Genomic DNA, 288358 nt, shown 5'->3' on the forward strand with positions numbered 1-288358 from the left:
GGGCTCCACCTACGCTGAGAGAAACAACCCTTGTAACAATAAAGTTTTTCATTCATTCATTCATTCATTCATTCATTCATTCATTCATTCATGCATTCATTCATTCAAGTTTTTTCACGCGATTTATTATTGTTTTGTTGGCATTGAAAGAGCGAAATATATGCTGGCACCTCATTATATATCTGACCGCGTAGACCACACTTTCAAAGTACCGGAGATTGCCTCAAAAACTGATGTATTTCGATTCTCTTTTTTCCCAGAACAATACGCGATTGGAACAAATTGTCTTCAGACACTGCTTGTGTTATGTCTAATGATGTTTTCTTTTCTACCTTATAATAACTGTTGCGAAACCGAAACCGAAACAAGACCGTCTCAAGTCGGAAGGCAAGACAAGCCAAGCAAGCTGGGAAAGGGAAAGAAAGGAGCGCTCCTTAGGGCGCCAGTCGTGTCATGTAACCTGGAATAAACGGATGTCGTTTGCACCCGCTGAACGAAGTTGTCTATTTTTAAACGAACGCGACATAATATTGTCGCGTAGCGAGCTTCGCAGGTTTTGCGCGCCAGTTTCTCTACAAGCTGAATGTGTTCTTCTCCCCGCCGTGCGACTGTTGCTGTCCGTGTGCTCCCTGCTGTGCGGAGAGCCATTAGAGGGGCTCACACTCCGACATTTGGCAGAGCCGTTTTCTCTGGGGCTCTTTGTAAGCAGGCATTGTGCGTCTCCTCCCTGGCCTTGTGTGAATGTTTAGTTAGAGTAAAACGCAGTAAACTGCGAGGGGAGGAGGTCGCCCACGGCCGCGTCCGGGCCACCAGAGCGGGCGCGCGGACCCCCTGTGGTTTGCAGGAGAGTCGCGCGAAGTGATTGCCTCGGGCGGCACACTGCCCGGCGGACCAGATATGCCGGAGACGAGCCGCGAGGGCTGAAGGCGCGGACGGCGGGTCGCGTGGTGCACCGACTGCGAGGTTTGCGTTCCCTGTGTTTCGGGTGTCGTTTTGTGTGTTTGTATTTGTGTGCCGAGTGGAAATGCGCACTTCTTCGGGGAATTTTACGCGGTGCTCTCGAGTAAACAACCTCGTGGGCACCGGCGTGCTATTGGCTGCTCTGTTTTAAAGAAATCCTTGTCATTGGCTCCGACAACAGCATTTCCGATTGGCTACTAAAAGTGTCCCCAGAATCCTGGGCAAACGTATTTAAGAGCGGAGTTTTGGCGCGAAGGGGGGACTCGAAGGAGGAACGGCTGCCTCCCGGCTGCTGCTCGGGACCTCCGCTCCAAAGATGCTGCACGCCCCGGGGTATGCCTGACTGTTTTACTATGTGACCTCTTATATTTCTGTCTTAGTTTCCAAGTTTAACCAGTGATTCGCATCTATCTTCAATAAACTAAGTTGACCAATGCATCTAATCGACGCCTGCTGTTCCCCTTCTTCGATGCGGCGGAGCCATCGTTCCCCCCCGTTACGCTTCGTTACAAGTGGTGGAGGTTGCGAGGTAGCGAAGACCCCGCTCTACTCGAAATGCGCCCCAATCTGAGAAGTGAGCAAAGCCGGACGCCCGAAGACATCGCTACGATGACGATCCCACAACCTAGACCATCTATCGCCCCGCCTGTGTTCAGGGGAACCCCGGAGGAGTCCGTGGCGGAGTGGCTGACCTGCTACGAGCACGTCGCTTCGCTCAACTCATGGGACAACGACACAAAGGTGAAATTCCTCTATATTTCTTTGGACGGCGATGCGAAAAAATGGTACACTACGGAACTACTTACTGGTGCTCCAAGTTCATGGATCGAATGGTCGGCGAAGCTCAAGACTTGCTTCAGCAGCCGCCATGCTGCGGAAATCTCCTACTTACGCCTGCAAAACCGAGTGCAGCTGCCGTCAGAGTCTCCGGAGCAGTATTTTTATGACGTTCTGCAGCTGTGTGCGAGGGTGGACGCCAAGATGCCGGAAGAGGATCGACTGCGTCATTTGCTGCGGGGCCTCCAACCGGCGACGATGGAGAAGATGATCATCGCCAACCCGAGCACATGCGCAGATTTTTTGCAGACATTGCAGCGCCTCAGCCAAGCTGCGCTGATGGGACTAACTGCTCGAGGTCTGCCGACCCAAGCCAACGCCGCCTACCTGACAACCGAGCATAACGCTTGGGGATTGGCCATCCCTGCAGCACACGCCGTCTCCGGAGAGCCTCACGTGTTGCCCACCTTCACCGCAACATCCCACGGGCAACACCAAGCGGACGCAGGTGAGAAGAGATTTGAGTCAATTGCCGCCTCCCTTGAGTCATTATCCGCGCGGTTAACGAGGATCGAGGAAGAACTCTCTCGTACCCGTGCCCCGTGGCCCCCGAGAATGTCACATGCTGAAGACGGAAGAACACGGTGCAGCTACTGCAATCGAAGTGGCCACATAGCTCGTAACTGTCGCCAGCGATGGAGAGACGAAGACCGCGAGCAAAGAAATGTGCGCGCCGATCAAGCCCCCAGTTCGGGAAACGGGAACGGCCGGGTCTAGGTGGTCAGCCCAGCCGGTCAATATGTGCGATGAATGAGAAACAGCTTCACAAAGTCCCAGTCGAGGTTAACAACTCGAAGACCACCCACTTGATTGACACCGGCTCCGACAACATTAGACCAAATCCGGAGAAAATAGCCGCGATCGAAAAGCTCCTAGCCCCGAAAAACAAAAAAGGAGTTCAGAGTTTCCTGCGAATCTGCAATTATTATAGACGCTTCATCAAAGACTTTGCTCTAATTTTCCGGCCTTTGACTAACTTGACCAGAAAGAATGTTCCGTTTGAGTGGGATGCGGCCTGCGAGGCGGCAATGAAAGCGCTCAAAGAAAAGCTGACTGCATCGCCAGTTTTACGTCAATTCGAGCCCGGCAAGCCAGTCGAAATCCATACCGATGCCTGCGACTACTGTATTGGTGCCGTGCTGGTACAGAGGGAAGACGGTCGAGAGCATGTCGTCGCGTACGCCAGCCGTCACCTTAACAAGGCAGAGACCAACTACAGCACAACAGAAAAGAAATGCCTGGCTGTCGTGTATGCCTGCAAGCAGTTCCGCCCGTACATTTTGGGAAGCCAATTCACCGTAGTCACCGATCAAGCCAGCCTCGCATGGCTGATGAATGTCAAGAATCCGAACGGACGCCTCATGAGATGGTCCCTGCTATTACAGGAGTTCGACATGACGCTGAAACACCGCCCTGGTGTGAAGAATACAAATGCCGACACTCTTTCTCGCCTGCCGCATGAACCGGCACCGGTTAGTGAAGAAAACTTTGCACCGCTGCTTGTGTTGGGTCGCGTGGATATAGGTAGGAAGCAGAGGGAAGACCCTTGGATGAGGGAGATGATCCAACACCTCGAGAACCCGGATTCACCCGTTGTCAGAACGCTGAGAAGAACGGCACGGTGTTTTCGAATAATCGATGGTGTTTTGCACAGGAGGGCGAAAGGATTCTTCGAGGAAGACTACGACGCAATGGTCATTCCAAAAAGCTTACGAGCTGAAATATTAAGAAGCTGCCACGATGATCTCACAACGGGCCACCTCGGAGTCAAGCGCACATGGGAGAAGGTGCGGAGGCGCTACTTCTGGCCTAAGATGTTCGCAGAGGTGACGAACTACGTGCTCTCTTGCCCTGACTGCCAGACGCGGAAAGCCCCACCTGGCAAGCCGATTGAGTTTCTCCAGCTCATTCCACCGGCAGGGAGGCTTCAACAGGCCCGCGAAGTAGTCGCTCAGCGCGAGAAGCAGCGGCAGCAGAAGAACAATAAGGCATACGAATCAAGGCGACGTGATGTTTTTTATCCGGGAGACCTCGTGTACGTGTGGACGCCTTCTCGGTCGAAAGGGAAGACCTACAAACTGCTCCACAGGTACCACGGGCCGTTCCGTCTACTTCGGCAAGTGGCAGAGAACAACTGGGAAGTCGTCAATCGCACCGGTCGCAAGCGAGATGTCGTCAACGTCGGCCGTCTGAAGCGCTGCCACACTCGTCTGGATTCAGAAGAGGACGCCGACGACGAGTCACCAGACAGCGATTGCGGTGGTGATGGTGGTCGTGAGTCCGCGCGCAGTGCTAGTGTGTATGCAAAATCAATACCTGCTGTGTCCCCTACAGTGCGACCCAGCGATCACGAAACGTCGGATGACAGTGCGACTGAGGTGTATTCTTACAGCCGGTCGTCCCCTGATTGTGGCCGTGCGGGGGCTCACACCGAGCCCAAAGTGGTCAAGACGCACGGGTACGAAAGTGACACCGAGGAGTACTACAGTGCAGATGAAGGAACAAACTAAAATAACTGTCGGACTGCCCGTTCCAGCAGACAACTTGTGTTTTGTGTAAAAATGTACATACGAACATTTTGAGAGTGCAATGTAAGGTTTTCGATTGCATTGTTAAATCTGTATGTTCGTGCATCCTGCCTGTGTCATGTAAATCCAAATAATTTTCGCGTTCGTTTTGGCATGCCTTGTTTAGAATAGCCGATGTATTAAGTTTAGTCCGGTTGAGCGTTACTGTCTGGCGGATTTTATTTTATTGCCTTGTATCAAGTGTGCACGCCCTTCCTTTGTATTTGATTCTTGTAAACGAGTGGGACACTCTTTTTCGTAGGAGGGAGGTGTCGCGTAGCGAGCTTCGCAGGTTTTGCGCGCCAGTTTCTCTACAAGCTGAATGTGTTCTTCTCCCCGCCGTGCGACTGTTGCTGTCCGTGTGCTCCCTGCTGTGCGGAGAGCCATTAGAGGGGCTCACACTCCGACATTTGGCAGAGCCGTTTTCTCTGGGGCTCTTTGTAAGCAGGCATTGTGCGTCTCCTCCCTGGCCTTGTGTGAATGTTTAGTTAGAGTAAAACGCAGTAAACTGCGAGGGGAGGAGGTCGCCCACGGCCGCGTCCGGGCCACCAGAGCGGGCGCGCGGACCCCCTGTGGTTTGCAGGAGAGTCGCGCGAAGTGATTGCCTCGGGCGGCACACTGCCCGGCGGACCAGATATGCCGGAGACGAGCCGCGAGGGCTGAAGGCGCGGACGGCGGGTCGCGTGGTGCACCGACTGCGAGGTTTGCGTTCCCTGTGTTTCGGGTGTCGTTTTGTGTGTTTGTATTTGTGTGCCGAGTGGAAATGCGCACTTCTTCGGGGAATTTTACGCGGTGCTCTCGAGTAAACAACCTCGTGGGCACCGGCGTGCTATTGGCTGCTCTGTTTTAAAGAAATCCTTGTCATTGGCTCCGACAACAGCATTTCCGATTGGCTACTAAAAGTGTCCCCAGAATCCTGGGCAAACGTATTTAAGAGCGGAGTTTTGGCGCGAAGGGGGGACTCGAAGGAGGAACGGCTGCCTCCCGGCTGCTGCTCGGGACCTCCGCTCCAAAGATGCTGCACGCCCCGGGGTATGCCTGACTGTTTTACTATGTGACCTCTTATATTTCTGTCTTAGTTTCCAAGTTTAACCAGTGATTCGCATCTATCTTCAATAAACTAAGTTGACCAATGCATCTAATCGACGCCTGCTGTTCCCCTTCTTCGATGCGGCGGAGCCATCGTTCCCCCCCGTTACGCTTCGTTACAATATAAGCTGGTGCCGAAACCCGGGATATTCCCCGAGACCTAACGAAGACAACTACCTGGATGCGACGGCAACGAATAACGAAGAAAAAGCCCATTTCTACTCCAAGGCCGCCGCCCAGTGCTACCGAGTGCAGCGACATGGACAGACACAAAGCGAAGAGATCAGCTGTCCAATCACAGGTGACTAGACTCATTACGGAAATTGACTCCTGCATGAAAAGCCGCACGGGCAACGAAAAGGAACTCAGTGTCTTTTTGGCAAGAATGAGCTCTCTGCAGACCCGTCTAAACGAAGCTAACGCCGCTGTCGAGGCGCTATTGCCAGCGAAAGAAGCGGAGCAGGACTATATCGAAACCATCGAGTATGACGACAAGATCGTTACATACATTGCGAAGCTCCAAGCGGAGATACAAGAAATTCAAGTAAACAGGCAGCCGAAAGAAGAGCCATCACCAAGCAACGACGCAGGCGCGGCAACCACGACCTGCCAGGTGAAGCTTCCAAAATTAGAGCTCGTAAAATTTGACGGCAAAGATGTGTCCTGGCAAGAATTTTGGGAACAGTACGAGCAAATGATTCACAAGAACGATCGGCTGACGACCTTGGACAAGTTCGGGTACCTAAAATCAGTTGTGACTGGCGAAGCAGCAAGAACGATCAAGGGCCTTCCCCCCACATCGCAGTGCTATGACGACGCCATCTTGCTGCTGAAAAGACGCTTCGGCGGTGAGGACGCCATCGTGCAAGCGCACATGCGAAAGCTCTTGGACCTTGAGCCTGTGCGAAACGCCGAAGACATACGGTCCCTCCGACGGTTGTACGATGCCCTCGTCTCTCACCTCCGCGGGCTGGAGGCGCTCGGCCAGAAACAGGAGACCTACGGCACGCTCCTCTACCCCGTGGTACAGCGCGCCCTGCCGAAAGAAATATTGCTCGAGTTTCACCGAGCCGTGGCGAGGGAGGAACCCTCCGAAACGTCAACACAGAACACGGAACGAACTGGATCTGCGCTGCGGAGCGACGACGCACCGGGGCAGCCAAAAGAAACAGCTACAAAAGGTACTCCGTCTTTATTCACGAAGTTACTTGATTTTTTGAGGATTGAAGTGCAAAGCCGTGAGAATCTGGTTGCTCAGCAAGGTACTGGCAAAAAGCACCAGGTGTCAATGCTGAAGACGTTAAACCCAACTGGGAGTTAAAAGAAGAGCATTGGAACGAAATTTAAATCATCAGCTGCTGTACTGCAGCAGTCAGCAAGAGCAGATAATTGTTTTCTTTGCAAGAAGAATAACTACGAATCCGCTGCCTGCCGTGCTGGCATTTCGCTAGAAGAAAAGAAGAAAATGCTACGTTTGGGAAGACGCTGCTTCCGCTGCATGAAACCAAATCACCGTTCTAACGAGTGCAGAAGCAGCATTAAATGCGGTAACTGTGCAGGGCGGCATGCGACAACAATGTGCGACCCAGAATTTACTCATCCGAAAGTCAAGGCAAATGCAACCGATGTGACAACAGTCCCAGTGAATTTGCAATCTACCGTGAAAGAAACTCGCAAACGAGAAGTACTGCTACAAACGGCAACGGCGTTGTGTGCCGGTGAAACGAAAGCGGTATACTTACGAGCGCTCTTTGACGGCGGAAGCCAACGTTCATTCATCACGAAGCGAGCCTCAGAAAAACTCGGGTGTCGAGTTCTCGGAACAGAAACGTTGAAAGTTGGCGTGTTCGGTGGACACCAGTCGGAACGAGACTTTAACAGAGTGCTGGTGTCGCTAACCGCACAAAACAAGAAGATTCAACCGATCGAAGTTCTTGAGACGGACATCATATGCGAACAACGAATCCCGATTCCCGAACACAGGATCAAGAAACTACTTGGACCTTTGGCCGCGGCCGACAGGACCTGCGATAACGAAAGAGGTGACATCGACCTCCGCATCGGAGCAGAGCATTACTGGGAATTTGTAACTGGAAGAAGCAAGCAGCTAGACGGAAAACTCCGAGCAGTCGAGACTGCCTTTGGGTGGTGCATTCAAGGACCTATAGGGATAAACATGGTTGACTCACAGCAAATGCAAACCATCGCCCTTCGCATATCATTGGCCGAGAATGAGACCACGAACTGCTTGGAACGTTTCTGGACCTTGGAGTCTATCGGAGTCGTGGATAACGACGACTGTGTTGGGAAACAGCTGCTCAAATCTTTCGAAGACAATATCAGGCGTAGTGGATCTCGGTACGAGGTAGCCCTTCCATGGAAGCAAAACATAGATCTAAGCGACAACAAGGGAATTGCGGAAAAACGCCTGACCCAACTGACAAACCGTCTTCGAAGAAATACAGAATTACTGGAAGCCTACGACGCAGTCATCAGACAGTATTGCATGGAAGACATAGCTGAGCCAGTAGTAGAAAAAGAAGAACAAGGAAAACTGATCTACTACATGCCTCATCAGCCGGTGTTCCGAGAAACGAGCAATACCACAAGATTGCGAGTGGTTTTCGATGCTTCTTCGCATGGACAGAAGTTAAAGTCATTGAATCAAAACCTCGAGAGTGGTCCGAATTTGACAGCCGACCTTGTCGCACTGCTACTGAATTTCAGGAGCAACAGAATCGCCTTGGTGGCAGATATTGAAAAGGCATTCTTACAAATAGAGATAAGAGAGAACGACAGAGATGCATTGCGCTTTCTGTGGTACCATACGAAGCCAGGTACGAGTGGACCAGCAGGCGAGGTGCAGACTTTGCGAATGAAGCGAGTTCCTTTCGGAACCACAGCGAGTCCTTTCTTGTTGACAGCAACTCTCCAGCATCACGTGAAGAATATGGAAGAAGAGTATCCGGACACAGCATCACTGCTGGCGCATTCCTTGTATGTGGATGACCTCTTAACGGGAGCCGAAAACGAAGAGGGAGCCCTGAAGATCTACGAAGAAGCTAGGACCATCTTCAGCGCGGCCTCTATGACACTCCACAAGTGGGCGTCCAACAACCAGGCATTGAACGACCGGTTTGCGACGGATGATTGTCAAGCAAGACACTTAGGATACCTCCCAGGGGTCCTTAAGGTGTTAGGACTGACGTGGAATCCCAGCACAGATAACCTCACCTTCACCCCACAGTCTATCGAGCTGCCTGAGCCAGGAACAAGTACTAAAAGGTCTGTTCTGAAGACAACCGCAAGACTGTATGACCCACTTGGATGGCTAGCTCCATTCACAGTCCGGGCAAAGGCTTTATTCCAAGAGCGGTGGCAAAGAAACGTGGAATGGGATGACATCCTACCAGAGGATCTGGACGCAAAATGGATGCGGTGGTGCGAGGAACTAACCGAATTGAAAAGAGTTCAAGTGCAACGCTGCTACAAAGCAGGCACAGTCGAACCTGCCATCAAAACAGTCCTCCACGTATTTGCTGACGCCAGCCCAGTGGCATACGGGGCGGTGGCCTACATCTGCGTAACAGATGCGGATGGCATCGCAACTTCGAGCATCCTCATTAGCAAGTCGAGGGTCGCCCCGATCAAGCAACTGACTCTTCCGAGACTCGAATTGATGGCGTGTCTCTTAGCGGCTAGACTGAATCGATACATCCTGAAAAGCCTAAAGGAACCACCACAAGTGACACATTTCTGGACCGACTCGGAAATCGCATTGCATTGGATCACGGGAGAGCCCTCGCAATGGAAACAGTTCGTGAGGAATAGCGTAACAGAAATTCAGCGTCTTACCGACACCTCAGCATGGAGACATTGTCCCGGATCCGAGAATCCGGCGGATCTCATGACCAGGGGAGTGACAGCAGATCAGCTTGTTGAGAGTTCCACCTGGTGGGAAGGAACGCCCTGGATGAAGGCGACTGAAAACAATTGGCCACGCTTCTCTCAACCAAGGAACATTCCGACAGTGGACGAAGAAAAGCGAATTGTGGAAGTCCTTCATACAACAAGCTCCACTGAAGTTCCGAAGCTGTTAGACCCAGATCGATACAGCAGTGCAACAAAACTCTTCCGAGTGACAGCTTGGATATTACGATATGTCAACAAGCTGCGACATCTGAGCACTAACAAAGGATCACTGATGGCAGTTGAACTGGATGATGCCGAGAAATACTGGATACAACAAGCTCAGCGAGAAGACCTGAAGAGGGAAATTGAGTGCGCGAAAAAAGGAGATCGCTTTCCAGCAGACTCGCCCTTGAGGGACACTCCAGTGTTTGTTGACAAAGACGGTATTCTCCGTATAAGCGGCAGACTTCAACAGAATGGCAAGCCGTACAACGAACGTCATCCAATTGTACTGTCGAGGCGACATCACCTAGCCGAATTGCTTGTGCGTCAAGCTCATCACCAAGTACTTCACGGGGGAGCACGGGATACTTTGGTACAGTTGAGAGAGAAGTACCATGTTGTACGAGCCCGCCAGCTGGTAAAAAGAATCATCAAAGGGTGCATAACCTGTCAACGCTACAATGCACGTCCTGCATCGGAAGTGACTGCACCGCTTCCACATGATCGAGTGACCCAGGCTCAACCCTTTGAGGTCACAGGGGTGGACTTTGCAGGGCCACTTCTAGTAAAAGGAGAAAACTCGCTGTAAAAATCCTATATCACGCTGTTCACCTGTGCCGTGACACGGGCAATTCACTTAGAGCTTGCGAGAGACACGACCGCGGAGTCGTTCTTGATGACCTTCAGACGTTTCATCTCAAGAAGAGGTGTACCCAGAGTCATCTACAGTGACAACGCGCTTTCTTTCAAGAAAGCCAACAGAGATCTTTTATACCTCTGGAACTCTATCCGAAAACCGGAGGTGCTTGACTACTTTGCAAAGACACGAATCGAATGGAAGTTCATAGTAGAGCGCGCCCCCTGGTGGGGTGGCTTTTATGAGCGACTCGTCGGATCAACCAAACTTGCGCTCAAGAAAGTTATCGCTGCCAAGTTTCTGTCCTTCGACGAGCTAGCAACGACCTTGGCCGAAATTGAAGCTGTCTTGAACTCAAGACCACTAACTCACGTATACGACGGACCGGAAGAACCGGAACCTCTTTGCCCTTCCTTCTTGACAGGAGGACGCCTCACGTCGCTGCCTAGCGTGGGAAAAAACGAAGATGACCAAATCAACATATCTCTTCAGAGACTGTGGACCCGACGCCAGCAGACCACAGAAGCTTTCTGGCGTAGGTGGACCAGAGAGTATCTTGAGGAACTGCGAAATGTGCAGAGTCAGAACGAACGTCAAGGAAAAGCGATCAAGGAAGGTGACTTGATTCTTCTTCGTGACAGTCTTCAACCACGGCAGCAGTGGAAAACCGCAAGGATTGATAAACTGTTTCCTGGAAGAGACGGGAAGGTGCGATCGTGCCTGCTGAGACTACCTGGAGGATCAACCCTCAAGAGACCAATCCAACTCGTGTATCCTCTTGAGTTAACGTAAAAGGAAAAAATGACTGAAGTCATTTTCGGGGGGGGAATGTGTTGCGAAACCGAAACCGAAACAAGACCGTCCCAAGTCGGAAGGCAAGACAAGCCAAGCAAGCTGGGAAAGGGAAAGAAAGGAGCGCCCCTTAGGGCGCCAGTCGTGTCATGTAACCTGGAATAAACGGATGTCGTTTGCACCCGCTGAACGAAGTTGTCTATTTTTAACGAACGCGACAATAACCATTTGTTTCGTGGTTCTGTGAAAGTTTTATGTTTTTGTTTTTCTTTATTTTGATGGAATTTGGACTTGTTTCCGTGGCTGACAGAGCTTATGTTATGTTAGTTTTTTTATATATACCCTCCCCCATTGTAATGCCGCTTGGCGCTGTGGCTAAATAAATAAATAAATCGAAATTAATGGAGCCGAAGCTTTGAAAGAAGAAAGTAAAAGCGCAACCTCCTCCCCTCCTTAGCAACCGGCGCGCCGGTGGGGGGCGCAGCTGTGCATAGCAACCGTGACCTCACACAGTAGCTGCAGAACGAGCGCGCGCGCTTCGGCGGTGGCAGCTACACCGCCGCTCCTTCGCCAGACGTCTCTTTGCAGTCAAATTAGTGAGACGCATGGCTCCGAAGGGGCCCAGTGCTTCTGCGCCAAGCTGTTCAAGGAAGCGGCAGTGGGTTGACCACAAGGCTTTCGCCAAGCACACTTTAGAATTTCAAAAGTGACTTCGGTATTTTTTTGAGGAGAGGAAATGCGCAGTATGTCTCCCACAGCTGCGAAACCAATAGATCGGGGCTTGGAAAGCAGGGGGTAAAATTTGTAAATTGGTTTTTGAGGAAATGAAATGCGCAGTATCTGTCTCACACATCTCGGCGGACACATGAACGAGAGGGAAGGCGCATAACTGCCCTCTTGGAACAGTGGACTCCTCAGTCGTGCTTTAAGCTACATGGCGGTTGTGACAGGTGTGCGCTGCATGCTTTGGCATTGACAACGTTGTGCCAGAAACGCTGCCACCTGACAGGGTGGGTGGGGACTTTAATGTAGATATAAAGACAAGCCGGAATTTCTTACCACTTATGCGGGAGAACATCCCGTTCCTCTCACTCGTAACGGCTCCCACAGCTGCATGGAGGAAGGAAAGAACTAAGGAGAGGCCCTGACGTCACATTTTGTGAAGCCGCCCCGCAACCGGAAGTTGGCTCGGCTCTCCTCACTATCTTCTTTCTCCACCGAGCTACGGGGCGGGTTTCGCGCGCGGCTCGCAAGCACTTCGTAAAAGAAAGGTATAAAAAAAAACCGCGCCGCTCGCCGCTACACTCCTACATCTCCCTCCCCGCAAACACGCACCTAGACACAGACCGGCGCACAGGTGCGGTGAACCTTTTCCGACGCCAGGCGAAGAAATACGACATTGCGCGCCGCTTATAGCTCACCTCACCATCCTCCTCGGGCTACCGTATACACCCTCCGTGTGGCCTTCGAAACGCAGCTCAGCATCGCCGAGAGCGGCTTCGTGTTTCTGTGCTGTTTGGTGAGGTGCGAAAGTTCGCTGATCAAAACAATCAACGCTTCTTCGCGTGTCGAAGCGCGGTTCCGGAGTGCCACCTTTTCGCGAGATTAATTTCAATGCATCGATCGCTCCGCGTAACGACACCAAGTTTGACGAACAAGATATCAAATGAGCGGTTATTTGCCGCATTTAAAAGCAATCCTAGATACGTGCGTAACGTTACGACGCCAGGCATGTAGACTTTAACACGCAAGGCCGAACGCACCGTGCCGAAAGCCCGTCCACCGCCACCGAGAAACACTCGGGCCCCTAGCAACAACGCTAACGACGCCGTACGCCGTTGCTAGTGGCCCGAGTTTTCTTAGCAACAACGACAACGTTGCTAGTGGCCCGACTTTTTAAGCCTAAATTTTGACGTCACTTCCGCCACATTCTCGCCAATGCATTGGGATTACGAAGGGCCTCTCCTTAGTTTTCCTTCCTCCATGCACAGCTGTGACAAACTCGCGAAATACTTGCGCAGACCTCGTCTTTGAGAACCAGGAATTGGTGCAGCAAGTCGAGCATATATCTATCTATTTCTCCGTCCACAAAGCATCCTTCATGACAATCAAGAACTGTTAGTGGAGTGTTTCTTGAAGAAGAAACATGTGTGAAAATTAACAAGTTGTCTGTAATTGTACAGGCACGGCCTTAAGTAAACGGAGTACGCTATTGCGTTCGAAATGCAATCACGCTTTCTCCATTGGTAATGAAGAAGCGTTGTTTGTCTACAAGAAAGCCCACCAACCTCCTCTACCAGCATGCGCGCACCACTGCTGGAAATTTGAATCAGGTGACGCGTGAAAAATATTCGAAGACAGTTGCGTGCTCCGTTTACTTTTGTCCGCGCCTGTACATACATGTCTTGCTCGAATTCTTTGCCTCAATCAATCGAAAAGCTGAAACAGCTGATGAGCTGTGCTCAAATTTCGCAATAGGAAGTAACGTAATCGTCGGCAATTTCGTTTTAATGCACACAAAGTACTTATCTCCCGACCTCAATATTTATAAGACAAAGCAAGACCCCTTCGCGAGATATTTGACAGGGTAAGCTGTGTGATACGGAACCGCAATGGAAGTAAAAGGACGACGCGTTCCGGAATGAAAAGGACGTCTCCATGTCCATTTTCGGTCGGGAAGCTGCGCGTAAAACTTCGTCCCAGGTGAATTCCGGTAAAGGCCCTTGCAGCAAACAACACAACCATTTCTTGTTCTCTTTACAAAGTTCATTGGTGTACGAAGTAACCTCACCGGCGCACCGCAAAATTGTGCTTCTCCCACTGCCGCTCCGGCGAGTAAGCGTCACCGCCTCACTGAACGCGCGCCGCCTTCTCGGTTCTCGGGCGCCGCCGCTAGCGGCGCTAAAGCCGCTCAATGAAGACGTTACATGCCTGTCACTCCGGAGTTAAAACCCTCAATAAACTAAAATTAACGCCATCTCCTCCCTCCTCCTCCTATGCCGGTGCTCCTCTCTCGATCGGCTCTACCCGGGCGCCGGCGGTGGCGGCACCTAGGCGGGAGGAAGCTATCAGACGCTCCCAACCTCTCCTCCATGGTCTCAACGCTAGCCCTTTGGTAAAGGGCCCAGTGTCGCAGAAAAGCCGGTGTCGTCGCCGGCAGCGTTGGCCGTGAGCGAAAAATCTCAGAAGCATTCATAAACACACCGAGTAGGAAATTGGTCGAGTTGGGGAATCGAACCAGAGCATCCGGAGTGCGAGACACGCTAAACACTCCACCACACCAGCTCGATGGTTTGGAATGCACAAAGGCGCGTCTAGTGAATACGGTGTTGTCTTTGAAGGGTGCTTTAGAGGCTTGTACTGTGGTGTATATTAGTAAGTGTGAGCAAGTCGCAGTTAAGCGAGTAGCAATGCACGTTTCCGCTACTTTTCCTATTCGCTTGGCTACGCTTGGCTAAAGCCCCTCAACGGCACTCCTGTGCTGGTCGGAACTGGCGCGCGCGTAGCGCCATCAGGCGGCGCCCACTAAAACCACTCCCTCCACCTCGCAATGTACGCCACTGCCCCAACAGATAGCGCGCGACGGCAGCACCTCCTAAAGCCCGCACCTCCTGCCCGTCTCCATGTAGGAAGGAAAAAAGTTTTTTCCTCCATGCCCGTCTCGTTCAGGCGCAGTGGGGCCGTGCGGGGACGCAGGAATCACGCGGTGAGCGGCGAACAACGCAGCGCACATAGGTATGTTTGCCACGAAGCTTGCGGCTTGCTGCCCGTTCATTCGGCGCGGAAGCTATGCTGGCATTCGTGGCATCGGGTTTGTCGAGAACGATGCACCAACGAACTACGACTGCAACTTGAGTCCCACGCGTTTCGGCAAGGCGCCTGGCAGCGTGGTTTGCCGCTCCGTGCGTCCGTTTCACCGTACGTAGCATCAGCAGCATCAGGTTCAGATAATGGCCCATTCCTCATATATACAGGGTGTCCCAGCTAAATGTAACCAAACTTTTAAAAAATGCGAAGTGTCCTAGTCCAGTAAAACCAACTCAGAGTTGATCACAGTCGCGTGGCCTAGTCTTGAGTATTTTTTTCGCTCTTCAAAGTTATTTAATTAGTTATGTTTAATTAGCTAACTTTTTAATTATTCACGTCAGGAAGAAATTGTCAATGCAAAAGTTTTAGATCACCTCAAAAAACCGCTAGTAGTGCTATTTCCGTCAAGTTACGATTTACGTAGCTTCATTTATTGGCCTTAGAAGAAAGTTGTCACGTGACCAGCTGCTCGCTCACTTCTCTGCCCCGATGTGCACCCAAAGTCTCATCGAGGAGAGGACTTCATAAAAAATGGATTTTATTCTTTAAGGCGCGTCTTGGGACGTTGAAGTGGCACAGTTGTCATGTGGAAGCTTTTTCTTATTGTGCGGGTTATGGTTAAAGGCCGGTAAAAAAACTACTATACGTAAGTATTACTTTGCTGCAAATGTCTCAGTAAGCTGTTTCTCAAAGCGATCTACAACTTTTCGATTGACACTTTGTTCCTCAAGTCAATAATTAAAAAGTTAGTTAATTAAGCTTCACTAATTGTTCAACCTTGAAGAACGAAAAAAATACTGCAGACTAGGTCACGCGACTCTAAACAACCCTCATTTGGTTTCACACGGCTAGGACACCCCGTGTTTTTTAAAAGCTTGGTTACATTTAGCTGGGACACCCTGTATATATATATATATATATATATATATATATATATATATATATATATATATATATATATATATATATATATATTGTAGTGTGCCAACTGTGACAGGTTCCGCTACCGCCATGCGCCGACACTGCGCTGCGCCTGACGACGACGAAGTTGTGCGCCGACACTACGGTGCGCCTGACGACGACGAAGTTGCCCCGCTCTCTTGGTGCTGGCTACGCCCGTCTACGCTGCCAGATCCTGCACGGCGGTTCGGTCTCTTGAGGACGCCTAATAAACGCACCCCTACAATTTGTGGAGGTGCGGGGTAACGATCCCCGTGCCTCTCGCCTCCTTGGTTTCGCCTCCCATCCTGCGCCACTTTGACCCGACTGCGCCTACTGAGATCCACACTGACGCCAGCGGTATTGGACTGTGTGCCGTTCTCACCCAACGCAAACCTGGCTTCCGTGAATATGTGGTCGCCTACGCCAGTCGGACCTTGAGCAAAGCGGAGGCCAACTATTCTGTTACCGAACGAGAATGTTTGGCCATCATTTGGGCCATTGGAAAATTTCGTCCCTATGTCTACGGTCGCCCGTTCTGTATAGTAACCCACCACCATGCCCTGTGCTGGCTGGCCTCTCTCAAAGACCCGTCAGGGCGCCTAGCTCGCTGGGCTCTGCGATTGCAGGAGTATGACATTCATGTCATTTACCGCTCTGGCCTCAAGCATAATGACGCGGACGCTCTTTCCCGCTCGCCGCTACCTAGTGCTTCATCGCCTGCTCCTGTGTCTGCTTACGACTTGTCCTCGCTTGCCACTGCCGACATGTCCACCGAGCAGCGGAAAGACCCTTGGATCGCCTCTCTCATTAACTTCTTTTCGAGTCCTACGACTGATAATTCGTCCCGTTCCCTCTTACGTCAAGCCCGTCACTTTTCTATTCGGGACGGTCTCCTCTATCGTCGCAATTACCTGTTCGACGGACGCAAATGGCTCCTAGTGATCCCCCGCCATCTACGCACCGACATTTGCGCCGCTTTCCATGCGGACCCCCAGTGTGCCCACGGCGGCGTGTTGAAAACCTATACGCGTCTGCGTCTCCGATTCTACTGGCGTGGCATGTACCGCTTTGTTCGCCACTTTGTGCGATCCTGCCCATCCTGTCAACGGCGTAAATGTCCGCCTCACACCTCGCCTGCTCCACTGCAGCCGTTACCCTGCCCTGCCCGCCCGTTTGACCGCGTTGGCATAGACCTCTACGGCCCCCTCCCTCCCACTCCCGCTGGTCACCGCTGGATTATCGTGGCCGTGGATCATCTCACACGTTATGCTGAAACGTCTCCATTACCATCTGCCTCCGCCCGCGACGTGGCTTCCTTTCTTCTAAAGAACCTGATTCTTCGCCATGGTGCTCCTCAAGAACTGCTCAGCGACCGTGGACGCGTATTCCTGTCTGACGCTCTTGAGGCCCTCCTCAAGGAATGCCGCATTATCCATCGAACCGCTTCGTCTTACCGCCCTCAGACCAACGGCCTGACCGAGCGTTTCAACCGAACCCTCAGTGACATGCTGTCCATGTACGTCGACGCCAACCACTCCAACTGGGACCAAGTTCTTCCCTTCGTCACCTACGCATATAACACTGCGACACAAACCACCACTGGATTCTCTCCCTTCTTTCTTCTGTACGGCCGCGAGCCCCCCTGCACGATGGATACTAGGCTTCGCTACCGACCCGACATTTCCGAGTCCACGCCACTGTCCGACGCTGCCAGGTACGCCGAAGAATGCCGCCAGCTTGCTCGCTCGTTTACCACGCAGACCCAGTGGCAGCAAAAACATGACCGCGACACTTCCGCGGCCTCTACCTCCTACCCTGCCGACTCCATTGTGTGGCTCTGGGTGCCTCCCACAACTCCCGAACTCCCGGCCTTTCGCGGAAACTGCTGCATCGGTATCATGGTCCCTACCGGGTTCTCAAGCAAACAACTCCGGTCAATTATATTGTTGAGCCTGTTGCACCCGCTGCGGACTTGCGTCGCCGTGGCCGCGAAACCGTCCACGTCGACCGACTGAAGCCGTACTACGACCCCTCTGTTCTTCCTTCCCCTTAAGACGCCAGGATGGCTCCTTTTCAACTGGGGGAAACTGTAGTATGCCAACTGTGACAGGTTCCGCTACCGCCATGCGCCGACACTGCGCTGCGCCTGACGACGACGAAGTTGTGCGCCGACACTACGGTGCGCCTGACGACGACGAAGTTGCCCCGCTCTCTTGGTGCTGGCTACGCCCGTCTACGCTGCCAGATCCTGCACGGCGGTTCGGTCTCTTGAGGACGCCTAATAAACGCACCCCTACAATATATATATGTATATATAGACATTAATCCAATAACACTATCGCGTGATACCCTTAAGGCGGAGCTTATAGGTGTGGAGACACCAAATTTGTGGTACACGTACGATACACACTCGAAGATTCATATAGTCACAGTGAATAATTAAATATCGCATTTTTAGGTGAACGATATTCGGTTTCGGTTATGGAACGCCGAGTTGGACAGTGATGTCACTTTCTAGGATGCTCAACTACATTGTTTGGTCACGTGGGCCTTCAAAGTTGTGGGCCTCGCGCGGGTTCTCGTGAGGATGCGAAGCACTTTGCAAAATTCCTGTAAGAACTCGGCAATACGGCTGTGACTTAGCTAAGGTTAAGCCTGGATATCTCGAAACGAAAAGCTCCCGCTGCTTTTCAGCCAACTCCCAAGCTACCACTTCTGGATCGGTGTTTCTGCGTCGTCCGACTGTTGCTTCTTCTCCTTCCATGGCGAGTGTCTGCGCCTGTTCTATGGGCAAGCGCGCCTTATATACCCCTCCTTTGAAATGCGCACTGCGCACGGCTGCGGCGAAAGGTCAAACGGTGGTGAGGAGGAGAAGCGGCGGCGCACATGAGCAGTAGCGCGTAGAGTTCCTGTGCTACCTTTGGTAGCATATGCAGTAACTCTAGTAGCGCGCGGCGGCGGCGTAAGGTCAGGCGACGGAGTCAGCGGTGGTGGTGTAAAACATTTATTGTGCTATGTACAAGCGAGGTATTGCTTGGACCGTGCCTGAAGGGCCCGGCCCTCACAATCACAGGAGGGATCCCTAGTACGGGACACCTGTGGCCTCCGCGGCGGCCCGGGCTCTTAATTGTCACTAGGGCTCATTGGTCCTGGAGAGTTGAGCAGCCGAGCAGGGCTGCCTCCCAGTCCTCTCGGGTGGGGTGGGGGTGGGGTGGGAAAGCAGGATTGGCAGGGCATGCCCACACCATGTGATACGTGTCCGCAAACACTTCCCCACAGTGTGGACACTCGCCCGTAAAGCACTGCCGGGCACAGTACCGTGTTGGTGTAGAAGCGAAGAAGCCAACGCTCCTCTACCTTCATGAGGCCTTTACAGGGGGGTGGGTATCGGCTGTGAGCGGTTTGATACAGGAGAGAGATCTCCCGAAAAGTAATAGCCGGATTAAAATCAGTAACCGGATCAGGCGGCGAGAGAGGCGATGCCCGGTGGTTAAGCGCGCGGGCGGTAGCGTCCGCTACCTTATTTCCCTCTATCCCCGCATGTGCTGGGGCCCAGATGATGGTGCGCCGGGTTGGGAAATCCCGGTACTCACATCTGTGCAAAATTTGGAAGGCACGATCTGGAATTTGGCCCTGTTCAAAATTGCGGCAAGCTCCACTTGAGTCGGTGATAATGACTCTGGACTCTGGATCCGCGGCTGCGAGTCAGCGGCGGCGGCCACCAGCGCCATGCGTGACGTCGCTCGGTTTCACGCATGCGCAGAAGTGGCAAATCTGGCCTCCGGCTCGCGAAGCGCGTTGTTTAGCCTAGTGAAGCTTTTCGCTTGAAAATAACCGAGTGAGTCGCGGTTCGCAGCAAATGAAGGTCGCTGGTGCGTCAACTGTGCTCACGTGGCTCGTCACTCGTGCCTCATGGCTGCGGCTGTGCTTCCGCTCATCGTGTCCCTGTATTTTGGTATGACGTCACTAAAACGTTGGTTACTATACCAGTGTAGTGACGTCATCACTGATTGCGCTATAGCGACGGGTCTAGATCGTTAGCACTTAGGTAATCTTAGAACCGAAAATATTTTTTGAACTTTGTTGTGTCCAACACCTGGCTGTGGGTGCCCTTGCGTACAGTGGAATCCCATAGCACGCATTTTATAGCCTCAAAATTTGGTGTTTCCGCTTCTTTAAGTCTGAATTTTTCTGCCTTGTCTTCGCTCGAAATGAGATCATGGCATGAGAGATTAAAAAATTAGTTACCCCAATAACTGATCCGAGCAACGTTGCACTCCTTTATCGAAACTTTTTGTACTGCAATCGATTTGGTTGCGGTGCACGCGGTGGAAGCGGCGTGCGCGGCCGAGAACGCCCTGAATGGTTTCCCAACGCTCGCGCTTTGGCGCACTGCGCGCCCGAATCGTTGGTATTTTCTGCCTTCGATTCAGCCGCAATGACATCATGGCATGAGTCACGAATTTTCTTCCCCCTCTCTCTCTCTCCTTGTTGTTGTTCTCATTGATGTTGGAGTGGTAGAGGGCGGGTCTCGTGAGTGACCCTGGGGACGTACTTCGCGACTGGTGAGTTCAGACAGGTGTGCAGGTCTTCGGATGGTGAGGCACTTGGAAGGCTCCATGAAGAAATTATTTATTACAATATATACACACTGATTTACATATGCCGAAAGATTTCGGCCCCTCCGCTTTAACTAAAACTAAAACTTAAAACTTACCGCCGAATTCATAAACGCTACTCGACTCGGCGCTTGCCCTCGACTCCGTGGAGTGGACGAAACAGACCCTACTCCACTCAAGGAGCCGTCGCGTTTCAGGAAGCGCACTCGGCGTTTACTCCACGGAGGAGCTCCTCGAAAAACCGTCCTCGACTCGAGATTTTACGCAGTAGGCAAATCGGCGTCTGGATGCAAGGGTATGGAGAAATTTCTGACACGCAAACGCCGCGCAGCTGCGAAATAATAACGTACGCTGTCGGTTTGCATGATTATTGGTAGTGATTGGGCATTTTAACTCTCAAAAACGCATCCCTCTTCGCGTTTTGCGAAGTGTGTCCCTGCGAGCCAATTGAAGCCAGTCGGCGAGCCGACCGGAGCAGTGCGCATAGTGCGCACTAGCGTTGGCAACTCTGTTTGGCGCGATCGTCCGATTGAAGATCTGTTTTCGTCCGTTTTCTTGTCTTCTGTGCTCGTCTTCGTTCGCGCTGTTTATTCAATACGTTCTTTTCAGCTTGCGGGCGTTTCATTGGGAATGAGCAGCACGCAGGACAGTGCGAGCGAGACTGCCGCGGACGGGCAAGGGCGGTTCGTGTATACTCACGAGGAGCAAGAGGTGCTCAATGCACTGGTTCGTAAATATGAGCTCATTATTGTTATTATGTTTTCACAGGAATCTCATGGAGTATACACTTGTGCATTCATTGCTGGCTGGCCCAGTGTTTTTTCTTATATTGCTTTTAGTCGTGTGCATTTGTGTGAGCTGCCATTTACAGCAGTGATTTCAGAGAATGCGCGATAGTCAGAAGAATGTTTTGTTACAGTCTTGACAAATTTCTTGGCAGCCTTGTCCGAAGGACAGTTTTCATTAATCATTGTATGCTTTTTAGCACAGTGCCTGTGATCACATTTGTGATAGGTGCATTACTTAAATAAGTAGTTCGCTTGAGCTACCGTGACCTGTTTTTAGCCTTAAGTGCTTGTGTTTCCGTCAGCTATTTGTACTTTTTGTCATGAGCAGTTTTGTGTTTCTAAATGTGTTCACAGGAATCTCGTGGAGTATACACTTGTGCATTCATTGCTGGCCCAGATTTAATTATGCTTTTTTATTCTGCTTTATAGCTAAATCAGTTGTCTGGAGGTTCAGATCCTAGTAAAGAGAAATTACACCAATGCCCACGTCTGTTAGTCAAACCTGCGGCGGCATGAACAGATCAGCTTTAAGGGCCACTGCACAAAACCACAGAGGTGTTTTTAGCATAGTATTTATTACAGTGCAGCAATGCTCTATGTACATGAACTAAGTACAAACAATGGAGGAAACAATCGCAATGCAACAGACTGCATAATAAGACACACCTAAACAACCAAGCACGATAAAAGACCTAACACAGGGCGCACCTACCACATCATAATGGAAGGCACGCTACGATGCACTATAAAAAGGCCAATGACGAGCACAGCACTAGGAGTGGTTGCCGCTCTGGTTCCAACTCAGTCTGATGAGTACACAATTCATTTAGATGAACAATCACCGCCAAAGTGGTCTTTTGTAGAAACAGATTCGCATTTTTGGTCTGTCGTGCACCTTTTCCAGAGGCTGCATGCAATCCAGTCAGGGTTCATCAACAAATGGCAGTGCAATCAGATATCATACAGAATGCAGTGTTAAATTAAATTTTATTTTTCAATGCCTGTTGCAAGACATCCCAAAAAGAATATTGCATCTTTGCGCCCTATGAAACAATGCTGAATTGTTTTAGGAGCATCACAAAAGTGGCAGTTTACTGAGGATACAAAAAGGCCTTTTTTTCTGATTATGCTTTAATTGCCTATGTCCCGCTATGTAGCTGATAGAAAAATGCCTTGGTACACGACGAGAATGGCATTTTACATACTGTTGTCTGTTGTGTCCACATAAACCAAAATACACACAGCAATACTAGGCCAGAGGAGAGAGCAAAAAAATTAAACCCTTGTTCAACCGTTTCCTCACCACTGAAAACAGGTACTCAGGGGAAGAACGAACAGTTAGGAAACTGACAGCCAGACACAGCTCAGGCGTGAAGCCCCATAAACACAGGTGATCACAAACAGAAAAGACAATGAGGTCCAGTAAAACATGAACTAAATTAAATTGACTTGCAAGAATGCATGCAGTATTGGGTGTTTTTAGTCCCACGAAAAACATGAAACCAGCAACTTTCTGCTGTACATATAGATGGACTAAGGCCACCAGTATTTAGAGGCCAGACAATGTTATCACGCTTCATAGATTCTAACGATGAATCCCACAGAAAGTGGTGCGATTTCTGTCAGCTCCGTCCTGTGGCACTCCCCACTCATTGTCGCTTTCTATGTACCGCAAATCCACGCTTCCACACTGAATGCAATGCAGTAAATGTTCTCTGCTGATTTTTTAGTCGTGTATCTGTGTGAGATACCACTTCCAGGAATGATTTCAGGGAATGCATTGTAGTAGTGATAATGTTTTGTTGCCCTCTTGTAACCCTTGTTTGGATGAGTTCCTTGGCAGCCTTGCCTGAAGTGCCCTGTCTGAATAATTCATTAGTTAATTATTTACAAGAGTGTCTGTGATAACGTTTTTCATACATTATTGCCTAAATGTATAGGACGTGTGATCTATTGTCATCTGCTTTTGCCGCAAGTGCCAGGCCAGTTTGTGTTTGTCTCTGTTCCTTTAATAAATTATTTTCCATTTCGCAGATAAGCTCTCATGTAATTATTACATTCCAGAAATGCTGTCTTTTTTTCTTGTTTGAACTGCACTGTGACACTTATATCTGAGGTCCTGTTTTGGGACATGAAGCGAAGCACTGACAGTTTTTGTGGATGCATTCTCTTAAAATTTTTAGCTGGTGCTATGAAGCAACTGTGCAGCCATTTCAATATGGAATTGTGTATCTACAAGGTTTTCTCTGCCTAACAAAGAGGGTTCAGCTTCAGTTAAGGACAACGCAGCGAGCTATGGAAAGAAAAATGATAGGTGGAACGTTAAGAGGTCGGAAGAAGGCGGAGTTGGTGAGGGAACAAACGCGGGTTAATGACATCCCAGTTGAAATCAAGAGGAAGAAATGGGCTTGGGCAGGGCATGTAATGCGAAGGCAAGATAACCGCTGGTCCTTAAAGGGAAACTGCATAGGTTTTAGAAATCAACGAGCTTAAGAGGGTCGAATGTGTGAAACTTGCAGGTAAAGCATGCGGAGTCTTGTTGAACTAGCACTTGAAATAGTGAAGTAATCGCCGATTAAAATCCGGACGTCCCTCAAGCTTCTCCGCAGCGCACAACGCCAAGTGGGGGGCGCTTGATGACGTCATCGAAGGTATCGGTACATTTCCAACGCACAAACGCCTTCTTTGAAGCAAAAAAACCAACGCCACCGAAGGCGAACCCTGCCGAGAGTAGTTTGGCAGCGTCTAATGCGTCAGGGCAGGGTGTGGCTGACGACAGCGGTAATTTGAAATCACACCTTCCGTGACGTCACGATGAGTTTTTCTGCACTCCTCCGGTGCATTGGGGAGAAGCGCAAATTTCAATCGTTGATTACGTCACTATTTTAAATGCTAGTGCAAAAACACTTGGCATTCTTTACCTACAGCCTGCATAGATTTGAATCCTTGAATATCGCGAAATTCTCAAAAAAGTGCTGCAGCTGCCCTTTAAGGGTAACAGAGTGGATTCGAAGCGAAGGCAGGCGTAGCAGGGGGGGACAGAAAGTTAGGTGAGTGGATGAGATTAAGAAGTCTGCGGGGATACAGTGGCCGCAACTGACAAAGGACAGGGTTAATTAGAGAGACATGGAAGAGGCCTTTGCCCTGCAGTGGGCGTAGTCAGGCTGATGATGATGATGAATATGAAAACATAATAGTATTAAATAACTACACTGGAGAGATCCATCTGTAATGTGCTTTAAACTAATTAAAGCATCTCACAATAAGGCGCCTGCGTGCCTGGTTTCCGCGAATAGAGTCCATTGGTTGTGGTTGGGGCATCTCTTGTTGCCTTTGGCGCTGTGCCCCATTTGAAGTTGACGGAAAAGGAGGCGGACATGGGTCCTTGTACATGCCTGCCAGGTTGTGTAAAACAGAGCAGGCTGTGATGATGGTGATGGAATTCGCAGGCAGATGCTGCAGGCGCATGTCTAGGCATGGGAAACGCCTCTTCCATGTTCCAAATGCACGTTCCACAGTGTTCCGTGTCCTGATAAGAGCTGCCTGATACCTGCATGACAAACACAACCACTTTTAAGCATTATCACATCTCTTAAAAGCCCATTAATTTGACAATTGGGTCCAATATTTTTTCTGTGTGGGACATCTCGTGTTATTATTTCAATAACAATGTATACGCACCTGGCCTCTGGGCTCCCAGGGGCTCCTGGATTGGTTAGCGGTGTCATCAGGTAGGAGACACATGCGTAACCGGCGTCTCCAAGCAGTATGCCAGGTAGCCGCTGGTGCTCATACAGGACCCGTACACGACTGTTGTCGAAGATGCGGCTGTCATGTACGGATCCTGGCCAGCTTGCAACCAGGTCATGAAATTGGAGTTTTGGCCCCGTCACCGCCTGCAAGGTATAAATAAGATATGCATAGTAGGCATGCTGCCAAAATGTCTTGCACACACTGTACATTTGAGGTGAATATAAATGGATACTACAGTGGGCAGCTGTGTTGGAATCTGCAGATTATATTTAAATCTTTACATTCAGTGGGCTTAATGACTATATAACAGCCTGTGTGCATTCTGCAGTCCAACAAAATAAAATGATTAAACAAAATAGTAATGTAGTATTCAGGCTGACCTAGTGCATTTTTAGCCAGCTCATCATCTTTAGCATTTTAATGATTGTGAAAAACACATTACTGCATTTGATACATCAAAATTTCATGCATAATCGCCGATATCTTATTGAATTTTCCTATACTGCATATTTATTAACTGCTGTGAAGTACCATTCAATAACTAGAATGCTTTCCAAAAATTTTTGTCTGCAGTGAGTGAAAAAGAGAATGCCTGAGTGAGAAAATGCTGATCACTTTACGTAATGAAGTTAAAGTGCTGCATGCATGTTTGTCATATCTTGCTGAAGAGCATGATGCTTTCCACACCTGTGCTCAGTACCCTCGCTAATTACAGCCAAATCAGCATCATTTTTTTTTGAAGGGGTCGCGTTTTGAGGAGGAGGAGGAATAAGAGGAAAGGCAGGGAGGTTAACCGAAAGAATAATCGGTTTGCTACCCTACTCGCGTTTTGAAGGAGGAATAGAAACAGCTTACCTGCACATTAATGGAGAAGTACCCCTTGCGGTTCCTGCACACTTCTCCATTTTGCCCACTCGGCCGTTTGATAAGGACGTGAGTGCAGTCGATGCACCCGGTCACTCCCGGAAAGTTAGCGATCTCGTAAAACTCGCGCATGGCGTTGCTGAGGTCTTCCGGAAATTTCACCACTCGGCCGAAGAGCGCGCTTGCAATCAGTCGCGAAATGCGTTCTACGACTCGGCACACCGTTGGCTGGGAGACGTTCACGAGGTCCCCCGCGACCGTCTGGAATGTACCCGAGCCGTAGAAGCGAAGTGCAACCAAAAGCTGCAGCATCGGCGATAGTGGCAAACCGCGATTTGTAGTGCTCTCTTGAAGCGGCAGGCTCTCCAATATGAGCACGACGGACTGCTTCGTGAAGCGGTACCGGAATAGAAATTCGCGGTCCGTGAAGTGCTCGAGTGGATTCAGCCGGTCTCGCAAACGCTGTCTTGGCACGTCACCATCTTGCCTTCTCGTTGTGTCATGAAGAAGTTCGTCAATCCTTAAAACAAATTCGATGAATTCGGCGAAGGACCGATCGGCAGCCATGTTGGACGACTCGAGGAGCACTCGAGGAGCGCTCGAGGGTGGGCAGCCGCTACCTTGACATTTTCGAGGGAAAACTCGGCTCCGCTCCTCAACTCGAGAGCGCCTCGAGTCGAGGTTGGTTTATGAAATGCAAATCTGGCTTCGAGGAGCAGTCGGAGTGGAGTTTCGAGTCGAGAAGCGTTTCTGAATTCGGCGGTTACTCGACTCCGGACCACCTCTGGCCACTATACGGCCAACCCGTCCGGCCGCCGCTCAAGTAACTCCCGTCTCCAACGCCACGTTCTCGGCCCTGGGGCCACCACCGGCCGCACACGTCCGATCTGTCCGGCTGCCACACACCCAACCTCGGCGCTCTCCGCGCGCACCCATCTCGTTACATTCCCGCCAAAAACTTTATCCTCAGCCAATAGACAAACCTCCCGCCAAAACTTACTCTTTAGCCAATACATGACTTTCCTGACATCGTTTAGACGTAAGATATCACAAGGCAAAAGACAAGTACCCAATATAAAACACACACCTCGCTGTAAGCCGCCATGGCCAACTCGAGGATACCACAACTAGAAGAAACAAAAATTAAAACACACGCTCCACTGTTAGCCGCTCTGGCTAGCTAGCAAGAGCGAAAACAAGCTCAGCGCCAGTCCACCCGAGCCGTCCTGTCGTCGTCTCGTGTTTCGAACCGACTTCCGAGAAGAACCGCTCCTCATTCTCCGAGGCCGAGAAGCAGGACACTCGCACACGGTGCCGTTTTCAGTCTTTCCCCTTTTGTCTGCGCATTCCCCTGCTCCCCTTCGGCGGCACTCCTCCCCACGACGTACGCTGGTTGCGTCGTGACAGCATGGGAGATTAAAAAAAAAATGATAGCAACCCAAAAAAGGGCTGAGGCTTAACTTGGTTAAGCCTGGAGAATGCGAAGCATCATCGTGTCGCGTAAATTGGAGGCGCACAACCACAGCGACGGCGCGAGGTGGGCCCCCGTTTCTCCACTGTCGTGACGTCATCGTGTCACGTGGTGTGACATCATCGTGTCACGTGATTTGGAGGCGCACAACCACAGCGACGGCGCGAGGTGGGCCCCCGTTTCTCCACTGTCGTGACGTCATCGTGTCACGTGGTGTGACGTCATGTATCACGTGATTTGGAGGCGCACAACCACAGCGACGGCGCTAGGTGGGCCCCCGTTTCTCCACTGTCGTGACGTCATCGTGTCACGTGGTGTGACGTCATGTATCACGTGATTTGGAGGCGCACAACCACAGCGACGGCCCGAGGTGGGCCCCGTTTCTCTACTGTCGTGACGTCATCGTGTCACGTGGTGTGACGTCATGTATCACGTGATTTGGAGGCGCATAACCACGGTGAAGGGCTGAAGTGGTAGCTAAAGTAGTATGCTTCGCATAAAAACCGCCCCGACCCATGTTGCACTGCTTGATGAGAACTTCTGGTACTGCGATCGCTTTGACTGAGGTGCACACAGCGGAAATGGCTTGCGCGAGCGCGCCAGTGAAGGTCCTCGGTGTTTTTCGACCGCCGTCTTTTGCCCAATCTCATTAAAAATTGAACTCTGCCAAGAGGAAGTGGTACGACATACGACTATAGAGGTGCGGCCTATGCTTTATACGAGCGGATGGAGGTGTAATACTGCCATAATATTGTCACGTAGTGGTGACTGCAGTCCGGCGAACAGGAACACAGCGAGAATGTCTTCGAAACGAAACTCTTTATTCGGGCTGACTTGCGCCCGCAAAGAACTGAATCACTCGGCGGCGGCGTAACAAGCGTGCTCGGCGGCCGTCGAACGGAATCCCCGCCGCTGTCGGCCGTGCTGTTTTTAAAGCTGATAGCGAGCATTCGAGATAAAGCTTATTACTAGAACCTTCTGGAACAAACTAGAACCGGCTCCGTCCGCATGCGATCAATCGAGATAAATCTAGGCGCGTCTTGCGTCACAAACGAAGCGATAAAGCGGCGCGTCGGCAGCCTTGAAGCATGAACAAACAAATACTACAAACGAACGCTACAAAGATCCGCGGCATTACTCCCCTCTCAAAGAAGCATCGACTCGATGCTTTAGAACATAAAGCGGCTATAAACAATCAAAAACGGATTGTGAAAAAATAAACACCGAATGTTAGGGAGCCTACATGTCGCTTGGCTTAGGGTGGTGACATCTCTCCCAGTGTTGCCGAAAACGGCCGCTAAACATGACGGGCAGCCATGTTGGTCCCCTTGAAGAGAGCATCCCCGGCTTTCAGTGGCGTGGTCGCTGGGGCGATCTACAACATTAGTTTATATTCTAGTTTATCGGCGTCTCTTTCGAAGCTAGTACCAACAGATGACGCCGTTCCGACGACATAGAGCAGTTCTCAGCGACGGTGCATTACACTGCGCGCGTCATCACGCCAAAAGGCAGCGCTTATCAATTACGTAAAAAGGGTTCCTCGTCACGATGAGCACTAACCGAGCTTAGGTGTTGGGCGTTCAGAATTCAATGTTATAACGGTAATCAAAAAATTCCGCAGGCCCACTTTTTAATGCTTATTAATTACTTGGTTCATGCGCGGCCTGCACAGAATGTGGCCGTAGTGGCTGTGTAGCTTATGTCAGGCATAATCACCGCAAGTGTTCTATCGTTGGATAGCTTATGTCGAGTATAATTGCACCGGACTAATTGTAGGTCTCCACTAATTACCGGTAATTGGTTAATTGTAATGTAATTGAAATTTACGCTACATCACTAAGTCGTATATCGCTGGATAGCTTATGTTGAGTACAATTGCACTGAACTAACCTTAATGCACCGGACTAATTCTAGGTCTCAATTAATTACCGGTAATTAGTTAATTGTCATGTAATTTGATGTAATTTGTGCCAGCCAACGTTTTCTTCGGTTGGGGTCAGCAGGGAAACGAAACATCCGTGTGCCGTTCCTGCAGTGGTTCGAGCACTGCGGAACGCAACACCCGGGCATTGCTGCTGCGTAAGCTTTCTGGCGCACTTCGTGCAACAACCGACAACTTATGACTGTCCCACTCGACGATGAACGGCGATGAAGACGCAACTGCTGCAGCAGCTAATGCGCGCCTATGTACGGCGGGGAACAAGATGGCGCGGCGTCTTCCCGTAACCATGACAACGCGCGCGCTGGCAACATGGGTCTTAGCGGGAGGCGGCATGTGCTGTGTCAAAGGAAGTCACCACCCTAAGCCGGGAGGGGGCGCGACATGTAGGCTCCCTACCGAATGTGGAAACACGGCGTCCTCTAGCGTGCATGATAGGGCTTTAGGCGTACGACATGGACTACTTCTGGTCGTACGCGGCGTCGCTGGGATGCAGTCATTTGGTCAGGAACGACTTCATAGTCCAATTCACCTAGCCGGCAAATAACCTTGTACGGGCCGAAATAGCGGCGCAAAAGCTTTTCACTCCATCCTCGGCGGCGGATGGGCGTCCAAACCCACACTCGGTCTCCTGGCTTGAATTCCGCGTTGCGTCTTCGTAGGTTGTAGCGTCTGGCATCGGTCCGCTGCTGGTCTTTGGTCCTTAATCGGGCAAGTCTTCGGGCTTCTTCTGCGCGTTGAAGGTAGGCGGCGACGTCGACGTTACATTGCTCGGTAACTTTCGGCAGCATGGCATCCAGCGTGGCCTCCCTGCCATGGACGAGCCTAAAAGGAGTCATCTGGGTGGTCTCCTGCACTGCGGTGTTGTAGGCGAAGACTACGTAAGGCAAGATGACGTCCCAGGTCTTGTGTTCGGCGTCGACATACATGGCGAGCATATCGGCGATGGTTTTGTTGAGGCGCTCGGTCAGTCCGTTGGTCTGCGGGTGGTATGCAGTTCTCCGGTGGCTGGTTTGGCTGTAATGGAGAATGGCTTGCGTCAGTTCCGCCGTGAATGCTGTTCCTCTGTCAGTGATGAGCACATCGGGGGCGCCGTGTCGCAGAAGAATGTTCTCCACAAAAAATTTGGCGACTTCTGCTGATGTTCCGTTCGGTAGAGCTTTTGCCTCGGCGTAGCGGGTCAGGTAGTCGGTCGCTATGATGATCCACTTATTTCCAGATGTTGATTTAGGGAAAGGGCCAAGCAAGTCCATGCCGACCTGCTGAAAGGGCCTTGAGGGGGGTTCAATGGGGTTCAGAAATCCTGCTGGTCGGGTTGGAGCAGTCTTTCGTCGCTGACAATCTCGGCACGTTTTCACATAATGTGCGACATCGGCAGACAGTCGAGGCCAGTAATACTTGTCTTGAATGCGGCGGAGGGTGCGAGAAAACCCGAGATGTCCAGCTGTCGGCTCGTCGTGTGAGGCCTGAAGAATTTCTCGACGCAGACTTACAGGTACAACAAGGAGGTAGGCTCTCTTGTTCGCTGCAAAATTCTTCTTCATGAGGACATCGTTCTGTAAACAGAACGAAGACAATCCTCGCTTGAACGAGGCGGGGGGTGAAGAAACCTTGCCTTCCAAGTATTCGATGAGGCATTTTATGTCGGGGTCAGCGCGTTGCTGTTGTACAAAAGAGCTGGAGCTGATGGGTCCCAGGAAGGCGTCCTCATCGTCGTCCGGCGGCAGTGCATCTACAGGGGCTCGTGACAGGCAGTGGGCGTCAGAGTGCTTGCGTGCGGACTTATAAACGACGGTTACATCAAACTCCTGGAGCCGCAGGCTCCATCGAGCGAGGCGGCCGGAGGGGTCCTTCAAACTGGCGAGCCAGCACAGTGCGTGGTGATCGCTGACCACCTTGAACGGTCGTCCGTACAGGTAGGGGCGGAATTTCGACGTAGCCCAGATGATGGCAAGGCACTCCTTCTCAGTTGTCGAATAATTAGCTTCGGCTTTGGACAGGGAACGGCTAGCGTACGCAATGACCTTCTCCACTCCGTCAATTTTCTGAACGAGGACAGCGCCTAGGCCCACACTACTTGCGTCGGTACGAATTTCAGTCTCGGCGTTTTCATCGAAGTGCGCGAGGATCGGTGGGGACTGTAAACGACGCTGAAGTTCGTTGAAGGCTTCCACTTGTGGCGCTTCCCATTTAAATGGCACGTCTGCCTTTGTCAGGTGGGTGAGTGCCTCGGCGATGCGGGAAAAGTTCTTCACAAATCGTCGGTAGTACGCGCACAGTCCGAGGAATCTGCGAACAGCTTTCTTATCGGCTGGTGGCGGAAACATTGCGATAGCAGCTGTTTTCTGCGGGTCTGGGCGTACTCCCTCCTTGCTAACAATGTGGCCTAGAAACAGCAGCTCTTCATAGGCAAAGTGGCACTTCTCTGCTTTCAAGGTTAGCCCGGACGATTTGATTGCGTCTAGTTCGAAGCCTTTTCAGGTGCTCCTCAAAGTTCGAGGCGAAAACAACGACGTCATCTAAATATACCAGACAAATCTGCCACTTCAGGCCTGCCAGCACTGTATCCATTACTCGCTGAAATGTGGCTGGTGCGGAACAGAGACCAAATGGCATCACCTTGAACTCGAAGAGGCCATCTGGAGTGATGAATGCGGTCTTCTCGCGATCTCTTTCATCGACCTCAATTTGCCAGTAGCCGCTCTTGAGGTCCATCTATGAGAAATCTCTTACGTTGCAGAGCCGGTCCAGTGCGTAGTCGATACGAGGGAGGGGGTAGACGTCCTTTTTTGTGATGTTGTTCAAGCGCCGGTAATCAACGCAGAATCGAAGTGCACCGTCTTTCTTTCTCACTAGAACAACAGGTGCCGCCCAGGGGCTCTTTGAAGGCTGGATAACGTCGTCGCGCAGCATTTCTTCCACTTGGTCCCGGATGGCTTGTCGTTCTCGCGGCGACACTCGGTAGGGGCTCTGGTGGAGAGGACGGGCGTGCTGGTCGGTTATATGCGATGCTTGGCAATCGGCGTTTGTCGGACCTTCGGCGATGACGAGAAGCAGAGCTCGCTGTAGCTTCGAAGGAGATTGCGGATCTGGTCTTGTCTGTTCCGGGGCAGGGCTGGGTTTATGTCGAAAGTGGGCGAGTTCTCTTGGTCACCAGAATCTTCTACGGATGGGACGGAGAGCGCGAAGAAGTCTCGTACGTCGGATATTTCGTCGAGGAATGCAATCGTAGTTCCTCTGTTAACATGCCGGTATTCTTCGCTGAAGTTAGACAGCAGTACTTCGGCTTGGCCTTTGCGGAAATGTGCGATGCCTCTTGCGATGCCGATTCCTCGGTCGAGGAGCAACTGCATGTTCCCCTCGATAATGGCTTCAGTGTCACTCGCTTCCGTGGCGCCTACGGTGACGATGACGCTTGAGCGGGGTGGGACGCTCACTTGTTCCTCCAGGACACTAAGCGCAACGTGATGTTCCGGAGTTCTCGTCGACGGGATGGACTCGTCCGTGGAAAGTGTGATCATCTTGGATCGCAGGTCGATGATCGCTTGATTCTCATTAAATCCATGCCCAAGATCACTTCGCGGGAACATTGCCGTAGCACTACGAAGGTCGCAGGATAGGTATGTCCCTTGAGAGTCACTCGCGCTGTGCATCGTCCTGATGGCGTAATGAGGTGTCCCCCTGCGGTGCGAATTTCTGTGCCATCCCAAGCGGTGGTTACTTTCCTCAGTTGCGCAGCGAATGGTCCGCTCATCACCGAATAATCGGCTCCTGTGTCGACTAGAGCGGTGACTTTCCGGCCGTCGATAATCACTTCTAAGTCGGATGTCCTGGCTCTGGAGTTACACGTCGTCCTCGGCGTCGGGTTACGGCTTCGTCGGGTATCTGAATCGTGCGTGGGGCGTGGGGCGTGTGGTCGGAGCTTTTCTTGATGGCGGCGTAGTTTTGAAGGTGGTTTGCGTCGTGGTCGAGGTTGTTGTATGCGTCGTCGGTGTAGTAGGTGCGGCAAGGTAGATGTACTATGGTAGCGTAGGCTGCATAGAAGCCCATACGTTCAAAACATGGCGGCTCATGGTGCGCAGCCAGCGGAGTCTTCGAAATGCGTGGACAACTAAAAAGTGATGTCATAATTAAAACAAAAACGCGACGTTGAAGTCACGTGTTTTAGTGACGTCATATTCGAGACGTCAGCGTCACGTGCTACTTGGCGGGAAAAATAAACTGCTGAACGCCGCGACGCTTCAGCGCGACACCGGACACAAGAACGAAGAAAGAAGACACGACGAGTGCCGACCACCAACGCTATTTTTAGGTAGTCAGTTCTCATTGTGCCTTTTTCCTTCGTCCTCGCCTCAGGTGTCGCGCTGAATGTCGCAGGTGTAGCGCTGAAGCGATGAAATGTGACGCCGCCAGACAGGTTATCGCTCGCACATCGTGCAACCGCACACCTCTTTTTTTCGTACGGGAGCCCCATGGCCACAGACGATGCCCTTTTGGGGCAAAAGCGACAGAACCGCACCCAACCAAACGAAACTACACAGAAGCGCTGGCAAAAGGGAAAAGCGGTAACTGTACACGAACGATGCACCCCAAGAACTCGAGCAACAAGCAACGAGGAAAAAGTAGGGCTAGCAGAATGGTCAAAAGATATGACAAGGGTATGACATCAGAGCACCATCAACCTTGGCATCGTCCCGCTGCCATTGGCGCTGCTCTGAGCGAACGCTGTCATAAAAATTTTTACAAAGCAAGCGCTATACTTTCTAACAAAATGCACACAACTAAAGCATTTTAAAAAGGAATCACTGCAATTGTTTTCGAATGCTTTTGAAACACAAAATATGTCCTAATTATTTTCCTCTTCTAGTCGTGTTTGTCCACTCATTTCATTTTGGCGCTTTAGTTCCACCCCTAATTTGATGTCGCTAGCACTTGGTTCTGGACCGCATTCGGGCTCCGGCTTCGCGACCTATTTCAATAGACCTTGGGTGCGGCGTCTTCATGCGGCGTGGTCGCTGGAGGATCTTCGTCGTTTCCTCGGCAAGCAACCTGACCTCCACAGGTTGCTTTGTTTAGTTTCCCCTACGGGGGCTAGGGGACCTTCCTCGGACAGCCGCGGCGTAGCTGCGGCTTGGTGATGCAAATCGTGCGGTGGACGGCGACGGGGAGCGGAAAGGCGATGGGGAGCGGGAAAGACGGCTTGAAGACACGTACTCCCCTCTGCGAAGGTAGTCGTCGATTTCTCGTGGTCGCTGGCCGGGGAGCGGTCGAGGGGCGTCGATGGCGAAACCTCGCAGGCCGATGCGTCTGTACGGGCAGTGGCGAAGTATGTGCCCGGCATGGCCACAATGGAAACAGAGTGGGCGGTTGTCGGAAGTCCTCCACTGGTCGCATTTCCTAGTTCCGTTCCTTCGCTCGTAAGGTGGGCGGGCGGGAGCAAGGGGCCGTCGTTCTTGTAGAGCTGGTGAGTGTTGAAGAGGGCTTGGTCGTTCCCGTCGGGGCGCAGGACTGCGTAATGTGGCGGCGTAGTTCATGGCTTCAACTTCCATTGGAGTCTTCTGTGACGGGGAGCCAAGTGCATGCTGCACTTCTTCACGTATGCCCGTGAGCGACGCTACCTGAGTCTGCTTCGTCTGCTGCGTTGGAGATGGCAGCATACGACGAAGTTCTTCGCGAACAATTTCGCATATCAAATCTTGCAGCTTATCCCCGCTTGGAAGGGTATCTACTGGGCAGCTTGCCGTCAGCACTTGGAGTGGTCGGTTGTGGTGACGGGTCCTGGCGTCAAGGGCCTTTTCAATGGTGGAAGCTTCAACTAAAAACTCGGCGACGGTATTTGGAGGATCTCAGATCAAACCGGTGAACAGTTCCTCCTTTACGCCACGCATCAGAAAGTTGAGCTTCTTTTCCTCACTCATATCAGGGTTGGAGCGCCTGAAAAGCCGTTTCATTTCTTCTACATACACAATCACGGTCTCGTTTGGAAGCTGAATTCGTGACTGCAGCAGTAGCTCCGCTCTTTCCTTTCGTACGACGCTAGTGAACGTACCCATCCCTAGTAGCACGCTTTGTTGCCTCAGTGTGGCCACAACGTTACCTTCTAACATTGCCTTAACGTGGCTAGCGTCCTCTTTTTGCCACGTTAACGCAACATACATAAGACAACGTTGAGACAATATTGCTCCAATGTTACATCAACTTTCAGTCAATGTTAAAGCAACTTCTGGAGACAATATTAATGCAACATTGCTACAACATTTTCTTAATGTTGATACAACTTTTTATTCGCACACATGCAACATTCCCACAACAATGTTACTACAATATTGCTGCAATGCTGTCACAATGTTTCAGAAACATTCAGACAGCATTCTAAATTACTGAAATATTTCAGCTACCAATAATGGCTGCTGTTCAATACAGTGATCTCTTGAAAGACTAAACTGTGTACAATGGCATCATCATACCAGAATGGTTACAGCAGCTTAAGGTCACAAGAATGAGCAATTGAGCATTACTCCTTGCTACACAGTAATGCGGTGCTTGCTATAGAATACAAATACAAGACTGCACTGCACAACACACTGTTTTTCCATACTTTCCAGACCGCTTACTCTAAATAAATCCTTAAATGTTACATTCATTAGCTCTCTAGCAGTGCTCCTATCGTTTAGATGCAACAAGATTCCATGACATGGTTATTCTGACAATTAGACTGATTTATTTAAATAGACAGAAATATAATTTCGAAAAAGGAAGCAGACTTATAATACACTCAACAATACAGCTTGAAAAATGCAACACGAGGGCTTACATTTTCACGGATATGATTTATTTATTTACTTCATAAAGAAACTTGCAACAAATCTAAAAAAAAACAGTACACATGTGAGCTACTCGGGAACAAGAACCAGAGCTAATGTTTTAAACAGTTACTAGGCACATTACCATAGCATGAAAACGTGCACACACCTCTCAACTGGCATGTTATAAATACAAAACACTTGAGTAAACTACTTACACAACAATAGCAAACCTTGAAAACATGCACCACCTGTACTTTGTATTTCCCAAATATAACACATTCATTTTGTGCACAAAATTGCAACAAATAAACAAAGTAGCAGTTCAACCTAGCTGGCCATTCAGAAACAAGGAGCAGAGGTATGAACAGAAGAGTTAGTTGTTGGGCTGTTTAACATCACTGATTTAAGTGCATAGTTTTCCAGCCCTACGGAACACACACACACAGATACATGAGCCGCCGCGGTGGTTCAGTGGTTATGGTGCTCGGCTGCTGGCCTGTTAAGACACGGGTTCTATCCTGGCCGCGGTGGTTGCATTTCGATGGAGGCAAAATGCTAGAGGCCCGTAAATGCAATCTGCATGCAAGAGATCTAAAGAATGAAGACAGGTTCCAAACTTGTCAAGCACTGCAGTGATTGTACAGAGATTTTCAAGTGCGAAGATCCTTAGCAGAAGCAGACCACAAACCACATGTAAAGCGACAGAGACTCATCATATTAAAAAAGCTGGTTCACAATGTGCAAGCAATACTTCAATTGTATCATATAATGCAGATATGATGTTTCTTTCATAGTTTTTATGATAAAGGCTGGTCTGAGGGCATTTAAGCAGTGTCTGTGCCGTTAAATAACCAGTTGTCAGTGAGCGCTGTGTTTTATCTTTCTTCCCAACTTCAGTAAAACGGCAAGTTGGTACATACTTGAAGAAAACAGCGCAGCAACAAGCACAAGAGAGAAGATGGGACAGGTGCTGACCAGCAACTGAAGGTTTATTGAAAAGGAACACTTAAAATATACTCTCTTTACAACCAAGAGCGCACATGAGCTGCGCAAACAACACCGATAAGCTATCAACTTCAGTCATGATGGTCAAGATTCAACAGTTCACAGTCATGAACGACTGTCTGTCCTTGTTCATGATTGTGAACTATTGTATCCTGACCACCATGACTGAAGTTGACAGGTTATCAGTGTTATTCGCGCAGTTTATGCACACTCTTGGTTGTTAAGAGAGTATGTTTTATGCGTTCCTTTTCAATAAACCTTCACTTGCTAGTCAGCACCTGTCTCATCTTCTCTCTTGTCCCTGTTGCTGCGCTGTTTTCTTCAAGTATCCTTCTTCCCTTCTTTGGTCATGCATTGTTGCACTGGAAAACTACAAATTTAAAGTACTGTCAACATTTGCCTGAACAATTTAGCACGTCTAAAATATGCTTGTCTTCTGGTAGCCTCCAGCTGCTCACGATGATGGTCTCTTCTAATTCATGATGTCACAAGCAAAGCTGCATCCCTGCAAAAAAAAAGAACAAAAAATTTCCTAATATAAGCATACACGTCTAATAACAAATCTTCTACACTCCTCAAGGAACACAGACATTGGACAGCTCTGTTTAAAGAACTTATGTCCAGTCACTTGGCTCAAACCAAAATAGTGAAAAAAAAAAATGCCCTTCCCTGGCACCGCGAGCATATTTTAACAGCCTGAGCAACAAATTGTTCTGAAAGTGGCTAAAAAATGCATTCATTACATAAAAGACATTGACTATTCATGTCACCTAAAATTCCTCCAAAGCAAGCAAATAATTTACAAACAAAAATTCCCATTCCCGCACCTCACAGCAATGGCCAGTGCTGCTGTCTCGCTTGAATCTTGCCTTACAAGTGGACATACTGATGTCATCCAAGGGGACGACCATTCAATTGCTTAAAACCACAAGGGCGTTTGTAGATGAAGGCGTAGCCGGCTGGAGGTGGTTGCACATCACTCCCTTTGTCTTCCCTCAATTGTGCCATGGCAGGTGGCCGACAAAGTAAACCGAGCGAAGAGGGCAGGCCCAGCCTATAGTCTTTTTCAGTCTCACTGCTGTGCACAATTTGAAAGGCAAAGTTGCTAACGGCCGATTCTTCCTGGCCTACATAAGCTAGATCACAAACTGATGATGGGTGCAGGGGTCAAGTGGATGCAGCTAGCACAGAAAAGAACTAATTTGGGGAATATGGGAGAGGCTGTCACCCTGCAGTGGGTATAGTCTGGCTGACGATGATGAAGGATGATTGAACACCAATGAATATTTCACTTTTCTTACCCTTGGCGCAAATCGCTGCACAGTCCCATAAATGTTGGTTATAAGGGTATACATCTGATTGGGAATGAGAGGGCAAAGACTAGTATAATGCAGCAGCGTCAGTTTCGAGTGAAAAAATAAATTCTGGTTCCTTGCTTAAAATGCCGCTGGATTTATGCTATCTTCCAGTAGAATGCATGAGAACTGGTGTAATGCCCTCGCACAAAGTGCAGACGTTAAGGAACATGCACATGTTCTTCCAGAGAACGAAACATTCCAAAGTAGTGGTAATGACCATCGGTCATCACTGCTGGATCAGTATGCCTCTGCGTCTTTAGTAATTTTCTAGCATCCGTGGGTAACTCTGGATGGTATGGCTTCAGCACTTTAAGCAGAGAATGCAGGTGAGAAGCAGGCTATTAATTGCCCACAAGCGCAAGTCGTGCTCTAGACATTGAGTAGCGGCACCAGACTCAAGTGTCATCCTATCTTCATAAACCACCAACTCCTTATTGTCAGAAATCCGCGACAACTCCTATGTTGCCCTTTCTATGTCAGAGATGCTGCTAGCGGTGCTAAAATCCGACAAGTGAGAACTGCGGCTTTCAACTGCGTCCTCGCCTGGCGCTGATAAAGAGGATAAAATAATATTATGCGATCAAAAGGCATCTTGATACTGTTCTGCTCATGTTGCGTACAATCTGCTGCCATGACCATTATCAAGCCTAACAGAAAAACAGTTTCTAGTTCGTCGTGAACAACCTCTGCTGTTCTTCGGCGTCGTTGCTGAACGGACACTTCGCTTAGCGAACACTTCATTCTCTTCATGATACAACGAATGTAACACTTTATCAAACTACCACGAGGAACCAACACAACTCTCAGCACAACAATGGAAGTCTAGAAATCACTCACCATTGAGGTCATCCTCTGGGCAAGCCTTTGTTGTTTCAGCTGAATTCCAGTGAAACCACAACGAAACACAGCAGCGCGGGCACGGCGACCGCAAGAAAAACTGTACTAGAAGAACAAAAAACGTGAATATCTTGCCACGACTGCCGCTGACACGCAACAGGCACTATAACGCAACGCAGGTTCTCCGATGAGCGCGCATCGCAGGATTGGCTCGGCGCGGCCGCGGTTTGGATTTGTGATAGTGATCTCCATGGCCATTAGACTGCGGGGCGTCAGTGAAACCAGAACTAAATTTCTTCGGCAGTTTTAATTTTGTCTGCATGTTTAATTGAAAAACAAAGTACTTCCAGCTCATTAAAAATATTTTAGATAGAAATATATCTTTCTACATTAGTGTCACAGAGTGCAAGTACACTTGGACTGCTCACCATTTGCATACACACCACATGCAAACTTGCCCTCGAAGTAAAAATTAATAAATAAATAAATAAATGCTGCCATGGTGAGTAGAAGTGATCTGGTACCGGCTTTTCTATTTGGGCTTCAGAAATAGCCCGAGAGGGCAGACAATTAACCTATAGCATGAATGTTATATCAATGTCATCGTATGTGATTCAACATTTATTCATCATTTGACAATATTGCTGCAATGTAAAAAGACCACTTTAGGGCAACGTTATCAGCATGTTGCTTGGTAACATTGCAGCAACATTATCTATTGTTGAAGAATGTTAGCGCAACATAGTACAACATTGGCAATGTTGTTGCAACGTTGCAGTAACATACTGTGCTACTAGGGGCACTAACTGCTTCTTGAACGTCGCCCAGGTCGTGAGGGAAGTTTCGTGGTTTTCAAACCACGTTCTCGCAGTGCCATCCAACGCAAAATAAACGTTTCGTAGCTTGGTGCTGTCGTCCCTGGCGTTCAGCACTGCCACACGGTCGTACATGTCCAGCCAGTCTTCTACATCCTCTTGTGGTTCTCCACGGAAAGACGGAGGCTCACGGGGCTGGCGAAGCACCACGGGCGTTGGCTGTGCACCAGATTCCATCGTGAGAGGCATAGCTGGATAGCAGGTCAGTACCTCCACCAGATGTCACGTAGTGGTGACTGCAGTCCGGCGAACAGGAACACAGCGAGAATGTCTTCGAAACGAAACTCTTTATTCGGGCTGACTTGCGCCCGCAAAGAACTGAATCACTCGGCGGCGGCGTAGCAACAAGCGTGCTCGGCGGTCGTCGAACGGAATCCCCGCCGCTGTCGGCCGTGCTCTTTTTAAAGCTGATAGCGAGCATTCGAGATAAAGCTTAGGAAGTTACTAGAACCTTCTGGAACAAACTAGAACCGGCTCCGTCCGCATGCGATCAATCGAGATAAATCTAGGCGCGTCTTGCGTCACAAACGAAGCGATAAAGCGGCGCGTCGGCAGCCTTGAAGCATGAACAAATACTACAAACGAACGCTACAAAGATCCGCGGCACTATAATCTTCTCTAAAAGGCGTGCAATCGGCTGTGCGTAGGCGCCTACTCATCTCAGTTTTGATTTTTCTTTAGTGCAGGAAAGCTAGCGATTATTTTGGAGCTACTATATACCTTGGAAACCTCGCAGGCTAACGTTAAAAGGAACCGACCGACGGAAGTCCCTTACAGCTGTAAATCGGTGCATACGATGCCCTAGTTGAGCACTGTATGCATGGTTGTGACCAGAAAATTTTGACGTAGGTTTGGGTTTGGGTTGACTAACAGCAATCAAAAAAAGGCTTTTAACCACTGCTTTGTGTGACACTACAGCGCTGCATGACTGACTAGAATGTTGTTTGTCATCTTGAGTCAGCATACTCGGCAATGGCTTATGAGAGGGCATTTTCTTCCCTCGTGTAACCACCACGCATAAGCACAGCAGCCTGGACTGCTGCAGTTAATTAATCGCTTTCGGTCGATGCCGTGCGAAAAAAAATTCAAGCGCTGAAGAACCAAAAGTCGAATTGACTCAATACTGTTCAAAGCAAGACGCTGCTCGTTTAGGAAGTTGCTTGAAGCGAAAATTGAAAACTCAAACAAAAGTACGCAACTATGTTTCGTAACGGTCTGAGAGCTATGCAATCTGGTCCGTGTTCTGAGGCTGACCTAGGTGACTCTTGCGAACTCAGTTGCCTGCCTCCCATACGAAACACAGGACTGGCTATAGAGGCGCCAGTGAGACGCGCGGAGGATGCGTTCGCGATTTCTGCCGCTGCGGCGAAAAAACCCGTTTCGAGCGGCCACAGTGGCGAGCCAGAGGTTCTAACAAGTCAGAAATTTATTGCCGCGACACGCCGCTCAATCCCTTGCATGTGAAACAGATTTTATGGTGCCGTGGCAAACACGGTCGTTCAGGGCGATTTGGGCTGGTCGTCCTTTGAAGCCCGGGCAGCTTCAACACTTTGCTTAGCGAAGTCACCTGCCTTTCATGAGCTGCGAGACAGATGAAATGAGCTTTTTGAATACTCTGCGGAGACATGCATGCGCACAGATTGAACTTGCCGCATCCGAGAAAATAAAGCTGAGTGGCGCTTAACAGTAACGTAACATAAAGAAACCTTTAAGTGAAATCAAGAAGAATATATTTGGCAGAGGCTTAGCTTGGTTAAGCACGGTAAGTTGCGAAAGCAATAACCCTGGCTGCGCCTGGTTTGCCTGGTGGTGTCTCATGGTAGTGCTCTTAGTAAAGCTTATTTATGAAAGTTTTGCCCATTTGTTTTACATTGCATACGAGGGCCCCCACGTGCTGGGAGATTTATGCGTGCCTCGGTCGCCAAAACGAGCGGCTGACGCTAACGAATGATTATGTAGAAGCTTCCCTCGTCTTCACTCCCACTTCCTCCCTTCCTGTACGATGCGGTTCGGGGGTCCACCGAGATGACAGAGAATTTCCTTTCCTCAAAAAGCGTTGCGTTCAAAGGGCAAGGCATCGCGCTGAACTGGTGGTGGCGTTCCTCGATCCTTCCTGTGCTTCGGGTGTCCACCGAGATGACAGAGAATTACTGCATCATGCCTTGCCCATTGAACGCACCGCTTTTTGAGGTGGTGGTGGTGAAAAACATTTATAGTGCAATAAATATTTACAGAGAGGTGATTGGGGTAGGCCCTATTGGCCCTTTCCCCTAACCATACTAGGTGGAGTCCCTATTCCGGGGCACCATTGGCAAGCAACGCCGCCCGCGTCCGGTGAACTAAGGCCTTTTGGGCTTTTAGGTCCTGAAAGCCGAGCAGGGCCGCCTCCCAGTCCTCTCTGGTGGTTGTTGTTGTGACTGAGAGAAGGATGAAAAGGAAATTGCCCGGGCCTGCTACTGGCTTGAGCCAAGCCACCACCGCTGCCACGTGCAGATAGAGTCGAGTTAAAAGAGCAGAGGAATGCCACGTGCAGATAGAGTCGAGTTAAAAGAGCAGAGGAAAGAGAAAAAGGAAAGAAAAGACGCGCGTCGCAGCAACAACTGCGTCCGCCGGAGCGGTCGCTGCTCGAAAAACAGATAAGCGGCCGAAGCCGCGCTCGCCGAAGCGAGAACACATACTCATCTCAGTCTCTGGTGGGGTTGGGGGGGGGATAGATATATAATAATATAATAATAATATTTTTATTTATTCATTCCAATACAAATGCGGGCCTGTCAAAGCCTTAGAAGGCTTGAGTGGCAGCGCCCGGCAGCAGACGGCACACAACTCATGCACCAAACACACAAAGTGCCAAAAAACAGAAAGAAAAAGTGGGGGATAAAAAAAATGAATTGAAAGAGCGGAGTAAAAAATGCAACAAACGAAAAAATAAAGAAAGAATAAAGATGGGTTTGATTGACACGCCCAAACCATGTGGAAGGTGTCAGCCACCTCCCCACAGAACTGGCACATGCCATCAAAGGATGCGTTGAAATGTTTAAGTACCGCCGGGCACAGTACAGTACGTGTTAGTAAGAATTTTGATGAGGAGGCGCTCGTCAGCGCGATCCAGTCCCTTACAAGGGGCCGGGTAGCGACGGTGCTCCTCCTTGTAGTAATCGGTGATGTGTTTGAATGTAAGGGCCAGATTGTCTGATTGGGAGTAGGCGTCCAAGGACAGGGAGATAGCCCGGGGAGAGAGTGCGCGGGCGGCCTGATCGGCCTGTTCGTTTCCCTGGAGGCCCTGGTGACCGGGGGCCCAAATCAGGTTGCGTGGAGTTGGATCTTCGCATCGGCAGCTATATTCCAATATGCGCCAAGCAAGCGGGGGAACCCAGCCCAACTCATAGTTCCGACAGGCCCCTCGCGAGTCGGTGATGATGTGTTTCGACTTGGGAGTAGTGAGAGCCAGAGCAATGGCAATCTCCTCCGCGTGTGTTGCGCTGTAGGCTTTGAAAGTGAGCCCGTTAACTGTGTTTGTGTTGAGTACGAGTGCGGCCGTGTACCACACCCCGTGGTGTGGGCCGGCAACGTCCACGTAATACACATGTTGTTGGTTACCATAGTATCGCGCCAACGCTTACGCGCGCGCCTGGCAACGACCGCTAAGGAAAGAAAATGGCTCAGTAATTCTCTGTCATCTCGGTGGACACCCGAACCGACCGCTAAGCGCGCCGCGTGCGGCAGGAGCGGGAGTTAGGCCGCGCTTTGTAGCTGCGGCCTCGCTACGCGACGGCGCAAGTTGGAGCCCCGCTCTTGCAGCTGTGACGTCAGACCGCTAAGCGCGCCGCGCGTGGCAGGAGCAGGAGATAGGCCGCGCTTGGTAGCTGCGGCCTCGCTACGCGACGGCGCAAGTTGGAGCCCCGCTCTTGCAGCTGTGACGTCAGACCGCTAAGCGCGCCGCGCGTGGCAGGAGCAGGAGATAGGCCGCGCTTGGTAGCTGCGGCCTCGCTACGCGACGGCGCGAGTTGGAGCCCCGCACTTGCAGCTGTTACGTCAGACCGCTAAGCGCGCCGCGCGTGGCAGGAGCAGGAGTTAGGCCGCGCTTGGTAGCTACCGGCCTCGCTGCGCGACGGGCTGAAAGTGCAAGCAGTATTGCTTTCGCAATAAAATGCAGCCTCTCCCGTCGCCGGTCACCGAGATTTCGAGACACCTTGGACTAGAGGTGTGCTGATGGGCTCTTGCAGGCGAAGAGATAGGGTCAGCCATGGCCACGGTGTAAGAATAATTTAGGTGATGACACTGCGGCCGGCGCACCGTCCTGGTTGTGTTCGCCGCCGGCGCTGTTTCCGTTCCGCGGCGACAGGTGGCGCTAGTAGGTGGAGGCTCTGTGGGTGGAGGCTCTGTGGTAGATCTGTGGAAACAATTGAACACCTCATAATCAAATGTGATGGTATCCATCCGGATGTCGATGCAGGCACAGTCGCTCTTTCTGAGGCCCTAGGGTTTAAAGATAACAATGGTCATGTAAATAAGTCTGCAGTGGAAGTCAGCAAAAAGCGATTGGAGGATTGGTGGCTGAAAAGCAGAGATGTGGCATAAGCTTAGAATAGTATGAAACCGTAGGCAAAGGTGATGGAGAATCTTAATGAGAATTGCCAACACAGTAAACAAAAAAATTAATAGTCCGTCCGTCCGTCCGTCCGTCCGTCCGTCCGTCCGTCCGTCCGTCCGTCCGTCCGTCCGTCCGTCCGTCCGTCCGTCCGTCCGTCCGTCCGTCCGTCCGTCCGTCCGTCCGTCCGTCCGTCCGTCCGTCCGTCCGTCCGTCCGTCCGTCCGTCCGTCCGTCCGTCCGTCCGTCCGTCCGTCCGTCCGTCCGTCCGTCCGTCCGTCCGTCCGTCCGTCCGTCCGTCCGTCCGTCCGTCCGTCCGTCCGTCCATCCATCCATCCATCCATCCATCCATCCATCCATCCATCCATCCATCCATCCATCCATCCATCCATCCATCCATCCATCCATCCATCCATCCATCCATCCATCCATCCATCCATCCATCCATCCATCCATCCATCCATCCATCCATCCATCCATCCATCCATCCATCCATCCATCCATCCATCCATCCATCCATCCATCCATCCATCCATCCATCCATCCATCCATCCATCCATCCATCCATCCATCCATCCATCCATCCATCCATCCATCCATCCATCCATCCATCCATCCATCCATCCATCCATCCATCCATCCATCCATCCATCCATCCATCCATCCATCCATCCATCCATCCATCCATCCATCCATCCATCCATCCATCCATCCATCCATCCATCCATCCATCCATCCATCCATCCATCCATCCATCCATCCATCCATCCATCCATCCATCCATCCATCCATCCATCCATCCATCCATCCATCCATCCATCCATCCATCCATCCATCCATCCATCCATCCATCCATCCATCCATCCATCCATCCATCCATCCATCCATCCATCCATCCATCCATCCATCCATCCATCCATCCATCCATCCATCCATCCATCCATCCATCCATCCATCCATCCATCCATCCATCCATCCATCCATCCATCCATCCATCCATCCATCCATCCATCCATCCATCCATCCATCCATCCATCCATCCATCCATCCATCCATCCATCCATCCATCCATCCATCCATCCATCCATCCATCCATCCATCCATCCATCCATCCATCCATCCATCCATCCATCCATCCATCCATCCATCCATCCATCCATCCATCCATCCATCCATCCATCCATCCATCCATCCATCCATCCATCCATCCATCCATCCATCCATCCATCCATCCATCCATCCATCCATCCATCCATCCATCCATCCATCCATCCATCCATCCATCCATCCATCCATCCATCCATCCATCCATCCATCCATCCATCCATCCATCCATCCATCCATCCATCCATCCATCCATCCATCCATCCATCCATCCATCCATCCATCCATCCATCCATCCATCCATCCATCCATCCATCCATCCATCCATCCATCCATCCATCCATCCATCCATCCATCCATCCATCCATCCATCCATCCATCCATCCATCCATCCATCCATCCATCCATCCATCCATCCATCCATCCATCCATCCATCCATCCATCCATCCATCCATCCATCCATCCATCCATCCATCCATCCATCCATCCATCCATCCATCCATCCATCCATCCATCCATCCATCCATCCATCCATCCATCCATCCATCCATCCATCCATCCATCCATCCATCCATCCATCCATCCATCCATCCATCCATCCATCCATCCATCCATCCATCCATCCATCCATCCATCCATCCATCCATCCATCCATCCATCCATCCATCCATCCATCCATCCATCCATCCATCCATCCATCCATCCATCCATCCATCCATCCATCCATCCATCCATCCATCCATCCATCCATCCATCCATCCATCCATCCATCCATCCATCCATCCATCCATCCATCCATCCATCCATCCATCCATCCATCCATCCATCCATCCATCCATCCATCCATCCATCCATCCATCCATCCATCCATCCATCCATCCATCCATCCATCCATCCATCCATCCATCCATCCATCCATCCATCCATCCATCCATCCATCCATCCATCCATCCATCCATCCATCCATCCATCCATCCATCCATCCATCCATCCATCCATCCATCCATCCATCCATCCATCCATCCATCCATCCATCCATCCATCCATCCATCCATCCATCCATCCATCCATCCATCCATCCATCCATCCATCCATCCATCCATCCATCCATCCATCCATCCATCCATCCATCCATCCATCCATCCATCCATCCATCCATCCATCCATCCATCCATCCATCCATCCATCCATCCATCCATCCATCCATCCATCCATCCATCCATCCATCCATCCATCCATCCATCCATCCATCCATCCATCCATCCATCCATCCATCCATCCATCCATCCATCCATCCATCCATCCATCCATCCATCCATCCATCCATCCATCCATCCATCCATCCATCCATCCATCCATCCATCCATCCATCCATCCATCCATCCATCCATCCATCCATCCATCCATCCATCCATCCATCCATCCATCCATCCATCCATCCATCCATCCATCCATCCATCCATCCATCCATCCATCCATCCATCCATCCATCCATCCATCCATCCATCCATCCATCCATCCATCCATCCATCCATCCATCCATCCATCCATCCATCCATCCATCCATCCATCCATCCATCCATCCATCCATCCATCCATCCATCCATCCATCCATCCATCCATCCATCCATCCATCCATCCATCCATCCATCCATCCATCCATCCATCCATCCACCCACCCACCCACCCATCCACCCATCCACCCACCCATCCACCCACCCATCCACCCACCCATCCACCCACCCATCCACCCACCCATCCACCCACCCATCCACCCACCCACCCATCCATCCATCCATCCATCCATCCATCCATCCATCCATCCATCCATCCATCCATCCATCCATCCATCTCGGATTCGCGCTGCGTCGGTTATCGATGCTAAGCGTTGCTCGTTTGTCGCGTTCGATATCGGGGTATATAGAAAAGTATGCACAGGCATGTCACGCGGTTAAATCCATCGCAACTCTGAAAGCAGTATATCTTGTGCTAGTTGCCCATGAATGGGCATAATTTTTCTATCCTACTCTGTCATTTCAAGATAACAATGCGCGCTCTTATATTAGAAAAAAAAAAATGTCCGACCTGAAGTAGGTCTGGTGGTGTGTACAGTGCTCTTACATTTGTGTAGAATATTAGGAATGGTATGCTGAAAGAGGGGCTGAACATATACTTTATTCTGTCACAAAACTATACATTACATGGCACAAACTGTTTAAAACATACATTCACAAAAATCGAACAAAAATTAGACATTCTGTAAACTTGGCAACAAGATTCAGGATGAACAAAGTTTTGCAAGCTTTTTTTTTCTCTTGAGCTTGTTTTTTCAAGTTCATGGTTGCAGCTTTGCAGTGCTGCCTCATTCTCATGGTTAAGAAATAGTGCAGAATTTGTGCAATGACCTCTTCTTTGTGCTGAGCACATGGAAAAGTCAAGGTCTTTGTTTCGAGCACATGCTCCACCTTTTCCCAGTATACAGACTGACTGTCGGCATTTTTTGCAATGTGCTCCTCAGCTGTTCTCAACAGCTCAAAAGAGATTCACGTTGGGGTGCAACAGTCCACCCCTGCTCTTTGTGTTGGTCAGGGATGCTTCAGCAGAGCTGTTTTCCGGAATGTTAAAAGCAGACCGGCAACAATCGCACGTGGTGGCTTTCATCAATTTTCGGCTCAAGAATCCAACCACATAGTAAAGTATGCAGTCAACGACTTGCGCTGTATCCTTTCCGTTTACTGTGACAACATCCTCACATTCCCAGTCCTCAACAAGAATCAGTTTATCAAGCTTTTCTTTTAGCTGATCAGTGAAGCCAGGCGAAGAGTTGCTTGCACTGCCTAGTTCGATCAGGGCTCTGAAGTCTGATGCGTCTAGTAATGGCTTCTCATCGACCACGCAGCAATTCCCAAACTTGGGAGGCCTCAGAAGGCTGTAAATGGACATTGTATTGTACAGTTGCAAAAATGTTGGCATTGAAGGATGGTCATTCTGGCTTCCAGCAAGTCTTATCTTGCCAAAGAATCTTTCGATCGGATCTTGGTTCATTTTATTTGTAAGAACGTATCTGAACTCGTACTGATGCAAAAGAACCTCACAAAGCTCGAGTTGATCTCAAGGTAACTCGGAGCCCTTCAGAGGTGCTTTTTGTCAGGAACATATCTTTCGTGATATTTCCACTCTGCAGCTCTGTTTTCCAGTTATCCAACCATTCTACCCCACGTGACAGAATGCCTAGGTCAGATCCCTGCTTTGTGACACCTTCATGAGGAAACCGCCGGTTCACGGCATCGAAAAAGATTATTCAGAAACAATGTGAATTCTTGCGTGGCTTCAGTGTCTCCCAGACTGCGCACACCACGGTTTCTATAAAATCCAATACCTGCTGCCATCGAGCGACTGAACAGTCGCAGTTAGCCAATTTGCAGTTAGCCAATTCTTCTTCAAGATTATGTTTTTGTTTTTGAAGCCGCACTTTTGACTTGTAGCAGGCAGTCCTGGCACGTCGCAACATTTCAATGCGTGTTTTTTTCGATGGAATGGCCGGAATGCGAATGTGTTTCAGTTGAGAATTCTTTTTCTTTCGGGCAGCATGGATACGAAGTACATCTTTTAACTTAGCACATGCATTGCAACTTGTACTGTCTGTCACTAGTAGGCAACTGTTGTGCCGCCAGGTTCCACATTTGTCCATATATGCGCACTCGGGGCGTATATTATTGTACATTTCACCACAGGGACCACCTGCACACACATGCATTTTATGAAAGACCCGCACTGCACACTCTATATCAGCTAGGGAATTCATGGGCAAACCAGAACTTATGGTCTGTACGTTAACAATACGGCCATAAACAAAACATTTCACTGACAAGGAGTCATTATGTGATGTGGTTACTTCTAGTACTTTTCTATGAAAAGGCGCTTGGTTACTATCTTTCGGCAATTCTAGCTCACTGAAAACAACAGATTTAACCCCAAATCTGTCAGAAACCTGGTCTGCCCAGGCTTCACTTGGCAGTTTAAGGCTGGAAGCACAGCATGACAGAGCGGAAATTGTCATTTGCTGTTCTCCGTCCTGGAGGAACAGGGACTCAGTGGGTCGCTGCTCTTACGTTGGTCCATGACTTCTCTCTTGCTCCGTAGTTTTTTCAGATGACGAAGAAACTTGTTGCTGAATGAAAAGAATTGATAGAATCAGGAATGTTTCTGCCGTCCCAACTAAGCCAAAGTTTCGTTTACGTCATCTATATTATGTCATTACTTCTCTTAAACAAGTTGGTGTTATATGTTTCGTGCTATTTTGTTATTTCTCATTAATCTAAAATTTTCCTGTTACCAACCTCTTTTTTAACGCCTGAACACCGGCGCTGAAATTAAATAAATCAATGTTCACTTCCCGTATGCCACCTAATAGTGAGCAAAGCTTATGCGATTACTAGCACACTGTGCTATTAGATCTCCAATGAGATCCTGGCTAATTAATTATAATCAAATAAATATAATGAAGGGAAGAAAACATGGCTGCGGCAACCAAATCGTATTTACAATAATTTCCGCTCAGTAGTTATTGTAGAACAATATCATGATTTGTTGCGCCTAGTGAGCTTAGGTGAGGCGGCTGGAGGAATGCCATCTGAATTTAAAACAGGAAATTACCTTTTCAGCTGTATGACTAGGTGCGTCGGCAGTGCATGTGCCACTCAAAGTGTCAGTATCGTGTTGAAAAGTATCCTCTTCTTCACGTGGAGGGGGCGCGACGCTGCTGAAATCCAAGCGTGGCCTCTTACAAGGCGCGTCTGTTGATTCGGCATCAGAATGTCCTGAACTCGTTGTGTCAACCAGCAATAAACTTCGTGTATTTTCAACGGCCAGGTGAAGCTCTTCAGAAGCATTCGACGCTTCTGGCTGTCCTTGCTTCTTAGGTTTCTGAGAAGTCGGCGGCAGAGCCTGCCGTTTCCGCGGAGGTTTTCTCGTTTTCTTGCTGCACAGTCAAGTATCCTGGGCAGTTCGGGAAAAATGCTAGGCACAGCTTCGGGTGAGAGCACCGGTTTTTTTTTGTGCGTGTAGAAGGACGTTCCCCTTGTATTCCGCGTGATATGTTGCAGAGATCACTTCATTCGGGAAATGCTTCGCGTACACGTGGTCGGTAGGCTGCAAAACTCTGCTTGCTCTCGGAATCGCCCGTCGCCACTTTTCTAAACGTTCGGGTTCACGTGGAGCCTTGAAAAGTGACACACGCTCCGTACATGTCTGATACCCCGACTTGCAATTCGGTACAAAGCACTTCTTGCCCATTTTGAAGCGCAGCAAGCCTGAGCGCAACTAATTGCACTCGGCGTCACATGCCGCGGCGTGGTATACGTTGAGTGAATCCCAGCAGAATACCAATCAGCCGAACAATGCACCCACAGGACTCACAGGCACAATCAAACAATTTTCGAGAACCCGGAGAAGCCTTCACACAAACAAACACGAGTTTCAGGAAATTTCCGAACGCATGCGAGCGGGCAGCGCGGGCCCCTGGGCTCCCATACTACAGCGCCATCTGTACTCTTGCGGCGAAAACTACCGCTGACTCAAGGTCATCTGCGAACACAATCTGCCCGCGCCTTCTCTCTACAGGGAGCGGTGAGTGTCAGCACCTAAATTATTCTTACACCATGGCCATGGCCGACAAGTCAACCCTAGCAGTCTATACCATCAACCTCCAAGCACTGATGCCAGGGTGGGAGCATTCCATACATTAGTATACCGTCAAATCTTCGATGCAGCCCTCGACATTCAAGCCGCACTGTGTTGGGTCTGAGAAATGGAGCCAAGGCCATCGATTACTTGGTCCTCAAGTGCGAAAAGCTGTTGCCGTGCCCTGCTATGGATGCCATTTTACTACAGGAGTTTGGCTTTCTTGAACCATGCAGGTGATCGAAGCCGTCTTATTGGAGCCAGGGCCAGGTTCGGGGCTCGTACCGCCTTTGCATTAAGCAACCAGGCAACGAGGTTTGCTCCTCAGCCGTAGCCCTTAAACACCTCTCAAGACCAAAACGCCTGTAAAGGTGAGGACAAGGGATCTCAACTTACACAAATGTAGAGCTTAGGAGGTGCCATGAGTGCTCCACAATGCGGCCAAGACCGTGCATACAACAAAACGGCGGCTGCCTCAGTGGTGGCGTATTGTGCGCGGCCAGCCATGATTAATTATATAAAACTATAATTTATTCGGATTCGGATGTGCGCACAGGTCCAAGTGGGGCAGGAGGTGCCTGTCCTAGGTGGTGTGGAGCAGGGGAGGACCACCCATCCAAGTGGTAGAGTTTCCTCTCGCTGGGTGCCAGGGGTGCGGGTGCGCCGGCCATCAGGTCACGGCCCTCGGCCGACTTGGGGAAGGCGATGACGTCTCGAATGCTAGGCGCTCCACAGGCCAGGCACACCAGCCGGTCCAGCCCTGTGCCAGAAATAAGCAGCCCCGTCTTGACAGCATGTTCTAGAAAATTGTTTTGGTAAGTGCCGCAAGCGAAGAGAGGAAGGTGGGAGTGAAAGAAGAAAGAGAGAAAGGGCTAGGTGCCATAGTGGAGGGTTCCGGAATAATGTTGACCACGTGGGGATCTTTGGTGTGCATTGACATCGCACAGCACATGGGCGCTTTTTGCATTTCGCCTCCATCGAAAGCGGCCAACGCGGCCGGGTTCGCTAGACTTGCTTTTATGAGACAGCTCGTTCGGTCGAAAAGACGTCGGCATCGTAGTAGTAGTTGTGAGCACTGCTCGTCGAAAAAAATCGTATCATGCCAGCCGTTTGCCACAAAATGTTCCAGATGGTGTCATATGATTCAGCATTTTGTGCAGCATAAGTTAAGTTACAGCCTAGCTCGCCGCAGAGCTTTGAACTGGCGACCCATAATCAGGGGCTATGTATCATGTGTCGTTCGGGTGTCCACCAAGACAAGTGACACTGTCAGTGCATAATTTCCTTTTCTAAAAAAAAAAAAAATTCGATTTCTCCAGCGGCCAAGGCTTCCACCGAACGGGCAATGGCGTTCATTCCATGGACTCCCTGGCAGCGCTGCAAGACACTTTTGCGTTCCACTCTTGAAGGTAAAGCTTAAGCATCCTCCAAATTTTTTCACTCCGCTTCCAAAAACAAGCAGATACAGAAAACTGGGCGAACTAGCCATAATTCATCAAAAAAAAACAGTGCAGAAAGGCTACAGTGGAAGACAAGTACAGACTAACAGCAGTTTACTGAAGCCAGCAATAAAGGGCGAATATCGTACTTTCACGAATATAATGCAACTATGCGACTATGGTGGCCGCGGCTGGCGAAAGACAGGGTTAATTGGAGAGACATAGGAGAGGCCTTTGCCCTGCATTGGGCGTAGTCAGGCTGATGATGATGATGATAAAAAAATCCACACGGGATCATGGCATGTGATGCAACAAATCAGCGTTAGCAGTGTTCGCTGTACATTTCGGTTTTACTCTGATCGCCTTCCCAATGCGTCTTACAGTTTGACTTTGTTGCACTGCTGTGTGAGCTCCATGGTGGAGCAGACATCTGAACTAGTTGGCTGGGCCCCATGGTCCACGAAAACCTCTGATAAAAAAAATCAGATTTTCGCGACCAAACTGGGGGCGCACCTATTATGTGGGTAAATACAGTATACGATGGTTTTGCGTGGTCCCCTGAAAGTTGTATAATTTACGTTGTTCCAGAATGTTGAAGTTACTTTGCTCGCCACATCTCGAAAGACCAGCTTTAAATTGTGTGCAGCTGAGACTGGCGGGCCTTCTTTTCGATGACCGCCGAGCATACTTGTTGCTATCCTTGCCGCCAGTCATTGAGTTCACTGTGGGCGCAGGTCAGCCCCACAAATTTTCTTTAGGAAGCCTTCTTGCGCCGTCTTCCTCACTGCCTGATAATACTGACTATGAGTGAAAAATCCTGTCCCAAGATAACCTAGTTTCCAATTTTTTTGTCAGTGTCATATTCACGTTGATTTTCCTCATTTTAAAGGGAAACTGCATAGTTTTTAGAAATCAACGAGCTTAAGAGGGCCGAATGTGTGAAACTTGCAGGTAAAGCACGCGAAGTCTTTCCGGGTTGGCACTTGAAATAGTGAAGTAATCGCCGATTAAAATCCAGACGCCCTTCAAGCTTCTCTGCAGCGCACAACGCCAAGTGAGGGCGACTGATGACGTCAACGAAGGTAGCGGTACATTTCCAATGCACAAACACCTGCTTTGAAGGAAAAAACCAATGCCACCGAAGGCAAACCCTGCCGAGAGTTGTTTGGCAGCGTCCAACGAGTCAGGGCAGGGTGTGGCTGACGACAGCGGTAATTTGAAATCATACCTTCCATGACGTCACGCTGAGTGTCCCTGCACTCCTTCAGTGCATTGACGAGAAGAGCAAAATTCAATCGTCGATTACGTCACTATTTTAAATGCTAGTGCAAAAACACTAAGCATGCTTTACCTATAGCCTACATAGATTTGAATCCTTGAATATCGCAAAATTCTAAAAGAAGTGCTTTAGTTGCCCTTTAAGATAACTGCCATTAGCTGCCATGTTGCGAAATGTTTCTTAAGGTTTACTACAAAAGAAATCCTTAATGTAGAAGGCTACTCGACCATGCAACTGCACAAAAAAAGAAGCCCATTATTCTCCGACATAAACCCCAGCCCCACAAGGATCTTGCACAGTGACAGCCACAGCAATGGTGATGGTGACTGACCGAGGGCGATGCCCCCGTGTGGTGGTGCCCCCGAATCCAGGGCCTCCAGCAGGTGGCTCAGCTCCTGGACGTCCTCCTGCAAGGCCTCTTCTGCTCAACACATGCACACCCGGTCAATTTGGACCCACTCACTAAAAGAAATGCCCAGTTGGAAAAGAACAACTACACGCATCTCTCCTTCCCGACAAGAAATGCCCAGGCTTCAAAAATGTTGGATGTTATGTATGAACTTCCAGGATTTGCTCAATAATGGCCACTGCATTTTAGAAATGCAAAGAAATGCAAAGCACTGAGAGATTCCATACAGAAAAGTTCCTCACAGCATCATTAAATTTAGGTACCGAGTAAACGCGTGTAAGGGCCGAACTTTCTTTTCCCGATTCAAGGGCCAATTTTCAGGGTGCGGCCCATACACGCGAAGGGTGAGTATTTTTAAAAACATACCAATCTGGGAATAAGCGACATTTATTCTACGTTCAGGTGTCACTCGCAGAGCCTTCCGACTACAAGCTGGTGCTGTGCTCTGGTGCATGCTCATCCCTCAAGAAGTTGCGAAGCATGTCCACTGTCAACGCGTAGCTGTTGTTCCACACTTCCCACGGCGCAAGCATTTCGAAGGCTATTGCCATGTGGTTCATGGAAAGTTTGCGTGCGGCCCTTACACAAATTTTTTTCTTTAATAATGCGGCCCCTACATGGGTGTGGCCTTTACATGCATTTATACGCCAATCTTGATAATTTTGAAACATCTAAACGTGGGAGAATACATAGTTACAACACCATTTACCCCTGATTTTGCTAAAAGTGGAGGGTTAAGCTTTCGTGATGGTGTGTGGTATGTGTTTAACTCTTTCCTTACCATGGGAAAACAGGCAGTTTCAATGCCGTGCGAGTATATTTTTTTTGCATCCATTAATTTAACTTTTTCTTTGTTGCAGCGCATCATAAGACAGCTCATAAAATTCTAATAAATAAAATACAGTTTTCAACTGTAAAAAGAAACACCAATGTATGTAGTTTACAAAAGAAGAAAATATGACAAAATTTGAGACACAAAAAAAAGTGACAAATATATTAAACATAACCTGTGGAAAATAGGAGAATAAAAAATGTAGAATATATGTCTTGTGCACAACTACGCCAAAAATGAGTATCCAAAGCTACAGTACGCTTCGTGCTAAACGTTTTTGGTTTGCTCGCTTGCATTGCTTTACACTGCAGTGGCAAGGCGGACCATCTTGCAGATAACTGTGCCTGCCGCAGCACCTTCAGAGAGGCTCTTCAACCTCCTCAGCAATGGGGGAAACAAAAGAAATCGCAGACAGGCACCTGTCAAAGTCCGAGCTTGGAGGAGCAGTGATCTCTCCCCAAACTGTGAACAGCCGTCATATCTTCATGCGCAAAGCTGTCACCTGCACCTACAAAGTCAGGTGTCGATGCTGTTAAGTGCCAGTGCCAGAAGAAGTCACCACCTTGGGTGTCGTGCTTGCGCTATCGCTCTCATTTGAGAGGTTCCGTGCAAAGTTCAAAAATGCCTCCCCATGCGACTGACGAAAAGAACAGATCCAGAAACTGAGGTACAGTCCTTTTGCAACATACTGAATGGCGTTACTTGTAAAGAAGCAAGCCAGACTGTTCAGAATGGGGCATTCTGCGTCATCACTAAAAGTTTGGTTTGGTTTATGGAGGTTTAACGTCCCAAAGTGACTCAGGCTATGAGGGACGACGTAGTGGAGGGCTCCGGATATTTCGACCACCTGGGGCTCTTTAATGTGCACTGACACCGCACAGTACACGGACCTCTAGAATTTAGGCTCCATCGAAGTTCGGCCGCCGCGGCCAGGATCGAACCTGCGTCTTTCGAGTCAGCAGCCGAGTGCCATAACCACTGAATAAGCACAGTAAGGAAAGAGTTAATGTCCCAAAGCGACACACGGGCTATGAAGGGCGTCATAGTGGAGGGCTGAGGATAATTTAAACTGCCTGGGGTTCTTCCGCATGCATCGACATCATTGCAGAGCACATGGGCACCTTGCGTTTCACTTCCATCAAAACACTGTCTCCGCCTCCAAGAACACACCTCTCTCTCAGCAGCCGAGCGCGCTCTCACCTGCAGGATGTTCTCAAGCACGTGCCTCTGGGTGGGTGCATGGTGGATGCGGATGGAGCCTCCGGCCACCTCCCAGCCATTGAGGACGAGGTCGTAGTGCTGGCCCCGGACCTGCAGAAGAGGAGGGCAACCCCGTGTAAGGCTTCTTTTAAACACCCTCTGAGCAAACACATTGTACAGCCTTGAGAACAGCGCTCTTTGATATTGCCGGTCGCGAAACTTCCCATAGGAACCGCATACCCAAAAAAACGGCAGTCCGAGGAGGCCAAAATTCGGGTGTTTAAGCATTGCCACGCGGCTCCCGGTCAATAACATGATTCATTGTAGGGGGTACAGCGCGAATAAGACGAAGCAAGAAGATTACACAGACGAGCGTTGACTCGGAACTGACTTTTTTATTGAAAGGAGCGAACATATACACACAATAATCACGTGGAAAAGCAGAGCAAAGAGCATTGGTCCACGTTTTTCCCCATGATTATTGTGTATATGTTTGCTCATTTCAATAAAAAATTCAGTTTCGAGAAGCAGCGCTCGTCTGTGTAGTCTTCTTGCTTCGTCCTTTGTTTTGTTCGTGCTGTACCCCCCACCATGAATTATTACAAACTCGCCCGACTATCCATCCTTCTTCAATAACATGAACCATGTTCAAGTTGCAAACTTCAAGACTGCCGATAAACTCACCATCGCGTGGCAAGAAAAACCAGTGAAATAGATGCATTACCGAAAATCCATAGATATAACAGTAACACAGATAAATTCAGAGATAAAAGAAGCAAGAAAAAGAGTGCTTTTCAAAAGACAATGCCAACACTTTACAACAGCTCTTATTTCCCGCTTCCAGATGGCGCCACCATCTGTAAGCAGCCAGAAAGTGGCTACTGGGACTATACTCCATTTCATACATAGCAGGCAACGCTGCCAAAGCTAGCGCGCCTGTTCGCACAGGCTAAGTCCGCACGCAAAAAGTAAGAGAAATCGCGATAGCGAAGCCCAGCTGGCCTGTCCGAGACAAATATACCGTGGCCCGAGCCCGTCCAGGCCTCGGGTGAATAGACTTCCGCAAGGCCCGAGCTGGGCCCGCGGGCCGGGCCGGGTACGGGCTTTTGGGCCAGCCTGAGCCCGTGCACAGCTCTAGTTCACACTCCATGAAAATTATTGCCAGAGAGCCCGAACACTGAGCGCCTCATAGCTTCGACCGTGATTTACAATGCTGCCACATCATTTTACACCGCTCTTTGTATTCGTCCAAACAATGGCCGGAGTTTCGAGAAGAACGAATGATACGTGGCGGAGTAATATAGTTTCGCGGATGCACTACTTCAGCAACCTCCGCAGCGTTGCCTGCTGTGTGTGAAACGGAGTATAGTTACTTTCCGAGTGTCCCCGACTGTTATGATGACTGTCACTCACACTGAGGGGCTCCGTGAACAGCAGGTGGGCGTCGTCGGGGTGAGGTGCAGTGAAGGGGTGGTGGTTGGACCTCAGGGACCCTGTGCACACGCAAAGGTGGGCTGTAGCAACCACACGGTGGGTGAGAGTAAAACTGGTCGGAAGCGAGTTACTAGCAAGGAAGAAAAAGTGCCGCAGCTCAAGGCTTCACTTTCCTTGCTAATGGTAACAACATCAGGCTCTCCAAACAAAACAATATGCTACCACTAAAAGTGAACGCTAAATATGGAAACCAAAGTGCTTTTTTTCCGCCATTAAAGTATGGTATATATTCATTACCACCAGCAAGTAAATCAGTATGCTCACAGCCCGCATTCCACACTTCAATAAAAAACTACCTTTCGTCAACTTATTCAACTTCAAGCCATACCTAAGCTTGCCATGTTCCCCACTCCAACAGGCAACACCAAAATCGCTCCTCATTTCGAATATTTTGATTTTCTCCCCATTCCAGTTCTCATAGTCTCTACGTCTTTACTCAGCCCATCAGTATTTGGTGTCCTTGTTTTTTTTCCTCTCTTGCTCGTATGCCTTTCAACACCGTACGTATTTGCGCCTCCAGCCAGGCAAGGAAGAGTCTACACGCTTCTTCCTCCCTGTCCCCTGTGGCACAGAGTTCAAACATGCCCCAGCTCCAGAAACAACAGATGGCCGGAGGAGGAGTCCGTCTGGAGCCACCCACCGTCTGAGTCCAGCCGGAAGAGGGGGAAGTCGGTGACCCACAGGAAGCGGAAGTCGTCAGGGCTCAGCTGCTCGGCTCGGCCGCCCTCGCACAGCACCTCGTGCACCGCCGGCCGCAGGTGCCCCAGCACCTGTCGCTGCATCACCACAGCATTGCGCAACAGGCAACCTCCCAAATAAAAATGGTCTATAAACTTTCTGTAAACTGTCTATACACTTCTTGTAGACTCTCTCACTCTGCTAGTAGTGAATGGCCATATATCTAATGGGTGTTAAAGGTGCACTGAAGAGCAATCTGAGCTTTACCGCTGGAACTCAATCTACACAATCCAAGCGTTCTTAGAAACTTCCATTTATTGCCCTGTGCAGCCGGTTTCCCTAATTTAAATCGGATTAACATCGGGCTCCCGCCTTTTTTTTTTTTCATTCCCCGCGTACGGTGGGAGGAGTCGCCCAACCTTTCACCCAGTTCCGTGGCGGCTTGCCGCTCTGCCATCGGCAGAATGATACGCCATGATCAGCGTATTTTTATTTCCGTGAGTTTAATTTGCAGCTATGTAGCCTCTGACAAGATCTACTTATTCACGGAAACCTAAAAGCAAAATAAAAGCGAAAGCAAAGTCACCACGTGACTACCTGCAAGGCACTCCACGCATTGGTCGACTCCTCCCACCGTCTGCGGGGAATTAAAAAAAAAAGGTGGTAGCCGGACGTTAATCCAATTTAAATAAGGGAAATCAGCCGCACAGGGCAATAATTCAAAGTTTCTAAGAATGCTCGGAACGTGTAGATTCCGTTCCCGTGGCAAAAAGATGAGTTCAGATTCCTCTTCAGTGCACCTTTAACTGTTTGCAGATCGTTATTTCAAATCCTGTGAGAGATACGTCGGTGCAGTCTGTGAAGGTGAGAATTGCACCGCAAGGCGGACATTATGTTTGTGATAGAGCTCAGTAATGAAACGACTCATTAACTAAAATTAACTAATCAACTTTTTTACTTTTGATTCCAAGGGTCAACTTTATATTAAGAAATTGAAAGCTGTCCATATAGAAGTTGCGTATAGTTCTTAACTCGGCAATACGCTTCGAAATATTCGTCAAAAATGGCAATTTTTTAGCTCGTAAAGTTTGCTTCCCGCAATGCACATTTCTAAAATGGCATCGCTGGGCGCAGTATTGTAACGGAAATCACGTTAACTGCATTTACGGTGTAAAATAGACAAACTGCTTCCGTATTTTGATGCATTAGAAATGCGAGCAGCATCATTTTAAAAATGTGCATAGCGGTAAGCCAAGTTTATGAGCTAAAAAATGTGTGTTTTTGATCTAAGTATTTCGAAAAGCGTTGCCAATAAAGAAAATTTACAAACTGGACTCAGCTTTTATGCTGACGGCCTTCGAATTCTTAATACAATGTTGGTCTCTAAAATCAAAAAAGTTTATTAGTTAATTTTAATTAATTAATTGCTTAATCACTGAACTCTGTCATCACATACATAACATCCACCTGCTGTACAATCCACCTGCACAGACCTCACCGATGTGCCTCTCATAAAATAATGATCTGTAAGGTGTTAAAAAAATATCAGGTATAGACTGTCTATAGGATTTGCATTGTTGATAGACTATTCTATAGGATTTGTCAACAAAAAGTCCATAGGCTTAATTATTGACAAAAGTCTATGCATAGCGCATAGACTGTCTTAAGAAATTTTCGTAAGGGTTGCATGACCTTTGTCATCATCAGCAGCAGCAGCCACGGCTGTGTCTGAGTAATTAATGGTTTATTAACAAAATAAAAACAGAAGTCAAAAGATGTTGCTAGCCGTGCCATTTGCCACCGAAACCTCAAGCACCTGAGCTAAGGCTAGTGGGAATAAACGGACAGGGAGAGGACAGGAAGGGGGAAGAAACAGGGGATTAATAAGGAACAGGGTTAATTGGGGGCATTAGTGGGAAAGGCCTTCATCGGGATTTGTACATAGTGTACCATATTTACTCGCACAATGATCGCACCCCCGAATTTTGTTGGCGAAATTCAATTTTTTTTATTCCCCGCGTAATGATCGCACTCCAAATTTGCCGCTGCAATTTGTCGTGTGCCAAGTTGGTCATCCCGCAGCAAACGTTGGTTCCCAAAGCATAACGGGCTGTCTAAATGCGGTTATGCTTATGCGCAGACACCACAAACTTGACAGCGGTTATCTCGAATCATAGTTCTCTGTTGACAAGGCTCGCTGGGTTGTGGAGCAATGAACGAAGTGATGTGATCTGGAGAGAAGTGACATTTGCAAATATCTTGCAGCGCAGTTGGCGCAGTGTCGAGAGAGCCGTCCGACACCGCTGTCCAGTTGTACAGCCAAATACATCGCCCGCACCGCTCGCAAGCCACCCGCACCAAGGAAACAACTCTACAGTGGATCCCTGGGCGCCAGCGTCAGAAAAACCGTGCTAAACTATCTTGTTCTCGTAAGTAATAAGCCCTGGGATACGGGAATGTCAAAAATGAATCCTCCTTGAGGATCGCTGACCTGTACAGAGTTGCTGGTAGGATTAATTACTGCGATACAAGCTAGTTTTATGCACGCAGCCGCGTAGCAGCTGCCGCCGTTGCAGAGCGATTGACTCAATCTGCTTGCACGCCAGCTCCGCTCCTAAGGCGCTGCTGAAATCGATTGCATATATTTCTTTTAATATGAAACAATACGAAACAAGCTAGGCCTGCATAAAAGGCTGCATAAAAGCGCCATCGCGTGGCACTATGCACACTGCCTATTCTGATGCGTTGCTCTTGGATCATGATTTAGTGTAAAGAAAGTATGTTCTTGAAGCAGGCCACCTCGTGCGCTTTTCACACTCTACCTTCTTGGTTAACGACGTAAACCAAGGCCACCAAGCTCGGTTCCCGGTAACCGCATTTAGCGGCGTAACGGCGGGTACAGTATAATCTCGTTACTACGAACCTCACATTAACGAATTTTTCATATTTACGAACTTTTTCAGAATCCCCGTCAAAATATCTATATTTTCAATGTAAAAATATTTCACTACTACGAATTTCAAAATACCGAACATTTCAGAATAACGAGCATAATTTATTTGCCCACCTATTATAAATGCACCTCATTATTACGAACTTACCCCGGAGAAGTGAGCCGACTCCCCGAGAGGCACACGCTAACTCTGCTAATCGCCAAGGGCAGGCATCCGATACAATCCAGTCCAATCCGAAGCCGCCTCGCAACCGGAAGTTGGCTCGTCTCTCCTCCTCTGTTTTTTTTTCTCCCACGGTGTGCCACGGCTGGTCTCGACGCGTGCGCTCTCTCCTCTCTCCTTAAGAGAGAGCGAGAGAGCGCGCGCGTCGAGACCGACCGTGGGTGTGCATGTGACTAGACTACCTCCGCGCTTTTCTTTTTTTGTGTGCGGCCGCCGCGAACGCGAGGCCTAGTCGTTTCTCGCCGCTGCGTGTTGACTGTGCTGACGATGAATTCTGCGGGCGCCAGCGTCAAGATGAAGCGACGGCAGTTCACGCTTAAGGAAACACATCGTTTCGGAAGCGCCTAGTGCAGCGCTGTTAAACCTTCGGCTCGGACTCCCGACAGCCATAAATGTCCGCCAGGCTGCCGAAATGGTAACTGGGGTGTGGTGGAACGTAAAGGCCTCGACCATCAACAACTGCTGGAGGAAAGCTGGCCTGGTGAAATCGCCGCTTCACACAGAAGACTGCGATGACGCTGATAGCACGGATGACGACAGCGCAAAAGAGGTGCGGACTGAAGTCACTGCGAAACTCTCTGTAGACTCTTCTGTAACTTTTGCCGACTACGCCGAGTCGGAAAATGCTGCCCCTGACTGTAGAAGACATCGTGAGCAGCGTTCGCGAGTATGGAGAGCGCGGCGAAGAAAATGAACTGGACGACGATGCCGACTCGCCGCCTGCAGACCAAGCGGCCGAACCTGTGTCTAGTGCGGAGGTTCTTGCATCCATAGGCAAACTTTGCACATTCATCGGACGTTGTAGCGATGTGCCTGATTCTGTGCTCCAAAAAGTTGACGTTGAAGAGTTCGTCCTGGGGCGCCTGTGTCGCACCCGCCAGAATCACGGATTTCTTCAAATAAACGAGCGCTGAACCTCTCGTTTGCGTTCCTGTTTGAAAATTACATAGCTTGTCGTGTGCCCTTCCTGAAGGTACAGTATTTTCATTGTCCAGTAATACTACTACCTTTTTTCGCGAGTCTTTCGTTATTACGATATTTCAAAATAACAAACGATTATTCGCGACCCCGCGAAGTTCGTTGTATCGAGATTTCACTGTAGCGCGCCCATGTGACAAGGGTAGGCTGGCCTACAACTTGTTTGTGTTTTCGGTGGTAAAAAATTTTTTGCAGAACATTTGCCCCGCATAATGATCACACCCCTAAATTTGCATCAATTTTTTGAAAAAAGAAATGTGACCATTATGAGAGTAAATGCGGTATGAGAGTAAATGCGGTATACGAAGAGGACAGCGATAAGGAGGTCAAAGATGAAGAGGACAGGTGAGCGGAAAGCAGGTTCGCGGAAGTAAATGCCGTTTTCGTGCTGTCCCTGCTGTCGGTCCCATTTGTTTTTTCAGCCGGCATACATTCGAGGAAAGTTTTTTTTTATTTGGCCTTCAACTTCCGGGTGTCTGCTTAGGATCGTGGCTGGCCCAGATTCGAGTAAATATGGTAGACTGTTTCTTTACTCCTCTGCATACGTCAAGGGCCTCACATGTGGGGCAGTGCCTGAGGAGTGGGGTACATAAAAGCATTGAGACAACAAGTGCCCCAAACCTAACTAGAGAACGCAGCATAGACGGCCGAGACTGCCATCTGATACGGCACCAAACATGGTGAGCAAGAAAAGCCCACTCTCTGCACACTCAGAACGCACACAATCCTTGCCGTCCAACTTGGTGCATCCTTAGGTGGTGAAGGAAAATGCTTACCGTGGCGTCTGTGTGGCCGGCACACAGCAGGAGTGAATCCCACGGTCGGGTGTCCAGCTCTGCTGCCAGCCGCTCCACCAGCTGGGATGGGAGGCTGCCTGGTTTGCCCCCATTCACCACCAGGGGCACCTCGAACAGGGCACCCTGCATCATAAGAACACCGCAACAACTAGAATTTGGTCCATTTTGTGCAGCTAGTCCGAGTTCTGTGAGAAACCAAATCAGAGGTTTCAAACCAATTCGAACGCCCAGAGCCAAATTTTTTTATCCAACAAATATCTTCTTAATAAGGCGGAAGCCTTTACCGCCTCATCGTTGTAAGCCGGAGCTGTCGACAGAAATGTCATGTTTTTCAATGGTCAAAATGGCCGTGACGTCACAGTGCGTAAATTTCAAAAGGGGCCAATTGTACTTTGGCTAGTAACCAGGCAAGCAATTAAAGGGGTCATATAGTGATGCTCCAAGTAAGTGTGACTGAGATAGTTAATTAGTTAATTAACCAAATAGCCTAATTAAACTTTCTAGTCAGACCAGATAAATAAATAAAACCGAGTAGGAAATTGGTCGAGTTGGGGAATCGAACCAGGGTCTCCGGAGTGTCTCGCTAGCCACTCCACCATGCCAGCATGATGGTCCTTCACTCCCATCTTCCTCCCTTCGCTTATGGCGAGGTTTAGGTGCCCACCGAGATACGCAAGACAGATACATTTCCTTTCCTCAAAAACCAATTTACCAACGAACAAGGCGTAGGCGATGGCGTTCTGTGGACTCCCTGACAGCGTTGCAAGACGCTGTCGCATTCCACTCTTAGAGGCGAAGCTCAACATCTTAACCACACATCAGTGACACAAGCAGCAACACCGCGCTTAAGGCTTTCGCCTCACCGCACTTTAGGTCAACAAAGTGCCCCCCTGAATTTTTTTTCCTAACAAAGTTTGTCAGAAAATGAGAGAGGAGGAACTGTAGGATGCTGGCCGGAGGTCACACATTCGCGCTTCCTTTTTCTTCACACAGCTTGCACAGAGTGATGCCAAACATTCTGGCCAGAAAGCGCTGGCTGGTAAGAACATATCATCAAACTTTGTAACCAAGCTCCATGTAGTAATGAACAAAGGGTGCACGGAAACAATATGTTGTGAATTCGCAACACTGGGCACAAAGGAGCGAAAATCATGTGCCAGTAGTACAAGTCCGAGGTACGGAAAGACCTGGAGCACAAGAGGCAAACCTTGGGACCCATTACTTTTTCGGAGCATTTGCCGTAAGATATCCGTGGTTTATGCCCTGCAAATATTTCCGTGATGCTGACAAGCAGCCCTATAGTCCACTGACCTGGAAATCCAGCTGCTGCCTGGCCATGGCCTTGAAACCTTCCAGGTGGCGCCGCCGTAGCATGCCCTGTGCAAGAGAAAAACAATCATATAAAAAACTCCTGGGACAGCTACCACAGTGTAACGCGAGACTCAGGGACCGCTGCTTGTGGTCGTGAATATAGCTGCCTATACAACAATATCTGCTTTCTATGAACTTAGAGAGTGTACGATGTACAGTATGTGTCATACTTAGAGGGAACACATGAAATGTTTAAACCGGCTCTAAACACTGAGAGAAGAAGGTTTCACCGCGAGGCAGGAGCGTGGCTTCAGGCTCTTCCTCTTTAGCTCTCTGCAGCTTTTTTTCTTGTAGTGAAACCTACTCTTCTCAAGTTAAGAGCCGGTCTAACCATTCCTTGTACAGTGGAGACCACTTATAACGTGACCGCTTATAGTGTATGACCGGACATAATGTGTGATCATGTGAAGAGAAATACCGGTTAGAGTGCTGTTTTCAAATCTGCCTGGTGACCGTGCGAAACAGCAAGTGCACTTTCCTGAGGATAGTGGTATGTGCTCGGTCACTGAGCCTGTACCACTATCATTCCTTATGTGCATGGCCTGTCACATAGAATAAAAGAGACAGCAGGAAAGGTCGGCGTGCGAGTACTGTTTTCTACCCCAAACAAGCTAGCCGCCATATGTAAGCAGGTCAACACTAACGCGACTAAGAAGACGGTGTGCAACAAGAAGCATCAGCAGCCATTTACTGCATGCAAGTCAAATGTAGTTTAGGAGATTCCGCTTTCATGCGGCAGGTTTTACATCACCATCATCATTTATTTTCCTTTAAGGACCCCTAGGCGGGGCATTACAGAGGACAAACCGGTAGGTGCATTATTGACAGGTTGCGAGAGCAAGTCAATTCACGCGGGTTCGACAACAGGCTCCAACCTTGCACTGCACTGGTGCGATTGCAAGGGTTGTTTTCCTCTTTTAAATCAAACGCATGTCCTCAGAAAATATTGTGACCAGGGCACGCGGGAGATATGGGAAGCTTTCATGATCAAAAAGAAAGAAGAACTTTGCATCAGCACACCATCTGTCACGTTGTTTCCTAAAGAAATCGCATTTCTAGATCATTAGATTTTAGACACCCGCCCTGCCACTAGATTTTAGCCCTCTTATACACTTGTCTTGCTGCGCACTGTTTAGTCTTGTTATTTTCTTTCTGCAGCTTCTGCAGTTTCCGGTTTTCTCTTGAGACCCTCTTAGCAGCCCGGCCGAGCACGTGCCTTTTTCCTTGTAACGCTCAGCTGTGCACCACCTGCTTATTATTGTTTTTTTTTCGTGTGTGTGATTTTTTGTGTTTTTTGTTCATCTTTTCAAACCCATATATATTGTTACGGGATTGGAGAAACGCAGGAAGGGCAAGGCCGGAGAACAAAAGAAGAAGAGGTTGAGAGTGTTGTGCCCCGCTGGACGCTGATTCCCGCTCGCCGATCGAACCTCTCGCCGCTGGCCTGCTGAACCAGCTAGAACACCCCGGCTATAAAGATTATAGCCGTAACATCTTGGTGGAGGCGCCGGGTAACGATCTCAGCAACAAAACGGTGCAGCAACAACTGGAGCAGCCCCGCCGGCGTCGTCGCCTTGCCGGCCTGGAACCGCTGGCCGAAACCATGCAGTCTCCCGAAGAGCCATCCGCAGCACGAAGTGACGCTGCGATCCAAGTTTCAGACCAGCGTGTGGCCACAGCGACCGGTTCAACGCAGCACTATCGGGAGCCTCGCAGTTTCGCCGGAGCAGCAGGCGAGGACGTGGAGGAATGGCTGACCCATTACAAAAGGGTGAGCCGCTATAACCGCTGGGACGCCGCCACTCAGCTAGCCAACGTGGTCTTCTTTCTGACCCATACAGCTTTGGTGTGGTTTGAGAACCACGAGGACTCCTTCACCACCTGGGACCGCTTCGTAACTGAACTGCGACAGTGTTTTGGCGATTGCCTCGCGCGCCGCAAGCGGGCCGAACAAACGCTGGCACACAGGGCTCAGTTACCGGGCGAAACTTGCACGACCTATGTAGAAGAAATACTTAAGTTATGCAAAACAAGAAACGCTAATATGACCGAGGATGATAAAGTAGGCCATCTTCTGAAAGGAACTGCAGAAGATGTGTACAATTTTCTAATCACCAAAGATGACTTGGGGGCCGTCTCAGACGTCATTCGGCACGTCCGCACATTCGAGACGTTGAAGACTCGTCGTATTACGCCTAAATTTGGGCGACTGGCTAACGTTCCAACTGTGGCCAGCGTCGAAGAGCGTTTTACGGATCTCTCAACGACGATCCGCCAGATCGTTCGCGAGGAACTTCTGAGATTCGAGCCCCATGCACGGTGTCCTCCATCTGTGCCGTCTGAAGTTCCCGTTTATCAAAGTTCTCCACTAGTAGTCCCCTCGATGCCTGGGCTGAGTTCTGTAAACACTGCACACACGTCCAGGTTCGGTGGACCCAGTCATCCCTATCACTCCTACCCACGCTCGGCGGACTTCGAATTGAACTACGATCCAGATTATGAACATCGTTCAAGACCGCCTGCACCCTCCTTCCGGCGCCCAGCCAGAAGGCCTGAGGACGCGCGTGGGTATTCAGTGCTTCCCGCCTCGTCAGAGTCTTCAAGAGAACAAGCTCTTCGTCGCACCGCTCCCGTTTGCCACCGCTGCGGCATCGAGGGGCACATTGCTCGCTATTGCCGCCGCCGTCCACCACCTCGATACGAGCGGCCCGTCCATCCTCCTCCGCCGGTCAACAATTCGTACGACCCTCCTTTTCAACGGCCCTTGACCTCGAGCGACTATCCTCTGCCCGACGGACAACGCAGCCACTCTCCCGTCTCCGACCGAAGTTTCTCACCACCCCCTTCCTCTTCTGTGCGCCGTTTTTCGTCACCCCGGCGACGTTCCCCATCGCCTTCGCCGGGAAACTAGTCAGCGCGGCCGCGGGAGGTGAGGCCGCTGGAGACTGTGCGCTGCGTTTAGAAATTCCTCCCTCAATTGTTATGCTGAAGAACACAGTTCATGTGCTTGTAGATGGTGTGCCCACAATGGCGTTAGTGGATACGGGTGCAACTGTCTCAATTATGAGTTTGTCATTCAAGAACCAGTTAGGCCGCAAAGTTATGTTTCTTTGGGACCGCAGTGTTAATTTTCATGGCGCGGGCGGTGAGTTATTGTGCCCCTTGGGGATATGCAGTGCTGTGGTGTACCTCGGCGGAGCCGTTTTTACAGCGGAGTTTGCAGTGCTTCCGAGATGTACGCATGACGTTATCTTAGGTATTGACTTTTTACGAATGTGTGGCGCAACTGTTGACTGTCGCTCTGGGGAACTCTGCGTTGATGGTTCCCTTCCATCTGGACTCTTCGAAGAGACGCCGGCTCGACAAGATGTGTTTTGTGTATCCGAGGATACCAGTGTGCCCCCGCTTTCTATCAAGTGCGTCCCAGTTTCATGCCCCAGCCGTGCTTCCGATACCTTCGATGCCACAGTGGCGCCTCTATATTCTAACTGCGCTAAGAAACTCATTCTGGTTCCACATTGCCTGGTGTCAGTGTTCCAGGGCAGGACCCAGTTGTGGGCCATCAACTGTTCTTCGCAACCAGTTGTTTTACCAGTTCACATGAAGATCGCCACGTGCAATCAAGATGTCCCTGCCTCGGTGGCTTTGGTTGCTGACGCACCAGATGCAGTAGCTGCTACTCCAGCCACTGACTCACAGCTGCGTCGGATGATCAGCAAGTCTCTGAACAGTGTCGAGCGTGATGCCTTAGAAGCCTTGCTGGTCAAATACTCGTCTATCTTTGACTTTTCAGAGCCCAGTGGTTCCCGTAGCATTCCCGTGTCACGTACACGGCATAGGATTGACACCGGTTACTCACACCCCATTCGACAGAAGCCGTACAGAGTGTCCCCAACAGAACGACAGGCCATCAATCAACAAGTTCGGGATATGCTGCAAAAGGGTGTTATACAAGAGTCCTGCAGTCCTTGGGCCGCTCCTGTCATTTTGGTCAAAAAGAAAGATGGTACATGGCGCTTTTGTGTGGACTATCGCCGCCTGAATGCTGTAACAAAGAAAGACATGTACCCGCTTCCTCGGATTGATGATGCCATTGACTGCCTGTTCTCTGCATCGTACTTCTCATCCGTTGACCTACGGTCGGGCTACTGGCAGATCCCTATGCATCCCGAGGACAAAGAGAAGACCGCTTTTATCACACCGGACGGCCTTTTTGAATTTAACGTAATGCCTTTTGGGCTCTGCAATGCTCCTGCAACTTTTGAGCGATTTATGGACGCGATCTTACGGGGCTTGAAATGGCATATTTGTATGTGCTATCTCGATGATGTCGTCATTTTTGGCCGGACATTCAATGAGCACAACGAACGCCTCGCCCTTGTGCTGGATTGCCTGAAACGCGCTGGTCTGGTGCTTAATTCGAAGAAATGTCGTTTCGGTGAATGTCAGACGTTGGTGCTCGGACACCTCGTCGACAGTGAAGGTGTCCGCCCTGACCCGCAGAAGACCGCGGCTGTAGCATCATTTCCAACACCTCAGACTGCAAAGGAACTTCGCAGCTTCCTCGGTCTTTGTTCGTATTTTCGCCGCTTTATTCCCCGTTTCGCTGACATCGCTCACCCGCTCACGAGCCTGCTCCACAAAGACGCTCCCTATGATTGGACATCTGAGTGCGATTCTTCTTTTCGTCAGCTTAAGTTTCTCCTCACATCGCATCCAATTCTCCGCCATTTCAATCCTTCTGCCCCAACAGAAGTGCATACTGATGCCAGTGGTGTTGGCATTGGTGCCGTGTTAATTCAGCGTTATGGCGACAAGGAACACGTCATTGCTTATGCCAGCCGTTGCCTGAGCAAATCTGAGCGTAACTATACCATTACTGAACAGGAGTGCCTTGCGGTAGTTTTTGCCGTTCAGCGGTTTCGCTGCTACCTCTATGGGCGACCTTTCACAGTGGTTACCGACCACCATTCCCTCTGTTGGCTGATCAACCTCCGTGACCCATCTGGCCGTCTTGCACGGTGGGCAATCCGTTTGCAAGAGTTTGATTATACAGTGTCGTACAAGAGTGGACGCCGACACGCTGACGCAGACTGTCTCTCTCGGTTGCCGCTAGCAACGACGGAATGTGACGCCGACGACTTTGACCACTACATCGCTTCCGTAGAACCTAAATTCCCCGATGCCCGTACATTCCACGAGGAGCAACGGAAGGATCAGCATCTCACGTCATTCTTTACCGCTGCGCAGGCCCCTACAACCTCCTGCGCATTCTGTGTACGCGATGGCCTTCTCTACAAGAAGGTCTACTCCGCAACTGGTCTCCGTTCCCTCCTGGTTGTGCCTGAAAGTCTACGCTCCTCTGTTTTGCGTGTCATGCATGACGATCCCACTTCGGGACACCTGGGTTCTGCGAGGACACTCCACCGCATCCAAGAGCGCTTTTACTGGCCACGTATGCACGATACGACTGAGAAGTATGTGGCTAGTTGTGCACAGTGTGCGAGTCACAAACGTTCCACCGGTCCTCCTCCTGGTCTTCTTCACCCGGTGACGCCTCCCAGATCTCCTTTTGAGAAGGTTGGGATAGACCTCTTGGGACCTTTTCCCAAGTCCCATGGCTGCAACCGTTGGATTGTCGTCTGTACAGATTACCACACTCGTTACTGTGAGACAGCTGCTCTCCCCTCGGCTACTGCATTTAACGTCTCTGTCTTTCTGCTGCATTCTGTGATCCTGCGCCATGGACCCCCGCGAGTCGTAATCAGCGACCGTGGCCGCCAGTTCACCGCCGATATTGTTGAAGCACTCCTTCGATTGTGCACAGTGCAGTTCAGACATTCTACCCCCTATCATCCACAAACCAATGGTTTAACGGAGCGAACCAACCGGACACTCACCAACATGCTTTCCATGTACGTCGCTCCTGACCACAAAGACTGGGACTCCATCCTACCTTTTATCACATACGCATACAACACCGCTCAACACGAAACTACGGGTTACAGTCCGTTCTTCCTCTTCTATGCCCGCTCTCCACGACACACCCTGGACACTATACTTCCGTTCTCCACCGACGATGACCCTGGCATCGCTGAGATCCTCTGCAATGCTGAGGAAGCCCGCCAACTAGCCCGCCTGAGAACTCTCGCCTCACAGGACCGCTCCAAAGCCCGCTACGACGACCATCATCGCCGAGTCACCTACCTCCCTGGCGAGTTGGTCTGGGTTTGGCGTCCACTCAGGAAGCGTGGCTTAAGCCAGAAACTGCTCGCGAACTATACCGGTCCCTATGTCATCTTGGAGCGACTCAGTGACCTCACTTATAGGATTACGCGCGTCACCGCAAGCGGCCGACGTTCTGCCCGCACAGAACTCACCCATGTCGCGCGGCTGAAACTTTGTCATCCACGTGCCGATGCCTGACTCGCCCAGCGGGCTTCGCCTGCGACGGGGGAAGTGTTACGGGATTGGAGAAACGCAGGAAGGGCAAGGCCGGAGAACAAAAGAAGAAGAGGTTGAGAGTGTTGTGCCCCGCTGGACGCTGATTCCCGCTCGCCGATCGAACCTCTCGCCGCTGGCCTGCTGAACCAGCTAGAACACCCCGGCTATAAAGATTATAGCCGTAACAATATATTCCTGTGCTTCTTGGAATAAAAATCCGCCAGTTGTCAGTCAGCGCTTGTGCTGTCTCCTTCTTCTGTCCCGTCTTTGGCGCTGTTTTAAGTATGAATCTACACCGAGATTACCACCGAGAACAGCCAAAAAATAACAGCGTCAAACAGACTGCATCATTTATAAAGAACAAAACATGTCACTGGAAGAAATACGTACAGCAATGGTAGACAAGCGATTATATTGCCGAATCGTTTTTGGAAAGAACGCTACTTTGAGTGCTACAGTGTTAAATCTGTATTTTTGAATTTTATGTCGTTCCACACATGCTGATAGGTGATGAGGGAGAAAGAGACAGGTGTTGTGGGTATATCATTAAGTGAATAATACAGTGCATGAAGTAGCTTTAGGCGAAACATCATTCTGCAAATGCGTTATAAGCGGTCTGCACTGTGTTCCCTCTAAGTACGACACATACTGCACCTATGCTGTCACTCATGAGAACACTGGGTTTGGACAGCTCAACATGGTGTGCTGCTATGGCACGTTGCCGTGACATCATGCATGACATCGCTGCAGCATGGTGTGGCAATACGCCGACAACGCTGACCGCCACACAGCCAGGAAATGTGCCCATAACAGCTCTCGCTGCAAAATGACGGTGAGCTGTGCACCCTTTAGTGTGGCACTGTTGGGTTTTTGTGCTTTGGTGATGGCAGTGGTAGTCGTGTCCTCACTACAGCTCCAGTCCAAAAAAAAACACGTTTAAAAGCACCAAAAATTCTATTAACAAGAGTGCAGCAATGTAAAGGGCTCCGTTTGTCCAACATAAAAAAATCATCAAGATATCAGTACACTTTTGTGACTTCGTCCGGGTTAAAAACAGAGGTTAAAATCTGGTCAATGCTGGCTAAAAAACTATCACTTAAAATGGGAGCAATGCAGGACCCAATACATAGTCTTTTGGTATGTAAATAGTACTAGTTGTTAAAAGTGATAAAAGCCCATTGGAGGTAAAATTCTAAAAGGGTTAAAAAATTGTCAATGGACATACCAGCTGAATTGTGGAAAGGGACGGCGGCACTTTTGTCAATGCACTGTTTCAGTGATGCGAACAGCTCTTGGCGAGGTACGGAATAGAACAAATCCTCTGCATCCACTGAGAACGCAAAGCCAGTGTTGTGGTTCATCTTCAGAAAACCAACTTCTCTAAAATTCTTTAAGGGTGAAGTTTTTGTGCACGCGAGAAAGCCCTTCAGGCTGTGCACTGTTTGCCACCGATGGTGCAGATGATACACATTTCTAATTAATTCTGATCGAATCAGGCAAGTACATCATTCAAGTGTGATAACGAAATAGGAAGAGAGTCATATGCCATCTCTGTGTCACATTTCAGAGCCAATAAGCGAGCGGTTTAACAGAGAGAAGCCTTTACATTGCAACAGTCGGTACGCAACAGAGTGAGGCAGTGCAAGCAGACAAGGCCAAACGTCTATTGGAAGCAGAGAGCAGCATCAATGCTGTTCTTTGTTTGCAATATATTTTTGTTAGCTTCAGCGCTTGGCCTATGACTGGTTTCTCGTTTCCGCTGCTCTGTGTTCCACGATACACAGTCACGAACCAGTGCCGAGCTTGCCCCTGTTCTTCCTTTGCTCCCCAGTTCCCGCACCAGCAGCCATGCATAGAAACCAGACCACTCACAGCGCCCTGGGGCACCACGATCGCTTGTACAGAGCTGCCCTCGGTCGAGGCTGCACTTGACAGGGCACCGGGAGTTGCGCTGGACATCTCTTCTCGCAGTACTCTTGTCACATCGTGAATCTGCACACAGGCACAGAGCTGTCCTTGCACGACATCTGGAGACCCAATTCATCAACAAGCGCTAAAGAAATCTAACCAAGCTGCTCCTCGGATGAGAGAGAGAGACCTTGATGAATACAGGAGAGGTCTGCCGGGTTATTAGCCTGGCATGCTACACCAGGCTCCTCGGATGACGATTATACTTGCTTTAGGGGAATTCGTCTCATGCAACACTGTGTTTTCAGCGCTGCGTTCGTCCTTCTTCTCTTCCTGCTTCTTGTCTTTGGCCCTGTGCTGTTGCGCTGAAAAACTATGAGTTTAAATAAAGAATACCAACTAGCCCAAGAGCTAACTCTACTGAAGTACTTTACTTCTATGAGCAGTCAAATTTCCTCCATGCCTGTGAACTGAACACATGTCTGACTCCTACAGCCACTGCGTCTTAAACACAGGTCATTCCACACAATGTGCTAATTCATCAAGGATGTCAGATTTCTTGCCCAAGTAAGGGTTTGACTGCCAAGTGCAATATGAACAGAACATAATTTGCTCACAATAATTTTGACAAAAAAGTATTTTCAACAACAGTAGGTACACTGAAGTCATTCAATATCACCAGGGGTTCTGTACATCATGATATCTCCTAAACTTACTTTCTTTTTAACCGTTGTGTATAGAAGGCACTGTCAATCATACAACTGCATATAACTGACTGTCACCAGAATAAAGGGGCAATTATTAGTTCCTTGTCACTCATGTAATCTCTTCTTATTCCTAGGCAGTATTACACTACCTCAATCTGCAGTCAACGAAGGTTGTGACTGTTCCGGCTAAGGCAGTTGTAGTTCACCTGACCTAACTTTCCTGCTGACGTCGTTTGTTCCAAGAGGTGTCACCTGTGAAGTGGAAGGAGATGGCTTTATTGCCACTACCACATTTCCTGGAGATGCCTGGAGACGGGACAATTACCTAGGAGCAGCGCGATGATTTTTGAAATTTCCTGCAAGCGACGGGGATGGATGCGCAACCACCACCACGGAGAAAGGCCATTCTGCTAAAAGGCCTCAGTGTCAAGGGACACTGCATTTTCCACACATTTAGACCTAGAACCGGCACAGATAGCAGATGCAACAAAGGGCAAATTTAATTGAATCCACAGAAAAGGATACCGAAACTGGAGGCAAGTGACAGGAATAGCTACACCAAGGCACTAGGGCTACTGGAACGTTATTCCTCAAGGGTGGCATGAACATACTAGCCGAGCGACGTCAATTCACGTTACGATGCCAACTGCCGAATGAGCCGATACTTGCGTACGCCAGTGCCCTCTGACATTTAGCAAAGATGTGTGACTTCGAGGATTTTTTGGAGGCAGCTTTACGGGGCAATGTTGTTGATGGAGTATTGAGCTCTGAGATCCGACAGAACAGAAACTGCCCCTGAAGCGGTCCCACCTTACGTTGGCAGGGGCAGCAGAAATTCTGCAGACATGCGAGTAGGCAGCGGAGGGTGCTGAGGTCTACAACCAAGGGTCAGTACAGCTGGACGTAGTGCAGCATGTATCGAAAGGAAGAGGCCCAGACAATAAAGTTTTTGGCATAGCGTTAGCGTGATAGCGGAGCTAAGAGAAATTACGTTAGCGCACCATAAGCAACTTATCCGCAATGAGAGTTTTAGTACTGCGTTCCGAAGACGTTAAAGGCAATCTACATTACACAGAGGCAACAGGCGTTTTTAAAATGGTCGCCACAGCTGCCAATTCACCAAAAGGATAAATATCACACTCTTTTACAGCCTCTTGATGAAGTACAGTAGAATCTCGATGATACGATTACGGCTGATACGAATTTCGGGATGATACGAATTTAAAGAATGCTTTGAACGGACTACATGGTACAGAATACGTTAAGATTCGGCGTGATACGAACACTTTCTGAACCCGCCGCGGATGATACGAACGCGCAAACCAGCGGCGCATGCGAGCGGGCCGGCGCGGCTGGTCTCCAGAGGAGAGGGGAACACCCGCCGCGGCCGCCGTTGACTCCTCTCCACCCCTCGCCGCGGAATACACGAACGAACGTTGCACGAGCGCGCAAACCGAGCCACTGATGGCACGCAGATGTGGAGAGGGGTTTCCAGCTGCCTCCTCTCCATCCCGCTAGCCATCCTACCCTCACCTCCCTTTTGTAACCTGTAGCACGGCCGGTCTCGAGGGGTGCGCGCTCGCTCTTTTTTAAGAGCGTGCGCCCCCTCGAGACAGATCGTGCCTGTAGCAGCCTGACGAGCCAAGGGCGGCAAAGGCGAGTCACGTGCCCGGTCACCCATTTGCTGGCAGCTCATTGGTCTATCGAAAAGTTGTCTCGCCAGCTGCTCCCAGGAAGCCTGTGCCGCTGTCTGCCGCCGCCGCAGTTCTCCGTTCGCCGCCTCTTTGTGAGCTTCGCTGTATCGTGGCATCGTGAACTGCGCAAATTTGACAAGGACGCAAGCGTTCGCAGCTGCCGACATGTCGCGGAAGCGTAAAGCCCTCTCTTTTAAGGAGAAGCTTGAGGTGCTGAAGAAGGTTGACGAAAACCCCAAGAAGAAGCGCGTCGACTTAGCGAAAGAGCTAGGGTTAGCGCCGTCGACGCTCTGCACCATTGTTGGGCAGCGAGAGGTGATCTTAAAGAATGCGCAGCACTTCGGTGTGAACGTCAAGCAGGCGAAAACGGCGACCCATGTCAAGCTGGAAGAGGTCCTGCTGACTTGGTTCCGCGAAGTGACGGCGGCCGGCGTCAACGTGGACGGCAAGGTGCTGCGTGAAAAAGCCGACAGCATCGCACTTGCGCTTGGAATTGAAGGTTTCCAAGCGTCTGGCGGATGGCTGCACCGCTTCAAAGAGAGGCACGGACTTGTCTACCGGGTCGTCTCAGGTGAAGGCAAGAAAGTGGACGAGGCAGCTGTTGACGAGTGGCTGGACACGCTGCCGGCGCTGATTTCAGATTACGCGCCACGCGACATATTCAATGCCGACGAGGCGGGCCTCTTCTACAACCTTCAACCGGAGAGGAGTTTGTGTGTGAAAGGACAGGCATGCCAGGGCGGCCAGAAGAGCAAGGAGAGAGTTACAGTACTCTTTTGTTGCAATTCGGATGGATCCGAGAAGCTCCAGCTTACCGTCATCGGTAAGTCCAAGAAACCGAGGTGTTTCCGATCGGCGGAACGTTTGCCTGTCATTTACAAAGGCAATCGAAAGGCGTGGATGACTGCAGATTTTTTCCGCGAATTTTTGACAAGCCTTGATCGCAAAATGGCGTCAAGAGACCGGAAAATTTTGCTTTTCATGGACCAGTGCTCTGCCCACCCAAAGGAAATGTTGTTCAATAACCTGACAGTCAGGTTCCTGCCGGCGAATACTACGAGCCACCTGCAGCCACTGGACGCTGGGATAATACGAAATGTGAAGCATCATTTCAAAGGACTTTTAGTGAGGCGTCTGCTGGCAAAAATTGACCGCAAAGAAGCCAACTTGCGGATCAGCCTCTTGGATGCTTTACACTTTATAGCTATGTCCTGGGATAGTGTAACTCCAGAGACAATCTCAAACTGTTTTAGAAAGTGCGGATTTGCCATCGGGCGTGATGCGGCCTCCGCGGGAGATTGCCAAGAGCCAGATGAAGACTTGACCATTGATGGCTGGGACAGCTTGGAAACTGAAGCTTCGGCTCGAGACTTCGTTACCGCGGACGACAACGTCGCGACCTGCGGGCTAAGGTCTATTGAAGACTTGGTTAGCGAGCAAGCAGATGATGGCGAACATGAACCTGACAGCGATGGTGAAGACGCCGACGAGTGTGATCAACCGCCGTCAACGGGAGAGACTCTTCACGCTCTGGACGTTCTGCGCCGCACCGTAAGTGCCGGCAGCGTGAGCGACGAAACCGCTGCACGGTTTTATGCATTTCAGGCGGGGCTTGTCCGCGACATCGATGGCAAAAAAGTTCAGACAAGCATTACGGACTTTTTCGGCCGGAAATAGCTCGCCATAATAAAGTTTGGTTCATTTTTGTGTTCGTTCTCATGTTGAAGTTGTCTTGTTTTGGATCATACGAATTCGGGATGATACGAATATTTTGCGTGTTACCTTGAAATTCGTATCATCGAGATTCTACTGTAATGCTTCTTTCTGCCTTCAAAATGCCCAACAAAATGCCTTGGCGATTAAGAATATTTGAAATAAGACATGTAAACACTGTGGCGCCATCTAGTTAAGAAAATGCTCAGCACGAATCGCTCAAATCCCTCGAGCAAAAGTATTTTCATTACGTGACATCAATGCTCTAAATAATTATGCAAATTTAGTAATATATGCTGTGATAAATTATCAAAATACATAGAACAGTGCGGCAGAGCTTCAACCTATTTATGTTGTGTTCCAAGCAGTTGCAGATGGTCGCAACATAGCGGAAGGCCCCATTAGGCTTGAGCACGCCAGAATCGAGTGCATACCTCAAAAGCTGGGCTGAGTTGCAGTTTAAACTTTGTCACTGAAGCAAGGTGAGTCATAGCGAAAAGCAACAACACTAGTAGTTGTTGGTAGACATGCTAACTGGAATCGCAAGGACTGCTGAACTTGTTGAAGTGGGCGGCTCTCGCTTGGAAGGACGCCGCCAAGTTTTCGCACTAAGTGCGCGAAAGCCGCAACTGCCACAATGCTAACTTTCGAAAATTGCGTGCGTGTGGTAATGCTATGGAGGTAATGGTAATTTTATTTTAGAATGAGGCGATATCCATCCGGATGTCGATGCAGGCACAGTCACTCTCCCTGAGGCCCTAGGGTTTAAAGATAACAATGGTCATGTCAACAAATCTGTGACAGAAGTCAGCAAAAAGCGATTGGAAGATTGGTTGCTCAAAAGCAGAGAAGTGACATGGGGTTAGGAGTACAGGATCAAAAATTGTATTTATGGCAAATTTATAGATCATTAACCCCGTTGAAGAAATATAAAGCCGAGCATGGTGTCCACTGGCACCACCCCATTTCAAAGGGAACGCCCATCCACCCGCTTCTCCCATCCGCCTGTCCCGTCCCATCCCATACAGCATGGACGATGGTTCCACACGCAGTAGGGCCCGATCTGAGGTGTTGCAGGGGTGTGAGGAGGAAGCTCACCAGCATCCCAGGCAGGCGCAGGTCAGGCTTGTCCGTGCCATACCGCTGCATGGCCTGGGCGTACGTCATGCTGGGAAAGGGCTCCCCGCCCACAGCTGCAGCCGGCCACGAGGCCGCCAGCACCGCCTCGGTCAGCCGCATCACATCGGCCGCGGTGGCAAACGACAGCTCCACGTCCAGCTGCACAGGGAACGCAAAACCGCATTGCAGGCACCATCACCATCATCATCATCATCAGCCTGTCTATGCCCACCACACGGCAAAGGCCTCTCCCATGTCTCTCCAATTAACCATGTCCTTCGCCAGTTGCGCCCACCCTATCCCCGCAGACTTCTTGATCTCATCTGCCCACCTAACTTTCTTCCACCCCCTGCTACGCTTGCCTTCTCTTGGAATCCACTCCGTTACCCTTAAAGACCAGCGTTTGCCTTGCCTTCTACATGCCCTGACCAAGCCCACTTCTTCCTCTTGATTTAGACTAGGATGTCATTAACCCATGTTTGATCCCTGACCCACTCTGCCTTCTTCTGTCTCTTAACGCATACACCTTTTTTTTTTTCCCCCATAGCTCGCTCTGTTGTCCTTAACTTAAGCTGAACCTTCTTTGTTAGCCTCCACGTTTCTGCCCCATAGGTGAGTAGCGGTAAGATACAGCTGTTGTATACTTTTCTCTTGAGGGATATTGGTAAACTGCCATTCATGATCTGAGAGAACCTCACCATCGATGCAAATCAGCTCACAATGGCCACATGAGATATCTTGATGCCCATCGTCCTCTCCCTCTTTTACAAAGCAAGGGTGTTTGTTTTGTTTCAACTGACTGAATGAGGAACTGCCGGTGCCTTCAACAATGAGAAAGAAAATAAAAAAATGACCCCATGGGAAAACCATCAGGCCTCTTAAGACTAATAAAAAAACTCTCTTTTTGCAGGTCCCCAAACAATGGCATAAGAATAGAACATTCTGCAGCTGAAGCAGCTTTAATAAGAAGTTATGCTCTCTTACCTTCAGGGTATAATGAGTGATCAGCACAAACTGGTTTGCGAAATAATTAACACCATCATTATTGTAAGGGATCGCTGGATGTGCACAGGATCATTGGGACCGTTCGTCCTTCTTTCTCGGCGACCTTCCACTGCAATGCTCCCGAGAGCCCGCTGTGGGAGGCAGTGTGAAGCACTCAAAATGAAGCACACACAGTGTAGTCGGAGAGTGGCCGGATCCCCCCAAGTCGCAGGATATCCCCCTTCTGGGAACGGTGCAGCTGTACCTAAGCAGCTGTGCCTAAGGGCACAGATGCCAGAGAAGATTTACTGCACTGCTGATGACGCCATGAACCTCTTTACCTTCTTGACGCTGCACCTTCCTTACCACACAGACCGGCATCGGAGTGGAGCCTGATTTCAAACTCGTACAAATTATTACAAAGCTATTCGAAAACTTGGAAACATAATTTATTCATTTCGAATCATTTGGCAAATGCGCTACAGTAAAACCTCGTTAGTCCAGGTTTCAAGGGATCGGGACAAAGTTCCAAATTATCGAAGGTCCAAATTGACAAGTTGCCCTCAAAAAACTGCCAGGAACCATTCACATCATAGTAAATATATTAGGTGAAAAACCTGGGTGGTGGCAGTCGATGGTAGTCCGCTTTTGCGATGAAAACTGCATGGCAACAACGATTTTTCTCAGTTCCATCAGGAGCTCTAATGCGTGCACACCATCGGGAATATTGACGCAGAACTTATCCAAAATGCCAAACACCCCAATGAGCTCATCCACGGTGGAACATAGTGGCAGTGGAAGTCCCCAGCACGTGCCGAGTGCATAGTTCTGGTTGCACGGGAAGAACAGAAAAACCCCACAGGGACTGAAACAAGGAAAGCACAGACTGACGCAGAAGTCGCCGGAAAGGTGAGACACTTTGCGATAAGAAAATGAGGCCAGCCACGCTGCCTTCAGTGCCTGAAACAGCACCAAATGCATTTAGCTGACCAGCTGATGCACAGCCGGCCCGTCATCACAGTGATCAGGGGCCAAACCCAGGAAAGGAAAATTCAAACCATGTGGCCATACAATTCTTCAATGACGGTCCTCCGAACGTCGTGACGCCTGCCATTCCAGTCAAGGCTGCGCAGGAACCTCCCTGACATTTGGGATATCTGGACGACTGCACGCTGTACACTGCACACTGCGACATGACCTCCGGTTGAGAGCGCGTCGAAATTAACCGTTGTGAGCCCAGGTGCATTCGAATTAACGAGCATCTGGTGCCACAGACTTACATGCAGGCGTGAGGGCTGCATCGGCAGTATATATTCAGATTTTCAAATTAACAGCAGTATAATTAATGAAGTTACACTGCATTTGATCTGTTCAGTGAATCAAATATGAGCATATTTGATTACAGCTACTGGATTTGTGGCCGACAAGCTGAGTACTCTGCATGACCGTCCGTGCTGGGGCCTTCAGTCTGAATCTGGTTGCCCAGGTTGGCCTCTGATGGAAGGCAGAGACCAGAGTAAAGTGGCTTTGCCCCCGGGTCGGGTACTAGTAATGCGTCTGCTGCATCAAGACCTCCCAGCCGCATAGCTATTAAGGTGCTTGCTCATTGTGCTAAAACTGCAACGCTCGGCAGCAGCACGCAAAAGCCACAACTGCCACAACTACTATGGTGAACGCGCAGCCCAACATGCCAGAAAAAGCAGGAGCTGCTGAAACTGATGCCGATGTGGATAACGGAAGATCACGGCGGAGAAAAAAAGTTGACGATGATGACCACAGCCTCGGGCATCATCCATGAACGGCACTTGGAAGCTCCTATGCACATGCGTGCCCTCCACGATCAAGTGCTCTGCAATCGTTACGTGCAGCCTGAGCTGATCACAGAGGCCATGGCGTGTGCATATAGGAGGCTATTCTGGCCTGGGTCACAGAAAGTTCGGGCGCGGCCCTTACATGGATTTATTTTTTTTTAAATATTTCCTTCGGGAAAACAGGGTGTAACCCATACAGAGGTGCGGCCCTTACACGCGTTTATACGGTAATCGCAAGGCTAATCCCACCATCAGTTTACAGCAACCTGAACTCAACTCAACTTGGGAGCCTGAGAGGCTGTGCCATGAAAGTAGGATGGAGAGCAGAGAGATCGTACGCTGCTATCACTTTAGAACAAAACCGCAAGCATGCTCTTTACTTGAAAGCACCCCACAACTCAGCCTGAGCCCAGAGGGAGCCACTGAGGCAATGACCAGCGGCGACCCCTACAGGGAGGTCACTGAAGTTACAGATGGGCACACAGAGAAGGGATACTGCCTTGCCTGGAGCAGCCCAGTGGTGTTGTGAGCCTTGCCGACTGACGCACATTTTAATTCCTTCCCACCTGCACACTGTTCCCCCTCCCCTGTACAGTAAGCTGCAACACGAGCACCCTCTGCCGCTGCATGTGGAGGAGTCGGAGGGATGCTGACCTGTGTGAACTCTGGCTGTCGGTCGGGGCGTGCCCCTTCATCGCGGTAGCAGCGGGCCACCTGGAAGTACCGGTCCAGGCCGCCCACCATCAGCAGCTGCTTGAACTGCGCACCAGAGATGGAAACAGGCAGCTCGGTCAGTGCTGTTCAACAGTCGCGGGTGACACCAGAAAATACCAGCACTGTCCTCGGAAACAATCAGCCTTTGCAGGCATCATCATTCTGCTCCTCATTCCTCAACACGAGCAAGGCGGTGGCGGGTAATCCTAATTCGCTCCCAAGAAACAATGTCTACTAAGATCGACAACAAGAATATGACATAGTTTACCACTGGAACTCAAAACCACACCCAATTTTTCCAGGCTAGTGAAGAAACATTCTTTTTATCCTAGCATTCTCATGATCATCATTGCAGGTATAAGTACGTTTGAGTTTTACGTTGTACATCCCATGTATACATATATATGCACTACTATTCTTGTCCTGTCCTCATACACACAATATTGTTCATCGTGAATGCTTTTATGCACTGTTTCCTTTTGCACATTTATATATTTTGGTTTTATTTCATTACATTTATACTAGGGGTGTGCGAATATCAAATTCTTCGAATACGAATCGAATACGAATACTTGGCTCCGAATATCGAATCGAATATCGAATAATCAAGGACAGGCGCATTTAACCACTACAAAACATTTATTTGAGCACCCAAGAACATCGCAGTTCAACTATCGATGATTAAATGAACACAAAAGGTGTGGGTGGCTGCACAAAAAGTATCAGTCTCGAACATTATTCTTAGAAGAGTGGCAATATCAGAGAAGATGGCTGGTACACAGCATTGATTAAGGCTAGCTTGCCATCAGCACTTACGCACGTTCCTGGGATGAACATAAAAGGTTGTCGTGAAGGAAAACCCGCTGCTCCACATGGTCAAGCAGAAGTAGTTCCCTTCTAGCTGAAACGACTCCTCCAGCCACAGAAAATGCCCTCTCACTTGGCACTGAACTGGCACGTATTGCGAGGTACTTCGTGCACCACTCTGACTATACCAGCTTCGCAGGTATAGCCATAAAGAAGCTCACTAGCGCAGTCAGCTACGGCATGGCCCTTGGAGGAAGGAATGCGCATTGCTCTGGGCGCCGCCTTGTTGTTATGTCTCTGTCAATAGGGCTTGCGGACCGAAATGAACGCCGGTGCTCACGATGAATATTCGGCTAGATACGAATATTCGCGTCGGGTCGAATATTCGAGACAACACGAATACTTGGATTTCAAATCGAATACGAATACTAAAAATACAATATTCGAATTATATTAGAAAATTTCGAATATTCGCACACCCCTAATTTATACAATGCCTGTTTACTTGCATGTCTGACTTAGACTCATTAACAAGCCATTGGGTACAGATTCAAAGAGTTTTTTGATCTTTCTGTACTGTACAAAGAACCAAATAAGTTAATTTCAAACAAAGAACAAAGGGAGCCCACATCTGTGAAAACAAAACATTGGCAGAGAAGTGCAACAAGCATAGATTTCATTAACACTTTCCTGATATACCTGAATTACACGACAGGACAAACTTTGCAACAAGTTGAGAAACTCTTGGGACTGGACTAGCTGCAAATGCATTTTACTGCTTGGATTTACACAAAAGATGCAGTTAACGAAGACAAACAGGAATGGTTAAGCACATTCAACCAACTAAACCCAACTAGCCCAACTAAATCCAACTAGCCCAACTTTCTGATATTCAATCTTAAAAGAACTGACCTCGCAAAGAGAAACAGCAATCGAGCACCTTACTTATCAACCGAAGATCTCGGTTAAAGCCTAGGTATTCTTGAAGTACGTGCTAAGCAGGAAGCCTCTCGCTAGACTTCGATTAACCAATGAAGCTTTAATACAAGGTAGCCACAGCCTCTGAAGGCTAGGCACCTCAAGCCCAGGGCTTGCCTAGGTATTCTTGAAGTACGTGCTAAGCACGGAACCTGTCGCTAGACTTCGATTAACCAATGAAGCTTTAATACAAGGTAGCCACAGCCTCTGAAGGCTAGGCACCTCAAGCCCAGGGCTTGCCTAGGTATTCTTGAAGTACGTGCTAAGCACGGAACCTGTCGCTAGACTTCGATTAACCAATGAAGCTTTAATACAAGGTAGCCACAGCCTCTGAAGGCTAGGCACCTCAAGCCCAGGGCTTGCCTAGGTATTCTTGAAGTACGTGCTAAGCACGGAACCTGTCGCTAGACTTCGATTAACCAATGAAGCTTTAATACAAGGTAGCCACAGCCTCTGAAGGCTAGGCACCTCAAGCCCAGGGCTTGCCTAGGTATTCTTGAAGTACGTGCTAAGCACGGAACCTGTCGCTAGACTTCGATTAACCAATGAAGCTTTAATACAAGGTAGCCACAGCCTCTGAAGGCTAGGCACCTCAAGCCCAGGGCTTACCTAGGTATTCTTGAAGTACGTGCTAAGCACGGAACCTGTCGCTAGACTTCGATTAACCAATGAAGCTTTAATACAAGGTAGCCACAGCCTCTGAAGGCTAGGCACCTCAAGCCCAAGGCTTGCCTAGGTATTCTTGAAGTACGTGCTAAGCACGGAACCTGTCGCTAGACTTCGATTAACCAATGAAGCTTTAATACAAGGTAGCCACAGCCTCTGAAGGCTAGGCACCTCAAGCCCAGGGCTTGCCTAGGTATTCTTGAAGTACGTGCTAAGCACGGAACCTGTCGCTAGACTTCGATTAACCAATGAAGCTTTAATACAAGGTAGCCACAGCCTCTGAAGGTTAGGCACCTCAAGCCCAGGGCTTGGCTAGAAAAGAAAGAAACATCAAGAAAAAATTCCACCCTCTCCCTGCATGAGTCCTTGCCTTATCGCGTGACTTCCACGTTTTTGTGTATGCTTGCAGGGGACAAGCAAGCGGGGAGCTCCAAAAGCTCTCCGCGTAGACCGAAGGCGCGCAGTGGCCTCAAGCTAAAGTAACTAAAAACGTCACAAGGCGTTAATGAAGTGCGGCCTTACAGGCAGCAGCAAAGGATGACACATGTGCAGTGCCTGGCAAGACCGTAGAAACAATGGAACATGCTTCACTGAATGTGCCAATACCCATCCACATGTCGATACAGGCACAGTCTCTGTCCCCAAGGTCGTAAGGTTGAGATAACAAAGGTAATGTGAATGAATCTGCAGTAGACGCTAGCAAAAAAGCAATTGGAACATTGGTGGCTCAAAGCCAAGGTAGTGATGTAAGAACACAACTTCAGAATTGTAGTTGGTCTATCATGTAGTCAACAGAATTTATATCTAAAGAAAAAAGGCAAATTCATAATATTATTAAATTTGACAGACTGGTAAGAGAAATATAGAGAAAAAGAATACCAAGCATTGTAGCACCTGCCACCACCTCGTTTCGAAGCGGACACTCCTAACATCTATCCATCCTATCCATCCAAGGGCAGGCTGTTTGTGAGACAGCGATGCCCATTTATGTCCATGCTGGGTCAGAAAATGAACTTTTGATCGTAAAAACAATCTCCACAACATTGCTGCCACCTATTTTAGTACGAAAAATCAAACCTTTTTTGACTCAACAGAGTGTGAAATAGTGGTTGTGGATATGTACACATTCCTATGAGATGCCTCAAAGTTCCTCAGTAAAGTCCAAAATATCGTGCAAGTCTGAATTATTGGGGCACAAAAAACCACTCGGCACAAATAAATGCATTTGACGTACATATTTTCTCTCTGAAATTGCTGTCATGAGCCGTTTCCCCACTGCCATGACGCTGCTCCAATTGCAGGTGCCAGTGCAAGGAAGAAGTCACTTTCAAGCTTGCCCTGAGGCCTCTCAGGAGATATTCTCGTCCGCACCAGCCAATGGGAGACAGCAACGGGAATCAACGGGGCCAAACGGGAGTTTTCTGCTGCCAGAGAAGAAGGGTGCCTACCTGCTGGGGGCTTTGGACGAGTGCATAGAACTGGCCAGGAAACCGGGTGGGAACCACATACTCCTGAGCCCCCTGCGAACAACGGCAGACACTGTTAGGCAGAGGGCATTATACTGAGTGCATGCTTTTTCTGCGGGTCACTCAGAAAGGGCGCGCCCCCCTGCTGTGACCTTGGGCTAGCTGGTTCATGACGTGAAGAAGTGGCACAAACAAACGGGATGTACAGAAGCGCTTGTGTTGTCTGCTTCGGTACGCCCCGTTTGTTCCACCACTTCTAGGAGTACACGGTGACCAACTCACAGGGTGTGTGGCCGTGCTCTTCTGAGTGCGTTCAACTCGGCCGCACATCAAAGAAAAATGGTGTGTGCGGAGAAGAATCCGGAGGTGGCGCTTCACACAATCTGCCACTTCGCTTTCGTGCGTGGCCAGGACAGATGCCGTGGCTCTCCAAGGAGCGCAGTTACACTGTCACGTGTTCACCCTAAGAGCAGACCGCCCTGTACAACGGCAGTGGTGCTCACACTCTCTTTGCACTGCAAGTCCCAAGACTAGCACCACAATCACCCTCCATCCAGTACCCGACACCACCGTTGTTTCCTGCTTATACAGTCACAAAACCAGCTGCCAGCTAACACTAAATCTACCAACACAGAAGGGGCTAAGTTACCCAAATTTCCAGATAACTTCTCTTCATGCACTCCTCCCATTCCTTTAGATCTACATTTACCTCAAGCAAGTGCGGGCCAATGTTTGGACCAAGCAGGAGATGTTACGCGCTGTACAACACCCTGAGTGAATGAAGGTGACCGAAGGCCAAAGCCAAGGACCTGCTGTTGATCTAACATTGCCACTTGATTCGGATACATTTACAGCTCCCTAATCCAATCAGTACCTGCCTTTGAAAGCAAATAATGCAGCTGAGAACACAAAACAGCCTTGGTGCGTTTGCATCAACAAGTTGTTCTACACCTTTACAGAATGGTTCTTTGGGGCTGCCAAACAATATGTCATCACAGTAAAGTCTGAGGCATCCAAATCTCCTGCACACTTGTAGAATATAAATACTGTTCCACTGCATCAAGAGGGATGGACAGGCCTGACTACCATGCCCACTGAAACAAGCCACACTGCTTTCTGAGCAGCTCACTGTGTTCACGATACTCCCTGGTCTGGCAGTCACACGTCAAATGAACCCACTGCACCATACAGACCTCACGCTGGCACTGAATATCTCGGTGCTTACAGCTGCAGTCTTTCCAGACACTTTTCTAGCTGCCAATAGAGCTAGACCAAAATAATGCACTGCCGAGAGTAATACAAAGACGCTTCTGTTGTCATATGGGATACATACTGCCCGAGATGATGCAAATCCTGCACGACCGAAAGCTAAGGTTTGACCTCTGAAAGAAGAGCCTTACCTCCACCCAGCTCCACATGTTACACCAAGCAACCGTGCACCAGCGTGGGCACCATAAGTATTGTATAACTAAATGTAAACAATCAATTATATATATACACAAATCTAAGAAATAGGTATGGCCCTAGCACACTTCCCCTGACAAGAGGCACAAAGTTTCTTTCAAGATCGCTAAGGCAGCATGCTGGATGGCACACCATGTTGAAAGAAACAACCGTGCATTTCAACTTAGGCAACAGCTTTCAACGATGCATTACTTATCTCTAATTTTTTTTTTTTTTTCCACAGAATATTCCTGCAATGGGCATACTAGTGGAATGTAAACTGTTAGTTTCATTTTAGTCATGCATTGCTTCATATGACTTCTTGCAAGCCAAGGCCCGTGGGACATGTTTGAAACTATGTGCCCAAAATGTGAGCTCGAACTTAAGCTACTGGTAAATTCCCAAGTATTTGTACTCATTTACAGAACTTTCAGCTGTACCGCTAACTTTGCATATATAATAAGAATACACTTCTTGCATGTAATTGTTGTTTTTGAACAAAGGCATTTGCCAGGCCTGACACCACTTGGAAACTTATGACAGGCAGTCACTCAGTATACAACAACCCTCTGTTTTTTGAATAGGTAGGTAAAAAGCACAGTAATCTGCAAAATAATGGCACCGCACTGGGGAATAAAAAATTGGAGGATCCTTAAGCTACACCTTTAAGAGTAGAACACAATAGCATTATCAGATCCCATTCACATTGCCTGCTTAATTACCTAATCCCTAATTAGCATACTCATAGTTACACATGTAGGCATCACTACATGTCTCTAAGGCAGTTCACTAAATCAAAGACCTCAACGCACTCAGCAGGTCCACCTTTATACGGCTAGAACCAACGAGCTCCCGTGACTTATGAGTAATATGCCTGTCTCAAAATCCGGAGGTCCTGGGTTCCATTCCTACCCAAATCCAAATTTTCCTTCCAGCTAAATTACTTTCCTTTGACTACAAGTACCTCAATGAGAAATTTGGCGTCGATCTGAACATTCTTTGACCTTGTGCTGAACTTTACTATTTCTTTGCTTTCATCGAGATTTTTTGCCCACTGAAAGCGCTCGCTTTTCTGCAACACAGGACCCTTCAGGCTACTGTGTCGAAACTGGGGTCACTTAAGTAAGAAACAGTAGCGGACCAAGTCAGCCACCGAGATGGAACTCCAAGTTCAACAGCAACCATGCGAAAAGACAGCACTCACACCGGGGGTCCTCTTGAACAGTGTTGGTGTCTCCACCTCTACAAAGCCTGCAGAGAAAAAAAAAGAGAGGGAGAGATTACAACTTCCCACCAACTCTCCCTCACCGAAGCATGCAACAAGCACTAAACCACCTCTGCGGAAACTTGTTCGCAGCCCAGTGCTATCCCTTTAGTGCCTACATTATGAAGGAAAAAACCATTACCTCACGTTACGCGGCTAATATCTTCTTCATCATCAGCCTCACTATGCCCACAGCAGGACAAAGTCCTCTCCCATATCCCTGTCGAGCCGCGGCCACCCTATCCTCGCGAACTTCTTGATGTCATCTGCCCACTGAACCTTATGCCGCCCCTACTACACTTGTCCTCTCTTCGAATCCAGTCCATTACCCTTAATGACCACCTGTTATTTTATCTTCGCATTCCATGCCCCGCCCAAGCTCATTCCTTTTCCTTGATTTCGACAAGGAAGTCATTAATCTGCAATTGCTCCCTGACCAGGCACATTGCCAGAAATTTTTTCAGGAGGGGCCCAAACAATCTTTTTTAGGGGGGGGGGGAAGGGACTGAGCTGTTTCGGGAGGCCAGGCGCGCTGCTACATCGAGAAGCAATATTGGTTATGGTTTCTTTCCGAGGTCACCTGACACCCAGAGTGAAACAAAAGCTACAGCCTGACCGAACGCATCTTGTTGTAATACCGGGTGGCATGACCTCCATTCTTCAGCCTCTGGACGTTTCCTTTCTAGGATCGCTTGCGACAGTTATACTGGGAATGGACTGAAAGCGGATCAACCACAACACCTGCAGGTAGGCCGAAATGCCGAAGCGCATCTACCGCTGCCCACTGGGTTTCAGCAGCCTGGTACAGGCTGTCTCATGATTTGGTCTACTGTGTATTTAAGAAATGCACAATTTCAAATGCTCTAGACGGAAGCGAGGACGACCTGCTGTGGGAGGCAGCTAGTAACAAAGAAGAGTCGAGCTGTGATGATGACAGTGACGGCGACAATGGCTGTGAGAGTGCATAGGAATGCCCGTTTGGCATGTATTTCAATCAAGTTGTCCCTGACTTTCAGAACTGTGCGATGTCGGTTCCTCGCTTCACATTCAGGTTCTTTTGGTTTTTGCGTCACACGCCCATAGTCTACCCTCACGTTTCAATCGCGCTTTTTTCCCTCCTTTTCACACTTGAAAAGTCGGCCCTTGCATTAGAGTCATGGTCGCGTTACATTCAAGTAAATATGGTAATTTGAATGAAATAATGTACCTGCCAGTCTACATCGTGCATGCATACGTGAGATGCTTCTATATAAAGTCCGTCAAGTCTGCATGCAAGCACACTTCATATTTATAGTTCACAAAGCAAAAGATGAATACCTCAGAGCATGCTAATGAGGTATATGTCCTATCAGATTAAGTGAAATGCCAGCACTGTGAAATATATGCTTCTGTTGTCAGTGGACTTTCAGCTGCGTTTGTACAGTATTTTTTTTTTTTTTCAATACTGGAAGTAAACAATATCGCTCTATTTTGCTTTCACATTTGACGCTTCTGACAATAAGACATTATATGCGTTTGGAGCATTGCGCTTGACGCGATTCGCAGTCGCATTTCATGTGCGGCCACTTGCAAACGTAACCAAGGATAGCGCTAAGTTCGATGCAACACGATCCCTAAAATTTATAGCGGATTGCCGTGCTAGGCATGGTTTCCTTCACAGCTAACACTCACTGTGTAAGGCCCCGCTTGTGGAGACCGATCTCCTGCACGCCCTACACCGCTTCACCCCGCGCGCTACAGCACTGAAGACTTAAGCTTTGAGGTTAAAGGGACAGTGAGGAGAGCTCTATTAATATATTTTTGACAGCAAAATCCGATAGTTCGTCCTTTCATGGCTTTGTTGCCACTTGGCTGGCAGCAAAAGATGCATTTATTTCTAAGAAATTTGGATTCGAAGTTGAAAAAGTTTTTCCTGCCGCTCTGATTCAAACTTGGGATACTCTTATGACGACACAGGACTGAGTGACGTGAAACATGACGTGCACATGACATAGCGCAGACTCCGTGATTTCTGGCGGCCAGCAGTGCGGCCTGGCAGCAGCCGAAAAGAAAGCTACCGCCGGCCGCACGTTGAAGGCATCTATCGGCATTGCAGCTGTCGCTACTGTCGCTTCGTTTACGTTTGCAATGGCGTTTTGCCAGCGTTACGATGGATCCCGTTCTCGAAGTCGTCAACGAAGTTCTCGCAAATAGACACCTTTAGCATACCGTGTACTTTGTTACCGTTAGCGGAATACCGGGAGCCCGCCTACCACCGGTGATCAGGCGCTGATTGGTCCCGATGCTGCAGGCGCGCGCGTAGATGCCGGGTGCATGGCGCCCTCTGGCGACGTCAAGAAGATTTGCGCATGCATTGGCTGCGCCTCAGTGATTTGTGGCTTCTCGAGTCCTAGAGTTGCTAGAACCTTTGGTTCTAGCAACACTGTTTTGTCCTATGACGCCATCACGCTTGTACTTGCGAGTTTGGCCTGTGGCGGCGATACCTGTATTTTGGTTCTTGCTCTTTTCTACGTTACAAGAGCTTTATTGTCAGTATGAGTGGCGTTGTTGTAATCAGGAGCTGGTATTCTGTCAATACAAGCCAACTTCAATTTCTCCTCCTCAGTGTCCCTTTAAGCTTTCCAACGCTACTGATGTGTTGAGGTAACGATCGAAAGCCAGCCGTTTGTTCCAACTTCCGTGATGCTGATCGCGTCTCACAAGTGCAGAATCTCCGCATGTGGCGATAATTAGATGCGACATGCTGCGCAATGGCTTAGGGCGATGAGCTGAGAGTGGTTTCCTCGAAGCTGGCGGCGCCGCTTAATCAATATCCATGGACCTAAATAGTTAAGTGAAAGTCTGAGAGGAGCTGTGGAATAGAAAAGGGCATTGAATAGGGCATCCCTTTGTTGTGCTCCATGCTGTCAAAAGTCTTAATACCTGCTGTCTCATAACTTCATGCAAATGTACCAGCGGCAGCGTCACAAAGATCGTTTCATGCAGTGTAATTACCGCTAAACTCTTATTTCCGTGACGACCGGCCCACACGGTCTTTCGCGTTGCGTTCAGCACCATCACTCAGCTAATGTGTGTGACATGCACACCGAGACCGCCGCCGCAACGTGTTTCACCGTCCCTCTCTACGGCGATAATCTGCGATGCATATGCACCTGCGCGCCGCAGCTCGGCTTCAGGCCCGACTTTAGGGCATCGCTGTTTTTTGTACTTGGCGCCAAGTACCAGACAACAATGTTTATTTTTCATACTTTTACTTTATTTTTATATTTATTCACCCTATTCTGCGCTTACGTACCTTGGCGCCACCTCGATTTACGCGTCACGGGTACGCACCGCTCTGGGTGGATTGGCGAATATCGAGAATCAGGCCGCTGGTCTGGGCAATCCGTTGTAAGGTCAAACACGCCATCGCGCGGCCAAACTATTTGGCAGAATGCCACAGTTTACCCCGCAGCCTTGCCTTAGCTACCGATTAAAGCTGTCACTGAGTGTAATGATGCTTGCCAGCTCAGCTTTCTCGATATCCCTCCCTGCAAAACGGCAGCTCACCACATTGGCGCGCCAGGAAGAGGCGCATGCGCAGCAGCAGGTCTGAGCGGAACCGCAGGCGGTGCTGCATCTCCGTTGAGCGCAGGTCCAGGTAGCGGTGCCGCAGCCGCAGAGGCTCCCGCTTCTGCATAGGCGCACCACCACCAGGGGGCTCCACTACTCCGCATCACACAGTCAACAACTCCCTTGCTCCAAGAGACGTTTGGTTTGGTCTGGTTTTATGGGGTTTAAAGGTGCCCTGAAGAGCAATCTGAACTCGTCTTTTTGCCGCTGAAACTCGATCTACACGTTCCGAGCATTCTTGGAAACTTCGAATTATTGCCATGCACGGCTGATTTCCTTAATTTAAATAGGATTAACGTCCGGCTCCCGCCTTTCTTTTTCTTTATTTCCCCGCAAACGGTGGGAGGAGTCGACCAACCTTTCACCCAGCCCCGTGGTGGCTTCCGTGATATGTAGTGATCGGCGAAAGCAAAGAGTCCACGCGTAATATTATTTCGGTGGGCCTAATAAATGTATGCAGTCTCAGAGTAGACCTATTTATTCACAGAAACCTAAAAGAAACAAAATAAAAGCGAAAGCAAAGTCGCAACGTAACTGCCTGAAAGGCACTCCATGCATTGTCAACACCTCCCACCGTATGTGGCGAATTTTTTTAAAAATCGAAGCCAGACGCTAATGCGATTTAATTAGCGAAATCAGCCGCACAGGGCAATAAATCGAAGTTTCTAAGGATGCTGGGAACGTGTAGATCGAGTTCCCCAACAAAAGGACGAGTTCAGATTCCTCTTCAGTGCACTTTTAACATTCCAAAACGACTCAGGCTATGAGAGACGCCGTAGAGGAAGGCTTTGGGTAATTGCAACAACCGAGGCTTCTTTAACACACACTGACATTGTACAGCACATGGGTCTCTAGCATTTCGCCTCCAATATGAAATGCGACCACCCCAGCTGGGATCAAACCGAAGTCTTTCGGGGCCAGCAGCCGAGCAACATAACCAGTGGGCCACAGTGGTGGCCCGAGGGAAGTGGCAGGCACACCATCATGCATTGCCACACTCTGATTTCCTCACCACTGAAGCTGGCAATCAACCTGCTGGCCTCACCATGTGCTGCCAAGTGCATAGAGTTTCTTACTATCACCTGGAGGGAAAGCTGGCGACGCTGCACTTCAGCCACCATGGACGCTCATAGCATCATGGGGCGGTGAGCTACTTGTTGCGGAACAGTCGTAATTTTTCGGGAACACGGAGTGGCACTACTAAGATGATTCATTTTGAAAATGCTGTTTGTGTGTGCGCAGATGACTTTTGCGTGAACGCAGTGTGCAAAAGCTATAGTAGTGAAAACGCAACGACACATGACACCAATGAAAGGTTTCACTTTTCCGAAATGCCATTAAAAAACCTCTTAAAGTATCCAAGCCACAATATTTTTTCTGAAAGCATATTTCCTTTTAGAAGTGCGCCTATTAATTACAAAATATAAGTTTTTGTAGCGTTCATTACTTGGCCAATAGGAAAGCTAGCCATCTCTTAATTTCGGCAAACTTTCCATTTACATGCTTTTCTGCTCGTTTGTTGCAATTTATTTTCTATTATTTTTTGGCCAAAAGTTGTAGTTCTGCAGTCAGTAGCTCACCACCCCATGATGCTTTGAGCGAGCGCCCATGGTGGCTGAAGTGGTCTTGAGTGGGCTACATGCAAACTCCCATAGAAGGGGTGCCAGCTTTCCCTCTAGGTAATAGTAAGAAACTCTATGGCCAAGTGCAAGCAAACTTCACAGGCAGGGGATCAACTGTGCTCACCTCTTCTGAGCAAACCCAGGAGACATGTCATGGTCTCTCTTGAATACACTGGACTCAAACCATGCCCTCATTGATGTCTTGGTCGTCTCAGCCCTGCCCTGCCAACTGCTAGCCACTGGTCCTGGCTTAAACTGCCCGGGACCGGTGGTGATCCCAGAAGGTGTACACCTATTTTTTAAGATTAATTTGCCCATTCAGAAGTGGATGCTACTGAGTAATCCTTCCTTTATAGCCAGATATCCCGCAACATTGGAGGACTGGTCACCTCCTCAATTCTATCAATTTAATTAGCTAAACTAAATGTGATGTAGGCGCGCTAACACAATAACTATGTGCCCTTCGCATAGGTTACTTATGACGGTTTGACAGACAATTAAGCAGCAACTGGCGCGATGCAGTTTCTGCATTTCCACTAGACTGCAGCAGGCACGATACCCTCTGTTGCATTTGGTGGCAGCTGGCATGCACAGGTATCATTTTTTCCACGCGGCTGCCGCTGCCACGACACCGATTTTCCTCCTTCACCAGGACACTAACAGGCTTCACCCAGAAACGTTCACTAGTGATCAACCTAGTGCCAGCACATTTCACCTACAAACTGTGGCAGGTGCCAGCTGGCAAGCAGGCAGCTTCAACCTCAGACAGGGCGGCTTTGTCACCAGCGAGTCATCAGTGTTAGCGCACTAAAAAAGCCACACTGTAAAGGATTGGTTGGTTTTGTGGTTTTGTGGGGTTTAACGTCCCAAAGCGACTAAGGCTATGAGAGACGCCGTAGTGAAGGGCTCTGGAAATTTCGACCACCTGGGGTTCTTTAACGTGCACTGACATCGCACGGTACACGGGCCTCTAGAATTTCTCCTCCAAAGAAATTCCAGCCGCCGCGGCCGGGATCGAACCCGCGTCTTTTGGGTCAGCAGCCGAGCACCATAGCCACTGAGCCACCGCGGCGGCATTGTAAAGGATTCCATCTTGCCAGTTCTACAGGGTGGGTAGATAAGGCATGCATAAGTGGATACGCAGCCATCCCAAGCAAGAGGCCTCTCGTTTTTCCCCTGCCTTCTCTCGGGGTTGGGACTAGTGAGTGGTACATAAGGAGAGAGACTGTCATCATCATCATCAGCCTGACTACACCCACTGCAGGGAAAAGGCCTCTCCCATGTCTCTACAATTAACCCTGTCCTTTGTCAGTTGCCGCCACTGTATCCCCGCAGACTTCTTAATCTCATCCGCCCACCTAACTTTCTGCCGACCCCTGCTACGCTTGCCTTCTCTTGGAATCCACTCCGTTACCGTTAAGGACTAGCGGTTATCCTGCCTTCGCATTACATGCCCTGCCCAAGCCCACTTCTTCCTCTTGATTTCAACTAAGATGTCATTAGCCCGCGTTTGTTCTCTCACCCACTCCGCCCTCTTCCAATCCCTTAACATTACACCTATCATGCTGTACCTGCTGGTAGTCCCTGGGCAGAAACGGCAGGTCAGGACGTGCCCGGTTCAGGGTTTCCAGCTGCTGACACAGCACTTCCACCTCACCCGTGCCCAGCCGCTGCAGAAAAAGGGGGAGGGTGCCAAGTATCACTTCCCTGCCCTCTGGGAGAAGGGCACTGCACCATGGCTGCTGCCTGGTGTCCCTTCCACTTGGGCACAGAGAACCAGGGGCAGTCTAGGGTGGCAGATTGCTACTGCTATGGAGAACGCTAAAGAAAAGCAACGGCGACAGGGCCAAGCTAGAAAGAGACAACGCGCTCAAGAGACAGCAGAAGAACGTGCTGAGGCTGAAGTTTTCTGTGCAACGTTAACAGCTGTGACACGAGAATTGACAAAAACTTCTACTTAAAGCAGCCTCATCACCATTCTAAAAAAATGAGACAATTCCAGAAATCTCGGACCGTACCAAAGTTGCATAAACAAGTTGCAGTTTTCCTCCTTTCCCAGAACAACCCAGAATGAAGTAGTTCCCGCACCCAATTCTTTGTCTGTTATAGAGAGTATCGCATAAAGTGGGTAACACTTCTACTGCATCCTTTCTGCTTTGTGCAACAAATTGCATGATTGGATGCTTTATGCTCTCTACTAAACATGTGTTGTTGTCCCCTTTTCAGTTGGGACAAGAGTTGTTTGCATTTTAGTTACTGCAATTGATTTCATGCTTTCCTTTGCTGTCTTTTTATGTCGGTTTCGATAAAATCTCCCCTTTACAGGAAAGCCTAATGGGTGCTGCAGGTATCTGTACAATGAATAAGTAAAATAAATGGTCAACCTTGCATTGCTGCCAGCTAAAAACTGCTGCTCTGCACTCGGGCGATTTAGTGGCTCGCCTCACACCAGTGCACATCCAGCGATGACCACGTGGTCAACAAGTTCAACAGGTGGTTTGGTTTGGTTTATTGGGGTCTAACGTCCCAAAGCAACTCAGGCTATGAGGGATGACGTAGTGAAGGGCTACAGGTGGCACCACTCGGTACCCAAAAATGGCACCTGCCAGTTTTGTGTGGTTGCGTTTCTGGCATAGACACTGAGAACACCAGAGCTTCACAATCAGTGAGCCTTTGTGAGTCAGTTTTGTTTGTAAGGCTTTTGGCAGAGTCTTCTAAACATTTTTCCACATGCAACAGAGCCATCTTGATAGTTAGTGGCAAGGTCTCTTATTTTTTTTTCTTCAAACATGGGGCTGATTACGTCTATAATTAGGGGTCGGACCTTTCAGTTTAAACCAAAAATACAAAGATAAAAGTAGGACAAATTCAGTTTTAACCTAAAAAGGTCAGCATCACTCTTGGCACGCAGAGCACAGCTAGCTGGCTATTGAGTATGACACATTCAGTCAAAGATGAAAACTAACCAATTAGGAAAGCCAGGGGCGCGACACGATGGTGGTATTGTTAGATAAGCAGCGCATCTGCGTAATTTGAGGTATTGCTCGACTAGATTACATGCCGCTGGAGACCGGAAGCACCATCTCCTCGCTGCCTGCTGCTAAGCACTATTTGTTCACCATCATCACCCACTTACAGGAGTTAGCCGGTGCATGGGCTTCACGAGAAAGTACCATGTTCTGGTCAACTGCGACTATGGAGCGAAAGTTCTGCGGTTGCCATCAACATGCAAACCACACGATGCCCTGCCCTTTCTCTCAACCCAGCGTGGCAACCCACTGATAACATGTCAAGCTAGCTCTTAGACGTAAACTTGCAAGTGTATCTCATTGAGTCTTGAAAGCCTGTGCTCAAAAGACGCGACTCTCTGGCCTCTTGCCTACCCGCCCCTTGCCCACTAGGGACTGCAGCGCCACCTCATTCATTTGGAGACATGCAGGAGGTCTATATATCTTTTGCATTAACTATACCGTTACCAATATAAAAAGCTACCTTTTGTTGCGTTAGCAACACTACACCAGGTTTTCGCCTCGTAGCGTAGCCGGTGGACGGTAGGCATGAATGGCCTTGAACAGCTGTTGCCTAGCAACCGTGTCAGGCAAGCTCCGCCAGGTGGCGTCGGCATCGTCGGCGCCGCTGCCGCGCGCGTAGTCGCTCGCTCCTGCCGGATGCGTGCTCTCCGCCGAGGTATAGGGTGAGGAGATGGCGCTTCACGAGGGTATATGCGCGCTTGGCCTCGGTGGAATCTCGTCGTTATGGAGAGCGCTAAAGAGAAGCAACGGCAACAGGACCACGCTAGAAAGAGACAACGCGCTCGAGAGACAGCACAAGAATGCGCTGCATGACTCGAAAAGCATTGCAGCTAGCGCAACTGATCAGGCTTTTTGTTCACTGAGTTCTATTACAGCTGCTATGTTTGTACACCTTTATGCTTGCAATATTAATGTGGGAGGTGCCAGAACAGCCATTGTTCCTGTAGTATTTTGAGCAACAACAAAAGGTTCTGAACAGAGGCAGCAGCCTTGCACTGACCGGGTTTCTCTGCCCGGGGGGCCGGGAAACCACCTCACCCTCCACTTGCACCACCGACTCCAGGGGCAGAGATTCCAGCTGGGACACCCAGTCAGCCTGCAGTCAGCGCAGTAACCAAGGAAGCATCAGAGGGCAAGTTGGTTGGCCATCTGGAAGTGAACAGCGTAGAACAGAGAGACATAGACAGGAGACCAATGCTAACCTTCACCAATGTTTATTCGGAAAAAGGCTTCTTATACTATCTCTGCCCCAAGGCAAAAAAACAGCACGTGCCACAGCCACGTCACGCCTACCAAGTGAAGCAAGGCAAGAAGTTTTGTACGATCAGGAAGGTGAAACAACTTTCAACAGATCACATTCTTTCTTTGTTAACACAGACGTCGTGCTGACACACTGATCATGCAGCCTAGCTATCTCGGCTGCCTCGATGATCTCGCGGCTAACAATATTCTGTGTTTGTCGAGCGCTTTGCGTCACGTAAATTCAGGCATAAGGGTTCTTGAGGGCGCAATCTCCACAATGCAATCACAGATTTTTGTGTTCCAGCAATCTTTCATTACTGCACTACCTGTCTCACCTACCTATTCTTTTCCATACATCAGCGGTATGGAACATACCACGGCTTTTGCACGTTCCACGAGGAGGTTTCGGTGCTTCATCGTGCATTCCTGTTTCTTTTTTGGTAGGTCAACATTCAGATGCCGGCAGAGGCTCTTTATTTGTTCGAGGCAGTTAGCACTCTGTACATGCCTCCTTTTCGAACAATCTTTTTCAGGCAGTGTGAAATGCGATGTGCGTGTGGTACTGCCACAATCCTCCTTTTTTCTTTGCTTTTTCCAGGCTCTTTTTGTTCAGGATTAGCATGCTCATGTTCTTTGATATCCACTTGGCTACAGGTTCACTATGGCTATTTTCACCAGTTTTGAAAGTACTATATGGAATAGCAGTGTCACCTTCTCCCCTCTAAGTTTATATACCCAGCATACATACCCTCTACAAGGTACTTGTTCGCAAAGCTCTATGTTCAATGCATTCTTCGTTCCCTAGCACTGTGCAGCAAGGCAGTGGCACTACCTCACGGCCCCCACCAAGGCACCTTGTGTGATGTCATGTGGCAAAAGCACTGTGCGCATAACGGACCACTTGAGCATCCATGATCAACACACATCTTTGACTTTCACCGCTCTTGCTCTGCGTTCAATCCTTGACACGCCTCTCGCAAACTCGGCAAAATACCTAAAAGGGTGGGGCACGTTGGAAATTGTTCACGATGATGCTGTAAGGCACAGACTTCACGAGGACACAGGAAGAGAAGGGAGAGGATGTGTGCTGTTGCCACAGCTGGTTTATTAAGAGAAGAAACGAAAACTCATATGAATCTACGACGACAAAGACCATGCAAGCCCACGAAACCATAGTAGTGTTGGAATCTCTGAAGATGATTTCTTTCTGTTATAGCACAGCTGACTGGCTTACACATTTCGCACACGAGTTGATATGGAATGGCCACACCATTTCCCTCATTCTTGCTTTCTGAGCAATCGTTGTTGCGGCTGCAGGTGTACCTCGGACAAAACAGACATTCAGGGAAATGATACAGGCACCTTGCATCATCTTATGTATGAAATACGTAACCGAGAGATCCCTCATGTTCTAGCATTAAGAAACCGATTATCTTACAGAGATTCTAACACTGGCATGGCTTTGTGGGCTTCTGTTGCCACATATGTGGTTTTTGTTGTTGTAGAGTGCAGGAGCTTTTAGTGTGCTAATGCTTATAGTGGCCATTCCCCACAATGTTATGCAAATAAACAGCGCTCTTATACTTCAAGAAGCCTATTTTTAAAAATTGTCTAAGGTGAAACAACCCGTATATAGCAACTTGCCCACCGTGTCAGGCAGTAGCTCAATTAATCGTGACAGGCTGCTCGGGAAGCGCAACATGGGTCGCAACCTAACCCAAGCAACCCATGTTCCACTGACAGCACCTGTCATAGAAGGGCAGCGGCGGTTCGCTTGACCACTGCACCACTGCACCAGGAGTGGTAGGAAGAATGCCAGGTAATCTATGAATGTAGAGAACGACCATTCCGCATATATGGACATTAACCCATTATCGCTATCCGAACAACTGCCATCAGTGAACACTGGATCTGAACAACAGAACCGAAGTGAAAAACAAACTGGTATTCTTGGTATCCCAGGTATTCTTGTAGTATCTGTTCATATGGTGCATGTTTTTTACGAAGGTGTGTTAGCGTGATGTCACACACAGCGGGAAGGTTGTACCATGGAGGCAATGGATTGTGTCTTAGGGTAATTTCAGGTAGGGCACCTAGTATTCCTGGTTCATCACATGCATCTTCAAATTGTAATAACAAAGATCTGATTGATTATGGTTTGTTATTGAACGGTGTACTGCAGAGCAGTGTACTGCAACAGCTTTGCAGAGGCCTAGAGTGGCACCGATTAAAGTGAAGAGTTGGGCAGGCTGGCATCAACCCACTTTTGAAACAGTGCAGCCTGGGCACTGACAAGAGATGTTTTGCAGGTGGTTGTTGGCACTCTGCCCGACCTCACCTGGGCACCCCACATGAGAGCCGAGCCCCGTAGTGGTAGTGAGCGAAGGCACAGTGCAGCTCACCCTGTGGTCAGGCAGCAGCACCTGGGTGAGGCCGTGGGCATCCCTGAGCAGCAGGAAGCGTCCCAGGCGCCTGAAGGCCAGCCAGCCACACAGGGTCACCCGCTGGCCCACGTGGGCCGGCCGCAGCTCCCCACACGTGTGCGTCCGCCACGAGAACACACTGCTCCACTGGCCTGGGCCATGGGGGGGGTGGCAGGGGTGAGCTACAGGCGACCTCCTCTACTGTGCTGCAATACAGGTGACCTAACTCAGGGCAGGCCATCATCATCATCATCATCCTGTTTACGCCCACTGCAGGCCAAAGGCCTCTCCCATGTCTCTCCAATTAACCCTGTCCTTTGCCAGTTGCAGCCACCGTTATTCCCGCAACCTTCTTAAACTCATCCGCCCACAAAATTTCTGCCGCCCCCTGCTACGCTTGCCTTCTCTTGGAATCCACTCCGTTACCCTTAAGGACCAGTGGTTATCTTGCCTTCACATTACATTGCCCTTGCCCAAGCCCACTTCTTCCTCCTGATTTCAACTAGGATGTCCACAGATCCAGGCCATGAGAGTGAAATAACTAAAAGAATAAGAATGAATATGAATGAGGTCAAGCGCAGTTTACCAACATCTCTCAAGAAGAAAGCACATGACATCTGTATCCTACTGGTACCCACCTATGGGGCAGAAATGTGAAAGCTAACGAAAAGGGCTCAGCTTAAATTAAATAAGGACAGATACCTAACTTTTGGGTCCGTGTTTTCTTCTTTGTAGTGATGGTCAAATGTTTAGGGGAATCCCCCAAGGTGGAGTAGATTTGTAATAAGGGAGTAATTACTCATTGGCATCCACCCAAGCGCAGCCATATGGCTACAAAGGAAAGCTATACAGCATTCTCAGAAACTTCGCAGTTAAAAGAAAAATTCGTCCTGGTCCGGGGTTCAAACCCGGGGCCACCATTTCACCGGAGCAGTCGCTCTACCAGTTGAGCTAACCGGGACGGCAAGCTCATGGTAGGGCGAGAGCGAATTGATCAATAACTCGCAGTGGGAACAGTGTTGGTCAAATGTTTAGGGGAATGTTTAGGAGTGATGTGTAAGGCACTGTTATACATGGATTACTACATGATATTCTCCTATAGCCATTAAATAATTTCTATTTAAATTTTTTTTCTTGTGCTGTTTCAGTTTCAACTGCCAATCGATGATGTGACGTCAAAGAGAGGATGTCACATGAGGCATGAGCTACTGCAATATAATCAGTGCTTATACATTTGGTGTCATTCTGGCTCTTGAGCAAGGCTCGCCTGAGTACTGTTGTGAATTAAAACATTGAAGCATTGACTGTATCGCAGTTATTCCATGCCTCACATGATCTATAACCACACTTGGACGTCACAGCCATCGTTCAGCTGTTGAAACCACAACAACATGACAAAAAAATTAATTATAAATTATTTAGCAGTCATAAGCGAACACCACACGGTCATTCATGCATAGTAGCGTCTCCCATATCATTGCAGAGAAGAACACATGCCACCAAAATTAGGTGTCTATACTCATTTAAGGGCAACACAGGGAGCTATGGAATGGAAAATGATAGGAGTAACGTTAAGAGATCGGAAGAGGGCGGAGTGGGTGAGGGAACAAATGAGGGTTAATGACACCCTAGTCGAAATCAAGAGGAAGAAGTGGGCTTGGGCAGGGCATGTAATGCGAAGGCAAGATAACTGATGGTCCTTAACTCTTTCCCTACCGCGCCCATTGAGCATTGTTAGCCCGCTAACGTTCATTTCATGCCCCGATTTCAGAACCTCCTGCGTTGCTAATGACCGCGCTGCAGATGTAGTTTGTAGGCCAGGAACCAAAGTTTTGTTTCCGATGTACTTGTCCCGCGAGGGGGCACTTTCTAACGAGCTGCGAAGAAATGAAGACGCAGACCTGCGCTCACTGCCCGCCATGTTGCCCGCAGATGACGCCTTCGCCGCTCGACTTCGGAGCCTTCAGCGTTGCTTACAGGCACGATGCGCATCTGGCTTGTAGCCGGAGAACTGAAGTTTTGTTTGCGGTATAGTTTTTTTTGCCCCTACAAGAAAGGCATTTTTTGAACGCACTCCGAAGATGCGGTACCATCAAAGTCACTTGGCAGCCTCCGCATGCGTGGCACGCGCTCTAAGAAATAGCAAATCTCAGGACTCCGCTTCGTCTGCGAGTGATTTAATCGACGTCCTGTGCAACAACGAGCCTGAAAATGTTGCAAGGTGCTGAAGATGATTCAGTTTTCACATTAGTGATGATGGAAACCAGCTTGAAACACAGGCGGCCGCACTCCGATGCACAACTATAGGGTTTCCAGTTATTGTTTTGTAGCAACAATACTATTCAAGATAGAATTTTTTTTTTTTTTTGCAGAGAGTGGCCAATAGAGTAACAAACATTTTTCATATTTCAGAAAATTTTTAACATTTTTTTCTTTTTAAATACAAACGTGTTTTTGCAAGTTTCGTTGAATTTTTTTCTAAAATCTCGTTTTTAGCAAATAAAATTTTTGTTGCAACATGGAATTTGTTGTTTAAACATATATTAATAGGAAGCACCTTTATTCAGCTCTGTTTTTGGGTATTGCAATCAATATTGAATGCAATAGTTTTTACAGAAAAAAAAATGTACTGAAACCTTCAGAAAATGGTCATTTTCCCCATGGTAGGGATAAGTTAAGGGTAACGGAGTGGATTCCAAGAGAAGGCAAGCGTAGCAGGGGGTGGCAGAAAGTTAGGTGGGCGGATGAGATTAAGAAGTTTGCGGGGATACGGGGGCTTCAACTGGCCAAGGACAGGGTTACTTGGAGAGACATGGGAGAGGCCTTTGCCCTGCAGTGGGCGTAGTCAGGCTGGTGAGGATGATGATGATGTACTCTTATTTCTTGGAGGGTAGTCAGACTATTTTATTTTTCATTTGCACCCCCACCTGTTGGGAACGTTTGTTTTTGGCTATGTTTTTGTATTTCAAGAATGACCTGCTACAATGTGAAGAACGTGAAACCGCATTGGAGTGGTCCCCCAATATGTCTGCCTGTTCCCCCTATACTTTTATTTATTTATTTATTTGAAATGCCCTCAGGGTATAAATACATTATAGAAGGGAGGGGCAAAACAAAAAAAAATCAAAGGCACAGAGTAATAACACCACACATACAACGTGGCAGTAGTGAACGGGAAGGTGACACAATAGAACAAAGTGAGACTGGCAATAATAGCACAAAAAAAGAATCGAAAAAATGAAAAAGAAAAAAAGAAATAAAATGAACGGGCAGTATGGGTATGGAGAACAGCAAAGAAAATGAAAACAACATTATTCAAGAAAAGCTCTCCAAATCGGTTACAACAAATTTAAAGAGAACAGGGTCATTACTGTTTACTAACGATGCAGGCAATTTGTTCCATTCAGTTGAAGTTTTTGGGAGAAACGAATTGAAGAAGTTCAAAGTTTTGCATTGTGGCATGTGAACTTTTTGTTGGCGGTCATGTCAAGCAGTGGAAATTGGTGCTAGCTGAATCCAAAGTGACTGGAGTGACACATTATGATAATAGATTTTGTGAAAAAAACGTGTGGTACCTTCCAGCGGGTAGCGACTGCTTGGATGTTTAGAGCGGCCTTCAATTGAGTGACACTTGCAGTGCGGTTATAATCAGCTAAGATAAAACCAACTGATCGATTCTGTATTGCTTCTAGTGGTTGGGATAAAGCTGTGTGACGCAGATCCCATATTGATGAGGCATATTCCAACTGTGGTTGAACAAAAGTAGTGTATAGCTGTAATTTCAGTGAGGATGGTGCAAGACAAAAAGTATGTTTCAGATAAGTCTTGGTTTATTGGGGTTTAACGTCCTAAAGCAACTCAGGCTAAGAAGGACGTCGTAGTGAAGGGCTCCGGAAATTTCAACCACCTGGGGATATCTTTAACCTGCACAGACATTGCACAGTACACGGGCCTCTAGAATTTCGCCTCCATCGAAATTCAGCCGCCGCGGCATTTCAGAAAACCAAGAGTTCTAGTATTTGCTTTGGATGTTATGAATTGTATGTGTGACTTCCAGGAAAAGAGTGTCAGTTATGTGAACACCGAGGTAGCGATACGATGCGACGGATTCTAAAGACAGGTTGTTCAGTATGTATGTGGGACACAGTGTGTTGGAACGGGAAAAGCACATCGACTTACATTTTTTGACGCCAAGATCCATTTGCCATGTACGGCACCACTTAATCACGTTATTCAGGTCAGATTGAAAGAAATGAACATCGGTGTTGTTGTTAGTTATTTTTCGGTACATAACACAGTCGTCAGCAAACAGGCACATCTGTGAGGAAACTTTATTAGGTAAGTCATTAATATAAATAAGGAACAAAAGAGGGCTAAGAACCGATCCTTGTGGTACCACCAATATGACAGATACTAGTGGCGAGTCAGGGTCAGTAGCAGTAACAAATAGTACACGGTTAGTAAGGAAAGTGTGGAACCAGTCAAACACTGCTGGGTCAATGTTTAGAGTGGAGTTTATGGAGAAGAGAGTGGTTACCTTTGCCAAATGCTTTTGAGAAGTCAAGAAAGATGCAATCATTTAGAAAACCTGAATCCAAAAGCATGTGCACGTTGTGAGCAAATGAAAAAAGTTGTGTTTCACATGAAAATGATTTGCGAAAGTCATGTTGGAATTAGGCGAAAAAAGTTCATATCTTCTAGAAAGTTAACAAGGTGAGTGAATATATGTTCCATTATTCTGCATGGGACTGACGTAAGTTACATGGGTCTGTAGTTGAACAGGTCATGTTTTTCACCAGATTTATAAATAGGAATTACCTTTCCGGTCTTCCAATCACTGGGTAATGATGCAGAACTCAGAGACTGGGAGAAAATACGTTGCTGAATGATCGAGCAGTACTCATTAGTAGTATTTTTTTAAACTTTTGTATTAATTCGACCTACTCCACAGGAACAACTCAGTTTTAGTTTGGTGATGTCAGATTTGATGCCAGCAAAATCGAATACAATGGTGTTCATTTCACAGTAGCTGGAATGTGGGTTTTCAATGGGCAGATCACCTGATGAAGACAATGAAAATGATTCAATGAAAACGGCATTAAGTAGAAAAGTGAACTGCAGCCTGAAACAAAAACTTAGCAGTTTTAAGCACCAATGTGTAGGAAAAGGAAGCTGTCTTGTATGCTAACCAACTTGCGAGTTTTAAACTGCATTTGGCTGCTTGACAAAGTCGTTTCTCGTTTTTGTTAGATAGTCAATTGAGGTGTGTGGTATACGAAGAGGCATTGTGGTTGTGAAAAACACGGCTAGTTGGAATATATTTATTTGCTCGGTATGCAATTTTTCTCGTAAATAAGTTCCAGTTTTCATCCACTGACCGTTAGTAAAAAATTAAGATGTAAGCATAAAAAAATGCTGCCATTTCTTTATTGATTTCCACTATGCTACCTTTGCTACAATTCCTAACGGTTTTAAAGCTTTTACGTGAACGGAAACTTGGAAACATTAGGGCACAATGTAAAACATAGTGATCGTTCAGCTCCGGGAAATGAGTCACTGTTGATACATTTTGCAGTGGTGACATAAAAATCATATCTAAGAAGGATGACGAATGATCTGAGACGTGTGGGTGATGTTACAAGGTGGGATAGGCCAAAGTCTGCACAGGTGTTGATGAAAAGATTGGACTCTCTTGATCATGAAGTGTTCGCAGACTGGCACATATGGGACCAAGAAATACTATGAAAGTTGAAATCCCCCATCAGTAGTATTAGTCTCGAAGGAAACTGGACGGTTACTTCATTCAGGATGTCGTGTAAATTGTCACAAAAAGATACCTGTCATGAAGGTGAGCAGTAGCAAACACCTATGACAGCTTTTTTGAAATGCACAGTAAGGCAACACCACACAGATTCAATCTTGTCACAAACTGTAACAGAAACACAATCAAAACACTCATTTATGTCTAACAAGACACCATCTCCTATTGCATTTTTACGATCATAGCGGAAAATGTCTAATATTACAATGAAATAATTCCGAAATCGTTATTTTGCTTGTTAACCATGTTTCGGTTAGTGTTATTACATCATTGTCACTATTAATTATTAGGCTACAGAGTCCATCTCTCTTAGGTACAATGCCACGAATGTTAGTAAAAATAACTGCAAGCACAGACCCAGCATCTTTAGGCTCCCTTCCCCTCGTTATCCCCTGTGGGCAGGTTCGGCCATTCCTCAGAGGACAAAAAGAACTTCTGTGTGCACGTGTGCTTGTTGAAGGACCAATTCTGTAAACTTCGTTTGTAAGTGTGTTGAAACCATAGCACTTCTCGTCTGTGACAAGTTTGTTGTACCGTACTTTAGATTTCACAGGAAGTGTTTTCCCATGCTCAATAAGTTTTTTCCTAGCATGACGTGCTGCTGTACAAAAGCTCTCTCTCATTGCCACACCGCTATCTTTAAGCATGGTATGCTTAGAAAAGATGAGTTCCGTAGTTTTACAGTCATTAAAGCTGGCTAATAATGGCCGCGCTTTTCCTGATGAGATATGGCCGAGTCTATGCGCTCTTTCGATGCTTTCAGGCGCTATTTCGAGTGACAATTTGTCAGCAAGGGTATCCAGCAACTTTTTTTCTAAATCTTGGTTATCCCATAAAAAAAATGAGGTTCTTACGGTGAGAACAGTCTTCCACATCATTAAGCTATGTGCGTAATACAGAGGTGTCCTTTTCAATGTGGGTGACCATTTCATAAAGTTCATTTATTTCACTGTGCCAATTAAATACATGATCTTGAACCTTTCCTAATCTCTCCTGAATATCAGACACCGCCTCAGAAACAGACTGATGTTGTGCTTTTAGGTCCGAAATAGTGCTAGATATTGGATACTTGTCTGTGTACCAGGTGTTATCGAAAAATGAATCATGAAGGGCGAGCTGCTCCCATTTAGTTTTCGAACTTACTCCCAAATTTTTTTTTTGATGCAGTTGGGCGGTTTATAGAAGACACATAAGCTTTCCATGATGTTTTCTCAGCACTGAGCCGAACATACCGTACTTGTGTTCTTGCCTATTTGAAAATGATAAGCTTTTCATGTGTTGGCTACCTATGAAAAATGCCCCAGGCTTTGTTTTGTTTGTTTTTCGCTCCTCAACATTCCTGAGTGCACCAAACTTTATGGTTTTGTGGCACCACTCCCGAGGATTGAGGAATAGACAGCCGTGCGGCAGTGATTATACAAGTTGTGAACATCGCATTCAGTTCGTCTACAACGCGATCATCTGAAAAAATTTTCTCCAGATTCACTTTCTGTGGAAAAAGTGCTCAGTCAGCTAAATGCAACTAATTCCAACGGCGAGGTTCGGTCGGGATAATTGATGGTGAGGACGACAGGTTGATACAGATAGGCAAATGATCACTTCCGTACATCCCAACACTGTTACCACTTAAAACCGGTAAAAACAGATGGCGAACTAAAAGGTAAATCCAAGCCGCTCATTTTTCCAGTGCTTGGAGAGCAGTACGCGTGCTTTCTTGTATTCCGTAGGCCCACGCTATTGCACAGGATAAAGTGTTCTAAAATACGGCCTCTAGTGTCCGTTTGTTCACTATAACAAAAAGAGGAGTGTGCATTAAAATCCTCCACTACCAGATATGGCTCTGGCAACTGTTCACAAAGTGCTTCTAAGTCATGTAGCGTTACTAACAGATGTGGCTGAAGATACATCGAGCATACTGTTATTGTTGCTGTATTGTTTTAAAATGAAGGATGGTGACTGTACAGCTTCATGTTTGGTGTTAAGATTTGTTTCGTGGGTTGCAACACCGCTCTGGACAACAATAACAGCCGCTCCAGATAGTCTACTTGCTTGCTCTCAGTCACATCAGAAGACTTTATACCTCTTTAAAATATTTTTTTGTAGAGATCTCTGAACCTACAGATGTCTACCGAAAATGAATGACAGTAGTGGCGACGGAATACGCACCATTCTCTTCGGCAGTCTCTGGCGAAGAGGCCGTAGCAACGCATGCGCTAGCTGCCCCAGCGTCTGGCGTGTGCGCTGAAACAAGGCCAGCAGACATAAAAACACAGGCCCAGGCAGTACAGGCTCATCGGGAACCGAACGACGGTAGTACCTGGACGCGAGCAGCGAGACCTCACCGTGACGAGTGTCCGACATCTGCGCAACGCCACACGAACCAGGGGCGACCCTCGCCACATTAACTCTAGCATCCTCCTCGGTTGGTGTGAGCAGCCAGGCTGTCAAACTTTTCACTCACGGCTTCTCCATTATATTTATTAGCCGACGCTGAAAGCGCACAGCGCGCACTGCTTGGCACTGCTCACGCCGCAAAGTTGTGGGGGCCGCCATGCCCGCGGTGGCCAGTTGTGCCGTACGATTGAGCTGCAGGCAGCTAGCAAATGGCCATGCAAACTCATGAGGTCAACCCACCCGTAGATTTCCATACAGTGCTTATAAATTTTATAGAAACTTCTTTTGCAGTTCTGTTTTTATGCGAATTCAATTCGGTCTTTTATTTGTGTATGATCACGTGACCGCATTGTTTCGCAGCATGTTTCGCAGGGTTGCCAGATTGGGCTATTAATAGCCAAATTGGGCTACTTTTTGTCCGAGTTGGCGTCAGAAATTTCGTTTTGGCTATGTGGCTACTTTTTGGCTACACCTTTTTTATGCGTGAAAAAAAAGTTAAAGTAGTTATAATGTGCTCTGTTACAATAACGCAGGGACAGAAATAAAAGGCATGTTGGAATCAAAATGCAGGGTATTGCAGGCTAAAGAAATTAAGCGCGTCTGCTACAAAATGACAATTTGTAAACGCTGTGTTCGAGAAAACTTGTGTGTGTCAGGCGGCCAAGGATCATGGCCTTCCGATTTCTTTTATAAACAGTGGACACTACGTGAAAGTTGCCCCCAGGAAACACTTCACGGCCTATAGCTTACACTTAATTCGCGAACTAACGCCACCCACGCCCGCACGCCACCGAACATAGACTGTTGCCGTCTGCACACGTGAGCGTTCTCCCATTGACGGTGTACCACGGGTGCCCATGGTACCAGAATAGAGGTAAAACACAAAGAGAGCTTAAGTCCCTACGTGGTACGAATGCGTAAGCATTAAATGCTACTGTTTCGCTTCTGTTGCGCGGTTTCGTGATCCTCACGTATTAATCGTTAACAGACGTGGCCTAGTGGTTTGGGGGTCCGCTTCGGCTGCGGTAGGTGGCTGGTTGGAAACCCACCGCCAGGCATGTTCTTTTCTTGTATTGTTTATTCTGGTTCTGCGAACTCATTCTGCTCAAGATACGCATGAGGAAAGTTATTCTTACGCATTAATAAGGTATTCTTCTGTTTCTTATATTCCTAATCTCGTGGTGGACACACCAAGCGCGCAACTCGCAAGAGCCTACGCTTTTTCTGCAGCCTCAAGCGGCACACGTGCAGCCCTCGATATTCATCGCGAACTAGGCGAGAGCGCCGCGTCCGTTGCGTAATCCACGTGCACTCATGCGGTGCCATGGCGTCATCCTTTGGCGCGGCGCGGAACCCACTGTAAGAACGAGGACGGCGGAAGTTAGTGGCATGACATGGCATTAGATCCGTCGCTACGAGAACTTTAATCAGAATGGGCAAGTTGGCTATGTACAGGGTCCTTCAAAATATGTGCGAACACGGCGAAGCGTGCCCGCGCTCCGCGGAGCGTCAGCGCATCCGGCGCGGTCGCGCATCGAAACAATGTGGCGCATGCGCACAGCAGACTGGAGGCGGTGCTTCGTGTCGTCTGCTACAGCACGGAAGCACGGCGCGCTTCCGTGCTGTAGCAGACGACACGAAGCACCGCCTCCAGTCTGCTGTGCGCATGCGCCACATTGTTTCGATGCGCGACCACGCCGGATGCGCTGACGCTCCGCGGAGCGCGGGCACGCTTCGCCGTATTCGCACATATTTTGAAGGACCCTGTACATACATCCGGAACTACAAAAAGAAATGGAAAAAGGAGCCGGAATTCAAGGTTAAAATGTTTTTCTCATTATTGTGAACGTACTGTTAGACTGAAGATGAAATCGACATAGATTATCATCTAATGGCACATATCCTTAATTTATTCTCAGCTCATGCATATCGTGGAATGTAGCTTCAAGAAGGCGCATGCTAGGTGCTTTGAGGTGACGCTCTCAGCGAGAACCTTTCTCTTAATGCATAAGATTGAAATGTGAGGCTGCGTAAGTATAGAGCAAGGTATTTTCACTGTCGATGTGTGTGATGTGCGCGCGATCATTTTAAAGGTGAAATATTTATAAACCAGAGCTGCGATTGCGTTATATAGCGCCGCCGTTCTTTTCCGCGTGCAGACTGGCTGTCGTAAACCGCCTCAGGTGATATGGCCTACTGCCGCACATGAAAAGTGGAACTGTGGCCCCATCTTGAGGACCTGGTTAGCGCACCTGGTTAGTCGTAGCGGTTAGCGCGCATGAGGGATGCGAAATGTAACAACGGAAAGAACACACCGTGGGCACCACCTCAGACGGAAAAGAAATCTAATATGTAAATATTCTTGCGAAAATTAATTTAATATGCTTAAGAAATGTCCCAAAAACAAATATTTTTGGCTACTTTTGGGCTACGCAAAATTTTCGCTTTTGGCTACGTTTGGGCTACTACGCAGGCCAATTTGGCTACCAGAGGCCGGAACCATCTGGCAACCCTGATGTTTCGCAGACTCTTCGAATTTCTACCCGCTCCATCGTACGAGTGTCGTGCGTTGTCGCTGGTCCGTTGGGCTGCGTTCTTTCTGTTACGCTATTTGCTGCATACTTCATAGTACAGTGAACTAGAAGTAACTAGTTCACTATACTTCATAGTAATTGCTCTGTTCTATTGCCGCTTTGTTTAGTCGCAGCTCCGTTGAGCTTTATTTTGGTCGTTGCCATATTCTGTGTTGCGCTGGGTGCGCTGTGTTTTTCTATTCATAGTTTTTAATTGCGCCACTGGGCGTTCTTTGTTTCCCCGTTGTAAACTGTGTTTGTCGCCGAGGTGCCCTTGTAGGAATCAATGGAGGGACCAAGTGCACCACTCGCAGAGCCACGAGATAAGTATCTCTGTCCTGTGTGCCAAGCTGAGTTTGCTTTTGAGAGTTCTCGAAGGAGGCATGTGCGAAACCAGCATCCCGAAGCTATAAGCGCTCTTTGTTTCGCGAAAGGCTCCTATTCTTGTGACCAGTGTACTAATGTAAACTTTGCCCGCCGTGGCGAATTGTTGCAGCACCACGAGCAGAATCACGGGTTCGTGTCGAGAATCAGTACGCATCAGTTCTCTTCCTATTCAGGTGAGGAAGATGCACGTGTTCTTAGCGCCTGTTGTTTTTTTTTTTCTTTGTGCATGCACGAAAGAATGTTAGCTTGTGCAGACCGCTCGCGTAGTGTTCTGCGGAGGGAAAGGAAGCGAGATTTCAACAGATCAGAGCGCTTCCAGGTACCTACATGAACGCTCCTCGTTTATTCGAACGACGCTATTCGCAGGCACAGCCATTATTGACTCTGCCACCAGGACAGCAGCAGAAGCACAGGATGCATTAAAAAAAATATATAGCGTGTCATCTGGTAGGTGGCATGGCCTGGTACTGATTGGTCGGCAGGTTGTGTGACAAGTAACCACATGATATAGCTGAGTTGTGAACTCTTTACAGGCGGTGAGATTGGTCCCTTGGATTCAAACATGCTACCCCTGGGCCATGTTGGTATGCCCTGGTGAAAATGGGGTTTTAAATCTGTTTGTGTGGTAGGTTACGGGTGTATGCTACGAGTTTGTGTGAGGTAATAGGGGCACAACTTAAGGGATTAGTGATTAAATTAGTAGCAAAAGGCATGTATGCAAACAAGGATTGGCAAGGAGAGCTGCAGACAGCAGCCATTAATGCTGTTGCATCATGCCCTTAAAAGGACACTGAAAGGAGGTAAAAACAGCTGATGATATTGTCACGTTGTAGTGACGGTAGTCCAGCGGTCAGGAAGACACCAGAAAGACTTGCAAACGAAGCTCTTTATTAGGGCTGACTTGCGCCCGGCAAAATAACTGAATCACTCGGTGGCGGCGTAAGCAACAAGCATGCTCGTCAATCGTCGAACTACGAATGCCCGCCGCTCGCGGCATCGCTCAATTTAAAGCCGGCAAAGAAACTTCCAGATAGCAGGACAAGATCATCTACAGTAATCTGGAAAAACCTAGATGCAACCTTTCATGGCTGCGATCAATCGAGATTAGACTGGTCGCTTCTCGCGTCACGAACAAAAGTGATAACAGCCCTTTCCTGCAGCCTTGAGCGTGAACGAACAAACACTACAATAATACGTGGCATTACCCCCCTTCCAAAGAAGCATCGTCTCGATGCTTTAAAATGAAAATAAACACGGAGAATGAGAGCTTCGAGTCCTTTAGCGTTCATAATAAGGTGTAAGGGCAGCGGTAAAAGCTTCAAGTTTGGCCATGTCGTCTTCGTCGTCGTCGGTGTTGTCGTCGTATTTTTCGTCGTAGTAGTCGTCGTAGTAGTCGTCGTCGTCGTAGGGGTCGTCGTCGTCGTCGTCGTAGGGGTCGTCGTCGTCGTAGGGGTCGTCGTCGTCGTAGGGGTCGTCGTTGTCGTAGGGGTCGTCGTTGTCGTAGTGGTCGTCGTCGTCGTAGGGCGCATGGTCTTCTGTTTTCGTCGATGGAGGATCTTAATTCTTGCGCTCAGAAGCAACCTCACCTCCAGAGGCTGCTTTATTCAGTTTAACCTTCGGGAGCTGGGGAAGCGTCCACGCACTGCGTAGCCTCGGCTAGGAGATACTTAGCGCGGTAACGATGGCGACGGAGAACGCGATAGGCGGCTCGGCGATGAGTATCCTTCCCGATGCAAAAAATCCTGGATTTCGGCTGGTCGCTGGCCGGGTCGGGGTCGTGGGGCGTCGTAAGGGAAACCTCGGATGCCCATTCTCCTGTATGGGCAGTACCGGAGAATGTGACCGGCTTCTCCGCAGTGGAAGCATTGTGGGCGGCATTGGTCGGGTGTTCTCCACTCGACGCATTTCCTCGGCCGTGTACGACGCTGGTAAGACGGGCGAGTTGGGGCGAGAGGGCGGCGCTCCAGCGCAGCTGGCTAAGGGCGATAGGGGCTTGGGTCCCGTCGTCGAGGTACAGGACGGCGCACTGCTGCGGCGTAAGTCATGGCTGGAGACTCCAGAGGCTGCGTGGTAGACTGGAGTCAGGTCTTCCGGCGAATAACTCAAAGGGCTGGCGTCACGACTTGCAGGGGTTGTCCGGTACCTGGAAGGCTACCCAGCACCTCCACCAGATGTCACGTTGTAGTGACGGTAGTCCAGCGGTCAGGAAGACACCAGAAAGACTTGCAAACGAAGCTCTTTATTAGGGCTGACTTGCGCCCGGCAAAATAACTGAATCACTCGGTGGCGGCGTAAGCAACAAGCGTGCTCGTCAATCGTCGAACTACGAATGCCCGCCGCTCGCGGCATCGCTCAATTTAAAGCCGGCAAAGAAACTTCCAGATAGCAGGACAAGATCATCTACACTAATCTGGAAAAACCTAGATGCAACCTTTCATGGCTGCGATCAATCGAGATTAGACTGGTCGCTTCTCGCGTCACGAACAAAAGTGATAACAGCCCTTTCCTGCAGCCTTGAGCGTGAACGAACAAACACTACAATAATACGTGGCAATATGATATATACTGAATGGCATATCATCCTTCTGTGAAAATTTTTGATCTAGGCTGTGTAGCTCTACAGATATCTGCAACTAAAAGCGATCCCACACCGAGCCAAGTTAAAAAAATAACCAGATTGTAGACCTGTGGTACACTCCACCCACAAAGCGTCGCCAGGTAACTCGGCACACTTGCTTTTTTTTTTCTCTTTGCCGCCTGCTGCCCCATTTGGGGTTAGACAACAGAGGAGAGAGTGGAAAGGGCACACGCTGCCATCTCCTGCCAAGGCAGGGAAGCACCCCGCTTGTTTCGCTGCGGCTCTGGTGCACTAGTGGCAGCATTCCGTGACTGCCGTCGCGTGCACTGACATTGTCATGTGCGGGGATTCAGGCAGACAGTGAGCATCGTGCTGTGCAAAAGCGGGAATTTTTAATGGCGTGTTGTAAAATATCGTGAGAGGGAAATAACTAGAAGAATAAGAATGGGGTGGAGCACATATGGCAGGTGCTCTCAGATCATGAATGTCAGTTTACCAATATCCCTGAAGAGAAGAGTATACAACAGCTGTATCCTACCGGTACTCACCTATGGGGCAGAAACGTGGAGGCTAACAAAGAGGGGTCAGCTTAAGTCAAGGACAACACAGCGGGCTGTGTGAAAGAAAAATGATAGGTGTAACGTTAAGAGATCGGAAGCAGGCGGAGTGGGTGAGGGAACAAAGTTAGGTTAATGACATCCTAGTTAAAATCAAGAGGAATAAACAGGCTTGGGCAGGGCATGTAATGCGAAGGCAAGATAACCGCTGGTCCTTAAGGGCAGCGGAGTGGATTCGTAGAGGAGGCAAATGTAGCAGGGGTGGCAGGAAGTTAGGTGTGCGAGGATACAGGGGCCACAACTGGCAACGGACAGGGTTAGTTGTCAAGACATGGGAAAGGCCTTTTCCCTGCAGTGGGCATAGAGCTCTTTTTGAGGACTTTATCTCTGCTATGCACACTCAGTGGTATTTCCTCTACATAATTTCACGCATTTCAAAGCCACCTTGTGAACTTCTTTCAGGGACCCTTTAAAGGCAGAGGTGAAATGTCCCTCAATTTTTTTTTCACTGGGGGTTAACGTCTCAAGACGACTGTAGCATTGAAGGGCAACGCAGTGATAGTTTCAACCGTCATGATGTCTCGCAGTTCGCGTTTACGAAAATGTGGCCGTTATTGTTTGGCCCGCTTTTCAGTCAAGCACCATTATTTAAAGATAAGTATTTGCAGCAGTCAACTTTTATATCCTAGTGCTGTAACCACAATCTATAAATTAAGGAAAATTTTGCCCACACATCTGTGTAACGGAACTTTCTTTGAAGCACTATTCATTCAGTGGAATTGTGCCTATAGCTGATGCAAGGATTTCTAGTGTACTTAGCAGGTAAGTAATATGATGGTTGCCTCTTGCTGTGTGCCTGTGTTTTCAGCTGTCTAAGTGGATTCCAAGAGAAGGCAAGCGTAGCAGGGGACGGCAGAAAGTTAGGTGGGCGGAAGAGATTAAGGAGTTTGTGGGGATACAGTGCCCGCAACTGGCACAGGACAGGATTGATTGGAGACATATGGGAGAGGCCTCTGCCCTGCAGTGGGCGTGATGATGATGATGAACCTTGTTACAACGATTAGTAAGGTGCCCTTTGTTTACTTCCAGATTGCTTTTGATTTCTCATAGCTTGCATTAAGACTTGTGAAATGTATGGCAGCCATGCCTCACAAAACTGTATAGAGTCACTTTCAAAGGGCAACGTGCATGAAAGTGGTCAAATATCAGAGTGGTTGCAATGTGTCATCCAGGAAGTGTCAGCAGGTGTTGGGGCGGGTGGGGCCTCATGCACCAAGAGTGATTGACCCTTGAGCGAACATTTTTAGAAGCCTCCAGCTAGTCCATGTCAGTCTGATGGCTACCTTACATCTTGAAGAAATTGAGTTAAATTGTTGCAAAACAAGCTTGATCATTGTGTAACATGTCTCCATTAAATATGTGCATTTGTATTTTTGTTTGTAGAGTTTGAAGCATGGAAGGAAAGGGAAGAAATGAAGGAGCAAGTCCAATTCACAGCCGTTACGGGGCCAAAGCGTTTGCCCTCAGGAGCAACAAAGAGGTACCTGTTTTGCCACAGGTCAGGGATGCATGTAAAAACGGGCAAAGGTAAGCGGCAGCCAAAGTTGGTGGGCAGTGTGAAGTGCAACAAGCACTGCTTTGCAACTATGGCTGTCAAGCAGGAAGGTGAGCAGGTCACTGTCGAATACCAGGCTGAGCATTACGGTCATGAGAAAAGTGTAAAGCATCGGCGTTTGACGTCCACTCAGCAGAAAGAAATAGCAGCGAAACTGAGCCTAGGAGTCCCGTGTAAAAAGATTTTGCAGGATGCACACTCAACTGGTGGAGGTGAATCAAATGTGCTCCATACTTTGAACAGGCACGATGTGTACAATGTAAGGCGCAAGTTCCGTATTGGAAAGGAGGAGCAGAAGGACTCGGCAGGGTTTTCAGGGCCCGGGTTTCAGGGCCCATCTGATGAAGGTGAAGCCCTTCCCCCAGCTTCTGATGAGCCTCAGGCACTTCAGGCGGATTCTGTCCCTCAGCCAAAAAGGTCGTTAATGGAAGGCATTCGCGCTGAGGCCATAGGTCTTCTACAAGACCTTATGAACATAGAGGGCCCGGGTGATCCATCACTGAATGAAGTAGTAAGAAAGAACCTTTGCGAAGCTAGGCAAGCTGCAAAGCAACTCCTACAGAAGCAGCGATCACTACCGAACTGCTAGTAACAAAAACCTGCAGAAGCAGCCAGATTATTAGCCCAGAAAGCTCTCCATCTGCACGCTTTCCCGCACCTACGCTTTTGCAGCAGGACTAGTTAAAACGAATGCTTCTCAATAATGTGCAGATTCCTGTCATTCATGCCGCCAGTGACCATGAATTGTAGTGTTGTCCAGGTGAGTGGGTGAGAGAACAAACGCGGATTAATGACATCCTAGTTGAAATCAAGAGGAAGAAGTGGGCCTGGGCAGGGCATGTAATGCGAAGGCAAGGTAACCGCTGGTCCTTAAGGGTAACGGAGTGGATCCCAAGAGAAGGCAAGCGTAGCAGGGGGCAGCAGAAAGTTAGGTGGGCGGATAAGATTAAGAAATCTGCGGGGATACAGTGGCCGCAGCTGGTGAAGGACAGGGTTAATTGGAGAGATCATGGGAGAGGCCTTTGACCTGCAGTGGGTGTAGTCAGGCTGATGATGATGACAGGGTATACAGTTCAGTGTCATCATAACATTGGTGTAATTATCAGACATCGTGCAGGAAATGTGCTTTCAGCTTGCATCGCGCCCCGTTTTACTGAGAATTATATTATAGGGGAAAATGTACACAGGTTTTTTTTTTAGATATGTGCAGCCAAGCAGTCAGTGTACAAAAGGAGTCGGAGCTTAGATCAGAGCACAAGCCCATGGTATGTAAAATTGTCTTTTTTATTTTTAGACTATTGTCTGCTGAATCTGGCAGTAAACAAAGTTGGTAATAATTCCTTTGCTGCGGTCATCAGTATATGAAAGCGTGATATCAATGGTCCTTGTAGTTGTGTATTGTTAAATTTCTACAGTGCTGCCATAGTGCAGCAAGGATGATGAGCGTTACTGAGGCACCTCCAGATTTTCCGTTCAGGCTGTCTGTGCATTCTTGTGTAGCATAAACAGATGCAGTGTGGCTGTAAATTTTTATAGGCAAAGTTAATGCTGTGTATTATTCCACTAGTCATCACTAGGTCTGCCCATTACTTCAACTAGTCATCTCCAGGTCTATAGACGAGTGCTGCTTGGAATTGGGCTCAGTGCCAGCTAGCGGTATGGTGGCAGCATGGATGGTGTGTGAGTGAGAGGCTCCTCCATTGCTTCTTGTTTACACTGGCCTTATTAAGTGTTCTGCAGCATAAAATAATGTGTTGTTGCTAAACTAGTCATCTCCAGGCCTATAGATGAGTGCTGCTTGGAATTGGGCTCAGTGCCAGCTAGCGGTATGGTGGCAGCATGGATGGTGTGTGAGTGAGAGGCGCCTCCATTGCTTCTTGTTTACACTGCCCTTATTAAGTGTTCTGCAGCATAAAATAATGTGTTGTTGCTAAACTAGTCATCTCCAGGCCTATAGATGAGTGTTGCTTGGAATTGGGCTCAGTGCCAGCTAGCGGTACGGTGGCAGCATGGATGGTGTGTGAGTGAGAGGCGCCTCCATTGCTTCTTGTTTACACTGCCCTTATTAAGTGTTCTGCAGCATAAAATAATGTGTTGTTGCTAAACTAGTCATCTCCAGGCCTATAGATGAGTGTTGCTTGGAATTGGGCTCAGTGCCAGCTAGCGGTACGGTGGCAGCATGGATGGTGTGTGAGTGAGAGGCGCCTCCATTGCTTCTTGTTTAGACTGCCCTTATTAAGTGTTCTGCAGCATAAAATAATGTGTTGTTGCTAAACTAGTCATCTCCAGGCCTATAGATGAGTGCTGCTTGGAATTGGGCTCAGTGTCAGCTAGCGGTACGGTGGCAGCATGGATGGTGTGTGAGTGAGAGGCGCCTCCATTGCTTCTTGTTTAGACTGCCCTTATTAAGTGTTCTGCAGCATAAAATAATGTGTTGTTGCTAAACTAGTCATCTCCAGGCCTATAGATGAGTGCTGCTTGGAATTGGGCTCAGTGCCAGCTAGCGGTATGGTGCAGCATGGATGGTGTGTGAGTGAGAGGCACCTCCATTGCTTCTTGTTTAGACTGCCCTTATTAAGTGTTCTGCAGCATAAAATAATGTGTTGTTGCTAAACTAGTCATCTCCAGGCCTATAGATGAGTGCTGCTTGGAATTGGGCTCAGTGCCAGCTAGCGGTATGGTGGCAGCATGGATGGTGTGTGAGTGAGAGGCACCTCCATTGCTTCTTGTTTAGACTGCCCTTATTAAGTGTTCTGCAGCATAAAATAATGTGTTGTTGCTAAACTAGTCATCTCCAGGTCTATAGATGAGTGCTGCTTGGAATTGGGCTCAGTGCCAGCTAGCGGTATGGTGGCAGCATGGATGGTGTGTGAGTGAGAGGCACCTCCATTGCTTCTTGTTTAGACTGCCCATATTAAGTGTTCTGCAGCATAAAATAATGTGTTGTTGCTAAACTAGTCATCTCCAGGTCTATAGATGAGTGCTGCTTGGAATTGGGCTCAGTGCCAGCTAGCGGTATGGTGGCAGCATGGATGGTGTATGAGTGAGAGGCACCTCCATTGCTTCTTGTTTAGACTGCCCTTATTAAGTGTTCTGCAGCATAAAATAATGTGTTGTTGCTAAACTAGTCATCTCCAGGCCTATAGATGAGTGCTGCTTGGAATTGGGCTCAGTGTCAGCTAGCGGTATGGTGGCAGCATGGATGGTGTGTGAGTGAGAGGCACCTCCATTGCTTCTTGTTTACACTGCCCTTATTAAGTGTTCTGTACCATAAAATAATGTGTTGTTGCTAAACTAGTCATCTCCAGGCCTATAGATGAGTGTTGCTTGGAATTGGGCTCAGTGCCAGCTAGCGGTACGGTGGCAGCATGGATGGTGTGTGAGTGAGAGGCGCCTCCATTGCTTCTTGTTTACACTGCCCTTGTTAAGTGTTCTGCAGCATAAAATAATGTGTTGTTGCTAAATGCAGTTATCTCCAGGTCTTCAGATGAGTGGCTTCAGTGTTAGCTAGCATTATAGTGTTTGTGTGCAGTGCAGGCACGACAAGTGCCGCAGCATAGTGCTGCATCTGGCACAGTTTCAGCAGGCACTACAAGTGCTGCGTCTGGCTGTGCCAGACCCCATTTTTCTCTCGGCAGAACCTGGCTGCTAGAGAGCGCGTCTCCCAGGTGGCGGATAGGGAGGCTTCTACCAAACAAGACAGCTTCGAAGTCAATGCATCAGTGATCACGCAAGCAAGAGATATTGTTCGTGGATTGAGATCTTAAATTTGAGCGGCTGAAGTACAAAGCCAAATTGATTTTGCTAAGCTTGTTTGGTAGAAGTGGTGCTTGCACCCGCGGACCAACAGGTGTGCTTCAGAAATGATGATTTACAGCTTTGTCACCATTGCGGTTCACAAACGTGGCAGCATTTATGCAGCTATGTTTATTTGAACATATTTAGGCGTCACTTGCTTTCAATATACCGTATTTACTCGCATAATGATGACACTTTTTTTTCTTTTAAAAAATTGACGCAAATTTAGGGATGCGATTATTACGGGGGGTAAATTTTTGACAAAAAATTTTCGAGCTCCGAAAACGCAAACAAGTTGCAGGTCAGACCATCCTTTTCACACGGGCACGCTACCCGCGGTTGCGCCGCAAAACGTGGTTATCGCGAACTGAGCTTGGCGACCTTGGTTTACGTCGTTTACCAAGAAGGCAGAGTGCGAAAAGTGCACGAGCTGGCCCGCTTCAAGAACGTACTTTCTTCGCACTAAATCATGTTCTAAGAGCAGCGCATCAAAATAGGCTGTGTGTATAGTGCTTCAGCGCTTTTATGCAGCCTTCGATCTCGTCCAAAGGCCGCAAAGGCGCAGCAACAGCGTACAACAGTAACAACCCGTGGCGGTCAAGCTACGCATTTTACCACCGTTACTCTGAAAAATGTCTGGTCCCTGCCGCATCGTTGATGTACTTTGGTGACACGTTCACAACACTCAGAGCACTGCATTCCGCATGCTTACCGCATTGGCGCCGCCCGCGAGCGCGGCGGTCGATGGTTCTTTGTACTCTCTAGTCGTCGCTAGGCCTAACTTGTTTCGTATCGAGGCCACAGAGGCGCTTTGGAATTCATCAACGCTATAATGAATGTTTTCACATCTGGCGCTGCCTTACTGACAACCTAATTGTTTCATATTAAAAGAAACATACACGTTCGATTTCAGCGATGCCTTAGCAGCGGAGCTGGCATGCAAGCCGGGTCAGTCGCGCTGCAATGGCGGCAGCTGCTACGCGGCTGCATACATAAAACTAACATCTTTCGCAGTTATTCCCGGTACAGGTCAGCGATCCTCAAGGAAGATTCGTTTTGGCATTCCCATATCCCAGGGCTTATTTATTTACGAGAACAAGAAAGTTTAACACGGTTTTCTGATGCTGGTGGCTTCCATGCGGCGCGGCGATGTATTCAGCTGTGGAGGCAGTGCTGCAACCGGACAGTGCCGTCGGACGGCACTCTTGACACTACGTCAAGTGTGCTGCAAGATATTTGCAAATGTCGCTTCACTCCAGATCACCGTGTCACTTTGTTCGTTGCACCGCAACCCAGCGAGCCTTGTGAACAGCAAACCATGATTCGAGATAACCACAGTTAAGTTTGGTCGTGGTTAAACATAACAGCATGTGGACTGCTTGTGTGAGTGCAGGTCAACCAACAGGTGGCTGCCGCTGTAATGCTGACAGAGCAAGATGGTCATCTCCACGTGCCATCTGTCAGACAGATGGCAAGTATGATCATCGTCGGCTAGGCTTGGCACATGACAAATTGCAGTTGCAACGGTAAGTTCGGGTTGCGATCATTCATCATCATCATCAGCCTGACTACACCCACTGCAGGGCAAAGGCCTCTCCCATGTCTCTCCAACTAACCCTGTCCTTTGTCAGTTGCCGCCACTGTATCCCCGCAAACTTCTTAATCTCATCCGCCCACCTAACTTTCTGCCGTCCCCTGCTACGTTTGCTTTCTCTTGGAATCCACTCCGTTGCCTTTAAGGACCAGCGGTTATCTCGCCTTCGCATTACATGCCCTGCCCAAGCACACTTCTTCCTCTTGATTTCAACTAAGATGTCATTAGCCCGCGTTTGTTCCCTCACCCACTCCGCCCTCTTCCGATCTCTTAGCGTTACACCTATCATTTTCCTTTCCATAGCTCGCTGCGTTGTCCTTAACTTAAGCTGAACCCTCTTTGTTAGCCTCCACGTTTCTGCCCCGTAGGTGAGTACCGGTTGCGATCATTACGCGGGGAATAAACAAGAATTGAATTTTGCAAACAAAATTCGGAGGTGCGATCATTATGCGAGTAAATACGGTATTACGTGCCCCAAGCTTTATGATGTAGTTCTCCTTGTCATGTACTTTTTTGGCTTGGCCAAGGTTGACCCCATCCACGGCCTCCGACCGAAGTGACCTTCACCTCGCTGGAGCAGAAAGACGAAGCAGTGGCAGAGTGGTGTGTGAAAGTGCCCGAGGTTTTCGTAGTGAGGTGATTGGGGTAAAGGAGAGCGTCCACGAGAGTCAACTTTTTTGGTGGCAAGATTGACCATAGCCACCAACCACAGTTTCCTGCACCCCACTGCAACAGGAAGGCCAAGCAGTGGCAGAGTGGTGTGTGAAAGTGTGCCACTGCCGAGCGCTCCTGGGACTACAAGACGGCGATGACACCACATCTCCCTTGACAACCCGCTTGCTGTTCCAGAAGGGTGACTGACTGCCTTCGAGAACCGCTGTGTTGTGTGAATAGACTCTTGCTGCGCCGCGGTCATTGTATGCTTCTTTTTCAGTTTCTATTCAGTGTGAACTTTTCAGTTCATTCTAATTTTATTTGTCATCCTTAATTGTAATCACTTGTATGTGTGTAATCTGCATCTACTTTAGCAGGAGACTATGAACACATGTATATACTGTCCTGCTAGTACCTGTCGCATGGTATTCTTTGATTGCTGTTGTGAGGCTCTTGATTTGTCTGCGTGTGTGTTTTCCTGAAAATATATTTGTTCTCACCTGAATTTGTGGCTGTGTCCCATTCACAACGCGTCAGACTCCACCCCCTTTTGCCTCTGTTTGGCAAGGTGCTTCGCATTCTGCTGAGCTGTGAAAGCACACATGCATGGTATGAACACAGGTCAGTATATTCACAAATGCCTTCATTCTGCCGCGCACTCAGGCTTATGAGTGGATATGTGTTTAATGGTGATTGGCTGTTTGCTGTGCGGCTGTTTTGCTGTTTTGAGCGGAAGGTCTGCTGTGCACCTTTGTGGCAGCTGTACGTGCTTAGTTGGAAAGAAGCACGAGTCACTGCAGAGAGTTCTTGAGTCCAGTTTGATTGGTAGAAGCAGAGGATTTGACGATCACACAACAGTAGGCCTTCCACTTCATTTCACTTGCCTATTTGGCTGCTTGGCACTGTCACCATTGCCTGAATTTTGCACGGCCAGTTCTACAAGGATTGCTGCTCCTTTTTGTGTATGTTGCATGGTTCACTGTGCAGTGTCCCTATGCTTTCTAGACAAAAAGGCCCACTGATTCATAATTTGGATAACAGGCAGTGCAGTCCCAGACAATGCTATAAAAGTATAGTGTCTGATCCCCAAGTAGAATGCCTTAATAGGATTTAATCCATTTGTCTCCTTTAGAGACTTGCTCGTTGAAAATGGCCATTGTAGAATATTTAGGCATTTGCAGATGCACTCCATCATGAATTGTTCCCCAGCAGACTTGTGAGGACCAATTGACCCATCTCACTGTACATACGTCTGAACATTAGTTTTTTTTTTTTTGTTGTTTTCAAGGTCTCCAGAGGCTAAGTTCTTATCTTTTGTAACTGCCATGGAGGTTAGAGTTCCTTTTGGAAGTCGTGCCTACCTGGTCACTCAATATACCACCCTCAAGCAAATCACCAAGTAGAATGCTTTTAATAGAATTTCATCAATTGTCTCCTTTAGAGACTTGCTCGCAGAAAACAGCCATGATAGAATATCTGGGCGTTTACAGGGTATATCCCCTCTAAGAGCAAATATGTTTGTTTCTGTGCTGGCATTTCAGTTTACGTTTCATTTGTTGCTGATAGTACATGCAAGGCATTTATATTTTTTGCTGTTAAACTTGAAGGCTACTGCGAATCCGTCGCACCACAGGAGTGAGCAAGTCTTGTCCGAAAAAACTGAGAAAAGTTTGACAGTTCACATAATGCCTATGAGCAAATGTCGGCGCAATTATTGCGTGTTCAATCCAGACGAATGTATGCCATTGTCAGCCTGCCTAGTAACGTTGCCATTGGGCTAAGCGCTAGCGTTCTCTATGTGCCCTTGAGTGCACTGTTTCTGACAATTAAGTAAATATTAAGAGAAGGAAATGAGCACAAGGTCATGTGACCTAGGTGCCCCACCCAGATGGCCAGAGCGGCCAGCTGCTCTGGCAGCGAGACTTAAAATGGTCGCCAACACCGACGCTGGGCATTTTTTTCTGACATGAGGGTAACTAACGCTCTCACATTAAAAAAAAACTACAAAAGACCAAGCAATGAAAGGCAGATATCTGCCTTTCATTTCTTGGCTTTTTCTAGCTCTTAAAGCTCGAAAGTTTAGTGAAAGTAGTGTGTCCGTCTTTACAATTGGTACAGACCAATTTGTACTTATAAAGTTTGGCCCCTTCGCTATGAGCACCCAGCACAGTCCGTCCCTTCAGTGAGTTCCCATATGCCTGCTGCTCAGAATGCTCCCAAAATCTTAGAGGAAGCCACAGCTGAAGGGAGGGCACCAAAAGCGATGACCCTCTCTTAGTGATGCACACGGTTACATATTTCGTATTTGGACAATGTCCTTCCTTTTGCGCACGGCCACAGCAGGAGTGCATATCAACATGTCGATGACACCACAAGACAGCACGAACTGAGCAGTATATGTTTTTATTCAACAGGGAAACAATTGTTGGCGCATCATCCGAACCAGTGGGCCCCCATGCACTGACGCGTCCACTCGTCTTGGCACAGCCAGCACCACTGGAAGCCACACTGGGACCGGCTGCACACCATGTGCATGCATCCACCTGCACACAAAGGACAGCCTTCAAATGCACGAAGAAGACACTGTCGAAGGGTGCCGCCATATTGGGCTGTGGCCATCGCCCAGCATACGTAGTTGCGGATTAAGTTCCCCCACACTCGCCCCAGAGCCCGAGAATCCGGGCGCTCGGGTTGAGAAACGGTCTTATTCACACCCTTATCACACACCCGCTCCGAACAATCACGCTTTTCCTCCTCTGTCCTCTCCAAAGCTCCACTGGTTAAACAAACTGCCATTATCTGCTGTGCATGCACACTTCACGCTGGTGACAGGCACACATGCTACTCCGTGGGCGCAGTTGGTACCACGTGGAAGCAGATCAAGTGTGCAGCGCCCATGTTCGTACCCACCAGTTTTCTGGGTAGCAGACTAAATTCCACGCACTCCATAGAGCAAACATCTTGTGAATTAGGAAGTCAATAAATTTTTTTCGCTTCTTTCTATGTATTGCTCTCAACTGAAATATACTAGGAACCGAGAAAACATTTTTGGTCATGCAAATGCCCAAAATAATCGAGCACTGTTGCCAAATGCTTCAAAGAAATCAAAGCAACCTTGAACACGAAACAGAAATTAATAATGGAATTCTCTTACGCGAGTGCAATCATCTCAACCAAAGACTCCCTTGCTTTCACATTTAGGAGTGGGGGAAAAAAAAAGCAAAGTTGATAGCAGAACATTTATGCCCAAACTCATAAACGCGCCTTCACCTGACATTTATTGATATTTCTAGACATGAAGTTGGCAAATGTTTAACTCTTAGTATGAACTGTTGTTAAAATAAAGTTACTAGCAAACAGGGTCATTTTCATGAAAGGGAATAAATTCCCAGAACACTCAAGTATTACCTCCTTGTGCATCAAGGCAATTACAACTTTTTATGGAAAACTGAGTGAGAGTCAAAATTGTGTTAGACAAGCACAATGATGACTTTGTTACAGGTATTCCATTTTAATGATGGTTCACTCCACGCAAGAGTGCTTTCTGCCATGTATTCAACCGCAATGTCCTCATATGATTGCAGTAAAAATATAAAAGACCAAGCATTTGAGAGCCAATACAGAGTTTCAGCAGAGCTGGACAAGCATTCGGCTAATACGATAATGCATAGCTGTCGCTACCATTGCCACGCTTCAACTACCAGGCCACGTTTTGCTGTACAGTCGTAGCTGCTGTATTTCGCGTATTTACAGTCTGCCAGTGATAATTCTCTGTTACAAGCATCTTGTTCCCTTTTTTTTTTTCGGAATGATTTTTGTTCAAAGTCAGAAAAAAAAAAACAAGTTTAGATCCGCATCGATGTACTTCCTCTCTGCTGAATGACACACGCTCGCCTGTTCCTAAGATGCACATGCCGCCAGCTCCCAATGAACTTCATGAACCTCCACCAGAAGCACACCTTTGTCTGCCCTTCACCCAACAGTGCCGCTCCACATGGGAGTGCTCAAATTTCTCCCCTTGCCCCGGCAACCACTTCTACTTTCTCAAGGGAAAGTAGGCTGGCTCTCTTCAGCTCCAACCTGAGTGGTCAGCAACGGCTGACCAAGCGGGCCCGCAGGATAGCAGAAGCCATACGAGGCCCGGACTGAGAACCCTACCCATGAGGACAGCTCAATCGCAAATCCCATGCAGGAGTCCAGTGCTGCGAACAAGCGGGAGGTCAGTCTGACCGCACTGGCCATCCTCTCGATGCGCACAATAGCGTGCAGTGCAGCGTGCTGTGCAAGGAGTGAAATGGACGTCACGGCCTCTGCGCATGTGGCGGCGACATGGGAGGAGTGGGGGAGCCTCGGGAAGCGTCGGACGGCGTTCCACTGGTCAGTGTCGATGCTGCACCAGAGGTGCGGACGTATGTGAAGGTAGAGAGTGTGCACAGGAGCTCTGCCACAGCAGTGCCATTGCAGAAATGCACAGCAAAGAGAGGTGAACAGCTGTCACCTTTTGCAAGTAGCTGACAGGATACAGGAGCCACGCGCTTGCCCTCCGCTCTCAGATGGTCAACGGCAGGGCACCGGGTGAGCCTGTAGTCTATTGTGAGGCCCACGTACCCAGCCGGTCAAATCTTTAACTGGCTCTGGTGTTGCATCGCTAAATGCACCTTGTAATTGTGAAAGGTTCTTTTCGGCTACACCGCTGACATTTTGTGGTTCCTTTTTGTTGATATAATATTTGAGGGGAGTACTTGCGCATTCAGATCAAAGTTATCACAAATATTCATCATCTGCCACTACGAAGAGCCGAAACAAGCGGAATACGCAGCAGTGGCTCTGGTGGCGCATTTGCCCTTACTCTGGGTAAACGACTTGTCCGCCATGAAAGGAGTGGTAGTTTACCCAGAGGAGGGAGGCCATATGGGCCAGGACCACTGCTGCGTATGCCGCTTGTTTCGGCTCTTGGTAGTGGCAGACGATAAATATTTCTAATAACTTTTATTTAAACATGGAAGCACTCCACTCAAACATTATATGAACAAAAAGGAATCACGAAATGCCATCTCACGTGTCAAATCACAGCATGAATATGCCAGCGGTGTAGCCGAAAAGAACCTTTTACAAGGAGCATTTAGCGATGCAACACCCAAGCCAGTTAAAGATTTGGCCGGGCGTACCTAGCCGATCGTTTCCAAGGGAATGGAACACCGTCGAGCTGTAGGCGAGGAATAAGGCTTCTCGTAGCATGTCGTGGATGAAAGACGGGCGCCCCATTTTTAGTTAGGGAGAGAGAGAGAGGCCAACAGAGTCCAGGAACTGATTGAGGATCGTTCGTCCCAGCCAGGTGGGACTGCAGCAGAGGAGCCCAGTGCTGTCCGCGTAGATGCAGACATGTACGGGGAGGGAGGGGGATGTACGAATGACACCAGAGAGTTTGCCCATAACCAAGTCGAAGAGGAAAGGGCTTAAAACGCTGCCCTGCGGGACGCCAGTCGTGAGAGTGCGCGGAGAGCTAAGACAGAGCCACCTGTGCTGGCTGCCTTCATTTGAAAGGATCGACCTGATCAATTCACTCTCGCCCCAACCATAAGCTTGCTGTCCCGATTAGCTCAGTTGGTAGAGCAACTGCTCCAGTGAAGCAGTGGTCCCGGGTTCGAACCCCTGACCAGGACAAATTTTTTTTTAACTGCAAAGTTTCTGAGAAAGCTGCATAGCTTTCCTTTGTGGCCGTTTGGCTGTGCCTGGGTGGATGCCAATGAGTAATTACTCCTTCATTACAAATCTACTCCACAGGGGGGTGAATTCCCCTAAACATTTTACCAACACTGCACCTACAGCGGAAAACACGAGGAGCGGGGTGGGCCTGTTTTCACTTCGTTGGCTAAGCAGTGAGGGGTTACCTGTTGTTGCTGTGACAGACGTCTGTTCTTCCAATCTTTCCTCTCACGTCTTTCAACTGCCCTCTGTCTCCACGTGGTAGCGATTGTGGCTCAGCTCGAGCCAGTGGGCAGGCACTTTCCTTCTCATCCTTCCTTCAGTCGCAACAACAACACATGCCGTTGTGCCATACATGAGAGTACGGCTGACAGTGTGCCGAAACGCCTGCGAGGTCTAACCAAGCATAGTCAAGTGTAACGGAGCTTTTCCTCTAACTATGTTTAGAAGAGTTAAACTGCTGCCAATTTTTGAAGAAAGGAAATGGCCACAGGCCTAACGAGCCAATCACCTGATCTGAAAAGCATGCAGGAAGGAGGCACCAAGAGACGCTGCATGCGCAGCACCAGCGATGGTGAGTGCGCAGCCACATCCTCGAATCTAAGCCAACACCCTGGTTTCGTAATTGGAATTTCAATAAAACAAAAATTCAGGGGGGCGCTTTGTTGACCTAAAGCGGGGAGAGGCGAAAGCCTTAAGCACGGTGTTGCTGCTAGTGTCACTGATGTGTGGTTAAGATGTTAAGCTTCGCCTGTATGAGTGAAACGCGACAGCGTCTTGCAACACTGCCAGGCAGTCCACAGAACGCCATCGCCCGTTCGGCTGTACGACTTGCTCGTCGGTAAATTTGTTTTTGAGGAAAGGAAATGTATCTGTCTTGCATATCTCGGTGGACACCTGAAACTCATCGTAAAGGAAGGGAGGAAGATGGAAGACACTGCATTCACTACACGTGCCTTTGCTCATTCCAAACCATCGCGCTGGCATGGCGGAGTGGTTAGCGTACTCGTCTCGCACTCCGGAGACCGGTGTTCGATTCCCCCAGCTCGACCAATTCCTACTCGGTTTCTTTATTTGTCTGGTCGGACTAGAAAGGTTGATTAGGGTATTTGGTTAATTAACTAATTAACTAAAGTCATTCCCACGTACTTGGAGCATCACTATGCTATCCTTTGAATTGGCTGCATGGATACTAGGCAAAGTACAATTGGCTCAGTTTGAAATTCGCGCACTGTGACGTCACGACCATTTCGACCAACTGAAAAGCGTGACATTTCTGTCGACAACTCCTGCTTACAACGATGAGGCATTAAAGGCTTCCGCCTTAATAAAAACCATCAGCTTAGATTTGAATCAATATGGTATGTTTCTTGATTCAGTTACCACATGCCGTTACTCGCTGTCCTGCACGACAGCAACAGAGGACACGCGTGGTTAACCCTTTCAGGCACTTTGAAAGTGGCAAACTTGCAGCTTTTTCTGAGACAATGGAGCACCTAGCAGTGATTTCGTTATTTCAGTCAAATTGAGCACCCTTCTCGTAGCAAATAAGTTGCTTTTTTGTACCATGTAGCGAATGCAGTAAATAATATTTCACATAAGAGTGAGCTAGGTAGCACTTTGTTCGCCGTTTTTGTCCAGACAGATTTTGCTGAGAGTGAAAACATCGATTGTTTTTGCTCAGTTTCGAGCACAATGTGAATCTTCAAAACATAAAGCGATTCCACAATCCCTAGGGTGTTTACTTGACATACGAGAACATTTCGATGCTATTATCTCTAACAAATCTGACACTCTGTACGGAATTCTCCACACTGTTGTGAATAAAAACTTACCTGCTGGTCTTTCATGCTCTAAAACTAACAAATTCCCTTTCTTGAGGCCTGAATATACTACTTAGGAGAAAAAATAATTGATTTCAGTCAAAACAAAAAATGGTGCCTAAAAGGGTTAAAGTAAGTTTCCTCAAAAATTGTATTTTGTTTATGGCAACAGAACATAGTTGAGCATGCATGCATTCCTGCAGTGTATTAATCCAGGTGCAGCGCGGATTCGACCTCTTAATTTTTGCGTTCGGATAGAAGTTGATGAAAACAACGACGTGCAATGCACAGCGTGAGTGTGGCAGTTTAATTAACACGAAGAGTGATCGATCGTGGGAATAGCATAGTGCTCACTTGCAGCGGCCATCGAAGCTGATCTGTTTGCATCAGCTTCAGAACCCAGACATGGCAATATTTATTTTATTTCAGCAGATACCTGAGAAGTACCGACGGCAAAGGGTCAAGGCTTCAGACACCCATCGGCTCTTTCAGGATTGCTAGTGAAGCAACACTTTTGCACTGAAAAGATGATCAGCAACAAGGCAATCATGGTACCAAATGATGTGCGGCTTGGCTGCCTCGCTGATATGCCTGCTACCGCTGTGGGCGAGTGGCAAAGTTCCAAAAAAAGGAACTATGCAGCAGGACTTGGCTATTGAGAGGAACCAGCCGATCATCAACACAACAACCTCTGCACGCATGCCACAGGGGCCCAGGAGACAGTACGAATACCTAGACGATCGCCTGTCGAACACGTAATATGTGCCCCTTTGGGTGCCCGTCCGAATTAATCGATTTGAGCCCTGTGGCATCCGAATAAACGAGCTTCCGACGCCATAGACTAGCATGGCTGTTTGGTGGGACTCCACGGGCAGTCCCAATAAACAAAGTTTTACTGCAGGTTGCAGATGCCCCTGCGGAGGGAGACAAGGGCTACACACAAATAGAGTAAATGACAAGCTATGCATTGTACAGTAAGCCACACAATATGTGCAAAAAAAAAAAAAGAAATAAGCGCGGGAGCTGGCCAACATCATCATCAATATGCGACGCAGTTACAGTGACCTAGATAGACAGTGCAGTGGCCGGGGGTCTCCGCAAGACCTCAGCAACAGTCTAGCTGCCCATGCCTGGCAACAAGGTCAAGACTGGTGTCCGCGGCGGAAAATGAAATCACGAGACGGTTATTTTCGACCAATCATGTACCAGAACGCAGTCATGATCAAGGTGGTTGCATTGTGTGCAAAGAAGTGGTGGGATGCAGCTCCAAGCACGCCGCCTACTATCTCTTGCATCAAAGCAGTGCTCACTAAAGCCATTGTTAGCAGTGCGGAAGGAATAAGAAGCTGACATCATTTCCCTCTCCAGCAGCTGAGGGACGAAATGCATTCAGTAGTCTGGCGTACTCAATCTCCAATGTATGCTGCTGTCATGCAGTTACAGCCAGTGTGCTCATGTGTCACGTGGGGAAGCAAACTGAAACTCATGATGGAATCTTTCCCTGCTGCTCGTGTCGGCTTCCACACCGAGAAAAGGGAGCTAAATAATACTCAGCATTGATCTCACCCTGCCCTCCACGACATCTACCTGCAAGACCTGTTTAATAGGCATCACGGAAAAAGGCGAAGCTGACGTGTTTGGTTGGCGCACCTATAAGCAGCCGTGCCCGGGACACTCTTTAATCCTTGACCTGCATGTCGATAAGATGACTGCTAGCATGCAAGCAGGTTCTGACTTTGTAGGTTTGAAGGCACATTTCTCAGTAAAGCAGACCTCTTTGGTGGGCTGACTGGCAGGTCATAGCAGTTGTAATTAGTTGCGCTCGAAGTAAAAAAAAACTCTGAAGACAAAACAACAGATCAGCAGGGCTAAGACGTAACTCGCCACGGGGCCTCATGTGTTACGCGTCGTCCCTGTTGAAGCCTTGCTTTGTCCCCTGAGTTGTTAGACATTTAATGCATGAGGAAGATGGGCCAATGCAGACTGCCGCAGCTTGCATTTAGTAAAATTTTTTGAGAATATTTGAAATTACCTGATTGCCATTCTCACAAAACGTCACAGTGAAATCTCCAGAAAATTGTTTTCTAATACATGTATTTTTTTCTCTTAAGGGAGAAGCTGGTCATAAAAAAAAATTTGTTGATGAAGTCACAATGATGGAATCATCAAGAAACATGTATTTTTGCATGCTGATTCCAAACATGTAATTTAATTTTGTGTGAAACAAGTCCTTGTGCACTTATATAATATGTTATGTAACTTTCTGCCGAGAGCTTTCAATAGATTTTGGTGCGAGAAAATTGCTAGGATGCATGCCATTGGCCTGTCTTGACATCAGACTATGCAATAAGGGCAAAATTATTATCCTGCCTATCATAGAAGTTGAGTTACAGGGTTTTGAATTAGCCACTTCACAAACGGGAAGAAACTGGTGATTTCAAAATCCTGTAACTCACCTTCTATAACAGGCAGGACAATAATTTTAGCCTTATTGCATAGCTTGATGTCAAGAGAAACCAATGGCATGCAATATAACATGTTCCCTGGAGTAGAATTTCTTTCAAAAGTCTCGGCAGAAGTTACCTAACTTATTGCATAAGTGCACAAGGACTTATACATAAAATTAAATTACATACTTGGAATCAGCACACAAAAATGCATGTTCCGTGGAGATTTCGTAGTTGTGACTTCATTAATAAAAATTTATTTCTAAGACCCTCTTCCCCCCTTAAATTTGTGAAAAGGCTACACAGTCAAGAAAAATGTTGTAGGACTCCTACAATGCGCTTATGAGTTGACGCAATAGCGTGTGCTGTTGGTTGTGCCATCTGATGCTGATGCAACTCTTTAGGCTTTGAGAGGCCTCCTAGAGACTCCGTGATTTGTCCGATGGGCAAAGCGTCGTGCCGAATGGCCTATGGCGTTCGTGGACTCCCTGGCAGCGCTGCGACATGCTGTCATGTTTCGCTCTTAACCCTTTCAGGCGCTTTGTACACAATTGCGTAAGCGGCAAACTTGCAGCTTTTTCTGAGACACTAGTGCACCTAGCAGTGATTTCATTATCTCAGTCAAATTGAGCACCCTTCTTGTTGCAAATAAGTTGCTTTTTGGTACCATGTAGCGAACGCAGTAAGTAATATTTCACATAAGAGTGAGCTGGGTAGCACTTTGTCCACCGTTTTTGTGCAGGCAGATTTTGCCGCGAGTGAAAACATCTATGATTTTTGCTCAATTTCGAGCGTAATGTGCATCTTCAAAACACAAAGTGATTCCACGACCCCTAGGGTGTTTACCTGACACACGAGAACATTTCGATGGTACTATTTCTAACAAATCTGAAACTTTGTACGGAATTTTCCACATCACTGTAAGAACTGACCTGCTGGTCTTCCACGCTCGAAAACTAACAAATTCCGTTTCTTGAGGCCTGAATATACTACTTAGGTGAAAAAATAATTGATCTCAGTGAAAACAAAAAATGGCGCCTGAAAGGGTTAAAGGTGAAGCGTATGTGTCCTCCAATTTTTCCAACTGTTTCAATGAATTATGAATTTTCTTAATTATCATCATCAAACATTGGCTTTTCATTCTGAGCATTTTGACACCTTTGAAACCCCCTTTTTCCAATTTTTTAATTTCTTTATTTAATCAATTAATCAAATAATTGCAATGATTTTACTAACTCGTCATCGGCTATCACACACCAATCAATAATCAATCACTAGACACACAAATTACCGTGATACGATTTTTTTTACGCAGCCCCGATTATTTCCTCGACTACTACTAAGCCGACGGCTTTTTGACCGAACGAGCTGTATGTGCCATTGCGTAAAATGTGGCAGAAGCCTGGTTCACCATTCAAGGCATTCCTACAGGCGTGCTGAACTCAAGACACTCTTGGGAATCTTTTTTTCGCAAAGCACAAATTTTGGTTTTGAATTTATATGATGCACGGTTCATTGGCATACCAAGAGTGAAAAGAAAATTGCAACAAAGCAATTTAAAATTTACAAACCTGAAAAACAAAGAATGCCTGCACTATGGTGCTAGGAGTGCGACAGAACAAACGAAGTGAAAATAGAAAAAGCAGTCAAGATGAAATCTGCCCTGTTGAGGTGCATATTTAGGTGGAAAACCGCAATTGAGAAAAACGCCAATCGTCTGAGAGCTTCCCCGCAACGCACATCCACCGTGGTTCATGAAAAAACCTTTTCCGAGTACTTCCCGGTTGATTTCAGAAATGAAATGGGACAGCATAAAAAACGAGGCATAAAAAGAGATACAAATATTTTCTAAACATCAATTTTTTTGGCCATTTTAGGAGACTTGAAAGCCGCTGCAACACTTTTTTGACAATTTTGCGACATTCAAGGATTCAAATCTATATAGGTTGTAGGTAAAGCATGCCAAGTATTTTTGTACTAGCATTTAAAATAGTGGCGTAATCGATGATTGAATATTGCGCTTCTCCTCAATGCAGCGGAGGAGTGCAGAGAAATTCAGCGTGACGTCACGGAAGGTATGATTTCAAATTACCGCTGTTGTCTGCCACATCCTGACCTGACTCATTAGACGCTGCCAAACAACTCTTGGCAGGCTTTGCCTTTGGTGAAGTTGATTGTTTTCCTTCAAAGCAGGTGTTTGTGGGTTGGAAATGTATCTATATCTTTGATGACGTCATCATGCACCCGCCACTTGGCATTGTGTGGTGCGGAGAAGCTTGAAGGGCGTCCGAATTTTAATCGGCGATTACTTCACTATTTCAAGTGCTAGCCCAAAAAGACTTCGCATGCTTTACCTGCAAGTTTCACACATTCGGCCCTCTTAAACTCGTTAATTTCCAAAACCTATGCAGTTTCCCTTTCAAGGGCTTGCCGGGATTGTCGCATGCTAGCGACTTCACTGAAAAATCCACACTGCTATCGAAGAACCTCGTAAAAAGGGGCAACAATAAAAGCGAAGTTGCGAGTGGAACATTGAAAACAAAGTTACAGCAGTCTGGTTTTACATAATCTTGAGAAGTGGCCATTCAGTGAATAGCGTAAGAGTGCGGAGCAAGTTGTGCTCTGTTGTTTCTTCTCTCTGTACAGGACAGCTCTGAGGAAACGAGCAGAGGCAACAGAATGAATTGAAAGCACGAACTGATGGGCGAGTTGGTTATGCATGGCAAGACTGAAACAGCGCAAGGCCCATGGGCAAAGAAGAGAGCAGAGGAAAGGAGGGAACGGACAACATAGCGCTGAACTAACCACTGCCCCTTATTTGGCACGCTATGCGTATAAATACATTTAGGTATTTAGGCGGTGTTTTTCTATTTTGGTGCCTAAATGTATTAATGCGCACAGCGTGCCAAATAAGTGGCAGTGGTTAGTTCAGCGCTGTGTTGTCCGTTCCCTCCTTTCCTCTGCTCTCTTCTGTGGCCTTGTGCTGTTTCAATTATACCAGAATGCATTGTTTCCTCACCACTGCGCTCGGTGGGCGTCCGACACTTGGGGCACGGCTTGGTGGTGGCCCGGACGGTGAGCCGGCTGGCCTCGTCCCATGTGCTGCTCCCCTGGGCTGCCTTGCCAAACGATGGCCGCCAGGGTGAGGCCTACACCCAAAGCATTTCTTGTACCTCTGGGAAGAGTGCACCCTTGGCACATGCAACTATTAATCACCTCTCTAAATAAATCAGGGGGGCGCTTGTTGACCTAAAGTTCGGTGAGGCGGAAGCCTTAGGCGAGGTGTTGCTGCTTGTTTATTAGGTTTATTATTAAAACGAAATACAAATGTGTTGTAAGTTTCATAAAAAGTTAGTAAACTAGGAGGTCCTAAAGTGAAAACTGTCTGGGGGACCTCCCATCAGGAATACATAAGAAAAGTGCACAAGTTTGGCAGAGGAGCTGGAACAAAAGTATACAATCAAGTTAAGACCTATTATCAATCACTGATGTGTGGTTAAGATGTTAAGCTTCGCCTCTAAGAGTGGAATGCAACAGCGTCTTCCAACGCTGCCAGGGAGTTCACAGAACGCCATCGCCCATTCGTCTGTAGGCCTAGCTCGACGGTAAATTGGTCTTTGAGGAAAGGAAATGTATCTCTCTTGCATATCTTGGTGGACACTTGAACCTCTTATCTCGGTGGTCACCTGAACCTCTTGACACCTGAACCTCACTGGAAGATGGGAGTGAATGAAGATGCCGTATTCAGTAGATGTGCCTTTGTTCACTCCAAACCAACGAGCTGGCATGGCGGAGTGGTTAGCATGCTCGTCTCACACTCCGGAGACCCTGGTTCGATTCCCCAACTCGACCAATTTCCTACTCGGTTTTATTTATTTATTTTACTTGGAGCATCACTATACCATCCCTCTAATTGGTTGCATGGTTACTATCCAAAGCACAATTGGCCCCGTTTGAAATTCTTGCACTGTGACGTCACGACCGTTTCGACCGAATGAAAAGCGTGACATTTCTGTCGACAGCTCCTGCTTACAACGAAGAGGCATTAAAGGCTTCCGCCTTAATAAATCAGTTGTCGCAGTTGCACTCTGACTGCGCACTCTCCTTTAGTGCAATGGCTGAACAAAATAGCAACCAACTTATACTGACGGCATCCTTTTGCTACTTATTAACGCGGAAACTTGGGCTAGTTGGAAAACATTTGGAGTCATATTTGCTAGCGCTTAGTGCACACACGAGACAAGAACACAAATACACAGGAGGACGGAAGCTAAACTGCGTCCCAATCCTGCCCCCAATCTCCTCCAGAACCCAGAGAAGGCAGCACTCACGGCTTGCTCCTCCCCCTCCCCCTCCACGCTCTCACAGGGTCCCAGGTGGTGTCCCTGCAGGCACTGCCGGCAGAAGACAAACTGCACAGAACGCACAGAGAACACACTCACCAACCATGGGCACACCACCTGGAAGGGTGCAGCACACAGGCCGGCCACAACGCGCACTTCTTCGACAGCATGGCGCACAATGCGTTGCTCTCAAAGACCGAGTGCCTGCTTGGCCGAATGTTGGGAGCCACCACAGTGCAGACAAAATGAGACCAGCTGCTTTCCCACTCAACCTGCTTCATTGCACTGCTCCAGCCATGGCACAATGATGGCAGCCTGACCAGTTGCAGTTAAGCCTGGGTGGAATGTAGCTTTTCGTTGCGTCCAGTTTTAGCATAAACGCTTAAAATCACTGAGCCGAATGGAAGCAAAATGAAAAATAGAGCAAAACCTCACCAACCCGTTATAAAGAACAAAAATAGCAAAAAAAGAGGTCCGGACAGAGGCAGGTGACAACACCAGCCTGTGCTGTCTGCCTCTGTCCCGTCTTTTCTTTGCCCTTTTTGTTCTTTGTAATACCTCAGTAATTCAAAGTCGGTTAATTCGAAATCCCAGATAATTTGAAGAATTGCTGTCCCATAATTTCTCAAGGGAATTTACCCGGACGATAGGAAGCGGCGGCCTGTACCAGCCCGGTCAATTCGAAGGTCTGGGGGTGTTATGAGGCATGCCCAATCAGGGTTTTGCCACAACCACAATAAAAATTACATAACTGCTCAAGGAATTGTGCATGCATGCATTTTGTGAAGAGCTTTGGAAAAAATTTATTGTGGGAAACTTGCTGAAATGCATGCCGTTGGGTTTTCTTGACACCAAGGAGTGCAATAAGGGCAAAATTGTCTTCCTGCCTATCATAGAAGTTAAGTTGAAGGGTTTTGAAGTTCTCGCTTCAGAAATGAGAAGAAAAGTGTGTATTCCTGTTTCTGAAGTGGCAGCCTCAGTACCCTACAATTCAAGTTCTGTGACAGCCAGGACGATAATTTTACCCTTGCTGCATCCCTTGGTATCAAGAGAACCAAATGGCATACATTTCAGCGAGTTTCCCGGAGCAAATCTTCTTCAAACCTCATCACAAGATACTTGCATGAAAACTGCATAAGTGCTCAAGGAATTGTTTTACATGAAATTAAATGACATATTTAGAATCAGCACACAAAAATACATATTCCCTCAAGATTCCTTAACTGCGACTTCATTAATAAATTTTTCTTTTCTCAAGACCAGGCTCCGCCCTTAAGCGCTTGTTGCTTTGATATTGCTAAACAAAGGCAGGCAGCAAAGGGGGGTATGCGTAGACTTATATTTGCAGTCAACTCTTTTCTAGCCAGTGAGAGCTACATGTTGGGGGGGCTAGACTTTCACGCGGCAGTGCGTTTGTGCAAAGAAATATTTTGCCTGATCCCGCAAATGGCCTACCAAACATTCACAGCAAACCCCCTTACTCAAAGTCATAAACATGGAAAGTCATTTCATGATCACGTTGATAACGTGAGTACGGCAGCAGCCGCCACCATTTCCGCCGTGGATAGCATGATGAAAGCACAATGACACTAAGCGTGGGGTGGGGAGAGTGGGGGAGGCGCACTAGTCAGAAGCCCACGCCTCTTTCCACTTGCTCATCTAAAAAAAAAGCCACATGGTCTGCCTGTCCGCTGTGGCCCTCAGAAACTGACTCTTCGCCTTGTATTGCTGGCACTCGCCACCGTCCCCGCTACTGCCGCTTGTCTGCCGTCGGCATCTGTATCATGCGAGCAACTGAGTAGAGGTGATGGGCGCTGCTCAGCGCTCCTCTGTGCCTTCTTTGTTACGTCCTGTTGTTTTATACTGCGAGCACGGTGTAAGAATATTTTAGGTGTCGACACTGACTGTCAACACTTAACACTTAGCCGGGTACTTAACATTCTAGGTGCTATATGTTCCCTATATATGCCATGGCAGCAGAGCAATTAATTTCGGTTGGCGATCTTGTGGCCAGTTTCCATCTGCTGTACATTTTGGTGCCACAAAACATGGTAAGACATGCCAGTAACATTTATAACAAATATGCAGCTGCATAATTTGCGGGACCCTAAAACCCTCGATGGAGAATTTCGTGGCCCAACGTTACTGAGGTCAACAAGTCGCTTTACCATGGCAGCTGCAATTATTCTGAACTGACATCCGCCAATCCCCCAGTTTAGAGTCGCCTAAGTATTTTACCTTTGTGCGTGCATGTCAGCCTTTCCTTGAGGGAGACAACAGCTCAGCATCGTTGGTGTCGGCGTAAAAGATGAGCTTGGCAGGAGGAATGCCAGAGCAATTTCCACTAATCATTTTCACGTCGTGTAGCTAAAAATGGACTGCATTAGCCATAAAAACATTGCTAATGTGAACTTGGCTTCCTTTTGGTACCTATGCTCGTTGATATAGCGGTGCAGGCATTCCTCAATGCAGCACAAGGGCGTGGGTTCTCTTCCTGGCTGCGGAGGAAATGTTTCTGATGCAGGCAAAATGCAGACACGCCCTTGAGGTTTCTCTGCACCTCAAAAAAACCCCAGTTGGCTAAGTTAATCATGCTCTCTACACGGCAGGCATCATGTCACAGCGTTGGCACATCACACTGCTCAATCAATCTCTTAATGTATCTGTAGACTCTTTGGACCAAATATGGGAGAATGCGCACTGCGGCAGACCTTTTATATTTAAGAGTTCGCACAGTTACCTATGCTTTCAGCATTTGTGCCGATGAAAGAAAAAACACTTTGCAGTGAACGCATTTTGATAACAAGTTTGGAAGGATCGCACGGCCACGTCCTCGCTGTTGTTCCACCCATTCATGCAGTCGCAGCAAGTAAAATACGAAGGCACCACGAAATTATTTGGTGTCGACAGCAGTTTCAATCCTTCTATGCCTTGCCACACGTAACAAAGCGCATGTACACGCCGCTGTGCCGAACGATCGCACAGCACCTGCATTAAAGCCCCCACAGCTCGGCGACCAGACAAGCCCCCACTGTAAGGCGCCATCTGTACGCGTTCGAGAGAAGCACAAGAAGCAGCAAACAAAATCTGGTTGGGCCGCTGGACGCAGTGTCAGCACCTAATTATGTTCTTACAACGTGGCTGCGACAAAAGCGAAAGCTACAGGGACTGCGGCGTTCGCCACAGTGACGCACCAGTGAGACCACAGCCCATCGTGTCACTTATGTGCACTCGTTGCGATCATAGATGTTGTTCTCATGGCAGTTCCTGTTTTATCGTCAAAAAACATTTAACATGATTTGGCCCAATAACAAGCAACGCAACAGTAGTTAATGGTCGGAATGGTAAGTTTGTTATACTGTTACGTGATGGCATGCTGAAGAATGAGACGTGCTGACAGATGGTGATGAGGTGATTTTAATGGCCTGGTGCGAGCTCTTGGTGCTGCACCACTGCCCACTTTGTCTTCTAGTCCGTGACAATACCAATGTCGACCACCACAACACCTACGCTACATGGAGTTCGCAAAATCACAAGCTTTGAAGAATTGAAAAACTTCTTAACTGTAGAGGAATTCACTACACAGATGTTCGTTACATCCATGACTAACAGTGCTTCTCCATTACTGATGCAAAGATAGAAGGGTAGGATGACCAGCAGTAACTCTGAGGCAATGAAGCAGATCCCAAGAAAAGGCACACATAGCAGCAGGGAGCAGCTGAGAGTCATCTGAGCACATATAACATGACTGCAGTTCAAGTTTATTTATTTATTCAAGTTACCCCTAAAGGCCCTCCAGAAGAGGATATTAGTACATAGGGGGGGAGGTACAATCATATTAGTAATTTTAACACATACATTTTAACATTTTAACAAATATATTTTAATATATAAGTGTCGCAAAAAACATTAATTGAAACATAAGGCATAACACAAAGGAAAAATGAAGACTAACAAAAACAGCAAACTTTTACACATTTCCATGACAGCGAAGAAGCTCTTGGAATTTTGTATTGTCAGTTCCTGTGGCGATGAGTGATGGCAAACTATTCCATTCAGTGATAGTACGGGGAATGAATGAATTGCCTTGAGACGATGAATGACAGTTTACGCATTTAACTTTGAAAGAATGATCACAGCGCGGAAAGATAGCATCAGGTGACTGAAACAAATCACTGCAAAGGGATGGGTGGTGATAAAGCTTATGGAAAAGAGTTAAGCGAGCAAGTTAACAGCGATATGACAAATCTTCCAGTTCGGCACGTTTTTTTAATGCTGAAACGCTTGTGAAGGGTCAGTAGTCTGAAAATATGAAGCGAAAAGCATGGTTCTGCAAGGATTCAATGTTAGTGATAACGTAGGCTTGAACAGGGTCCCCAAATGGCCGCAGCGTATTCAATTTTAGGGCGTATTAGAGTTATATAAGCAGGTTTTTTAACGTGTATAGGGGCATATCTGAGGTTACGTTTAAGAAAACCAAGTGAGCAGATGCTCGGGTGAGGTTGATATGGTGATGCCATGTTAGGTCAAACTGAAGGTGCACCCCAAGGTACTTGTATGGTGGTGTTAGTTCCACAGTGTTGTCATTTAGAATGCAGTTGGAACGTGGTTGACGATGATGATGCCGAAGGGGATGGGAACTGCTGCTCACCCCACACTGGCACGTCACTCGGCGGCAACTCTGGTCGGATGACAGCAGCAGACCCTGGCCACAGCCGGGTCGTGGGCACAGCACCCCGCCCGCCTGCAGGACCCACTCCTCAGCCGCAAAGCGCTGGTACCGCTGGTACTGCAATGGTACCAGGTACCACCTCAGGGCTCGACCGTTCCACAGTCAGACAACTCAGGAATCCACAACTTAAGGGGGGCCGAGGGTCTTAAAACTAGCTTTTTTATTTATGCCTAGCATCTCATGAAATTTTGCACACAGGTGTGTTTTTCTCTTCTGATTCCAAATATGTAATCATAACTGAGCTGGTGGTCTTAGATCTCACACAGCTTTAATGAACTTTCTCATTGCATTTTGTTGCTTTTATTTATATGAAATGAGAGCCAGAGAGTTCCCATACCCGGTGACATTCTTCGTTTTTCTCTAAAGGCATGTCATCCTGACATACTATGTCGAGAGTAACAGGTCGCAGTATTTGACACAGCAACTCATTAAGCTAATTGTAAATTGCTATTTATACGTGGCCTAAACAAAAAAGTAAGAATGTAATCGAGTATGAGAATTCTGTGGTAATCAATTCATGTAATTAAAAGCAACAAAATGCAATGAGAAAGTTCACTAAAGCTGAGTTAAGAAATTACCTAATTACGCTCTAGAATTCAAGATAACTTTTGATCTAAGACCACCAGCTCAATTATGATTACATTTTTGAAATCAGAAGAGAAAAGCGCATCTGTGTGCAAAATTTCATGAGATTCTAGCCACAAATAAAAAGGTCAGTTTTAAAACCCTTGTCCCCCCTTAACCCTTCATATAGAGCAGCACCACAGAGATGACTCAAAGGGAACCTTTGTTTCTCAGTTGCACGTGGTGAGGTCTTGAGACATTTAATGAGGTGAAAGCTTATCAATTCCCATCACGTCGTGCGTTCAAATTCTCATGGAATGGCAAGTTTACTTCATCACATTACAATCTCACACGAAGGAAATGGGACACAGGGCAAAAAACTACTAAAGGCAGCTCCACGGAGATCCCACTGCCTCAGGCACACAAACCCCCAGCAACGGGTTCACATTTGTCAGATTCACACCTGACAACATACTACAAGCAACATTCTGCCTGTAGCTCAGTCTTTAGATAACAAAAGAAACTGGAGACAGTGCGGTAGGAAACAAAATGATGAGTACAATAATTCGTTATTACTAACAGTGATTCTCAGTGTCAATGCACATTCAGAAAAATCATAATTTTCACAGAGGATTTGACTGATAACTGACCATTTTAACTAAGCACCAGGGTAAAGCACAATTTTTAAGTATACAGTGTCATCAATGCTAACCCAAAAGCAAGCAAATGTTCATATACTGTTCACCCCCTTTATGAGACACCAGTTCACTTAATTCTAAATCTACAAAATCACCGACTGTTTCTGTGTGTTAAGACAATTTTTCTTGCAATAAGTTCAGCGTTCCCCACGACCCGTCTTCTTGTTTCTAGACCAATCGATAGGAAATAGAATTGAATGTTAGAAGGAAGAGTGTGAAATAATAGGCCTCGGAAATGAGGCACGGAAGCAACAATGATAGGAATTAACAACTGAAGTTTCATTTGTGTAGACTAAAGACTGTGGCCAGCCATTTTTTGCAGTTGCCAGCCTGAGAAAATGAAAGACATCACTCGCATGATAAGATATAGATGGTATGCTATAACTAGGCATTGGACTTTTCACTTACTATCTATCAAAGATTCAGTAGACTGTGGCTTTTATTATAGAATATACAGCTTTTTTTCGGCAAATACTGTTTCCTATGCAATGTAGTGTGCCAACTGTGACGGGTTCCGCTACCGCCATGCGCCAACACCACGCTGCGCCTGACGATGAAGAAGTTGCCCCGCTCTCTTGGTGCTGGCTACGCCTATCTACGCTGCCAGATCCTACACAGCGGTTCGGTCTCTTGAGGACGCCCAATAAACGCACCCCTACAGCAATAATGATTATTATGCTCTTATAACATATAGAGTATCCGGGTGTGGTCAAAAATAGCACGTTTGTTCTGGCTTTCTGATTAGCACGAACAGCTGACATCACTGTAAACCTAACTGCGCCCACTGCAGGGCAAAGGCCTCTCCCATGTCTCTCCAACTAACCCTGTCCTTCGCCAGTTGCGGCCACCATATTCCCGCAAAAGTCTTAATCTCATCCGCCCACCTAACTTTCTGCCGTCCCCTGCTACGTTTGCCTTCTCTTGGAATACAGTCCAGCGGTTATCTTGCCTTCGCATTACATGCCCTGCCCAAGCCCACTTCTTCCTCTTGATTGCGACTAGGATGTCATTAACGCGCGTTTGTTCCCTCACCCACTCCGCCCTCATCCGATCTCTTAACGTTACACCTATCATTTTTCTTTCCATAGCTCGCTGTGTTGTCCTTGAATTAAGCTGAACCCTCTTTGTTAGCCTCCACGTTTCTGCTCCGTAGATGAGTACCGGTAAGATACAGCTGTCGTATACTTGAGAGGGCGGGAGGGGGGGGGCAAGACTGAGTTTTTATTTATTATTCCAAGATTTATTTACATATTAAATCTTATATTTTCGTTTATGGCTGTATTATTTTGCACTATTCAAAGGTGTATTTGTTAATATGTATAAACCAAACTGAAATGGGCAGCTTTATAAAAATGCACAAACAAGGAGTGATTGGCTGCATTGAAAAAGCTTGCGAATAGTCTGTTTCAATTCTGCTATAATCATGCTCATGAGCAGGAGTCGGACAATCAACTACTGCTGGAATATGACTGGTGCAGGTTACTGAAACAAAATGCTTTACGCCTGGCTACGAAGTGTATCTGTGGTGCCCCACTGTGCTCTATATCAGTAACGTCCTAGAATTGAGGCATGTGTGAAGCCTACATCATCATCATCATGATCCTGACTACACCCACTGCAGGGCAAAGGCCTCTCCCATGTCTCTCCAATTAACCCTGTCCTTTGCTGCCAGTTGCCGCCACTGTATCCCCGCAAACTTCTTTATCTCATCCGCCCACCTAACTTTCTGCCGCCCCCTGCTACGTTTGCTTTCTCTTGGAGTCTCCTCTGTTACCCTTAAGGACCAGCGGTTATCTTGCCTTCGCATTGCATGCCCTGCCCTGCCCATTTCTTCCTCTTGATTTCGACTAGGACGTCGTTCTGCTAACGAAAATCTTATTCCCTACAATATTTCAGGTTCTCTCCTTGAGCAAGTTACCACATATAAATATTTAGGGGTTCATATAACTTCTAACCTTTCGTGGCAGGCACATGTCGATTATATTGTTAACAATGCTAACCGCATGCTTGGCTACTTGCGTCGTAATTTTTCCATGGCTCCACCTTCTTTAAAGCTACTACTCTATAAAACCTTAGTTAGATCGAAATTAGAATACGCGTGCTCTGTGTGGGACCCGGGACATGAAACTCTTACTAATCAGTTAGAGTCAGTACAGAATCGCAGCGCCCAATTTATTTCGTCTAACTTTTCCCGCACTGCTAGTGTAACTGCCATGAAAAATACTTTGAACCTTCCTAGCCTCTCCCTTTGTAGAAAACGCGCGTGAATGCTAACTTTTCACAAGATTTACTACCACAATCATCAGCTAAAACGGGATCTTCTATCTGAACCATCATTCATATCACCTCGCACGGATCATTTCCACAAGGTACGCATTCCATACTGCCGAAGCAATGCATACTTCAACTCGTTTATACCCAAGACGGCGAGCGATTGGAACCACCTGCCCACCTTGGTTGCCGATATTTCTGACACCTGTTTATTTAAAAATGCCGCGGAAAACTATGTGTTCGACTAGGCTGTTTTGTTACCTAATCTGATATGTATTTTGTTCAAGCTTACGTTTTTTCTTTCTTTGCTGTATTACATTACATTTTGCATTTACTTTTTGTTTTCATTTTGCTGCATTGTCTTTACTTTTTTATCCACTCCCTTCTGTAACGCCCCACTGGGGCCCTGAAGGTATTGTAATAAATAAATAAATAAATTAACCCACTTTTTTTCCCTCACCCACTCAGCCTGCTTCCGGTCTCTTAATATATTACACCTATCATTTTCCTTTCCATAGCTCGCTGCGTTGTTCATAACTTAAGCTGAACCCTCTTTGTTAGCCTCCACGTTTCTGCCCCATAGGTGAGTGCCGGTAAGGTACAGCTGTTGTATACTTTTCTCTTGAGGGATATTGGTAAGCAGCCATTCATGATCTGAGCGACTCATGAAGGCTCCATGCCCACCTGAAAGGTAGGGATGGTGGTGGGTGCCCACCCACCCACTTTTATCCTCCACAAGCCCATACAACAGCGAAATCAAGCAGCGAAGTCAAGTCATTGACACAATGGTCAATGTAAAAGCGAAGTGTACAACCAATACTTCTAATGCAGATTTGTCACATCACATTGTATGATCGCCTGTGCATTTTTCTTTCTGCCTCACTCACAGAAAGAACTGTGAAAGCAGCTAACGCTTTGCACAAACTAACAGGTTCAGGTTTATGTTTATGGGGTTCAAAGTCCAAAAGCAACTCGCACTATCAGGGCTGCTGCAGTGGAGGGCTCCGGATAATTTGGACCACCTGGGGTTCTTTTCAGGTGTGCATACGTTGCCCAGTACACGGGCCTCTATCATTCCATCACCTTCGAAATGTGACCACCGCGGCCAGGTTTGAAGCAGCCTCTTTCGGGTCAGCAGCTGAGTACCACGACCACTGAGCCACCACTGTGACTATAGTTTCTTTGTTATTATAATGTTGTTTGTTTGTTGGATTGCTTGTTATTATATAACAAGCAGCATGAACTGATGGGCGAGTCTGTCTGACATGGTGGTGGAACAGTGCAATCGCACAGGACACAATAGTGGTGTGTCCTCTCTCTCCCAGGTGGCGCTGTGTGCCGTTTCACCCTTTCTCACACCCTCCTCCTCCTCCTCACCTGTTCAGCTCCCAGCAGGCAGAAGTGGTGGCTCTCCTCGATGAGCGAGTCAGCACAGCCCACTGCACAGACGAAGAAACACCTGAAGGAGGCTGATCCACAAACAGCAGCTAGGCTTATGCCACCCCATCACCCGCCTCAATCGGGGACTTTTGAGCAGGGGATAAAAAATAACTTTCTCACTCCTCGCAACGAGGCCTTAATTTAACCCTTTCAGGCGCCATTTTTTGTTTTGACTGAAATCTATTATTTTTTTCACCTGAGTAGTATATTCAGGCCTCAAGAAAGGGAATTTGTTAGTTTTCCAATGTCAAAGACCAGCAGGTAAGTTTTTACAACGTTGTGGAGAATTCCATACAAAGTGTCAGATTTGTTAGAAATACTAGTACCATCAAAATGTTCTCGTGTGTCAGGTAAACACCCTAGGGATCGTGGAATTGCTTTGTGTTTCGAAGATTCACATTACGCTCGAAATTGAGCAAAAACAATCGATGTTTTCACTCGCGGCAAAATCTGCCTGCACAAAATCGGCAGACAAGGTGCTACCTAGCTCACTCTTATGGGAAATATTACTTACTGCGTTCGCTACATGGTACAAAGAAAGCAACTTATTTGCAACAAGAAGGGTGCTCAATGTGACTGAAATAATGAAATCACTGTTAAAAAGTTGTAAGTTTGCCGCTCACACAATTGCGTACAAAGTGCCTGAAAGGGTTAAAACCACTCATCTTCAGCGCATGTCTTCGTACGTATGCGCTATCATTGCTAAATGAAACACGTACAGGGTAAGTGCAGTGTGGAGATGAGACTACAAGAACATTAGCAGCTGGAGAAAAGACCCAGGCAGGACTCATTAACACTTCCGCACAGTGGTCTTTTGCACCATAGAGGTGAATAGTTAGTGTGCTAGTAGTATTCTGTCTCGATCAACTCGAGTCTTCTCATCCTGTGTTTCCATCTCAGTTGTCTTGTTTGGGTTTCATGGCAGTAGTGCATGGCAAGAGATGTCACTGCCCCATTTGAAAGCAAACAGCCCCACGGTAGGGAGCACAGGCAGAAACCGTTAGGATGGGCAACTTGAAGACCTGTTGCCTGTACACAATAGAGGGGGAACCATCTTGCTTTGAAAAAAAAAAAAAGAATGCTTTATTCACAATAACAGCGATAAGAAATAAAGGTTGCTTCTCACAGATTTTTCATGGATTTTTTGCCCATGGACAACAACGCTGGATTTTCTGTGATATGAGCTGGGGTGAGGTGGAAATCGGGTGATTGCAGTTGTCACTATGCTTGGCTTTTTTTTTTTTTTTCATTATATTTCTTTAAGAACTCCATCAAACCTAATGGTATTTATCTACAAATTTGCCATTTTTCTGTGCATCCATTTTAGTGAGTTTTATGTCTGACCCATTTTAAATCCCGAACTTGCATCCCAACATCACCACCCTACTTTTGAGCACCAATCTTCCAATCGCTTTGTGCTAAATTCCACTGCAGACCTATTTACATGACCATTGTTATCTTTAAACCCTAGGGCCTCAGGAAGAGTGACTGTGCCTGCATCGACATCCGGATGGATACCATCACATTTGAGTATGAGGTGTTCAATAGTTTCTACAGATCTACGACACACAGCACATGTGTCATCTCCTCTGTTAAATCTCCTTTACGAGCTTCGTGCTGTAAGATCCCCTGATTTAGTTTCAAAGATTAGGGCACTGCCCCCCGAGTTATCATAGAACACAATTTCTATACAGTTCTAGGGATGTGCAAATATTCTAATTTTTCAAACACCAAATATCATCCTATTCGATTTGTTAAAGAATCGACCGGTTGGGCCACAAGTAACAGGATGCTGATGCCTTGTCCCGCTCCCCACTACTGGCCGAGATTGCCAGCCTCTCCGCCCTCGAATGCACTGCGCCTTCACTCACCAACAGCGACATGCCTTCTGGTCAGCCCACAGATCCATGGATTGCCTCTCTTCTCGACTTAATCTCAAATCCATGTGCAGTTCCAGCATTCCGTGTCCTTCGCTGCCAACTTCCACATTTTGCAATTCACAATAATCTCCCTTGTTGGTGCAACTACCATATTTACTCGCATAATAGGTGCACTTTTTTTTTAGAAAATCCGCCTCAAAGTTTGGGGTGCGCATATTACGCGGAGAAAAATTTCCGAAAATTTTCCGACTTGCAATTGCATGCTTTAAAACTGAACATCCCGTATAAATGCACACGTGTAAGGGCTGCACCCATGTACAGGCCGAACTGTGTTTTCCCGAGGGAAATATTAAAAAAAAAAAGAACCGTGCAAGGGCTGCACCCAAACTTTCCATGACCCACGCGGAAATAGCTTTCGAAATGCATGCACCGTAGCCTCTGCGATCAGCTCCGGCAAGGAGTAACAGTGGGCTTGACCGCAGAGGGTACGCACACACAGAGGAGCTTCCAGGTGCCACCAAAAATAGCACAGATTGATTTTCTGATTTGATTTACTGCTTTACTGGGGTTCAACGTCCCAAAGCAACTCAGGCTATGAGGGACGCTGTAGTGAAGGGCTCCGGAAATTTCGACCTCCTGGGGCTCTTTAAAGGTGCAGTGAAGAGGAATCTGAACTTGTCTTTTTGCCGCAGGAACTCCATCTATGCGTTCCGAGCATTCTTATAAACCTCGACTTATTGCCCTGTGTGGCCGATTTCTCTAATTAAATCGCATTAACGTCCGGCTCACGCCTTTATTTTCTGAATTCTCCCTGCATGGTGGGCGGAGTCGACCAAAGCATGGAGTGCCTTGCAGCCAGCTCCGTGGAGGCTTTGCTTTCGCTTTATTTTGCTTTTTAGGTTTCCGTGAATAAAGTTTCATTCGCAGATAATATAGCCGCAAAATAAGCCCGCAGAAATAAAAATATGCATGGACTATTTGCTACTACGGATTACTACACATTACTACGTATTACTACATATTACTTCGCCGATGGCAGAGCGGCAAGCCGCCACGGGACTGGGTGAAAGGCACTCCACGTGTTGGTCGACTCCGCACACCGTACGGGGAGAATTAAAAAAAATAAAGGTGGGAGCCAGATGTTAATTCGATTTATGTAGGGAAATTGACCACACAGGGCAATAAATCGAAGTTTCTAAGAATGCTCGGAACGTGTAGATCGAGTTCCCGCGGCAAAAAGACGAGTTCAGATTCCTCTTCACTGCACCTTTAACGTGCCCTGGCATCACACAGTACATGGGCCTCTAGAATTTTGCCTCCATCGAAATTCAGTCGCCGCGGCCGGGATGGAACCCGCGTCTTTCGGGACAGCAGCCGAGCGCCGTAACCACTGAGCCACCACGGCGGGGCCGTACTTATTCGCAGACCCCATCTACATTCTTCTTCTTTTCCAGTGAATTATTCCAATTCTTACCTTCTCCCTTTTTACCTGCCATTTAAACTGTGTCCTTGTGTCCTGCATACTCCCTGGTAGTCCCCCTCCGCCACTCTGAGTCAGCGTTCACTCTCTTCAATGTTTAATTAAACCCCTCAGCTTCCCCAGGAGCTCTGCCCGTAATATATTTCAGCCTCCCACTCACCAGGGCAGGGCAATGTGTAGCCCAGGGTCGGATGCTGGACGAAGCCCCGCTCGTCCAGTCGGCTGCGGCAGTAGGCGCAGAAGCACTCCAGGCACACAACGTGCCCACACCGGAACACCAGCACCAGTTGGCTGCACCAGCCGGTACAAGAGAAGACATGCAGGAAAGTGATCAGTATCTGCACTGCGCTGAAATATTAGATTCTCTAGCAAAGGAATTTCTCTATGCATTGAAAGCCCCACCATAAAAAAAGAAAGTGTTCCCTCTCATTAACAAGCGAAGAAGGGAATTCCCTTTCTCCGCATGGTGGTAAAGTGCACACCAAACTACACCGAACATATTTATTTTTATTTTTCCATAGAGCGGCTTCCAATGCGAATGCCTTAAGGGGACTCTGAAAGGGGCTATCAATACAGTTGCGGTATGCCTGGGATGCTAAATGACGCTGCTTTACGAATATCCTCCGGCAAGAATTTTTTAAAGGTGTTTGTTAGAAGCTCAGTTATCTGCAGTCAAAATGTTAACTTTTAGCGTTCGCCCGACTTTCCCTCTCCTCTTGGCACTTTTTGTATGCTCTAAGGTTGCTACTCCTCCGTCAGCCCCAGCTGGAATTCCTCGGGGGAATTTCAGAGCAACGTAGCTGACTGGCTATGGCCATGGTAGCTCCACGACATCTGAAAGGATCTAATAGCCATCTCTTTACCGACATACCGTATAAACGCATGTAAGGGCCACACTTTTTTTTCCACATTCGAGGGCAAATTTTCGGGGTGCAGCCCATACATGCAATGTGCGAAAATCTTTTTAAGAACATACCAATCATGTAATGAGCGGAATTTATTCTCACTCACAGAGTCTTCAGATTCCGAGCTGGTGCTGTGCTCTGGTGCATGCTCATCCCTCAAGAAGTCGCACAGCATGTCCGTTGTCAACGCGTAGCCATTCTTCCGCACTTCCATCACATATCAGAGCAGCTCCTCTTCCACTTTGGGAAACTCGGACGGCTTGCCTCGGAAAGGGCACTTTTTGCATCTTGTGTTCCTCAATGCATCCTTTTGGCTGCACCATCGTCGGACGCACTTCTCGGCCATGTCGAATTTCCTGCCTGCCACAGGCTTGCTGTGTTCGAGAGCAAACTCCCAGCCACGTAGCTATTGTAAGGTGCTTGCCCATCGTGCTAAAATTGCAACACTTGGCGGCAGCACACGAAAGCTGCAACTACGATGAACTAACACGCTACCGCAACTCCTGTGCCTTCGACAGCCACAAAAACGTGCACAAAATGCTGGAGCTGGTGTTACTGATGCCAATATGGATAGCGGGAGCTCACGGCGGAGCAAAAAGCTGATGATGATGAAGAGCCGCAGCCTCGGGCACCATCTGTGGGCGGTACCTGGAAGCTCTTGTGCACGCATGTGGCCTCTGCAATCAAGTGCACCGTTGCTCGCAGCCAGAGCTGATCGCGGAAGCTACGGCATGTGCATTTCAAAGGAGATTCCAGCATGGGTCGAGGAAAGCTTGGGTGCGGCCCTTACACATCTCTTTCTTTTTTTTTAATATTTCCTTCGGGAAAACAGGGTGCGGCCCGTACACAGGTGCAGCCCTTACATGCGTTTATAAAAAACATGGGTAAGGACCAAATGCACAATTTTTTCAAGCGGATTTTTCTCCGAAAAGCGTTTTTTTTTTTTTTCAGTTTTACAAAATTTTCTTCCGGTCTGACTGTTCACACTATTTTCTTTTTGTGTCCTGCTGAGTTTAAGAAATTGGCCAGTGACTATCCGCAGCCATTCATGATGGGCCACCAGGGGCGTGGCTTTGTTAAAGGACCACTGACACCTAATTTTAGTTGCGTGCTTTCTTCTTTCAAACGATGTGTTAGAAATCAGAATACACAGATCACCACGTCTATTCTCCTGTGATGGCTAAATAGTCTATAATCGAATTTCTTCTTCACACTGTTTCAGTTTCCATTTCATCAACCGAACGGTGGCTGTGGCGTGTAGTTCACACTTAGGTCACGTGAGGGACGAAAGAACCTGCAATATAAACGCTAATAAGTAGTTTTAATTCGCTGTAACACTTACAACAGCTTGCTCCAAGAGCTGGAATGACAAGAAATGATGTATCAGCACTTATATAGTATTGCCCTTTTTTTGAGTGCCTCATGTGACTTAAAAGTCAAGAACACGTCACAGCTATCGTTCCGTTGATGAAACTGAAATTGAAACAGCTTCAAGAAGACGAGACATCTGGGCTAGTTTGCACAGTGATACAATGAATGAACAGAGCTAAAGACAAGGACAAAGAGCAAACAGGACGAGCGCTGACTCGCAACTAACGTTTATTGAGAAAAACACAGAATACTATATCAAGCCAAACAGCACCAAAACCACACAATCATCAAAATAAAAAAAAACATGTCATGAAATTCCCCTACACATTCCCTGTTCAAGAAATCTAACCTCATTATCTGTTAAAGCGATGGAAGGGTCACTGACACATTCCTCCCTTAATCTCATGATATGTCTGGCCTCTATGATTTTCCGGTTTGCCGAATGGGCATCTAAAATAACTGTCTGTGATAGAAAAGGATGGCAGCCTTTACACCCCTTACAATGCATAACCAGATTCGACCCCCTACCAATCTCTAATGATCTCTCATGCTCCCGTAAGTGAACATCTGCCAGTTTGACCTGCATACACTTTGTCACAAGATAACAGAATCCTGTATATCACACCCACTTTACAAGGAACATAAGCAAACTCATGCTTCACCCTACAAGTTTTTTTTTTCTCTCGAACCTTTTTCGCTGCTTTATTCTTAACCATGCTACAAATTTTCGACAACTTATTTGGTGCCGAGAAGACCACACCAACATCCTACCTTCTGGCCACATTCTTCAAATTATGTGATAGGCTATGTATACGTATGGCAGAACAACAGGTCTTTTAGCTTCTCTCTGTCCAACTGGCCACTCAGGACAAGAACTGCAAAGCATGATCAATGAGTTAGACAGGCAGAGCAGAACGGTGGGGCTAAAAATTAACATGCAGAAAACCAAAGTAATGTTCAACAGCCTAGCAAGGGAACAGCAGTTTGCAACTGGTAGCGAGGTGCTGGAAGTAGTAAGAGAATATGTCTACTCAGGGCAGGTAGTGACCGCAGATCCGGATCATGAGAGGGAAATACAGTGGAACCTCGATTATACGACGTTCAGGGGACCGCGCGAAACCGTCGTATAATCCGGGTGTCGTATAATCGAAAATCAAAGAATGCGGCCAGTGGCACTCGGCCTTGCGCCGAAAACTTTTGACCGGCTTCAAGCCCGCGGCAAGTAAGCCAATCAGATTAAAAAAGACAAAACCCAGCATTTGTTTGAAACAGATTTGTAAAAAAAATCTTTATTACCGTTTAAAAAAAATCGGTAATTTTTTTTTGCACCTTTGCCCAACCTCGGCGCATCAACTTTCTTTCAAGGGCTGCCACGTCCGGCAGTAGGTCGCCAACATCGTCGCGCGCGCAAGCAAAGCGCCGGATGTTGTCGACGCTCTGAAACACGTCCGCGTAACTAGGAATGGGAGCGCAAACCTCTGCATCGTTGTCCACTTCGGAAGTTTTATCGTGGGGCACAAGCATCCATTACTTCCATTACAAAAAGCGCCCCGGACACCGCTGTCCTCGCTTGGGCGAGCGCGGCCTCGCCCGCTTATCTGTTTTTTCATCAGCGTCGGCTCCTGCGGACGCATCTGTTGCTGGGACCCGCGTCTTATCTTTTCTCTTTATCTTTCCTCTGATCTTTTAACTCTCCTCGGCAGCGGTGGTGGCTTGGCTCACGCCAGTAGGCGGGCCCGTGCGCTTTCTTTTTCATCCTTCTCTCAGTCACAACAACACGCAGGCCGCGCCTCCTTGGGACTCCGACTGCACAGGCTCGACGAAAAAGAGAGCAAGTGCACTTGGCGGCCTCGGCAACGCTCTCTTCCGCGCAAAAACGGGGGGTGCTTAGATTCGCATGCAGTTTTTTTTTGTCAGAAATTTTTTTTCCGAAAATAGGGGGGGTGCTTAGAATCGCGAAAATACGGTACATCCCGGCCTGCGTTTGCTGACGACCTTTTTTGACGGACGGTACGAGCCAGCCGTCGTACGAAACGGGGTCCTTCTAAAATTTGCGTCGTATAACCGAGGTTTTTAATGCATTGTCTCTATGGGGGTTTTGCCGGGACCACACAAATTCGTCGTAAAATGCGGGTCGTCGCATGACCGGGGGACGTATAATCGAGGTTCCACTGTAACTAGAAGAATAAGAATGGGATGAAGCGCATATGGCATGTTCTCTCAGATCATGAATGGCAGCTTACCAATATCCCTGAAGAGAAAAGTATACAACAGCTGTATCCTACCGGTACTCACCTATGGGGCCGAAACGTGGAGGCTAACAAAGAGGGATCAGCTTAAGTTAAGGACAACGCAGCGGGCTGTGGAAAGAAGAATGATAGGTGTAACGTTAAGAGATCGGAAGAGGGCGGAGTGGGTGAGGGAACAAACGCAGGTTAATGACATCTTAGTCGCAATCAAGAGGAAGAAATGGGCTTGGGCAGGGCATGTAATGCGAAGGCAAGATAACCGCTGGTCCTTAAGGGCAAAGGAGTGGATTCCAAGAGAAGGCAAGCGTAACAGGGGGCGGCAGAAAGTTAGGTGGGCGGATGTGATTAAGATGTTTACAGGGATACAGAGGCTGCAACTGGCAAAGGACAGAGTCAATTGGAGAGACATGGGAGAGGCCTCTGCCCTGCAGTGGGTGTAGTCAGGCTGATGATGATGATGTCCAACTCCCTCCTGCTTCTGCAAAACTTGCTTGGCTTGGATATATTCTGTGCTTTCCTCAGTAAACGTTAGTTGTGAGTCAGTGCTCGTCCTGTTTGCCCTCGTCTTTAGCGCTGTTCATTCATTAAGTTCAAGAAGAAATTGAATTGTAGATTACTGAACAGTCAGAGGCAAATATCACACAGTGGTCCATGTATTATACTCTCTAAGGGATCATTTGAAAGAATGCAATATGCAAGCAAAAATCGGGTGTCGGCAGTCCTTGAGTGGTAAAAGACGGTGAACATTCTGTGGGAACACGGCGGAGGAGGGCACCTGGTGTCCAGGCAGGCCAGGCAAGGCACATGCAGGTAGTTGTAACGAATCAGCTGCAGCACGACGACCGTGTGCTCCCCACGGGGCTCCCCCGTGCACTTGAAGAAGAAGCGGGCCGCCCTGGTCTCACGGCACACCTGGCACTCCCCCGACAACCGGCCCGCTTCCAGCACGTCCCGCCAACAGGAGGGATCCTGCATGACACCACACAGTGTGCCATCACGGTTCATGAAACAGGAGGACCGCAGACAGTTGACGGATGCCTCGGCGTGACTGGGTCTCAGCAGACTACCTGTTGCATCCTATCTCTGAAACTGCTGCTTACTGCATGTTCACTTCATTCTATTTCTACTGCTGTCAAAATTTGCCAAACTCTGTCTGAACCAAGAGCCAGAGGCCAGCACGGGGTTCAGAAAGCGAAAATTTATGGAGGCAAGAACGCAGCTCTTGTGTGAGTACAAAGGTACACCTATCCTGGCGAAATACCGAAACAAAACCCTGGATAAAGATAAAATACAATAGTGTGGATGTTATAGACATCATCATCATTACCATTGGGTTAACTGGTTTGTTCACAGAAAGTTGCTGCCAAGCACTACACCAGGGTGGCCAAAGCCTGCTCTGGTGAGGGAGTGTGTTGTCGGTTCTGGCCACCGAGATCAGGCCACACCCCAGACCTGGTTAAGCAATTCCATCGACATGTGGAGTTTTTTTTTTCTTTTTTTAACCCAGTGGAGAATTGTGCAGATTGGAGCCCTGGTCCTCTTGCACGCAAAGCAGATGCTCTCTCTACCTCTATGCAATCGCTGCAACCTTCGTGCTTCTGGTATGTACATGGTAGGTCCTCACTTAATACACCAGGGCCGGCGTCAAATCCAAGATGCTTAAGAAAAGTTGGAAGAATCTGGCTCTCGCTTGGAGCGCGGCACGAAGAGACTACCCAAAGTTGATGGCACTTCGGCATCTGGCAGGGGTGTGCAACACAGAAGCGCACCACGAGGAGTAGCAACCCTGCCTATCCGAAGCTTGTGGGTTGGACCCACACACGATCAATGGGGTGGCAGTACTGGAGAAGGCAAGCGTAGCAGGGGCCGGCAGAAAGTTAGGTGGGCGGATGAAATTAAGAAGTTTACGGGAATACAGTGGCCACAGTTAGAACGGCTACTTGGGCTAGTTGGTGTAGATTCATTAGAGCCACTCTGCTCTCTTCCTGTCCCTTAACATTAAGCCTGTCGTTTTCCTTTCCATAGACAACTATGTCGTTCTCGACTTAAGTTGAACCCTTTTCGTTTAGCCTCCACGTTTCTGCCCCATAGGTGAGTACCGGTAAGATACAGCTGTTGTACACTTTTCTCTTGAGGGATGTTGGTAAACTGCCACTCATGATCTGAGAGAACCTGCCATATGCACTCCACCCCATTGTTATTCTTCTAGTTATTTCACTCCCGTGATCTGCATCTGCGGTCACTACCTGCCCTAAATAGACATACTCCGTTACCACTTCCAATGCTTCCCTACTAATCATAAACTGCTGTTTCCTTACGAGACTGCTGAACATTACTTTGGCTTTCTACATATTAATTTTTACACCCAGCCTTCAGCTCTGCCTGTCTATGTCATTGATCATGCTTAGCAATTCACCCCCTGAGAGACTTAGCAAGGCCATGTCATCAGCAAATCTCTGATTACTGAGAATGCAGATTACATTAACTTTTATCCCCAACTGTTCCCAATCCAGGCCTCTGAATACCTCCTGTAAACCGGCAGTGAATAACATTGGCAAGATCATATCTCTCTGCCTGACACCTCTCCTTATTGAAAGTTTACAGCTTACATTCTGCACGACTATGGTCACTCTGCAGCCGTCACAGATATCTTCCAATATTTTTATATGAGGCTCTTCTACACCCTTATTCATTAATGCCTGCATGTCTCCTGTGGTTTCCACTGAGTCAAATGCTTTCTCATTACCTATGAGGGCTTTATATAGCGGCTAGTTATATTCTATGCATTTCTCTATCACCTGATTGACAGAGTGAATAGGGTGTTTTGTTGAGTAGCCTTTCAGAAAGCCTGCCTGATGATTAACAGAGTACACTGTGGGGCCAGTTGGTCATACATAATCTGAACGAACAAACGTAGCGTTTAAAACAGGACACAGAAAGATGAGGACAGGACGGGGCTACAACTTACAACTGAATGAAATCGATAAACGAAAGACACATCCCTTCTCAAGCAAAGACACGCATGCGCAAACTTGAAAGAATGACAAAACTGTGATAAACTAGAAAAAATCGGTAAAAGAAAAAGAAAAAGAGATGAAAAGGCGTGGAATAGCCACCGGTCATGAAACTGTTTACAAACATTAAGTGCGTCTTAGAAAGTCTCTTTCTTTTTCCATTAGATAAATAGATGGTGTGCTAATGCACGTGTCATTACCGCGTTGTGATATTTCATGAGCTTCCAGGATTTCCCTCGCCAATTGATCTTTACCCCTTCCTAAAATCTTGGTGCGGTTCAAAGAGGGAAAGCAACCTGGGCAGCTCTTGCAATGTTTTGGCAAGTGCTCATCAGTTTGCTGACGAAGCGAAGATGCGTGTTCACTCAGCCTCACGTTTAGACATCTGCCCGTCTGCCCAATGTACACACTTTCGCAGCGTAGAGGGATCTGATAAAGTGTGTACATTACTTTATTGCGGATCTTGAATCTACAAAATGTATATAATTGAGAATAAATAGTAAAAAAAAATTAGGAACAGTACTTTGGTGACAGCATCACTCACAAATGAAAAATGTTCAATAGAATAGAATAGCAACGGTGATAAGCAAGCTAAGAGCAGCACCAATAAAGATAGAAATCAACTTTCGCCGCCTCTGCAAAACAGTGCCCACAAAGAGAAAACACGTTTCGTGCGACTCCGTTGCGATCCCGTGGCGGAATCGAAACCGCGTAGGCGCGTTGCCACAGAGGGCGAGAATACCTCGCGAGCAATGGTGATAAGCAAGCTAAGAGCAGCGCCAATAAAGATAGAAATCAACTTCGGCAGCCCCTGCAATATAGTGCTGACAAAAAGAAAACTCAAATTTCGAGCGGCTCCGTTGCGATCACGCGGCGAAACCAGAACTACAAAAGGGGTGTTGCCGCAGTCTGTGCCGCCGCGCTAAAGCTAGACATAAGTTCTGCTTATCTCCGTAAGAAGGCAGCACAAAATTCAAACACTTCTTGTAAGTCCTAAGAGGTGGCAGCACCCCCTAGTGAGCACGCATTGTTCTTTTGGCGCAAAATTTCAAACGGAAGATCGAAACCGTACCCGTACGGCTAAGACCTTGCGGGACAAAAAACCGCCGCCGTACATATACGGCAAAAACCTTCAAAGGGTTAAAGTCATAAGGCATTGCGTATACAGGGTCCCTAGTTTTTCTAGCACAATATCCCCTCCGTTCTTCAACAGATCTGCTGTTACCTGATCCTCACCAGCTACTTTCCCCCTTTTCATTGCTCCTAAGGCTTTCTTTACTTCCTCTTTCGTTACTGGCGGGATGTTTCATTGCTATGCGCTACTGTCTCTCACATTAGCATTCTGAATGCGTTGGCTACTGTATATATTAGAGTAGAACTCTTTGGCTACTTTAACTATCTTGTCCATATTGCTAATAACATGCCCTCTTTGTCTCTTAATGCAAATTACAGTCAACAAAATCTAATCAAAGCAGCACAGCACAATAGAGAAAAACTGGAAACAACCATTACACTGGTCAAATAATGCTCATGAAGTATGTTTTCAAGGCACTTTACAAGTTTCATAGGACTGTTTTGTCTGTCATGCTAAACCATTCCAACTTGGCTCCTGAAAACTGTGCCAACTATTGACTGTAAATATATATTAAATCGCGGCAGATGGAAGTTACCGTATGTGAGGTTTCTAGTGGGTCGAGATGCAGAGCAAAACAAACTGGCACTGAAAGGATGATTATATTTTACTATGCTGCTTGCACAGACTGCCACGTTTGCTGTTCAATTTAAAAATGTGCAACACTGTTACTGATCATCCTGCCCCACTGATTTTCCCTTTGTGCACTCGCGACTAACAGAGATTTGTAGGCATCGTGATCATCGTCAGCCTGACTACGCCCGCCGCTGGGCAAAGGCCTCTCCCATGTCTCTCCAATTAACCCTCTCCTTCGCCAGTTGCTGCCACTGTATCCCCGCAAACTTCCTAATCTCATCCGCCCACCTAACTTTCTGCCGCCCCCTGCTGCGCTTGCCTTCTCTCGGAATCCACTCCGTTACCCTAAAGGACCAGCGGTTATCTTGCCTTCGCATTACATGCCCTGCCCAAGCCCACTTCTTCCTCTTGATTTCGACTAGGATGTATTTGACCAGCGTTTGTTCTCTCACCCACTCCGCCCGCTTCCGATCTCTTAACGTTACACCTATCATTTTTCTTTCCATAGCTCGCTGCGATGTCCTTAAGGGGGTACAAGGGTCTTAAAACTGACCTTTTTATCTGTGGCTAGAATCTCATGAAATTTTTGCACACAGATGCGCTTTGCTCTTCTGATTCCAACTATGTAGTCACAATTCAGCTGGTGGTCTTAGATCGAAAGTTATCTTGGATTCTAGTGTAATTAGCCAATTTCTTACACAGCTTTAATGAACTTCATCATTGGATTTTGTTGCTTTTAATTACATGATTTGATGGCCAGCGAATTCCCATACCAGATGACATTCTTACTTTTTTTTGTTTAGGCCACGTGTAAATAGCAATTTACAATTAGCTTAATGAGTTGCAGTGTCAAATACTGTGACCTTTTACTCTCGACATAGTATATCAAGATGACATGCATTTAGAGAAAAACGAAGAATGTCATCGGCTATAGGAAGTCTCTGGCTATCGATTCATGTAAGTAAAAGCAACAAAATGCAATGGGAAAGTCCATAAAAGCTGCGTAAAAAATTACCTAATTACATTCTAGACTTTGTAAGATCTAAGACCACCAGCTCGATTATGACTGCATATTTGAAATCAGAAGAAAGAAACGCACATGTGTGCAAAATTTCATGAGATTCTAGCCACAAATAAAAAGGTTAGTTTTAAGGCCCTCATCGTCCCTTAAAGGGACAGTGAGGAGAGCACTATTATATTTTTTTTATAGCGAAATCCGATAGTTCGGCATTTCATGGCTTTGTTGCCACTTGGCCGGCAGCGAAAGATGCATTTACTTCTAAGAAATTTGCATTCGGAGTTGAAAGAGTTTTTCCCGCCGCTCTGATTCAAACTTGGGATTCTCCTATGACAACACAGGACTAAGTGACATGAAACATGACGTGAACATGACGTAACGCAGACTCCGTGATTTCTGTCGGCCAGCAGTGCGGCCTACCAGCAGCCGAAAAGAAAGCTACCGCCGGCCGCACGTTGAAGGCATCTGTCGGCTATTGCGGCCGTCGCTTCGTTTACATTTGCACCGGCGTTTTGCCAGCATTACAATGGATCCCATTCTCGAAGTCGTCAACGAAGTTCTTTAGCATAGCGTGTACCTTGTTACCGTTAGCGGAATACTGGGAGCCCGCCTAACGCCGGTGAGCCGGCGTTGATTGGTCCTGATGCTTCAGGCGCGCGCTCGTAGCTGCCGGGCACGTGGCGCCATCTGGCGACGTCAAGGAGATTTGCGCATGCATTGGCTGCGCCTCAGTGATTTGTGGCTTCTCCTGTCCCAGTGTTACTAGAACCATTGGTTCTAGCAACACTGTTTTGTCCTATGACGTCATCACGCTTGTACTTGCGAGTTTGGCCTGTGGCGGCGATACCTGTATTTTGGTTCTTGCTCTTTTCTACGTTACAAGAGCTTTGTTGTCAGTATGAGTGGCGTTTTTGTAATCAGGAGCTGGTATTCTGTCGATACAAGCCAACTTCAATTTCTCCTCAGTGTCCCTTTAACTTGAGCTGAACCCACAAGTCACTGCACAGAAAAGGATGGGGCACAGCTGCTGATCAACACCTGTTGTGCACAGCCAGTGGGAACCCACCTGGTTGAGGACGAACGAGCCCTCTCCGCACGTCGCACAGCACACCCTGAGCTTGCCCGGCTGCACCTGCCCGCACGGCTGCTTGCAGTGGACAAAGAACAGGGCTTTGTTGGCCTCTGCATCAGGAGCGTGCAGGTCAGTCAGGTCCCTGCCCAACTGAATAGGCACATCAGCCGCTTCAGCTTTCACACACAGGGCACCTGGCGCATTTGCACCTGCCACGGTCAGGTCGGCTCCAACTGACAAACCGCAAACAGGAAAGGTGTTCACAGCGCATTCGCGTTCATTTTATCTCGTATGCAAAGAACAAAAAGGGAGGTGAAATTCAGTAGGGTAAGGGTGCGGGCTAGTTGGTGATCCATACCATATAAGTACCAGCGGAAACCAGCAGGACACACGACGAAGAACGAGGACACACAAGCGCTGACTTCCAACTGACGTTTAATGGGTGAAAATGGGCTTAAATACTGGTTACAAACAACAAAAAGAAAGAGAATATCTTTTCTTGTCACTTCTTCAAGAAGCGCAACACCGCATCCGACAAGGCAATTGAAGGCACGCTGACACAATTATTTTGCAGCTCGGCTATCTCAGGAGCCTCCTTGATCTGCTGATTACCTGCTGATTATCTGCTGAGTGCCTGCTGATTACCGAACAGCTGGCCAAGTCCACAGTGCACTGCTCTTCTTTTCCTGTAGTTCGGTCTCTGATGACCCACTTGACCAGCTGTTCAGTAATCAGCAGGCACTCGGACCAGATAGTGCAGGAGGTCAAGAAGGCTGCTGAGATAGCCGGCCTGCAAGATAATTGTGTCAGGGTGCCTTTAATCGCCTTGTCAGATGCGGAGTTGCGCTTCTTGAAGAAGTGACAAGAAAAGATATTCTCTTTCTTTTTGTTGTTTGTAACCAGTATTTAAGCCCATTTTCACCCATTAAACATCAGTTGGAAGTCAGCGCTTGTGTGTCCTCGTTCTTCGTTGTGTGTCCTGCTGTTTTGCGTTGGTATTTACTATATGGAAAAAGGGAAAGGTGCTTGCAAGTGCAGACCACCCAGATTCCAGTTAACAAACCATTCAGGGGTTCACAATATTCACTCGCTCAATGCACCATGTTTCTGAGCCTCTATGCCACACAGGCCAGGCACCCTGCAGGGCCCAGCTGGACTAAACACGTTCCACATCCCATTACGCCTGGAACACATGCACCAACTAGGAACCGCTGGCTTTCCACTAAGTCCCTTCACCAGGATTCATGGCAGCATGTACAATTCGTCTTGCAAGACTACAGGTGAACACAAGCGATAGTCAAACCAGATATACAAAGAAATGTGGTCCGCGCCCACCCCTGGGACATCCTAGGATGAACAGTCTGTATCTTACACGTTACCCTCACTGCTAAATTTACTAAACCGGGTGGAGTTTGATCCTACCTGCAACCAAAATGATATCGTCAAACACTTTTGCCAACTTGTTTTTTTGCAGGACTAAAATAAGAATTCCAATTTGTTCACGACTGTTTACACTGTTAATTATTTGAACCAGCATTTTTCTTTAAGTTTATTTTGTGTTTGCCACTTTCAGCGTGTATTGTCGCGTACTCTTTGATACTTGCCTATTTGGTAACTTTGATGTATGATTGGGCATCATCTTGCTGTTTGCTGATTAGTATGGGGTCGGGACCTCGTCAAGCTCTCCGAGCTTTTAGTCCCGTGCTCCTCCTTCTCAAGGGAAATAAAGGTGATTGATTGATTGATTGATTGATGTCTTGCTCAGCATACTGAGCAGGTAATTTCAAGCAGTAATGTTCAAGCTGCAACAAACTGTTTGAACATGAACGAACTTAGCGCACGCAGTTATCCCTGTCATGACACAAAGCACTGCGTCCCTCCAACTTGAGCCATCTTTGGAAAGCCTCTAGGATGAGGCACAGCTGCCAACAAAGGTACATCATCCGTTTCAGGAGAACCATGATCACCCTTTGTTCGTGCCCATACTCAACACCAACACATGTAGCAAGTGGGCAGTTTCACATGAAAGTCAGTCCAATCATGCCCACATGAATAAGCAGGAGGCAAAAATAGTGGCTAATTGATGGCCAGGTAACATGCCAGTCAAAAACTTACAGGGGCTCTGAAACGCCTTCCAAGGAGGGCACACCAACTCACTCAATCAGTGCACTGCGTTGTCATGAACACCTGAGCCAAATAATGCACTCCTACACACAGCAGAGAACCCACATTCACGTGCAGAAGCTCCGCCCCCAGTGCCGGCGGAGGAGCGCTGATCTTTCAGCAAGCAAAAAGGGTCGAGAGGAGAGGGAAAGGTGCGAAAACCCTGCAATTCAAATTTTACTCTACAAAGTGCACCAAAAAAAATTCTTGCTGGAGGATACTTATGAAACAGCGTCCTTTAGCATCCCAGGCATATCGCAACTTTTATAGAGCCTCTTTCAGTGCTCCTTCAATGCAGAGACCCTGTATTAAGGGGAAAGCCTTTAATGCCTCATCGTTGTCGACACAGGGTTGTCAGCAGAGGTGTCGCGCTTTTCGGTTGGATGAAATGGTTATGACGTCAGAGTGGGCGGATTCAAAGTAATGAGGTCACCCACGGATGCCTGACGCCCCCTTTTGGATCAGACGACAACTAATAAAAAATAGTTGTTGTCCAATCCGACAGGGGGCGTAAGGCGTCCGTGGGTGACCCCATTACATACCTCATTACTGCAAACAGAGCCATGGATACAACCGAACTCATCGAAGCAGAGAGAGAGTCGTGCTAAAGAAGCAGTCAAAGTGTGCAATTGCAATGTGTAGTCAAAGCGTGTAGTCAAATAAAACACTAGTACAGCACAAAGAGTCTCGCAGTCAATGCCGAACAGTGCGCCAGGAAAGGCTTTCGTCTTGCGGCACTTTAGAGAGCCAAAGTGGCCCCTGAATTTTTTTATGTGCTTCTGCCCAGTGTGTGTCTGTTGTTGCAACCGAATCCCACCAGAGTAAGCTTACACGCAGTACAAAAACAGGCATAATAAAAAGAAGCTATGGTTTCGTTTGACCTTCCACAGATATCTCTACATTCTGTCTATAGTAAAGGTGCCTCAAATAAGGAAATACTTGTAAACAAGACAAAGCTAGCATACGCGTATAAGTACACTTACAACCTATTATTTTAACTTCATGGGGATGCTTACAACGCTCAAAAATAAAAGAACTCCAAACGAGAGAAAGTAATAAAGAAAATGGCCATATATGAACGCGGAACCACAGGGGAAGAACACCCACATCCCTCGTCTCTTTCTCTAGGCGATAAAACAGTGGCCCCTCTGAACTGGTATGCTCCGCCATACTGATTGACAAGTCCAATGAACAACAAACTAAAACACCAAACCACCAATAGTCTGGTGGCTTCGAATCCCAGTGTAACACACACTTTTAAGGTTGCTATAATGTGACAGCTGCATCGCCCATTGCCTGCGTGGGGAAGCAACTATGGTGCACTGATTTTCTGGGCATAAAAAATTTACCCAGGGCACTTAGAGTACTTACTTGTGAGTAATGCGAAAGCACTGCAATTCTATTCCAATTCTGATTCCAATTCCATTCAAATTCTACATTCCAATTCTATTTCTTTGCAGTTGGTGCGGCTGTAAGTACTAGTATTATCTATTACTGGTCAACATTCCGCGTTTCCCCGCCTTTGATGCTGTCACACTGTTTTGACCAAATGCGAGTCATGTAATGCTGGCATACCTTGGGAAATGGCAGGTTTTCATGTCAATGAGCCATCTAATGCTTTTAAAGGTTTCTTTACATGAGCACCTCTACGCATCCTGAGAAGACCGTTGTTTGATTTATGATTAGCACTCAAATTAATAAGGTTTGAATTGCCCAGCTTTCATCTATCTAAAGAGTTTTGATGCAGCATTTTACAAAACAGTTTCTTAAGATGAAACTACCACAGCAGTTTGCCAGTGGTATGCTGCCAGCCATTTGTGGGATTTGCTTTTGGTGTGAATGCTATTCTGCATCTACATGGCACTGAGACAACAATCGGCGCTGCTCGAAAAACAAAACCTCCTCCTAAGTTGAGCTCCGAACTGCTGCTGCTTGCTTGAGAGGAGCCCTATGAGGACATGGGGCATTTCGCAACTTTGTTTTTTGGCAATGTACCAGACAAAAATTGCCACAAAAAAAAAAAAAAACATGCTTCGGCACTTTCAAAACACACAGGTGAAATCAAAAAAGCTAGAAACTATAATCTAACAATTCAGATTTTGATTCAGATTTCCAAGTAGACGGCTAGATCAGGACAGTGCCTGTATCCACCTTTTCTCTGTCGTCATAACTGCATTCTTACACCCATCCTCTCATCAGCAGTAACTGATACACTAGGGATTGTTGCTCGTCTGAGCAGCTTTACTATGGAGAGATTTTGGTGTACTGCAATGTGATCTCATGCTTAAAGGTGCACTGAAGAGGATTCTGAACTCGTATTTTTGCCGCTGGAACTCGATCTACACATTCCGAGCGTTCTTGAAAACTTCGAATTATTGCCCTGGGCGACCGATTTCCCTAATTTAAATCGGATTAATGTCGGGCTCCTGCCTTTTTTTTTTTTGAATGCCCCGCAAATGGTGGGAGGAGTCGACCAACCTTTCACCCAGTCCCGTAGGGCTTGCCGCTCTGCTATCGGCAGAGTGATACGTAGTGATCGACAAAAGCAAAGAGTCCAAGAGTATTTTTATTTCCGTGGGCCTAATTTGCAGCTATCTAGTCTCTGACCAGACCTATTTATTCACGGAAACTTAAAAGAAACAAAATAAAAGCGAAAGCAATGTCACCATGCAACTGCCTGAAAGGCACTCCATGCATTGGTCGACTCCTCCCACCGTATGTGGGGAATTAAAAAAAAAAAAGGCGGGAGCTGGACGTAAATCTGATTTAATTAGGAAAATCGGCCACACAGGGCAATAAATCGAAGTTTCCAAGAATGCTCGGAACGTGTAGATGGAGTTCCCGCGGCAAAAAAACAAGTTCAGATTCCTCTTCAGTGCACCTTTAAAGTACCTTGTCATTATTTTCAGAGAATAGCGTTAAGGGTCCCATTTGGCGGAAAACCCAGTGTTGCCGGTAGCGTGAGCGAAACATCCCCAGAGAAGGTAGCCAAACCATGCACTCATTCCGAGGAAATACAACACAGTTGGCACAGGCGCTCCGGGATCGCTACCTGTGCACAACTCAGGACGCACGCAGATCGGCCTACTCGTACGCAGGCAGGGAAAACTCGGAGTTGGACAAGCCTTTCCAGCTTCACGATCTGCGGGCGGGTCTTGCTAAAATGAAGAGGGGCACCGTCAAACTTTTGGCCAACCTTCCTGATTCAGCGTACCAGTTCCTTCTAGAATACATCGATGTGATCTGGACGGGGGAAACCCCGCTCCCCATTGACTGGAAGACGGCCCTTGTTACCTTCATCCCGAAGGCCGGGAAACCGATTGACACGGACAACCTCCGCCCCATCTCTCTCACCTCGTGTGTGGGCAAATTGATGGGGACGATGGTGCGGGATCGGCTGTCCGAGTACCTCGTTTGGGCTCCAGGTCACCAAGGTGTCCATGGAAATGAGGCAGCCGACGCCGCCGCCCGCGTGCTCTCTCTCCGGGCATTTCCCACGGGACCCGACGCCGACCAGGACTTCTATTTCACTCCGATTTACACTTTTAAGGAAATATGCGATTATTACAAATCCATGCACCAAACTCTTTCTATCCCATGCAAAGGGCTGGGGAAAGTCAACGAGCGGGTACTCCTGCGCCTGCTCACCAACATGATGTTGTGCACGGCAACTCTAAAACATTTCGATCCTCAATTCGACGGGCGGTGCTCACACTGTGGGGAGGTGTCTGACACCTACCACATGGTGTGGGCCTGCCAGCAGAACCCATCCCTACCCCCTATCCCAAACCCCACCCGAGAGGACTGGGAGGTGACCCTGTCCGGTTGCTGCACCCTCGAGGCCCAAAGGGCCTTAACGCAGCGTGCCCGGGCTGCGGCAAACGCCAATGGGGTGCCTGACTAGGCATCCCTCCTAGTGGTTGTAAGGGTGTGACCCTTCAGGCCCCGACCCCCAACACCTCTCCCTATGATTAAATACATGTTTTCACCACCACCACCACCTAGGTACCTCGTGACGTCAACACATCACCAAGTCACTGCCCGCCAAGGCAACCTGCCCACTGGATTGTGAGCAAATGGCCCACTGTGGCAGGTGGCAGTTAAATTCATGACTGGTTGCTCGGGAAAAGCGACCTGGTGGCTTGAAACAGCCACCTTTGTGGGGAGTGGCTTAACCACTGCATCACTGCACCAGCCGTGGTCTGAAGACTCCCAGCAACCTATGAACACAAAATTGAGGATGACCAATTCTGGAAGGCACACCTTCAGTGTCCCCACAAGTTTCTTTCAGCTGCAGTGTTTTGAGCCAGTCCTGTCAACATAGGGGGTGGTGTGCGCCATGCCTACCTGTTCGTCGTGCCAGCTGCTCCTGCTCTGAAAGCTGTGAGGCAATGATGCCGGTGCCCAGGGGAGGGCAGCACACCTCGGCACCCACACTGGCCACACCACCGGACATGTGCACTGCATGTAGCGTTGTCTGCTCTTCCACATCATAATCCTGCACCACAGGAGGGGCACACTCGCCATCAGTGGAGAGGACAGAAACACACATTCACTTCACGGCTTCACCCACACCTCTCCCATTCACCTGAAGCTGCATTGCACCACAGAATTTCCTAAACTCATCCACCCACTCATGCTCATCCATCCCTTGCTACATTTGCCTTCCCTCCAAGCAACCACATGTTGCCGTGCCAATGTCCTGTTCTTGATCTCAGCTAGGACGCCATTAACTCATAATTGTTCCCCCTGATGCACTCTGCTCTATTTCTCTCCAAGCTCGCTGCACTGTCAAGGATTCAAGCTGAGGCCTTTTCGTTAGCCTCCAAGTTCCTGTCCCATAGGTGAGTGCTGGCGAGATGCAATAGCTACACACCTTTGTTTTGAGCAATTTTTATAAGTTGCAATTCATGACCTGAGAGCATCTGCCAAACATGCTCCGACCTAATCCTGTTGTCGTGAATACACACTTCTCATAGTTTGAATCTGCAGTTTAGACTTGGCCAAGATGGACCTGCCTCCTTCTTACTTCCTATACCTTACAACTAGGGGTGCGCAAATAATCGAAATTTTCGAATATATTTCGAATATTATATTTTTAGTATTCGTACTCGATTCGAAATCCAAGTATTCGTGTTGTTTCGAATATTCGACCCGACGCGAATATTTGTATCTAGCCGAATATTCATTTTGAGCACCGGCGTTCATTTCAGTCCGCAAGCCCTATCGACAGAGCCATAGCAACAAGGCAGCGCCCAGAGAAATGCGCATTCTTTCCTCCAAGGGGCATGCCGTAGCTGACTGCGCTGGTGAGCTTCTTTGTGGCTATACCTGCGAAGCTGGTATAGTCAGAGCTGTGCACGAAGTACCTTGCAATACGAGCCAGTTCAGTGTCAAGTGAGAGGGCATTTTCTGAGGCTGGAGGAGTCGTTTCAGCTAGAAGGGAACTGCTTCTGCCTGACCATGTGGAGCAGTGGGTTTTCCTTCACGACAACCTTTTATGTTCATCCCAGCAACGCGCGTTCGTGCTGATGGCAAGCTAGCCTTAATCAATGCTGTGTACCAGCCATCTTCACTGATATTTCCACTCTTCTAAGAATAATGTTCGAGACTGATACTTTTTGTGCAGCCGCACACACCTTTTGTGTTCATTTAATTATCGATAGCTGAACTGTGATGTTCTTGGGTGCTCAAATAAATGTTTTCTAATGGTTAAATGCGTCTGTCCTTGATTATTCGATTCGATATTCGGAGCCAAGTATTCGTATTCGAAGAATTTAATATTCGCACACCCCTATTTACAACCAATGCATCCGTAAAAAACGGCACTATGTGAAGCCACAAGTCAAGATCACACCAAGTCACATGACAGATGAGTGCAACCTGAAACATAACAAGTAAGCTACATGCCGGCTTTAAGAACATGCCCCAATCCCCACCCCCTAATCCTTGAAGGTGTAGATGAAATCCCAGCGATAGCATCACTGGTTTGGTTTGGTTTATGGGGTTTAACGTCCCAAAGCGACTAAGGCTATGAGAGACGCCGTAGTGGAGGGCTCCGGAAATTTCGACCACCTGGGGTTCTTTAACGTGCACTGACATCGCACAGTACACGGGCCTCTAGAATTTCTCCTCCAAAGAAATTCCAGCCGCCGCGGCCGGGATCGAACCCGCGTCTTTCGGGCCAGCAGACGAGCACCATAACCGCTCAGCCACCGCGGCGGCGATAGCATCACTGGCTGACCTCAATTTGGTGGCAGCATTCCTGACTCCCGCTTTTTTTTTTTTAGCTAACCTCCAAGAGTAGGAGTCAACCAATGCGTGAAGTGTCTTTCAGCCAGTCGCATGGTGGCTTGCTGCTCTGCAATCGCCAGAGTGATATGTAGTAATATGCGGCGTGGTGTGCGAAAAAAACAGTCCATGCTTATCTTTATTTCTGTGGGCCTAATCTGCGGCTATGTTGTCTGCGACTGAAACTATTCATGGAAACCTAATAAACACAAAAAAAGCGAACTGAAGCCGAGCGACTGACTGAAAGGCACTCCACGTGTTGGTTTACTACTCCTACTCATGGAGGTCAGTTAAAAAAAAAAAAAAGGCGGGAACCAGGACATTTAATCCAGTTTATTAGGGAAATCGGAAATCGGCTTGAAGTTTCTAAGAATTCTCGGAGCGTGTAGATGGAGTTCCCGTGGTAAAAAAATGAGTTCAGAATCCTCTTTAGTGCAATTTTAAATATGTTGTTGAGGTTGCCATTGACCACCGCCACACTACAGGTATAATACTAGGTTAAAGTAGAACGTCCCGGTCGTCAAGTGGAATCCTGAATTCCTGTGCTTTCTCTCTCACTGCTAACTTGTTTATGTGCTTCTTTCACACTAGTTCTCTCTGTTGCTTATTGCTGATGGCACTGTGGGTGCACACTATGAAGTTTATTGTCTCTTTAGCCTCCCAATTTGGGGTCTTCTTATTCTACTTCCTGTTCTCTCATTTCGAGAGGTACCTTGACGCCTGCAGGTTAAATATTGCACGAACTGATGCCAGCAGCGCAAATGTAGACATAAACAAAAAATCAAAGCCATACACATAGAAAGAGAGCATTCCTGTGTTGTTGTTTCTTCAATAGCGATAGACGTATTCATCTTTTCTCAACAACCACTTCTAACGTAGTCAACCCTTAACCATGCAGATGTCTTTCCACGCCGGTCACAGTTTGATAGGCATGCGCTAAACTTTCTACATTCACATTTAAACGTCATTCTGACTCTGTTTTCATAGGGGTCGATGTGCGCACTCATCACCGTAAACCACCTTTTTACGCAACTGCCGTCTTCAGACAAGTCACTACACGCTCGGCTAAGTTAAAAAAGTTATTCGCACGACCCCGAGGCAAGTTTAGTTCCATTAACTTTGCCCGAGGCAGGGTCGTGGTACTCAGACATGGTGAAATGACGGGCTGCGCAGCTGCTGGCGAAACGGAGGCCCGTGCTACCTTGATGGGGATCTGGTCGAGTAGCTCTTTTCCCGCGAAGATCATCCGAATCTCGTCGACGGGGAGCGACAGCTGCTTGGCCAGACTCTCCTTCAGCTCCTTGACGGTCGCGTCCCGCGCCACCCTCAGCGGTATCACCACGTCCGCCGAGAAGCGCACGTTGATCGCTACTTGGTCCATCAGGGCGGCTGGCTCCGAACGAAGGATGAACGCTAGCCGACGCCACAAGAACAACGCAAGCGCGTTGATGAACGCGTGCAACGCGTTGGTAACCAACTCCATACAGCAACCTCCATACGTTCTGCTCGCCCTTGCCAACGCTCAGGCCTCTGGCCAGTTTTGGCTGAGCGACGGCGATTCAAACCCCTCTGACCCCACTGATTGACCGCGCTGTTTACGTGCAGCTCTCGTTACCGTAGCTTCCGCAGTAGCTTCCAACTCCAGTGCACTGCGCATGCCCAGGCGTTGCTGTAGCAACAGCGACGCTTTGTTAGGTGCGGTTACAGTGAACTAGAATATTCTAGTTCACTGTAGTGCGGTCTTCTTTTCACTCAAAATATTCACAGGGCCGCGATGCCATATTCATGGAGGAAGAAAAAACTCCATGGCTATATTATAGTGCCTAGAATATTCTAGGCACTATAGCCATATGGAGGCAAAAAAAAAAAAAAAACTCGTTGATGCGGCGTGTACTGGTAGGGTGTCTAGAAGGGGTGTTTGGTTCAAGGGGCATAGGCATAGAGTGAGCGCGCGCCGCTGCTGCCGCTAGTCCGGCCAAGAGGGAAAGCTGGCGAACTTCCGACCCGAGAAAATAGTGAAAGGATATTCTAGCAAGTCAGCTTGATTAAGTTTTAGTTCTTGAACGTGATGAATTCTAGTTAGCCTTGAATTTTTGACAGCCTTTTATCCAGATTGTGTATGCTAGCCAGTTCCAAGCCGAAGCCGTCCATGATCCGTAGCCCCGCCACTTTTTGACAGTAGTACATGCAGTAGTAGCAGTAGTAGTAGTTAGCTCGCGCCATGGAGGAAGGAATGGCTCGCGCTTTGTACTCTCTTCGCGTTTTTTGTAATGTATCAGAATGCATATTGCAACACTCCATGGAGAAAGGAAAGCCAGCACTCCGTTTTATGTTGGGCAGTCGAAGCGCTGTTCCCACTGATACGGTTGATGGTGTGGCGGGTGCAATGTTGATTTCGTGAGAAACGTGGCGAGAATGTGCGTCATGGATGGCACAGCTGAATGGCCCACGCCACGTGCGGACAACAGAACCACATTCGCCTTCAGAGCCGAGGAATGGGACAGCAGGTAGGTGTTTATGCGTTTTATGCTCGACGTCGACCTGTTTACCACCGTGTTAATGGTTGCCTTTACGCCACATTACTGCCTCTTAGTTCCGTTACAGTGTACTAGAATAGGCCTATTCTAGTACACTGTATTTCCGTTTTGACGTGATCGCAGGATGCTGAATATGCTGCACGTACTTGTTGACGAAGGGGGCTTTGACACCAAGTGCGAAGACAGACAAAACCACGCAAGCTGGGCAGCAAAGTTGTTGTCCTCTAAATAATGGCATGTACCCACTGCGGGGGATTGGCCAAGACACAGGCGGCAAGTGATAGGTGCTCAGACAGCGATAGTCAGCGGTAGCGATAGCATGAAAGGACATGGGGAGCTTTGTACATTATTTACAAAATTCCGTTGGGCATCCATTTAATCAGCGCTTTCAGGAAATAGCTGAAATAAAAGTCCTCTAACTTTGGTATTTACTCAGCTAGAAATGCTTCGTCCTTTTTGATTGTTAAGGCTGGTCCACGTGCAAGCGACTGAGCGATTGAGCGACGCGACGCAGCGAAAATTTCTAACTTGTTGAAACCTCGCCGCTCGTCGCAGCGACGACTGAAAACAGGTTTTTCCGTCGCGGCGGCAGTATTCGCTAGCATATTCGCTTGCATGTGAAACAGGCCTTAGAGCTATGCTTCTCTGAGGACAACACACATAAAGTAAAGCAGTGTCAGTTCTCAGGACATACAGCATTACCGTTATCTGCGTCTAGTACGAATGGGTTTTACGCAACTGTAAGTGCCCATTCACATAATGGATGGCACATAGCTGATTACTTTGTCTGGGTCAATCAGACACTTGTTCCTTAGACTGTATGGGCACTTAATTTAAATAAGTTGAAATGTGCTGCCCGATGTCACACTGCCGTCAGGACTGCAACACAGCCATGGTTGCTCAGAATCGATGATCAGCCTAACCTGAAAGCAGTAGAAACTAGACGTAGCATGCCATCATTAGGTTTGTACTGAAGTTACTTCGTGAATTGTCGTCCCATGTGCCAGCTCTGACTCCTGTCTAGCTATTTTTTCCATCTTCTTTCCTGCATCGTCATGTGGAAGTTGGGATAGAACTGCATCACATCTTGCAAAGACACTACTACTGCACATGTTATGAACCACTTGGGGAAATTTGTAAGCCACCTTCTTTGCAAGGTTTGTTGTCCTGTGAAAGCTCTCCTTCCCGGATGACACTCGCAGTCTTGGCGGAAACGAAAAGCGGCAAACGTCTCTTTACGGCGCATTCACATTTGCGAGTCGCTCTTCAAGGCTGGAGCCTGAAGAATGGCCCGAAACCAGTCATGATGGAAAAGCAAGGCACTGGACTATCCCTTTCACCCTCTATTTTACTGATAAATGGGTGGTAGTCAACCTGTGTACACTTTGGACACCCCTCCCTGAGTCATCTTGCAGTCTACTGGAAACATTCCTGAGTTGACATAGAAGGAGGAACTTGCCTTTTTTTTGTTTTTCGAATAATACGAGAGTGTCTTCGGGGAGCGAGACCTTTTGGTTGGGAAAAAAGACTTGTAAAGAAGCTGACAGGGATTACAACAATTGGTCAGTTTAAACTGCTGTACAGCACATTTTCAGTGGCCAAATACATTAAGCAGGCCACGAAGCTTACCGTAAGAAGTTGCAGCAATACAGAACATCCTTGGTGGCGTAAGGACACGGCTAATTACTGGAAATCGGCAGTTCTTGTTTTTTGCGGTGTGCTGTCGAACTGCTCACGCGCACTTTTCGTTCTTGGTGCCACCTTCTTCAACGATTCATAACTTCTGCTCAGGAACATAAATAAAAGCAATCCGAACAAAAAAAAAAACGTTGAACTGTTGCCTGGCCTTTTGTAATGAGGGCAATTTTGATTATCTCATCAAGATCTTTTTCGGCGACCTTTTTGTAGAAGAACATCTCTCTTTTGTCCAATGTATGCTCCATTTCCCGCCTTCTCATTTTCAGCGGGGAAAGGTCTGTAATTTCGAACATTGCACAAATCCGCAAAAAGCAGGTCTCCCGCGGAGGTGCCATTCTCGCAACGATGTCACTGCGCGTCTGCTATGCGGACGGATTGACGGAAACACACTGGGCTACAGTTAACGCGGGGAGTGCCGTGCGGGGGCGTTGGCGATGTGGTCGCTGCCGGCTCCACCATACAGCGCACGGAGCCTATAGCCATGTGTAGTGCAACATGTGTTTTTTGGCTGCAGTTTGATGGGCCGGTCGGCGCTTGAGCTGATCAGAGACAAGTAGCATAGATGTGTTTATTGATCACAGGAACCAGCGGCCGCGGAGTCGGCACCGGGGGGGGGGTCAGTTTCTGATCCTTATCGTAGCTTGGCACGCTCTTTATATCGCCTCCGAACTCCATATGGAAAATGAGTTATTCCTAATGAGCAGTACACATGAAATATGCAGTGATCCTTTAAAGCAGCTGCAGGGCTTGTTGGAGGTCATTTCATGTTGCTGGCTTCAAGGAGCTGGCCACTTTGCTGAAGTGCCGAGTATGGCAAGCTCTTTGCTGCAAGATCAAGTTGTTTTTCATCAGTTTCATCAGCTTCTAGACCTCGTTATTTTGTATCTTCCAGTAACGCCCTTAGTTTGCCTGACTGCAGGCACTTCTTCACGTGTGCCGGCTTCAGAGACATCCTTATTTCCTTTTGTTAATTTCTTTTATTTTTCTTTGTCATCCACTATTTGCGTTCAGCGACCGCCGAGTTTGATAGGCTCGGTTGCAAGACACAACAGTCAGTATCGCAATTATGCGGCCTCCCGAGACATTTCCTGCTTTAATCTGTTGCTTTACACTCAAATTTACACTCGAGTCTTGCACTCGAATTTGCCTCTCAACACATTTGTTGGTTTGACAACCAAAAAGAAGAGTGTTATGTGAAAATATTGGAAGATATTTATAACGATTGCACAGCTACCATAGTTCTCCATAAAGTCAGCAATAGAATTCCAATACGGAAAGGTGACAGGCAGGGAGACACGATCTCGCCTTTGCTATTCACTGCCTGTTTACAGGAGGTATTCTGGGGCCTGAAATGGGAACAGTTGGGGATAAGAGTTAATGGAGAATACCTAAGTAATTTGCGATTCGCTGATGACATTGCCTTGCTAAGTTACTCAGGACATGAACTGCAAAGCATGATCAATGAATTAGACATTGAATAGGTTGGGGCAACCGAAAAGGAAATAAAAATAATAGGCCCCTGCCTGCACCGTTTACACACAACAGGCTTAACCCAATTGAAAAATAAAAGAGGAGGCCCGTAGGCAAGTTGTAATTTGACCACCCGTGGGTGGAAAAATAAAATAATAGGGAAAATGCTACATTAGCGACCCACAGCCGAGAGAGCGGGCCCGGGGAGGCTCCCCTGACCTCCCCTGGGAAGTAGCGGAAAGGGAAATGGGACGTGGGAAGGGAATGGGGACAGCGAGTTTTTTGCTCTGATCCTTCAATTATCTCGACTCCATTACTGGCCCGCCTGGCCAGGACAGGGAGAGCATCGAGATTGCCCAATGGTGTGGCCCCACTCACGGGATGCCCGACCACCCACCATACGCAACGGGCTCCGACCGTCGGAGACAGGAAAACCTAATACGGGGTCAGTAGCTACCTGGGGCTCCTCTCGCACACTAGAAGGCCTTTCCCACCTGCCGGCTACTAGCCGTCGAAGGTTTTTCGCGGTTTTTCGGACACCGGAAGTATGTGTGATAGTCCCGAGCCAGTGGAGGTCCAGAACGTCAACGGCCTCGCGGCCTCAGAACTGGTCGCTCCGGGGGGTCCATCTGTGCTTCCTCCAACCATCCATGCACTTATTTCCTCTCCTAGCTTACTCTTCTCCTACAGAGGAGAGAGTGTTCAAGGCTGGGCGACCGGGCCACTAACCAAGAACGTGGCTTAGGATGAGATGACCCGGGCCTACTCCACCGGTACTCCACACATCTTCGGTTTTCGCCAGACTCTTACGAGGCAGTACTAAGCCCTCATCCCCCGGCATCCCGCAGGCGGTTAAGCCTGCGGCCGGCCGTAAGGCCGCTTCCCCGAGGCGGCGGTCCTCAGAGCCTGGCCACTATGAACCCCCGCGCGGACCTGGTTTCTCCGTAACCAGAAACCGACGCGTCGGTAGCCAGACTTGCACGCCCCCGCGCGCAGAGGAAGGAAGGTAGCATGTATTTGAAAACCTTTTGGCGTTTTGACATGCCTTCCGGGCCGGATTTCGTGGGTCCAACCTGAGTATAAACCCAGGCCTGCCTCCGCTCAGGCATCGGACCTCACGTGCACGACTGGCCCTCACAGTCGTCTGGGAGTCGCTGCCACTCCCATTGGGGGTTTGCATCCCCAGAGGATGGGTCCCGGCCATCCCATCCCCACTGCTGGCATTGCACCGAAACAAAGCCTAGTAGCCGAAACTACACCGGCCCGTATTCGGTGGCGGGGGGGGCCACGAGCAGGCTGCACAGTCAGATTTCCCCCCCAATGAATTAGACAGTCAGAGCAGAACGGTGGGGCTAAAAATTGAAATGCAGTAAACAAAAGTAATATTCAACAGTGTAGCAAGAGAACAGCAGTTCGCAATTGGTAGCGAGGTGCTGGAAGTAGTAAGAGAATATGTCTATTTAGGGCAGGTAGTGACCGCAGATCCAGATCATGAGAGGGAAATAACTAGAAGAAAAAGAATGGGGTGGAGCGCATATGGCAGGTTATCTCAGATCATGAATGGCAGTTTACCAATATCCCTCAAGAGAAAAGTATACAACAGGTGTATCTTACCGGTACTAACCTATGGGGCAGAAACGTGGAGGCTAGCAAAGAGGGTCCAGCTTAAGTTAAGGACAACGCAGCGAGCTATGGAAAGAAAAATGATAGGTGTGACGTTAAGAGATCGGAAGCGAGCGCAGTGGGTGAGAGAACAAACGCGTGTTAATCATATCCTAGTTGAAATCAAGAGGAAGAAGTGGGCTTGGGCAGGGCATGTAATGCCAAGGCAAGATAACCGCTGGTCCTTAAGGGTAATGGAGTGGATTCCAAGAGAAGGCAAACAAGCAGGGGGCGGCAGAAAATTAGGTGGGCGGATGAGGTTAAAAAATTTGCTGGAATATGGTGGACGCGGCTGGCTAAGGACAGGGTTAATTGGAGAGACATGGGGGAGGCCTTTGCCCAGCAGTGGGCGTAGTCAGGCTGCTGATGATGATGATGACTCTAAGCTTATAAAACGTGCCAACGTAATCTTAGCCTGCCAGTCTGCCCTAGAAAAATTGTGCGACCACAAGATAGAAGAAAGCTTTAGACAGCAAGTTCAACATTTCCGCGCAGCTGGTTATCCGCCCCACCTCATCACCGCAGCATGTCAAACCCTATTGCAGAAGCCTAAAGACCGTAAAAAGAAGAATGAAAAGGACAAGGAAAAGCCACTGCAGGTGATGCCTTACATACACCGGGTGTTAAGTCGGGTTCAGCAACATGTTTATTAAAACTTCGTTCCGGCCCCAGCTTTGACAACAGTAAAAAAACACACTGGCATACACAGCGCCGCTGTCACACCACAGAGGTCTCCCACTCATTGTTGCCAGTCTCGGAGCACCACTCGCACCACACTGCGGCAGTAACGCGCAACTGCCCCAGCACTAAACTCGGAACACAACACCCCTTCCCCTTTAGTTCGGACTCAACAGTCGGCGAAAAGTAGCACAAAGTCTCGCAGACGGGACGGGGCCTTCCGAGCTCGAAGTGAGCGATGTAGGGTTGGTGGCTGAGCAGGCTCACTTTGTTCCCCTGAAGACACTGGTAGAGGCATATCCGTTGGCCCTATTTGTGGTGTGTCTCTATCGTCAGAGGAAGGTTCAGCTGTTGGCTGCTCATCCATTGGTTTGTCCTCGCGTGACTAGCTGCTCACTACCTCTGGTGGTGTTCCTTGCATAGGATAAGCTTCTTCTGGTGGCCCTCCTTGTGAGAGAAAGACTTCTGGCTGCGGTTCTGTGGGTACTGGTCCCCCACCTATGCAAGGGGTAACGGCCCGGCGACGTAACTTCAGGCTGGAACACCGGGTCTTCAGGCTGGAATGAAAGTGGCATCGGCATCGTTCCTGTATGCTAGGAGGACCTATCCAGGGCCCTGTCCGGATGCAGCTGGTCCAGCATAGTTAACAGCCGGCGGCCCATCAAGAGTTCCGCTGGTGATCGCCCTGTGCCTGTGTGCGGGGTTACATGTTGCTGTAACATGAAATCTGCTAGCCGCCGCGTCCAATTTCCCTGAATAATGCGGGACTGTGCTTCTTTAGTGGTTCGCACCATCCTTTCAGCTTGGCCATTTGTGGACGGGTGAAAAGGTGCGGAAGTCACCTGGCGAATCAGGTTGGCATCGAGAAACCCCCGGAACTCAGCAGAAGTAAACTTAGGCCTGTTATCCGACATGATAGTGGCTGGGAAGCCATGTGTTGCAAACAGTTTCCGTAAGGCGTTGATCACAGTGAGTGACGTCATCGATGGAACTGGAATGACCTCCAGCCTCTTTGAATATGGGTCCATCACGATCAAGAACATCTGCCCTTGGAACGGTCCCGCAAAGTCAATGTGTAGGCGGGACCATGGTGTCCGGGTTGTCTCCCACGGATGGACTGGTCCTCTGGGCATCTCTGGCCATGTCTCCTGGCGCGGAGAGCATCGTCGCACCCATTCCGCAATATCTGCATCGATTCCCGGCCATCATACATAACTGCGAGCAAGTGCCTGGCTTCATGCAAGGCTTCAAGAATCCTGGAATGTAATTTCGGTGGAATCACCACACGGTCACCCCACAGCAGACAGCCTTTGTGGGCCGACAGTTCATGTTGCCTGGCCACGAATGGTGTGAACTCAGAACTAATGCTGTGCTTTTGTGGCCACCCTTTCCATGCCCAGTTGAGTACACGGGATATGATACGGTCCTTGGCAGAATACGTGGCGATGTGAGCCGCATGAAGTGGGGGTTCTGGGAGAGAATCCAAGAGCATAATGATCTCTGCTGGGGACGGATCCTCGGGTTGCTGGTTCGTCAGGGGGATTCTGCTGAGGCCGTCCGCGTGGCCCAGCTGTTTGCCAGGCTGGTGGAGGAGAGAGTACTGGTACCCATTCAGAAAAATGGACCAGCGCAGCATCCGAGGTGATAACATCTGCGGCGTCTGGCGGTCTGAGGCGAACAACCCAAGAAGTGGCTTGTGGTCCGTGTGGATCTGAAATGGCCAGCCAAATACATAGTCATGGAACTTTTTTACGCCTGAAACCATAGCAAGCGCCTCTTTATCAGTCTGAGCATAATAATTTTGCTCAGTAGTAGACAGCGTCCTTGAGTAGAAGGGAATTGGTGCTTCTCTGCCATCCGGCATTTTGTGGCTTAGCACAGCTCCTATTCCATATGGTGAGGCGTCACAAGCCAGAACAAGTGGTTTCTTTTCATCAAAATGCACCAAGACCTGGTTGGAGGACAGGAGGTGCTTCACGCTATCAAACACTCTCTGCTGTGTGTGATTCCAGACACAGCTTATTTTCTTGAATTTTCCAACTGGAAAATACTCTAGGTTTTCGAATATTACTCTTCGTGTCGAAGCCCGAATCGAATACCGCATTATTCACTTTTATATTCGAAGCGTTACAATAGTCACACAACCCTACTTAAAATGTGACTTCGTTGTAACAAGATTAGACTATTCTTTTTATGTGACTTCGTTGTAACAAGATTAGACTATTCTTTTTGAAGTGAGGAGTGCAATTTGATCCCACTCTCAGTAATTGCTAAATTGGTTTTTGAGGAAAGGAAATGGCGCAGTATCTGTCTCACATAACTTGGTGGACACCTGAACCGCGCCGTAAGGGAAGGGAGGAAGGTGGGAGTGAAAGAAGAGAGAAAGAGGTGCCGTAGTGGAGGTCTCCGGAATAATTTCGACCACCTAGGGATCTTTAACGTGCACTGACATTGCACAGCACACAGGCGCATCTTGCGTTTCTCCTCCATTGAAACACGGCAGCCGCGGTCGGGTTCGAACCCAGGTATTCCGGCTCGGTAGACGAGCGCCTTACCACTGAGCCACCGCGGCGGGTAAATGGAATCGACTACCTATAAAATTGGAACACAAAATTCATGCTCTTACTTTCTTGCCAAACAATGAATCCCTAATAGCTAAAGCTTCTAGAGCCATAAATATTTTTGAAGTGTTGTCACACATATTGGGGCTTCCTAGAACCTGTCTTTTACACAAATCATTCCCCATTCCCTCGTATGCTTTTCTTTAGCTTGCGGGTTACAACTTAGCCTTAGGAGAGAACTTGTTCCAAGTTGCTAGTTTCCTAAAAACAAAAGGAAATTTATAGACTAACTAATAGTTACAAAAGATTGTGGTTCGTAAACAGAACAGCAGTTATTTTTTTTTTTTTCAACCATGTATATTGCACAAATAATAGCCTTAGTTGTTTATGCTTCATAAAACCCCCAATACACGCTCACACAATGGTCATCATCTGGTGTGCTGCCCTCCATTGGAGAAGGGGAGAAGAAAGAGGGCTGTGATCGGTGTTGGTGTGGACAGAAGAAAGGTGGGAACATATACAATCACATCAGCAGTGCGCCTAATCACAACCGCAAGCCAATACCCGTAGTACGAAAAATACGAAGGAAATGCCCGCATTGTGTGGAGAGCTTTCCAAATGTCTGGTTGTGCAGTGCAATGTCCTCCGAGAGTGGCCTACTCTCGAATTGCGCAGAAGTATCCAACGGCAGTCTTTTGCATTCATATATGGTGTGTACCAAGTACAGTCGACAACCGAAAATTCGGACATCTGATTTTTCGGACATTACCCATAGAGCCAGTGTATATCGCTGTTTGTGAAATAAACCTCAGTTGAAGTCCGGCGTTCGTCCTGTCTCGTCTACCTTCGTCCGTGTCTTTTTAGCCGCTGGAATGTATCATAATAGTATAAGAGCGCCTGAAATTTCGTATGCACTGCAACTGACCACTCGATTTTTCAGACCTCATTCGCACTCGCCGCCAGTGCACAAGCCACCATATAATGTGTACAGTGGAACCTTATTAATTCAAACTGCAGGAGAGATCGAAGACTTCATCAACCAAAACGAAATTCAAACTTAAAGGGAGCCTCTTAACTTGCGATGCTGAAATTCTGTGCGAGTCGGCACATTGCGCCCGCGTGGTTTCGAATTCGTACTGTTCTTGAATGTCTTCGCCGCATGAACTTGAACTGTAGTCGGAGTTTGCGGAACTCATCTGTGCCGAGTCTTTCGTCCCGAATATGGAAAGAGGTAGCAGCGAAGCGCGTGGGAGGCGTACGGCCTCACGGAGACGGCGAGCACGGGAGGAAACGGTGGTGCATTTCAGAGCAAGGTCAGCGTACCTGCGGCAAAATGCACTGTAACCCAACTCTTCTACTGTAAAACCATAAACAACTGGCATTTCGATGATAGGCAAGACGCCTCAATATACGCAACCATCGCAGAGTGCATATCGCGAGATACGGTGCCGATTTTGGCTCTAGTCGCTAGGCCTAATGATGAAGGCCAACGCCGACGGAGCGCTTGCTTCGGCCGTTTCTCAGTTCTTATTTTTTCGCCATCTTCGCGTTCTCGTTCCGGGCTCATCGTACTATGGCCACAGTGCAGTTCTTGCAGCAGCGTGTTCGCTTTCCCATTTAGACTTTGTCCCAACCCGTGTGTTCATCGGCGACATGCCAAGGGCAGCACAGCCAGGCCGAGCTCGTGAAAGCGGTCTCCGCCCGTCGTCCGTGCACCTGTCGCGTGGCGAATTGTAGTCATGAGGAGCTTTAGAATGTGTGCAGTACAACTGGCCGCTTCCTCTGGCATATTGGTACTAAGTTTATGATTTTTTCAGTGAAATTTGATTTTCCGGACTGCCCGATTTTTTGGTCGTTTCACAGTCTCTAGAGAGTCTAAAAAATCGGTCGAAAACTGTACATGCTCCATAGTCTCATTAACGCCGTATTGAGGAACGCTCGAAGAGTCTGTGAATCCAATTAAATGCAGGTAGTGCCTATGTGGGAAAGTGAGGCTCAGTCTGTGTCTGTTGAGGAGACTTGCACTGTAGTGTGGAATGCCACGTGGAATGGTAAAGGTTGTGGTTGGGTCCTGCCTTTTAAGATGCATGTTGAGTGTCTGGTAGAGACCATTGTCACGCTGTCGCACTCCTCGTAAAAGTGGAAAGAAAGCAGGTGGCACTCAGTCCTGATAAAAGCACCACTGAACAGAGGCCATCGCTAAACGTGCCCTTTGCTTCTGTATCGGTGTCCTTGTTTCCGTGCTGTGTTGGAACAGTTTCCTACATTTTGAAAGTTTTCTTTTTCAGGGCACACGTTCGAGGTTCTACCTTGTACAAGCATCACCTTTCATACCTGTTTGTGAGCTGAGACAAATGGTTTTCACAAAGGTAAGCGCAACCAGAGCTATGCCTTCAAGTGCGGTTAGCTGGGACATTTACCTGCTGGAACACACGGCCACAAACAAGTCATACTCTCTCACATGATGCGACGAGGATGCAAGTGGAACGAGAGGTAAGTTCCCTTCTCTTCCCTGTATCCGTGCTCTCCTGTCTGACCGGATGTACATAAGTTTGAGCACAATACTACCCTTGTTACGCGGGCGCGCTTAACCTCGGTTAAGGTAACTACGGTTGTCGCTAACTGTGGCTACTGCTGCTCACATGGCGGACCGGACCAAGGTTACGTCGCTAACCTCGGTTATCGCGAACCGAGCTTGGCGATCTCAGTTTGCGACGTTAACCGAGAAGATGGCAGCGTTTGTTGACGGAAAGTTCTCGTAAGCTTCCAAGTCAAGAACATACTTTTTTTGCGCTAAACCATGGTTAAAGAGCAACATATTAAAATAGGCAGTGTGCATAGTGCCCTCCGACGACGCTTTTACGCAGTCTTCGAGAATTGTCCGACGGCGGAGCAACAGCGTACTGCAACAACGTCCCGCGGTGCTAAAGCTACGCATTCTACCGCTGTTACATCGAAAAAGGTCCGGTCCCTGTCGCATCGTTAAAGTAGGCGACAAGTTCGCAACGCTCGCAGCACCGGATTCCGCTTATCCCAGTAGTGCCGCCCGCGAGCGCGGCGGACGACGGCGCTCTGGTGTGCTATTCCATAGTTGTCGCTAGGCCTAATTTGTTTCGCATTGAAGCCACAGTGGACTGCGCTTTTGCATTGACCAGCACTACAGAAAATGGTTTACTCATGGCACTGCTTTACTGACAACCTCATCTCATATTAAAAGAAAGATGTAGGATCGATTTCAGCGATGCCTTAGCAGCGGCGTTGGCGTGCAAGCGGATCGGGTGAGCCGCGCTACAACAGCCGCAGCTGGTATGTGGCTCTGAACGCAAAACTAGCTTGTGTCGTAGTTATTACTCCTACCAGCAACTCGGTACAGGTCAGCGATACTCAAGGAGGATTAATTTTTTACATTCCCTTATCCTGTGGCTTATTGACGAGAACAAGAAAGTTTTGCACGGCTTTCTGAAGCTGCCACCATGAGATACGCCGCAGAGATGTTGCTGTGGCACAGACTGCTTGCGGGAGGAGGTGCAGCGATGTATACGGCGGTATAAACACTGCGTTGCAAGGTATTTGCAGCTGTCGCTTTGCCCCGGATGACCGCGTCACTTTGCTCGTTGCACCGTAACTAAGAACGGTGGCTAGCCGAGTGACAACGGCGAACCGTGATTCAAGATAACCGCAGTTAAGCATAACCGTGGTTACACAGCCCATGTGACTAAGGTAACCTTGCATAGAAATATGTTCTGCATTTTTGCTGTGCAAGCATTTCAAATTATATTGGATTGACAACACAAAATGACAGCAAGAGTTGTCCGGTTATGTATGTTTCCCCTGCGAGGACAGAGATGGGTCATCAGCTGATCCCATTTCTGGAGGGACGTTACTCTCAGATTGCTGGCTGCTTAGCATGTTGGCTGGTACGAGCAGAGGTGGCTGATGTTGCCACTTTCATAGTTCGTGCACATAAGTTGTGTTTCTGGCTTTGAGCGGTGCACAGAGAATGTCCAGCATTGCTTCTGATGCCAATGCACTGTTGTCACGCCAGCTGTCAGTACAGGGGGCTGCTGATAGCAAAGGACCCTCATGGTGCAGTCACATGCTTCGAAGTGAGCGCTGGGTATCTGTGGCTAGCTACTTTTTAGTTCTGACTCTTTGCAGTAACTCTTCTGTTGCTGCTGACCTTATGTGGGCTGTCACCGAGTGTAAGCAATAGGGCATTGCTGATTTTGAGGTTCGTTTTCAGCTGTAAACTCTCCTATGCCAAATAATGAATTCCGATGAAAGGCTCACACTGTAGCAGATTTGCCTTGTTAGTCTTTCTGTCACGGGTTTTTTGTGTGGCAGGCGCAATGCGTTTTCTGCTCTGGATTTCTGTCTTGCGCGCCTGTTAGCGATGTGCCGTCAGGGTAGCAATCAATCCGTGAGCTCATGGAAGTGGGCGCAGTGCTCTGCATGTACACGAGGCATGCTGAGATTGAGTGGAGGTGACAGATTCTGGCAGAACACTAGTAGTAAGCCTAGCCTTGACAGCAAGGATTTTAAGAAAATTGCCTTTTTATCAGATATAATTTTCGAGATGCTCAAGCTATCCTGTAAAGCCTGGCGTCAAGTAAGAATGCAGAAAAAGTTGTACAACTCCAGGAAAAAAATATTTCGAAAGAGCAAACAATAAATGAGACAGGACAATAAAGAATGTTGACCCCACAGTGTTTGCGAGAAAGGGTTTATTCTGGAAACAGCCAGTGGCATGGATCACAGTGCATACAAATTAAAGGACACGTGCAGTGGCGGTACATCAACACACAGTCAATCAAGTGCTCCAAAATTGGAAAAAAAAATGTGCAGCCATCGAACAAAACTATTTCATAAAACGAAAAGCTGACCAATGTACTAACAAAGACATGACTCGAAACACACAAGTTCCGACTGAACTGAGCAAACACCAGCTTGAAATCATTCACACCTCCCAGAAATTAAGGACAAAACATACAGTACTGGCTACCTCAACACTGGCACTGCATAACATGTCAAAATGGTCAGAGATTGACAGTAATGCAAAACAACACCAAACCAGGACTCCCTTCTCAGGACATGAAGATCAGACACCCATACATACCATTCCCAACCCTCACACAAAAAATGAGGCCCATTCCTAGGGATGTGTGAATATTCAAAATTTTAGAACAGCACATTGAATAAATTTCTGTTCAGTTAGTCGAACGAATCAAACAGTACATGCTCAAAATTATTTTAAATGAATCTCAAGTTTTCAAATACTTTTTGAATAATTGACACAACGCTTGATTAAGCTCCACCATATTTTTCTGCACTGAATCTTCCAAAAACTGCACACATTAACGAGATGTACCACTATTCATATTCTAATTAGAAAAAGTACTATTTGCACACTCTATACAGACACTATTAACATGACCACCTCACCGCCTACACTACAAGTTACTGCCCGATACAATTTGATGCAGTGAATTGCAGTGATGCAATGATTTGGTGGAAATGTTAGTTTCCTCGGTAGACTGATCAACACACACACCCACGTGCACACGTTTCACATTTCCACCCATACACGCGCAAAGGTGATCACAGCATTCCGATGAGTCCTCTCTCTTTCCTTGGTAGCATGTGTATTACACATCCATCCGAAGTCAGACAAGTTCCTCGATGCCGCTTAAATCTTCATCACTGAAATCGGTGCTCGACTCATTAGAGGAGGAGTTGCACGAGTCAGAAATGGTGAAGACAACTGGTTCAATTTCAGCGTCAACAATCATATTGCCATGCATCATTGTAATGTCCGTTCATTCGCGCAAGGCCGCGCGAAAGGGGTGTTATCATTTTTGTTCGTGACACGAGAAGCTACCGGACTAATCTCGATTGATCACAGCCACGAAGAGCGGCATCTACATGTTTCCAGATTACTCTAGATGATCTTGACCTGTTATCTCGAAGTTTCCTTGCCGGCTTTAAATTGAACGATGCCGCGAGCAGCGGGCATTCGTAGTTCGGCGACCGACGAGCACGTTTGTTGCTTACGCCGCCGCCGAGTGATTCAGTTCTTTTGTTGGCACAAGTCAGCCCAAATAAAGAGCTTCGTTTCCAAGTCTTCTTCATGTCATACTGACCGCTGGCCTGTCGTCACTACAACGTGACAATATCGCGTTGCCATGCTTCAGCCTCAACTTGCTCCACATGAACACAACGGTTTTGCCAGTTTTCCGGCAGGAGCTTTTCCACTTCAGCCAAAGTGAAACATTTGTTGTGACTTGCGATGTATCCCTTCACCTGGCTCCAAACAAGTTCAATGGGATTGAACTCGCAGTGGTATGGTGGTAAACGAAGCACTTCGTGGCCATGGGTATGGTGGCTAGAAGGGGTAGGTGACCCCAACGGGAGGTGGGAGCCGCTCCCCCATTTCAAGCCTGGCGTAGGTGGCGCTGTTGGCCGTAATGCGATGCTCGGTACGCACCGCTAGCCTTGGGCCTGCTGTGCGTGTAACGCATGGGCCTTTCAGAGATGTTGTAGCAAGTAATGGCTTCGCTCATTAAACTCTATTCAAGCGTGACTTCCGCTGATTGCAATTTTATCCATTAAAATTAATTGGTTGCCGCTCCGCTACGTCGAATCTCGGCGCGGCTATAAACCTTTATTCGCGAACCCTTTCAGTTTCAGGAATACGAGCCGTCAGCTTACTCCTAAAAAAATGTGAAGGGTTCCAACAAGCAAAGCATAGCAAAAATTTGTTGCACATCAAAGAAAAAAGTATTACACATAAAAAAATTGAGGGTAGTTCAAAATAAAAGATACGTTTACGTGTCTTTCTGTGTAATTAGAAAAAAACATTAAACATTGGGCACCGACCGTGCATTGCTCGGCACTAGGAAATGTTGAGGCAATGATATTACTTTCGATTGAATTAAAAAATTAAGACATTTGACCTTGAAGTTAAAATATGCAATTAGAGCACCCACCTAAGTTTCAACATTTTCATTCTTTCCTGCTTTGCATTTCGCTTGCAGTTCTGGGCCTTGACATAGAAGTGGAGCCTAGTAAGAACATAAAACTTGATAATTTTGTTTGTGAGGAACGTACTGTGGTCAGGGCATCCAACAAGGGTCAGCTTTCTTAACTGCAGGAAGGAAACCAAATCCACGATGCTGTCACTGTTGACTTCTCTTACACTAAAGCAGTGAGTGTTCTCAAGAGAGGTCACAAGTGCATTGAGTTTGGCTGATGGTTAGAGCAGGCCTCCTCGGTCAACAGCAGCAGTGAGGCATGCTGTAGCTGGAGCTAATTTGTTCTCCCCTTGTAAGAGCTGCTGGCTGCACTCAGTACATTTGGTGCTTGCGATGCTCTTTCTTGCCACATAGCCAGCCATGTATGTATGAGTCTGGAATCACTGGCTTGCATCACCATGGCAGCATGCTGGGTGCCGTGGCCGCATTCACTTAGCACTTCATGTGCCTTGGCAAGGTTCCCTACGTCCAGAAGCTCATCCAGTCTCCTTTGAGTGGCCATGTCATTTCCGTGTTCAGCTCCCAGCAGGCTCCTTAGCAGTACTGAAGACACATTGCTTCCTATCTGTGATTTAGCCAAATTCTGAAAGCTTAAAGCGTTAACCGAGATCAGAAACTGGGAGGGAGTTGGATGGTCATTGCATCCGGACATTTGCCGGATGACTTCAAACAATCTCTCCAAAGGGTCCTGACACAAACGGGATGTCATCACATAAGCGGAAGTTCAACTTCGTTGTCACGTAGCAGAGTAGGGGCAAGGTACTTGACAAAGTAACACGAAGTCCCTCCGCTGTACTGCGACTAAGGAAGCCTTCGGAACCAGCAGCTGTTTCCCATGCATCCGAGTAAGCCAAAAAACTTTCAGTGCACTTCTCGTGGGTCCCTCCAGGCCTGGGTGCACCTAAGCTGCACCTGGATGTCATGGCCTCAATCAGCCTTCTCATTTTTTCCACGAAGCTGACGGTCACAGCCATGCTGCCATGCTTTCTTCAATCTTTTCATTATAGAAGAAAAGGCCTCAGAGTGTTTCATCACTGAAAAGCCTGAATGCATAATTAACCCTCATTTTTTCGAAACCGTTCGGCCGCACGACAGATTTGTTAATATGAGGCATGGCTTTGAGGGTCGTGTCATGCTGTTCATCAAGCTTCCTGGCGCAGTCAATAAGGTCAACACTGGCACGGCCTTCTGGCAGTTTTAAACCCGTTCGAACAAAAGTATTCCTGACGCATTTTACGAGGTGCGTGAAGTCAGAGATGAAGTACAGAAAGCGCTCTGGGTCTGTAGGGTGCTGTCTTCTACAGACTGTGTTCTCTTTTCTGCCGTGTGTACCGAACGAGTGCCACATACATCTGTTCCACGCAGCACCATCAGTGATGATGAAGTCTACATGCAGTCCAGCATTTTCACACATGACCACTGCTTCGAGGATTATTTTGCCTAAGGTGTCTGACTGCACATTGCTGTGGGATGCAAACACGCCAATAATCTGGTGCCACTTTCCAGTAAAAGGCACAAACAATACGACAAGGCCATGGTCACACGTCATGGGGTGCTTACTTTCAGGCGTGAACTCTACAAGGTCCACAAAACCTTCGATGGTGCTGTTGGATGCTAAGCTCAAGCATTCGGATAGCTTGATCTCATCGATTAAAAGTCCGCCATGGCGCTGGAACGAGTCCATTGGTTTTGTTTTTTCCGCCACAGCACCAAACACCTTCTCGCTTTGGCCGAACCCACTCTTGTAACTCTTTAGGTATCGACGCAAGGATGATCGAGAAGGGAAAGTCATTATTATCTTCTTTCTGCGTATGTGCTCGTAGAGCCTGGGACTCTTCATGCACATAATCAAGCACTCCAGCGCCCACTCACTTTCGTACTTCATTCCTTTCGTGCATTTCCTCTTAGACGCTGCAAAGCATGCCTTGACCTGCTGCTGTTGCTTCACGGGTAAGGCCTTGACCTGCTGCTGTTGCTTCACGGGTAAGGCCTTGACCGCTTCCTCAAATACTGCAGAATCAATCTGTGTATTGTTTTGCTTCAACTCCTTTATGCGCGATTTAGCTTGAAGGACACTCAGCCTGCACCTTTTCGCTTGTGCTGTTCGCAGCTTCAGCCTGTGCGAAAGCAACTGGACCCCGGTTTTTACTTTTGTTCTTCTGTACGATGCCTGATTCAGGAGCAGTCTCCGGAGGTGCTTGCACTGTGGGCAGGAGTTTTCTGGCATTTGAGCAACTCTGCGGCAAGATGGGCTGAAAGTTCTACCACCAGAGGTCTTCTCTTTGCGCTTGGCGTTTACTTCAAATTCGCCAGATTTGCCAAATCCTCTGCATGGAATCATGGAGTCCACGTTGCGAAGCAACTCTTCTGCCATTTCCATGTCGGTAATATGAAAAGTTTCGATTTTTGTGGCTTGCACAAAAACTGTTGCTTGAACTGTTCTCTCGTTCGTTATCATCAGCACATACTTTTCAAAACATATGCTCTCACCTTCTAGAGCGCACACGATAAATGCCGTGACATTGTTGGCCCCAGCAATCACGTGCCTAGCCCAGTAAGCGCTGGGAAGATCACACTTGCGGACGTCTGGAACTTCTGGCAAGTTCAAAAAAGGGAGTTGGCTACAATCACTTTCTGCACTGCGCGAGTCAGTTGATTCCACACAAGCAGACGCGCTTGGTTCCTGGCGCCGGATCTTTGAAGGCAAACCACAGGTTGAAGTTCTTGACGTCCTTTTCTTCGGCGCTTTTTTTGAGAGATATGCGAGAACATTGGGGAATACGGTTGGAACCGCGTCGGGTTTCAGCACCGGCCGCTCTCGCAGAAACTGAACAGTTTCGCCATTTATCACGTGCGTGAAACAACGCTTAATATACTGCTTGTCGAAATGACGCTCACATAGCGTCGACTTCGCGTCCAAAGACTTGTCTGCACGGGGGACAGCTCGTCGCCAAGCTTTGAAGCGTGCAGGGTCCTTCGGCACAGAAAAAAGAGACACACGCTGACCCTGCTGCCTCGACGACACATAGCCGGATGTGCAGCCAGGGGCAAAGCAGTGACGCTGCCTGGCTTTCTTTGCGCTGGAGTTCATCTGTCCGGTGAAGTTCGGCACTCACATTAGAATGTCAGCAGTGAAACAGATCTCGCCATAAACGAGATAACACGCTGACAACTACGAAGAAAAAGGAGCGCCGTCTTGCCATCAACACACCGTGAGAGACTGCACTAGCGCGAGACGCGTGATCGCCAAGCTGACCGCAGCGCCACCGCGGCTTTTGCGGCAGCGCATGAACCAGAGGATCGCGCTCTCTTAATGGATATGCCGGCACTGGCATCACCACTCCCTTCTGGCCACCGTAGCTTGAAGTACATATGAGGCAGCCATTTTGAAATGCCGATGGTGATATGATATCGGAAATGCAGGGTTGTACTCGATTCTAACGTGCACCCAATTTTTGGACCCGATATATCGAAAAAAAGGTGTGCGTTAGATTCGAATAAATATGGTACTTATAGCCGCGCCTGTACCACTATTCATATTCTTATTGGAAAAAGTACTATTTGCACTCTCTTACAAATTCTACTTATATACAGACACTATTAACACGACCACCTCACCACCTACACTACAAGTTACTGCCCGATACAATTTGGTGCAGTAAATTGCAATGATGCAATGATTTAATGGAAATGTTACAATTTCCTTGGTAGACTGATCAACACACACACCCACGTGCACACATATTTCACATTTCTACCCACACACGCACAAAGGTGATCACAGCATGCCGATGAGTCCTCTCTCTTTCCTCAGTAGCATGTGTATTACACATCCATTCGAAGTCAGACAAGTTCCTCGATGCCACTTAAATCTTCATCACTGAAATCAGTGCTCGATTCATCAGAGGAGGAGTTGCACGAGTCAGAAATGCTGAAGGCAACCGGTTCAGTTTCAGCGTCAACAATTGTATCGCGTTGCCATGCCACTCAAAGAGAATCGAGAAAAAGAATTATCTCGGCTTTATTGCTCCCTTGTTCGGGCTTATATTTCGCTCCTAGGTAGCATTTGGTAGCCACTCTATATTCACTGTATGTTTGCATGGGGTACTTGACTAATTCAGCAACATTTGAAATCTCTTCACTTGTGGCGACTGTGAACAAAAATTCCCAACGTTCGCAGCGGTAGCACCAGTAACTCGCACCACTGGAGCAACGGCAGTATACGGTGGGTGTTCATTCGTTCCTATGGTGACGACGAGATGGCACTACCCATTGCGGTGCTACGACATTTTTGGCGGTTTTGTTGTTTTTGCTTGCTGCACCAATTGGGATTTAGCGGTTAAATCTGACCCATGCAGACTTGTGCCCCACCCAAACGTAATGCAAAACTGGCCGTGAAATGTCACCTCTACGCAAAAGGTCCGCAGCAGCAATGTGGTTAAGACGATTTCTTTTAAATGTGTCATTCTGAAGCAGCACTAACATCAAGCTCTATGTGAAGCCAGTCTGAACATACTGGGCACTATTTTGTGACACGGATGCAGGTTGTGCAAAAAGGAATGTAGTGATTCTGGATGAGTGAAGCAGTTGTGTGCGGCGCGTGCAACTGTCTCTCTATTAGGAGATCACCTTCGCTGCGCTGCACAGGGGGTTAGGGGAGTGAAAGTCAGAGATGGGGGAGGGTCAGGTCGTGTCTAAAGGGGCACCGGGAGGGGGGGCACAGAGAGCGGGAGCGCCACGGCAGGCACTCAGGACAACAGCACGACACAAAGCTCGCAGGTGGTCGAGGGGGCAGCCTGGCCTGGGGTGAGGAGGCCAGGGAGCAGCAGGGGCGGCAGCAGCCTTCTACTAAAAGCGTCAGCGTAGACTGGCTTTGTCAATGAAGTTAACCAGCGCGGTCAATGCACTCTGTGCTTTTCGGGGGGCCCTGGGGGGAAAGTGAGGGCGCCGACAGTGTCTGTTTGCAGACCGAGTTCTCGGTACTTGGAAAGCATTTCCTCGTGCGCATTTGTGTGAGCGGGGCACTGGCACAGCAAGTGTTCCACAGTTTCTATGCCACCGCAGTCTGCACACAGTCGCCCTCCCCTCTGATGCGATGGCGGCGTTCCGCTGTCCACACACAGCCGATCCGGAGTCGCGGGAGGACAGCTAGGGCCGCGTTTCCGAAGGCGTGGAAAGGGAGCGGCTGTGGCATCCTTCCCGATGTGACACGCGGATCTGAGTGGCACAGGGCGACCTTGTATCGCATGAGGTGGCGGGCCATGTCGAACACAGTAGTGTTCGGGCACAGTGGGACGGTCGTGTTGCCATGAGCAGCCTTGGCCACTCGGTCCGCCGCCTCGTTGCCAGGCAGGCCGACGTGAGATGGCACCCACTGCAGCATGATGTCGCAGCCACGAGCACTCAGTTGATACAGCTTGTAGTGAAGCCACTGTACACATTTTGCGCCGCGCTCGGGGCGCTGCAGTTGTGCGAGCACAGCGCGTGAGTCGCACAGGATTGCGACCCGCGTCAGCTCGGGCCTCTCTGCTATGATTTCGGCAGCGAGATGTAGCACCGAAATTTCCGCTGTGGTGGAGCTGGAGAAGTGGTGAAGGCGGCACTGTTGCTCTACACCTATGTCGGGCACTGAGCACGCTGCAGTGGCCGAGTTGCTGTCCTGAGACACAGAGCCATCCGTGTACAGGTGGATGCACTTGGTGTAATCACCCTGGACGCGCTGGGCCGTCTCCTGGAGAATGGCGCACTGTGGGGTGCTCTTCTTGGAGCGCACTCCTGGAATGCCCAGCTCGATGGTGATGTTCGTCACTCGATGGAGCAGCTGGCGCGGTGGTGCGGACCCTGGCTCGGCGCGGATGACAAAGTCGAAATTGCGCTGCGCCCGTCCCATGCGTGAGCACGTCGACGCGCACAAATCTGCAATCAGCTGAGCCGTGCCAGCTGCGCGGTGCATGCGCGCTCGATGTGGTTGAGCGCAGTGCGCTCCGCGCGCAGCGAGACCGGCCAGACTCTCAGCTCGGCGTGCGTAGGACCGATGGGTGAGCTTTGCGGGAGGCCCGCAAATCGTCGGATGGCCGCACGTTGGTCCACATCCAACCGCTGCCACTGAGCGGGGGAGAGCTTGAGCAGCGGCAGCGCATACAACACGCGCGCCGAAAGGGGGAGTGTGGGCATGGCCCCCTCTCCGCGCGCCAGCAGACGGGAGGCAAGATCGGCCACTCGCTTGTTTGCTTTGTGTAGGTCACCGATGGCGGCCTTGTAAGTGATTTTGGCATTGATCTGGAGCCCCAGGTATCTCCCACTTGGTTTCCAGGGTAGAGGGGTGCCCTGAAGCTGCAGTGGCTGTGTTGTTCTGGCCGCTGTGGCTCTCGGATGGAATAGCATGGCTACAGTCTTTTCGGGGCAGACCTCGACGCCGATTCCTTGCAGGTGATTGCACACAGCGTCCAGCGTGGACTGAAGCTCGCTCCTCAGCTCAGCACTGCGCAGGGGGTGGGCCGACGCGACGATGACGATGTCGTCCGCGTAGACAGCGAGCCAAATGGTGTGGCTGCTGTGCGGGAGGCATTGGGGAAGCTGCACGAGTGCCAGATTAAACAGGAAGGGGCTGATGACGCTGCCCTGCGGGACTCCCTTCGTGACAGAGCGCTTGGTGCTGATGGTGTTTGTGACGCGAACTTTAAACGTTCGGCCGCTGAGGAAGGCTTCGATGTAGCGCAGCAGCCGCCCCGTGGCACCCAGCCAGCGCAGCGCCTCGATGATAACCTCGTGTGGCAGCATGTCAAATGCGCTGCGCACATCAAGGAGGAGGGGGTAGGCTGCGTGGCGATTGCTCTTGGCTTGTTCCAAGATGGATGTCACGTGGGCGATGCAGTCTGCTGTGCAGTGCCCCGCTCGGAAGCCACTCTGCGCGTGAACCAGGGCACCACGGGCAGAGGCAATCCACTCCAGCCTGGTGAGTGCCATGGCCTCGAGGGTCTTGCCCGCTGCCGAAGTGAGCGAGACAGGCCGATAAGACGTGATGGCTCGCTGGGGCTTGCCCTTCTTGTGGATGGGCATGACCATGGCGCTCCTCCACTCGGCTGGGACGTGGCCGCTGCGCCAGACTGCGTTGAATGCAGCGAGCAGTGCTGGGCGCTGGTCCCTGTCGATGTTGAGCAGCATTCTGTACGTGATACCGTCCTCGCCGGGTGCAGTGCGGCTGCCGCGTCGTGACTCCAGGGCCCGCTCGAGCTCGTGGGCAGCCAGGTCTGCCCTGCAAACCTTCGCAATGGCAACCTGAAGCTGGGTTTCGACGGGCGGCAGCGGGGCGTTGGGAGGCGGGATGTTTTGCGCCGCATAGTTAGGTGCAGCGAAGCTGTCTGCCAGCTTTTCGGCCAGCGTCGCCGTGTTGTAGCCGCAAGCTATGGTGATGGCCAGGGCTGGGCAGCGAGGCACTGGGGGGTTGAGCATGTCGTGCAGTATGCGCCACGCTTGGCCAGGGCGGCGATTGTCGTTAAGCGCTGCGCAGAGCCGTTTCCAACTCTGCTTTCGGCGGCGTACTGCATGGCGACGGCAGGCTGCGTCCAGACGATTGTATAGCGTCCAGTGTTCGGGCTTGCGGGTGCGGAGCTCTCTGCGCTGTGCTCTCCTTCTTGCAGCCCGGAGGTTGAGGAGCTTAGTGTCTGGGACCGGGGTGCCAGTTGGAACGGTGCAGCGTGTTGTCGCACTGCGTGCACAATCGGCCACATGGGTAAAGTAATCCGGGCTGGCAGGAGCCGCAGTGGAGCACAGATCGCGGAATCGCGACCATTTCATAACACTATAGCACCGCGTGCCCGCACGGTCGCGCTAGAAGGGGGTGAGGGTGATCAGGTAGTGTTCCGAGCCCTGGGTGTCCGCGTCACACTCCCACTTATACGCACAGCTGCATGTCACGAGCGAAAGGTCGATCGCGCTGTAGCGACCCACTCGCTGCACATGCGTGGGGCAGTCGATGTTGATTATGTGCAGGCGCGCCGCCTGCAACGACGCGAGTAATGCACGGCCACGTTGGGACGTTCCACTGCACCCCCAGTGACTGTTATGAGCATTAAAGTCCCCACAGATCACAGCGTCCTTGCCCAAATGGTCCATGAGTTTGTACATAAAGTCCGCGTCCCACGGGATGTTTGGGCGAACGTATACGCTCGCCACGGCCATGTCAGTGTTCCGAACGCGAACAATCACAGCGCAGCATTCGACTGCCTTGCTCACCAGGTCGTCGACCGTCACCACAATGTGTGGTAGCGTGTTGCGCACATAAATGGCCGTGCGTGGGCAGTCCACACGATGTGACGCGATGCTGCACAGTGCTGCATCGCACGATGCCGCGTTGCACATTGGCGGCCCACTGTAGCCAATGTAGCTCGGTAGTTTTACCTCCTCCGTGCACACGTATGTTTCCTGCAATGCAAACACATCGCAGTGGATGCGCGGGAGGAGTTGGACGAGCTCAGCATGGCGACGGCGCAATGAAGGTAGTTCCACTGCCTTATGCACGGCCAGGGGACACGTGGGGCATTATCCATGGTGGTTCAGGGCTTGTTGGGCAGCCAGAGCCGCGCCGCACAGTTGTCGGGCTGGGGAAGTGGCTGGCAGGTATTCCATCAGTGCCGTGACTGCGGCCGAGAGAGCCGCGATGACGGCGTCCTTCTCGCTGTCTGCAGCTGGGTCATCTGGCTGCGGCGTGTTATTGTGTTTGCCGCGCAGCGCGTCGCTGTACGATTTCGGTCGTGGGCCTGTTGTGGGGGGGGAGTTGTGGATTCAGCCTCCTCAGCAGCGTTTGGCAACGCTGCGGCCGTAGTAGTGGTGGCGGATGGGACGTGTTGTCTTCTCACCGCGCGCAGAGCCTCCCGCCATGTGGTAGGTGCGGCTGTTGTGGCGAGCATGGTGGCCACTTTGCGTTCTTCCTGCCAACAAGGGCAGCAGGGCTCACTGGCTGCATGGGGACCACGGCAGTTAATGCAGTGAGGCTTGGGCAAGGCGCATTCTGCGGTGGGATGGTTCTCAGCCCCACATCGATTGCAGCACGGTGAGGCAGCGCACGCTGCCGTCGCGTGACCAAGAATCCAGCAGTGCTGGCTTTGGCAGCGTTGCACCTGATGTATGAAACGGCGTGTAGTTTCACTGGACCACATTTACCTTGGTGCCACTCCTGACATGCTGGTAGTGTGTGCATGCTGTGGTGAGGGCCTAGTTGAAGCGAAGTGTCCCTGGAAAGTCAGGGATGGGAACTTAAGTGACCTCCTGTGGGATGTAAACAGCTGTGTAGTCCAATCTGATGGTGCACTCTAGCTGAAAAGTAATCACCGGTACTATTACCAAGTTCAGCTCCAGATGTTTGTGTGCCAGAGAACTTAGTGTGACTTTGTGTTGTGGAACGAGAATGAAATGAATGTACAAAGGGTGAAGGCGGATTTTTTTTTGGTTGTACCTTTATTGACAACAGCAGAGAAATTTTTCTGCACGGTGCTTCTGCTTGAGCTGGTAGGCCATTGGTACACAAGGCAAGAAGAAAATGAACCTCCAACACTGGGTCAGTCAGCTGCAGCCTCAACTGCTTACATGCCTCAGGCCACACAAAGCCAAAAGTTCTCAAAGAGGACCGAAGGCAATGATAGTATGCAGTACTGCACATGCAAGGGACCAGAGAAAGGCAAAATGATTGCCTGTGAGGGCTCGAACTGCCCCATTACGTGGTTTCATTTTAAGTGCATAGGTATGACAAGAGCACCAAGGGCTGACCAATGGTTTTGTCAGTTTTGCAAGCAGTGAGGCCTGCCTCACTTTTGGGAAGTGCAGTGTGCATTTGCAAGTTATGCGCCTTAATAACCCTGTACATATTTCTTATTATGTATATAGCATTTGTGTAAATTACCTCTCGCCCTTTCCCTGTCCCGTAACCTCTTTCATTTCATTTCTCCATTCTGCCTGCTATTCTTTATTTCCACACCCCTCTCAGGTGCTTCAGTATCAATGGCAGATGCTGGGGCTAGCAAAAACCTTTCCTTCCTTTTGATTAATATTTAATAAACTGCTACTACTACTCAGTGAATACATGCGAACGAACTGGTCGTATTTGGCAGTACTTTTAGTTCAGTGCAACTTCGAGCGATGCTGGCCCATACCCTCTTTCTAGAGAACTGCCACAGCTAAGTCAAGAACACATTAAACCTGAGTGCGGAAGTTTCTGAGTGTGCAACTTCCCCATCCAGGTTTAACAAGTTTTAGCTCTACCTATGGCAAACTGCATGCACCTTATTTTTGTCATGTAAACTGACTAAAAACGACTCTTTTGTATTTTAGAAACCTATTTTTGGCAGCTGTGTCAGATATAAGTTATTCTTTGCCAGGACCGCCTTTGACTTCTGAGGTTAGACAGTACAGCAACATAGCCTGCAGGAGCATAGTCACCCTTTAACCCTTTCGCCGCCACTCCCGAGATAACTCGGGCTACCACATATGCACACCCCTTGCCTCTCCCGAGTTAACTCGTTTTGGCTTTTTAACTCACCCCCTGCCGCTCCCGATAATACTCGTGTAAAAATAAACGATGCAAACATGTAGCGCCATCTATGGAGAGACGCTATAAACTCATAGATCTTGTGGGGTAAATTTTACACAATAGATGCCGCGCATGTTTCCACATCCGAGTCGCTTCGTTTCGGTTTCCGCACAGGAGCCATGTGAGGCAATGTGCCACACGTGTCCGCGCTTTGACGGACGAAGAAATTCAAAACTGCTTGTTAATTTGGAGTCCAATGATAACGAGAACGAGGAAGGAGCCCACCTAAGTGCCTTGTCGAGTGATGTCAGCGATGAAGTCCCCCTTCCACCGAAAAATCCGCGTAAGAGGAGGAAATCCGACAGGCACGATTGGTGCTGGAAGATTTGGTTCAGTACAACTAATATCTGTAAGATTATCCTGAATAAACATGTCTACATGCCCTGCAGAGGATTTTAGTGCATTACTAGCAAAAAATTTCCAGGAAACTAACATGCAAAAAAAACCTGGCAGGGTGTGTGCAGCTGTGAGTAAACAAACCTGGCAGTGAAAGGGTTAATCAAATGGCACTACAGAGTTGCAAAGATTTGTAAGGGCACAACACACACGAGCAATTTTGTCTATTTGGCATTCCCCGTGCTCATTTGCTTTCAGGGCTTCAACAGGGAGGCGCCCTTTCTGTATGGTGAACTTGTTTCTCACCATTCCTATCACTCTCTCCACGTGGATTTTTATGTTTGCTATCTCTCTTGTCCGCTCAATGTCACCGCTACTCAACTGTCTTTTTCCTTTGGTGAAGGCAGGTATAGCCAGTGATGCATGGCACAAACCCACACTTTCCGCTATCAGGAAACCCCTGTTGGACATAATCACAACAGAAATTTTACGGTATTATTGTGTTTGTATGCCAACTATGTCTCTGCTCGAGGTAGGTACGAGCTTGGTCGATCAATGAACACTTCAAAGCAGTCCACTATGACGCGTACTCTTAGGCCAAAGTTCTCCACAAAGGCTACTGGCATTGTTTCCATGATTTCTTCCTTTTCTGGCCAACGCACCACTGGTCCAAGTCTGTCAAAACATGCATCCAACCACCTCTCAAAAATTCTTGAAGCTGTTGACTGTGCGATGTCAAAGTGATAGGCAAGATCCTGGAATGGGCAGCCTAGCTGCATTCGCATTAGAGATAACACCATTTCTTGGAACTGGGTCAGTGAGTGCTTCTCAGAGTGTGGCCTTTCACAAGATCAAATACACAAAGCAACATTACAAATGTAGGAAGTCCGGTGTAGAAGGCAACCTTCCCGTCGTTTCCCTCAAGACCTTCCTTAGTGAAAGTCTGTGACTGAAGAGCCCCCTGGCATTCATCCAGTTGTTGTTGACAGGTTGAGAGTTTGTCCTCTAGTTCGGCGACATCTGTTATTGTCATATCTGTCCGGCAAGCAGTATCTACAAGAAAAGAAAAAAAGTGCGGGAAAGTAAGTTTCTTGACCTACAATAACACATATGTGAACATGTGGCATGTGCAGCCTTTTCAAGTGATGAATAAGAACGGAGGGCTGCCACAGAATCATCCCAAAACAAAACGGCACTAAATAGCAAGAAAAATCAGGCCTGTCAGGCTGGTCCAAATAAGCAGCTTTACATACCAATTCATGGCTCCACTCTCTTGTCAGGCTCAGCTTCATTCACATGTGGAGAGCTTTCCATATCCATGGAAATTCCATTGGTGGCTCCTGCATCAAGCTCATGTGCAGGGCTGTCTGCACCTTTGGAAGCATATGCAGCATTCGTGTTGAAAGACACCTGTAGCAATGCTGCTTCCACAGCATCATGACAAAGGACAGGGACGGTGGTTTGTCCTTACCGAGAACAAATGATTGGCATTGTGCGCGTGCGTTTTGGCGGTTATATCGCTCGTTGTTCGCCGAAATGGTCCCATAACCCAAACGCTGCGATGGGGCCGCGCAGGGTGTCTACCGACCGGGAAAACCAGGAATTGTCAGGGATTTTTAAGACGCTGGGAAAAGTCAGTGAATTGTCAGGGATATTACTAAAAAGATGGCAGAGTCAGGGAAAATAACCTATGCTGGCGCGCCCGTACCAGTAGCAGCAGGTGCGGTCAGGCGCGTGTGTGAGCTCAGTGAAGGGTGGCAGCGCTTTCGCATTGGCCTCCGAGATTCTTGCCCGCTTGCAGGTACGTATCACTGATACTAGGTGGCGCATGCTACCACGCAGAACCGTACAGCCGTTGTTCATCTTTCCTTCAGAGGCGCGTGTATAGTGCATATAGCACTCCATTCGTTCGTTAGTTTTCGCGTCTCCCCGTGATCGCATGGATAGGGTGTCTAGAAGGGGAGGTGTGAAGACCGGTCTGGAAAAGCTGGCCCCTTCCACGTGACTGCCGCGCGGCGGCGCTGTTGTCAGCGGCGCCATCAGCGCGCGCAGCGCGTCTGCTTGCGCGAGCGAGGAGAAGGCTGTAGAGGGAACGCGCTTTATTGGATTTTCGAGGTTTTGTCAGGCACCGCAGTTCTTTAGACATCATAAAGTTTAAATGACGCTGCTGTTGACATAAAAACGTGGGGAAATACAACAGTATCTTTGGGAATCTTTGTGAACTTTGCGCGAGTTTTCTGCTGCCGAAGGCACATATTTTAAAAATCTCTGCTAAAGGCAGTGAATTTTTTTGGTCCTTATCTAGGGTTCGATGTGTTCTGCAGAATTTTGTAAGCATTTTTTTTTCCTCCTTGGTGAACGCAATAGTTACCGCCACGATTACCGCATTTTTTCGTCCGTTCGAGAGGAAGGCAGTGAATTTTTGTGGTCCTTATCTAGGGTTCAATGTGTTCTGCAGAATTGTGTAAGCATTTTTTTTTCCTCCTTGGTGAACGCACTAGTTACCGCCACGATTACCGCATTTTTTCGTCCGTTCGAGAGGAAGGCAGTGAATTTTTGTGGTCCTTATCTAGGGTTCAATGTGTTCTGCAGAATTGTGTAAGCATTTTTTTTTCCTCCTTGATGAACGCACTAGTTACCGCCACGATTACCGCATTTTTTCGTCCCTTCGAGAGGAGTTTCGTATCGCATTCGACAGGAGTTGGCTGTTTCTACTGGCCAAAGCAGTGCTACACCATCGCAAGCACGGTGTTGAGAGGTTTCAGGGTTATTTCAACCACTTTTTCTTCGAAAATTCGCTGCTTCTGCTGCGGGGGGCGTCATGCAGCCTACGTAAACGAAATTAAGCGTTACCCGTACATCTACAAGATCGGGTGCTGCGACGACTATTCGTGCACTTTTAATATGTTGCAAGAACCCAGTAAATGCATGCAATATGTTCCTGGACAAGCAAGCTTTATTGGCAGGCAGCAGATCAATTTTGCTGCTTGAGTCACAGCACACAAGGCTTTGTTCTTTTTCCTTTTTTTTTCTCTAATTTCTTGGTTAACGCCCTTCAGAAGAAAATGAATCCTGGTGAGGCAGAAAAACCTTACAACAGATTTCGTGAGCTCACAACAGTGCTCCACACAACCAATCTGTGGCACGTTTGTGCTCACTTTGTTAACCCTTTGAGGGTCGAATTATTTTGAACAAAACTTTCCCAGGTGGTCAAATTACTTTATTGCGGATCTTGAATCTACAAAATGTATATAATCGAGAATAAATAGTAAAAAAAAATAGGAACAGTACTTTGGTGACAGCATCACTCACAACTGGAAAATGTTCAATAGAATAGAATAGCAACGGTGATAAGCAAGCTAAGAGCAGCACCAATAAAGATAGAAATCAACTTTCGCCGCCTCTGCAAAACAGTGCCCACAAAGAGAAAACACGTTTCGTGCAACTCCGTTGCGATCCCGCGGCGAAACCAAAACTACAAAAGGGGTGTTGCCGCAGTCTGTGCCGCTGCGCTAAAGCTAGACATAAGTTCTGCTTAACTCCGTAAGAGGGCAGCACAAAATTCAAACACTTCTTGGTAAGTCCTAAGAGGTGGCAGCACCCCCCAGTGAGGACGCATTGTTCTTTTGGCGCAAAATTTCAAACGGAAGATCGAAACCGTACCCGTACGGCAAAGACCTTGCGGGACAGAAAACCGCTGCCGTACATATACGGCAATAACCTTCAAAGGGTTAAATATGGTGAAAGCAAATCTAGAATGCAGACGAGTTCTGCAGACGAGTGAGGCCGATGAGCACAGAAGCCCACCCAAGTCCCACTCTTTGCACACATCAGCTGGAAGGTCGTCAGGGACAGAGTCCTTCGCCACAAGGCAGGCATCCTTGCATGCTTGGCAGTTTGTCGACAGGACACACTTCCTGGCCACATAGCCCGCAATGTAGTACACGAGGCGAGCATCGCTTCTCTTCTCTACGTAGTCTACATGGTCCACTGCAACTTCAACAGCATCCATGGGGAGTGCATCATCTTGACTATCTTCACTTTCATTTTCGTCAAGTGCCTCATCCACAGAAAGTAGAGATGCCATAAGTCCTGCTAACACACTTCCACTTGTGGGACTTCTTGCTAGGCTGTAAAAGCTCAAGCACCTGCAAATGTTCAAATTACAAGTGTTTAAAAATTTAGCAACATTCGATTTACAGCTAAGATGATACCTGATAATAACGATGAATTGTGCAGGGGTGGGGTGATCATTCGCACCGCTGGCCTGCCGCACTACCCCGAATGACCGTTCGAGGCAATCCTGGCTCAGGTGTGATGTCATAAGGTACCTGAACCCAACTTTTTCAGTTGTACTGTAATGCACAAATCTTCCGATGTACTTCTGCTGAGAAAGCCGAGACCCTTTGCTTGGGCTTCCCACTTGTCAAGGAACTCTAGAATTGCATCTAGTGCAGCTTCCTTAGCACTGGCTGGTCTGAAACAGTAGTACAAGCTTATGCATTTAATTTTATGTGTTTATGACAAATGATATAGAAAAAAGACCACGCTGCAAATACCTTAATGCCTCTGCGGGAAATCTGGAACTCATTGCCTCAATGAGCTGCGCCATCATGGCAATAAAAACCCTCCTTGGTTCCAGATTGGGGTACTTGTCCTCAATCTTCTCCTTGTAGAATCTCATTGCATGCAGTACAGGAGTGCTGAATACCTGAAAGGCCAAATTCACCTGCATTTTTTCGAACCCATTCGGGTATATGTGCGACCGTGTTAATTTTGGCACAACTCTCAGGGCAACGGTGCTGCTGTCAAGCTTCCAAGTGGTAGTGACATGATCCCAGTGCACCTGCAACAGGAAGCGTTTATTGGGCCAATTTTAAACCACCAAACTGATGAAATAGAAGACAAAAACTTCTCAACCATACCCTGCCTATGTGCGTGTTGAATCCACGTTTCATCATGTTATTCCGCACACACTTAGCGAGATGCGAAAGTCTGACAGGAAGTGGAGAAACCTCTCTTTGTCACAAGGGTGAATCACCTTGCACCTCACACCTCTCGAGCTTGCGTTATTGCCGATGTTGTGCCGCATTGCATGATTCCACGCTGCTCCGTCACAGCAGATATAATCTACGCGGAGGCCAGCTTTCTCACTTAGTATTGTGGCCTCCAAAATGATCTTAGTTAACAGCGCAGACTTCACATTTCCTTTTGATGCAAAGACACCTGTAGAAGAAAATAAAAAAAAAACTTAATAAAAAGCTTCATACATGTGGTGGGTGATAGATACCTATAATCTGGGTCCATTTTCCCACAAATGGCTGAAACATAACAACGAGGCCATGGTCAGCCTTTGCGTATCCCTCCTTCTCTTCAGTGAATGGCCCTAAATCGATGAAGCCTTCAATTTCCATTGATGACTTCAAGTCCAGATGCGGTGAAAGTTTGATTTCGTCGACTGCTAAGCCGCCATGCCTTTTTGTGTCATCTAGTTGAGTGACCTTTTCTTTCACACAATCAAGAACCTTCTGGTTAAAGCCATACGTTGCTTTGAATGCCTGCAAATGCAAAAAGGGCTTTAGTAGCTTCTGCTTGAAATTGGAACCCCCTGACACAAACCTTTATGCACTTCTGCAGGCACACACGACTGGGGAGAGCAAGGATTTTGTGGCAACGCAAGTGCTCGTATAAACGAGGGCTCTTCATTCTCAGAATGACGCACTCCAAAAGCCATTCTTTTCTAAATTTGTATCCATGAAGGGACCGCCGTCTTGCAGCTTCGAAGCAGGTGCGCACAGCATTCTGCTGTTTGCTGGGAAGCTGACTGATCTAGAAAAGGAACATATGCAATTAGGCACTGTGTTGCATTTAGGCAACGAAAACGGGATGTAAACGTTGTACCTTTTGCTCAAGAACAGTTGATTCCATCGCAGAATTCTCTTCCTGAAGTCTCTGCAGCTCACCACGCATAACACGTACCTTCTTGTTTCGGCCTCTCAATGTACGTACAGCATGTCTCAGCCTTGTTTTTGCACAGCAAAAAAGTGGCTGTTGTACTTTCTTTTTTAAGCGTAGCATGCGCATGAGTGCCATTCTTTTTGCTCTTTTGCAAGCAGGGCATTGTTGGGCTGCATGAGAGGATAGCCCTGCATTAAAAAAAATTGTGAAATTAGCCCACACAAAACAGCATTGCAACTGCTCGTTGCATAAGAGCGTCCTTTCCATTAGCCTCTATTTACGAATTCAATGGTAAGGACAATATATGTACCTTGTGACACAGATCCATCGCAGGCACTGGCATGAAGATTTTGCCCTGACAATTTCGTCAGACTTGACAGGTCAGGTTTTGGAAATTTGCTTGTCCTCCCAATACCACAACAAACTCCTAGTTTCACTGTGTAGGCAAGGGCTTGCTGGGCTGCTGCTTCTGACTGAATGTCGCGTCGAGAGTGCAAAAATCCCGACAGGAAGATGCTGCACTTTACAGAGTCTTTTTGCTCTTCCAAGTCGAACAAAACAATCTTCCGAAAATGTACAAGTAGACTCGCTGCTGGCACACACTGCAGTTTGGAAAGAAACTGCATGTCTGTTTTCAAATGTCTGCATCGACCAGTGTTCAGATGGAACTTTAAGGTTGTAAATGAAGTGCGCCGCAGATTCATTGCCAACCATTCCTCCCATATCTGCTTCCATTCCACCTTCTTGTGAACATGCTGATGTGCATTGTTCCATGCGAGTCTTCTTCGATGGAACAGCGTTCTGTGCGTTATTTGTCCGCCTTTTTCTTTCCTTTGGCAATGTTTTAGAAATATACCTGGGCAGGTTCGGAAAAAGGGAAGGCACTGCACCCTCTCTTAATAGCGGAACATCGCGCGGTATCGTTACTTCCTTGCCGTTCACGACGTGTTTGAATTCTCTTTGGATGTACCCGCCAACAAAAAAAAAAAGAAAGAGGATAAAATCGATGCATGGAAGACCGCTACCATAACACAAACAGTAAGTTGAAAAATGTACAGCACGTCATAAGAAGCGCTTTCAGCTTTAGGGCGTTGTTGTTACACAGGTTTTGGAAGCATTAAGATGAGTAGAAATGCTGTAACTACGTACCTTGCATCGAAGTGTTTTTCACAAACAGCAGAGTTCTCTCGCAGAAGCTTGTCTGCTCTTGGTATGTCATGCACCCACTTAGAGAGCTGATCCAGGCAAGAAAGCGCACGGAAAAGAGATACTTTCTCGGAACACGATTTGTACCCCAAATCGCACCCGGGAACAAAACACCACCTCTGAGTTTTTTTCTTTCGCGTCGGCGGCATTTCTGCCAGCACGCAGCACAGCACACGCAGGAGATCACACTGAAAATTCTGAAGCATGCAGTGACGACGGCTCACACCACACTGTGACAAACTTCACCCTGCCATCTCCTCCGGAATTCCGGAAAGCTGACGGCGCCCCAGACCGCAGCGCTCGGTTTGGCCCTGGTGACCGTAACGCGCAGGGGGCCACCCCTCTCTATGTGCAGCGCGCCGCGTTCTTCAAACCTCCCCTTCTAGACACCCTAGCATGGAGGAAGAAAAAACGCTGCGATCTACCTGTCTCTGCCAAGTGTATTGTGGTCTTCGGGTTGAAATTTCCTTTGTGTTGTTCTCCTGAACTGAAGATATTTGTGGAAGTGCCTATGTCTGGGTCGAAGAAATGCTCCTTCAGTCGAGGTTGAAGGAGCATTTCTTCGACCCAGACTGGACAAACCCGGAAATCTCTCCACATGCAAGCTGGATTAGAGCCGTGCCCAATGACCCACATAGTGCTCGCTGCACGATGTGCTGCAAGAAGTTCTCCCTCAGCAACGTGGGTAAGAGGGCGATCACTAGTCATGTCGAGAGCAAGAAACATCAAGCTGCTATGAAATCTCTGCAAAGCATTTCCCAGACCCAAGTCGTCTCATTTTTCGAGACTGCGACAAATGCTGGCTCGCCTTCCGCGGCAGCAGCGGGCGTTTCGTTCAGAGGTAGCTCTAATGGTCATAGTGCTGCAGCGATGCTTCCAACTACCGCCACGGAAGCACTTGACCCTTCTCTGAAGACGTCAGTGGGTAGATGTCAATCGAAGAACGAAGTTACAAAGGCTGAGATCATGTGGTGCTTGAACACAATAATGACCCATGGATCTTTTCGATCAGCGGCAGCCTCTGCCTCGCTCTTTCCTTTGATGTTCCCTACTTGTGAGAACGGCGCCAAAATGCAGCTTGGAAAAGACAAAGTGGGATAGACCATTTGTCATGGTATTGGACCATACTTTCAAGAAAAGTTGCTGTCAAGCCTGTCTAGCGTGCCTTATCTGGTGGTTGCGTTTGATGAGTCACTCAACAAAGTCGCTCAGAAAGAACAGATGGATGTACTGATCAGGTACTGGGACCAAACTAATGCCACTGTGAAAACGCGCTACCTAACTTCGTGTTTCTTGGGGCACACCTGCGCAGAAGATTTGGCTGTTGCTTTTAGGAAAGCCACAGAAGGCATTAAGCAAACGAAGATAGTGCAAGTGTCAGTGGACGGGCCAAACGTCAACTTGAGGTTTGTGAGGTCCCTCAAAGAAGAACTTCAAGCATCGGACATCACTCACCAGATCCTGGGCATTGGAAGCGGTGGACTCCACGTTGTCAATGGCGCATTCAAAACAGGCCACTCTGCGACGCACTAGTATCTGGTAGCATTTCTTCGTGGGTGCTGTAATCTGTTCAACTGTGCGCCAGCACATTGCGCAGACTACATTCACTACACAGGGAGTGTTGTGTTCCCATTGAAGTTCTGCGCAGTAAGGTGGCTCGAGAATAGCAGGGTGATCTCGAGAGCGCTTGATGTTATTCCACGCTTGGTGAAATATGTGGAATGCTCAAAGGAAGCAAAAAAGATGCCAGCACGTGCTAGCTTCAGCACTGTTGAAAAGGCAGTTGGTGACAGGATGCTGCCTGTGAAATATGCTTTTATGCTGTCAATTGCTGAGGAACTCGAGCCACTTCTGGCTGAATTTCAGACGGACAAGCCCATGCTGCCCTTCATTGCTCCTGATCTGGATCGCCTGTTACAGTCATTGCTTGCTAGAATTGTCCGGAAAGAGATCCTACAAGCTGCCAACACATCCTCCAAGCTGCTTAGGATTGACTTAGAGAACCCAGATAACATGGTTGCTGCTGCTGCATTCGACATTGGGTTTGCTGCGAAAAATGAGCTTCGCAAGATCCCAAAACCGTCGCAGCTGACTGTCCTCAGCTTCAAAAAGGACTGTATTTCCTTCGTGAAGAGCTGTTCACAAAAGGTGATGGAAAGGTCACCTTTGCAATACAAGTTGACCAGAGGTGCAAGCTGCTGGGACCCTACTAGCGCATTGTCCCCAGAGGTTGGTGGTAAAAAAACTGTGCACTGCACTGGAGGTGCTAACGGAGCACCAGTGGCCAACTGGCTTGGAAGCTGAGCGCACCCACCGTTCCTATGTTGAGGTATGCTCATTGAGCTCTGTACAGGTGGCATTGAGGAGCTTTGACAGAAAGGAACAGAGGCTAGATGCGCTCTGGTTTGAGTTGTGTTCACGGGACCATAAAGAGCTATTTTCGTTTGTCAAGCTTATTCTTTGCATGTCTCATGGCAATGCAGCTGTGAAACGAGGATTTTCTGTAAACAGAGAATGCCTTGTCGAAAACCTCAAAGAAGAGTCGCTGATTGCACAAAGAGTGGTGTATGACACAGTTTCAGCTGTTGGAGGGGTTGATGTTACAAACAGAATGATGCAAATGGTTGGCGGTGCCAACGCCCGATGGAAAGAGGAGCTGCAAAGAAAGAGGCAAGAGAGATTGGATAAATGAGATGCTGACAGGAAGAAGAAGAGAGTGGCTGCTCTTGTCAAGGACCTTCAACAAAAGAAGCAAAAGGTCCTCAGCGATGCAGAGTTGCAGACTTCACGTCTTGAGGAAGAAATTAACTCCCTGAAACAAGCTGCCTGATACAACTAGTCAATGCTTTTACTTTCTTTAATACTGCATAAGCGGTTTTATGTACCTGAATAAAATATTTTGCTTTGAGCACAATGCCTACCTGTGCAATATATTGTGTTTTTATAGCGGTGGTCTAAATTATTTTCCAGGACGGTGGTCAGGGAATTTGAAAATAACAATTGGGTAGACACCATGGGCCCAGTCAGGGTTGCAGTCGTCGAAGAGGTCCGACCTGAAACAAACCAGTAAAAAAGCGCCAACATTCACTGAAACGAAGTGTGTGCATGATACCCGAGGCCAACCATACTTTATTTAAATATTGAGGCAAACGTAGTGGCATGGAGTGCTGTTAGCCCTGATCGCTAGAAGTGCCAAGCTTCTGTAAGCCCTGGCAAAATCAAAAGGCTAGCTGGGTACCACAACCTTATGCCAAAAACGTTCTTTTAATGGTCATCCAGAATCACGTGCCTACAAGAAGTGCCGCAAAAAAACCAAGTATTTATCCGGGCTCTCGTCTATTCGGCACCTGTTATTTATTTATTTGTTTTATTTATTTGACAAGACTGTGAGCCTCATTGCCAGGCTCATACAGGAGTGGGTTTTGCAGTTCCGTGCAAGCAGACTGCTTCGATACACGATGTAAAATGCACAGTCACAAAAACAAAATACACATGAGAATACATAATTTGTTGCAATCAACAAATAAATAAAAGGCTTGGTACATGTCTTAGAGGGCTTCACTGGCTGGACAGGCTTTCAGTTTTCTGAACGAACAATTCAAGTGTGCCTGCATTGACACAATCACGTGGCAATCTGTTCCATTCTTCGATGGTCAACAGAGAAAATGAATATTTGAATGTGTCACAGCGGGATGGGAACGGCCTGATACATTTCTCATGATTAGTCCTGCGCGAGTGGTGATTGGGTGGTTTCAGGTATGTAGTTTTATCTATGTTAATGCCATTGTGGTACAGAAGGAAAAGAAATTTCAAAGCGGAAACACGATTAGACGATTAGACAGTGATAAGATGCCAGCTTGGATGCGCATGTCACTCACGCTGTCATGCCGTGAGTATTTCGATTAGATGAAACGAAGGCCCATATGCTGTATTTTTCCTGATTTATCGGTGAGGTATGCCTGGTGGGGATTCCAAACGGGACTTGCATATTCCAGGATCAGTCTTAAAAAGGATCTATATGCCGTAAGCTTGACGCTATACGGTGCAGTTGAAAGTTTTCTTCGCAGAAATCCTAATATTCTATTGGCCTTGGTGCATGTGTTAGTGATATGTACATCCCATTTTAACTTACTCGTAAATGTTACGCCCAGATATTTGACTGTGTCTGCCTTGCTGATGTTAATTCGCCTGATATTGTATGGAAAACAAAGAGGCTTCCTTTTCCGAGTTATACTCATACATGTTGTCTTCTCGATATTTATGTCCATTCCCCATTCATCGCACCAGTGTGCGATGTTATCTAGTGATGTATTAAGTCTTAATTGATCGTCATGAGAACGTACGGTAGTGTATATGACAACATCATCGGCGAACATTCTTATACTTACTCCAGGGGCAACGCAGTTGTAATGTCATTGACGTATGCTAGAAAAAGAGTAGGTCCCAGAACAGACCCCTGTGGTACCCCCGAAAAGACTTCCAAATGGTCAGAATTGACTTTGTTTATGCTAAGTATTGACTACGGTTAGTCAAGTACGCCGTTATCCAGGATACTATAGTAGGATTAATACCAAGAAATTTTAACTTATTAATGAGTTTGTAATGTGGCACCCGATCGAAAGCCTTTGAAAAATCAACGAAAATAGCGTCGGCTTGCAGTTGAAGATTAATTAGGTGGCGAAATCATGAGTTATTGCAACAAGTTGAGTCGTGGTCGAGAGGTTCTTGCGAAATACATGTTGATTTGAGTGCAATAAGTGATTATCCTTCAGATAACTGATAATTTCTTATTGGTTATATGTTCCAATAATTTACAACAACTCGTGAGTGATATTGGCCTATAGTTCTATCCATATAGTTTCATCCATATTGGCATATAGTTCTATATAGTTCTATCAAGCAGTCTATCCGCAGCTTTATGGATGGGAATCACCTTTGCACCCAGCCAGTCTGCAGGTAGGGTGGCAGTTTCAAGTGAACGGGTATAAATTTCGTGTAGGGAAGGGGCTATTTGTTCTGCATAGCGTCTAAGGAATGTGTTAGAAATATTGTCGGGACCTACAGATTTTTTGATGTCAACGTTAAGTAGCAGGTTCAGGATCCCACATTCCGTGATCGCGACGCCGGACATTGTTGAAGCCGGCTCACACAAAACACTTGGGCGTGAAAAAACGGACTGAAAGTATGAATTGAAGGAATTTGCTTTAGTGTGGTAGTCGTCAATGATGCAGTCATCTAAATTTTAGAGACAGTGCTTTCAGGCTTTGAAAGGTAACGCCAAAATTTCTGCGGCTGATGCGTCATAAAATGTGTTAGCGTGGTGGAAAAAAACGTGTTTCTTGCGGATCTAATCTCTGAGCTAAGTTTCTGAGACAGCTGACTAATGATAGCTATATTAGTTCTACGCCGCCGCATTCTTTGTAATCTCCTTTTAAGGTGAATAATGCTACGAGTTATCCACGGGGATTTACGCTTCGTTTTGATTAATTTTATTGGGACAAAGTTGTCTTCGCAGTTTCGACAGTTTCTTTGAACTTTGACCATTGATCATTAACGCCTAGAGAAGAGAAAGCGAAGAAATCATCGTAAACTGTCTCCAGGTATCTATAATACTAACATCGTCTGCTTGATTGTAATTTTTCACAGCCAGACGCGGATTACTGCTCGTAGCTTTAGGACCTGAGTGCTTAAGATCTATAGCCAAGAGTAGGATTTTGTGGTCTGAAGTACCTTCTGCCAAGTTAGCATCAGCCGTTATAATTTCAGAAAGGATGGCAAGGTCAAGTATTGATGATTCTTCTCCTTGAGTTCGAGTTGGCTTTGCGACAATTTGAGAGAGTGAAAAGCTAAACATAGTATTGAATAGAAGCTCACAGTTAATAGAGTCTTTATGACTTGGAACTAAATTATTCCAATCTATTCCAGGCAAATTGAAATCTCCAGTCAATACGAGCTTAGTACGACGAGTCAGCTCGTGATAAAGGAAATCATGAAGCTGCAAAAGGTAATCAGTCGAAGCATTTGGTTTCCTATAAATTCCTTCCATCAGTAAAGGCGTGCCATGAACTGTTATAGTGCACCAGACACTCTCATGATTTGCTGTGCCCTGTTCTCGATAAAATGGTATACCTTCTTTTATTGCGATTGCTACGCCTCCCCCTCGGCCGTCACGATCAGAACGAACTAGAGAATATGGTGGTGGTACTACCTCAGAATTGCGTACGTCTGAATGAAGCCATGTTTCAGTAATAACTACAATATCGGGATTGTAAAGCAATAAGAGTTTTGTTCACAATACTTCTGGCGTTGAATGATAACAGTAATAGCGGAACAGAGTTTTGCCAGTCCTTAGATGCACTAGACGTCTCGGCATCATCGCTGTGCACTTTCGAAACAGGCACCCTTTTGTTGTTTGCGTCATCCCAAGCATACAGTTTTCCATTCATCTTGAGTTCATTAAAAACAAGAACTGCGTTGCAGCCATTGTCACGATCGGTTTTTGACGATTGCCAAAGTTTCCGGCGCACGTCACGAACAGATGCCGAGAAGTCTTCAGATATAGATATACTTTCATCCTTAAGTGTGGAGCAGTTCCGAAGAATTAACATTTTTTCCGCAAAATCATGAAACCTTAGTATGACCAGCCGATCTTTGTTTTCGCGCTTTTTTGCCGATTCGGTGGATGCACTCTACAGACTTAACATGTACACCTAGTACATCCCTGAATACGTCATCCGCGACTTGTCGTTCTAAACTTGCGTTCTGTTTGTCATCACTTTCTTTTAGGCCATAAATAATAAGATTATTCCTGGGCTTCTGTTTTCAAGGTCTTCCAGTTTCGAAGTTAATTGCTCGCGATCCGTTTGCGGCGCCTCCGCTTGCACAGCTCCTTTGTTTTTTTCGCATTCTCAGCTGCGCACCTTCAGGGTCTTGACAAATCCACAGTCCTTCTCATTCGTCTTGAGCTTCTTGGCCTTGGTCTGGGTGCGGCTCGAGCATCCCGCAACGGCGCAATAAACCATGGTGACCCGCTAAACGACACCAGATACACAATTCGCGTCGTAGCGGCGGCAGTGAATGTGAAAGATGGCCGCTCACCCACAGTGCACTGTGCCGCCTGATTTTGTGTATGCACCCTATAGCATCCCTGTATTGTCCGTCGGGGGCGCCCCTCGGCTATGTTCCTTTTTCTATTTTCTACCTTGTGTTCTAATTTCCTCCATTATTTCCGACAATATGCTCACGACCTCATAGCATTCCTATGCTGCGCTCGCCGAGGCTGGAGTACTTCTACGCGCGTCGGGATGGGAACGCTTCAACTTGTCATCTGTGATTGGCCGCCGCGGTAGATGATGTGTATCGACGGGCGTTCTCAATAAGCGTTGCAGGGACGACTACTGATGTTGTGAGGACATGATGAGCGCAACGATGAGTCGTAGTGTGCTACGTCACGGCTTTGCCATGTGCGGTCTGTTGGCCTACCTCTTCGTCATTGTAGTTTTGGGGCTTGGGTCACCCTGAGTAAGACATCCGGAAGCATCCGATGTGGTGGAACTCCAATCAAGAAACTTTTTTCAGCTTTATTCACCACGACATCACTTATTATAGGCTCAGGCCACAGACCGATCTCAAGTGTCCATACAAGACAAGACAATCGCGAACTGGGAGCCGGAACTGAAGCTCGCAATACAGCAGTAAATGTGGTGGCCATTTCCACCTTTTGGCCACGTCCTTCGTTCGTCGCTCTCTCAGTTGCCACTGTGCTCCTTCCCAGGCTTTTGATTACTTTTCCGTGTGGCGCACGTGACTCTGAAGTGAAAGAGGTGGTGGTGGCAGAGTGGCAGTATCACACAAAAGCCCAAACTCTTCCGCTATGGATCAGCTCTGACCCTCGGTTCTCATTGCCCAGAAGGTTGTGGTGCACAGCACCCGATCACATCTTTTTTTTAAACTTCCCAGGGTGCAGGAAATGCTGAAAAAGTAGGGGCTAGCCGCACATGACCACCTTACCTCGCTAAACAGAGACAATCAGTGTTGGTTTCGAAATGTAGAAGGTTGTGTTGTTTGACGCTTGATCATACCGCTTTTTTTCTATGCTTTAAACAGCAGCTTTTGGACAGTTTACTACAAAAAAAGGAACATATTTCGAAACATTCCGGAGTGCAGCAGGCGCTTGAGAAGCCTGGAAATGCAGCAAAGGAAGTATTTGCACTGCGTGGTGTATCATACTTTTGCCGCTGCCTAGAAATCTCCAACTTCGGACAAGCCTGTTGAGTTAGGTGTGTTCTTCCGTGTCCTCCTACTGGTATGTCCGGCGTGGCCGGGGGCATTAAACAGCCAGTTTTGGTGGGCTTTGTTGGCCTTGCCTCTGCTGCCCGGGCATAGGGATTTGGCTTCCCGTAGAAGAACGGAAGCGGCCGCAGAGGGCAGCACTTGTGATGACGAGTGCCAGCTCACAGAACAGGCGATGGGTTGGGAGGGCAGTTGACTGCGTCAGAAAGAGATCCTTGTGAATTTCACCGTTCGCGACCTGTTGCTCCCACGAGTCCAGCCACCCGGATGCAGATTCCACGACACCAAAATCCTTGCATTCCAGTTTTAAGCCTTCTGCCAGAAAACGCCGGCTGAAAGCGTCAAACACGTCATTTAACCCTTTGAGGGTCGAATTATTTTGAAGAAAACTTTCCCAGGTGGTCAAATTACTTTATTGCGGATCTTGAATCCACAAAATGTATATAATCGAGAATAAATAGTAAAAAAAAATTAGGAACAGTACTTTGGTGACAGCATCACTCACAACTGGAAAATATTCAATAGAATAGAATAGCAACGGTGATAAGCAAGCTAAGAGCAGCACCAATAAAGATAGAAATCAACTTTCGCCGCCTCTGCGAGATAGTGCTGACAAAAAGAAAACTCAAATTTCGCGCGACTCCGTTGCGATCACGCGGCGAAACCAAAACTACAAAAGGGGTGTTGCCGCAGTCTGTGCCGCTGCGCTAAAGCTAGACATAAGTTCTGCTTATCTCCGTAAGAAGGCAGCACAAAAGTCAAACACTTCTTGTAAGTCCTAATAGGTGGCAGCACCCCCCAGTGAGCACGCATTGTTCTTTTGGCGCAAAATTTCAAACGGAAGATCGAAACCGTACCCGTACGGCAAAGACCTTGCGGGACAGAAAACCGCCGCCGTACATATACGGCAAAAACCTTCAAAGGGTTAAAAAAGCGTGAAGTCGACCACGAGGCACGCCTGTCTTTGCATAGAACAGAATCCCTTTAGCCACGGAGTTGCTGAATACCAGCGTGGCAAGTTTTACCCTCATCCTCAGCCTCTTGTAAGGGTTTATATGGCTGTATGCTATCTTGGGGCAAACCTTTAGCTCTGCTTTGTTCTTGTTGTCTGCAACAAACAAGGCATCACAGCAGGACCACCTTATCAGCTTCCTGTCTTTTTTGATGACCTTCGTGTCCAGTAGCCTGTTTATATAGATGCACTTGATAAGATGAGGTGTATCAGACAGTACGTACACGTTTCTAGAATTGTCCATTGGGTGCTCAAAAGAGTTACGGATGTGACCCAGTGCTCCAGTGATACCGAGCTGCTTCCACATCGCACGGTTCGTGGATGCACCATCACACAGTACTCCGTCGACGAACATGCCGGCTTTTTCCATACAACTCGTGATACACTGGATCAGGAGTTGAGGAAGCAGCATCCCCTTAGTTGGTGCTCCAGCGCCTCACTTCAGTGCCTCACTTTTTTGGGGGGGGGGACAGAGCGAGGCCAATTCCCTGGAGGTAGGCCGTGATTGCACTGAGCGTCAATTTGGCTGCACACTGAGCGGCTGTGGCGGGTTGGTGTCCACGCGTAGACAGCAATATCGTCCGCATAGATTGCGGTGCACCCTCTGTTTCGTGTGCGGCTAGGGATGCTGTTCGTGAGTTGCGCGAGCAGGAGATTAAATAGGAAGGTGCTCAGCCCTCCGCCTTGAAGCACACTGCACAGAACAGGGTGTCGGGACCTGGTGGTCTCTCCCATGCACACTCGCACGTAGCGGCTCTCGAGAAACTCGCTCAAAGCTGTAGAAGCGGCTGTTGATGTCCAGGGCTGCGAGCGCGTCGGTGATGGCCAGGTCGAAGTCACTCTTGATGTCTAGGAGAATGAAGGAAGTCCGCCTCTCCGCAGTCGCGGGCCTTTTCGAGTGTAGCCACAACACTGGAGAGGCAGTCGGCTGTGCTACGCTGGCAGCGGAAGGTGCTCTGCTGCGGAGGGAGTGTGTTGCAGGCAGATGTAATCCATTCCAGCCTGTGCAGAGCCATAGACTCCATCGTTTTCCCAGTGGCGGAGGTGAGAGATATGGGCTCAGGGTTCGTACAGGCTCTGAAGGCACAAATTCAAGGGTTTTTAAGGACTTTCAGGGCCCCCAAAAGTTTCTTTCAAGGACTCATTTCAATACTCAATTTAGTACCCTTTATAGTAAAACAACTTCTTTAAAACACGCTGCAACAAATTTATTGAACATAAGAAAAAGAAGCACTTACAGACTTGACTAGTTTAACACTAAACTAAGACAGGTCGTAACAAGCGTTCATGTAAGCTCGTGGCACTTTGTGACTATTTCTTGCTTGATGTTTAGAAGTTCTTCCGTCTTGCTTTTTGCCGTTTTCCGAAGGCAATTTGACTTCACAATGTGCACGACGTCGCCTGTCTCTGCTGCTTTCTCAGCCAAGTTGTCTACTGAAGCTGTCAGATCAGCAACGGTTGCTTCAAGTCTTGCTTTCTTTCGCTTTAAGGTATCAATTTCTTCCTCAACGAGGCGCCTCTTTGACTCCTTTGCTTCTTCAAGTTGCTCCTTCTTCTGCGCCTCCAGATATGCATGATAACGATGCCTTGCAGCTGAAACGGAGGTCTTCAACTCCTTTGTTATAGGAATGTTAACCCTTTATAAGGCATGAGGTCCAACGCAAAAAAAATTGTTTTTTTGATCCAAGGACACTTTATTGAGGCTAAGAAAAGGCGGTCAGACCAGTTTTCGTCACTCTCCGTACAATGGTTTTAGCACAAAAGGTGGGACAACATGTGTCCCGCTGCACACTACAAGGAATAAAGGGAGGTGGGACAGCATGTGTCCCAATGCTCACGAGGGAGTACCACAAAAGAAAGTTGCATCGTGATTTTAGGTTCACTTTGATGAGTGAAAGGGAGAAAAGCACTGCATACATAATGGCACGTTACAACCTGTGCATATGAGCTTGGTGCGCCCTTCGGCGCACTTGGTTGAACACCAGCGGCATCTCCTTCTTGTGCCAGATGATTGTGGGAAGTGGTTGTTTCCTTGAAAACGCGTCGCATGCGCTGCAGTCTGCCTTTAGTTTTTGTGAGTATGTCGGTGAATTTTCTGCGATGCTCACTGGAATGTCGCAAGGCTGCCCGGCTGATGATGATGATGTCCTCATGCTGAATGGATATCCATCCTGCTGATAGGGAATCGTCTTCTTCCTCTTCATGGTCACTGTCATGATGAATGGGCTTAGCGCGCGCGTTCTTAGTTTTCTTTTTGCATGTGTATGCCTTCTTGGGTCTTTTCTTGCGCGGCGGCTCGATGTTTTCGTGGCATTCCGACGACTCTATCGGAGCGAAAGCCGAGGTTGATGATAGGGTAAACTCGTCACCCGAGTCACTTGACACATCACTTTCCGAACCGTCAGGCAGGCTAAAAAACACCTCTAATGCCTCTTCAGCGGTGAGACTCCGTTCCTCTGCAAGGACGAATGAATACATAATAAATTTATATGTTTCATTCGAGAACGAACGACACACGACGCCATGCTTCTAGAGCTTAAGCCTAATGAACTTCCATATGCCTGCAGAGTTTCGAACACAGAATTCTTTACAACATTGTACGAACTGTACAATTTTACTCATATGAGCCTGACATATTTAGAAGCACGGAGAACACAATGGGCGTCTTACCTGGCATTTTTGAAGAAAAATGTTGCTCTTCGAAAATCGTGTGTGCACAGCTCCGTCCTTCGAAAAAATGCAACAAACTACAACACACACGGAACGCTTGCGCCACCCAGCAGAAAAAAAAGAAAGCATAAAATAGTTAAACACATCTCTCTTAGATGGCTCCAGTTGTCTCAAGCAAACCCAGCTCTCTCGCAGTTTTCACAATCGTCGTTTTGCTACAGCCTTGCAGGTGGGACAAGGGTTGTCCCGATGTCGCAAAAAGGGTTAAGGGTGCCACCTGCCTTATCAACGGTGTCACATATAACGCGCTGTGAGACATACGACAGACTTTTCAGGTTTTCCACACAGACCTGCCGGTTGACACTAAATCCTCTTTCCACAGTTGCCTGGCCGTGGCTGAGCACAAGCAAAAGTTCGACTACTGCCCAGAGCTCAGCGTAGGATGAATTGAACTTTAGGAGTTCTAAGAAAAAAATTTCTAGCCTGTCAGAGCTCTTTTCAAACAATCGCAGCTTGTGCTTCTCCATCTGCAGCATTTCGGCGTACTCAGAGAGAACAGAGTCCCGTTGGTGATCGCTCAACCTTTTTGCAGCGATGAGGGCATTCAAAACATTCTTGAGTCCTGCCAGGCACTGGTCTGGCTTGGTGCACATTTGACGGGGATCCAATGAGGAAAGGCCTCTAACCAATGGGAATCTTAAAGGACTCTTCTCAAGAACCTTTTTACACACACTAACAAGGAACCGCTTGCATTCCATTTTAAATGCACACGCATCTTTTGCACTGACCTTGGAATTCTTCAAAATTTGTTCAGCTGCATAACCAATGTCCACTTTCTCAAGCGCTGTGTGATTGTTCACGTCTTCAATGTTGATTTTCAACAGGCCTGTAGTCCCGACTGATGCAGAGAGAACGGAACACTTCACAAACTTTGTGAGAAGCTTCCTGACAATTGTTTCGAGGTCCCTTGCCAGAAAAAACACAAGTGGTTGGTCTGCCTGTTAGTCCGTCAGGAAAGGTTTCAGAATCAGTGCAATCCCAAGGGCAAAGTTCAGTTTTGCGGGGACTAGTGGGTCACTGGAGAAACTGAGCAAGTTTTGAAAGGAGGAACATTTCGGCTGGTTCGCTTCTTTCTTTCTTGCAGACTCAATGTAAATTCTCACACCAGGCCACAGTCCAAGGGCTCGTTCAATTACCGGAACATTTTCAACCCAGCGATGGGCGACGTACTTAAAGGTGCACTGAAGAGGAATCTGAACTTGTCTTTTTGCCGCGGGAACTCGATCTACACGTTCCAAGCTTTCTTAGAAACTGCGATTTACTTCCCTGTGTGGCCGATTTCCCCAATTAAATCGAATTAGCGTCCGGCTCCCGCCTCTTTTTTTTTTAATTCTGCCTCGTACGGTGGGCGGAGTCGACCAACGCGTGGGGCGCCTTTCACCCAGTCCCGTGGCGGCTTGCCGCTCTGCCATCGGCGGAGTAATACGTAGTAGTCCGTAGTAGCAAATAGTCCGCGCGTATTTTTATTTATTCGGGCTTATTTTGCGGCTATATTATCTGCGAATGAAACTATTTATTCATGGAAACCTAAACAACAAAATAAAGCGAAAGCAAAGCCTCCACGGGACTGGGTGAAAGGCGCTCCACGCGTTGGTCGACTCCGCCCATCGTATGAGGCAGAATTTAAAAAAAAGGCGGGAGCCGGACGTTAATTCGTTTTAATTGAGGAAATCGACCACACAGGGCAATAAGTCACTGTTTCTAAGAATGCTAGGAACGTGTGGATCGAGTTGCCGCGGCAAAAAGACATGTTCAGAATCCTCTTCAGTGCACCTTTAAGGGGAAATGTAGCCTGACCAGTCACCGCTACGAAGTCTTCTCGCCTCGCCGGGGAATCTTCAAACAATGCACTTAGACTAGACAACAGAATGTCCACTCCCCACTTGCTGGCAGTTACACCCGCCCTGTAGGCGTTGTGCACAACGTGCAGACCGCAAGTGCCTAAATCTAGGCATTGTACTTGATAGTTTTTTTGCAGGTGCTCCTGAAAGCTTCTGAAAAATTTCAAGTTGACATTCGGTCCGTCCATGGACACTTGTAGGATCTTAACAAGTGGTAATGGCTCCAGTGCCTTCAACAATTTATCCTCGATGTCATCTGCCGTCGCGTGGCCCATAAAAACGGATGTGAAGTACCTTGTTGTTATATTTTGAGATGCATCCCAGTACCTGACATGTATATCCATCTGCTTCTGATGGAGGTAATCATTTGCGGATTCATTCCGAGGTCTGGTGCGGCGGAGCCCACAGACGAAAGCACCAGCACAGCACAGCGGCGCACCATTCCGAAGTCTGGCTGGAGGAGGGGGTTGTAGCCCGAGGATGAAAGCACCCACACATTGTGACGGCCTCCGTGCCGTTGAAGAGATGTGGACTGCACTGGCCAGGCATCAAGGGTTGCCCCGACGGTGTCTTTTGGAACCTCTGGCCGAAGCCACCGGTGTCCCATTCTTGAAAGAGGCAGGCGGGGAAACAAACAACAACCAAGCCCCACAGAAGGCACCGAGGTGCCCAAGATGTCAATTCTGTTCACCGAAAATGCCTTTGTTTGCCTCGTTAGACTGCCCAAAAGTCTTCCTAAATGCAACCAGATTTTCGCCCTAAAAGAAAAATATTTGTAGCGAACATTTGAAAAGAGGAATAAGCATGAATGATTGCCTGATGAGACTATTTACAGTGATGCAGATGAGCCAAAAGAAACGAGAACACTAGATGGTGTACTTATTTGTGCGCCCGACTTAAGAAGTCTGTTCGCATGAAGTTTACCTCTCTTATGCTTTACCACGAAAGCATATTCCTGGAGAGTTAAACTCCACCGGAGCAATCTGCCGTTTTTTTGAGACTTGCTGGAGCCATGTCAACAGTCGATGATCAGTAATTAGAATAAATTTAGGGCCCAAAAGGTAACAGCGAAGTTTCTCGACAGCCTACACCAGGCAAGCGCATTCTTTTTCAATTGTGCTGCAAGCTTGTTCCCTCGAAGTAAGCTTCCTGCTGACAAACAAAACGGTATGTTCTTCCCCTTTGTCGTTTTCTTGGCTTAGTACCACGCCCGTACCTCTTTCGCTAGCGTCACACTGCACCAGGAAAGGCCTCGCATAGTCGGGTGGCCAGCTCAGGCTGAGTTATCAATGCCAGCTTCAGGGACTCAAACGCTTGACGCTTACGATCGTCCCATACAGTGTTATTGGGTTGCTTTTTCTTGAGGGAATCCGTAAGTGGACTCGTCTTATCCGAGAACCGGGGAATGTACTGACGGTAGTAATTCACCAGCCCGAAAAACGACATCAAACCCTTCTTCGTTTGCGGCAAAGGAAACTCTCTGATTGCTTGAATTTTAAGCTGTTGTGGTCTTCTTGCTCCCTGCCCGATGACATGACCCAGATATTCGACCTCATTACGGCCGAATTTACACTTAGCAGCCTTAACCGCTAACCCCGCTTCTTGCAAGTGGGAAAAGACCTGCTGCAAATGTTGGATGTGGTCCGTCCAGGTGTCTGAAAAAATTGCTATATCGTCCAGGTAAGGTAGTGAAAAAGCCTCTGTTCCGGCCAGAACCTGATTCATTAGCCTTGAAGATGCATACGAAGCATTTTTTAAACCAAAACTTAGAACAAGCGGCTTAAAGACTCCGAACGCGTCATGAACGCTGCCAGGTTGCTCGCGTGTTCAGTAAGTGGTACTTGCCAGTATCCCCTGACAAGGTCGACGGCTGAAATGTACTTTGCCCTGCTTACTTTCTCGATGCAGGCTTCAATATTCGGGATCGGGTAGACCTTGGTTACAGTAACGGCGTTTAACTTCCGGTAGTCCACACAGGGACGAGGATCTTTGCCGGGGCTCTCTACCAAAATCATAGGAGACACATAATCACTTTCTCCCTTCTAATTAACTGCTGTTGAAACATTTGATCTACAGCATCTTTTAAAAGCTTTTCTTGACGTGGGGAAAAGCGATAGGACTTGCACTGAATTGGTGGCTGACTGGCCACTTCAATATCGTACCGGTCTGGGTTGGTTATTCTGGAAATTGTGGAAAACAGATTCTGGCATTTTTTGACCAGGGTAAGGGGCGCTTTTTGTCGCCCGTTCGGTCGTCCCGTCCTTTGACACGTGTCACACGAACGAACAAACTCCTTAATGTCCTTGAAACAACCGGGCCAATAATACTCTTCCAATTGCCTGCGCTTTGTTTTCGTGATTCCTAAGTGCCCCAACCATCCTTCCTTATGAGCAAGTTCCAAGAGGTCACGCCTGTACTTGCACGGAACTACCACCTGGTCTACTTCATTCCCGCCTTTGTCCTTAAAGTGGCGATAAATAATACCGTCCTTCACATAAAACGAGGTATTCGGTGTTACATTTTTTCCCAGGCTATGTCAACATTTTTCTAGCGTTGGGTCCGTGGCCTGTTCTCTGGTAAGTGTGGCCTTATCAACATTTACCAGAGCACGGAAGTTCGCGCTTTCCGGCGAAACCAGCACGGTTACGTCTGCTTCTTCGAGCGTATCCTCCGGCATCCCTTCTGCCGTTTCGTTATCTGCCTTATCAGCTTCTGTCCTCGTCGCGAGCGTTTGCGGCTCAGAGCCGTTCGCTGACGTCATGGAGCGAGTGACTACTAGAATGGGATTCAGGTCAAGCGAGACGCCCGAGTCATCGAGCTGCCTTGCCGTTCTGTTCGAAAGAATGTGCGGGCAGTTTGGCAATACCCCGTCGGACACTGCTGCCTCTGTGTCTACTACACCGAAAGGCCCGTCTAGTTTTACTCTGGCTACTGGCAAGCTGATTGTATGATCTTCCAGGGCCTGTCGAACCCACACGCAGTCGCCTGTGAAATCGTCTTGCTTCACTAGCGAGGAATGAACCAGGTCGTGTGTGGCTCCGGGGTCTCTTAAAGCCTTGCAAGACTGACCATTTACTTCTATGTCGTACAAGTATGGCCTAAGCAGGTCTTCTGCCTTATCCATGCACAAGTTAACCAGGGACACTCTAGGCACACAACAGCCTGAAGCCACATGACCCGGTTGTTGACATTTGTAGCAAAGAATAGGCTTTCTTGCTTCAGACGACTTTGTTTTTAGCTTTTGCTTTTCTGGATACAATGTTTCCTTTGAAGGTGGAACATGCGTCGAACACTCTGCATTTTTAGATAACGGACGAAGCGTTCCTCGCTTGTGGTTTCGGACAAAGCTAGGCTTTGAAGGGGGACGGCGATCGAACCCGCTTCCTGTGGGTGGATTCATCCATGGCCTCGAGTGCCTGGTCTGCCTCGAGGCCCCGGGCCCCCAGAGCGGCAGCAGAGAGGTCAGTGGCCGCATTCCGTGGAGGGGGCTCGCTCTCGTCAACACGTGGTGGCTGCGGCCATGCTCTGGGTGCGAGAGGCGTCCAAACCGTCGAAGCAGCAGCCTGGGACGGTGATAACTGCGTCAGATGAACCTCTTGCGTCGCCCGCTCCACCGCGACCAGCAATTCTCTCAGCGCAGTTGCGGTACAGGGCCTCGCGTTCAAACTGTACGATCGCGGGGGTGCCGCGTGCCCAGAGCTGCGCGGCGATCGGCTCGCATGGGAATCGCGAGGGGGCTCCATGCTGCAAACCCCCTAAGCGCCGGCAGCGCGGCTATTATTATTAAAAAACAATACGTGGCTCTATCAGCGCATCAGATATGATGGCCACGTGGCAGAATAATCAAGGAAATAGTAGCAGTAAGTGGTTATATTTACATTTCAAAACGGAAGGTAAAAGAGTGTTTGCTGCCCCGGCATCTGCTATCGCGACAGGAAGCACCTGAGCTGGGGCAGCGAAATAAAGGATAGCAGGTAGAGAGTAGAAGTGAAAGAAAAGTGGTGAGGAGACAGTAGAAAGGACAGGGGGAGGGGTACACTTTCGATGAATCTATTTACATATCTACAAAGGTTAAAAATATACATATATACAAGTCGCACGCGCGTGGAGTTCTGGACGATCGCTGTTCCATCACACGCGCACGACACATAGCACCAAACAGCTGGAGTGGGGGCGTCCAAGACCAAGCGGCCGGCTTGGTCTGGTCCAAGGAGGGGAGCGCGGAATGCGTGCGCTTGGCGGTGCATTCCTGGCTTGCACCCTCAGCGCCTTGCTCACCGTCCACGCTGCGTCGTGGTGGGGGGGACGGCGATCGAACCCGCGTCCTGTATGTGGACTCATCCATCGCCTCGGACGCCAGGTCCATGGGTCCGCTCGCGGTGCCTGCCTCGAGGCCCCGGGCGCTCATCGCGGCAGCAGGGAAGTCAGCGGCCGCATTATGAGAAGGGTGCTCGCTATCGCGAACACGTGGTGGCTGCGGCCACACTCTGGGTGGAAGCGGCGTCCAAGCCGTCGAGGCAGCAGCCTGGGATGACGACAGCTGCACTTCCTGCGTCGCCCGCTCCACCGCGATCAATAATTCCTGCAGCGCACTTACAGTGCATGGCCTCGCATTCAGACTATAGGATCGCGGGGGTGCCACGTGCTCGGAGTTGCGCGGCGACCTACTCGCATGAGGCACGCGAGGGGGCTCCATGCCTCAATGCCCCTAAGCGCCGTGCGGCGCCGGCAGCGCGGCTATTGCTATAATTAATAGCGCGTGGCTCAATTAGGACATCAGGGGTGATGGCCACGTGGTTGAATGTTGAGCAGGCGCGGAGCGAAAAATTTGCGACCTCTCGCTACGCGCGCCTCCGGGATCTCTCAGAAAATAGTAGTAGTAGTAAGTGGTTATTTATTTACATGTCAAAACGGAAGGTAAAAGAATGTTTGCTGCCCCGGCATCTGCTATCGCGACGGGAAGCACCTGAGCTGGGGCAGCGAAATAAAGGATAGCAAGCAGAGAGCAGAAGTGAAAGAAAAGTGGTGAGGGGACAGTAGAAAGCACAGGGGGAGGGGTACACTTTCAATGAATCTATTTACATGTCTACAAAGGTTAAAATATACATATATACAATGCGCACACACGTGCAGATCTGGGCGAGCGCTGCTCCATGATACGTGCACGACTACAAGGTTAAAATATACATATATACAAGTCGCACGCGCGTGGAGATCTGGACGAGCGCTGTTCCATCACACGCGCACAACTACAAGGTTAAAATATACATATATACAATGCGCACGCGCGTGGAGATCTGGGCGAGCGCTGCTCCATCATACGCGAACGACTACAAGGTTAAAATATACATATATACAATGCGCACGCGCGTGGAGATCTGGGCGAGCGCTGTTCCATCATACGCGCACAACTACAAGGTTAAAATATATATATATACAATGCGCACGCGCGTGGAGATCTGGGCGAGCGCTGCTCCATCATACGCGCACGACTACAAGGTTAAAATATACATATATACAATGCGCACACACGTGCAGATCTGGGCGAGCGCTGCTCCATGATACGTGCACGACTACAAGGTTAAAATATACATATATACAAGTCGCACGCGCGTGGAGATCTGGACGAGCGCTGTTCCATCACACGCGCACAACTACAAGGTTAAAATATACATATATACAATGCGCACGCGCGTGGAGATCTGGGCGAGCGCTGCTCCATCATACGCGCACGACTACAAGGTTAAAATATACATATATACAATGCGCACGCGCGTGGAGATCTGGGCGAGCGCTGCTCCATCATACGCGCACGACTACAAGGTTAAAATATACATATATACAAGTCGCACGCGCGTGGAGATCTGGACGAGCGCTGTTCCATCACACGCGCACGACTACAAGGTTAAAATATACATATATACAAGTCGCACGCGCGTGGAGATATAGACAAGCGCTGCTCCATCAGACGCGCACGACTACAAGGTTAAAATATACATATATACAATGCGCACGCGCGTGGAGATCTGGACGAGCGCTGTTCCATCATACGCGCACGACTACAAGGTTAAAATATACATATATACAAGTCGCACGCGCGTGGAGATATAGACAAGCGCTGCTCCATCAGACGCGCACGACTACAAGGTTAAAATATATATATATACAATGCGCACGCGCGTGGAGATCTGGACGAGCGCTGTTCCATCACACGCGCACGACTACAAGGTTAAAATATACATATATACAAGTCGCACGCGCGTGGAGATATAGACAAGCGCTGCTCCATCAGACGCGCACGACTACAAGGTTAAAATATATATATATACAATGCGCACGCGCGTGGAGATCTGGACGAGCGCTGTTCCATCATACGCGCACGACTACAAGGTTAAAATATACATATATACAAGTCGCACGCGCGTGGAGATCTGGACGAGCGCTGTTCCATCACACGCGCACGACTACAAGGTTAAAATATATATATATACAATGCGCACGCGCGTGGAGATCTGGACGAGCGCTGCTCCATCATACGCGCACGACTACAAGGTTAAAATATACATATATACAATGCGCACGCGCGTGGAGGTCTGGACGAGCGCTGTTCCATCACACGCGCACGACTACAAGGTTAAAATATACATATATACAAGTCGCACGCGCGTGGAGATATAGACAAGCGCTGCTCCATCAGACGCGCACGACTACAAGGTTAAAATATACATATATACAATGCGCACGCGCGTGGAGATCTGGACGAGCGCTGTTCCATCATACGCGCACGACTACAAGGTTAAAATATACATATATACAAGTCGCACGCGCGTGGAGATATAGACTAGCGCTGCTCCATCAGACGCGCACGACTACAAGGTTAAAATATACATATATACAATGCGCACGCGCGTGGAGATCTGGACGAGCGCTGTTCCATCATACGCGCACGACTACAAGGTTAAAATATACATATATACAAGTCGCACGCGCGTGGAGATATAGACAAGCGCTGCTCCATCAGACGCGCACGACTACAAGGTTAAAATATACATATATACAATGCGCACGCGCGTGGAGATCTGGACGAGCGCTGTTCCATCACACGCGCACGACTACAAGGTTAAAATATACATATATACAAGTCGCACGCGCGTGGAGATATAGACAAGCGCTGCTCCATCAGACGCGCACGACTACAAGGTTAAAATATATATATATACAATGCGCACGCGCGTGGAGATCTGGACGAGCGCTGTTCCATCATACGCGCACGACTACAAGGTTAAAATATACATATATACAAGTCGCACGCGCGTGGAGATCTGGACGAGCGCTGTTCCATCACACGCGCACGACTACAAGGTTAAAATATATATATATACAATGCGCACGCGCGTGGAGATCTGGACGAGCGCTGCTCCATCATACGCGCACGACTACAAGGTTAAAATATACATATATACAAGTCGCACGCGCGTGGAGATCTGGACGAGCGCTGTTCCATCACATGCGCACGACTACAAGGTTAAAATATACATATATACAAGTCGCACGCGCGTGGAGATATAGACAAGCGCTGCTCCATCAGACGCGCACGACTACAAGGTTAAAATATACATATATACAATGCGCACGCGCGTGGAGATCTGGGCGAGCGCTGCTCCATCATACGCGCACGACTACAAGGTTAAAATATACATATATACAAGTCGCACGCGCATGGAGATCTGGACGATCGCTGTTCCATCACACGCGCACGACACATAGCATAAAACAGCTGGAGTGGGGGCGTCCAGCTGATCATCGTTCAAGGTAGCACGCGCGGAGCATTCGGGTCACTGCACGCAACTACCTGGCGGAGAACAGACGGGACGTCAAGCCCGCCTGTTCGAAGAATTCACAGAGGCTCACCATTGTTCGCTCACGGGTGCGCGCACTGCCTTGCGGCCACAATAGCATTGCGAGGGAGTCTGGGAGAATGCCCAGCGCCCGGTAGGCCGCAAGCATGTCGCGACGGGCATCTATGAGCGCGGTGCATCGAAGGAGCAAGTGTTCGAATGTTTCCTCAGCACCGCACCCAACACACACTGCACTCGTCGCGAACCCATGGCACGCACGTCGTTCCCCGTGCCACACGCATCCATTTCGCAGTCGAAGGATCAGCGACAGCCGGTGACGTGATGAATGCGCTCACCTTCTGCAATGTGGGGATCGGGGTGCTGCCGTCGGAGATGAGTCTGAATGACCGCACGCACGTCCTCCAGCGCAAGAGGTAGGTTGCTGGGAGGTGGCTGGTGTGCGGCGGTCACGAGGTCGTCAGCTTCCTCGTTGCCGGCGATTCCGCAGTGACCGGGCACCCACTGTACAGGCACGCTCGGATCGCGCGCACTAACGGGGTACCACGGCCGTTGTTCTGCAGCCGGCTGAGGGCGGCGTGGGAGTCACACAAAACAGCACACTTGGGCGGCGGAGGGACAACGGTGAGCACTAGTTCCAGCCCGAGCTGGAGTCCCACCAGCTCCGCCGTGGTGGAGGAGCCCAGATAGTTGGTATGCTGTTGGCTGTGCAGTCGCAGGGCAGGGATAGTGGCAGCCGCTGCGAGCGAGCAGCTCTCGCGAAGCACTGAGCCGTCGGTAAACACAAGGAGATGGTCCTGCAGTTCCTTGTGTATGGCGGCTCTGGTCAGCTGCTGCACAGCACAGATTGGTGTGCTCCGCTTTCCCGCGATGCCGACGATTTCTCGCTGTATCTCCGAGGCAGGCGGCCAGGGTGCTCAGGTGCCGTATGGGGGCGAGCCGTTAGTGAGGGTCTCGTACTCAAGCAACGCCGCACCCATGCGTGAACGAGGGCGCGTGCGCAAGCGTTGTAGCAGCGAGCCGCCGTCTGGTGCTCGGTGGAGCCGATCGATATGATTGAGAGCCCTGCGCGCGGCCTGGAGCTGAAGTGGCCATGCTCCTGCCTCGGCCAGCGTCGCGGCGCACTGCGAAGTTCGCGGTAGACCGAGGCACACGCGCAGGGACTTCCGATGTTGTAGCTCAAGTTTCTTCCAACATGGCTTGCGCACCGAGACGAGCGGCAATGCATACAGCATCGCCCCCACGGCTGCGGCGTTATATAGACGCAGCGCGGCTTGTTGAGAGATGCCCTGGCCTCGAGCGGTGAGCTTGTGAACGGCGGCGGTGATCCTCTTCATCTGCAAACAGGCCTTGGTCGCCGCGGGGCGGAAAGAAAGGCGCTGGTCGATGTCCAAGCCGAGGTACCGCACCGTTTTTTGCCAAAGAATAGGTGTCCCGTCCAGTGACAGTGGGGTTAGGCGCGCGCGCGAGCGTGAAATGCAGGCCATGGCTACCGATTTGCCCGCGCTCAGCGACAGACCGAGACCGCGTAAGCAGGCGTCGATTGCGGTCAGGGCTCCCTGAAGGCACCCCCGCACGCGGAGTGCCTCGCCCGGTGGCCCCATTCACCACAGAGCAATGTCATCTGCATATATGGACATGTACACGTGGTGTCGGGCGCCCGTGGGAAGGCAGGCCGGCACCACCGACATGGCCACATTAAACAGGAACGGTGACAAAACAGAGCCCTGCGGCACGCCCAGATCCACCGGACGAGGCTCAGAGAGTTTCCCCCCCCCCACTCTCACGCGCATGGTACGACAGCTCAGAAAGCCGCGAACATATTGCAAAAGACGCCCGCTCACGCCGGCCGCTTCAAGCAACGCGAGAATCGGCGCGCGGTGGACGTTGTCAGACGCTCCCGAGACGTCCAGTAGCAGCAGCAGCGCTACCTGTCCTGCCGCCCTGGCGTGCTCGAGGGCGGTGACAACGTCTGAGATGTAATCAGCCGTGCACTGCATTCCGCGGAAACCCGTCTGCCGCTCGTCAAACAAATCGGCCTCCGCGGCCCGCTCGTTCAAACGCTGCAGCGCCATATGCTCCATGAGCTTACCTGCCGCTGATGTTAATGCCACTGGACGGTATCCACTCAGCTCCGTGGGTGGGCGACCTGGCTTTCGGATGGGACAGACGACCGCGGTGCGCCAATCCTCCGGTAGTTCCCCGCGTTCCCACACCAGGTTGATCTGCTGCAGGAGGATTTGTCGTTGCTCCGCACCCAGGTTGCGTAACATCTGGTAAGTCACCCCGTCCGGCCCGGGCGCCGAGCGATGGCGGCATCGCGCGAGCGCATTGTTCAGTTCCGCCGCGCTGAAAGGCACGTCACAGGGGCCATCTGAGGAGACGGGGAAGAGGCTGGCATCGCTTCCGGGGCTCTCAGGTATATCCGAGCTCGCATCGTTCGTGAGGCAGGGCGGCGCGAAGCGATCGGCGAACCTCTCTGCCAACTGCTCGTAGCTTAGGCCACTGGAGATGGCAAGTGCGGCCAATGGCTGAGGGTTCACCTGTTGCCCCGTTAATCGTCGCAGCATTTTGAACAGCCTCTGCGAGCTGGTGTCTTCCTCCATCCTTTGGCATAGCGAAGCCCACTGCCGTCGGTACAGTTTGTTTGAGTGGCTCCGCGCCGCTGCGTCCAGGCGGTTGTAAACAGTCCAATCGGCCACTCGGTTGGTTCGTCGCGCCCTATTCTCTGCGCGGTCGCGTCTCTCGCGCAGGCCGAGCAGCTTGTTGTCAGGTGTGGGCTGTCATGCCCGCACCTCTGCTCGTCTGGTGGCTGCGAGGGCGCTCTGAACCAGACTCGAGAAGAAGTCGGCTCCAGTGGCGGCCGCTTCATCGACCGCCTGCCTGAACGCGCTCCAGTTGACGATGGAGTCGTGCAGGTCGTCCCCGCGCGCGGAGTGCCGCGCACTACCCCACGCACTGTGATGGGCATTAAAATCACCACAGATGATCTGGTGCGGGGCACAACACGAGGAAACCGCACGAAAACACAGCGCGTTCCACGCGGCAGCTGGGCGCACATAAACACAGGCCACCGACGTGTCAACACCACCACGCACTCCTGGGCATCGCTTGTCGCCGCCGCCGAACCGACGAGTGTATGCAGAACGTCACTGCGCACGTAAATCGCGCACCGCGATTTCCCGGGGCGATGAGCACGGTCACAACACAGCACTGCAGCACAGGTGGGTTCCTCGCACGTTGTTGGAGAGTGGTATCCAGTGTAGCCAGGCAGTCGCATCTGGGGCTCCCCGTCTTGGAAACGAACGTACAGCCTCCCTGATTTTTAATAATATAGCGCGAGCGTCGACCGAACTGCTGGTCAGCGCCTTATAACGGCGATAAGCGTGCAACAAGGCGAGAGTTCGCGCACGCGCACGAAGGCAGAGCGTCGTCTGCTAGGCTGTTCCAAGCACGAGGACACACGCCCTGCCGCAATATCAGTTCGCAAGATCCCGCCAAGCCGTAAAGCGCATGCGCATTATTAATATGTGAGACTGCATGAGACATGATTTCTTTCTCTCTTTTTTTTTTTGTTTGCCTATTACGGGAGGCCAGCCTGGCGATGCAAAGTGATAAGAAAAAATAAAAGTAAAGAAATATAGCAGCACATTGAAACCATTGCCTGGATCGCGATAAGCGGAGTTCCAACCAGCTCTTTAATGAGCCTTGCAGTGTCTCGACGGTATAAAAAGGCACCGCAGCTCTCAAGCGCCCACTTCGGCGGAGAATGCCTCCTTGCGAGTTATCATTTTTCGGTTTTTGTGGCTCTGGACCAAGGCCCACTTATGCTGTCTTTTTTTGTTGTCTCAATTCTGTAAAGTTTACCCGCTCACTCCTGAACTACTTAAGCAAAACCACGGAGCCACGAATGGTTGCGCCTCCTTTTTTTTCTGCAAGAAGGTTGCCGCTTTCAGCATGCGTCACCTGAGCTGGAAATGGCAGTCGCCACGTTAGGAGCGATGAATGCATTGAGAAGCGTGGGGTGTATAAGCTCGTTCTTTCAGGAGAGGAAGGGGTAGTAAGACACAGCTGCATGTATCCGCGAATGTAGAACACTTCTGTGTATTTTCATCAAATAACCTTTATTTCCTTGGTGCATTTTAGAACTGAAACAGGGCCTTGTCTCAAGGCTCTCACACATCATACATATAAGTTAATAGCGCTGAAACTCGCCTCCGGACTGAGCAACACCCGCGATGCGCCTGGGCAGGGAGTCGAAGAGTGCGGGTACAAGGTCCACGTCATCCTTAAGGGCATCCCATGCACTCTTCACGGCTTCCCACAAGCCGTCTGCCGATGCATCGTGGAGACTCATCTTTGACAAGTTGGACTTGAGGATACCCCAAACATTTTCAATTATATTCAGGTCCGCTCCCTGGGGAGGCCAAGACAACGTCATGATGCCTAGTTGTTCCAAATGTTCCTTCACGGCGCGTGCAGCATGCACCGGTGACAGGTCATGCTGTAGGTAGAAGCAACCATCCGTGAAAGGGCCGTCCAGAAGATGGGGAAGAAGCTCCTGATCAATAATTTCCAGGTATGCTTCAGCACAGAAGCGGCCTGATATACGACGGAGCGGGCCAAGGCCGTTCTTAGTTATTACGCCCCAAATGTTTACGCTCGTCCTGCCACTAGACTTGACCTTCTGAACATAGTGTGGATCATACCTGCAACAGTGGAAGAAAATTTTATACACAACATAAAGTGTGTCAATGACTCCTAGACAATATTAAACGACACGTAATGAAAATATTACAGCGACAATACACCCCCTCTTCACATGGAAGTATAATCCATCCACAATCTCAGCAAACATCTTTTAAATTTAACCAAGTATAAGTAATTCTATTTAGGAACCATTTTACCCGCCTGTGCTGCATCATCTATTTCTTGAACAGTGATAGCTGACATTGATAATCACATGTCACCCCGGGAAGCAAATGCCATATACTTTCGCAGGTTTAAGCCAAACATAGCCAAATCGAAAAAATGAACAATGATAAATCACCAACCTCATGAGGTCTGGCCGGTAAACTTTCTGTTGCTGGCTCCATTTTGTGCAAACCGTGGACTCGTCTGTGAAGACAACATTTTCCCAGTCCTCCACGGTCCATTCAATATGGTCGCGTGCAAACTGTAGCCTTTTCTCCTTGTTAGTCGCCGAAAGCTTCGGCTTCTGCACCGCAACTCGATTGCGAAGACCTGCTTCTCGAAGTCGGGTACGCACCAAGTTGTCACTCACGTCCACTCCAGCAACCTGCTTCAATTGGCCAGCAGTCATGAAGGGCGCTACACAAGCCGCAGCAACAATGGCATGGTCCTCTTCCGTTGTCTTGCGCTTCAAATGTCGAGGAGCGTCACAAATGCGCCCTTCGTCGCGATAAGCCTGAACTATTCTGCTTACGGTAGCCTGAGTGACTCCAACGCTCTTAGCAATTTCATTCTGAGACTTCCCGCAAAGCGACATTGCGATGACGCGGTGGCGTTGTTCCAGTGGCACGCGTGGAGGCATTCTCCGCCGAAGTGGGCGTTTGAGAGCTGCGGTGCCTTTTTATACCGTCGAGACACTGCAAGGCTCATTAAAGAGCTGGTTGGAACCCCGCTTATCGCGATCCAGGCAATGGTTTCAATGTGCTGCTATATTTCTTTACTTTTATTTTTTCTTATCACTTTGCATCGCCAGGCTGGCCTCCCGTAATAGGCAAACAAAAAAAAAAAGAGAGAAAGAAATCATGTCTCATGCAGTCTCACATATTAATAATGCGCATGCGCTTTACGGCTTGGCGGGATCTTGCGAACTGATATTGCGGCAGGGCGTGTGTCCTCGTGCTTGGAACAGCCTAGCAGACGACGCTCTGCCTTCGTGCGCGTGCGCGAACTCTCGCCTTGTTGCACGCTTATCGCCGTTATAAGGCGCTGACCAGCAGTTCGGTCGACGCTCGCGCTATATTATTAAAAATCAGGGAGGCTGTACGTCTCTTGCAACGCGATAACCTCCGGAGCATCCTCCGCGATGCGAACTCGCAACTCAGGGTACCGCGCCGCAAGAGAGCGTACATTCCACTGCAGGATGGATGGGATACGGGGGGGAGCCCTGCGACTAGCCATGATGCTGGCCTATCCGTGCGGGGGCACCCGCGGCTTCTAAGCAGGCCCGTTGTCCGTCGCTGCCCTCGGGAAACAGGGCGCTTATCGCGCGCAGCGCGTGCTGTAGCTGCAGAATCAGCTGATCCCGTGAATCAGCTGGTCCGCCCGGCGCAGCTTGCGATTCTGCTTCTGTAGTTTTTTGACAGTGTTCTTAGACTCTTTATGGCAATGTTTCAGCTTATTATTGGCTGCTGTGAGATCTGCTATCTTCTTCCTAAGCTCTGCTGCCTCAGAATCAAAGAGTTGGGTCGCACGAACCACTGCAGTTTCTTGAGGCCGTACATCCGTGGCGGCTGGAGTAAGTTGTTAACTAGCATTGCTGTTTTCTGTACCCACCAATGTCTCATTTATCACTCCGTCTGATGATGAATCTGCTGGAGGATACTCTTGCGTGTTTAAGGGAAGGACGCTTCTCACGTCTGGTGAAGAACCTTGTGCGGCAGCGTCATCATTGAATAATGCAGGCACATGCTCACTTGGGTCCCTTGGTGGCCTCCGCTCTTTAGGAAGTTCTGGAAGCAGATAAATAAGCGAAAAGAGCACATTACATATTTAAAATAGTGGTCCTTTTGAAAAACTCCGAAAGTAAGTAAGTAAGCCCGCTGGTGTTGTGCGGCTGGCGCTGCCGTCTCGGCCTGTACCACGGCCCGAACCGCACGCCTGGAGAGGGGCGCCTCTGGTGTGGCCATCAAGGTGGCCACATGGCGTTCACGCTGCCAGTGCGGGCACGCAGGGTCCGTGGCCGCGTGAGTTCCGCCGCAGTTGATGCACCGAGGCTTCTTGGTGGTGCAAGCCCCGGTCTCGTGCGGGCCGCCACAGCGTGTGCAGCGTGAGGGCGCCCGGCAGGCCCCGGTTGCGTGAGCCAGACTCGCGCACTTCGCGCACTGCAGGGGCCGCGGGCGGCAGGGCCGGACAGCAAGGCGGCGTCTGTAAATAGATACAAACGCCGGTGGCGTCGGCGCCGCGAATCTGATGGTGAGCGTGCCACCAGACAGCGACGCCGACGTCATCGGCACTGATGATTCAGACGCCGCGAGCAGCTCCTCCGCCGTCTTCCTCTCGTCCACGCCAAACACGAGGCCCGCGCACTGGTTTCGAGGGGAGGGCTCTCGAGCGTGGACCTGGACGCCCCTAATGACCGTGGTGGCTAGCAGGGCCTGGAAGGCGTCACTGCTCCCCGCGTCCACGGCCACCACATTGCGGCGGGTATTGACCCGGACCGCCAGGACGCCAGGTCGGGGCCCGATCTCCTCTGCCAGCTCCCAGCCCTGGTGTTTCGTGAAGGCAGCCCCTCGGTCAGCTGGCCGGAACAGCACCGTGCCCACCAGGCTCGCAGGCAGCTCCACAGCAGCCGCGGCTCGAGCCAGGGCCGCCCTGCGTCGTCTCTGAGCCTTGGTGGTCTGGATTCGCCACGGGATCAGGTCCCGCTGCTGAGAGGCCACGGGTTGAGACGAGCTGGGAGGCGGCGCGTGCTCGCTGCTAGCAGACGAAATCTGGCTAGCAGACGATGCGGGCCCCGCTGGTGGCGCCGCCGCCGAAACGCGCCATCCGGTTCCGGTGACAGCTGGCTGGGAGAGAGGGACCTGCGAGGGTAAAGCGCCGCCGCGGGAGGGGAATCTCGCGCGTGGGCCGCGCGACGCTCGATGTCAACGGCCGCTTCCACGTGGTCCGAGGAATTTGTGGTATGTGTGCGCTTGGCCGTGCCTTCCAGGCTTGCATCATCAGCGCCTTGCACGCCGTCCGCGCTGCGTCGTGGTGGGGGAGACGGCGATCGGACCCGCTTCCTGTGCGAGGTCTCGTCCATCGCCTCAAAAACGCCAGGTCTGCGGGTCCTCTCGCGGTGCCTGCCTCGAGGTCCCGGGCGCTCGTCGCGGTAGCAGGCAGGTCGGCGGCCTACTGATGAGATGCGTGCTCGCTGTCGCGAACACGTGGTGGCTGCGGCCACACTCTCGGTGGCAGCGGCTTCCAAGCGGTCGAGGCAGCAGCCTGAGATGATGAAAGCTGCACCTCTTGCTTCGCTCGCTCCACCGCGATCAGTAAATCCTGCAGGGCACTTATAGTGCATGGCCTGGCGTTAAGACTATAGGATCGCGGTGGTGCCACATGCTCGGAGTTACGCGGCGACCTACTCGCATGAGACACGCGAGGGGGCTCCATGCCTTGATACCCCTAAGCGCCGTGCGGCGCCGGCAGCACGGCTATAGCTATAATTAATACTGCGTGGCTCAATTAGGACATCAGGGGTGATGGCCACGTGGTTGAATGTTGACACGCGCGGACCGGTGGGAGGCGCAGACGCTGATTGGCTGATAGAGGCGAGCGAGGGAGCCAATGGGAAAAGTAAGCGCTCGAAATCGAGGGCTGTGGGCTTAATATCCATGAAATAGAAAAAATAGTGGTGAAAAGGGCCAGGGTGAAAGGAATTGGAGGCAAAGGAAGGACAAAATCTGGCCCAGAAATGGGAAAGAGGAAAATATGCCGAAATCCAGCATTCAAGGGACGCGAGATCGCTGATTGGCTGAGGGGCGCGTGTGCGGGCCAATGGGAGAGCGAGCGCTCGGAATTGAGGGCTGTAGGTTAATTTTGCATGAAATAGAGAATTGTCTTGTGCTAAAATGATGTTTAGAGAGCTATAGTCGCTCTCTTAGTGCAGTTTCTTCGAGAAAACGAAGAACGAGCTTCAAGGCGCGCCGTGTTTTTTCACGCGGGCCATTTGGAAAGAGAATGTTGTCAACAGATGCTGAAGGAAGAGCGAGCTCGCGAAAGCCGGCACGTAGAGACTGTCTGGGGCCATTAAAGCTTGGGCAGTCGCAGATGAGATGTGAGAGGGTTTCAACTCCACCGCATTCTTGACAGGAAGGGTCGCCAACGCCGCGAAGGCGGTGGATTCGCTCTGCCGTCCACACACAGCCAATGCGCATTTTAAGGAGCGTGGCTCGGTCGTGGACTGAGAAATCGACGCAATGAAGAGGGCGAGGTGGCTTGTGTGAAGCAACACGCTCGTCGGGGTGTCGAGAAAGGACTGTTTCGTAGATGGCGAGGTGGGCGGTGTCAAACTTTGTGACATCTGAAGAGATGGGAACATCCTGGTTGTGAGCCCGGTTAGCCAGGGTGTCAGCCCGCTCATTCCCAGTTATCCCGACATGGGCGGGGATCCAGTGGAGCGAGACGTTTGTGCCGCGATCTTTGAGAGCTCGAAGCTTGCGGTCGAGAATTTGTACCACGGGGAGATGACGGGTGTGGTGTTGGTTTAGCTGCATGAGAGCAGCTTTCGAGTCGAAAAGTATGGCGACTGGATTGAGCCAGGGTCGTTCTAGAACGACATCTGCAGCCAAGTTGAGAGCGGCAAGCTCGGCCGTGGTAGAGGAGGCGCGGAATGGAATGCGGCATTGTCTGGTGAGATTGAGAGCAGGGACGACACATGCAGCAGTGACAGAGGTGCCGCCAGGGGCCACAGAGCCATCCGTGTAAATGTGTGTGCTGGCTTGGAGCTCGTCGTGAATGAGCGCCGCGGTGTTTTGCTGCATGGCACAGAGGGGCGTGTTGCGCTTATTTCTGATGCCAGGTATTTCGAGGCGGACGGCGTGTGGTGTTGCACAGTGCGGAGCAGGTGGAAGAGGCGCTCTAGGAGGGGGTCTTGCAATGTTGGCGTCGAAAGACCTCAGAGGTCGGCCCATTTTTGAGTCCGGCGCTTCAAGTAGGCGGGAGATGAGTAAGTCGGTGCTTGTTGTGCCTATAATGCGGCGTATGGCATTTAGAGCGACTCGTTCGGCGCGCAGAGATACAGGCCAGGATGACGTTTCTGCGTAAGTGGCAGCAACGTGGGAAGAGTGCGGGAGACGGAAGAAACAGTGGATGGCGTTTCGGTGGTCCGTGTCTATGCTGCGCCAAAGGTTGGGACGAATGTCAAGAAATGGCAGAGCATACAGGAAACGAGCAACTGCGATGCCGTTGTAAAACTGCAGAGCAAGTGCAGGAGAGCAGCCGTCGCCCTTCGCGATGAGCTTGTTGGCGGCTGATGCGACTTGTTTTGCCTGCTTCCTGAGATGGGTGACTGCGGGGCGCCACGAGAGTTGGCAGTCGATGATGAGGCCAAGGTATCGGGCAGAGGGCTTCCATGGGATGGGGGTGCCATCGAGTTGGAGAGGGGGAATGATGCTTCTTGCAGCAGCGCGTGGGTGGAAGACGAGAGCCTCTGTTTTGGTAGGCGAAAGAGAGAGGCCAACAGAACGGAGGAAAGTGTGGACTACATTTAGTGCAGCTTGGAGTTGAGCACGAACTATTCGTCCCTGTAGGGTAGGTCCAGAGCAGTAAAGCGCAATGTCGTCCGCGTAAATGCAACAGCGGACTGGAAAGCCGTTTGTGACATGGAGGTAAGCTGGTAGTTTGATTAAAAAGAAAGGGGCTCAAAACGCTGCCTTGTGGCACCCCAGCAACTAGTGGGCGAGGTGTGCTCATGGAGCTTTGACGCGAAAGGAGCGGCCAGTGAGAACGGAGTGTATGTATTGGAACAGCCTTCCCGTCACGCCGAGAGAGCGAACGGAGTCCAATATTGCAGTGTGTGAGAGTGTGTCAAAGGCACTTTTCACATCGAGGAGAAGGAGGTAGGCGCGTTGTTTGTCGTGCTTGGCTTGTTCAAGGGAAGCTGCAAGTTCGATGATACAGTCGGCTGTCGAGCGGGAGTTTCGGAAGCCACTTTGCTCTTGAGCCAGTGCGTTGGAGGCGTTGGCAATCCACTCAAGTCTTTGCAGGGCGAGCGCCTCCAGGAGCTTCCCAGGAACTGAGGTAAGGGAGACTGGGCGATAAGATTTAATGCTGTTGACAGGCTTCCCCTTCTTGAGAATTGGGATAACGGTGGCAGTGCGCCAATCGTCCGGTAGCTCACCGTTTTGAAAAATACGGTTGTAAGCAGCGAGTAGTCGGTTGCGTTCTTTGTTGTCAAGGTTCCTGATCATTTGATATGTAATGCCGTCAGGACCTGGTGCGCATCTGCGTTTCCTGGTGGCGATGCATTTATCCAGCTCATGCATTTTAAAGTCTTCCATGCAGAGAGCAAGGACATCATCTGCTATGTGCGCTGGCACAATAGTGATCTGGAGAGCAGTAGTTGGGGATGAAGTTGCTCCACTCACCACTGTTGTGAAGTGATCTGCGAGGATGTTGGCAAGGTCAGCGTTGCTCATGCGCCGTGTGATAGCGATGGCCAGGACTGGGTGACGTGGGATTCTCGGATTGAGGATCGCAGACAGAATGCGCCAACCACGCGCAGGCGAGCCGGGGCGGTCGAGTGATGCACAGAGTCTGGACCAGCTGCGGCGGCGAAGGCGCTTGGAATGGCGGCGACAGGCGGCATCCAAGCGGTTATAGAGCGTCCAGTGGTCTGGTCTGTCTGTGCGGCGTGCGCTTCGTTGGGCTCGGCGGCGAGCAGCACGAAGATTAAGGAGTTTTACCCTTACCAAAAAAATTGCAGTATTTCTGCAGAAATCTTGTAGACCTTGATTCACTAAGGATGCAGAATATGTGAAGACTGGTGACAGACTTTCTGTCACCCCGTCACCTCCCAGCAGTCAATTGGTACACGCTTTCTGCAGAAAGTCTGCTGAGCCTGTGTAGCCGCAGGATGCAGCTTGTCCGCAGAAAGTCTGTAGAGACTGTGGTCACAGGATGCAGCACATAAGCAGACATTTGAGAGAATCTGTGCAGCCCACCTATCGGGAGCTGGCATGCATGCACACAGGCAACGTAATAAGACACAAGGATTTTTTATTTCTTCGTCTCATTGTTTGCACCTTACAAATCTCTTCCAAGGAATGAAGTAGTGAGTAAGGAACAAAGCAGAGGCCTTAGTGCATAGAGCTTCATCATTCATTGTGCTGTGACAGGCACTGTGAAACACGAAGTTAGTGGAAAAAGAAACACATCGGCAGCTGACAGAAGAGCCGACATCGCTGTTTGTTTGGCTTACGACCTACTGTGGTTTTTCTTGGTGGCTGTGATGGCTTGTGTTTTGTTGTTCGGTAGTGTATTGCAATGGGATATCAACTATATGGCAAGTTTGAAACTGCTTGTTAGCGCCTTATCATGGCGCGAAGCCAGTGAGGATAACTGCGTGCGCACAAGTTTGCCCATAGATGACAAACATTGTGTCGACAAACTTGTGCGCGTGGCTATTCTCGCTCGCTTCGCCGCTCTGCACTGTGATAAGACGCTGACAAGCAGTTTGGTCGATGCTCGCACGGTACTGTCGGCTGGTTGTACATATTGTGTGTGGTGTGATTATTGATTTACAGCTGCTTTCCCGGACGAAGTTACGAAAGCAAACTTAGGGAATCCTGAACTACCGAACAATTGGCTGGGCCGCAAGCGATGACGCTGTTTTAGTGTCTTATTGAGCTTTGTGCATGCACCTTCATGCCATCCCGCAAAGAAAGGAGAGGGGGTGTGCGGCCTTTCGTTTAGAGTGAACTCTTTTTGGGGGGTGACCAGCGTGGGGTGCGGGTCTGGGTGCTGACGTATACGCAGCAATACACTATACCTATATTGCGCGTTGTGACCTTTGTGGTTTGTTTTTTAAGTCGCGCTCGCAATATCCCACCGTAATTTGTGCACCCACTTCATGGAGCCCTAATTTCTGAATAAAAAGTGCGCAAATTATGTGGGTAAATACGGTAATGAAAAGCTTCGGCTTAACTTGTGCGTTTTATTTTTGTTTCCACTAACTCTGTCAGCATGCCCATCACAGCACAATGAACGATGAAGTAGTAGGGATCCTTACTCGCCATTTGACTCCTTGGAAGAGCTGTCACTCTTGGTTCCCATTTTTTGCAACATGGAGCCTAGACTTCTCTTCACTTTTAGGTCTGCGCACCTAAACTTGCAGCATGTGTATTCTGTAAAAGAATGGAAATGAATGTTAGAGACATTATTTAGGGACATATCTGGAGAAGTACAACCCCGAAACAATATGAGAAGCAATGTCTTGCCATATACTGGCAAAACAAAGAGGTCATGCTGCTTGAACTATTTCCTGAATTTTGGTCAGTCAGCCAAGATGAATTGGAATTGAGATGAACTGGAATCCACTGTGCCATATTGCAGTCAATATAATGCCGGTCAGTGCGGTAAGACTTGCTAGTGCTGCTGACATCAACAGAGGGGTAACTACATGCCGGGATTCTGCACTAAGAACAACGGGTTCACTCCAGTCTGCGGTGGCAACAATGCATGTGAAAGGGCAGCAAGACATTGCAGGTTGCGCCACACACCGAAGCTTTCCTGTTCATGAAAAAATAACCTAGTTGCATTCAGTTAGGTCATTTTTAGTATCCTGTGGCGAGTCCAATGTAATGCCCACCAGAAGCAGGCATGTAAGATGTTTACAGCAGCAAGATTTTTCCTAACTCCGTACCACATTCATTTGTAGCAATGAACAATATCAACGCGAACGTCCAACCACTTCGGAAAACACTGCGTAGACCATAATAAGGCCTATCCACTTGTCTCAAGGTGAAACATTAGGGGAAGAATGCAGCAGTGTAATGGTAACAACAAACCATGAAGAGCCAGTAAGATGCAGTGACATCCAGGCGCATAAAACTATAGGAAGAGTGAGCGAGAGTGTTGACTTTAAATGCAATAATAGAGTTGGTCAGATGATATTTAGCGAGAGAAAGAGCTGTATGCAGCACAGAAAAAAAGCAGCGAGCTAAATGATGTCTCAATGTGAGCAAAAAGTGGTACAGTTGAGCCGGGCATGTAATAGCGCTTGGAAGCAAGGCATAGAATGCAAGGAAAAAAAAATAGATACGAAAGGCTGCAAATAGGAAACCTGTAGGCATAGACTGTACCTAAACCGCCATCATTTTCTTTTATTATTTTCAATAAAATTTCTAAAAATCTGCTGTTTCAGATATTAACATACTGCCTCAGCAGTTGAACAACAAAGCCCAACATTATGTGTGCAGCAAACCACAGCACAAGATTTGGCAGTTTACAGATGTGTGTTAATTGCTTTGAGGTGCGATGTGGGCACACACGGCCACAGCAGAATTATGGTCATTGATATGCAAGACATCTTTATTCAGAGCTGATTCTGTATAGCCAGCACTACATTCAAAATGTGCGGCAGAAAGCATGGTGCACCAATCACTGTCCTCCTCCTACAGAGGTAACTTGGTCACCAGTGCATTTTGCAGAAGACTAACAACACAACCTCGAAGTTTGTGCTTACTGAATTTAAATTTAGCCTAAGTAACCTTACTCTTCCTTGCTTTACTGCTTATGCACAAATATTCCCCCACTTGTTTTTTCTACATGAGAATCACTTATAATCGTTACTTCATGTTATAAAAAAAGTGGCATACCAAGGACTGCAGATACTCTCTTTTGGTCCAATGCAGGTTTGACGGGGTTGTCCTTGTGGCTGTTTGCCTGCCGGCTAAAAAGTGTATTGTTTGTTAATTCCTCATCGCTGAACACTACCCTTATTAATGCCCTCACAAACTTGCAAGGAGCATCACGGTAGCTCTCCTACATACATACATGCATACATACTTAAACACATTAGTCTGCAGAACATCTAGACCTAGTCTGCAGGAAATCTGCAGACTAGATCTACATGAAGGTGTATGGTGGGTGACTCATAGGTGACTGAAAGGTCAAACCTATTTAATTGAATTATAAAATGTGTCATGGTTCAAAATATATAAATGTATATATATATATATATATACATACATACATACCTACGCATACACACTCACTAGGCACGCATATTAAAGACTAGTCTACTTGAAATCCGCACGGCGTCTACAGACATTCTGCAGACTAAGTCTATGGGAAGGTCGAGTCTACAGGTAGGTGACAGGGGTGACTCGTGGGTGACTCATGAGTGACTGAAAGGTCAAACCCATTTTTGTAAGGGTTGGTTTCCACGCACTGCTTGGGTAGCCTGCTGTCTGGTTAGACGATGTCCGGACGCACTCATTGCGATCGCAATGCGTCGCTCTTCCTGCCATCGGGGGCAGCGAGGTTGTGTGGGTGCGTGTGTTCCGCGGCAGTTGACACACTTGGGCTTGGGTGAGCTGCATTGGGAGACATGGTGGTCCAGTCCGCAGCGCAAGCATCGCGGTTCGTGTGTACACGAAGCGGTAGCGTGGCCGAGACTGCCACACTGAAATCACTGAAGTGGTCTGGGAAGACAGGCGCGGACAGCGCGGCGAAGCTTGAATAAGGAGACTTCTTCTGGAGGTTGTGTCCTAGCGAAGCGAAGGATGATGTCGTTTCCACTGCGAGTGCAGGCAAGAACGGGAGCTTTGCTCTCTATTCCGGCCATGATGTCATCGGGCGTGAGGTTCCGGTCGACGCGAAAAATTCGACCTGTGCAGGTGCTGCCGCCAGCTTCTTTAGCGCGCACTTTCACACCACATATAGCGCTGATGTTGAGAAAGGGCTCTAGGTCTGCGGTTGGGTGTGCGTCGATAGCGACGACGTTGCGGCGGAGATTAACTCGCACGGCGTTTACTCCAGGTAGCTGTGAAAGTTCCGAAGCGATTGCGTCCTTCGTTGTTGACAAAAAGTTGTCCATTCTGCCAGTTGGGAAGAAGAGGGCGGTTGGAAATTTTGGCGTGTTTGTTTTCTGTGCAGGCGCTGAGAAGCGCGCAACCGAGGGGGCGAAAGAAGCAGACGGGACGACTTGGATGCGGTGTCGCGGAGCGTTTCGGGGTGGCTTTTGTGCAGCCCAAGAGTATTCGCCACTTGCCTTTGTTGAGGGGGGCACTTTGCTTTTTGTTGTTGCCGGCAGCTCGAGAGGCACGGGCATAATCCTCTTCAGTGAAGGCATCCCCAGCCGTGTTCGGGGGGGACGTTTGTTGTGACGGGAGTGGGAGATGAATCACCTTTCCCCCATGGAGGGCTGGTTTGCGTCCCAGTTACGGCGATGTGAGTCGGCATGTCAGGAGTGGTAAGTTCATCGGCCACAGATTCTTGGTTGATGGGGCTTGAATCCACCTCAGCAGGGTTGGAAGCTGTGGGGGAGTGCTCGTGTTGGTGCGAGAGACGATTTGAGTCTGTCACAACTGTAGTTTGGAAAAGTTGGCTTCCTTGTCCGCTGACTGTCTGAGCAGGGCAGACAGGCGTGGCACTGTCGTAACGCCGGAGCTTGGGAGGGTCGGGCGTGGAGAGAGATGGAGACGCGCTGGACTGGAAATTCTCCTGGTGGTGATGAGTAGGAGACGATGACAAGTCAGTGGGTGGCGGGGATTTCTGTGCCGCGCTGACAATTCGGATGGCTTCTTCCTGCCGCTGTAGTGTGGCGTTAGCGTCGGCACTAATGGCATATATCTTCAGCAAGCTGTTTCACAGCACTCCGACAGGCAACAATACATTCAGCTGGTCGAAATCGGGCGCTCTGACTGCACTCAGCTGACCCTATTTGAGCGCTCACCTCGAGCTCAGAGTCAAGAAACTATGCCTTTTTTCACAGAGCAGTTGGGGCCAGTTACACCAATCTGAGTCACATCGGTATTTCCCACCAATCCCAGCCTAGCGCTGGCATGGTGGCAATATACAACGGAGTGATCACGGTGGCAGGTGGTTAGCAGCAGGCGGAACCAACAGGGGTTGAAAAAAAGCCTTAGTGCCATAGGAATACATGAAAGCAAAAGCTTTCAAAGCAGTTTTCCGATTTCAAAGTGCATCTACAATGTTGCCTCTGCATGAGGAAAGTCATTTCAAGGGGACTTCTGTTTAAAACACCGCGTGGGGAGATTCCAGGCTTTGAATACAGATCTAGAGCACGGCCCCTAGAAACACATAAGCAAAGCCTGCAAGATTATATCCATCTTTTACTGAGTACCCACAGAGGCAGCCGTTCATTAACAGTTGGTGAGTGTCTTTGCAGAAGAGTGTAAAAGTACGCTTTGTCATATTGAAGCTACGTTTATAAAACACCATGATAAATATGTGTTCTGAAGCTGGACTATCTGCTGGTTGTTTCCATGAATTGCCCAAGCTTCTCACATTTCTGCTGCGCATACTACATTCCCTCGCAAATACCGCAGTTCAAACAAGAGAGGTTTACATTAGGGACAGTACTCAAACAGCACGACAAATGAACCAAGCACTTCAGCAAATGACTACAGTTGAACGTCAAAATAGCGAAGTAGTAGTTTTTGGGAAAAACCTTTGTTACATTGCAAACTTTGTTGCATCAAGGTTTTTGTTTTTCAATGGCGTAAATGATATCATGCATCCCTAAAATCTTCCCATTCCGCTTTATTTTGCTAGCATTCGTTAATGAAGATATTGCAAGTGATTTTAGAATACCAAGGAAAAAGAGCGGCGAGAATAGTTCAATACAGATTCGTTACCTCGAAAGCTCAAAATTTTGGTTTAGTCGAAATTTTGTGCACAGCCTAGATGAGCCCCACGGTCCCGTACATTTATATTACCGTGTGTCTTAAAGTATTTCCTGAACGAATTGCGTATCAACAAACCTCGACTGATAGCTGGGGGTAAATACCAGAGAAAAAGTGAATGTTTTCTGGCAAGCCACCGGAAGTGCGCAGAGCAACCAAAGACAAACAAGCACCTGGCTCCGCACTCTGCCAGCTCACGGGTAGCCAGGGTTGGATAATCGAAGAGGCCCATTGTTGATTGTGAGCACCAGATGTCTCAAATAGAGAGCTACAACCTGAACGGAATTCCACTGCAATAGTTGTTTACAACTTACGGGATGGCCAAAAAATCCAGCTTCGCCGGTGTTCGCTGCAGCACCGGCCATACCTGTAGTCTTTAAAGGCTCCATAAGGCTTGGCAACTCTGCAAAACAACAGAACATTACAGAAAGCAAACATGAGTACCACTGCACATTGGTACTTAAAATGTCCGAAGTTTAAACTTCCCACATTCTTTACAAGCATTCTGAGTGCATATATCAACAAAGTATACCATTGACGTCGTAAGATTACTAGCATAAGATCACCTAAACGTTAGAAATTAACTGCTTCTCTTGCTCCTACGCAAGGATATAAAAGATGGAATAACTTGCACATATGAGAAATCACCCCTGAAAGGACAGTGCTGAAGACAGCAATGTACTGTACAGCCACCGGACATATTGCTACCATCGCATAGCACTGACCACAAGGAGAGTGGAATGCATACAGGAGTCAGTGTCCTTATCTACACACAAATTAATGTGCACAGGAAGAAAGCATGCTGACATACATGTCAGCTTCTCGGTTGACTGGGCCCGCTTGCTTGGAATAATGCGCCTTGGTCGCAACTCCAGTCTCAGCTCGAATGACTGAAGCACGCGATGTGGTTCTTGAAGGGTGAAGAATAGTTCGTGCAGTGCTTGCTGTTTGTCTCCACTTGGGGTCACGATCGCTGCACTGCACTGGGTTGGTGTAGGGAGGAAAAGATGATAGAGTAGAGGATTGGCACGGAAACGAGTCGGACGCGGGTCATAACGCGGGAGAAGCGGCACGAAGGGGCGCGCGGACCCGTGGGAGACGCAGTTGCTGGTTGGTGGAGCGGTGAGCCAATAGGAGAGCGAGCGCTTGAGGATGAGGCTCGCCGCGGAAAGCGGGCAAAGAATTTGCGCGCAATGGAGGTATACAGTGAAATGCAATAAGAAAGGAAGTCTCAAATGGCTGCGGGCTTGGAGAGCGCGCAAAAGAGTCACAATACAAAGGCTCCGTAGTAGGAACGTCGCTGGAAGTGGCGTAGTGCTGTCATGAGGGGAATAAAGCCCGTGTGCAGGAGAGGTGGCTGCGTTGAGCTAAAAGCGTCTCTCGAGCCCTGCGGTGTCAATAAACTTGACTAGAGCTGTCAGTGCACTTTGCGCTTTGGTGGAAGGGCCTTCCGGGAAAGTCAGAGCGCCCACAGTGTCCGATTGGAGTCCAAGTTTGCAATATTTTGCGCGCATTTCTGCGCGTACCGACACGTGAGCAGGGCAGTGGCGAAGTAGGTGCTCGACTGTTTCTATGTCATGACAGTCTTCGCATAGGGGATCGCCCTCTCTGGTGAGTCGTTGGCGTCGCTCTGCCGTCCATACGCATCCAATTCGAAGTCACAGGAGGACGGAAAGGGCCACTCTTCCAAATGCGTGAAATGGGAGAGGCCGAGGACTTTTCCCCGATGCGATGCGTGGATCCGGATGGGAGAGAGATACTCTGTGGCGGATGATATGCCGAGCCACATTGAAGGCTGTAATAGCGTCCGAATTTGGAGCAGAGGCGTTGGAGCGATCCTGCTTGGCCAGTCGATCAGCAGACTCATTCCCAGGCAGTCCCACATGTGATGGCATCCACTGGAGCACGAGATCGCAGCCACGGGCACTGGCAGTACAGAGTTTATAATGCAGCCATTGCACACAGGTTGCGTTGCGTTCCGGGTGTTGGAGTTGCATGAGAGCGAGGCGTGAATCGGTTAAAATTGCCACACTCGCGAGTTCAGTTTGCTCAATAATGATGTCCACAGCAAGGTGAAGTGCGGCTATTTCGGCTGTTGTTGACGATGCAAAGAAAGGTATGCGGCATTGTCTTGCGATGCTAAGGGTGGGTGCGACGCATGCGGCTGAAGCAGAATCGCCAATGTGCGTCACCGAGCCGTCGGTGTACAGAGGTGTTCGTAGATTTAAGTCAACCTCAATTCGATGTCCGGCTTCTTGTTGGAGTGCGCAGTGTGGTTTTCCTTTTTTAGAGCGAACTCCAGTTAAGTATGGAAAGATTTTCAAGGAAGGCTTCACATGTGGTGGGAAGCTTTGCGGGGCTGGTGCAGCATCTGTTTGAACGGCGGCTTTGAAGGCAGCGAGAGCCTGTCCCATACGTGATCGTGGCAAGGCACACAAATCAGCGAGAAGATGAGAGGTCCCTGGGGCGCGATGAATTCGCTCGATGTGATTCAGAGCGGTGATTTCAGCACGCAGTGAGATGGGCCACACTCGGAGCTCTGTGTGTGTGTGACCTATTTGCGAGCTGTGTGGAAGGCCTGCGAATCGCCGCATTGCATTACCTCTCTCAAAAAATGTATATGTAGCGAGCAGCCGCATATGCAGGCGTAGAATGAGAATTTATGCATTCTACAACACAACTTGTCTAGTACAATGCTTACATAGGCAGTCGGACCAAGAAAGCAGCAAAAAGTGTACCATGACAATCACCAAACAGTAGGGAATAAGCAACAGAGCAAGCAGAAAAAGTGAGAAACGAACAGCATAATTCAGAGATCATATCAAGGGAATGCACAACACAGCAAAGAGCGCAAAAAAATGCATAGTATAAATGATACGTCATGTCAACATCTCACTTCAGATAATCCACTATTAAGGCAAATCGACATATCAGCAGGCATGGCTGGTGATTCACGACTAGAAACCCGGCCACTGCGACAGTTGACAACTCGACCGATGCAACGTGGTGAGGTGCCCAGGTGCGCGCAAAGTACCACAAATGGGCGGGTTGATTAAGTGCGAATTCGCTACCCACTACGAGCAGCCCAGCGTCGAGAGTGAAATGTGTACATTGTCGACTTCAAACCACCACGTATGTGGCAGCGCGGCATCACTGATAACAGCCAACGTGTTCGAGCGATGTCGTTTTAAGGATGAAAAACTACATCAAGAAAACGACATCAAGCGCGCAGCGCACGAGCTCGCGCTGCAGTGTTATTCAGCTGCGAGCTCATGTCTGCATTGAATCATGTTAGCATTTGCTGAAGGAACAGATGGCGGCTACTACACAGCAGGCATGACTACTTGTTTAGCGAGATGCAGTCAACAAAGACTGCAGGAGGCCCACCGTTTCGTGGCATGCTGAAAGACCGCTGCTGGCGCGCCGTGTACCGTCGTGCGCTCGAGCAGTCCAGTATACATGTCTGTTTAGCGCTGCTGCGAATTCATATAGTGCAAGTATTTCATCGCGTTGATGCGCTTGAATCTCGAAGCGTGCAGACCTTACCTGAAGTTCAACTTCGTACGCCACTCTCTTCACTTGCGAATGGCACCCCGTTGAAACTTTGCCACTTATTTCTTGAACACAGTACACGTACTTGGCGTTGCATAATTTCTTCCCTTTACACAGCGTGCCAGCCCTGAAAAAATCTTCGGCGCCCGATATTCGCTGTAGGCCATGGCACAGCACAAGCGAAAATCGCTGGTCCATACTGCCAACGTGCTTTCCGAAGCAGACGCCAGAGCCCGGTACTACCCAGCCGAGGGTAGAGGGCGCTCTTTAGCACTATTTTCGCAGCGCCCCCTGGGCAATGCAAGAGGTCTATAGCACTGTGTTGGCCCCACTCTCTGCCCGCTTCCCGCGGCGAGCCTCATTCTCGAGCGCTCGCTCTCCTATTGGCTCGGCGCTCCACCAACCAGCGGGTTGCGTCTCCCACCGGTCCGCGCGCCCCGCGGGGTCTCCGCGCCTCCGCTTGTGCCACTTCTCCCGCGACACGACCCGCGTCCGTCTCGTCTCTGTGCCCGTCCTACTCTATCATCTTTCCTCTCTTTCCCCAATCCTGTGCAGTGCAGCGATCGTGATCCCCAAAGGGGAGACAAACAGCAAGCACTGCACGAACTATTCTTCACCCTTCAAGAACCACATAGCGGCAGTCCATGCCTGACGCTCGAGCGAGCAACATCACGGGGGCTCGCTCACGCTGCTCCCCGTGCGTCGGTCTCTGGTCCTTTCGTGCTCGTACGCCATCGCTTGTGTGCGCCTAGTTGCGGCACTAGCCGTCCGGCCCCCGAGGATGGATCAGGCCGCCCGTGTTTGCTGGGGACGGCAGCTCCCACGGCCGACCCCCTCCCCGGACTCTTCTGGACCTCGGGACCAGCCGGTCGCTTCGCCGCCGTCTGCAACGGGACCGCTCCTCGCGGGCGTCCGCGGCCGCCACCACGCCCCGGCCTACGGCCCAACCCCTTGTATCGCGATCGCCGCCTAGACGAACGGCAGTGACTGCGCCTGTGTGTGTTTGTGTGTGTGCGCCCCGTGTGTGGCTTTAGATGATCGGCTCCCGAGGTAGGATCGGGTTGCCCGTGCGCGCTGAGGACGGCAGCAACCACAGCTGACCCCCGCCCCGGATTCCTCTGGACCTCGGGAAGAGCCGACCACTTCGCCACAGTCTACCACGGGGACGTTTTGTGCCGACGCGCACAGGTATCGCCGTGCCCTGGCCGGCAGTTTCCTCTCTGGCGTCCCAGAACCCTCCTCGCAGCGCCGCCCCTCCTCCTCCTTTTTTCTTTCACGGCTGTTGGGCTCTTCGGTCTATTCCTCCGGCGAGTCTGCCTCTGCGCCCCGCCGCCGCGGTTTCTTGCGGTTCTGTCGTGCAAAACCGCGATTCTCAGGGCATATGCCAGCTTCATCCAGGACTTGGTACATGTATGGATGGCTGACAACGTCGAAAGCCTTCTCTTGGTCAAAGGAACAGAGGATTCCGGAGATGTTACGGGCCTCTGCCCACTGGAAGAGATCCCTGAGAGCGAAACCATGGAGCTGGGTTGAACGACCGGGGATGGAACAAGCCTGGTATGGACCCATAATCTCAGGTAGAAACAAAGTAAGGCGTGTGGACAGGCACTTGGCTATGAGCTTGTAGTCTATGTTCAGGAGCGTGATGGGACGCCAGGCTCGCAGGTCAGTGCGTCTCGACTCGTCCTTGCAAAGGAGAGTGATCAGCCCTTCCCGTTGAGTACCTGACAGAGTCCCCTCACTCAGGAGCCTGTTCACTAATGAGGTGAAAGGCCCCCAAGCTGCTCCCAAAACTTGACATAAAACTCAGTAGTAAGGCCGTCCGAACCAGGGCTGCGGTTTCGACGGTAAGACTTAATTGCCGCGAGGAGCTCGTCTTCTTCTATCGGACTACCTGAGACACATGCTGGCTGGGGTGGACTTTCGAAGGGAAACGATGCTGAGCTAGGAGGTGGAACTGAGTACAGAGTGGAGTAGAACTGACGGGCCAAGTCGAGCACTCCCTGAGATGTTTCGACGAGGGAACCCGTCGCAGGATCGACCAAGGAGGACAGTGTGGTCTCTGTGAGCGCGAGACGGCATCGGAGGAGGTGGCGTCTGCACCAATGCTCCCTCTCCCACCGCTCGGCACGTGAGATCACTCTCAAGCTATCCCATCGACGTTGGAGTAACCTTCGAAGCTCGGACCTAAGCGAGGCAAGAGATTCGGCTACCCCAAGGCCCGCGGAAAGAGGCTTAGAAAGCAGGAGGATTGCGTCAGAGACGATGGTAATCTCTTTGCGCTCCTCGCGTGCCCGCCTCATTCCCCACGCCCTGAAACAGTCCCGCACGCCAGCCTTAGTGCTGTCCCAGCTGACACTGTCAACTTCCACTGCACACGAGGCTGACAGAATGGAAGCTGCCTCATCTACCACCCTCTGATCCTCTAGGAGCCGCGAGTTGAGGCGCCAAGTCCCCATCGCGCGGGGGTTCAGAGAGCCGTCGGCTAGGCGGAGGATGACCATTTGGTGGTCACTAAGAGCCAATGGAGTGCATGCCGAAGGCGAGTGTCGGAGAGACATAGAAGCGGTCAATCCTGCTCTGAAGGCGTCGTCCGGTCCAAGTCATTTCTGACTGTCCCGGGCGAAGTACCTTCCAGGAATCAACCAAATCTAGCTCCTCCACCAGCCCCCAAGTGCCTGCGCCCCCTGCCTGTCTCTGCCATGGCAACGAGCGCCCCTGTGCGAGATGCGGTCCTCTAACTCTAATACACAGTTGAAGTCCCCTACCAGGATAACCTTGGAAGTACCGACTAGGTGGGAGTCTAGGCCTTTAAAGAAAGCGCCTTGATCACGACCACGGTTGGGGGCATAAACACTCACTATTGCGGATGCCGCAATCGAGGTCCACAGACAGAACGCGGCCGTCAGAGTCCCTGAAGTGGCGCAGAATCGAGCCGCGGAAACGCTGCATCAGGATGATGGCAATGCCGCGGGAGCCCAACGCACCAAAGCTCCAGAAGGACCGGGTGCCAAATGTCCTGTCAAAGGTCTCGATTTGGCTTAGGCGATGGATGTAGGTCTCTTGCAAAACCAGGATATCTATGTGCTTAAGGCGGGCAAGCTCAATAACCTCAGCTTGTTTGGAACGACGTGAGACCTCGACAGTTGAAGGTGGCTATTGTAAGCGAAGGGGAAGCCATTTCGGATGAAAAGGGAGGAGCCTGGGGGAACTGAGTTTAATAACTAGAACTGGGAGCAGAGCAAGTGCTAGCCAGGGTGGCGAAGCAAGAGACCTAGGCTATTCTAAGGCGAAGTCTCCGCGACCTCGCGGTCGGGAGAGGACTCCTCGTGAGTGGAAGAGTAGGAGGCGGATGAAAGGACAGAACACTCGCAATCCTCAACCTGACAATTAGGACAAGTGGAATTGCGCTCACCAATGTCCGAATCCATGTCCGAGGGGGAGGAGTGGACCGCACGGGAGGCCTTTGCTGGTGGAGACCTCGCTGCCACGTGGCGCTTGGCTGCAGGCCGTGCCCGGGAGGAGGTTCCCTCAAAATCCGAGTCCGCGGCAGCACTGGACACGCCTTTGTCGCTGCGCTTTTTGCGGCGCTTGCGGGATTTCACAGTTTTAAATCCCTCGTCCTGCAGTGACGCAGCAGCCGCGGGCACCGAAGTGCTCGCATCCAAGGCAGGCTCTTGGCTGATGGGCGCGGGAACACCCGCCGCGCCCTCGCTGTTGTTCGAGACAACAACAGGTTCTGCCGCACCCTTCTCGTCACTGCTGGGTGCAGTGGAAGCGAGAGAAGGGAGCGAGGTGGTGTTGCCCCACCGCGGATGCGTCACCGTCGCCGCCACTGGGTGTAGCGGGGACAAAAGGGCAGCGCCGCGGCAGGTAGGACCTCCTCCCTCCCGGCGTTGGCCTGGTCATCTCTCTCCTCTGGGGCGACCACGTGGACAGGGCTCGATTCCTTGTTCTGCTCGGGCGGCATCTCTGGAACAAAGAACATGCCTTCCGTAGCCTCTTGCGCCCCTGAGTTGGCCGCGACTGAGGCGAAAGTGCGCACGTGACACTTCGACACTGCGTGATCACCTTGACACCTGGCGCACGCTGCCTGGCATGCCTCGTGGCCGAACTGGTCGCAGCGCGAGCACTTGGGTGCCTTGCACGCGGCTGCGTGGTGTCCTTCAAAGTTACACCGGCGGCACACGCCAACGACCCCCTCATACTAGCACTGGATGACCTTGTCAGCCACGTGCAGCAGGTTCGGAACGGGTCTCGCCATCTCCATCTTGACCTTAAGGTTACCAGAGGGGACATCTGGAAAACCAGGCACACACTCCATCGTACGGCCCTGTACCTTTCCAAAAACCTCGAGCTCAGAAGTGAGCAGAGATTCGGGCAGGTCCAGAGGGAAGCTGAACATGCGAACAAACTTGGACCGCACACCGCGGTACTCAAACACAACCTCTAAATCACGCACCTTAACAACAGGATCGCTTAAAAAGCGCTCAATTGCCTGCCTCATCTTAAAAAACACTTCAAATCGACCAGCACCAAAATCCTGCACTCCACCAAGCTCGTGTTTGTTGAAACGCTGAACCAAGTCCTTGCATAAATCAGCATTCGTGATGCCTTGCGGCACACGCGAGAAAAACGTAAACGGCCTGAGCCGCGAGGGCGATACCATGATGGCACACGACGTGGCGACCGCCTGAGCAGGCGGCCGCTTTAGCGCGGTGACCACGCGCGTGTGTAAACACGCCGCGCCAACACTCAACAAAAAGCTCTCGAAACCTGGCTAAACGCGTCCAAAATGGAATGGAAACAGCTCACCCAGGTAGAATCGAAGCCGCAGTCGCTCGGAAGGTAATCCACAAACGGCTAATGCATCGAGGCAACACGCGCAAGCGAGCAAGGGTTGCTTCGTACGGGCCATGGTGACGAGCTTTATTCATCTGCCTTTATTCATGCTGAAACCGTGTTCGTGGCGGAATGGCAGCGACTACCGTTGAAGTGCCCAACGCCCTGGTTCGATTCCCAGTCTCTACAGTTTTTTTTTTCTTTGCCGGAACTCGAACGCACTTGCTAGCATTCCCTGCTCCCGACAGTATGAGGCATTAAAGGCTTTCGCCTTAATAAAGCGATTTTTTTTTTAGATAGATAGAACTTTTATTCACGTCAATTGCCAGACAACATAAATCAGGCCTACCAAAGCCTCAAAGGGCTTGAGTGGCAGCGCCTGGCAGACAGCTAACATTGGCAAAACAAAGGAAAATAGAGACGTTGCAATGAACTTTGCAAAAAAAGAAAATGGTCACCAAACAGAATGAAACAAATATATAACTATTACAACATCAAGAAAGATTACAGTGATTTGAAATTAATACAGTAAATAGCTGAAATAACTACGGGGCAGGAAGCAACACGGAGACATACCGCAAAGTTTTTTTCAGGGTGTATTTAGTTTTCATGCGGAGTACAGTAGGAGGCAAGCTATTGAAACAGGCAGGTACATAGTAATGACGTGTGCGCTTACCGTACCGGGTTGAGGAGCGAGGAATGCAGTAGCGGTATTTTGGTCTTAAATCCCGAGCAGGGACATATGGAACGGTGAACTGACTGTACCAGAAGTGTTTTAGCACAATAGTTTCTGTTAATAAAGAGTTAAAACTTGGAAGCTTTAGTCTTCTAAAAATATCAATGTCATTACCAATGGACAGGTCGTAAGCAATATTCTTTAGAAGCAAACGCAAAAGCGAATTCACCCTATGTTGCCAGCGAACCGTGCAGTGACCATAAACAGTAATTCCGTACCTAAGTACACTATAGGCTAGAGCATGTACAACACATTTACGGACAGAAAAAGGCATAAAATATCTAATGTTATACAGGACACACGATACAGCACGAAGCCTTTGGCAAACAAAAGAAAGGTGCGATTTCCAAGAGAGATCACTGTCGAAGGTCAGGCCAAGATATTTGACCGAATGCGCATATTCAACTGGTACACAGTTGCAATTAAGACAAGAGGAAGTATGCAAATAAACAAGGTCAGTTAATTCAACTTGTTTTAATGGGTTATGAAAACAGATAAGTTTTGTTTTAGAAGTATTAACATTAATAAGATTAAACTTAAACCAGTCCATGGCTTTAATAGCAGCTATCTGTAATGCTGTAACAGCATCAGTGTATTTCTTTGCACATGCAACAATAACAGTGTCATCAGCATACTGAAACAGCAAAGATGGCACACTGTTAGCAAGGTCGTTAACGTATAGATTGAATAATAAAGGACTTAATATAGAACCTTGCGGGACTCCAGAGGCAATTGCCGTGAAATCGCTATGGAATCTTGAAATCGACACATATTGGCGCCTATCTTGTAAAAAGTTAGTAAGCAGTTCCAAAAACGAACCTCGAAATCCCAGCGCAGAAAGTTTATCAAGCAAAAGAACGTGGCAGATGCTATCAAAAGCCTTGCTAACGTCCAGAAAAAGAGAACATGCGACTTGATTCTTATCAAAAGCTGAATTTAGCACGTCAGAGAATTCTTCAAGAAGAACCGTTGTTCCTTTTCCTGCTATAAAGCCGTACTGACAAGGTGATAGAACACTGTGCGTATTCAAAAAATTCGTCATGGTGAGTAATAGATGCTTCTCAAAAATTTGGCCAATGCATGGTAGAATAGAGATAGGTCGGTAATTACTCATAATGTTTCTGGAGCCACCCTTGTACAAAGGTATAACTTTAGCAGTTTTCATTGAAGCAGGTATTATACCAGTAGAAATGATAGTGTTAAGGATAACTAGTAGAACACCTTTAATTACTTCAAAATTTCTGCACAATTCAGAAATCGTGAGGCCGTCATGACCAGGAGATTTGCTACGTTTAAGACTGAAAAGTATACACCTTAAATCACTTTCAGTAATATCAGGAAGGAAAGCAGATTCCATCACACTGAGAGGCATAGGACAGTCGGTAGGAGGGGTTCGAGATGCACCAGAGACCAGAGAAAAAAAATTGTTGAAGTCATTCGCAATGCTCTGTCCATCTTTATGAAAATGCGAGATGAAATATGTATCATTGTAGATAGCAGCGCTCCCTCCTTTCAGACTATTCACCAATGACCATGTTTTCTTGCTGTTAAAACGTGCGTCATTAAACTGAGACCTAAAGTGGTTGCGCTTGGCCAGACGGATCATGGCGTTGACACGGTTTCGTTCATGTTTAAACTGCAGTCGTAGCTGAGAACAGTTTGGGGCACGTCTTGATCGAGCCCAGAGCAGATCCTTCTCTTTAATGGCTGCCAATATTGCGGGAGACATCCACTTATTGTCTAAATTTCGTTGTTTAACATTCACCATGCGGGAAGATTCTGCTTTGTGTGAACGAAAAACATCGACGAACCGATCATATAGGTCCGCAGGGGACACACTGTGTATAAAAGAATCCCAATCATGCTTTGCTATTCTTTCGTCAAGACGCTTATAATCAAGTACTGAGACCTTTTGCTGGCTGTGCATAGATGCAGGATGGCTGGAACTATCTGTTAACGAGCAACAAATGAAATAGTGGTCTGCAAGCTTGACCTCAACCACAGCAGACCGCACCTACAGGTTTTGAGAACGCACGTTGATGTGGTCGATGCAAGACGCGACCAGCTGCCCAGCTAAGTATTCCTCACGTGTAGGGCTGTGGATTGTAGTCGCTAGCCCCCACTTTGATAAAGTGTCCAGATAATCTGCGACCGTTGACACAGTGGGGCGTAAAATATCGATATTCATATCACCGATAATGCACACGTGTTCTTCGCGGGAGAACGATGATAATGCAAAATCTAGCTCAGCTAAAAAGATTCGACCGTTACAACACGGAGGGCGGTAAATTGTGAGAAGAACCAGCGACAACCAAGGTGTACTTAGGCGGAGCGCAACTACTTCTGCTTGAGTGAAAGGAACACTAATTTCAGAAACGGACCAAGAATCCTTAACAAAAACTGCGATTCCTCCTCCCATTCTTTGTAAACGAGTGTAAGAATATAACTGGTAGCCTGGCAGCGAGAACTGTAGTAACACGTCTGACGAAGCGTTCACTTCCGTGAGAGCAATGAGAGATTCTGCTCGTATTCTCTTTCACAGCTGTTCTGCTCCTGGCGAGCTTATAGGGCGGCCGGCTCGCGATTTTCGCGTTGCTATTCGAGCCATTTGTGTGGCCGGCACGTTCCTCGCGCAAAGAAGGCGATTGCGCACGTACTTAAAATGGCGTTAAAGGGCGATTCACACGATGGCAACGCAAAAATCGCGAGCCGGCCGCCCTAGAAGCTCGCCAGGAGCAGAACAGCTGTGAAAGAAAAATGCCTCATACTGTTGTGAGCAGGCAAGTGTTCGAGTTCCGGCAAAAAAAACAGAACAAAAAAAAAAACTTTAGAGACTGGGAATCGAACCAGGGCCTTTGGCACTTCAAGGGTAGTCGCTGCCATTCCGCCACGAACACGGTTTGAGCATGAATAAAGGCAGATCTAGTGAATGCACGGGTTTCGTGAGTGAAATAACACAAAAGAAAAAATTGCGAGTATGCAATGGAACAAAAATATAAAGAAATAACATCATAAAACACGAAAAATATTAGAGAAAAGGCACATCTAGTGAACGCACGATTTTCGTGAGTGAAATAAAACAAATAAAAAATGCAAATATGAAAAGAAACAAAACAATAAAAAATTAAGCTATAAAACACGAAAAACATTAAAGAACACAGACCGCGTGGTCCAGAAGACGCGCAGAATCGCGGTTTTGCACGACAGAGCCGCAAGAAACCGCGGCGGCGGGGCGGAGAGGCAGACTCGCCGGAGGAATAGACCGAAGAGCCCAACAGCCCTGAAAGAAAAAGAGAAGAAAAGAGGAGGAGGGGGGGCGGCGCTGCGAGGATGGTTCTGGGACGCCAGCGAGAAAATTGCCCCCTGGCCTTGCCTTGTCAGATTGGAAGGGGTAACAGCACTATAGGTGCCGTCGCCCATAGAGGATTCAGACCTCAGCCATCCATCATCACTCAAGTGCAACCCCAGGCAAGGCCCCCACACCATTCGGGTGAGGGCGGTTTTGTTTTGGGGCTGCAGGCGGTTTCCCTGCCAAGGGGCTCGAACAGGAGGGAGCGTCATCACCAGTGGTAGGGGGAAGCGGCGCGAGTGCACCGCAATCGTTCCACGCTGGCGGATCAACTCCCACTGCGAGCAGGCTCCCTAGTGCTTGATGCTGATTCTTGCTCTGCTTTCTTCGAAGATGATGCACGGTCGGTCCCATTCTTCGCAGAACTTCTTGCGTCCTAGGTGCGTCCTCTCTCGCTGAAGGTGAAATCAGAGTTCCTTCCTGATCTTGTTCTTGATCTCCATCAGGTTGCGGATTCTTCCACTGAATGATACATGACATCGGGCCAACCAAACCTGGTAGTTGACTTCTGCAATCGCCAGCGCGAACTGGTTCCGTGCCTCACTAGGCATTGGGTTGAAGTATCGGATGGTCTGATACGGGATGCCCGGGAGGCTGAACAGGACGCGAAGGTGCTCGAGAAGGGCTGCAGGAACCACGCAGTCTTGAAAGATGTGCGTTGCTGTCTCTGGTGTTCCACAGTAGGGGCACGTGTCCACGAGTCCGGATGAAACGAAGGCGCGGCGTCGGATCGGCAGGATTCCTCTCGTAAAGCGCCACATGAATGAAGCGCGGCGCGCGTCCAGGAAGTGAGCTGTGAGGAATTTCCACGCTGGTTTTTCGGCTGTCATCAACTCCCGGTGTAGATGGGCTGGCAGCGCTGGAGTGAGGAGGCTCAGCATGGTCTTGAGGGCAATCTCACGGGGTGGCTCGGTGGTGTTGGCACTGATGTGGTTCAAATCCGCGGCCGCCGCGCCATAGAATGCGAGCGGTGCCCCCGCGCGGGGAGCGGTGTGCCGCAGCGGCTGCTGCGTGAATGCACCTAGCCGCGTGGAGAGAAAGAACGATGTTAGTGTTCTTGTTAGCGGCACATCGCACTCGACCGCGCGGAGCGTCCACTGCACATGCAAGGCTCTGGCCAGGACGTCCAGGTCGGGAATTCCAAGTCCTCCCTTGAGTCTTGGCTGCTTGACAACCGCGCGTCTGATCTTGTCTGGCGCTCCTTGCCACAGGAATTTGAAGATCAACTTCTCCGCTCTCCTTCTCACTTTTGCAGGGACATCCAGGATGCTTGCGCTGAAACAAGATGGTGATCAGCAGGGTCCGGATGATGGTTTGTGCGGTGAGTGGGCATCGCAGTTGTCCAAGGTCTGCTGTTTTCGTGGCGAGCTTTGTGACGACCTGGTTCCAGTTGTGTTCTGAGGGTCCGTTCCTGTCAAAGAAGAAGCCTAGCATGCGCGTCTCTCTAACCGTGGGTACCTCAGGGAGGTTTGGCGGGCTCTCATCGTGTAGTGCCATGATGGTACTTTTGCGCTTGTTGAGCCGCGCTCCACTAGCCGCGCAATACTGCTCAGCTATCTCCAGCGCCCGAGCTGCTGATGCTGCATCCGGGACGGCGATAGTGCTGCGTCCGGGACGACGATCCAAACAGGCACTGCAGGGGCACCCACTGGCAAGACAGTGCGCTTAATGCACGTGTCAGCTACGAGGCGTTGCAGGAGGGGTTCAATAGCTAGAACGTACAGAAGCGGAGAGAGCGGACAGCCGTCTGACACCACGCGCTACTGGAAACCACCCAGAGATGCGGCCCTGAACGATTACTGCCGCGCGCGGTGCCGAGTACAGAATTCACACCATTTGGGTGAATCCTTCCCCTAAGCGTGCATGCTCTAGCTGTTTGAGCAAGTAGCCATCATTGAGGCAGTCGAACGCTTTCTCCTGATCAAGGGAGAGCAGTAGGCCCCCAAGGTCACGAGACCTCAACCACGTTAACAAGTCTTTCAACGCCAGTCCGTGCAGCTCTAGCAAACGCCCTGGGACGCAACAGGCCTGCTGTGGTCCCACGATGGTAGAGAGAGCTGGCGTAACCCGCAGCGAGAGGCACTTGGTGAGCAACTTTTAATCGCTGTTTAACAGCGTTATAGGCCACCATGCTCTCAGATCAGTCGACTTGCTGCTATCCTTGCACAACAGGGTGATCAGCCCTTCGTTCATACTCTCCGTCAGCACACCTTGCTCCACCAGTTGGTTTAGAAGGTTCGTAAAAGGCCGCTTCAGGAGAGGCCAGAACTTCTTGTAAAAGGCTGGCGGAAGTCCGTCCGTGCCCGGGCTGCGATTAGGCTTCAATAGTTGTAGTGCCGCATAAAGCTCGTCCTCAGATATCCAGGTCTCGTCTACTGCGGGCTCCTCGCACGGGCTTTCTAGAGGGAACTCATCCGAAGCACAGGGCTCGGCTGTGTATAAATCCTCATAGAAGTACCGCGCGGCATTTAGCACCCCATCCGCGTCGGCTGTTAAAGCGCCTGTGACGGGGTCAGCTACCGTGGTGAGCGTGTCGCTCTTTGTCGCGAGTCGGCGGCGCAAAAAGTGTCGAGCACACCATGCTTCTCGCTCCCATCGCTCGGCCCGCGCAGTTGCGCGCAGCCTGTCCCAACAGCGGTTAAGCAAGTGATGTAGCTCCTTGCGTAGCGCCGTCAGGGTTGGAGCAATGCTCGGTCCCTGCGAGAGGGGGGCAGATAGCGCGATAATACTATCAGACACTATTCGGATTTCCTCCCGTTCCTCTCGCACTAACTTAACACCCCACTCTTGAAAAGTTTCCTTAACGCGTTGCTTCATCTCGTCCCAAGACTGCGCTGACATTGATGGGCGAGACATATGCCCTGTTGATACGGCTCTCGCTACCGCGGCCCGTCCAGGTCATGCCTGCACAACCTGGCTGCAGCGCGCCCCAGCAGTCTGTCAATTCCAACTCGCCCACAAGGTCACGCAGTGCCCGTGCGCCAGGGGGCTCGCACACCTTGCGCAGAGACCTGCTGCGCCGTAAGCGGCGATCGGTAGGAGACAAAACACAATTGAAATCGCCAAGGAGTATGAGTCGCGCAGGGCCCACCAGCTTATCATCTAACCCCTCGAAGAACTGAAGTTGGCCGCGACGGTTAGGTGCGTAGATGTTACACACGCGCATGCCGTTGTTCAAATCAACTGAAATGAAGCGGCCTTCAGTGTCTCGGTCATGGCGCAACACCTTGAGTCCGTGTCGCGAAGGAAAACAAGAGCGACTCCCCCCCCCCCGATCCCCTTGTCCCAAAGCTCCAGTACGATTTCGTGCCGAACGACGTGTCGAAGTTAGCAACTTGCGCCTGCCTGTGGACATACGTCTCCTGCAAGGCTAACACGTCGATGCGCTTGCTTCGCGCCACGTGCACGACTTCCGCTTGTTTAGCTGCCCTCGTGAGGCCGCGACAATTCAGCGTGCCTAGTACAAGGGAGAAAGCCGTGGTGGTGGGGGCGAGTGGGAGGGATGCGGGGGGGGGGGGGGGGGGGGGGGGGCAGTCAGTTAGTCAGACGTAGAAAGGGATTTACCCCCCGCGTCCACGACAGGCGAGGCGAGAGGGGAGTGTGCAGTTGATTCATAACTATTGTCAGAAACCAACTCGCAGTCACATGCCCTGCCCCCACAATACTTGCAGGGGGTTGACACGCCTGTTTCGTCATCGCTGTCAGCCTCGCTTTCGCTAGAACTAGCGAGGCGTGGCGGGTCCTTAAGAAAGGCGCGCTTTGTAAGGTGCCCCCCTGTTGAAGAACTTGAGCTTGCTTCTTGGAAGCTGTTCTTGGTCTGCTTCTTTGTCTTCTTCCTGGGACTTCGCTTCCTTTTCGGGCGGGCGTTGGTGACGTCCATGTCTTTTTCTTCATTGGTCTGGTCCTGGGTTGTCGGAACCTCGTCCTCTGGACCTGCAGGCAAGGCTGAGGTCTCCAGGGACGCGGATCCGCTTGCTTCTGGTTCCGCCGGGGGCTGCTCCACGTTGGGGATGGTCTCGGCAGCCGCGTTGGCCGTCAAGGCGCCTTCTTCTGTGGTTGAAGCGGCCGCCTGGCTCACGGTGGGCACGGGCTGTTCCCAGGCTGCTGGCGGCGCTTCTTCCTCTTCATCTTCGCCCAAAATCGATGCCCAAGTGCGCTTCTTGCAGGCCCGAATGTCGTGCTCTTCTCCGCACTTCGGACACGCGGCGTCGCAGGTCTCGTGCCCGTGGGCCCCACACCTAACACACTGCGGAGTTTCGCAGTTTGCCCCCATGTGGCCCTCAAAGCCACACTTCCGACAGACGCGAACAACGCCCTCGTACTCGCATTGCGCGGTGGCGTCAATCACATCGAGGAAGTTGGGGACGGCCCTCTTCATCCCGATCTTGACGCGCCTGATCCCCGTGGTCACAGTGGGGAATCCCGGCACTGTTTCCCGCGACACGCTAACCATCTTGCTAAACGGATGCAGAGCGCGTGCAAGCTCTACGTCATGGTGCTCCGCGGAATAGCCGAAGACCCGCACCATCTTCGCCCTCGTGCCTCTGTACTCGAAGGGCACGGTCGTGCCCTTAACCTCAACTACGGGGTCCTGCAGAAACTTTTCGACAGCTGCGCGTGTCTTAAGAAAGAGCTCGAACTTTCCCCCTGTAAAATCCTGAACGCCTCCGAACTCGGTCTTGCTAAAACGTTTGACTAAAATCTTAGTCAGCTCTAGCATGGTAGTGCCATGCGGGACACGACCGAAAAACGTAAAAGGCTTAAGCCTTTTTGTTGACGCCATGGGCGCCCTGCACGTGGTCGACTTCTCTGTTTGCACGAACCCTAACTCAACGCGGCACACAAAATGCAACACGCGGGTCAGGAAAAAAGGCCAGCTGGCCTACTTACTACTGAGCAGTGAGGTAATCCAAACCGCCAGGGTTCAGCAGGCCCGTCGTCGTGATGGGGCTAGGTAGTCCTAGCCGCAGGGAACACACACACACGGAAATCCGCCTTTGCCACGACCAGACATCACGATGCAGAAAAGCGCGACCGCTCGGCTCCCAGCGACGCCTTCTGCCTTGCCCTCGCGCCGGTCTCTCCTGCCCTGTGCCCTCCCACGAACCCGACCCACTTTCCACTCCCCTATTCTTTTATTCCCCTTCCCAGCAAAGCCTAGTTGCGGTGACCCCCACGTGGAGGCAATTACCGGGCTGAGCTTCCCCCCCCTCCGCCAGCGCTTTACCGCGGCAAACAATAATCACTATTATTATTAAAGCCTGGCGAGTAAGAGTGGACAGGAATGCGCGCTGTGAAAAATAATTTCAGAGCCGTGCTCGTAAGCACGTCTGGTCAAAAAATGTGAGGACCAGTTTGAATGCGCGTCGTATTTTGTCGCGTGGTCCTTTGGGAAAGAGGATGTCATTCAAACATGCGCATGGTAGACCGAGATCGCGAAGAGTCTGCCGCGGGGCATCGAAAGACTGGCAGTCACAGAGGAGATGCGCAAGGGTTTCAATGCAACCGCAATTCTGGCAGAAAGGAGTGCCAGTGTCGCGAAGGCGGAAAAGGCGCTCAGCTGTCCAAACACAGCCTATGCGCATTCTAAGGAGAGTCGCGCGCTCACGAATGCCAAAGTCACTGAAGTGAATCAGCTGGGGGGGGGGGCTGCCTGAGGCGACGCGACTGTCTGGGTGCTTTTTGAGAATACACTCGTGTATAGCCAAGCGTGCGACGTCAAATGCGATGACGTCGGACGAGATAGGAACGTCTTCGTCGTGTGCAGACTTTGCTAGCTGGTCAGCCCGCTCATTGCCGCTAATGCCAACATGTGAAGGGAGCCAGTGGAGGGAAATAGAGACGCCGCGGTCTAGTGCCCGGACGACAGGTAGGTGGTGAACACATTGCTTTAGGAGGATGAGAGCTGCTTTTGAATCGCATAAAATAGCGATGCGTCGAAGGCTTGGGGATTCCAGGATAGAATCCGCGGCTAAGTTAAGTGCAGCAAGTTTAGCTGTTGTGGACGATGCGCGAAATGGAATTCGGCACTGCTTCGCTAGGCAGAGACTGGGAATGACGCTGGCTGCGGTGACAGAGGAGCCATTTTCGAGAACTGACCCGTCTGTGTAAACATGCGTGCTCTCATGAAGCTCTTCTTCAATTAGAGCAGCGGCTTCTTGTCGAAGAGCACAAAGGGGCGTGTTCCGCTTAGCTCTAATGCCCGGAATGTCGACGCGGATATTTAGAGGCACAAAGCGGTGGGGGGGTGCATGGTAGAGCCGCCCTGGGAGGTGGATCAGCGATGTGAGTATCGAAGAATCGGAGTGTGCGTCCCATTTTTGAATGCGGCGCTGCGAGGATGCGGGAGATAAGCAAATCCGTGCTCGATGTCTTTCTCATGCGCGCAGTCGCATGCAAGGCAATGCGCTGGGTGCGGAGCGAGAAGGGTAGGTTCCAGATTCTGCGTATGTGGGAGCCACGTGTGAGAAGTGCGGTAGGCGCAAGAAGCTGCGGATTGCTCTGCGCTGGTCAGCATCGATGGAGCGCCAGAGACGAGGTCGCAAATCCAAGTAAGGAAGGGCGTAGAGAAAGCGGGCAACTGAAATACCATTGTAGAAGCGGAGTGCGAGGGTGGGTGAGCAGCCGTCGCCTTTAGCTAACAGTTTGTTAGCTGCAGCAGCCACTTGCTTCGCTTGCTTCCTTACGCGAGTCACAGCTGGGAGCCAAGAGAGTTTTGTGTCGATGGTTAAGCCCAGGTAACAAGCTGTAGACTTCCACGGTATGTTAATGCCGTCGAGTGTTAGGGGAGGAATTAGCCTCCGCGCATAAGGTCGAGGGTGGAAGACGAGGGCTTCAGTTTTGGTGGGCGAAAGGGTTAGGCCGACAGAGGAGAGGAAATCTCGAACGGCATAGAGAGCAAGTTGCAGGTGGGCACGAACGGCTCGTCCCTGTACTGTGGGACCGTGGCAGTAAAAGGCGATATATATCATCAGCGTATATGCAGACGCGGGAACGGAGGTGAGGGAGAGACGGAATGCATCGCGGGAGCTTAGCCAGGACAAGGTTGAAAAGAAATGGACTAAGAACGCTGCCTTGTGGGACACCAGAAGTGAGGGAGCGATGGGTGCTGAGGGTGTCACCTGCCTTGACTTGGAAGGAGCGGTCAGTTAGGAAGGATTGCATGTAGCGGAAAAGTCTTCCCGTCACGCCAAGAGAGCATACAGCGTCAAGTATGGAGGCATGAGAGAGGGAGTCAAAAGCACTTTTGACATCCAAAAGTAGAAGATACACGCCCTCCTTGTTGTGTCGAGCTTGCTCAAGGAATGCAACTACTTCAGAGAATAAATCTGCAGTAGAGCGAGAGGCACGGAAGCCGCTCTGTTCTGGTGCGAGAGCTTGGGTCGCTTCGGCAATCCACTCGAGGCAATTGAGTGTGAGGGATTCCATAAGTTTGCCAGGCACAGATGTTAGAGAGACTGGGTGGTAGGAGTGAATGTTGTTAGGTGGTTTGCCCTTTTTGAGAACAGGAACAACTGTAGCAGTGCACCAGGCATCGGGTAAATTTCCGCTGGCGAAAACGAGGTTGAAGTCTGCAAGGAGACGGCCGCGTTCTTTAGCATCTAAATTCCTTATCATTGGATAAGTTATTCCGTCTGGGCGTGGGGCGCTCCTACGTTTCCGAGAGGAAAGGGACGTTTCTAGCTCATGTATGGTGAAGTCTTGCATGCACAAGGCTAGAACATCGTCAGCTATATGAGCTAAGGTGGTGGTGAAACGAACAGAAACGACAGGAGATGTCGAATGACGCACAGCTTGAGCGAAGTTGTCTGCCAGGAGGTTGGCTCGCGCAAAGTTCGAAATCCCAAGGGATACAACGATAGCCAGTACTGGCAGATGTGGTGTTCTAGGGTTGAGAATGGCAGAAAGGATACGCTAGCCTCGAGCAGAGGAGCCAGGCCGGTCAAGGGAGCGGCAAAGTCTGGCCCAGCTTTTGCGGCGTAGGCGCTTTGAGTGGCGGCGACACATGGCGTCCAAACGATTGTACACAGTCCAGTGTTCAGGCTTGTCTGTGCATCGAGCCCTGCGTTGCGCTCTGCGACGGGCAGCGCGCAAGTTGAGGAGTTTAATGTCAGGCACTGGAGCACCGCACTGAATTGAGCACTTCACAGTGGACAAGTTGGCACAATAGGAGATGTGGGTACAGAAGTTGTCGTGGCTGGAATCCGCTGCGCAGAGCAGTCGAAATTGGGTCCAGTTCACAACAGCGTAAGTTTTTCTGGCAGGTGATCAGAACCCTCGGTGTCAGGAGAGGTGCACCATAGTTACACTATGGTGAACCATGGGTCAGGTCGATAGCTAAGGGGCGTTTGCCCGGTGCAATGTGTGTTGGACTACCGTCATTCAAAACTAATAATCCGCTGGTGTAGATCACATCACAGAGGCGGCGGCCGTTTAGTGTGGTAGAGCGGCAGCCCCAAGCTGAATTGTGTGTGTTAAAGTCCCCGCAGATGACTTGATCGGGAGTGAGGCGTGCGGAGAGGTGGGCGAGGAAGCGGACGTCCCAATGACTGTTGTTTGGCCGCACATAAACACTCGCAACGGAAGTGTCACAACCACTCATGCGAACTGTTATTGTGACGCATTCGACACTTCCAACTAGTAAGTCATTCACAGGAATTAGGGAATGGGGGGGAGAATCACGCACATAAATTGCAGCGCGTGGACAGCCAGGTGGATGAGAGGGGTCAGTACACGGAGAATCCGCGCACACATCACTCGTGCACTCTGTGGCACTAGTGTAACACACATAGCCAGGTGGGCTCACTTCTCCCTCTGCCGCGTAGGTCTCCTGTAGTGCGAGCATATCAAAGGAGCGGAGAGGGAGAGAGGAGGCACGTTCTGCTTTTCGGCGGCGGAAGGAACGACAGTTCCATTGAAGACGCCGCGAGAGGCCCGCTTCGTCGATGAAACGAACCAGCGCTCGAAGCGCACCACGCGTTTTGTGGCGAGTGGCGTTGGGGAATACAAGTTCGCCGATGGTACCGCAGGGAAGTCCGAGCTCCCTGTAGGAAGCGAGCATGATTAGTCTCTCACTGTTGTAAGCGGGGCAGTCACACAAGAGATGCTCGACTGTCTCTGTTGAGCCACAGTCCTCGCACAGTGCGTTGGCTTGGCCCATGACGCGATTGCGGCGCTCAGCCGTTCTAACACAGCCAATTCTCAGGCGGAGGAGAAGGGCGAGGGCATTACGACCAAAGTCAAGGAAAGGTATTGGCCAGGGTGCGTTGCCTGAGGCGACACGGGGGTCGGGATGACAGGTGATCACTTTGCACCGGATAATGTGTCGTGCGATGTCAAAGGCTGTGATGTCTTTACACACGGGCACTGAGGGGTTGTCATGCGCTGACTTGGCAAGACGATCGGCATCGTCATTGCCGCTCACACCCACATGAGAGGGAATCCACTGGATGACAACGTCGCAGCCACGGGCAGAGAGGAGACAAAATTTCTGGTAGAGGCTCTGCACACAGCTCGCATTGTTTTCAGGTCGCTGCAGTTGCATGAGGGCAGCACGCGAGTCACACATAATTGCGACCTCGGTGAGCTCTGTGTGTTCCGAGATGATGTTGGCTGCCAGGTGGAGTCCAGCGATTTCCGCAGTTGTGGATGAGGAGAAGTGGCGTACATGGCACTGCCTCTCAACACCCAGAGCGGGGACGACGTATGGAGCGGTGGCAGAGTTCCTGTCAGTAGAGACGGAGCCGTCTATGTACAGCATGCACTCACGCACTGTAGTCGGAAGTCAATGCGCTTTGCGGTTTCCTGCCGAATTGCACAGGTTGAAGTGGTATGTTTGGCTCGAACTCCTGGTATGGTGAGCTCGATGCGAAGGTTAGGTGCTTGATGCGGTGGTGGCAACGGAGGCACAACAACAGAGTCAGCCCCAACGATGAGATCAGTCATGTAGGGCTTGCGCCATGCGCGACTGTGATACGGCATGGATGTCGGTGAGAACTTGTTGGGAGCCAGGCGCTCGGTGGAGGCGCTCAAGGTGGTTGAGCGTGGTGCGTTCAGCTCGGAGTGAAAGAGGCCACACACGAAGTTCGGCGTATGTGGGGCCAATTTGCGAGCTTCGAGGTAGGCAGGCAAATCGTCGCATGGCTGTGCGCTGGTCAGTGTCGAGTGTCTTCCACTGCTTAGGGCGTAGGCGTAGGAGTGGGAGCGCGTAGAGAATGCGCGCAGTGGCGATACCTTCGTACAGACGAAGTGGTAGGGTGGGTGTTACGCCCTCTCCGCGAGCAAGTAGGCGGGATGCCATGTCGGCTGCGCGCTTGTTTGCATTTCGGATATCTCCGATTGCGGCATTGTATGTGAGCTTCCTATCGATGCTGAGTCCCAGGTATTTGCCACTGGCTTGCCAGGGCAAAGGTCCACAGCCATTTCAGATCTCTTGAAGCACGCTGAAACGTCTTAGTATTGACCAAAAATATTACTCGACGGACTCCTGTTCTGGAAAGGAACCTCTTGAATGCCATCAGAAAATTAGGCATAGACATGGCAGTCATCAGTTCCAGGCGCACTGCGCAGGTAACTGCGCATGTGAAGATGACGATGTATGATTTCTTGTTGCCTTGATCCCTTGTGTTCAATGGCCCGGCAAAATCAATGCCTGGCACCTCGACTGGTGGTGCTTGGGCTACCCTGTCATGAGGTAAAGGGGCAACCGGCTCAGTGGCAGGGCGGCTGTTGAAACGGCAAATCGAGCATTTCTTCAGCATCCTTTTTATCATCTGACATCTCTGGATGTTCCGTCTGCTCTGTGAGAGTCTGAAATGAGCTTGCTATAGAAGGCGGCGATGGTTGGCAACTATTAAAAGTTTTGTGAAATAAACGATAGACCACCATTTTATCTGGTGGTTCAAGAAATAACTTTGGATCTCTGTGCCATGTAGCATTGTCCACAGCCATTTCAGATCTCTTGAAGCGCGCTGAAACGTCTTAGCATTGTCCAAAAATATTACTCGACGGACTCCTCTTCTGGAAAGGAACCTCTTGAATGCCATCAGAAAATTGGGCATAGACATGGCAGTCATCAGTTCCAGGCGCACTGCGCAGGTAACTGCACATGTGAAGATAACGATGTATGATTTCTTGTTGCCTTCATCCCTTGTGTTCAATGGCCCGGCAAAATCAATGCCTGGCACCTCGAATGGTGGTGCTTGGACTACCCTGTCATGAGGTAAAGGGGCAACCGGCTCAGTGGCAGGGCGGCTGTTGAAACGGCAAATCGAGCATTTCTTCAGCATCCTTTTTATCATCTGACATCTCTGGATGTTCCGTCTGCTCTGTGAGAGTCTGAAATGAGCCTGCTATAGAAGGCGGCGATGGTTGGCAACTATTAAAAGTTTGGTGAAATAAACGATAGACTGCCATTTTATCTGGTGGTTCAAGAAATAACTTTGGATCTCTGTGCAATGTAGCGTTGTCCACAGCCATTTCAGATCTCTTGAAGCGCGCTGAAACATCTTAGTATTGTCCGAAAATATTACTCGACAGACAGATTTCCTCTTCTGGAAATGAACCTCTTGAATGCCATTGAATGAATTGTGTGTAGGCATGGCAGTCATCAGTTCCAGGTGCACTATGCGGGCAACTGCACATTGAAGATGACGATGTATGATTTCTTGTTGCCTTGATTCCTTATCGTGGTTTTGCATTAATCTTCTTGCATTCCCTATGACCAACCTGCACTGCTTTCTCCCTGCTCTTAACTCCCTCGTTTAGAAATTCTTGCAGACTTGCAATGCAAAAGATATCCTCCTGCTTTTCTGCGGAACAACGCTTGTGGTAATTCATTACAAGGTCGTTTGTTACCACTCTTAGCAACGCAGAGGTAAGCATTGCGTCGTAGCTGTCTGTTTTGATGCCAAGTGTCGTGAGAGTGGCTGTGTTGTGCTGCATGAGGTCATGGTGTCGACGTAGGTCCCTTACCTCTTGCCCGCTTTGTACCGTAGGGAGGTCCAGCAGTTGGGTGAGGTGCTCCTGGATTAGCACATCTGTGCATCCGAAGCGCTCCTTCAGGAGCTCAATGGCAGTGTCGTAATTGGCTCCTGTAGCCTGAATCCCGGCCAGCACTGATGCAGCCCTCCCAGTGACCGCTGACTGCAAATGTAAGAACTTCTCGCCATTGGAAAGGGCATCATTGCTGTGAATTGCTTGCTGGTATTTCTCCCACAAGGGCTGCCACTCCATGGCGGTGTCGCTGAATCGTTGCAGCTCGGGTTTCTGCAACCTGACCTTTGAGCCGGCAGTGCTCAGGTCACCGTCGCGAGGCGCCCGTGTAGCATCCGTTCCTGGACTGGCGTTCGCTCGCTGAGCTTCAGCATGTTGGCTGAGTTTTGCAGCGTAGGTGACGATTCTATCGTTGTAGGCGATTGTATGCACGAAGTTTTCCTCGGCTTCTTCATCAGGCACAAGTGGCTCGTTAGCAGCATCCATCTCGTTGAGCTGTATTTGGAGGGTGCTAAGCCTCGCTGACAGTATGTTCAGAGCCTTTTCGTCAACGTGTGCCTCTAACGATGAATACACCTCAGAAATCAGTTTTGCCACCTGGGATCTCGGAGCTTCTCATTTCTTCATCAGCTGTTTCATTTCAGCCTCGTTGTGTCGGTTGTGGTCGTAGCACCAAGCTTGGCTGCGGGTGTGGCGTCTCCAGGCCGCGTTGCTGGAACCTTCAGTCCAAGGTAGTTTCACCTCCAAGGATCTTTAGGGTGATGGCCCAGAATTCGTTTTCCCGCCAAGACTTGATGGCCTTGCTGTTTATGGACTGTTGCAGCTTTTAAGTTCCGAGTTTTGGCGCCATAAATCTGTGTAAACTTAGAGACGCGCACAAATGATGACACCATTGTTTCGAGTTATAAGTAACGTCTGGTGTTTATTGCCTTGTCGAGCGAGTATATGTTACATAGGTTGCCAGATTACAAGTCAGAAAAAGCTAGAATGAACAGTTTTTTCAAGGCTAGCCATGGTGGGTGAGAGCACGTTGCGCGGCCATAGCTGCTGTACATACCTGTCGTGCTGGGGAGATGCAGGAAGCTCTTCGCTGGGCACCTACACGGCTGCAGATAGGGCAGCGATGATGCTGTCACGAGGGAATTTGATGACTGTTGTGACTTGGCCTGTCACTACGTCATGGAAGGAACGTTGCGTTTGCGGTTTAGAAGGCGTGCTGATGCTGGCAGATGGAGTGCCGCTGTCAGAGCTTGCGTGCGCGGCCAGAACAGTGTTGAAGTTGTGCGCAGCACGCCCGCCTGGTGCAGATGATGCGGCAGCAGCAAGTGTGGGGTCTGGGGCCGATTGCTCACTTTCCCGAAAGATGCGCCTAGCTTCGAGGCGTGTGATTGGTGTTTCAGAGGTGAGCGTGGTCACTGGTCATGTCACGTGCTACCAGCGTGTGCACCAAGGCTCTGTAGCTGCGTGCGTGCCTCCGCATTTTACGCAGCACGGTTTGGTTGCGCTGCATTCGGAGGTGAGGTGGGTGGATCCGTAGCACAGGCCGCTGTTGCGTAGCCGAGGATTTCGCATTGCGTGCATTGTAGGGGGATGGGAGCCGGGGACAAACCCATAAATAAAGCAATTTCTTCTGGGGGCAGAGGCCCGCGAAGTTGACCATGAGATTGCCCCGGTTGCGCGACCAATGCATCCGAGGATTGCCCTCTTAGGAAAGGGATAGGGAGGTTAGTCCTTTTGGGGAGTAACTGATCTGCCACTGGCAGTCGTCCTTATGGGGACTAACTTCAACAAGATGAACAGTTGGTCCCCTCCATAAAGAACGATTAGTTAACTGTTGATCCAATTATCACCCAACGGGATGAACTGCTGATCTGTACTATATATATGCCCTGACAAGCCAGTTCAGAACAGCATGAACATGTATAAGGTAAGAAAACTGACAAGTAATTGAGATCTGAATACGTTTATTTCGCGAGGAACGTATACGCCATGCACACAAGGGGTGTTGGTCGCAAGCCACTGTCCACTTTTATAAGCTGACATAGCAGCTCAAATGACCGTTGCACTTTGGCTGTAGAAACTATGCTGCATATGTCTAATACAGGGATATCTGTGCGGCCAGCACAGCAAGCAGGCTTGCCTCTCCGAGGACCACAGACTCCAAACAAGCCGAAAGTTCTGTGCAGTTGAAAATATTGCCCTCAAACAGCAAAGTTGGAAGCAAATGCACAGCTGCAGGGCCCTGAAAAAAAATACATATATGTGTGTACATACAAATCAGTTTTACAGGCACTGTTTTGTAAAACATGTAGAAACCAATGTATGACACCTGCGGCTTGTCAACATTAAATTCATCTAAATCCCTGTGCCTCCACAATGCAATGTCAGCTCATGAGCGCTAGTCAGCTGCAACAGCCAACCTAAGGAAAATTGTTGCATCGAGCAATCCTGGATAAGATTCTGCAAAAGTGTGCTTTTGGAATATAATCTGAAGCCAGTACTGATGATGAAATCTTGGGAAGCGAACAGTGTTAACTGAAATTACAGCTGTTCAGGTCGATCGTAACTGAAAACACCCCACACACTGGGTGGCTGCTAAGAAAAACGACCCTCACTACGGGTGATCGGAATTAAAAACACCTCCATTCCGCATGCTCACGAAATAGGTGCTTTCTTGCAAGTGCCCACTACAGTCAAGATGATTCAGGAATTGAGACCGGCTGCCTCGAACTGGGTTTTTCAAAACTCCTACCTACACGCGCCGCGAAACGCACAGCTGATCCGGCGATGAACAGGCATCGGGTACGTGCTGTGGCTTAGACAGTGCACAGGGATGCGGAGGAAGGGCCGCGGAGCAAAGCACAGCTCTCCCTGTCACTTTTTCACCCCACGGGAAGGCCATAAGTCTGGGCGTTTTTAAGTAAAAATGGAGGAACAAGGCAAAAGTTCTTTATTTTTCTGCTGTATATGCGTACTGTGGACGAAATAGGAATGAGGAAAATATCACATATTCTTGTGCAAATATTTGTCAAAATGGCTTGTTCATCCTGCTGACGGATGTAAAATCAGTAGAAAAAAAATCCCCTAATCAGAAACAATATTCCCACTGTATTCCCGATGTATTCCCACTCCCCTCTGTAATGCCTTCGGGCCCTGAGGGTACAATAAATAAATAAATAAATAAATATTGCAAGGCAGATTGTAAAACACACATGAACTAAAGAAGTCAGCATTGTCACAACTCGGGTCAGGTGTAGATGCTGCTGTAAACTTTTTCCACCATTTCGCGTGGAACCTCAAACGTAGAGCTGGTGGTGCCCTTTAGGCAATCCCCTGACCAGAAACAATATTGCAAGGCAGATTGTAAAACACACATGAACTAAAGAAGTCAGCATTGTCACAACTCAGGTCAAATGTACATGCTGCTGTAAACTTTTTCCACCATTTCGCGTGGAACCTCAAACGTAGAGCTGGTGGTGCCCTTTAGGCACAATCCAAACTTTATCTTCAGGATCGCAACAAGCAGTTCGTCGGACATTCTGTTTCGTAAGTCACTCTTGGTCGATGTCAAAGCAGAAAACACGCGTTCTGCATCTGCGTTCGACAAGGGTAGGACAAGCAGCTTCATAACATTTTCTGCAATGTCTTCCATGGGATTCTGACCCGATGGGTCCCGATACTTGTGAACTGTACTCCAGAACTCGATGGCAGGCATGTCTGCATTGACACTCTCAACCTGCCGCAGGTACCTGAATGGCTCCTCGACGCGGTGCTCTGGGCAAGAGAATAGATCGCGCAGCAAAGTTTTCAGCCCCTGCGTGGCATGCGGGCCTAGAACTGACTGACGACCGATAGCTCTCAGTTTGCACAGCAGCTACGAAGGGTTCGGGAAGCGCTTCTGCAAGTCGGACGAGCAAGCTTTAATGAAAGCAAAGCATCGCCATTTCAAAGACTGTTGTTCCTCGGTGCTGAGGTTCATTCCACGCTGCCTAAATTAGAGTCGTCCAGTCCCAGGTGAAATGGATTTGAGGTTTGTTAGATCCAGATCTCAAAGGTTAGGGTCGTCATGCTGTTGTAGCACTCACGGCTTCAGGATCCTGGACAGAAGCCGCTTGAAGAGTTTATGCAGTTCTTCAAAGATTCCTAGTGGATGATTGTCCTCCCCTTGAAAGAGCTTGTTTGCTCTTCTCAAATCAGCAAGAATCTGTTCCAGAAAGTACGCATAGTTTCTCTCATTAACGTACATTTCCTTAAGAAGGCGTACACTGTACGTCTTTTCTGAAACACCTAGTAAGTACGTCTTGAGAGGGCCATACTGCGACAAAATGCGTTCAATGCAGTCTTCTATCGCCAACCATCCTGTGCCTGAAGGGGAAAGGATCTTTAGGGGCTCAATCCTCTCTTGGGCCACACTGCTCTCACAATAGAGACTCCTCTAGGCGCTTTGCCTCTTGATGCTGTGAGCAGAGTAGTTGTGGGTCTCCTTAACCACGAATTCCAAGCTTGCTGGCACTGCTTCCATCGCCTTTCACGCGGCAAGGTCCAGAGAATGGCATGCACACGTTACAAGTGTCATCAATGGGTTTTCATCCTTCAGTCTTCTCCACAAAGAGTAGTTGCGGCCGCACATCGCGTTTGTCCCGTCAGTAGCTAAACCAACGCAATCGCTTGGGTTTGGAGAATTCTCGCGAAGGATTGATTGCACAGCATCATATATGGTGTCTGCTTCTCCGCCCTTCGCCTCAATCAAATCAATGAAGGTGGTAGTGAATCTACTCGCAAACCGAATAGCACACAACTTTCTTCATTGAAACATCAGTTCACTCGTCCACCAAAAGGGAGTAAGGCTTCCCTGCAATGTCGCCCTTCAGTTAGCCTGAAAAGTTCAGGGTGGTGACAGCACCGCGGCGCCGCCACTTTGGTTTGAAGGAGCGCCTCGTGCGCCCGCCGAACTATCGTTGCAGAGGGCAGGATTCTCAACAATCGCATCGGAAGCTGAAAATTCCTGGCAGGTGTTGAATTATGCTTTCGTGCTGAAATACAGAGCTCATATTGTGTTGTAAAAGCACAATAGTCATGTTGGCAGAGCGCTGCTGTGTTACGAGGAAAGGCGTTTGGCGAGTCAGGAATGTTAATTGAGTTTTCACTGCCGCTGTCACAACTTTATTTCGTTTGGACGATGGCAAATTTTTTCACAAAGCCGTTTTTGAAATTACACAACGCTTTTCTGTTCACGAGTTGGTAGGCTTCCTCGTAACTTTGAAGCACATGTTTCATTTGCTGCGTTTAACAGCAGTTCGCGGCCTTGTATCACAGAGTCCCGGCCGTATTTTTATTTCACAGTGATCCTGTACACGATGAGTCTAGATTACACATGAGCTACAATTTGAGCTTCCAATTAGTGTATTGGTGGCATAATAGCACTCTGCATCTAAGACAAATGTGATGGTTTAAATGTGTTTTTAATAAGAGTGGTCATTTCATGCACTCGGTGAGGTTTACAGAAAACAGGTAGCTTGTAAAAATGTATATCGACTTCTTGCAAAACAAATTTTATTCAAGGTTAGCACCAGCGACTGTCTTGCTGCCATATCCGTCACGACTCATCAGGCTGCATCAGCCAATGCAAATAGATGCGTAGCCTCAACGTTACAAAGCGCTCAAGTCGTCTTTTCTTCAGAGTGGGGTGGTCACTGCAGTGCACAGAAAAAGGAGGTACCTATTCTTTCAGGATGCGCCTCAAAGTTTTCATGGGGCTTTTCAATCAGCATGTATCACTTTCCTCAGAAAACTTTGCAAACCATCCCGTTAATACAAACTTGTATCCGCATTCCTTCAGGAGAAAAATGTGCAGCTGCAAAATAACATTCGTTGAGATAACGTCTGCCTGGCATGGCTTCCATACCTTCTTCACACCAATGCTTGGGCTATTAATGACCTCCACGGTGAGGTTTAGCACCGAAATTGTTTCCCTGTATTTCTCTTCATTCATGAAGCTAAGAGCCACAACTGGGTGGCGAGCTGTCATCAGGGAGTACCACTTTGAGCCACAACTGGGTGGCGAGCTGTCATCAGGGAGTACCACTTTGACATGAGTTCAAGAAACCACGCAGTTGTCTAAGCTTCAGGGTGTAGTAGCCGCTGCTCGAAATAATACCGAATAGCTGCAGGCGACTCTCTAAATCAGGGGTTCTCAATCTTTTTTGCACAGGAAGAAAGCATGCTGACATACATAATGTCAGCTTCTCGGCTGACTGGGCCCGCTTGCTTGGAATAATGCACCATTGTCGCAACTCCAGTCTCAGCTCGAATTACTGAAGCACGCGATGTGGTTCTTGAAGGGTGAAGAATAGTTTGTGTAGTGCTTGCTATTTGTCTCCACTTGGGGTCACGATCGCTGCACTGCACTGGGTTGGGGAAAGGGAGGAAAAGAGGATAGAGTAGAGGACGGGCACGGAGACGAGTCGGACACGGGTCGTGACGCGGGAGAAGCGGCACGAGCAGAGGCGCGGAGAAGTGACCCGTGGGAGACGCAGCAGCTGGTTTGTGGAGCGGTGAGCCAATAGGAGAGCGAGCGCTCGAGGATGAGGCTCGCCGTGGAAAGCGTGCAAAGAATTTGCGCGCAATGGAGGTATACAGTGAAATGCAATAAGAAAGGAAGTCTCAAATGGCTGCGGGCTTGGAGAACGCGCAAAGAGTCGCAACACAAGGAGCGTCACAACACAAAGGCTCCCTAGTAGGAGCGTCGCTGGAAGTGGCGTAGTGCTGGCGTGAGGGGAATAAAGCCCGTGTGCAGGAGAGGTGGCTGCGTTGAGCTAAAAGCGTCTCTGGAGCCCTGCGGTGTCAATAAACTTGACTAGAGCTGTCAGTGCACTTTGCGCTTTGGTGGAAGGGCCTTCCGGGAAAGTCAGAGCGCCCACAGCGTCCGATTGGAGTCCAAGTTTGCAATATTTTGCGCGCATTTCTGCGCGTGCCGACGCGTGAGCAGGGCAGTGGCAAAGTAGGTGCTCGACTGTTTCTATGTCATGACAGTCTTCGCATAGAGGATCGCCCTCTCTGGTGAGTCGTTGGCGTCGCTCTGCCGTCCATACACATCCAATTCGAAGTCGCAGGAGGACGGAAAGGGCCACTCTTCCAAATGCGTGAAATGGGAGAGGCCGAGGACTTTTCCCCGATGCGATGCTTGGATCCGGATGGGAGAGAGATATTCTGTGGCAGATGATATGCCGAGCCACATTGAAGGCTGTAATAGCGTCCGAAATTGGAGCAGAGGCGTTGGAGTGAGCCTGTTTGGCCAGTCGATCAGCAGACTCATTCCCAGGCAGTCCCACATGTGATGGTATCCACTGGAGCACGAGATCGCAGCCACGGGCACTGGCAGTACAGAGTTTATGATGCAGCCACTGCACACAGGTTGCGTTGCGCTCCGGGTGTTGGAGTTGCATGAGAGCGAGGCGTGAGTCGGTTAAGATTGCCACACTCGTGAGTTCAGTTTGCTCAATAATGATGTCCACAGCAAGGTGAAGTGCGAGTATTTCGGCTGTTGTTGACGATGCTAAGAAAGGTATGCGGCATTGTCTTGCGATGCTAAGGGTGGGTGCGACGCATGCGGCTGAAGCAGAATCGCCATCGTGCGTCACCGAGCCGTCGGTGTACAGAGGTGTTCTTAGATTGAAGTCAACCTCAATTCGATGTGCGGCTTCTTGTTGGAGTGCGCAATGTGGTGTTCGTTTTTTAGAGCGAACACCAGTTAAGTATGGAAAGATTTTCAAGGAAGGCTTCACATGTGGTGGGAAGCTTTGCGGGGCTGGTGCAGCATCTGTTTGAACGGCGGCTTTGAAGGCAGCGAGAGCCTGTCCCATACGTGATCGTGGCAAGGCACACAAATCGAGAAGGTGCGAGGTCCCTGGGGCACGGTGAATTCGCTCGATGTGATTCAGAGCGGTGATTTCAGCACGCAGTGAGATGGGCCACACTCGGAGCTCTGTGTGTGTGTGACCTATTTGCGAGCTGTGTGGAAGGCCTGCGAATCGCCGCATTGCATTCCACTGGTCCACGTCCAAGTGCTTCCACTGCGTTGGACGAAGGCGGTGGAGACGGAGCGAATACAGTATGCGAGCAGAAGCGATGCCCTCGTAGAGACGGAGCGGTAGCAGGGGGGTGGTGTCGTTTCCTTTGGCAAGGATGCGTGCTGCTACTGCTGCGATGCATTTGTTTTCTTTTCGCAGATTGCCTGTTGTCTCATTGTAGGTGAGTTTGGCATCTATTGTTATGCCCAGGTATTTCCCACTGGCTTTCCAAGCAAGGGGGATGCCTTGGAGATGAAGAGGTCTTGTGGTTTTGCAGGTTACAGGGCGAGGGTGTAGCATTATAGCAACAGTCTTCTCAGGGGATAGAGAGAAGCCGATGTTGTTCAGATAATCAACTGTGGCATCGAGTGCAGCTTGAAGATCACGCCACAATTCTGGGCCATAAAGTGTGGGGCCGGAGGCAACAATGGCAATGTCATCGGCGTATATAGCCATGTGCAACTTGTGCTGCGTGCTGGGCAGGAATTTAGGCAGCTGTGCAAGTGCCAGGTTAAAAAGAAACGGGCTGAGCACACTGCCCTGCGGGACTCCTGCTTTAACAGCGCGAGCGGCGCTGACTGTGTTGCCGATGCGGACTTGAAAGGTGCTGTCGCTGAGGAATGCTCTGACGTATTGTAGGAGTTTGCCTTTGATGCCCAGCCAGTGTAGAGATGAGATGATTGCTTCGTGAGGCAGGAGGTCGAAGGCATTTCGTATGTCCAGCAAGACAAGGTAGGCCCCGTGGCGATTGGCTTTGGCCTCTTCGAGGATTGATGCAACCTGAGTAATGCAGTCCGCAGTGCATCGTCTTGTACGAAATCCGCTCTGTTCAGGGGCGAGGGCATGTCGGGCGTGTGCTATCCACTCCAGGCGGCGCAGTGCAACAGCTTCGAGAGTTATTCCCGCAGCGGATGTAAGGGAAACAGGATGGTAAGATGTCAGTGCTCGAGCGGGTTTTCCTTTTTTCAGAATGGGCACGAGTGCTTTTCGCCACTCCACAGGAATGATGCCGGTGTTCCATACTTTGTTGAAAGCTGCGAGCAGAGCTGGTCGTTGTTGTCTGTCAACGTTGAGCAGAATTTGATAGGTTATACCATCGGCTCCGGGAGCACTGCGGTTGCACTTTCGACGGCGTTCAAGGGCATTATTGAGTTCATGCGGAGCGATTTCTGCACTGCACAATTCCTCGATGACGCTCGCAGTTCGGCCGGTGACAGCCGGGAGGGGTACGCTTGGTAACACAATATTGTGCGACGCACTGCTGGTTGTTGTGAAGTGGTCTGCCATGGCTTCGGCCAGAGCATTCACGCTGAGGCCACGTGCGATGGCGATAGCCAGGGCAGGACAACGAGGAGCAGGAGGGTTGAGCATCGCATGGGGAATTTTCCAAGCCCGTCTGGGTCTGCGGGTGTCATTCAGGGTGGTACACAGGTGGGCCCAGCTTCTTCTGCGGCAGCGAATGGCGTGACGGCGGCAGGGAGCATCTAACCTGTTGTACAATGTCCAATGTTCAGGCTTTTGGGTGCGTAAAGCTCTGCGCTGTGCTACACGTCGTGCTGCTCGTAGATTCAGTAGTTTTAAATCTGGCGCCGGTGTGCCCACTGGAGCCGTGTAGCGCACGGTTGCCGCACGCGCGCATGAAGCAACGTGAGTAAAAATGTCTCTAGTGGCAGGATGCGGAGCACTGCACAGGCTGCGAAAAACGTCCCACTTCACAAGGTTGTAGGTGCGAATTGCTGGACGAGCGCAGTATGAGGGGTCGAGGACTATAGAAAGGTGCTCGGAGCCTTGAGTGTCCGGTTCGCACTTCCATTCCACCTTCCCGAAGTAACAGTTAAATCCATGGCACTGTGTTGGCCCACGCTCTGCACACGAGTGGGGCTTCCAGTGTTTATAATGTTTAAATTGCACTGGAGAGCGCTGTTAGGAGGTCACGTCCACGTCGGTTGGTGTTGGCACATCCCCAGCTGTTGTGGTGTGCATTAAAATCACCACAGATGATGGAGTCAGTTCCGAGGCAGTTGGAGAGCGCGATGAGGAAGTTTGCATCCCAATGCGTTGTTGGACGGACGTATACACTTGACACTGCTGGGTGGGCGGGGTCACTGCATGGGAATGCTTCGCATGCTGCCAGTGCACAACTAGTTGGTCCGCTGTAGCCTATGTAGCCAGGTAACTTCAGCTCCTCCGCGCGTGCGTAAGTCTCTTGCAATGCGAGTATGTCGCACTCAAAACGCGGAAGGAGCTGAACTAATTCGGCGTGACGGTGGCGCAAGGAACGGCAGTTCCACTGCCTTATGCGCGGCCTGGGGATTATTCGCTGATTAGCCATGTTGGCTCAAGGCTTGCTGTGCGGCCAAGGCCGCTGCACACAACTTGCGCGCAGTTGAAGACGGCGGGAGCTCGTCGATGATTGCCTGGACAGCCGCAGTAAGGGCGGCGATGATTGTGTCACGCTGGTCGGAAGGTGACGATGGGGCTGATGGGGCCGCACGAGGTCCTAAGACGGCGTCGCGGAAGGAGCGGCCCGTAGTTGCGACGGAGGGAGGAATGCCGGGCGCTGAGTTGCGTGCAGTAGCGGAAACGGTGCGCTGCGCAGAGCTGAGATCGCTGGGCTGGGCTTGGCTGTTAGGTGCAGCAGTTACTGGCGAGGGAAGCGAGGTGGGTTCTTTGCCTTGCCGTTCTCGGACAATTCTCTCGGCAAGTGCTCCAACTGGAGTGTTTTGAGCATGCAAGCCCTGAAGTACTCGTTGAATGGATGTTGATACTTCCAGTGCGGCTCTAGCACTTAAGCCAGCACTAAGCAAACAACCCAAGATGCATCTTGAAGTCTCTGTCAACCCGAGTCGCACAATCCCGACTAGAAACAGTATCTGCCAGGGCAGTGGTGCACCGCTGCACCACTGCGCCAGTAGTGGTAGGAGGACTCCCTGCAATCTATGAACCTGTGCGTAGGGGGCAGGAGGTGGAGTGGGTGGGAGGCGAGAAGAGTAGCTATGGTAGACACATGGTCGGTGACTGTACACGACCATTGCAATGGAATATATTCTGGGCTGGGCTGCAGCCAGTGCCTTGGCAGACATTCGGCTTGGGTTCATATCTGATCACCCCAACAAAAAAGAGAAGCAGAACTTTAATGATGCAGGTGGTACACTAACATATGGTAATGCAAGCCACGCTGCCTGTGCTATCTGGCAATAAACAGTACCAGCTTCCAACTGTCATCAGAGTGCTGAGTTATCTAGACTGGTCAGTTAGATTACCGAAGTTGCCCAATTTCATCCAATTTCCTCTGCAGTTGCTAAGTACAGAAAGGAACTAACACTTGTCACACATACTTTCAAAGCTAACATTTCTTAATGAGCAGGACGCAGCAGCAAGCAAATAATCTTTTGATGGCCCTCTTAATATTCAGACTTATAAGCTGTTCTGCATATTCATCACCCATGAGTGACACTTCTGCTTGTATCTATAGAAGCCATAAGCATGAAGCAGCTCAGAAACTCTTTCAAAATGAGATCATGTTTTCCTTGCAGCCAGCCACTACAGTAAGCAAAAAGGGCACTTTATGCAGTTCAACACCATTTGGAAACATAGTTATTGTAAGGGCTAACTTTTTGTTACTATCATAGACTTAGGCTGGTTTATACCTTGCAGTAGAGGGTACAGAGTATCCACTGTATAGAGTGCTTTTATTTCTGCCGCCTGTGCCCTGGCCTTTCCTTCCTCTGCCCTGGCCTCTGCTTCCTGCACCCACTCCTGAAGCCTGTCAGCATTAGCTGCTGCACTGCGAAGTGTGTCCACTTCTTCTTCCACTGCCTTCAGGGTTTCCGTTACCTGTGCGGCCCTAGCCTCTGCTTCAGCAGCCTTGGCCTCAGCTGCCATGATTTTGGCTTCGGCACCGTCCGATGTCCCTGCGCTGCCAACCGCAGCCTCTGCAGTGGCACTGGAACGACCCTGCACATCAGGTTCACACGTCATCAAAAGAGCAATAATGGTTTAAATGAATGTCCAAAGTACAGTCTTACACACGCTTAACGCGAATGACGGAAAGCGTGGCCGGGAGCGGCTTGGACTGACGCCAGTGCTGCGAAGTGTTGCGCGCTGTTGCCCAGATAATATCTCGGCATGTTAGTGGTGGCTGACGATAGCTGGAGCGCAGCTCGATTTGACTACTCACCTTGTTCTTTCGCTTGTATCTAGCCGGCAGGGTGAGTGAGCTCAATTGACTGTTTAGCGACTTTTCTCTGCTGGCCGCAGCTACTTTACATTACCTAAACGCAACTTTGATGGCACTGTGGTTTAAACTGAAACAGCATGAGAGAAAAATTTGATTATGAATTAAGTGGTCATAGATCACTTGGTGATTGATGTATAAGTTACGCATTACTGTAAAGAAGAAAACAAGCCACCAAATTAGGTGTCTACATTTCTTTACGTCCCCGCAGGGGAGCGTCTGCAGCATGCAGACGTTGGTGAGTGGCGACACCACTGGGTTAACCCGAGCATCTGCAGGGACATCCCCGCAGGGGGATGATGGTGAGCAATGCGTCACCACGGACCCGAGCACCCACGCTTAGCCGTGCGAGGCACCGCCGTGTCCGGGGAAAAGGGGATCCTGGTGGTTGCGCCGACGCCAAGCGTTTGGACCCTTAAGGCCCCTCGGCGGAGGCAACACACCACTTTGGCCCCAGCTTCCTGTAGACGGCACCTCTGGCCTGAACCGACCGGGGGAAATCAGCAGTCGCCTTTTCCTGTTCTCTTCTCTATCTTTCACTTTCCTATATCCTTTCTTACAACTTTCCTGTATCCTTCTCCCTTCTTGGTTTTTTGCTTTTTTCCTGGCGGCAAGGGTTAACCTTGTGTGACCAACTACCCTGAGTGGAGTCATATTGGGTTATAGTTGAGGTGTACAGCTGGTGTGGGCAGGACTTGCGTGCAAGTTCCTGTCCCGTCCCCGTGTTGGGCTCCATGGTGGGTGGCTGCCACCGCAGCTGGATAACAATTTTCTCTTATGGATTCCTTTCCTCAAACAAATGATCGCCCTCAGCAACGAGGGCGGACCGATGTCACTGCGCAGTTCCTGCAAAAAAAAGGTCTTCCCCAGATACCATGTTGTACATAGTGAGGTAGAAGAAAAGCAAGCAAGAATCATCTCTCCTTTCATAGTTTCCAAGTCTCTGACAGAATCACTGGGCCTTGGCTACAAGGTTTCGAAGCTAGCCAGTGGGGACCCACTACTGCAGATCAAAGACAAAACACAGTTTTCCAAGCTCTGAAACATAGCAACCTTTGGAGAAATACCCATTTCTGTTAGTACCCATATATCCCTAAACACTGTCAAAGGTGTCATCTCAGAACAAGACTGTCTCACCCTGACTGAAGAAGAAATGGTGGAAGGTCTCAAAAACCAGAATGTCACTAATGTCCAGCGCATAAAAATCCGAAAAGATGACAAAGAAATTCCAACAAAGCACTTAGTTCTCTCTTTTGCGTCCAGCCAACTCCCCGAAACCATAGAAGTAGGTTATATGAAAATATCAGTCAGACCATACACCCCCAATCCTCGCCGCTGTTTCATGTGCCAGAGATTTGGCCATGGATCCCAGAGTTGTCGTGGCCGCCAAACTTGTGCTAAATGTGCATCAAATGAGCATGAATCCGATATCTGCAACGCTGTGCCAAAGTGCGCTAACTGTGAAGGGGCCCACCCCGCGTGTTCCAGGTCATGTCCATCCTGGAAAAAAAAGAAAGAGATTATAACAATCAAAACCAAAGAAAATATGACATTCCAGGAAGCACGTAAAAGATTTGCACAAACGCAAGGAACGTTTTTGTTCACAGCAAAAACAAATTTCGCCGATGTGGTGCGACGGGGCGGGGCACCACACCAGGCTTCGGCACCTGCCCAGGCCACATGCAGTGAGCTTGAGGCAGGGCCATCCGTGCCCCGGGCAGACGCAGCGAAAGCTGCTCTGCCACTTTCGAAAAAGGGCTTGCCGGCCTCCGGGTCGGCCGCCCGCAAGGCTTCCCCCAGTCGGGAGAGGCCTGCAAACCGCACACCCGCGGGTTCTCCGCGGACCTCCAGCGAGGCAATGGACACAACGCAAAACTCGCCCCCGCTTCAGCGGCGGCGCAGCTCTCTTGAGCGAAGAAGAAAAGATAAGAGCCCAGTAATGGCACCCCCAAAACCAGTATCGTAACTTTACGACACTCCCAAAAATCATCCAACATGGCGTTCCTTATACATTGGAACTGTCGTGGAGTATTAAATAACTATTCTGATATAAGAGAACTTCTAAACACATTTTCCCCTGTGGCTTTATGCCTACAGGAGACAAACTTAGGTCCCAAACAGCAGAATATCCTAAAGAAGTATCAAGTCTTTCGGTGCGACCGAGAGCAAGCTGATAGGCTCTCAGGAGGTATTGCTATTATTGTGCAGAGCGGTGTTGCAACCCGTGAAATCAAGATTAAAACCAAGTATGAAACTGCTGCAGTCACCGTCCTCCATTTTAAAACCATCACCATATGCTCTGTATATCTACAGCCACATCTACCAATAACACTGCATGACTTAGAAACACTTTTACAACAGCTACCAGAGCCGTATCTGGTAGTTGGTGATTTTAATGCGCACTCCTCTTATAGGGGCAGTGAACAAACAGATACTAGAGGCCGTATTTTAGAAGATTTTATTCTATGCAACAGTGTCTGCTTACTAAATACAGGGAAACAAATGTATTGCAGTCCCAGCACTAGAAAAATGAGCTGTTTAGACCTGTCTTTTAGTTCGCCCTCTATTTTTAATGATTTTAACTGGGATGTTTTAGACAATCCGTATGGAAGCGACCACCTACCAGTTATCATTAACATGTCATCACCACCATCAGTAACCCTGACAAAACCACGCCGCTGGAAGCTTCATTTAGCCGACTGGGAACTTTTCCGAGCGGAGGCCAGCCTCGATAAAATATCCACAGAGCATTTTAACATAGACGAACTGAATGAAATATTTACCTCATGTATTATTGCTGCAGCACAGTTAGCCATTCCTCAGACTTCGGGAACGGTACGACCAGGCCATAAACACTGGTACACACAAACATGTAGAGAAGCAAAAAAGAAACAAAATAAAGCCTGGGGGATTTTCCGACGATACCCAACGCAGGAAAACTTTATAAATTTCAAAAAAGCAAAAGCTAATGCCCGGTATATACGCCGCATAGCTGAAAAAGAATCGTGGCAAAAGTTTGTGTCATCAATAAAGAGCTCAATTACATCGAAAAAATGTGGGAACAAGTGCGTAGATTAAATGGGCGCTTCTCCGCTTTCACAATCCCTTTTCTGACAGACCCCAACAGACAAACAAACATCAAAGAACAGGCAGACATTTTGGGAGAGCACTTCTCTCAAGTTTCTAGTTCCCTCCACTATACCGACTCATTTCTAAAATACAAAAACACTGCTGAAAAACAGACTTCCCAAGAATAACAGGTTTAACGAGACATACAACAGTTTAATAACCTTTGAAGAAATCAATAGAGTACTACGCACCGGAAAGCAAACAGCACCCGGGCCTGATGAAATCTATTACGAGATGTTAGCCCATCTTTCAGAACCTGCCGTAGAAGCACTTTTAAAGTTTTTTAATAAAATATGGGTCTCCGGGAAGCTACCTGAGGCATGGAAGAAAGCGGTAATTGTACCTTTCCTTAAACCTGGAAAGCCACCAAGTTCCCCCGGTAGTTATAGACCCATAGCGCTCACAAGTTGTCTTGCCAAAACTTTTGAAAGTGTTCTTAATATCCAGTTAATGTTCGTCCTTGAATCCCGTACACTGCTTGATATACATCAATGCGGTTTTAGGAAAGCGTGCTCAACTACCGATCATCTAGTCCGCCTTGAAAATACAGTACGAGAGGCGTTTATTCACGGACAACACTGCCTGGCAGTTTTTTTCGACATGGATAAAGCGATTTCCTCTCTGGCCGTTCATTCCATGTCCGCCTTGGCTCAAAACTCTCGAAGAATTTTAGTCAAGAAAATGGAGTGCCCCAGGGGTGTATTCTGAGTACAACTCTCTTTATTGTGAAAATGAATTCTCTTGTGAAAATAATGCCCAAGTCTTTTATGTATTCTACATACGTTGATGATCTTCAAATAGCGTACACCTCCACGAACCTCTCAACATGTGAACGACAAATACAGCTGACGTTAAACAAACTGGCAATTTGGGCTGAAAGAAATGGTTTCAAGTTTTCCCCTCAAAAAACAGTCGCCGTTCTTTTTTCACTGAAGAGAGGCTTACAGGCCGACCCCACACTCCACTTAAATGAAACAGTACTGCCTATGAAAAAGGAGCATAAATTTTTGGGCGTAGCATTTGACAGAAAACTTACGTTTCTACCCCATATATATATAATCTAAAAAAGAAAGGCACTAAATCACTGAACATAATGAAAGTACTGTCTCGAAAACACTGGGGGTCTGATAGAGCATGCCTCCTACACATCTACCGCTCCTTGATACGTTCCATCTTAGACTACGGATGCATAGTGTACGGATCAGCACGGCCATCAGATCTGAAAAGACTAGACCCCAAACATAACTCAGGCCTTCGCATTTCGTGCGGCGCTTACAGAACATCGCCCACAACCAGTCTCTACGTCGAGACAAATGAACCCCCGCTAGAAGTCAGAAGAAACGCCCTTACATGTACATATGTTTTCAAAGTGAGATCCTTGCCAAAACACATCTGTTATTCCATCGTAACAAAGTGCCCCTCTAGAATAATATTCGGGAACAAACCACAAGCTACCAGGCCTCTGATTTTAAGGTTCGAAGAGATATGCGAGAATCTTGGCATAGCTGACACATTACCTAACATGGCTCAAAGACGGGACCCACTTGCCCCATGGAATAATTTTCACACCGACTGTGATCTCACGTTTACACAGTTCCGAAAAACACAAACTCCTTCACAACACATCATCCAAGAATTCCTCGCACTCGAGGAAAAATACAATGACCTTGAAGCTTTTTATACTGACGGTTCAAAAACAGCCGATTGTGTTGGAAGTGCCATAGTAAAAGGAAGATGGGAAAAAATAATAAGACTTCCGCAGTATGCATCCATCTTCACTGCTGAATGTTATGCCATCTGGGTTGCGGTAGAGAAAATAGTGAACGAGAACATAAGCAACAGCGTTATTTTCACAGACTCGCTCAGTGTACTCACAGCGCTTCACATCAGAAATGCAGGCACGCCACTACTTGGTGACATCATACATAACATAACAGCCACCGCCCACGGACTAAATGTCAAATTCTGCTGGGTCCCTAGTCACGTCGTTATAAAAGGGAATGAAAGAGCTGACGTATGCGCAGCTCAGGCTCGGAACAAACAAATCGAGAAAGTAAATTTACCTTTTAAAGATTACATGACATTAGTACATTCTAAACTAAGGGGTAAATGGCAGGCAACATGGAATAATACAATAAATAATAAACTCCACTTGGTTAAGCCTGTGTTGGGCGAATGGAAAACATGTACTCACGAAGAACGCATTAAGGAAGTCATTTTATGCCGTCTTCGCATAGGACACACACACCTCACACACAACTTCATACTAACAAAACAAGACAAACCCATATGTGACGTATGCGGAGACGACCTCATGTCGAAAGCTCGAAACACTAAGGAAGAAACATTTCATACGGTTTTACAATGAACAAATCCCTTTTCATCCATCACTGGTTTTGGGAGAGAATGCACTTGTCGACTTGTCCTGCACATTTAACTTTTTACAAGAAGCAAATATTCTAAACAAACTATAGGTTACAACAACTGTAACACATAAATTCGAGAAACATGCATTTAACCCTGTGTGTGGCGCATGATAGCCTCAGTTGCTTATGCGCCATAAAACTCTACACAACACAACATTTCTTTACGAAATTAACGAGAAGGTTGGTATAATGAAGCAACGCAATTTGAGACGTATTTTCAGGATCTATTTTCAGCATCTAGCTGTGGCACTTCATGAATAGTGGAACTTTAGCATCAACACTGTTGCAACGATCCGTGCCATTAAGCTCGGTGTTAAGACCCAGCAACCTATTTTGTTTTGTTGGTTACTACATGTCAGAAACACGGAAAATAGGCGTGCTAAACTTGTCGCAACAACATTCAGAGCTTTCACATGAATATTGCAACGGATATTCCCAGAAGACGATCAGAAGGAAGTGCCTGACTGGTGTGCGCGCGCTATTGTTCGGTGCTTCCTGTGTTGTTCACTCTGCGCTCCGGTCGCCCTTGCTTGTGACTAGCCTTTCGGGCAACGTAACATCTTTGGTGGAGCGTGCCGGGTATCGTTCCCAGTACCACGGAGCTCCGAAGCGGTCGTCAAACCGGTGCTACTACCATCATGGCCCCACCCAGCGAGTCGCCGACCCCTTCTGCTGCTTCTTTCGTGGTCATGGCTTCGTCCCGTGACCCCGGTACATTTTCGGGAAACGACGACACCGATGTAGACGACTGGTTAAGCCTTTACGAAAGAGTAAGCGCATATAACCGGTGGGATCAAACGTTAATGCTTGCTAACGTAATTTTCTATCTGAATGGAACGGCGAGGGTGTGGTTTGAAACCAACGAAGAACTTACAAGTTGGGATTATTCAAAGAGAAATTGAGAGCACTCTTCGGAAGACCTGACGATAGGCCGATCACTGCGAAAAAACAACTTGCTTCTCGTGCGCAGTCGTCGACGGAAAGTTACGTGGCCTATATACAGGACGTATTGGCACTTTGCCACAAAGTCGATGCCACCATGAGCGAGTCCGACAAGGTG

General features: G+C 49.0%; 5 protein-coding genes and 5 pseudogenes across 7 annotated transcripts; 2 read left to right on the plus strand and 8 right to left on the minus strand.

Moving 5' to 3' along the window:
* Positions 1 to 47930: 47930 nt before the first annotated feature.
* AspRS-m (aspartyl-tRNA synthetase, mitochondrial) lies at positions 47931 to 109148 on the minus strand. Of its 2 annotated transcripts, XR_016283438.1 has the most exons (19): positions 108898 to 109148; positions 108747 to 108821; positions 100739 to 100911; positions 98095 to 98190; positions 95634 to 95732; positions 92378 to 92501; positions 88769 to 88815; positions 86104 to 86175; positions 82145 to 82249; positions 78675 to 78854; positions 73427 to 73546; positions 65051 to 65116; positions 63719 to 63862; positions 58751 to 58886; positions 58030 to 58109; positions 56617 to 56727; positions 54507 to 54582; positions 50432 to 52217; positions 47931 to 49946 (listed from the first exon to the last, which is right to left on the minus strand). XR_016283438.1 is itself a non-coding variant. In XM_089547628.1 (18 exons), exons 1-18 carry the CDS (start codon positions 108992 to 108994, stop codon positions 51988 to 51990), a joined length of 2031 nt encoding a protein of 676 aa, XP_089403754.1. In that variant the 5' UTR covers positions 108995 to 109148; the 3' UTR covers positions 47931 to 51987. The 2 variants fall into 2 exon arrangements, 1 of the variants encoding a protein (XP_089403754.1); XM_089547628.1 differs by having other exon boundaries at positions 47931 to 52217.
* A 2371-nt stretch (positions 109149 to 111519) lies between these two features.
* Positions 111520 to 120230, plus strand: LOC149338366 (uncharacterized). Its single transcript, XM_089547629.1, has 2 exons — positions 111520 to 112107; positions 116513 to 120230. Exons 1-2 carry the CDS (start codon positions 111834 to 111836, stop codon positions 117271 to 117273), a joined length of 1035 nt encoding a protein of 344 aa, XP_089403755.1. The 5' UTR covers positions 111520 to 111833; the 3' UTR covers positions 117274 to 120230.
* Positions 120231 to 125117: 4887 nt separating this feature from the next.
* On the minus strand, positions 125118 to 171710 carry park (E3 ubiquitin-protein ligase parkin). 2 transcript variants are annotated; one of them, XM_089547630.1, is made up of 10 exons: positions 171107 to 171709; positions 167962 to 168112; positions 161446 to 161561; positions 155415 to 155608; positions 150275 to 150405; positions 146692 to 146753; positions 141701 to 141838; positions 137038 to 137118; positions 135726 to 135855; positions 125118 to 125273 (listed from the first exon to the last, which is right to left on the minus strand). In XM_089547630.1, the coding sequence occupies exons 1-10, from the start codon at positions 171386 to 171388 to the stop codon at positions 125164 to 125166; spliced, it is 1395 nt and encodes a 464-aa protein (XP_089403756.1). In that variant the 5' UTR covers positions 171389 to 171709; the 3' UTR covers positions 125118 to 125163. The 2 variants fall into 2 exon arrangements, 1 of the variants encoding a protein (XP_089403756.1); XR_016283439.1 differs by lacking the exons at positions 125118 to 125273; positions 135726 to 135855 and adding an exon at positions 139288 to 139547 and having other exon boundaries at positions 171107 to 171710.
* Positions 171711 to 186763: 15053 nt separating this feature from the next.
* Positions 186764 to 193432, minus strand: LOC149338368 (uncharacterized; annotated as a pseudogene).
* Positions 193433 to 198593: 5161 nt separating this feature from the next.
* LOC149338369 (uncharacterized) lies at positions 198594 to 202475 on the minus strand (annotated as a pseudogene).
* A 128-nt stretch (positions 202476 to 202603) lies between these two features.
* LOC149338370 (uncharacterized) lies at positions 202604 to 203877 on the minus strand. The gene is made up of 5 exons (XM_089550734.1): positions 203754 to 203877; positions 203512 to 203689; positions 203389 to 203458; positions 203009 to 203309; positions 202604 to 202611 (listed from the first exon to the last, which is right to left on the minus strand). The coding sequence occupies exons 1-5, from the start codon at positions 203875 to 203877 to the stop codon at positions 202604 to 202606; spliced, it is 681 nt and encodes a 226-aa protein (XP_089406860.1).
* A 2278-nt stretch (positions 203878 to 206155) lies between these two features.
* LOC149338371 (uncharacterized) lies at positions 206156 to 207411 on the plus strand (annotated as a pseudogene).
* Positions 207412 to 216216: 8805 nt separating this feature from the next.
* Positions 216217 to 219871, minus strand: LOC149338372 (uncharacterized; annotated as a pseudogene).
* Positions 219872 to 227350: 7479 nt separating this feature from the next.
* LOC149338373 (uncharacterized) lies at positions 227351 to 228845 on the minus strand (annotated as a pseudogene).
* A 2708-nt stretch (positions 228846 to 231553) lies between these two features.
* Positions 231554 to 235351, minus strand: LOC149338374 (uncharacterized). Its single transcript, XM_089550735.1, has 5 exons — positions 235252 to 235351; positions 234206 to 235186; positions 233965 to 234059; positions 232413 to 232738; positions 231554 to 232067 (listed from the first exon to the last, which is right to left on the minus strand). Exons 1-5 carry the CDS (start codon positions 235349 to 235351, stop codon positions 231554 to 231556), a joined length of 2016 nt encoding a protein of 671 aa, XP_089406861.1.
* Between the last annotated feature and the right edge of the window lie 53007 nt (positions 235352 to 288358).

This window comes from Amblyomma mixtum, chromosome 6 (genome assembly GCF_055824585.1).
Source record: "Amblyomma mixtum isolate Tamu chromosome 6, ASM5582458v1, whole genome shotgun sequence".
NCBI classification, from domain to species: domain Eukaryota; kingdom Metazoa; phylum Arthropoda; class Arachnida; order Ixodida; family Ixodidae; genus Amblyomma; species Amblyomma mixtum.

Coding starts and splice junctions, on each gene's coding strand:
- AspRS-m (XM_089547628.1), bottom strand. CDS start 108,994: ATGCTAGAGTTAATGTGGCGAGGGTCGCCCCTGGTTCGTGTGGCGTTG. Junction 82,250..86,103: donor TCGTCCAAAGCCCCCAGCAG/GTAGGCACCCTT, acceptor TCTGGTGCGCAG/TTCAAGCAGCTGCTGATGGT. Junction 65,117..73,426: donor TCGTGGTGCCCCAGGGCGCT/GTGAGTGGTCTG, acceptor TCTCTTGCACAG/GGCATGCTACGGCGGCGCCA.
- LOC149338366 (XM_089547629.1), top strand. CDS start 111,834: ATGGAGGGACCAAGTGCACCACTCGCAGAGCCACGAGATAAGTATCTC. Junction 112,108..116,512: donor TCAGTTCTCTTCCTATTCAG/GTGAGGAAGATG, acceptor TTTTGTTTGTAG/AGTTTGAAGCATGGAAGGAA.
- park (XM_089547630.1), bottom strand. CDS start 171,388: ATGGAGTTGGTTACCAACGCGTTGCACGCGTTCATCAACGCGCTTGCG. Junction 135,856..137,037: donor GGGAGGGGGAGGAGCAAGCC/GTGAGTGCTGCC, acceptor CTTTGGGTGTAG/GCCTCACCCTGGCGGCCATC. Junction 125,274..135,725: donor GACGCCCACCGAGCGCAGTG/GTGAGGAAACAA, acceptor CTTTGTGTGCAG/GTGGATGCATGCACATGGTG.
- LOC149338370 (XM_089550734.1), bottom strand. CDS start 203,877: ATGGAAATTGAAGGCTTCATCGATTTAGGGCCATTCACTGAAGAGAAG. Junction 203,690..203,753: donor AAAATGGACCCAGATTATAG/GTATCTATCACC, acceptor TTTCTTCTACAG/GTGTCTTTGCATCAAAAGGA. Junction 203,310..203,388: donor TCAACACGCACATAGGCAGG/GTATGGTTGAGA, acceptor TTCCTGTTGCAG/GTGCACTGGGATCATGTCAC.
- LOC149338374 (XM_089550735.1), bottom strand. CDS start 235,351: ATGGACGAGACCTCGCACAGGAAGCGGGTCCGATCGCCGTCTCCCCCA. Junction 235,187..235,251: donor TGATGATGCAAGCCTGGAAG/GCACGGCCAAGC, acceptor GTTGACATCGAG/CGTCGCGCGGCCCACGCGCG. Junction 234,060..234,205: donor AGAGGCGCCCCTCTCCAGGC/GTGCGGTTCGGG, acceptor ATCTGCTTCCAG/AACTTCCTAAAGAGCGGAGG.